Genomic DNA, 253914 nt, shown 5'->3' on the forward strand with positions numbered 1-253914 from the left:
TCGATGTAATATTTATACATAATCTCATACAACGTTTTATTATATCTGCTCCAGTGACTGACCAGTGACTGACCAATCGCTATAATATTTATACATAACATCATACAATGTTTTATTATATCTGCTCCAGTGACTGACCAGTGACTGACCAATCGCTATAATATTTATACATAACATCATACAATGTTTTATTATATCTGCTCCAGTCACTGACCAATCGCTATAATATTTATACATAACATCATACAATGTTTTATTATATCTGCTCAAGTTTCTGATCAATCGCTCCCACAGAGAATATCCATTCTAATGACAAGTTGCTGAATTTTATACTTTTGTCTGAAATCGTCCATCGTATAGTCACAGAGTAATGGGGATAGATTCATTATTGATGCATGTACGTGTCCGCTAACAGTTATTGTGGTTTGACTCCAGTGTCAATATCTCGAGTCATCTAATGTTAACGAGTCAATTAAATTGAAACAAATAAATAATTTACGTGCAAATATTAGGATGGATGGTCGTGTCATGTTTACAAGTAATAGAAATGACGTTTAATATTAAACACTACTAACCAATTAGCCGTTCCCAATCCTCATCGGAAATGAAATATTAATCAAAATATGTTGTTTGTCGACATATTTCCTAATTGGATTTCCGGAAATGTAAGTTATGTAAATTGAGTGTGTGTTGGGTGTATTAATAGGGAGGCCCGCTATAAATAGTGGCTACTACTACTCACTTCTCCATTCCAACTTCCCAGTCAGTGTATTGGTAGCTCGGCGATACACACACACTACCTAACACACGGTCGGCGCTGATATGGTTACATGTGAGTACACAGCTTTATTTTATACGTTTTCCTTAAGTAGAAAAAAAATCTCTACCGCTGTAAAATAACTATTTTAGAAATGTTAATTTGTTATTTGGGTCAAAACATAAACTCAATGTCTGGACTTAGCAGTTATTCTGGTTTTGTCGCTGTTGATATTGAAATTGCGTTTGATCTTTCACTTCACAGATACTGAGATTCGTAGACAACTCGGAGAGACTCGTCGTGTGTTATGAAAAGAACAATAAATTTATCAAATTTGGCGAGTTAAAATATCGCGACAAATGTCGCCGAGTCATATAAAATTAACAGTATAACAAAAAATTGCCCATCTAACTTTTGGAAACATTGTCTTACATATCATCACACATCACAATTTTTTTCTATCTTTGTAATTTAATTTTTCAAATAAATTATTTTTGATGTCTTTTGATTATTCTATTATCATATTTTGATGTTACTTGATGAGGAAGTTTTCAGTAGAAAATCGTTTACATTTGTTTCTGTTTATTGCTTCTTAAAGAAATTGTTAATAAATTCACAATGACAAAATCAGGGTCTCTCTAAACATACAAGTTGTTGATGTGGTGTTTTACTCAAGTTTGGAGGATCTTGTAATCTTAGTGATTTCATGTAATTTATGAAAGTAATATACTAAGTTTAAAGTGAACCACTGGTGAGCTCAGATGAAATGTTCGATGGAAGTAATAGATTTTAGTTGTGTAATGACTGACATTAGAAACATTAATTCTGTTTAAAAAATCTAACGTAAGAACTGATAGTTACAAAATCAGTTAAGTGCACATTTAAACTCCAACTGAGTGGATAAACAACACATACAACGCTACACTATCAAATGTGTCATTATCACCGCAGAGCTCTTCACTTTTAACATCCTGTCTCGAATCTGTTAAGTTTGTTGCAATTCAATTTTGAATTATATTCTATTGAAATCTATGAGTTTGGATACATCTCAAAAACGCCTCGTGTAAAAAAATCACACAAACACACTCAGCCGAGAAAAAGACAAGAAAAGGTAATCTCAATTTTACCTTCAAACTGGACAGGTAAATAATGAGTATATTTAAGTCATTTACAGACTTATGTTGGATCTAAATATTAAAACAAACAAACAAACAAACAAAACAAAACAAACAAACAAGAACATGCTGCCAGAACCTAACACGATGTCAATCTCTTTCTTGAATCAAATGCCTTTTTCATTGAGGAGAAAATGTTGATATTTCGGATTTTTGTAGATAGCGAGTTTGGAGGTTTCAGCCAGAGAGATAGTAGTGTCTTTGTAGATGGTCTGTGTATTGGGATTCCATTTCTAAATCAGTATTATTTCCGAGCCTTTTCTATAATCTGGGTGTTAAAGACACAAAAGTTTCTAGTAGAAATTTCCTTTCAGTGATTTACCGTTGTAAGTCTTCAATCTGTTGCGATCAGATTAAGCATGGACACAGACACCTAAATCTTATTTGAAAAATATCTGATTTTTGTGGTTTACATTCCATAACTGTTTGTAATTTTTATAACTATGGCTGGTATATATCAGTATGATTTTTTTCCAAAGATAAATACTTGATAATCATGACTATGATTTGACTGCAATGTGTTTCGGCTCTGTATTATTTTGATGTGCTTTAAGTTGGTAACGACCGGACACTGCTCTCGGTAGTCATTCATTAAATCACGTGTAGAATGCTCGTTTTAATTTTTTCCACTTTCTTTTTAGATATGGATACGAAACTGTTATGGTTGACAGCTCTGGTTGTGGCAATGTGCGCAATCTCTCTTACTTCCGGTATGTCACTTTACGGAATGTGCCTGACGACATGTTCCAAGTGCTCGGACGAGTTCGGCCCTAGATTTAACGCAGGGATGTGTCGAGAAATGTGTGGGGAAACGAATGGAAAAAGTATAGAATCATCATGTGAAACAGGTTTCGACGTTGATAAGCGCTCGAAAGAGAGCGTCCACATTTGCCGGAAATACTGTGTCTCGTGCGTACTGCGATATGGCCATAGTTATAATGTCGCCAAATGTGCTAACCTGTGTATGGATACGGAGGGCACCAGTATCGACCCCGATTGTATGAACATGGACATCTGGAATACAAATTTCAGACGCAGGAATAATTAACACCATAGGGGAAATATCCTAAATTTATTTTTGCATGAATGAGAAAAAGTAATTTATTTTGTTATGGAAACAAATGTGTGAGCTGTAAGACGTGAAACTTTCCGTGTTATTTTATTCTTGTGGACGTACTTTCCTGTGACAAACAGGGTGCCGTAACGGACTCATATCTTCTTGTGCTATAGGTGGGTTAGGATAGAGATGTTCCGAGTGACCAGGTATTTGCTGGATAAATGTACCGTTCACACTGATTGCATTTCACTACGACAGGAGACGGTAACTAAATACAAGGATATTATTTCTTTTTTATCATCCGTTTATCTACGGAGCGGAGATATTGTTCGTTTATCTCCATAACACTTTGGAAACTATCCAGTTCCTACTGGTACATTCGTATCGTATTTGAGAAAGGAACTATTGGATCATTTAAATCCTACGAAGTCTGTACTCCTTGTCTTAAGACGGAGAAAAAACTGCCAAAGCTGTTTTATGTACTCCGTGTCTAAAGATGGGGGAAAAAACTGCCACAGCTGTTTTATGTACTCTGTGTCTTAAGACGGAGAAAAAACTGCCAAAGCTGTTTTATGTACTCCGTGTCTAAAGATGGAGAAAAAAATTGCCAAAGCTGTTTGCTGTAATCCTGTCTAAAGACGGAGAAAAAACTGCCAAAGCTGTTTGATGTAATCCTGTCTAAAGACGGAGAAAAAACTGCCAAAGCTGTTATGTAATCCTATCTAAAGACGGAGAAAAAACTGCCAAAGCTGTTTTATGTACTCCGTGTCTAAAGATGGAGAGAAAACAGCCAAAGCTGTTTTATGTACTCCGTGTCTAAAGATGGGGGGAAAAAACTGCCAAAGCTGTTTTATGCACTCCTGTCTAAAGACGGAGAAAAAACTGCCAAAGCTGTTTTATGCACTCCTGTCTAAAGACGGAGAAAAAACTGCCAAAGCTGTTTGATGTAATCCTGTCTAAAGACGGAGAAAAAACTGCCAAAGCTGTTTTATGTAATCCTATCTAAAGACGGAGAAAAAACTGCCAAAGCTGTTTTATGTACTCTGTGTCTAAAGACGGAGAAAAAACTGCCAAAGCTGTTTTATGTACTCTGTGTCTTAAGACGGAGAAAAAACTGCCAAAGCTGTTTGATGTAATCCTGTCTTAAGACGGAGAAAAAACTGCCAAAGCTGTTTTATGTACTCTGTGTCTTAAGACGGAGAAAAAACTGCCAAAGCTGTTTTATGTACTCTGTGTCTAAAGACGGAGAAAAAACTGCTAGAATTCTTATAGGACCTCCGCGTGTAAGACGGATGGGGAAACTTCTGGAGGTCCTCTCTGCGCACAGTGTTATTAAATAGCTATGTTGCTTTTTATTTTAAGTCGCTCTGTATCACGTGACCTGTCTATTTTTGTTGATAATGTGCCACATTCCGCTCAATGTGTTTTACTGTTTTACTGTCGTTGTATGTTTACAGATCTCAACCTGGTGATATATTTAATTTCAATCTGTGATGATGTTCATGTCGCATATTAAAAACGCCTTTGATTAATGCATATTTTGTATTTATTTTTCTACAATTTTCTAGCGTATTCTATTGTGAACTTTAGATTGAGATGTAATATATCAGCTATGCTATTTACCACGCGTTTATACTTTATTAATTTGAAATAGAAGTCTGAACTATACTAGTCGTTTGTAACATTATCAATACTTGTGTGTTTAAGGATGTGTAATACAGTTCAGTATACCATCGCTGTCAATCTAGTAATATAGAAAACATAGTATCACAGAAGGCCTTTAATCGATCTGGTAACATAGTTTAACGATGTTTCAACATTTCACTGATTCAATATGTTAACGACATTTTAATGCTGAGTGTGTCGCTGATCCAGTGTAACAAACTGATGGTGTTTTAGTGTAAAAGAGAGTTTTACTCTGACCCAGTGTAACATATTGACGATGTTTTAGTGTAAATGAGAGTGTGTAGCTGACCCAGTGTAACATATTGACGATGTTTTAGTTTAAAAGAGATTGTGTAGCTGACCAAGTGTAACAAAGGGACGATTTTTTTAGTGTAAATGAGAGTGTGTAGCTGACCCAGTGTAACATATTAACGATGTTTTAGTGTTAATGAGTGTGTGTAGCTGACTCAATTAAATGGATTTACAAGAAAGTGTTTTACCATGACCAAGTTGTAATAATTTAGTTAGGGTAATGTATGGACGAGGTTTGATTTACTGTTCAGGTAACGCTATGGACGAGGTTTGATTTACTGTTCAGGTAAAGCTATGGACGAGGTTTGATTTACTGTTCAGGTAAAGTAAAATAAAGCTATGGACGAGGTTTGTGTAAAGCTATCGAGGTTTGATGTACTGTTCAGGTCATGACCAAAGTTTGATTTACTGTTCAGGTGAAGCTATGGACGAGGTTAGACTTACTGTTCAGGTGAAGCTATGGACGAGGTTTGATTTACTGTTTAGGTAAAGCTATGGATGAGGTTTGATTCACTGTTCAGGTAAAGCTTTGGACGAGGTTTGATTCACTGTTCAGGTAAAGCTATGGACGAGGTTTGATTTACTGTTCAGGTAAAGCTATGGACGAGGTTTGATTAGCTGTTCAGGTAAAGCTATGGACGAGGTTTGATTTACTGTTCAGGTAAAGCTGTAAAGCTGTGCACGAGGTTTGATTTACTGTTCAAGTAAAGCTGTAAAGCTGTGCACGAGGTTTGATTAACTGTTCAGGTAAAGCTATGGACGAGGATTGATTCACTGTTCAGGTAAAGCTATGGACGAGGTTTGATTTAATGTTCAGGTAAAGCTATGGACGAGGTTTGATTTACTGTTCAGGTAAAGCTATGGACGAGGTTTGATTTACTGTTCAGGTAAAGCTGTGCACGAGGTTTGATTTACTGTTCAGGTAAATCTATGGACGACGTTTGATTAACTGTTAAGGTAAAGCTGTAAAGCTGTGCACGAGGTTTGATTAACTGTTCAGGTAAAGCTGTAAAGCTATGCACGAGGTTTGATTTACTGTTCAGGTAAAGCTGTAAAGCTGTGCAAGAGGTTTGATTTACTGTTCAGGTAAAGCTGTAAAGCTATGCACGAGGTTTGATTAACTGTTCAGGTAAAGCTGTAAAGCTATGCACGAGGTTTGATTAACTGTTCAGGTAAAGCTATGCACGAGGTTTGATTTACTGTTCAGGTAAAGCTATGGCCGAGGTTTGATTAACTGTTCAGGTAAAGCTATGCACGAGGTTTGATTAACTGTTGAGGTAAAGCTATGCACGAGGTTTGATTAACTGTTCAGGTAAAGCTATGGACGAGGTTTGATTTACTGTTCAGGTAAAGCTATGGCCGAGGTTTGATTAACTGTTCAGGTAAAGCTATGGACGAGGTTTGATTAACTGTTGAGGTAAAGCTGTAAAGCTATGCACGAGGTTTGATTAACTGTTCGGGTAAAGCTATGCACGAGGTTTGATTAACTGTTCAGGTAAAGCTATGGACGAGGTTTGATTCACTGTTCAGGTAAAGCTATGGACGAGGTTTGATTAACTGTTGAGGTAAAGATGTAAAGCTATGGACGAGGTTTGATTAACTGTTCAGGTAAAGCTGTAAAGCTGTGCACGAGGTTTGATTTACTGTTCAGGTAAAGTTGTAAAGCTGTGCACGAGGTTTGATTTACTGTTCAGGTAAAGCTATGGACGAGGTTTGATTAACTGTTCAGGTAAAGGTATGCACGAGGTTTGATTAATTGTTCAGGTAAAGCTGTAAAGCTGTGCACGAGGTTTGATTTACTGTTCAGGTAAAGCTATGGATGAGGTTTGATTCACTGTTCAGGTAAAGCTATGGACGAGGTTTGATTCACTGTTCAGGTAAAGCTATGGACGAGGTTTGATTTACTGTTCAGGTAAAGCTATGGACGAGGTTTGATTTACTGTTCAGGTAAAGCTGTAAAGCTGTGCACGAGGTTTGATTTACTGTTCAGGTAAAGCTGTAAAGCTGTGCACGAGGTTTGATTAACTGTTCAGGTAAAGCTATGGACGAGGTTTGATTTAATGTTCAGGTAAAGCTGTGCACGAGGTTTGATTTACTGTTCAGGTAAATCTATGGACGACGTTTGATTAACTGTTAAGTTAAAGCTGTAAAGCTGTGCACGAGGTTTGATTAACTGTTCAGGTAAAGCTGTAAAGCTATGCACGAGGTTTGATTTACTGTTCAGGTAAAGCTGTGCACAAGGTTTGATTAACTGTTCAGGTAAAGCTGTAAAGCTGTGCACGAAGTTTGATTAACTGTTCAGGTAAAGCTGTAAAGCTGTGCAAGAGGTTTGATTTACTGTTCAGGTAAAGCTGTAAAGCTATGCACGAGGTTTGATGAACTGTTCAGGTAAAGCTGTAAAGCTATGCACGAGGTTTGATTAACTGTTCAGGTAAAGCTATGCACGAGGTTTGATTAACTGTTCAGGTAAAGCTATGGCCGAGGTTTGATTAACTGTTCAGGTAAAGCTATGCACGAGGTTTGATTAACTGTTGAGGTAAAGCTATGCACGAGGTTTGATTAACTGTTCAGGTAAAGCTATGGACGAGGTTTGATTTACTGTTCAGGTAAAGCTATGGCCGAGGTTTGATTAACTGTTCAGGTAAAGCTATGGACGAGGTTTGATTAACTGTTGAGGTAAAGCTGTAAAGCTATGCACGAGGTTTGGTTAACTGTTCAGGTAAAGCTATGCACGAGGTTTGATTAACTGTTCAGGTAAAGCTATGGACGAGGTTTGATTAACTGTTCAGGTAAAGCTGTAAAGCTATGGACGAGGTTTGATTAACTGTTCAGGTAAAGCTGTAAAGCTGTGCACGAGGTTTGATTTACTGTTCAGGTAAAGCTGTAAAGCTGTGCACGAGGTTTGATTAACTGTTCAGGTAAAGCTATGGACGAGGTTTGATTAACTGTTCAGGTAAAGCTATGCACGAGGTTTGATTAATTGTTCAGGTAAAGCTGTAAAGCTGTGCACGAGGTTTGATTAACTGTTCAGGTAAAGCTATGGCCGAGACTTGAGTTTTCAATGAAGAACGCACGGCCACAGCTTTCCAGAGGTGCTATCGAAGTGATCCCAATCGACGGATGAAAACCATTAAACATTTATCTTATGTTTCTTCATTACTATAATGGGTAATAGAAAACATCCTACGTTTATTTCTAGTCTGATATTACTATAGCGTTACTCTAACAGTCCCCGGACGTTTGACTCGGCATACGTTATAGTGTTTTATTGGCCCTGTTAATATCGTCATTAACATCAGTATGACAATAAATGTTACCTCACCACCACGTAACATTATATTATAGTACGACATCAATAGTCACTACACTACTACACCACGTCACATTATAGTATAGTACGACATCAATAGTCACTACACTACGTCACATTATAGTATAGTACGGCATCAATAGTCACTACACCACGTCACATTATAGTATAGTCCGACATCAATAGTCACTACACCACTGCACCACGTCACATTATAGTATAGCACGACATCAAAAGTCACTACACCACTACACCACGTCACATTATAGTATAGTACGACATCAATAGTCACTACACCACGTCACATTATAGTATAGTACGACATCAATAGTCACTACACCACGTCAAATTATAGTATAGTACGACATCAATTGTCACTACACTACGTCACAATATAGTATAGTACGACATCAATAGTCACTACAACATTACACTACGTCACATTATAGTATAGTACGACATCAATAGTCACTACACCACGTCACATTATAGTATAGTACGACATCAATAGTCACTACACTACGTCACATTATAGTATAGTACGACATCAATAGTCACTACACCACTACACTACGTCACAATATAGTATAGTACGACATCAATAGTCACTACACCACTACACCACGTCACATTATAGTATAGTACGGCATCAATGGTCACTACACCACTACACTACGTCACATTATAGTATAGTACGACATCAATAGTCACTACACTACGTCACATTATAGTATAGTACGACATCAATAGTCACTACATTACGTCACATTATGGTATAGCATTACTACATACAGGGACAGTTCACTACATTACTACATTCAGGTGCAGGTCACAACATTACTACAGGGACAGTTCACACCATTACTACATTCAGGGACATTTCACAACATTACTACATACAGGGACAGTTCACTACATTACTACATACAGGGACAGTTCACAACATTACTACATGGACAGTTCACTACATTACTACATACAGGGACAGTTCACACCATTACTACATTCAGGGACATTTCACAACATTACTACATACAGGGACAGTTCACTACATTACTACATACAGGGACAGTTCACAACATTACTACATGGACAGTTCACTACATTACTACATACAGGGACAGTTCACACCATTACTACATTCAGGGACATTTCACAACATTACTACATACAGGGACAGTTAACTACATTACTACATACAGGGACAGTTCACTGCATTACTACATTCAGGGACAGTTCACAACATTACTACAGGGACAGTTCACAACATTATTACATACAGGGACATTTCACAACATTACTACATACAGGGACAGTTCACTACATTACTACATACAGGGACATTTCACAACATTACTACATACAGGGACAGTTCACTACATTACTACATACAGGGACAGTTCACAACATTATCACAGGGACAGTTCATTACATTACTACATACAGGGACAGTTCACTACATTACTACATACAAGGACAGTTTACTACATTACTACATACAGGGACAGTTCACAACATTACTACATACAGGGACAGTTCACTACATTACTACATACAGGGACAGTTCACTACATTACTACATACAGGGACAGATCACAACATTACTACATACAGGGACTGTTCAAAATATTACTACATTCAGGGATAGTTCATAACATTACTACATTCAGGGACAGTTCACTACATTACTATATACAGGGACAGTTCACAACATTACTACATACAGGGACAGTTCACAACATTACTTAATTCAGGGACAGGTCACAACATTACTACATACAGGGACAGTTCACTACATTACTACATACAGGGACAGTTCACAACATTACTGCAGACAGGGACAGTTCACTACATTACTACATTCAGGGACATTTCACAACATTACTACATACAGGGACAGTTCACTACATTGCTACATACAGGGACAGTTCACAACATTTCTACATTCAAGGACAGATCACAGCATTTCTACATTCAGGAACAGTTCACAACATTACTACATACAGGGACAGTTCACAACATTTCTACATTCAGGGACAGATCACAGCATTACTACATTCAGGGACAGTTCACAACATTACTACATACAGGGACAGTTCACAACATTACTACATTCAAGGACAGTTCACAACATTACTACATACAGGGACTGTTCATAACATTACTACATTCAGGGACAGATCACAACATTTCTACATTCAGGGACAGATCACAACATTTCTACATTCAGGAACAGTTCACAACATTACTACATACAGGGACAGTTCACAACATTTCTACATTCAGGGACAGTTCACAACATTTCTACATTCAGGGACAGTTCACAACATTTCTACATTCAGTGACAGATCACAACATTTCAACATACAGGGACAGTTCACAACATTTCTACATACAGGGACATTTCACAACATTACTTCATACATGGACTGTTCACAACATTACTACATACAGGGACAGATCACAACATTACTACATACAAGGACAGTTCACAACATTACTACATACAAGGACAGTTCACAACATTTCTACATGCAGAGACATTTCACAACATTACTAAATACAGGGACAGATCACAACATTACTACATACAAGGACAGTTCACAACATTTCTACATACAGGGACAGTTCACAGCTAAAGGTGATGATGTATATGTTGATTCTAGGTAAACATTTAGTCTCTATTGAATGTTTACTTTAAGCCCTATACCAGACGTAGTTCTAACATACGCTGAATCCGAGATTATAAACAAAATAAAAAAGGCATCGATACGAAATGTATGACCTTGGTGAACAAAGTTATAAAGATTGAACCATTAGAGATCCCGTGAGAGCAGGTTTGACGGTGTTGATGTGTTAATGACATTGATGAGAGTTGTGTTCAACATTTAACTATATTGTAACAACGTTAATCACTTCACTCCCATACAATAACGACAACAATCTCAAGATCGTTATATCTCGTTTTATTTTGTAAATTCTGGTATGATGTTTCACGCCGGATAGCGACGACGCCTAACCCTCCCTCATGGCTGATACAAAATGTTGGGTTGGACAGAGAACAGCTTCCACGTGTGTTACAAGAAACGTGACCTTTCAGAACATGTCTCTTTCTGTTCGCTGTGGGGTTTATCACCTATCGTTATCACTTGTTAGTACGGGTTACTCTTTCTGTCTGGGTTTTTTTTTCTCGTTTCAATAGTCGATCGGGAACCTAGAGAGTGTGACCTAAATGTCGCCATTCATAGACAGGAATCGAGGAAAAAAAGGGCATATAGACTTATCGTCTATAACTTTGGGGAAAATGGTTTTGGTAGGATTTTCGTGAAAAAAGAAGAATATTAATGACTTTTTATTCAAGTATAATAATAATGGAGATCATTGGTCACTTGAGAAAATCTGTTGAAACCGTCCCATTTTCCAAGAACGCTGTAAAAACTCTCCAACATGAAGTTACAAATACGACCATGAAATAGCATCAACGCAGTGACATCAGTCTGCAGAGATCTCTGTAAACAGAGACACTATCGGTGTCAACGTAGTGACATCAGTCTGTAGAGATCTCTGTAAACAGAGAGACTATCAGTGTTAACGTAGCGACACCTGTCTGTAGAAATCTCTACTAATAGAGATACTATCGGTGTTAACGTAATGACATCAGTCTGTAGAGATCTCTACAATCAGAGACACTATCGGTGTCAACGTAGTGACATCAGTCTGTAGAGATCTCTAAAAACAGACACTATCGGTGTTAACGTAGTGACATCAGTCTGTAGAGATCTCTACAATCAGAGACACTATCGGTGTTAACGTAGTGACATCAGTCTGCAGAGATCTCTGTAAACAGAGATACTATCGGTGTTAACGTAGTGACATCAGTCTGTAGAGATCTCTACAATCAGAGACACTATCGGTGTTAACGTAGTGACATCAGTCTGTAGAGATCTCTACAATCAGAGACACTATCGGTGTTAACGTAGTGACATCAGTCTGTAGAGATCTCTACAATCAGAGACACTATCGGTGTTAACGTAGTGACATCAGTCTGCAGAGATCTCTGTAAACAGAGAGACTATCGGTGTTAACGTAGTGACACCTGTCTGTAGAGATCTCTACAATCAGAGACACTATCGGTGTTAACGTAGTGACATCAGTCTGCAGAGATCTCTGTAAACAGAGAGACTATCGGTGTTAACGTAGTGACATCAGTCTGCAGAGATCTCTGTAAACAGAGAGACTATCGGTGTTAACGTAGTGACATCAGTCTGTAGAGATCTCTACAATCAGAGACACTATCGGTGTTAACGTAGTGACATCAGTCTGCAGAGATCTCTGTAAACAGAGAGACTATCGGTGTTAACGTAGTGACATCAGTCTGTAGAGATCTCTACAATCAGAGACACTATCGGTGTTAACGTAGTGACATCAGTCTGCAGAGATCTCTGTAAACAGAGAGACTATCAGTGTTACTGAGTTTTCTTCCTGGTTTCCTGTACATTGTTTTTAAACATTTGTTCTCTCTATATGCATTTGCTAACACTAATGAAGTGTTTTGCTCATACTTGGTGGCATGTATTCGAAAGCTTGAATTTGTTTTTATTTCTATATAAACATTGACGTAATACTTCGTATTTTACAGGTATACGAATCCGAAACAGGAGCCAACATCAATGAAACTATCGGAAAGTCCCGTCAAAAACAATCTCTACAACATGTATTAACCTTTAATGGTGTTAGTGTCAATATTTCTTTGGTTCAGATCTCCTATCGAATTCGAGCTTGAATATTACGTAGAGTGTCACTCGAATCTAGGAACTGTTGCATGGACGTCCAAAGTATTGCTGTACAGTAGTCATTTCTCATACGCTTCAGTTCATATACTTAACATCCTTATGGAATTAATAGAGTCATGGTGTTCAACAGTCTCTCCCACCTAACGCTTATTTCACCTGAATTATAGGGTTCCTCCTTTTCTCCCACCTAACGCTTATTTCGCCTGAATTATAGGGTTCCTCCTTCTGTCCCACCTAACGCTTATTTCGCCTGAATTATAGGGTTCCTCCTTCTGTCCCACCTAACGCTTATTTCTCCTGAATTATAGGGGTTCCTCCTTCTGTCCCACCTAACGCTTATTTCTCCTGAATTATAGGGTTCCTCCTTCTGTTCCACCTAACGCTTATTTCGCCTGAATTATAGGGTTCCTCCTTCTGTCCTACCTAACGCTTATTTCGCCTGAATTATAGGGTTCCTCCTTCTGTCCCACCTAACGCTTATTTCGCCTGGATTATAGGGTTCCTCCTTCTGTCCCACCTAACGCTTATTTCGCCTGAATTATAGGGGTTCCTCCTTCTGTCCCACCTAACGCTTATTTCTCCTGAATTATAGGGTTCCTCCTTCTGTCCCACCTAACGCTTATTTCGCCTGAATTATAGGGTTCCTCCTTCTGTCCCACCTAACGCTTATTTCGCCTGAATTATAGGGTTCCTCCTTTCTGTCCCACCTAACGCTTATTTCGCCTGAATTATAGGGTTCCTCCTTCTGTCCCACCTAACGCTTATTTCTCCTGAATTATAGGGCCCCTTCTCTCCGATCATGCGCTTACGCTGGATTATTGATTTCTTCCATCTTTCCGATCGAATGATTATCTAAACTTATTCTTCTATCATGCTCAGATTTTACGTCCATGACACTTCTGACGGACCTGGGGAGATATAACTTTATCGTGCAGTGAAAACTTTAATAGGCATACGGCTCTTCTGTTTCGTTTCAAAAAGTGTCAAATATAATTTATTATAGTCTCTGTGATACATCGCTGGGTTTGATTTCAACTTTTTTTCCCTATCATTTCAGAAAAAGAAGTTTCAATTCAGTCTCTTAAATTCCTCACATATTTCAAGTGTTCTTGACATTTAAAAAAAATCGATACAAAATTGATAATATCTCCGTTGTAAAAACTGTACCAAGCTAACAATAAAACCATTACCTTTCTGGACAAAATACATCACTTTAAACGTCTAAACAATAACATTATTTTGGTTGGGATAAATGTGACTCATCATACTACTGTTGTAGTTCTGGGCTAAATACTTCTTAATCATACATAGAGTTCTGTTTGATGAAAGAAGCATTTACTTTAATCATTACAGTTAGTTGGTCTATATATACGGAATTGAGGGGAAGATTTCTCAAGCGAGGTTTATGATGTACCTAGGGAAACATTTTTGTTTACGACCAGATGAACACATTACTTTTGAGTATGAGATATGAGCCGCTAGCACCAGGTTATCATAGTACGTCATCTGTCACGTAGGTGAAAATAAAAAGGTTATTCAAGCTATAAATAATGGTCAACGTGAAAGAGAAATTCAATTTTCTGATTTTAAATGTCAGACATGTTCAGTCTCCCATTGGAAGCTTGAACGTGAAAGATGTCGGCTCAGAAATCCACTTAGATATTTGGGACCTGTAAACATAAATACGTTTATCACGATATCAGGTGGTTATTACAATACAGGCTACTTTTTTAACAAGATGTATTAATGGTTCATATTCTGTTGGGTGAGGAGGATGGACCATCAGCGAAATACTACTGATGGAGGGAGGTTTATCCGCGTGAATTTCCTTACGACACACCCAAGGTGCCGTTAAGACGACGTTCGCCCATTATTGAAAATGATGAAATTTATTGAATCTTGAAGTTAGGGCTATATCTCCCTACGACATTTATTTAAACCAATTTCGTATTTTCTTTAACGCCGTCTAGATTTTCATATTTTAAGCTCATGACAACACTGACGAGTCGTAGGAAGACGACACGTCTGCATGACGACAAAATAAAACACTGACAGTAGCAGACTAAAGTTTGACGTTTCGATGACTACACGGTCACCTTCCTAAAAAATGACTAGAGTGAAGCGTAACAGAATTGAAGTGCGTAGTGTACGAGATGGTCAGGAATCGACCAATTTTTTTCGGCTTTGCTGTAATCCTTTGTATGCTACGGTAGGAAAATGTGTGACGAGATGGTAAAAGGTTACAGAAATCAAATTACAAAAAAGTCAACACTGTACTGTAGTCGATTCGGTCACGCTTTTTAACGCTTGGTCATAGACATATGCGCCCCTCTTCATCCCTGTTTAGAATCGACCCATTGCGGCGTATCCAGATGGCTTCCTAAACCAGCCACCTGTTTTTCTGTCTACTATTTTGGGTTTCCCAATCAGTAGTATGATTTTGCTGAGTGGAATGATCTGTAAGTGCAGATTTATTGACTTGAGGCTGGCAATCCTTTCTGCCCGTTTCACCAATATACGGTACGCCGTAGTTCTGGCATCCGATTTCGTATGCGCTAAAATACACAGGACATAGGATTACTTTACAGCAGATAAAAGCTGGTCGATTCTTGACCATCTCATATACTACATACGTCAGTGCTAGTACGCTTCACTCTAGTCATTTGTCTGATATAGGTAACCGTGTAGTTATCGAAACGTCACACTCTCATCTTCTACTTGGTGTGTTATAAGATGAAGGTGACCGTGTAGTCATCGAAACGTCACACTCTCATCTTCTACTTGGTGTGTTATAAGATGAAGGTGACCGTGTAGTCATCGAAACACCACACTCTAATCTTCTACTTGGTGTGTTATAAGATGAAGTTAACCGTGTTGTCATCGAAACGTCACACTCTCATCTTCTACTTGGTGTGTTATAAGATGAAGGTGACCATATAGTCATCGAAACGTCACACTCTAATCTTCTACTGGTTGTGTTTTAAGATGAAGGTGACCGTGTAGTCTTCGAAACGTCACACTCTCATCTTCTACTTGGTGTGTTATAAGATGAAGGTGACCATGTAGTCATCGAAACGTCACACTCTAATCTTCTACTTGGAGTGTTATAAGATGAAGGTGACCATGTAGTCATCGAAACGTCACACTCTAACACTCTACTGGTTATAAAAAAACTTCCATTCTATTGACATTGCCAACCTGAAGAAAATATTCCAAAATAACGATATAATGATATTTCGTCAATATTACAATTAGTTTCATAGCTTTATGTAACTTGTGGTTACAATCACATCAGTAGTTGAGGAAAGGTAGTTGATATAAATATCCTTCTGCTTGATGTAAGGTTTGAGGTTTAAGCACCCGATTAAGATATTCATACTTTTAGGTACAGTAAGGCTAGGTCTGTCATTATCCATTAAATGAAAGAACGTTTGTCAGTTTCCACTTGGGGAACTAGTTTGTATATAAGCACCAACGGCCGAGTCTCGCCGTAGGCATCTCAATATATTTATATCGGTTTCTCTTTAGATCAAGGGACATTCTGCAGCACTAGTCAATATATATTAGAATAGAAAAATAACACGTGGCTTTCATAATTATAAATCTATATCATATCTACTGACTTTGTCATGACAGATAAAACGTCCAAGACAGGAAACAAATTTGGACGGGACGGTGAACCAGTACAGTGTAAACAGAGACAGAACACAGATTTGGACGGGACAGTGTAACAGTACAGTGTAAACAGAGACAGAACACAGATTTGGACGGGACACAGCACCAGTACAGTGTAAACAGAGACAGAATACAGATTTGGACGGGACAGCGTAACAGTACTGTGTAAACAGAGACAGAACACAGATTTGGACGGGACATTGCACCAGTACAGTGTAAACAGAGACAGAACACAGATTTGGACGGGACAGTGCACCAGTACAGTGTAAACAGAGACAGAACACAGATTTGGACGGGACAGTGCACCAGTACAGTGTAAACAGAGACAGAACACAGATTTGGACGGGACACAGCACCAGTACAGTGTAAACAGAGACAGAACACAAATTTGGAAGGGAAAATAAATCAGTTTATTTTTAAACCAGTGACATTTCACTACTTCCTAGTTTTATCCAGATCGAAATGACATCAGGCATGTCACAACAAGGCCAGTTGATTTGTAAGGATAAGCATCGTCCCATGTTTAACTTGGTTAATATTTCAAAATTAGTAGGAGGCGCAGTGAAACCATCAGACATATAAAAACGAGTTTCATTGAGCTGTGATATCGTACAGACTAACACTCCCTTCATGATGAACATCAGCCAAATATACGACTGCATCCCCAGAAATAAACAATACCTTTGTGACACCATGGGATATGCAATAATATGTCTACTATCAACAGTACAGAATAACTTACTGTAGATAAAAAGTTTAAGAATTGAAATTCAATATACCCGAGCGCTTTAACTGCTTAACAATTTTTCAATGAAGTATTCACAATTATTAATTTATTTAATGGAAATCACATATGTTATGATATTTTCTCAATTTCATCGAAATATTTATAAAGATATTGAAAATATCTCCTGATTAAAAATCCATTTTTAAATTCGAATTGGCCATAGGTTGAATAAGTATGCGTTGAAATACTCAGGACGGTTAATAATTAATATCGTTTATAGCTTATCACGGATATTATCACTTTGTCTCTATTTTAGTGCCCGGCCTCTATGGACCGACCAGTGGGTCATATAACAACCAAAAATCCATTCTTTATAATTCACTACATCATTAACCTATAATAGCATAATATTATAAGCTTGTAAATTGCCTACTCGGATGAACCATCCAATATAAGCCACTTGTGAACATTGTAAGGTTGGAACTACACTTTACCAGGACCAAATTGGATCTGTACTACAGTGTATGGATGAAGAGTAAAAACAGAGCCACAACATCGATACTCCAAGACATCGCTACAACTTATTCAGGGTGTAGGTCACTATTGTCGCAATATCAATGATATTTCTGATGTAATACCAGAACAGGTCTTACGATATTCTTCTTGTAGGGATCTTCGGTGAGGCTAAGAACTAAAGCAGAAACTGGATGAGAGTCGGTGTCACTAGCCCATTATTTACAGAAAGTCGCCCGGGGTCATTAACATAGTCATCGATCCGTAAATTGCAGGTGAATTAGGAAGTTGACTTGTAGAAAACACATGAGCTAAGCAGCGGACCCTAATGGACATGTAGGTAGGAAATGCTAGTTTGTTGGTGCTTTGGGTAGTGGACTCGTGAGTAGTTAGTTTGTTGGTGGCACGTGCTTTGGGTAGTGGACTCGCGAGTAGCTAGTTTGTTGGTGGCACGTGCTGTGGGTAGCTGACTCGTAGGTAGTAGATTTGTAGGTAAAACATGATTTAGGTAGCCGACACATAAAGGTAGTAGATTTATAGGTAAAACATGATTTAGGTAGCCGACACATAAAGGTAGTAGATTTGTAGGTAAAACATGATTTAGGTAGCCGACACATAAAGGTAGTAGATTTGTAGTTAGCACGTGGTAGCCGACACATAAAGGTAGTAGATTTATAGGTAAAACATGATTTAGGTAGCCGACACATAAAGGTAGTAGATTTGTAGGTAAAACATGATTTAGGTAGCCGACACATAAAGGTAGTAGATTTATAGGTAAAACATGATTTAGGTAGCCGACACATAAAGGTAGTAGATTTGTAGGTAAAACATGATTTAGGTAGCCGACACATATATGTAGTAGATTTGTAGGTAAAACATGATTTAGGTAGCCGACACATATATGTAGTATGTAGTTTGGGCAGCAGAATGATAGAACTTAAGCTTGTTAGCTTTGGGTTATCTTATTCTGATCTTACAATCATGGCATTTTAGCGACAAATAGTATTACGATTTCTCCAAATCTGGCAAGGATATCGGTGATGATAGTGATAATAACAATGACGACGATGGAACATCATAAGCCTGATGAACAGCTGGTTGTCATAGATGACAGGTTTATACCTCAGCTAATATAGATTTACATGGCGTAACATGGCTATCTCCACAGTATCTAAATACATACTGAAACATTAGTGCAAATAGTAACAAATTCCACCTACCAATCATTTATCAGCTGGTTTGAAAATGTTTTACAAATAAACGACGGAAATTAGTCTGAGCTGTTGAAGCTCCGGAGATTTAATCTCTTTGTCCGTGAGAGTGTCGCCTGCAGAAAACAGCCTTTCTACGCAGTTTGATGTTAGTTTATAGAAATAGCTCTCAAATAAAATGCCCTTATAGTTATTTTGGTTTCACCGAGAATATTTGAATGACGTTTGAACTTTTAATCCACAAAGCAAGACAATTCTTCATGTTGTAGCGGAGTTCCCTGTATTTGTCGGACGTGGACTGGGCCAACTGCGTAGTTTGTGACGTCATTTGGTTACCTGCCCGTCCCAAATGTCCGCGAGTCATGATAAACATGGTCAGGCGTGTCGGGGGATACATGTTTTGATGATTTGAAATAAACCATCAAGTGTGGAAACATCTTACTGGACGATCTTGAGAAAACAACTGTTTATATCTCCTGGGTACACGATATATTTGTCTCAATGTAAATGTTTAAACCTGTTCAAATTTCGGGATTCGAAATACAGTATTGATTTGGACAAGCCCTTTGTTCACTACTTTCTCTGTACAACCATACAATAGTATCAATCACATAAATCTGTATGATTCATGCAACAATCAAAACAGAGATGTCAAAATATGTGCATGTAATGTCACAACCAAATCAAAGGAACAAACATGTCTGAATGTGTCATACTACAACCAAAACGGAGACAAACATTTCAGTATGTGTCGTGCTACAACCAAAACGGGGACAAACATGTCTGAATATGTCATACTACAACCAAAACGGGGACAAACATTTCAGTATGTGTCATACTACAACCAAAACGGACACAAACATTTCAGTATGTGTCATACTACAACCAAAACGGACACAAACTTGTCTGTATGTGTCATACTACAACCAAAACGGGGACAAACATGTCTGAATATGTCATACTACAACCAAAACGGGGACAAACATGTCTGAATATGTCATACTACAACCAAAACGGGGACAAACATTTCAGTATGTGTCATACTACAACCAAAACGGAGACAAACATTTCAGTATGTGTCATACTACAACCAAAACGGACACAAACTTGTCTGTATGTGTCATACTACAACCAAAACGGGGACAAACATTTCAGTATGTGTCATACTACAACCAAAACGGACACAAACATTTCAGTATGTGTCATACTACAACCAAAACGGACACAAACATGTCTGAATATGTCATACTACAACCAAAACGGGGACAAACATGTCTGAATATGTCATACTACAACCAAAACGGGGACAAACATGTCTGAATGTGTCATACTACAACCAAAACGGGGACAAACATGTCTGAATGTGTCATACTACAACCAAAACGGGGACAAACATGTCTGAATATGTCATACTACAACCAAAACGGGGACAAACATGTCTGAATGTGTCATACTACAACCAAAACGGACACAAACATGTCTGAATATGTCATACTACAACCAAAACGGACACAAACATTTCAGTATGTGTCATACTACAACCAAAACGGACACAAACATTTCAGTATGTGTCATACTACAACCAAAACGGGGACAAATTTCATTTCAGTATGTGTCATACTACAACCAAAACGGGGACAAACATGTCTGAATGTGTCATACTACAACCAAAACGGACACAAACATTTCAGTATGTGTCATACTACAACCAAAACGGACACAAACATTTCAGTATGTGTCATACTACAACCAAAACGGGGACAAACATTTCAGTATGTGTCATACTACAACCAAAACGGACACAAACATTTCAGTATGTGTCATACTACAACCAAAACGGGGACAAACATTTCAGTATGTGTCATACTACAACCAAAACGGAGACAAACATTTCAGTATGTGTCATACTACAACCAAAACGGGGACAAACATGTCTGAATGTGTCATACTACAACCAAAACGGGGACAGACACTACAACCAAAACGGGGACAGACATGCCTGAACGTGTCATACTACAACCAAAACGGGGACAAACATGCCTGAACGTGTCATACTACAACCAAAACGGGGACAAACATGTCTGAATGTGTCATACTGAATGTGTCATACTACAACCAAAACGGACACAAACATGTCTGTATGTGTCAGATTACAAAGAGAAGGTGACATAGTAAGGCGAATAAAGTAAAGAAAGGCAGTATTGTAAAGGATTATAGATGGTCTAAATACAATATATTTAGCATCGCTTATCAATGCACTAAAGTTATCATGGGTGAGATGTCTATATATAGAAAATGGAAAACTAGGATATAGACCAATATTCAAATAAAACTGTTAATTAATTGTTGAACTGACTGTGTCAGCAGGTGTATAAAAACAATTAAAACAAGAAAACACTGATTCTAGAAAGATATTCTGAAAGAATGGCTCATTGTCTAAGTGGTTTAGATAATTATAATTCACACCTGAAAATACATACCATGTACACGGTTCAACAGCGAAAACCCCAACTATCAGTTAACCATTCAACTAATTCAGGAATGGTAGATGTATTGGGGGAAACGGAAATGTTCTAACCTATGAAGGATTCATAAAAAAAGTATTATAGAAAGTGTAGCTACATTTGTTTTCTCGCTCTGCCATACTCTTACATACCATCAAATAAAGAAAGATTTGTTGTTTGTCTGGAAGCTTAAAAATATATACAAAATGCTCAGTAAAAATACCAACCTGACAGAAGAAGATATCTGCCACTAGTAAAACATGGAATATATTGCGTTCCTTTCTCTATAACAAAGATTCCTGAACTTCAATGGTTTCAGCTTGGAATTAACCTCCACCTTCTTACAATTAAAGATTTAATTCTGTACAGAATGAGTAAACGAGTCTTAAATCACTTCCATTGACGTCATTGTGTATGTTAACAGGGACTGTCCCATCACTACCATTGAAGTCATTGTGTATGTTACCTGGCACTGTCCCATCACTTCCATTGACGTCATTGTGTATGTTACCTGGGACTGTCCCATCACTTCCATTGACGTCATTGTGTATGTTAACTAGGACTGTCCCATCACTACCATTGACGTCATTGTGTATGTTACCTGGGACTGTCCCATCACTTCCATTGACGTCATTGTGTATGTTAACTGGGACTGTCCCATCACTTCCATTGACGTCATTGTGTATGTTAACTGGGATTGTCCCATCACTACCATTGAAGTCATTGTGCTCCCTAAGAATGTCCCATCACTACCATTGAAGTCATTGTGCATGCTCGCTGGGATTGTCCCATCACTACCATTGAAGTCATTTTGCATGCTCGCTGGAATTGTCCCATTACTACCATTGAAGTCATTGTGCTCTCTGAGAATGTCCCATCACTACTATTGAAGTCATTTTACACGCTCACTGGGATTGTCCCATCACTACCATTGACGTCATTGTACACGCTCTCTGGGATTGTCCCATAACTACTATTGAAGTCATTTTACACGCTCACTGGGATTGTCCCATCACTACCATTGAAGTCATTGTACATGTTGTCTGGGATTGTCCCATCACTACCATTGAAGTCATTTTACACGCTCACTGGGATTGTCCCATCACTACCATTGAAGTCATTGTACATGTTGTCTGGGATTGTCCCATCACTACCATTGACGTCATTGTACACGCTCGCTGGGATTGTCCCATCACTACCATTGAAGTCATTGTACATGCTCTCTAAGAATGTCCCATCACTACCATTGAAGTCATTGTGCATGCTCTCTAATAATGTCCCATCATTACCATTGAAGTCATTGTACACGCTCGCTGGGATTGTCCCATCACTACCATTGAAGTCATTGTGCTCCCTAAGAATGTCCCATCACTACCATTGAAGTCATTGTGCATGTTCGCTGGGATTGTCCCATCACTACCATTGAAGTCATTTTGCATGCTCGCTGGGATTGTCCCATCACTACCATTGAAGTCATTGTGCACGCTCTCTAAGATTGTCCCATCACTACCATTAAAGTCAGTGTGCATGATCGCTGGGATTGTCCCATCACTACCATTGAAGTCATTGTGCACGATCGCTGGGATTGTCCCATTACTACCATTGACGTCATTGTGCTCTCTAAGATTGTCCCATCACTACCATTGAAGTCATTGTACACGTTCTGTAAGATTGTCCTATCACTACCATTGAAGTCATTGTGCATGTTCGCTGGGATTGTTCCATCACTACCATTGAAGGCATTGTACATGCTCTCTAAGATTGTCCCATCACTACCATTGAAATCATTGTACACGCTCGCTGGGATTGTCCCATCACGACCAATAAAGTTATTGTGCACGATCGCTGGGATTGTCCCATTACTACCATTGACGTCATTGTGCTCTCTAAGATTGTCCCATCACTACCATTGAAGTCATTGTGCATGCTCTCTAAGAATGTCCCATACCTACTATTGACGCCATTGTACACGCTCTCTAAGATTGTCCCATCACTACTATTGACGTCATTGTACACGCTCGCTGGGATTGTCCCATCACTACCATTGAAGTCATTGTACATGCTCTCTAAGAATGCCCCATCACTACCATTGAAGTCATTGTGCATGCTCTCTAAGAATGTCCCATCACTACCATTGAAGTCGTTGTGCTCTCTAAGAATGTCCCATCACTACCATTGAAGTCATTGTGCATGCTCGCTGGGATTGTCCCATCACTACCATTGAAGTCATTTTGCATGCTCGCTGGAATTGTCCAATCACTACCATTGAAGTTATCTTACACGCTCGCTAAGATTGTCCCATCACTACCATTGAAGGCATTGTGCATGCTCTCTAAGAATGTCCCATCACTACCATTGAAGTCATTCTACATGCTCGCTGGGATTGTCCCATCAGTACCATTGAAGTCATTGTACACGCTATCTAAGATTGTTCCATCACTACCATTGAAGGCATTGTACATGCTCTCTAAGATTGTCCCATCACTACCATTGAAGTCATTGTGAACGCTCGCTGGGATTGTCCCATCACTACTATTGAAGGCATTGTACATGCTCTCTAAGAATGTCCCATAACTACCATTGAAGTCATTGTACACGCTCGCTGGGATTGTCCCATCACTACCATTAAAGTCATTGTACACGCTCGCTGGGATTGTCCCATCACTACCATTGAAGTCATTGTGCACGCTCACTGGGATTGTCCCATCACTACCATTGAAGTCATTGCACACGCTCTCTAAGATTGCCCCATCACTTCCATTGACGTCATTGTACACGCTCTCTGGGATTGTCCCATAACTACCATTGAAGTCATTGTGCATATTCGCTGTAATTGTCCCATAGCTACCATTGAAGTCATTGTGCATGCTTTCTAAGATTGTCCCATCACTACCATTGAAGTCATTGTACATGTTGTCTGGGATTGTCCCATCACTACCATTGACGTCATTGTACACGCTCGCTTGGATTGTCCCATCAGTACTATTGAACTCATTGAACGCGCTCGCTGGGATTGTCCCATCACTACCATTGAAGTCATTGTACATGCTCTCTAAGAATGTCCCATCACTACCATTGAAGTCATTGTGCATGCTCGCTTGGATTGTCCCATCACTACCATTGAAATCATTTTGCATGCTCGCTGGAATTGTCCAAGCACTACCATTGAAGTCATTGTGCATGTTCTCTAAGAATGTCCCATCACTACCATTGAAGTCATTCTACATGCTCGCTGGGATTGTCCCATCACTACCATTGAAGTCATTGTACACGCTCGCTAAGATTGTTCCATCACTACCATTGAAGGCATTGTACATGCTCTCTAAGATTGTCCCATCACTACAATTGAAGTCATTGTGCATGCTCTCTAAGAATGTCCCATCACTACCATTGAAGTCATTGTGCATGCTCGCTGGAATTGTCCAATCACTACCATTGAAGTCATTGTACACGCTCTCTAAGATTGTTCCATCACTACCATTGAAGGCATTGTACATGCTCTCTAAGATTGTCCCATCACTACCATTGAAGTCATTGTGCTCTCTAAGAATGTCCCATCACTACCATTGAAGTCATTGTGAACGCTCGCTGGGATTGTCCCATCACTACTATTGAAGGCATTGTACATGCTCGCTAAGATTGTTCCATCACTACCATTGAAGGCATTGTACATGCTCTCTAAGATTGTCCCATCACTACCATTGAAGTCATTGTGCTCTCTAAGAATGTCCCATCACTACCATTGAAGTCATTGTGAACGCTCGCTGGGATTGTCCCATCACTACCATTGAAGTGATTGTACATGCTCGCTAAGATTGTTCCATCACTACCATTGAAGGCATTGTACATGCTCTCTAAGAATGTCCCATAACTACCATTGAAGTCATTGTACACGCTCGCTGGGATTGTCCCATCACTACCATTAAAGTCATTGTACACGCTCGCTGGGATTGTCCCATCACTACCATTGTAGTCATTGTGCACGCTCACTGGGATTGTCCCATCACTACCATTGAAGTCATTGTACACGCTCTCTAAGATTGCCCCATCACTTCCATTGACGTCATTGTACACGCTCTCTGGGATTGTCCCATAACTACCATTGAAGTCATTGTGCATATTCGCTGTAATTGTCCCATAGCTACCATTGAAGTCATTGTGCATGCTTTCTAAGATTGTCCCATCACTACCATTAAAGTCATTGTACATGTTGTCTGGGATTGTCCCATCACTACCATTGACGTCATTGTACACGCTCGCTTGGATTGTCCCATCAGTACTATTGAAGTCATTGTACACGCTCGCTGGGATTGTCCCATCACTACCATTGAAGTCATTGTACATGCTCTCTAAGAATGTCCCATCACTACCATTGAAGTCATTGTGCATGCTCGCTGGAATTGTCCCATTACTACCATTGAAGTCATTGTGCTCTCTAAGAATGTCCCATCACTACCATTGAAGTCATTCTACATGCTCGCTGGGATTATCCCATCACTACCATTGAAGTCATTGTACACGCTCGCTAAGATTGTTCCATCACTACCATTGAAGGCATTGTACATGCTCTCTAAGAATTTCCCATCACTACCATTGAAGTCATTGTGCATGCTCGCTGGGATTGTCCCATCACTACCATTGAAGTCATTGTGCTCTCTAAGAATCTCCCATCACTACCATTGAAGTCATTGTGAACGCTCGCTGGGATTGTCCCATCACTACCATTGAAGTCATTGTGCATGCTCGCTAAGATTGTTCCATCACTACCATTGAAGGCATTGTACATGCTCTCTAAGATTGTCCCATCACTACCATTGAAGGCATTGTACATGCTCTCTAAGAATGTCCCATAACTACCATTGAAGTCATTGTACACGCTCGCTGGGATTGTCCCATCACTACCATTGAAGTCATTGTGCACGCTCACTGGGATTGTCCCATCACTACCATTGAAGTCATTGTACACGTTCTCTAAGATTGTCCCATCACTTCCATTGACGTCATTGTACACGCTCTCTGGGATTGTCCCATCACTACCATTGAAGTCATTGTACATGCTCTCTAAGAATGTCCCATCACTACCATTGAAGTCATTGTGCATGCTCGCTGGGATTGTCCCATCACTGCCATTGAAGTCATTTTGCATGCTCGCTGGAATTGTCCCATTACTACCATTGAAGTCATTGTGCTCTCTAAGAATGTCCCATCACTACCATTGAAGTCATTCTACATGCTCGCTGGGATTATCCCATCACTACCATTGAAGTCATTGTACACGCTCGCTAAGATTGTTCCATCACTACCATTGAAGGCATTGTACATGCTCTCTAAGAATTTCCCATCACTACCATTGAAGTCATTGTGCATGCTCGCTGGAATTGTCCAATCACTACCATTGAAGTTATCTTACACGCTCGCTAAGATTGTCCCATCACTACCATTGAAGTCATTGTGCTCTCTAAGAATCTCCCATCACTACCATTGAAGTCATTGTGAACGCTCGCTGGGATTGTCCCATCACTACCATTGAAGGCATTGTACATGCTCTCTAAGATTGTCCCATCACTACCATTGAAGGCATTGTACATGCTCTCTAAGATTGTCCCATCACTACCATTGAAGGCATTGTACATGCTCTCTAAGAATGTCCCATAACTACCATTGAAGTCATTGTACACGCTCGCTGGGATTGTCCCATCACTACCATTGAAGTCATTGTGAACGCTCACTGGGATTGTCCCATCACTACCATTGAAGTCATTGTACACGCTCTCTAAGATTGTCCCATCACTTCCATTGACGTCATTGTACATGCTCTCTGGGATTGTCCCATAACTACCATTGAAGTCATTGTGCATATTCGCTGTAATTGTCCCATAGCTACCTTTGAAGTCATTGTGCATGCTCTCTAAGATTGTCCCATCACTACCATTGACGCCATTGTACACGCTCTCTGGGATTGTCCCGTAAATACTATTGAAGTCATTTTACACGCTCACTGGGATTGTCCCATCACTACCATTGAAGTCATTGTGCACGCTCACTGGGATTGTCCCATCACTACCATTGAAGTCATTGTACACGCTCTCTAAGATTGTCCCATCACTTCCATTGACGTCATTGTACACGCTCTCTGGGATTGTCCCATAACTACCATTGAAGTCATTGTGCATATTCGCTGGAATTGTCCCATAGCTACCATTGAAGTCATTGTGCATGTTGTCTGGGATTGTCCCATCACTACCATTGACGTCATTGTACACGCTCGCTTGGATTGTCCCATCAGTACTATTGAAGTCATTGTACACGCTCTCTGGGATTGTCCCATAACTACCATTGAAGTCATTGTGCATATTCGCTGAAATTGTCCCATCACTACCATTGAAGGAATTGTACACTAAGTAAAAACCCTAACCATAATTATTATACAAAGTAATGACCCTAACCGTAATTATTACACAAAGAAATAACCCTAACCGTAATTATTACACAAAGTAATAACCTTAACCGTAATTATTACACAAAGTAATAACCCTAACCGTAATTATTACAGTATGTAGTTTATTACAACAGAGGCATTATCTCGGACATCTGAAATGCTAACCAGCTGAGGAGTATACTGATCAAGAGTAACAGCGGTTATTATTGAATTCCTCTGTTTGTAATTAATCAGTTTCTGTTGACAGTATGATGTGGAGAAACTGACCGTGCTTCATAAAATTTGTGATGTAAGTTTTCTCTGATCGCGGATAAAGGAAAAGTATATGACAAGGGGAATAACTCAAATGTTATCCACGTATCAGTACAGCCTAGCGTCAACAAAATAGGCTCTCCTTTGATTTCGTCTTCTTTGAGAAGATGGTTTATTCATTCATTGGTTATGTATGTGAGGTTATGAAGAAAGCGTCTACACACGATAGTGCCATTATCTCGGGCGTTCAATAATATACTTTCAAATCATATCAGATTCGTACACGCCGTAGTCTTAGGGAGCAGTTCGTCTGTTAACATCGTTATCGTGACAGGTGTATATACTTTCAGTAAAAAGGAATAATTATGACTAAACATGGTGGGACGCTCATACAAATTGGGGATACAATTTTACCTCAGTGTAACGCAAACTCAAAGGGACAGTCTGATCACAATATAGCAAACTCAAAGGGACAGTCGGATCACAATATAGCAAACTCAAACGGACAGTCAGATCACAATATAGCAAACTCAAACGGACAGTCGGATCACAATATAGCAAACTCAAACGGACAGTCGGATCACAATATAGCAAACTCAAAGGGACAGTCGGATCACAATATAGCAAACTCAAACGGACAGTCGGATCACAATATAGCAAACTCAAACGGACAGTCGGATCACAATATAGCAAACTCAAACGGACAGTCGGATCACAATATAGCAAACAATATCAAACGGACAGTCGGATCACAATATAGCAAACTCAAACGGACAGTCGGATCACAATATAGCAAACTCAAACGGACAGTCGGATCACAATATAGCAAATACGGACAGTCGGATCACAATATAGCAAACTCAAACGGACAGTCGGATCACAATATAGCAAACTCAAACGGACAGTCGGATCACAATATAGCAAACTCAAACGGACAGTCGGATCACAATATAGCAAACTCAAACGGACAGTCGGATCACAATATAGCAAACTCAAACGGACAGTCGGATCACAATATAGCAAACTCAAACGGACAGTCGGATCACAATATCCGTATATTCTTTCTATGTATTCTATTCCTGGTCCCTATCAACAGCTGTCCTCACAATAATCACGATACTGACTGTTATTTAAACAACGCTATTTTCCCAAAGGGTAGTAGATGCACCCGTTATAAAAAGTTTTACAGTGCTGAAAATCATTTGTTCCGAGGGGTAAATTTTCCGATGAATGACTGCTGGGGGACCAGGTGATGTCCTAGAGAGATTGGGAACCAGGAGGTGTCTTAGTGAGCTTGGGGACCAGGCGGTGCCCTAGAGACCTTGGGGACCAGGTTGTGTCCTAGAGAGGGGGGGGGGGGGGGGGGGTGTGGAACCAGGTGGTGTCCTTGAGAGCTAAGGGACCAGGAGGTGTCCTAGAGAGCTTGGGGACCAGGTGGTGCCTTAGAGACCTTGGGGACCAGGTGGTGTCCTAGAGAGGGGAGGAACCAGGTGGTGTCCTTGACAACCAAGGGACCAGGAGGTGTCCTAGAGAGCTTGGGGACTATGTGCTGTCCTAGAGAGCATGGGGACCAGGTGGTGTCCTTGAGAGGTTGGAGACCAGGAGGTGTCCTTGAGAGCTAAGGGACCAGGAGGTGTCCTAGAGAGCTTAGTTACCAGGTGGTGTCCTAGAGAGCTTGGGGACTATGTGCTGTCCTAGAGAGCATGGGGACCAGGTGATGTCCTAGAGGGCTTGGGGACCAGGAGGTGTCCTAGAGAGCTAAGGGACCAGTAGGTGTCGTGTCCTAGAGACCTTAGTTACCAGGTGGTGTCCTAAAGAGCTTGGGGACTATGTGCTGTCCTAGAGAGCTAAGGGACCAGTAGGTGTCGTGTCCTAGAGACCTTAGTTACCAGGTGGTGTCCTAGAGAGTTTGGGACCAGGTGGTGTCGTAGAGTGGTGGGGAACCAGGTGGTGTCCTTGGGAGCTAAGGGACCGGGAGGTGTCCTAGAGAGCTTAGGGACCAGGTTGTGTCCTGGAGAGCTGGTGACCAATTTCCTAAGGGAAAGTTGCCTCTGTTTTGTAGGTGATGCCCCAAAGCTCTAGTGACCAACTTTCCAAGGCGATATCCAAGAGGCTCCTGTTATGTAGTGCTGCTGACCTACTCCTGTGGGATGCCAATTATGTTCAATACAAAAAAGAAAACAACTTTATAAATTAATAAAAGCATATTTTTAATTTTGATGAAGTTTTCACCAAAGTTACAGTTTTAACAACTTCAGACAATTCCATCAAGGATTTTAATACATGTACAAAATTTATATACACCCCCTGATGGTTGTCCTTATTGTTTATACATTAAGCCATTATCTATGGTTCTTGTACACTATATATTTGTTCATAATGATACAAAAATTATATATACATCAATGTACTTAATATGTCATACAGTCTTCATTCTCTTTAAAATAGGCAACAAAAATCCTGGCCTACTATATAGACATATGGCCTTGGTAACATATCACAGAGATGAACTTGTGTTCATTCTTCCATACACTATCTATGTAATGTCTTTAAATAATCACACATAAAACGAGACGTATACATTGCACATTAACTGGTTGTTTGGTGATGTAATACACATATCTTCTTATGGTCCATTCCACTTGTTTCTTCCCCATTTATTTTTATTTGTTAATCAAAGATTAAGCAGATACTCAACAAGTCACGATTCACCATTAGAAACAGGTAAATGTTCTAAAATTTAATAGTGTGTAGTTTTTTTCCTAATGAGAACAAAATGTGTTTGAGTTTTCCTCCTGTTGACTTGCCCTTGCCAACTATATCTAGAGTGTTCCCCAAATCACATTTAACATGCTAAAGAGAAATCACCTGAAGACAAGTCAATAAGACTGGTAAAATCACCTATAATATCCATAAAGTTTGGAATCCACAGAGAACCTTAAATCATGGTCTTGAATTCACAACATTTCAATGTTTTTCTAAAATATATAAATTACTTCCTGTATCCCATTCCAAAGTATTCCTAAGACACTAATAACACTTGGGTTAAACACAGAAATGAGCAATGCTATCAAAAGAACTGCTGTGGTTCAACTCTTCTAACCCAAACTTCCCCCCCACCCCAGAACTACAAAGTTCCTAAATAAGCTGAAAAACAAACCAGACAATATTAATAAACATTAAATACAGTTATATAGATATGGAGAAATAATTGGTACAGTTAGACAATATACGTAAAAATATGTAACTCTGTTAGCACTGATAGATCGAACGTTTAATAGACTAATCAGTTCAACTTTTATGTCAAAGTAAAGTGATGAAAATTGTTTGTTTACATAGACAATGAAACAACAAGACTTCATGTTATAGACAGAAATTGTAGGAGGAATGCTTGGTAAGGTTCTATACTAAATATAAAACTGGTATTATCCTCATCTTAAACAGCAGTGCAAGGGTAATGTAGATTGGTGAGAATTCCCCTTACATGAAGGCACTAGGCAATGTTACCATTTACCTTGACACAAATACACTATGGAACCTATAAATCTTCCGCTGATTTTGCTGCAAGCATACAGCTGATGTTTCAAATATCAAAACTAAGCAACAGGAAGCACCAAATAGTTGCACCAAACAAAACAGAAAAAAAAATTTAAAAAAGCAAAGAAAAAACTTGAATTACACCAATCAATAATTACTACATGTTTCTGCTGTCTTTTAGTATGTTTACCCAAAATGCTCTGTAAACAAGATTGTCACATGAAAACAAAACAAAAGATTTTCTCACTGATGTAGTAATTAGAGTGAAGTGTAATGACGCTGAGAGGAAATTATAGCATGTAAGCTTCCCATATGGAGCCTGGTTGTATAAAAACCTGGAAATAATCCCTATATTGTGGTTTTATTGGCAATGGCTTGGTTATGGTGTTAAAATCTCTATATAATCCTATGGACAGGGGTTTTACTGAATGCCCTTATCAAATTGCCAAAGTATTGCGTTATTGCTTTGGATCATATGACTGACCTATCATCTTTTTTTGGTTTTAATTTTGACATCATGCAACAGAACTTTATATTTAGATCGATTCTACAAAGGAAAACTTTACTGTATGGTCATCTCTGATTCTCCTCTAGAAGCAGAAACATGAACTGATAGCAGGAGTCATTTTAAGTTGTGTGCCATATAAAATCTTATCTTTTAGAAGTTTGTTTACAATACTTCTAATACAAAAATGTCTGATGTTTGAAAGGTTAGAAAATATTGAATATTCTGTCTTTTGCAACCAGGTTTTTTACAATGCAGGCAGATCCAAATAAACCAGTTGCTCACATGCCCTAAATTTGCTGTTCAAGAAACATGTAATGGAAAAAAAACAAAAAGAAGCTGTGGTCTCCATAATCACATGCACATGTAAACACATTCATTCTGACAGAAATTAATATCATGGTGTAAAATGAACAATGAGAGGCTGGGACAAAGTGAATACATGCAATGCTTTAAAACCTAGTCCAGCATGTCAGCAACTATAGGCGACACTGACTTATTGTATTAAATATGTGTTGAAGATTGACGTTAAAATTTGCTTGATTATAACTTTGAGGAGAAGGAAAGTGACTTGAAATATCTAGTTCATCATACACATTGAAGATACAGCAGGATTACACCCCTACAAGTCATTGATACTTTGTAGAACTATTGAAAATTAATTTTCCATTATCAAACATAAATTTCCAATCATTCATGGCTATCATTTAAAATAAAGATAATTACACGATTCTTCTGAAAAAAGTCCCTGACAATGAAGAGTACTTTCAGTTTCTGGACTGCAGCACTCATCATAGATATGGTAAAAATTTGGGTTAAAGAAGATGACATCTGAAACATGCATGCCAAGTTGAATACATGCATTCACGCTAGATCAGCTGGAGATTGGAATGGTGATCTATTCTGGCACTAGATGAGAATCTTCCATCTACGTGACAGGAGACAGGAGTTTATTTAAACATCGCACACCCTTCTCTTGGTATTCTTCTCGGGTCATCCAGAAACTGTCCTTATCCTTCATTATATCAGCTAATACAGCACCACCTAAGAACACCATGTGCTTCCTTCTTGGGGGGTCTTCTATCCGAATTTTAAATTTCTGTAAATCAAATCAATAAAGGATGTAAAATTTTATTCTAAGGTAATTAAATTTCAACATCGAAAGTGCAAGTAGTGGTACAAAAACACACAGCACAACGTAACACACTTCACATGCACAAAATATCTGTAAATAATGAAAAAAAATTCAAATTAATCACAGAAAATACATGCCTAATAATGAAAAAAGTAAAGTTACCTTTGACTGGCAAGTAGACAGCAAAGAAAAAACATGAGAGAAATCAATACGATCAGCATTTATACAAGCAGAGAGGAAGAACAAAAGCAGATGTTGTCTGTTTAGCTAGTCTCTTGTAACAACTGTAAATACAGGTCAGAAAGTGAAACTAGGACAAAAGTCAATTATCTAAAACATTATTCATATCAAAAAAGTTTTTATTATTATTGTTAAAAGGGAGAAATATCCTCAATAATAAAAGTAATTATCAAATATCTTAGATAAGTGAACAAATATATGACTATCCAAAAAAACCCTGCTTACACGTTTATTTTCTCTCTCCACAAAACATTAACTACTATATCAATCATTAAAATACATGTTTTATGCCACACTGCAGCCTGTGATAGCCAGAATAAACTGTCAAACACTGACACACTGTACACTGCAGCCTGTGATAGCCAGAATAAACTGTCAAACACTGACACACTGTACACTGCAGCCTGTGATAGCCAGAATAAACTGTCAAACACTGACACACTGTACACTGCAGCCTGTGATAGTCAGAACAAACTGTCAAACACTGACACACTGTACACTGCAGTCTGTCATAATCAGAACAAACTGTCAAACACTGACACACTGTACACTGCAGCCTGTGATAGCCAGAACAAACTGTCAAACACTGACACACTGTACACTGCAGCCTGTGATAGTCAGAACAAACTGTCAAACACTGACACACTGTACACTGCAGCCTGTGATAGCCAGAATAAACTGTCAAACACTGACACACTGTACACTGCAGCCTGTGATAGTCAGAATAAACTGTCAAACACTGACACACTGTACACTGCAGCCTGTGATAGTCAGAACAAACTGTCAAACACTGACACACTGTACACTGCAGCCTGTGATAGTCAGAACAAACTGTCAAACACTGACACACTGTACACTGCAGCCTGTGATAGTCAGAACAAACTGTCAAACACTGACACACTGTACACTGTAGCCTGTGATAGTCAGAATAAACTGTCAAACACTGACACACTGTACACTGCAGCCTGTGATAGTCAGAACAAACTGTCAAACACTGACACACTGTACACTGTAGCCTGTGATAGTCAGAACAAACTGTCAAACACTGACACACTGTACACTGTAGCCTGTGATAGTCAGAATAAACTGTCAAACACTGACACACTGTACACTGCAGCCTCTGATAGTGGTGCCAGAATAAACTGTCAAACACTGACACACACACTGTACACTGACAGCCTGTGATAGACAGAATAAACTGTCAAACACTGACACACTGTACACTGCAGCCTGTGATAGTCAGAACAAACTGTCAAACACTGACACACTGTACACTGTAGCCTGTGATAGTCAGAATAAACTGTCAAACACTGACACACTGTACACTGCAGCCTGTGATAGCCAGAATAAACTGTCAAACACTGACACACTGTACACTGCAGCCTGTGATAGTCAGAACAAACTGTCAAACACTGACACACTGTACACTGCAGCCTGTGATAGTCAGAACAAACTGTCAAACACTGACACACTGTACACTGTAGCCTGTGATAGTCAGAATAAACTGTCAAACACTGACACACTGTACACTGCAGCCTCTGATAGTGGTGCCAGAATAAACTGTCAAACACTGACACACTGTACACTGCAGCCTGTGATAGTGGTGCCAGAATAAACTGTCAAACACTGACACACTGTACACTGCAGCCTGTGATAGTCAGAATAAACTGTCAAACACTGACACACTGTACACTGTAGCCTGTGATAGTCAGAATAAACTGTCAAACACTGACACACTGTACACTGCAGCCTCTGATAGTCAGAATAAACTGTCAAACACTGACACACTGTACACTGCAGCCTGTGATAGTCAGAATAAACTGTCAAACACTGACACACTGTACACTGCAGCCTCTGATAGTGGTGCCAGAATAAACTGTCAAACACTGACACACTGTACACTGCAGCCTCTGATAGTGGTGCCAGAATAAACTGTCAAACACTGACACACTGTACACTGCAGCCTGTGATAGTCAGAATAAACTGTCAAACACTGACACACTGTACACTGCAGCCTCTGATAGTGGTGCCAGAACAAACTGTCAAACACTGACACACTGTACACTGCAGCCTGTGATAGTGGTGCCAGAACAAACTGTCAAACACTGACACACTGTACACTGCAGCCTCTGATAGTGGTGCCAGAATAAACTGTCAAACACTGACACACTGTACACTGCAGCCTGTGATAGTCAGAACAAACTGTCAAACACTGACACACTGTACACTGCAGCCTGTGATAGCCAGAATAAACTGTCAAACACTGACACACTGTACACTGCAGCCTGTGATAGCCAGAATAAACTGTCAAACACTGACACACTGTACACTGCAGCCTGTGATAGCCAGAATAAACTGTCAAACACTGACACACTGTACACTGCAGCCTCTGATAGTGGTGCCAGAACAAACTGTCAAACACTGACACACTGTACACTGCAGCCTGTGATAGTGGTGCCAGAACAAACTGTCAAACACTGACACACTGTACACTGCAGCCTGTGATAGCCAGAATAAACTGTCAAACACTGACACACTGTACACTGCAGCCTGTGATAGCCAGAATAAACTGTCAAACACTGACACACTGTACACTGCAGCCTGTGATAGCCAGAATAAACTGTCAAACACTGACACACTGTACACTGCAGCCTGTGATAGCCAGAATAAACTGTCAAACACTGACACACTGTACACTGTAGCCTGTGATAGTCAGAACAAACTGTCAAACACTGACACACTGTACACTGTAGCCTGTGATAGTCAGAACAAACTGTCAAACACTGACACACTGTACACTGTAGCCTGTGATAGCCAGAACAAACTGTCAAACACTGACACTGTACACTGCAGCCTGTGATAGTCAGAATAAACTGTCAAACACTGACACTGTACACTGTAGCCTGTGATAGTCAGAACAAACTGTCAAACACTGACACACTGTACACTGTAGCCTGTGATAGTCAGAACAAACTGTCAAACACTGACACTGTACACTGTAGCCTGTGATAGTCAGAACAAACTGTCAAACACTGACACACTGTACACTGTAGCCTGTGATAGTCAGAACAAACTGTCAAACACTGACACACTGTACACTGCAGCCTGTGATAGTCAGAATAAACTGTCAAACACTGACACACTGTACACTGCAGCCTGTGATAGTCAGAACAAACTGTCAAACACTGACACACTGTACACTGCAGCCTGTGATAGCCAGAATAAACTGTCAAACACTGACACACTGTACACTGCAGCCTGTGATAGCCAGAACAAACTGTCAAACACTGACACACTGTACACTGCAGCCTGTGATAGTCAGAACAAACTGTCAAACACTGACACACTGTACACTGCAGCCTGTGATAGCCAGAATAAACTGTCAAACACTGACACACTGTACACTGCAGCCTGTGATAGCCAGAATAAACTGTCAAATAAACTGTCAAACACTGACACACTGTACACTGCAGCCTGTGATAGCCAGAATAAACTGTCAAACACTGACACACTGTACACTGCAGCCTGTGATAGTCAGAACAAACTGTCAAACACTGACACACTGTACACTGTAGCCTGTGATAGTCAGAACAAACTGTCAAACACTGACACACTGTACACTCTGTCGTCAAAACATGAAATTACAACAATTTGATCTGGTGTCAAATATCCATCTTGTTTTCATTTCATTCACAATTTATTCTATAAGCTTCATATAACACTGAAGACTGTCTATAGCAGTCATGCTATTATCTAACACTACAACAATGATGTAATCTACTTATTAGTAACATGATGGAGAATGCTTCTCTATAGATCTAACATGTAATATTTAACAGATCAATGATGTACATCACAAAGCTATTATAAACAGGAGCTCTGTAAAGGAAATATTAAAAAGACCTGTTGTAAATATATAAGTTTGTTTAATTTGTTGTTACTTTACAACCTATTAATAGCCAGGGTTATTAAAGGATGGGCCAGGTTTCGGTGGTGGTGGAAAGCTGGAGTTCCCAGTGAAAAACCACCGACCTATAGCCAGGTCAGTGGTCATTACCTGGCAACTGCCCAATTGTGGCCTCACATCTGCAATCCAGAGGTAAATGGCATGTGATATAAAGACAGTCAGAAACCTCGACCATTCAGCCACAGCTGCCTCTCCAATACCAGGGTAGGTAGCCCTGATGATACTACTTGTGATGTCATCACCACATTACAAGGATTTTTGTATCTGCAGTTGCTTAATGAATTTTGAGTGTTTAAACACTATGTCATTACCACTAGACCAAGTACACTACCACAATAGTTTCCAAGCTTACTTTATAGTTTCTCAAACAAGCAGTCTATAAGTATTTAACACAAATTCTCATTGTCTCCTATCAGTACTCTATCTAGGAAGTCACTATATTCTGACACACAGCTATACATACTGACAGTCTACTGTGTCTCTCTACAGTACTCTATCTAGGTAGTCACTATATTCTTACACACGGCTATACATACTGACAGTCTACTGGTGTCTCCTATCAGTACTCTATCTAGGTAGTCACTATATTCTGACACACGGCTATACATACTGACAGTCTACTGGTGTCTCACTACAGTACTCTATCTAGGTAGTCACTATATTCTGACACACGGCTATACATACTGACAGCCATCTGGTGTCTCTCTACAGTACTCTATCTAGGTAGTCACTATATTCTGACAGCTATACATACTGACAGTCTACTGGTGTCTCTCTATAGTACTCTATCTAGGTAGTCACTATATTCTGACACACGGCTATACATACTGACAGCCATCTGGTGTCTCTCTACAGTACTCTATCAAGGTAGTCACTATATTCTGATAGCTATACATACCGATAGTCTACTGGTGTCTCTCTACAGTACTCTATCTAGGTAGTCACTATATTCTGACAGCTATACATACTGACAGTCTACTGGTGTCTCTCTACAGTACTCTATCTAGGTAGTCACTATATTCTGACAGCTATTCATACTGACAGTCTACTGGTGTCTCTCTACAGTACTCTATCTACGTAGTCACTATATTCTGACACACGGCTATACATACTGACAGTCTACTGGTGTCTCTCTACAGTACTCTATCAAGGTAGTCACTATATTCTGATAGCTATACATACCGACAGTCTACTGGTGTCTCTCTACAGTACTCTATCTAAGTAGTCACTATATTCTGATAGCTATACATACCGATAGTCTACTGGTGTCTCACTACAGTACTCTATCTAGGTAGTCACTATATTCTGACAGCTATACATACTGACAGTCTACTGGTGTCTCTCTACAGTACTCTATCAAGGTAGTCACTATATTCTGATAGCTATACATACCGACAGTCTACTGGTGTCTCCCTTCAGTACTCTTTCTAAGTACAGCTGTTTTAGCTCTCTCTCAAGTCGACTAGGCAGGCCTGGGTACATTGTGGAGCCACCTGACAGAACAATGTGACGGTAGAAGTCTGGCCGTGTATCCATATCAGCTGACTGAATTGTGTTAAAAAGAAGTTCAGCCACACCCACTCCATCCACATTGATGAGATGAGGCTGGAACAGGGCCTCTGGTGCTTCAAACCTTTCCCCGCCCACTTTTATAACTCTACCATCGGGCAGCTGTAACATACAAATATATAATCACATAAACTTTCTCTGGTTTAAATAACATGATCAAATATAAAAATGAGTTAAATCTAAAATACATGTGTAACCCCTACTTACAGAACCCTTATATAATGATATTTGATATTTCAAAGTATTATAAGAACAATTGTAAATATTGATGTCAATACAAAATTGGACAGAAATGTAGGTTTAGAGAATACAGTGAAGCTATATCCCATCATAAACAGGTTAATAAACACATAGAAAATTTCTGATGATGTTAAGAGTCTTGCTTGTCAGTTCAGTACTTCTTAGAGGTTATAGATACAAACATCAGCAGACATCAGTCTGAAGACATCATCACCACTGACAACACAAGTCAAGATGTAACTAGTCTTTACCTTACAGCACTAATTCAATACAGGACCTGAGAAAGATCTAGTCACAATCTCTTACATCCTTCAGAGGGATAACATACACACAATACACCACAACTTTAGTTCACTTCCGGTTCTGCCATCCTTCATTCATTCTTTTGTTTTTTTTAATCTTCCTCATTTTCTCACAAACAAATTTTTAGATGAAAGAATTTTTATGTGATATATACACAACTTACAATACATGATATTTTAAATACCCACAAATCATTGTTCATTCAACCGAATAGTGTCAGTTCAGTACTTCTTAGAGGTTGTAAATATAAACATCAGCACACATCAGTCTGAAGACATCATCACCACTGACAACACAATTCTGGAGATATTATGCGTACCTATAGTCTTTACAACGCAGCAATAATACAGAGCAGGCCCCAGAAAGATCAACTTGCCTTATATCTATCTCAGGAATAATGTACAGAAATACCACACATTTGTTTCCCATCAGCCCCTGTTGTTAATTCTCAGTTACATACATCATTCATTCATTTTATTTCCCTAATTTATCTCACTCTCTGCAATATTTTGAGATGAAAATTTTCTATGCGATGTATAACTTAAATACAAATCATATGATTTTTTTTTCAATGCCAATTTAATTTAATTCAACAGAATAGTGTCAGTTCAGTACTTCTTAGAGGTTGTAAATAGAAACATCAGCAGACATCAGTCTGAAGACATCATCACTACTGACAACACAGGAGGTATTCTGTATATCTTGTTTTTACCATACACAAACGCAAGCCAGGACCTGTTACCATACATAAATACAAGCCAGGACCTGTTACCATACATAAATACAAGCCAGGACCTGTTACCATACACAAATACAAGCCAGGACCTGTTACCATACATAAATACAAAACAGGACCTGTTACCATACATAAATACAAGCCAGGACCTGTTACCATACATAAATACAAGCCAGGACCTGTTACCATCCACAAATACAAGCCAGGACCTGTTACCATACATAAATACAAGCCTGGACCTGTTACCATACACAAATACAAGCCAGGACCTGTTACCATACACAAATACAAAACAGGACCTGTTACCATACACAAATACAAAACAGGACCTGTTACCATACACAAATACAAGCCAGGACTCAAGATATATCTAGCCAACATCTCTTATAGCCATCTTAGGAATAACATACGGACACACTACACACAACATACATACTTCTCTTGTTCAATCCTATTGAAGTATTTCCTTATAAACATGTTTAAATCTCTCTTCCTTTCAGCTATATTTTCAGTTGTAAACAAACTTCAACATAAACAATACTTTTTTTTGTTTCAATTGGGTATTTTTGTTTTTCATAGATCAGCATTGCTGCTTTTCAAAAGCCTTTTCGAGGAACCTCTTAAGAGTTTGGAATGTTGATTATAAGGTGTCAGTTCATTGTGGATAATTACCAGAAATACAAATATTTCTTATGTTGTTGATCTACTTCACTTCGACATGAATTATACTTTTTCATAGAACTTTAAGTCTGTTAAACATATGTATCACCATTTGTCTACAACATATAAAAGGTCCTATCAGAGTGCGAGTTCAACATTGTCTTCCTTCATCATTTTTGTTTTTATGTAAAAATAACCAATGATAAAAGATGATGCAACAAATACACTGAAGCATGCTGATCAGAAAACTTGGAATGAAAAGTACATAACACAGTGTATAACATACCATTACACAACAACAAGCAACCCTTCGCTTGAAACCAATTACTTGACAAATAGGAATCAAGTCACATTTCAAAAATGAAATCTGATGAAGTGTTGCATAGATAACATCAAACGTCCAGGTAATTTCTATGGTTATATCAGTTCAGCACTTCTTAGAGGACAAATGATTAGAACATCAGAAGTCAGTCTAGCACAAATCATCACTACTGACATAGCCAGCTAATATATATCATGGTACATACAGGCCCTGGACACATTAGAACATCAGAAGTCAGTCTAGAACACACCATCACCACTGACATAGCCAGCTAATATATATCATGGTACATACAGGCCCGAGACACATTAGAACATCAGAAGTCAGTCTAAAACACACCATCACCACTGACATAGCCAGCTAATATATATCATGGTACATACAGAAACAAACCTAATAGATAACCCTGAATCTGGCCCGGGACACATTAGAACAAGACACTATCTCTTCAGTGGGACCAGTACTAGTACCATAAAAATCAGCATTTATCTACTTTATACCACTTGATTTGGATTCTCAACTTAACAGAAACACATCAATAAGATTTAAGAGTCTTGCTTGTCAGTTCAGTACTTCTTAGAGGTTGTAAATACAAACATCAGCAGACATCAGTCTGAAGACATCATCACCACTGACAACACAATTCTGGAGGTATTCTGCATACCTATAGTCTTTACAATGTAGCAATAATACAGAGCAGGACCCAGAAAGATCAACTTGCCTTATATCTACCTCAGGAATAATGTACAGAAATACCACACATTTGTTTCCCATCAGCCCCTGTTGTTAATTCTCAGTTACATACATCATTCATTCATTTTATTTTCCTAATTTATCTCACTCTCTGCAATATTTTGAGATGAAAATTTTCTATGCGATGTATAACTTAAATACAAATCATATGATTTTTTTTTTCAATGCCAATAAACTTTAATTTAATTCAACAGAATAGTGTCAGTTCAGTACTTCTTAGAGGTTGTAAATATAAACATCAGCAGACATCAGTCTGAAGACATCATCATCACTGACATCAATTCAGAAGGTCTTCTGTATATCTTGTTTTTACCATACATAAATACAAGCCAGGACCTGTTACCATACAAAAATACAAGCCAGGACCTGTTACCATACATAAATACAAAACAGGACCTGTTACCATACACAAATACAAGCCAGGACCTGTTACCATACATAAATACAAGCCAGGACTGGAACCATACACAAATACAAAACAGGACCTGTCACCATACACAAATGCAAGCCAGGACCTGTTACCATACACAAATACAAGCCAGGACCTGTTATTATACACAAATACAAGCCAGGACCTGTTACCATGCACAAATACAAAACAGGACCCAAGATATATCTAGTCAATATCTCTCATAGCCATCTGAAGAATAACATACGGACACACTACACACAACATTTGTTTCTCAACTTTAGCTCAGCTCCTGTGGTTAATTCCTATTGTTGTAAATCTTTCATTCATTCATCTTTTTTTTTATATCTTTACACTTACTTCTCATAGCAATATTTTCAGATGAAAAAGATACAGGATTTTAAATTTGATGTTTTTGATACCCACAAATTATCATTTAATTCAACAGAATAGTGTCAGTTCAGTACTTCTTAGAGGTTATAGATACAAACATCAGCACACATCAGTCTGAAGACATCATCACCACTGACAACAATTCTGGAGGTACTTAAGTCTTTACAATGTTAATCTACCTGGTTATATGATATGGTACATGGTGATCAGAAATTTAAGAAAAACATACATATTTACAAACACCTAACACAATGGAACTCCTTCCTTATTTAGGTATATTATTTATCCTTTTTGACTTTTTTTTTTTATCAAATTCCTCACTTTGCAATATCTTCACACAAAAAAGTTTATGACATATAACAAAAACAAATATTAATTTGCATCTGATACTGTCAAACCAAAATTCAGCTTTAACATTAGGGCGGTTCCAGAATTAAATATGTGGGGACATCGGGTGGCAGCTGAATTTGTTTTCTTGTTGGCGATTGGGACAACATTAAATTTTTTTTACGTGCGATTGGTGCCGTTTCAAATTGAATTATATTGGTGACTAAATGTGACCTCCACAAAATAGAAATATGGGGGTAAATTTGATACAGAAAATCAGATTTTGTGGGTCACACAATTCTGTTGTTTTTGTTAAAGCGATCAAAATTAAATCATCAGTTTATTCTTCCAAATGCAAGTTTTTTTCATTCCAAAAGTTCAAGGGAGATAACTTGTGTTGGTTTTGAAACTCTCAGTGGATGTGAGAACTAATGCAATTTTGAAAGTTTTAATCAATTATTTGGGAAAACTGACTATATTCTTGCTCAGGGAAGCAACACGTATTTGTATTTGGCTGTTGTGGCTGTTTGGCACTAAGTTTACATGGAAAATAAAATTATTTGGGGGTTGCTTGAAGTAACAAATTTTATTGTATCGTTGGTTGGGGTGAAAAATATTGAAAACAATTATGTCCGCTAAGTACTCCTTAGAGGGAAAAGGTTGGACCATCAGTAGATTGAAGTAAGCCTCAGTATATCACCTACATCAAAACCTGGTCTACTATATGTTGTGCACTTACTGTGTAAGTTTCTACTAATACTGTAGTCTCCAGCGCCAGCTTCTGTTCCTGTTCAATATCATATCCAACGTAACACAACTTCTCCTTCAACATTCGCACTGTCTCAAAGTCAGCTGTGTGGTTAAATGCATACCCTCGCAATAGTAAAAGCTGCAATATAAATCATTCAATATATTGATAACTTCAACAGAAAATTATCAATTTTGAGATTCTGCTTTTGTGAAAATGAAATTTAAATTAAGTCTCTCATATATTGGATATCCTATTTTTAATTGTAATTGGTGAAAAATGAAACACGATGTACTACAATGGCTAAAAGGAAAAATACCCTGACCCTTCTGAAATTGAAGTCCTAACAGACGGCAATTTTTGTGGGTTTATACCTTAATAAGGTATCTTGTTATATCACGACCAGCAATATCAAGTCGTTTTGTTAGATGAGGTAGAGCAAAGCCTTCAAATACTGGACATATGTGGGTAACTCCATCTCCAGAATCTACAACTACTCCTGTTAACAGACCTGAAACAAGCGGAGAGAATGGTTTAGAACGGAAATAATAATTGTTACACATGAATAGCAGTGTTTGTATTTATGTCTATATGTCAAAAATTCTGTGCAAATTGTCAAGTTTTTTTTCAAAATACAAAGATATGTTTGTATATGGTTTTGGTTTACATACAGAATTTGTAGGTATAACTTAATTTTTAATGTATAGATCCTGGCAAGGCAGTGACCACAAAAATTGATCAGGAGACAAAGTGGGAAAAAGGCTAAAAATAGTTACTGTGTTGATTTTAGAGGGATAAAGCATTGTTACCTTGTGCATACAAAGTTAATACGGCCTGGATAGCTATATACACTCCTGCAAATTCATACTTCTCAAACATATACTGAAAATAGAAGAAATCAATGAAGTTAGCTTCCTGGAATTGAACAAATTTTCATTTAGTGTTAACAATAATGCTGATAGTATCAAATGAACTAAGTCCTTATCAATGACAATCAACAATTCACACACAATGATGATCATAAACTTACATCAGTCCTAGTAAAAGCTGCAATATAACTAATTAAAAAAACTATGATTTCAACAAAAAATTATCAATTTTGAGATTTTGCTTTTGTGAAAATGAAGTTAAAATTAAGTCATTTATACAGTGAATATCCTATTTCTAAATCCTTATCAATATCGATACCAATCACAATTCACATACAATGATGATCATGCACTTACTTCAGTCCTGACATTTTAGATTTTGCTTACCTCTACCATCTTCTCTCTATTCTTAGTAGGATTCATTGGTGGTTCTGTGAGCAGAATCTTACAATTTCTAGCATCCAGATCCAGTTTCTCTGGACCAAATGTGTAGTTGTACAGATGTTCCATATCCTCCCAGTTCCGTACCATACCATTCTCCATAGGGTAGTTTACTTCCAACATAGCACGTAGCTGGCTGGCTTCATCTCCTATCATCAGATCCTGTACAACAAAATAACCATTAAATGGGTCAGGGTTCATATATTGCTGATTATATTAATCAATAATACTATTAAAAGTACATGTAATGAATAAATACTTGTCAAATTCTTCATCTACAGCAATACTCAAATCACCTCAATTATTGTGATTTGAATATGGCTCTCCTATATTACAAGAACACAAAGTCACATGATCTGTGTAAAGTCACTCTTGGAGAAACATTTACCCTAAAATGAAATTGATCCCTGGTTATTTAGGCCTCTTTGAAGAACATTAAGCCCTGAAATGAAATTGACTCCTTTTCATTTAGATGATCAGAGTATCATATCATTATTTGGGTAATGGACCACCTCTCAATCCATCCAAAGTATCTACATCTAACTTTCATCCTTTGATAAAAAACTACCAGGAAGCTCTAGAACTGTGTGATAATGCTATCTCTATTTATAACTATGTTGGGAATCCTGTGCTACTTCCTTAATAGTTCTAGTTATCTTTGTCTAATATTACCTTGATTTCTATGTTGTCATGTTTCTCTGCAGATCTGATGATAGGCCTTCCTACTAAAGATGGGAAGATATGAGCAGGAAAGTTTGCTCCTGCATACCCACACTTGACAAACTGAAACACAGAAAAAGAAACTAGCTCAAACTGGTAATAATTTTACTTCATGCTGTATAAACTGGTCAGTTATCAAGCTGCTTTATTGATGGAACACAGAATATTTTGCATTGAAAAACTACTGGAATATATGTGTAAATTGTAAAGTTTATTGTACAGCACTGGCCACAAGCGAAATGAATATGCAATGTCTCGTTGATCTCTGGTGTTCAAATATTTTTGGGTGTACGGTTAGTCATTAATACCTGGAGTTTGTCACCAAAACATTCACTACAAATGAGGATATGTGAAGCTTACAGATTTGGACCAACCGCAGGTTTCCAGTTGTGACTAGCATAGGTGATACGTATATACACACTTGTATTCGAATTGCAATGAATTTAAACCAAAAATAAAACGTATCCGATCAGAATGAAACCATTAAATTATGATGACAAAAATACTTCCTGTGTGGTGTTTGTATATTGGATCTGTTTCTCTTCCGGGTATCTATCTGTCAAGTGAATAAAGCAAAATATTTGCAACAGGAGGACAATTAACGATTAAATTTGGGATTAACACAGACGAAACTTACACCAGTGCCATTATCGCAAACAACAACTTTTCTTCCCTGAGCATCCATGATCGATGATGCAGGATTTTTCTGTCTCAGTCGGCCTTTCTCAGACCATCGGAATCAACCGGACCGGAAGCTTACACCCCTAACATCAAACGAAATATCCTATTGGATGAATAGTAATTTTCAACCAATCAAAGGGTTGGTTGCAGCTATTTGCGGTAAGCACTTATCAAATATGGCCGACGCCGGCAGGATGACGACGAATGTAGGACTACTATTTCTTGTGTTTTCCATTTTATTGTCCTTTGGTCATAGCAAGAAGGCTTCAGAATCAGGTAAGAAGACATATCAATGCAATAACAGTATATTTGCATACTATTACGAAATCATCATTATATGCAGTAGTTTTTTTCATTCGAAAACAGCAAAAAATAACAGCTAACAGCTGTTCAATTACGTTGTTCGAATTCTTTGAGTGATTCATTAATACGTGACGGAGTTGGTTAAAGTGAAGAAGAAGTAGAAGAAGATTGTCGACATGATACGCATATGCCTGTGTACATGTTTTCAAAATATTATTTTAGGATGTTACCGGTTGGCAGGTTGGGTACAACCATGTATGGTTAACTAAATAGACTGGAGGGAAAGTTACTGCTCTGAACAATACATTAATTACCATAATGCGAGATCAGTTGAAATAAAATCACATTCTTTTAGACATCTTCTTTTACATAAAACTGAATAATTTAGTAATTTCGTAAAAAACAACAACCCTAAAACAAACTCTGTAACCTCCATAGTTTATGATGTGGCTAAGGAAAGAACACATGTAAATTCCTGCTCATCTATGACATTTGAATAAGATTCCTGCAAAGGCAGTGGTATACACTTGCAGTCAGTGATGTAAATTGTTGTTTTAGCAGAAGTTGGATAAGAGAAATATATATTTATATGAATATACACAGTGTCACATTTGCTATTAGGTCATGTTTAAAAGATAACAGCCTTTTTTTGGTAGCAAATTTTTATTAGCACTTTACTGCGGGTATGTAGATCTCTATTTCAAATGGTCCTGCATTTCAGTAAGTAATTGATTACCAAAAGCAATAACTATCCCTCAAATGCAGTACTATTGTACCCATATACAGGGTTGTGCTTAACCTGTGGGATGGATAGTCAGTTATATGTAATGTTTACACAGCTTACTTGTTTAAATGGCACATTTTTGAACAACTGACAGGGTTTGTGCTGCCAGTCGCATCAGCACAAAAGCTGAAAATGTGAATGATCAGGGAAAATTCTTGTTGAGCACCCCCTTAGGAATTGAATCATTGCTCTACCAAATGAGCTAAAGAACCAAGTTCAGTCAGATGACTTACATAAGACCATTTTTAACACTGTACCTGTGTACTTACAACACTGACCAACTCCTTTTAAATTTTACACTGCTGCAACATTCTCTGTTGTTTTTGAGATTTCCTAATTTTAAATCTGATACTCTAAATGTTAAACCTTTGGTGCCGATGTGAAAGAGCTGGGAAAACACATTATTATTCTAAAGTTCTACCAACTAATCCAAAGAAACAGGCTCCATCATTTTAGTTCCAGATGCCTTATTTACCACTGTGCAAATCCACACCAACCTGCTCCTTTTAGACAACATTTGGCTTAAATGAATCATTTTATTTGTTTTGAATTTATGAAAACTACTAACACATAGAGTGTCTGTCTTTTTCGTCATCTTTTGAGGCATACTAAATCTTACATGTAATGTATGGCTTTATATTTTGTCTGTTTTCAAACTTAGAACTAAAGGCTTAAACATTCATCATAGTATGTTTTCAATATTGTCCTATATAACATATTTAAATGGTACTCTTAATAGGTGCTTACAAGCAGATCAAAATAGAAATAGACCTTGGTCCTGATGGAGCAGAGGCAAAGCGATTTACTGCAGCAGAACTTCGTGGATATGACGGGAGAGATGTAAGTTAAAACCTGCCGTATATACAAAATGTAACCACTCTTCAAGATGTTATTGAAACAACATGCCATTCATTAAAACATAAGTTCATGTCATGTTTGTAAAGCCTACCAAGTTTCAAAGAGATTGCTGGTAAAATGATGGAGGAAATCTCTACCAGACAAATAAAAGTTTGATGAACAGAAAGATTATGATGCATATTTGATAAGCATTTAAAAATCTGTTGCATGATGATCAAAATTACAAGACAACATGAAGGTTCTCTTCATAGGAAACATTTTGAATTTTAAAAATACAGGACAAACAAATGTGTAAAGGAAAAAAATAATCAGAAAATTACTGAAGTATAACGTCTAGGTCAAAAATATATGATGACTGCCTGAAGGCATTAGTGTACCAAATATGTATAGCTTGTCATGGTGACCAAAGGCAATGATTAAACACCTTGTGCTAGTGACAGTGACTGACAGGATTACGATGACTGTGCTAACATATTTTACTAACCCTGATTGGTTGACATGTATCATGAGATATTGTTGGGTTAAGGTCATTTAATGGTCTATACTGAACCAGACATTTTGGTCTGTAGCTGTCTTCACATTTAATGGCCTATACTGAACCAGACATTTTGGTCAGTAGCTGTCTTCACATTTAATGGCCTATACTGAACCAGACATTTTGGTCTGTAGTTGCCTTCACATTTAATGGCTTATACTGAACCAGACATTTTGGTCTGTAGCTGTCTTCACATTTAATGGCCTATACTGAACCAGACATTTTGGTCTGTAGTTGCCTTCACATTTAATGGCTTATACTGAACCAGACATTTTGGTCTGTAGTTGTCTTCACATTTAATGGCTTATACTGAACCAGACATTTTGGTCACATTTAATGTAGTTGCCTTCACATTTAATGGCCTATACTGAACCAGACATTTTGGTCTTCACATTTAATGGTGAACCAGACATTTTGGTCTGTAGCTGTCTTCACATTTAATGGCTGTCTTCACATTTAATGGCCTATACTATACCAGACTGCCTTCACATTTAATGACCAGACATTTTGGTCTGTAGTTGTCTTCACATTTAATGGCCAATACTGAACCAGACATTTTGGTCTGTAGTTGCCTTCACATTTAATGGCTTATACTGAACCAGACATTTTGGTCTGTAGTTGTCTTCACATTTAATGGCCAATACTGAACCAGACATTTTGGTCTGTAGTTGCCTTCACATTTAATGGCTTATACTGAACCAGACATTTTGGTCTGTAGCTGTCTTCACATTTAATGGCCAATACTGAACCAGACATTTTGGTCTGTAGCTGTCTTCACATTTAATGGCTTATACTGAACCAGACATTTTGGTCTGTAGCTGTCTTCACATTTAATGGCATCTTAAAAGTTTCAATAAAGATACAGTTTTATCTATTGGAAAACAATTATTGTGTATCTCAATTTTGAAGGAATCTATTTTCTTTACTTCTCATGTGTGTGTTATAGATCAGTGGTTCAGTACATATACATACATATGTAACAGATGTTATCTACTATACTTAGATAAAGTTACAATACTTACAATAAACAGGCTGGTTTCACATCTAAATTTGATATTGACTGTACAACAGAATATAAATATACCTTTTATACAAGATCTTGTTAGTGATAAAGATGGATTGTGAATTATGTTCAATTTTCAGTTTTAAGCTTATTTGCTTTAATCCTAATTTATTTCTCTTTTCAGTCAAAAAAGCCCCTTTTGATGGCAGTGCGAGGTGTTGTGTTTGATGTGTCAGAGGGAAAAGGTAAAAATATGAGAATGAAATAAGAGTTACTTCGCTTAGGTTTTCCTGAACTAGGTATTATGCTTGTAACTGTCATGTTTTCTTTTGAAAAGCAAAATTCAGGAAACCAAACATCGGCTTTGAATATTTGTATCTATTCTTAAGTATGGTTTAATGTATAGAAACAAACAAAATACAAAGAACCTGAAAGGTATACCTTAGTCTGTAGTTGATGTCACTTCAATATTATTTCTGATAGATGTTAGAAGTTTGTTCAGGTACACAGTTTAGCAAAGTTGAATACCCATTTGGAATTTTATAGATGAATTCAGTTTGACAAGTCTTGGCATTAGAGCGACATGTTATAAAATGTCAAATTATCTGACAGATGTTTAAGTTCACATCGTGGTTTTAGAGTAAATTGAAGATAAGTCATACTTTGATAGAGACATTGTAGTTGCAGAGATATAGAGGGGTGTAATTTGATAGATATGTATTAAATCGTGACACTCCAAGAATGAAGTTCCCGTTTCTAATAGTGCTGGAGATAGGGCCCAGACTTTTTTTTCATGTAGGTCAAAGATCAAAATGTAGGTTACATACCCCATGTGTGAAGTTCCAGTGACTTGTAGAGAAGGCGATAGAGTCCAGACAAACTTTTTTTTAATGAAGGTCAAATGTCAAGATGTAGATCAAAGCAACATACTTTTGGTACATGAAATATAACCTCACATAGGGGAGCACATACCCCAAAAATGAAGTTTCAGAGACTGGTAGTGTAGGAGATAGAGCATGGACAATTATTTTCGGTGGTGTAGTTAAAAGGTCAAAATGTAGGTCAGATTGATCTACTTCCCAAGTATGAAGTTCCAGTGTCTAGAAGCAGAGTAGATTAGAGTTCAGACAAACATTTCTTTGCATGTAGGTAAAAGGTCAAAATGTGGGTGAGAGTGACTTACCTATGGTACAAAACAGCCACCTCACATATACTTGAAATACGAAGAACTAGTAACTTGTCCCTTCTTTTGCCAGATTTTTATGGACCAGATGCAGGTTACCATGCCCTTGTAGGTCGTGATGCCAGCCGTGCAATAGCCCTGTGGTCACTGGAGGAAAAAGACATGGTCCATGATCTGGTGTGTGAAATATTTTAAAAACTTTTTTTTTAACTTTTACATGAAAGTGTATGTAAGACAACTTTTATGTCTATGGAGTTCTATTATATATTAAGAGAATTGTTTTGTTTGTGTAGATGTATTATTACACTCTGAACACATTTTGAAAAGATTCTTTTGTGACAAGTAGTAATTATAATGAAAATAAAATATCAGAAAGAAATATATTAGAAAATATATTAGAATTGTGAATAATTTAATGACCACATTTATGCTTTATATCTCATTATTTTTGTATGTTGTGTATTTTTAGACTGGATTGAGTGATGATTCCCTGAAAGGTTTAGACGATGTATTTCTTGGTACCTACAAGAAAAAATACCCTGTGGTTGGCTACATGGACTATCTTATTGACTCCTACACAGAAAAAACATTTGAGGACAGGTTTAAAGAAGATTTATAGACTGTTAAATGCTATGCAATATCTATTATTTTTTCACAACTGAATTTTATTTTTTTGTATACAAATTCTATTTATACCACACAATTGTGATGTTATTAAAACTGATGTATGTAATTATACGATTGTGGAATTATCATGACTGAATTCTAGGTGACAAATGATTTTTGATAAAGAAATATAAAGTAAGGGCTTTTGAGTATGTAAGGAAGTTCAGAGTGCAATATATTTATACTATAGAATGATATTTGGTGAGGAGGTTGTTAGGCTGACTACAACAAACTGATGATAGTTGGCCAGACTGACTACAATAAAATGATGCTAGTTGGCGAGATGGTTGCCAGAATGTCAATCTTGGCCAAACAGATGGGAAGAATTGAGAATTGGTTTTTAATTTTTAATGAATTATATCCTTTTGGTTAAGATTTTTATGTCAGAATCTCCAAGCTTGATGCACATAATGTATTTGTTGTATTCAGCTGAAATCTCTCTGATCTTTTTTTTCCCAATCTGAATTCATTCTCCGCCATGATAACGTTAATTATGCTGTTCCTCAAGGGTTCTTCTTTAACAAGTTGATCTGTGATCCAAATGGAAGTATTCAGGAAAACATACTGAATAGGTAAAAAAAAAATCATTATATATTTATAATATGTGATTGATAGCTAATCTATATATGTGTCATCAGTGCATTTATACTTAATGATATCCATTTAATCACAGATACTTTATTATTTGTACCCTAAGAAGTTCATATTATGAAGATATTTGTTTGTATGTAAGTCAATGGTGCTGGATTGATGTCAAATATTTGTTAATATATTTTGATACATTTTGATAAGGTTTTAATATTACATGAGTTAATGAGCATTATCAAACCCAACGAAACTTAACTGTCATTCACCAGGGGGTGGAGGCACAACATCCCACAATCACTGTCGGTGTCATTCACCAGGGGGTGGAGGCACAACATCCCACAATCACCGTCGGTGTCATTCACCAGGTTGTGGAGGCACAACATCCCACAATCACCGTCGGTGTCATTCAACATCCCACAATCACCGTCGGTGTCATTCACCAGGTTGTGGAGGCACAACATCCCACAATCACCGTCAGTGTCCTTTACCAGGTGGTGGAGGCACAACATCCCACAATCACCGTCGGTGTCATTCACCAGGGGGTGGAGGCACAACCTCCCACAATCACCGTCGGTGTCCTTCACCAGGTTGTGGAGGCACAACATCCCACAATCACCGTCGGTGTCATTCACCAGGGGGTGGAGGCACAACATCCCACAATCACTGTCGGTGTCATTCACCAGGTTGTGGAGGCACAACATCCCACAATCACCGTCGGTGTCATTCACCAGGTGGTGGAGGCACAACATCCCACAATCACCGTCGGTGTCATTCACCAGGGGGTGGGGCACAACCTCCCACAATCACCGTCAGTGTCCTTCACCAGGGGGTGGAGGCACAACATCCCACAATCACCGTCGGTGTCATTCACCAGGGGGTGGAGGCACAACATCCCACAATCACCGTCGGTGTCATTCACCAGGGGGTGGAGGCACAACATCCCACAATCACCGTCGGTGTCATTCACCAGGGGGTGGAGGCACAACATCCCACAATCACCGTCGGTGTCATTCACCAGGGGGTGGAGGCACAACATCCCACAATCACTGTCTTACCTTAACCTTAGATCTCGTATTTATCAGTCCTAACCAACCATTGTCTTAGGAGGACCTTTATTTTGCATCTCAGATTTTCCTTAACACCAGTATTTAGTTGTTTACATGAGGTATTATATATTAAAAACCTGAGACATTGTTAACAACTACACTTTAACATTTTAGTAAGAGCAGCATTACCTGTCCATTGTTCTACTAATATTTTATACACTTGTAGATCAGTTTGTCACTAAAGGTAAGGATTTGTTTACTTCTAACATTCCATTTATCCAACATTTGTTGTTTTTATTCTACATAAGTATAATTGGATTTCCTGGTTTTTGAGTATTATTGTGTGCTCCTGATCTAGACTTGGTCAGTTAACATTGACCAAACTGATCAGGTCGGGGATCAACAAGTTATAATTATAGGCAAACATTTATAACGGACAATAACATATCATTATCTAATTCGTCAGAGGTAATAAAACGTTACATTTTTGTACCATTGTTTGACAGACTTTTATAGGGTATTCAAACAGGACTCAACTAATTCATGGTTTTGTTGGTTTTCTTAAACATAGAAAAGTATTATGGAGAAATCCTATTGAAATTCTGGATTACATTTATTAGTAAACAAAATCTGTAAATCATGCAAATTTTTTTTCCATGTAATTATGCATATGTAGCTCTGTATTTTTTTTGATCTATTGAGCTGTTGATATTTAGTGACAAATGCACAGATATTTACAGAGTATGGTAGTCAAAGTTTGAATATTTCTGAGAATCCTGTTAAAAAAGTCAGTTACATTTCTAAGTCATACACTTACACTTGTTAGATATATAATGGTGATTTATATGTTGACCATGGTACCTAAATACACTTTTGATAATACTATCTCTTGTTTGTTGTTTTTGCTTTTACTGTCATCACTAATTATAAGCAGAATGAGATATTCACAGCTGTGACTTGTTAAATTCATTTTCTGGGTTTATCGTCCTGTGAACAGCTCATTTTGAGGCAGGGTCTCCTTGTTGGTGGTGGCTACAATGTACCTCACTGAAAATAATGTGTAAGAGCCCACCCATCAAAGGCTATCTTGAGCAATTTCCGTACAGTGTCATACCAGAGGACGATCTGTGACCTCAGCTTCATCAGACACAAAAACTACCTCCGGTAGAGGTGAAACCACACACTTCGGACCTTAACCACAGGTTGATGTGTGTAAAATCTGCCAACTGGGAAATCTCAAAGACTCATCTTGTTTAAGGTTCATTAGACAAAACCAAGGTACAATAAAGACATCTACTTTGATAAGTTTATTAATCAAAAACATATATCCCTTTACAATGTGTTTGTAAAAGTAACAATATGACTAAGTTGAATTGAAATTTCAAATGGCACAACTAATCCAGAGACTGACATCAAACATTCCCCATTCCCTAAGACCCCAATACAAAAATAAAGCCTTTATGCAATTCTTTGGGGAAACCTTATTGCCAAGATATGTTCAAATACACACAATGTCAATTATAAGTTGGTATATTCCTGGCATGTTTTTTAAGAAACTGAATAAAAACATCTAAAGGACAGCTTTTTGTAAAAGTACATTCAGATAATGAAGGATAAAGATTGTGTGATAGCTCTACCATCTATATCTACGTACAGGGTAGGTACTGTCCCAGACTATCAATGATTTCTGTGATAGCTCTACCATCTATATCTATTTACAGGGTAGGTACTGTCCCAGACTATCAATGATTTCTGTGATAGCTCTACCATCTATATCTATTTAAAGGGTAGGTACTGTCCCAGACTATCAATGATTTCTGTGATAGCTCTACCATCTATATCTATTTACAGGGTAGGTACTGTCCCAGACTATCAATGATTTCTGTGATAGCTCTACCATCTATATCTACTTACAGGGTAGGTACTGTCCCAGACTATCAATGATTTCTGTGATAGCTCTACCATCTATATCTACGTACAGGGTAGGTACTGTCCCAGACTATCAATGATTTCTGTGATAGCTCTACCATCTATATCTACGTACAGGGTAGGTACTGTCCCAGACTATCAATGATTTCTGTGAAAGCTCTACCATCTATATCTACGTACAGGGTAGGTACTGTCCCAGACTATCAATGATTTCTGTGATAGCTCTACCATCTATATCTATGTACAGGGTAGGTACTGTCCTAGATTGTATAAATAATTTCTGTGATATCTACCCCCAACCTTGTTTCAGCAGTACTGTTACATTATTATAGGAGTGCTATTTTTGAAAGGGTTAGGAATGTAATACTATGGTTTTGATACCTTATGGAATGTTCAAGAAATAATCTGGACTAAGAGTTGTACACAGATATCATAAGTGGATTTGGATCGACTAGATTAACATATAAGGAATGGTTAAGGATATAACAAGGGATTGTAAAATTCAATCAAAAACATTACAAATATACAAAATATTTTACACGCATTGCAGAATGCAACATTCAAAATACATCTGTTAGGAATATGGATGTCTGACATATTTCTTTGACTATTAAATGAATAAAAACTTGTCCTGAGTAACTATAAATCAATTAAGTTAGAACTATTAAACATCTTACACTCACATATTTAATTAATTATCAAATTTAACAAATGAATAAAAGTCTCTCCACCAAGAAAAATTCAACAGAAAACACAAGTAAAAAAAAAAATTTCAAAGTGTGAAAATAATAAAAATGGTAAATTCATGTGTCATCTTAAATCAAATAATAATTGACTTATGAAAATGTTATTACATAATCCATTGTTGTAAACACAATTCTCATCACCAAACAAAATTCTAAGAGAAAAGACTAAAATAATTATGAATATACTCAGTATTACATTCGTCTTGGGTATTACTTTACATAGTTTAAAAACAATACTGGCTTGGCTTTATGCACTGTCTAGAACAGTTTAGAATGGTGGGACTATTCAGGCCTTCCTGTTCAGACTTGGTTACAGTGGTTCAATGGTGGGACTATTCAGACCTTCCAGTTCAGACGTGGTTACAGTGGTTCAATGGTGGGACTATTCAGACCTTCCAGTTCAGACTTGTTTACAGCTTTTCAATGGTGGGACTTTTCAGACCTCCAATTCATACTTGGTTACAGTGGTTCAATGGTGGGACTATTCAGGCCTTCCTGTTCAGACTTGGTTACAGTGGTTCAATGGTGGGACTATTCAGACCTTCCTGTTTAGACTTGGTTACAGTGGTTCAATGGTGGGACTATTCAGACCTTCCTGTTCAGACTTGGTTACAGCTTTTCAATGGTGGGACTATTCAGACCTTCCTGTTCAGACTTGGTTACAGTGGTTCAATGGTGGGACTATTCAGACCTTCCTGTTCAGACTTGGTTACAGCGGTTCAATGGTGGGACTATTCAGACCTTCCAGTTCAGACTTGGTTACAGCGGTTCAGTGGTGGGACTATTCAGGCCTTCCTGTTCAGACTTGGTTACAGCTTTTCAATGGTGGGACTATTCAGACCTTCCTGTTCAGACTTGGTTTCGGCGATGGAAGCGTTCAGGCCCTCCTATTCAGACTTGGATACAGTGGTTCAATAGATGTATTATTCAGGCCTTCCTATTCAGACAAGGATACAGCAGTGTAATGGTAGGAATATTCATGCCTTTTTATTTAGACAGGGATACAGTGGTGTAGGAACTCTTCAGATCTTCCTATTTAGACAGGGATACAGTGGTGTAGGAACTCTTCAGATCCTTCTGTTTAGACAAGGTTACAGCAATGGTGGAACTCTTCAGATCTTCCTGTTTAGACAGGGATACAGTGGTGGAACTCTTCAGATCTTCCTATATAGACAGGGATACAGTGGTGGTGGAACTCTTCAGATCTTCCTATATAGACAGGGATACATTGGTGTAGGAACTCTTCAGATCTTCCTATTTAGACAGGGATACAGTGGTGGTGGAACTCTTCAGATCTTCCTATTCAGACAGGGATACAGTGGTGGTGGAACTCTTCAGATCTTCCTATTTAGACAGGGATGCAGTGGTGGTGGAACTCTTCAGATCTTCCTATTTAGACAGGGATACAGTGGTGGTGGAACTCTTCAGATCTTCTTGTTTAGACAAGGATACAGTGGTGGTGGAACTCTTCAGATCTTCCTATTTAGACAGGGATACATTGGTGTAGGAACTCTTCAGATCTTCCTATTTAGACAGGGATACAGTGGTGGTGGTGGAACTCTTCAGATCTTCTTGTTTAGACAAGGATACAGTGGTGGTGGAACTCTTCAGATCTTCCTATTTAGACAGGGATACATTGGTGTAGGAACTCTTCAGATCTTCCTATTTAGACAGGGATACAGTGGTGGTGGTGGAACTCTTCAGATCTTCCTATTTAGACAGGGATACATTGGTGTAGGAACTCTTAGATCTTCCTATTTAGACAGGGATACAGTGGTGGTGGTGGAACTCTTCAGATCTTCCTATTTAGACAGGGATACAGCGGTGGTGGAACTCTTCAGATCTTCCTATTCAGACAGAGATACAGTGGTGGTGGAACTCTTCAGATCTTCCTGTTTAGACAGGGATACAGTGGTGGTGGAACTCTTCAGATCTTACTATTTAGACAGGGATGCAGTGGTGGTGGAACTCTTCAGATCTTCCTGTTTAGACAGGGATACAGTGGTGGTGGTGGAACTCTTCAGATCTTCCTATTTAGACAGGGATACAGTGGTGGTGGAACTCTTCAGATCTTCCTGTTCAGACAGGGATACAGTGGTGGTGGTGGAACTCTTCAGATCTTCCTGTTCAGACAGGGATGCAGTGGTTCCATTGTAATCGTTTTGTGGACACCCACTGATGTGAGGCACAGTGTAAAACTTATTGGATGTAGGATTCTCTGTGGTCTTGACAACAACTTTGGGAAGCCAACATTTTCATAAGTCTGGAATAAGAGATATAGTCTCAAATAAACACTATTAACAGAGTAACAGACAATGACAATTACATAATAAAAATATTGACTGGTTCCAACCTTCCTTAAGCTTGTGGCCAAGTTTATCAGGTAATTCTTTAACATAAATTTGCACTGTATGGATGGTTTGACAGAAGAAATTAGATATCCCAGAAGGATCTTGGCAACCACTGTTGTTTGATCTTTATTTGTTCTATAAAGTTGGATCTTTTCTCTACTTTTCTCTTCTTTGCTGTTTTTGTTCATCATTTTGTGAAATTTGAAAATTCCTCTTGAGAAATAGCCATAATTAGGTAATCAAAGATGGCCGTCTGTCAGCCACTTTGTTATTCTGATCAGTCTCAAAATCAAAAGGACACAGCTAGGGACTAAAGGAAGCCTTCATATGAAACAAGAGGCCAAGCAGTCACCTGAGATAAGCAATATTTATCACAAAAGGTTAAAGGTTGAGACCAATTTTGGTAATTAAAGCACCCTAAGATGCTTCCATCCATTTGATTCTACCATACCTGGTTGTTGAAAAGAAGACTTTTGAAAGCAATTTGACCCCTTTTGGCCCCGCCCATCAGCCCCTTTGGGTAAACCAGGATTAATATAAGCATATCATCAAGCCGTAATCCTTCACTCATAACTCTAACCAAGTTTAAAATATTTCCAATGGAAATTAAACAAAGTATGAACTACATTGTTATGAAATTCACATTGTTGGTTAAGCACCTTAAGATGCTTCCAATGATGAAGAGTATTTATTCTACCACATCTGACTGTTGAGAAGATTTTTGAAATCTGAGTCAGTTTGACCCCTTTTTGGCCCTGTCCATCAGCCCCTGGGGGTCAGATAGTATCAATATATGAATACCATGAAGCCATCATCCTTCACTTATAATTCTAACCACCCTGTGGGGTGGGGACTGTCTAATTCACTATTTTGTTCATCATAGGCCAGGGAAGGTTTCTACAAAATTTCATTGAAATTGGTTCAGGGGTTTTTGAGAAGAAGTTGAAAATGTTAAGTTGTTTAGGGATGCACAATGCAGGAGGTGATTGCTATAGATCACCATGAGACTTTACCTCAGGTGACCTAATCAGAGAAATATCCATCTTATGTTTTTTTCAAAAAACATTCTTTCATTATCAAAATACAACATTGGTACCTGCCAACCACCTTGTTTTTCCAATCAATCCCAAAATGGACTACATATTTATAACTAGGAACCAAGAAAATTCAACGTATGAAATTTGAGAGTGGTCCTTCCAGTGCTTCTATGACTGTCAAACTCAAAGGTAATCACCCGACGGCCATCTTGTCATTCGATAAGTCCCAAAATTAAATATGCATCATTACATACTAAGGTAAACCTACATATGAAAAAGATTTATCCAACACTTTCCCAGAAATATACAAATTAATTATCATTATCCAGTGCTTCTCCAGAAATAATGATAACAGAATTGTTTAAGGATGGATAAACACTGATGAAGGATAATTTGATAAGCCCACCATCTTTTGCTTGGCTTTGTCAAAGGAAACTACAATCTAAACATTATGACTCTTTGCCTTCTAATACTGAAGAAGAAGAACTAGGAGGTGTGAAACTTATTCATAATGATACCATGGGGTAGATATGAACCAAATCTGATGAGAGGTTCTCAGATTCTTAAGAAATAACTTTTATTTGGAAAGGATGGAAAGACATTGGTAATGCCATAAATCCACTCCAGAACATGACAATGGCAACAAAATTTAACTGAGCATTACAGACAAGAGATCCCAGAGGGATCTTGGCATCCACCATTGTTTGAGCTTTATTTGCCCTTCGAAAGTTGAATCTTTTCCCTTCTTTTCTCTTCCCTTTTTTAGCTCTTAATGATAAGACATTTGAACATTCCCTTGCAGAAATGGCAATGATAATCTTTACTTGCCAAATCCAAGATTGTCACCAGGAAGCCATTTTGTTTTTTTTTCTGATCAGTTCCAAAATCAAACAGGCACAAGTTGAGACCAAAGGGAACATATGTATGAAATTTGATAGCGATCCATTTGATATTTCTTAAGAAGTCAGCCATTTGTTTTTCTGTTCAGTCCCAAACTCAAACAGGCACAACAAAGGACAAAGAGGAGGAACCTACCAATGAAATTTGAGAAACATCTATGCAGTATTTCTCAAGAATAACAAATAACAAACTTTACATAGCAAAAGCCAAGATGGCTGCCTGTCAGCCATTTTTTTCCCTGATCAGTTCCAAAATTAGATGGGCACATTAGAGACCAAGGAAAACACACATATGAAATTATAGAGAGATCCATTGAGTACTTTCCAACAAATAGCTATAACAATCTTCATTGAAAAATCCAAGAGGGTTGCCTTCGGCCATTTTGTTTTTTTGATCAGTCCCAAAATCAAACAGGCACAACTAGGGACCAAGGGGAATATGAAATTGGAAAGAACCATCCAGTACTTCTCAAGAAGTAGCGACAACAGAAATTGTTTACAGAGAGACGGACAATGAACCACACACGTAGGGCAGATGGTGGGCTAAAAATGTCCATCAAATTCTAAAACTTAGTGGCATTGAATGTTATGTATACTAAAGCTTAATGAAACAAAACCATTACCTGTAAGGTGTAATCACCGAGCTGGAAGACAAATTTTCTTTTTTCTTTTGCAAGGGTACCACATAGACTGTACTTATTCCCAGAATTCTGCAAAAATATAGCCACACCTACAGGTATAAACAGACTCTTCATGTGTTATTATCAAAGTTAAAAAAAAAACTTTCATATTTCTTGAGAAGTCCAAGTTTGAGCACTTATTTCAGTCATCTCTCACAGAGAAATTAACAATGATTTGGTAGCACAGACAGAACCTGTTATTACCTTAATGTAGATGGATGGCCCACTTTCTATATTACAGTATACAGGGTCTGTTTGTAGTAAAGTGTTTAGTGTCTGCTTGTGAAGGAAAAGATCAGATCCAGCTTGCCGTCCTGAAACATATAAAAAGCTGTAAATAGTGCTTTCTTTGTTTTTCCACAAACTTATACAGATCTGGGGATTATAATAGGGCTTTGGCTTCACTAAGGCAAATCGTATATCAATCTTTGAGTAGCTAATAATTTCAATGGCAAGAGTTTTATCTACTACAAAAGATTATGTATACTAAACATACATAATTATGTTGTTGTGAAGAAAACCTATACATAAGTGACCAAAGTAAAGGACTACCTGAGCTATCTTTGATCCTTGTCATCCTTCTACTAGGAGATTCATCACTTTCTGAAAATAAAACCAATTCTCAAGAAAACAACTTTTTATTTCTGTATCCAAATTATTTTAATATGCCAACAAATCCACTTTATGAACACAGATAATATATAATGACTACAGTAGTGAACATACCTGGGTCTGGAGATGTGATGTCATATCGATATGATCCGGTCTCATTTCTAGACAATGATTGGCTAACTTCTTTATGATGCTAAAATAAAAATATTACTAGTCATCAATATAAAACATGTGTTGGTATAAATAACAACAGGAAGTTGAGACATCTACATTGAACACGAAAGTGCTAAATCAAACAATAACATACCAATAGTTTCTGTTTTTGTTTCTTGTATAGTTCCAGTACCAACTCCTTTTCTGATTTTGACATGAGAGAAGTGGTGGTGTTGAAAGTGATCTGGGGTGAATCATTCTGAGGTATGATCACTGATTGTCTCTCAGCTCTCTCTGATGAATCTACTTCAGCTTCTTTACTATTCTGTATTTATAATCCAAATAATTATCAATAAATCTACTAACACTAAAAACAACTCTATGTAAATAAATGACACAATTTTGTGTTTTCTAATCCTTGTTCAAGGTGCCAACATACATCAAAAATGATATACTGTGGTAACATATGTAACATACACTTATTTCTATTGATAAACTGGACCTCAAGAAAAATTTTTTTTTTTAGCAAATCTGACCCCTAAAAACTCTCCATCCCAAGTACCTGATTGCAAATTTTCAAGGTCCCGAGTCTTCTAAAATTTGAGATGATTCTAAAATGACTTTAACATATTTGAATCATGTGATTTAGAACAAAAGTAAAGTTTATTTTCATGAGGGAAATAGTACTACACCTCAGGTACTTATTGCCTACATAGATTGTCTTTGATCTTATGGAACTCAAGTAGAAAACTCTCAAAGTTAATAGACATATTTGATCCCTGTAACCTTGTCCAATGTCATTGATATGAGGAAAATGAAAAAAATCTCTGGACAAGATTAAAATGCTGAAAAGAACAAAGAGCAATCACTTTTTACATGTACTTGAATTGAAATGTTATTCAGGAGAACACAATCTCATGTTGTTGTTTTCAAGCCTACCAAGTTTCAAAGAAATTTGATGAAAACTGATGGAGGCAATACCTGGACAAGACAAGAATGTTCAAAAAACAAATCAAAGGAAATTTCCTAAATTGTAAAATCACAATGCTAGGAAGGTAAACACCATTTCATGTAATGATTATTACACCTACCAATTTTCAAGATTCAGAGAAATTGGTCAAAAAACTGAGGAAGGAGACCTCAATACAAAATAAAAAAGCTGAAAATAACAAAAGGGCAATAACTCTATCAAAAATTGTTGAATCAATTTCTTTGTAGGAAAACACAACTTATTGTCATGGTAATTAAGCCTGCAAAAGTTTAAAAGGAATTGTTTGAACTGAGAATAGATCTGCAGCAAAGATTAATATCATGAAAATAACAAATGGCAGTGACTTTTCCAAATAAAGACAAAGAAAACTGATTTTCAGAAAAATGACTTCATGTCATTGTGATAATGATAGAAAGTTCAATAGAAATTGGTTAAAACTGAGATCTTCAGATGAGATTAATATTAAGAAACAAAGAAGGGCAGTAACTCCTCCAATTACAGTTGATTGAATATGTTGTTAAAGGAAACACAACTTCATGTCATGGTGATTAATCCTACGTGAACCATAATTAAAAATGATCAGTTGAAATATGCGAGTGGAGATCTCTCAAAAAATAAAAATTAACCACGGATAGATGCCATACTACCATAGGTCCCATCAAAATTTTTTACATGCCTATAAAAATAACACTTACCCAAAGTGAATGTTATCTTTTCTGGTGATGTAGGTTGTCCCCATTGAACATATATGCCATTCTCATTACAAATTCTCTCTGAACTTTGCATTCAATCATATGACCCATATTACCTTAAGCCTTTGACCATCGACTGAAAAAACTTGATACTCTTATGAAGATTAGCAAGTACTGCCATGTATGATTTTTTCACCATGTCAACCAATTTTAACAACTGTTTGACCTGGACCTCTGAATCATGAAAGGAGACATCTCTCCTAAATTTGATCATATTCAATAACATGCTGTTACTCTGAATCTCGCTTACCTTTTCACTCTTAGGATGGTGTTTGTGTTGTCGGCATTGGCTCAAAAGATAATGTGGAAGGATAAAGATCATGTAGAAACCGAAAAACAAATTGAGGAACATCAGCTCACCTCTGGACAGTAACTGTACAGGATTATGACTGTGGATATAAAAAGGTTGTATTGAGGAACATCAGCTCACCTCTGGACAGTAACTGTACAGGATTAGGACTGTGGATATAAAAAGGTTGTATTGAGGAACATCAGCTCACCTCTGGACAGTAACTGTACAGGATTATGACTTTGGATATAAAAAGGTTGTATTGAGGAACATCAGCTCACATCTGGACAGTAACTGTACAGGATTAGGACTGTGGATATAAAAAGGTTGTATTGAGGAACATCAGCTCACCTCTGGACAGTAACTGTACAGGATTATGACTGTGGATATAAAAAGGTTGTATTGAGGAACATCAGCTCACATCTGGACAGTAACTGTACAGGATTATGACTGTGGATATAAAAAGGTTGTATTGAGGAACATCAGCTCACCTCTGGACAGTAACTGTACAGGATTATGACTGTGGATATAAAAAGGTTGTATTGAGGAACATCAGCTCACATCTGGAAAGTAACTGTACAGGATTATGACTGTGGATATAAAAAGGTTGTACTGAGAAACATCAATATTGGACTGGATTTATACCGGGTTTTTAAAAAAAAAATAGTGACTAAATGGTTTAATCATGTGATATTCAAACATATTGAGTATAACCCATGATTTGTTTTCATTGTTTGTATATCATTAATCATACCCAAATCTCACCCATAAGAAAGAATAACTGTTGTAATGCGGAAGAATAGAAGCTCAGCATAGTCATCCTCGAGACTCCTGGGGATTTGATCACTTTCACTCTCTGTCATGGCAAAATCTAAGGCAGAAAAGAAGTAATTTCATTGGTTCCAGGAGAAAAAAACTGACCTTTCACAGCCCAATACACTCCTTTTGAAGATTACAAAGGAGTGACACCCAGCTTCACAGCTATTACAATATACTGTTATGTAACCTCGAGATTTGTCTGATGTTTACCAAAGGATTGTCCTAGTTTTTTCATCTTGTCCACAGGGTACCGCACATGGAACCTTCAATTTTGTCACGACATGTTCCAGGGGTGCAGAGAGAAAGTGATCTTAACTCCTGGAGTATCAAGGATGAGAATACATAGCTCAGCACAGAGCATTGAGTTACATATTATTTCTCAAGCATGTATAACCTGAAGAACAATCAATAAGATTAACACAGATTGCCTTTGTACAACAGAGCATTAATGATGCTTTCCTTAATGCTGTTTAACTGTGAGACAAACTTACTTGACAGGATGAACTGGTACTCCATCTTCATTGTATGTTACATCAAATGGTTCTAACTCCCGTTCATAGTATGTATACAAAGGTTTGTCTCTGAGCAAGAGACAAAGACCCCACTGACCAACATGTATTGGAAAGGCCAAACTCAGTAAACCTTTCACAAAGCCTAAAAAACAAAACAAATAATAATGGAAAAATTACAAAAAAAAACCAACAAAACCCCAAAAAACAAAAATAGCTGAGAGTAAACAAGAGGTCCAAGGGCCTTAATGGTCACCTGAGTCACAATGCTTCTTCATGCAACATGTCATGGTATTGATTTTGTTAAAAAAATTTACTTCAGTTATATTGTACATATATAATGCAAATGTTAACTGTGTATACAATAACTGCTGTCCCATACTAAGGCTTCTAACCAAGGTAGAATTAAAACAAATTACGTGTACACTCAAGATTTGAATTTTCCTACATTAAGTCTTCTATTCAGGTCCCCTTTATTATTTAGAATGTATTTCTGGATTGAGTTATTGTATTCATTATTGTGTTTATAAGTGCATTTATATTCAGTGAGTTTTGAAAGCACCTCATTTTACCAATATACTGTTTGATAATTATAACTATTTCATTGCCAACACGGTTACTTGGAAGGAGATTTTGAAAGAGAAAGCCAAACAAGAACAATTTTTTTATTAATTAAGAAAGGGATTAGCAGAGCTTTTAATAAAGATTCAAATGACTGAAGTAAGTTTTGAACCTCTTGACACTCCCATAAGAGATGAGTAATTGTCTCAATTTCAGTATTACATAGAACACAGCAAGGGGAGATAACTAACCTTAACTTAAACAGTAAAGAATTGGTAACCAAGATATGATGAAGTACTCTGTCCTGAAATCACTGAAGCTTTGTACTATTTGTCACCTGAAATGGCATTTTATAATATCAAGTCCAGGATGATTGGTCATTGTCCTGTATTAGTGTGTTCCATTTTTTAGTGCCAGAAGGAATGAGGTCAGAATTATTATATAAGATATCATAGAATATTTTTGAACCTTTTTTATCTCTATCGAAAATTTGTAAATTAATTGGGATGTATGGGTTATTTATATCAACAAAACTGTGACCATTGTTTGGGACAATTTTTTTTATTGCTGAGATAAGACCCTGATACCTAAGGAAGTTTGCATTTACTCTGTATTTTTGAATAAATTCTTCAAAAGACCAAAAAGTTCCAGTGTTCAGATTTTTCATCAAATCATTTACAATAATTATGTAACATTCATGCCGCTTTCTTAAGAAAAGTGTTTTCCCTCCAACCAGAATTTGTCTGTTATACCAAATTGGGACTTTGTATATGTTTTCCTGGAAGACTTTGTTATCATATTTTAACTGAACTTTATACCAAGCATTTAGCACATCAGAATTTATTTTTAATTTTACATAATCAATACCACATGTTACCAACAGATCTGTATTGATATAGGATTTTAAAATAGCTTGCCATTTCTCTGTTGTTTGAAACATTCTTCTTATCCAGGTAAGTTTCAATGTTTCTATGAAAGTAGTAAGGTTAACCATTTTTAATCCCCCTCTTGTATAATTTTGAGTAATTACCTCCCTTTTTACCTTATCTGGCTTACCATTCCAAAGATGGTCATAAAGAACCGAGTTCAACTTTTTGAGAAACTTGTCATCAGGGTTAGGTAAAGAGATAAACAGGTGATTAAATTGGAATATGAGAAGAGATTTAATAATACTAATTCTTCCAATTGGGGTCATGAAATTTACCATTTTGGTAAAGCATCTGAAGGCCTTTCCATCCATGAAGAGTACATGATTCTACCATACCTGGGATTTGAGAAGATTTTTGAAGTTTCAATCAGTTTGACCTAAGGTTTTTGTAAAATTTCATTGAAATCAGTTCACAAATTTTCGTGAAGACATAAAAAATGACAAAAGTTTACAACGCACGATGCTGGATAAAAGAGGATCACAACAGGTCTCCCAGGGACTTTGTCTCAAGTGACCTGAAAATTTTCAGGGACAAGAGTTCCTCGGAACTGTATGTGTCGCCTGCATAAAGTGTCACAGTCACCCAGAAATTGAAATGGATGTGCAACAATCAACCATAAAGTTGTAATACCAAATTTCATTTCTATAACTTGAAGCATAAAGGGAAAAGTGCGCAAAGCAATATTCCTGAGAAATTTTGCAAGTTCAAATGGGCATAACTCAGCCAAGAAGGGTCACAGACAGCATATAGCAAATGTCATTTCTATAACTCAAAGCATAACCAATGAAAGTCAAGAAAACAATATTCCTAGAGAATTTTCTGAGTTCAAAGGGGCATAACTCCGCCAAGAAGGGTAACAGACAGCCAGGAATAAAACTTAATCTGTACCCCTGCAACAAAAAATCATATACCATATTTCATTTCGATAACTCAATGCATCAGCCAAAAAAATCCGGAAAACAATATTCCCAGGAAATTTTCTAAGTTGAAAGGGGCATAACTCTGCCAAAAAGGGTCACAGACAGCCGGTAATCGAACGCAATCTGTACCCTTGCAACCAAAAGCCATATGCTAAACTTCATTTTGATAACTCAAAGCATTACCGAAAAACGCTTGACGAAGGACGAAGTGATCCCTAAGTGTCCGCCAGCTCTGCAGGCGACACAACAATAACAAGTACACAGACAAACTCTACTTTTCATGAAAAGCTATGCAGTACTGATTACAGACAGGTCAGCAAATGCCAAACAGTGTACTTGACCATTTATACATCTCCTGTACTTACACATCTCCTTATTTGATATTGAATACTGAGTAGTTTTAGAAAGTGATTGACCTTGACCTTTGAAATTCAATGAAGTCATGATTCTATGACTATCTTGAAAAAAAAAACATCAGATGTGGATGGATAGACCAGTCAGAAGACAACACCATAATTTCTTCTGCTAGCTTTGGTTACTTAAGATGATGATATTTTCACCTGTGATGTATAGTAGAAATTGCTGTCTTATTATTTCATTGGAGTGACAATATTGATGTTACAAATGTTATTTTATATCTTTTTACACTACATGTATTTTCTATTGATATTTCATGATATTACTTACGGTATGTACAAAATTTCACTGAAATCATGCTGATTGTTTGTGAAAAGTAGACTTAGATAGTATAATGTGGGTATCATTTAAAAAATGCAGAACAGCTTGATAAGCACACTTTCCCAATCACTGTTAATTACCTATAATGATGAGCACCACAAGAACAATGAGAAGGACAAATCTGTGATCACCCGGTCCAGAGAAGTAGCCCTGGACTATCACTGAGTGAAGGTGAGATAAACGGAGGGCATCAGTCTGTAGAGTAAAGTTTGACTGGAACTTCTCACTCTGGCACTGCAAAAACAATACAATAATTACACTGTTTGGCATACATGGTATAAACAACATTATCTGGCTTGCAATATCAATGATGTTGCACTTTAATAAAAAACACAGTCTTTTAGAATGTTTCTTTAGCTTTCACCAGAACTTAAGTGTTGATCACCATCCTTAAATGACTACAGAATAAGCCAACCTACAAAATAAGCCTGAAAACCTATAGTTTCTTACATATATTTACATATATTTACATATATTTGGTTATAATTAAAATAAGTCACATTGTCAAACACTATAGATTAACATGCTGGGTTAATCAAGCAATGTTGTTGACTAGTCTTGTCCTTTCTCAGGCTTCCTAAGGAAATTGATGAACTTAACCTCTTCACCTGTTGTGATTTATTTTCTAAATGATTACTCCTCCATCAATCATACTGTGTACCTTCATGTATCCAGATGAGAGGTCTAGGAACCCAGAATCAACCAATGAAATTAAACAGGTGTTGGATCTTACTACCCCAACCCCTTTCCCCACCTTATTAAATAATTATTAGATAAAAACTTCCATACTCAAAGGGATATTATACTTACTGTACAGCTGATATTTTCCAGACATATACAGATCTCTTCCTCTCTGAACCAAAATCCGCGCTCACTGACAATGTGTAGACGGTAGTTAGAGACCGAAACTGGCAAAATGAGATAACAAACCAAGTGTAAATCACTGAAATGTGATGAAATTAGAATGTGCTGAGTATATCAAAATAAGTAGAAAGGCAATGCTAACTGTTGTAAAGCTGTGATAGGAAGCATAATTCAGGATTAAAATGGTGGCAGTTGATAATGTGGCTAGAGTATTAATGTTGTTGGTTAGTATAAAACAAAGTCTAAAGAACTTCCCTGCAACCTTTCATTTGCTGAAAGCTTGGTTATCATCTTTCAACCCAGTTGCTGGAAATTCTATCTATTTCTAACAATGTTAAATCTAGGAGATTCTTCATTTTAGAAAACATTCTGATCTTGCCTTATTTGCTGAGTCCAAGACAAATTTCAGAAAAGGTAAATTTAAGTCAGATTTTACACAAGACTCGGCCAAATGTATAGACATGCATGATCAACTGGACATCACACTACAATGTATGCTGGTGACATACCTGTACATGTTATTACTTGGTGAGAAGCCAAGCTGTGAATTTTGAAGACCGCATCAGCAGAATGGTGGGCTGGGACATCTACCTGTACCTTTGTGTTTTTGGAGGTAATTTGACTGGTGTTACAGGAGTGGAGAGACACAGTGTAGGTCTCCCTCACAAGACCAGGGTTGTACACAGACACTGTCACTGTGTGTATTTTCTGTGCTTTGGTGTGAGTTATCTTGGTAATTAATGCTGATTTCCTGATTAAAACAAATATTCATCAAGTGATAAAGTTAGAATTAAGGAAAAGATTCAATTATCTAGTGTGAATGAATGTGGCTGGATTATCTAGTGTGAATGAATGTGGCTGGATTATCTAGTGTGAATGAATGTGCCTGGATTATCTAGTGTGAATGAATGTGCCTGGATTATCTAGTGTGAATGAATGTGGCTGGATTATCTAGTGAATGAATGTGGCTGGATTATCTAGTGTGAATGAATGTGGCTGGATTATCTAGTGTGAATGAATGTGGCTGGATTATCTAGTGTGAATGAATGTGCCTGGATTATCTAGTGTGAATGGATGTGGCTGGATTATCTAGTGTGAATGAATGTGGCTGGATTATCTAGTGTGAATGAATGTGGCTGGATTATCTAGTGTGAATGAATGTGGCTGGATTATCTAGTGTGAATGAATGTGGCTGGATTATCTAGTGTGAATGAATGTGGCTGGATTATCTAGTGAATGAATGTGGCTGGATTATCTAGTGAATGAATGTGGCTGGATTATCTAGTGTGAATGAATGTGGCTGGATTATCTAGTGTGAATGAATGTGCCTGGATTATCTAGTGTGAATGAATGTGCCTGGATTATCTAGTGTGAATGAATGTGGCTGGATTATCTAGTGAATGAATGTGGCTGGATTATCTAGTGTGAATGAATGTGGCTGGATTATCTAGTGTGAATGAATGTGGCTGGATTATCTAGTGTGAATGAATGTGCCTGGATTATCTAGTGTGAATGGATGTGGCTGGATTATCTAGTGTGAATGAATGTGGCTGGATTATCTAGTGTGAATGAATGTGGCTGGATTATCTAGTGTGAATGAATGTGGCTGGATTATCTAGTGTGAATGAATGTGGCTGGATTATCTAGTGTGAATGAATGTGGCTGGATTATCTAGTGAATGAATGTGGCTGGATTATCTAGTGAATGAATGTGGCTGGATTATCTAGTGTGGATGAATGTGGCTGGATTATCTAGTGAATGAATGTGGCTGGATTATCTAGTGTGAATGAATGTGGCTGGATTATCTACTAGGAATGGATGTGGCTGGATTATCTAGTGTGAATGAATGTGGCTGGATTATCTACTAAGAATGGATGTGGCTGGATTATCTAGTGTGAATGAATGTGGCTGGATTATCTAGTGTGAATGAATGTGGCTGGATTATCTACTAAGAATGGATGTAGCTGAATTATCTAGCGTGGATGAATGTGGCTGGATTATCTAGTGTGGATGAATGTGGCTGGATTATCTAGTGTGGATGAATTATCTAGTGTGGATGAATGTGGCTTGATTATCTAGTGTGGATGAATGTGGCTGGATTATCTAGTGTGAATGATTGTGGCTGGATTATCTAGTGTGGATGAATGTGGCTGGATTATCTACTGTGGATGAATGTGGCTGGATTATCTAATGTGGATGAATGTGGCTGGATTATCTAGTGTGGATGAATGTGGCTGGATTATCTAGTGTGAATGATTGTGGCTGGATTATCTAGTGTGGATGAATGTGGCTGGATTATCTAATGTGGATGAATGTGGCTGGATCATCTAGTGTGAATGAATGTGGCTGGATTATCTAGTGTGAATGAATGTGGCTGGATTATCTAGTGTGGATGAATGTGGCTGGATTATCTAATGTGGATGAATGTGGCTGGATTATCTAGTGTGAATGAATGTGGCTGGATCATCTAATGTGGATGAATGTGGCTGGATTATCTACTGGGAAAGGAGGTTTGATTATCTGTGGTGCATGCAGGTGGCTGGATTATCTACTGGGAAAGGAGGTTTGATTATCTGTGGTGCATGCAGGTGGCTGGATTATCTACTGGGAAACAAGGTTTGATTATCTATGGTGCATGCAGGTGGCTGGATTATCTGCTGGGAAACAAGGTTTGATTATCTATGGTGCATGCAGGTGGCTGGATTATCTGCTGGGAAACAAGGTTTGATTATCTATGGTGCATGCAGGTGGCTGGATTATCTACTGGGAAACAAGGTTTGATTATCTATGGTGCATGCAGGTGGCTGGATTATCTACTGGGAAAGGAGGTTTGATTATCTGTGGTGCATGCAGGTGGCTGGATTATCTACTGGGAAACAAGGTTTGATTATCTATGGTGCATGCAGGTGGCTGGATTATCTACTGGGAAACAAGGTTTGATTATCTATGGTGCATGCAGGTGGCTGGATTATCTACTGGGAAACAAGGTTTGATTATCTATGGTGCATGCAGGTGGCTGGATTATCTACTGGGAAAGGAGGTTTGATTATCTGTGGTGCATGCAGGTGGCTGGATTATCTACTGGGAAACAAGGTTTGATTATCTATGGTGCATGCAGGTGGCTGGATTATCTACTGGGAAACAAGGTTTGATTATCTATGGTGCATGCAGGTGGCTGGATTATCTACTGGGAAAGGAGGTTTGATTATCTGTGGTGCATGCAGGTGGCTGGATTATCTACTGGGAAACAAGGTTTGATTATCTATGGTGCATGCAGGTGGCTGGATTATCTACTGGGAAAGGAGGTTTGATTATCTGTGGTGCATGCAGGTGGCTGGATTATCTACTGGGAAACAAGGTTTGATTATCTATGGTGCATGCAGGTGGCTGGATTATCTGCTGGGAAACAAGGTTTGATTATCTATGGTGCATGCAGGTGGCTGGATTATCTACTGGGAAACAAGGTTTGATTATCTATGGTGCATGCAGGTGGCTGGATTATCTGCTGGAAATGATGATGGCTCAGTTACCTCCTGCGAATTGAGGAGGTTGAATTATCTGTTCAGCATGGAGGCTGCATTATCTAATGGGATTAAACATGTTAACATCTTATGGATCCACTGTAATCTTACTTGTCTGTCCTATATGTTACATTCAGACCACTTTAAATACTAAACTAGCTGGTTAGAAGTAACTATAATATAGATACTTACCCGTGTCTGGTTGGATAAATGTTGTCAACTTTAGCTTGAAGGATGAGGTTAGCTGACAACCTTCCTTTTGAGAGGAGAGATAATGACAAATTTGCAGATTTTTTAACCAGGGGATTGCTGCTAATCTCAGTGAACCCTGAGAGAAAGTATTTGGTGGGTTTTCTTTGTAGCTGTTTTTGCTTAAATACACAAAAATATAACAATACAGGAATCAGTCAACAGATAAAAACCACATTAATGGTACTTAACCTTAAATTGTGCTTACCGGTAAATACCAAACAAGTCAACGGTGGTTTTTCTCCAGTAGTGGTCAAATATTTAACAAATTAATGTTACTAAACCTTAAATTGTGCTTAAATACCAAACAAGTCAACGGTGGTTTTTCTCCAGTAGTGGTCAAATATTTAACAAATTAATGTTACTTAACCTTAAATTGTGCTTAAATACCAAACAAGTCAACGGTGGTTTTTCTCCAGTAGTGGTCAAATATTTAACAAATTAATGTTACTTAACCTTTAATTGTGCTTAAATACCAAACAAGTCAACGGTGGTTTTTCTCCAGTAGTGGTCAAATATTTAACAAATTAATGTTACTTAACCTTTAATTGTGCTTAAATACCAAACAAGTCAACGGTGGTTTTTCTCCAGTAGTGGTCAAATATTTAACAAATTAATGTTACTTAACCTTTAATTGTGCTTAAATACCAAACAAGTCAACGGTGGTTTTTCTCCAGTAGTGGTCAAATATTTAACAAATTAATGTTACTTAACCTTTAATTGTGCTTAAATACCAAACAAGTCAATGGTGGTTTTTCTCCAGAAGTGGTCAAATATTTAACAAATTAATGTTACTTAACCTTTAATTGTGCTTAAATACCAAACAAGTCAACGGTGGTTTTTCTCCAGTAGTGGTCAAATATTTAACAAATTAATGTTATTAACCTTAAACTGTGCTTAAATACCAAACAAGTCAACGGTGGTTTTTCACCAGTAGTGGTCAAATATTTAACAAATTAATGTTACTTAACCTTTAATTGTGCTTAAATACCAAACAAGTCAACGGTGGTTTTTCTCCAGTAGTGGTCAAATATTTAACAAATTAATGTTACTTAACCTTTAATTGTGCTTAAATACCAAACAAGTAAGTGGTCAAATATTTAACAAATTAATGTTACTTAACCTTTAATTGTGCTTAAATACCAAACAAGTCAACGGTGGTTTTTCTCCAGTAGTGGTCAAATATTTAACAAATTAATGTTACTTAACCTTAAATAAATAGTAGTGGTCAAATATTTAACAAATTAATGTTACTTAACCTTTAATTGTGCTTAAATACCAAACAAGTCAACGGTGGTTTTTCTCCAGTAGTGGTCAAATATTTAACAAATTAATGTTACTTAACCTTTAATTGTGCTTAAATACCAAACAAGTCAACGGTGGTTTTTCTCCAGTAGTGGTCAAATATTTAACAAATTAATGTTACTAAACCTTTAATTGTGCTTAAATACCAAACAAGTCAACGGTGGTTTTTTTCCAGTAGTGGTCAAATATTTAACAAATTAATGTTACTTAACCTTAAATTGTGCTTAAATACCAAACAAGTCAACGGTGGTTTTTCTCCAGTAGTGGTCAAATATTTAACAAATTAATGTTACTTAACCTTTAGTTGTGCTTAAATACCAAACAAGTCAACGGTGGTTTTTCTCCAGTAGTGGTCAAATATTTAACAAATTAATGTTACTTAACCTTTAATTGTGCTTAAATACCAAACAAGTCAACGGTGGTTTTTCTCCAGTAGTGGTCAAATATTAAACAAATTAATGATCATTTACTGCCAGTTGTGATTTAATACCAAAAAAAATTAATGATCATTTATCTCCAGTGGTGATTTAATATAAAAAATAAATGATCATTTATCTCCAGTACTGATTAAACATCAAACAAATTAACAATTGTTTATCTCAAGTAGTGATAAAATATATCTTTGTCACTTTTTTGGACATTTAATCAGGTATATAATGGTTAAATGTCTGAATTGTGGAAAAACTGATATACTTACAATATCATGGAGCCAAAAATGCATTGGTTGATTTTTAAAGCAACTGTGAAAAAGATGATACTACATTAGATCAACATCATTTGGGCAATGAAAGGTGTGTTAATTTTGTATTGTGTTTTGAATATAGGACAGTTTTTCAACCTATTGTAATGCCAGACAACTGACACTGTACTGACAATAAAATAGAAGTGGAAATGGCCATGCTAGTGATGATGTTCGAGAAAAAATATTCCTTTTGTGAAAATTTTCAAAATTTCTTCATTAGTATTAAAAAAAGATATTTTGAATCAATGTTAATCTTAACATGTGAGATCATCATTAAAACTGTCAATATTAACAACGTAAAAGTGACATCTGTAAACACCTGTAACTCAATACTTACCTCTGAGCAGACTTCAAACATCGATGTCTCTGGTCAACAAATGCCCTATAAGACACACCCACTTTATCACAGACACCACCACTAAGAGCCAGATGGTCTCTGTTCAGCACCAGAAACTCGGAAGCATTTCCCTGCAGTGACAGGTAAACATTGTTCTTACCACATCTAGTACCATATAAAAGTTGTGAAAATTTATCCAACAACAGTTTAATTGCATTAATTGGAATAAAAGAAAAATATTAATGGATATACTGTATTCATGTTTTAATTTTTATAAGCATGCATCATTGATAAATCCACACAGATTAATAATACTAACCTGCAACTGAAGAGGAAGTTCTTCACTTTTCACTTCCTTCCCAAGCTGTTCAGGAATCAAAAGAACATTTCTTTTGTAGCCAAGTGGATTCTCATGTTTTGGTTGGTTCTGTATATTCAAGATGCTGACAAAGACCTTTCAGTAGGAAAAACTCAAATCAGTAAATTCATCATGGATTTAGAATATTGTAAAATAATTATCTAAATAAACGTCTTATCTGATTAATTTTCATTGAATTCAAATTTTTTTAAACACTGAAAAGAATTTTTACTTACTAATGATATATGGGAATACTATGTGTCCTGTTGTTAATGGAGGGAAAAGACTGGTGGGAGATGTTCCCACCACCACGTTGTCTCCTGTTATAGACACATTTACCTTGTTGTTATTGGAGAGAGAAGACTGGAGGGAGATGTTCTCACCACCATGTTGTCTCCTGTTATAGACACATTTACCTCGTTGTTACTGGACAGAGAAGACTGGAGGGAGATGTTCTCACCACCACGTTGTCTCCTGTTATAGACACATTTACCTTGTTGTTAATAAGAGAGAGAACACTGGTGGGAGATGTTCTCACCACCACGTTGTCTCCTGTTATAGACACATTTACCTTGTTGTTAATAAGAGAGAGAACACTGGTGGGAGATGTTTTCATCACCATGTTGTCTCCTGTTATAGACACATTTACCTTGTTGTTACTGGAGACAAAATTAGGGGAGGATGTTCCCATCACTATGCTGTCATCTACCACTGGTATGAGACCCCCTGCTCCATCCACTCTATATATTTCCACAGCTAAGTTATATTCTAGGGAAGGCTTTTTCAGCTGATAAACATGGTACCTATATGGAAAGTACATACCATTAATGAACATTTGTTAGACATCAAAACTTTTCAATTCCTCAAACTGTAAAGCTATTTTAAAAAAAAACTTTCTGCAAGAAAACTGAAAAAATCTTTAAGCAAACTTGCTTCATAATGTCTTTTATTTTTTGTATATATGTATCACATGTTAAGACAATGATTTAAGTTGTATATTTTTGAAAGCAGAATTTCTTATCATGAATTAAAAGTAAAGATATTACTTTCTTCTAGCCTTACAAAGAGGCTTCAGCATATACACTAGTATCGTAGAAGTTATTAACATCCTATTTCACAGTTTCAATATAACTACATACACAAGATCCTTTACACAGAAAGTGATAAGACATTGATAAAAGTGAGTACCACAGAGAGTCAAATTTGAGACAATGAGTACTGGAATGGTAGATAGTGGAGTCCTCCAGTAGAGGTGTATGTGTGTCACTACAATCCTGTCCACTGCGGACATGGTAGGAAATGTCACTAGTGTAGCCGTCACAAGAGCAGCAAAATCCATGTAAAGACTAGAACAGATAATGTATCAATTAGTCAACATTTTATAGGCAGGACTCACAATAACCACTTACATATAGGGGACAGATTGGTGCTTTCTTTAGCAACTGTTGCAGCAGCTAAAACAATTATCTCACCATCAAACAATTGTCAACATTTTTTTTCTTATTTCTTTACTACTCACCTCCATGCTACCATGCTATATCCAGAGGTTATTTCCATGTCAGGGAACTATAATTTATCATGTATACTGAAAAGCATATTATGACTTCATAGCACATTCACTTGACACTGAGCAAAAATTATGGCTTTTGAAGAATCAAGGTTTTGAAGAGGAAATATTAAAAGCACTGGCTTAAAGTGTTTTTCTCCAAATTAACTCCAAATATGACCAAAATGATTTCTTGTTATAGGTTATTTATCATATGACATTAAATAAATTCAAGGCTGTTATTTTCCTTCAGAACAACAAGGTTATAATTAATATTCTTGGATGGAACATACATAATATGCATTCACTGAAATAAAATCCTGAAATAAAACTTAAAACTGATTAAAACCAACTTACTCTGTCAGCATCAGACCCTTGTCCAGATGCTCTTCCACACAGTTTCCAAATTGAACTTTTCTTACAACCTTCATAGTTTTTTGTGTTGTCCTTGTGAAAGAAAACTTCATAAGCTTTGTTGTTAACTGTCTGTGTTTGAAGAATTAGAAAAAAAGTGGTAGACAAATTTCATGGTAAATCTTAATCAGTATGTTGTTTAGGAATTTCAAAAACATTCTAACTCGAGCTTCTGAATAAAGATCTTCGTATAAATTAACACATGATGTTAACACAAGTAGACTGAGAAATTAATGTCATTTTACTCAGCTCATTGACTGACCTTTACGTACTCCAGTGGGTACAGAAGACTTGCATCCTTTACATAAACATGTATTACTAATGGATTAAGCAGTTTTACATCTTCCCTATCCTCTGGACAGTATGCTTTATTTACAGTGACAAATTGAGATTCCCCCTTCATCTAAAAATATCAAAAAACAGAATATTTAATTATACATGCACGTGGGAAGTAGTAACATAAAGGTAATCAGTGGATGTTAAATGGTGGTGGGTATGACTGAGAAGGGGGATTTAGCTTCATCATTTCTTCATATCAAGAAGTTATCTTCATTAAAATATGTATTACTCCAAGTTTGATATTATATGCATCCTGGTATCAGAATTATGCTTATTTTTGAAAATTGCAAAACATCTGTGAGAGGTGAAGTAACTTTTTTTCAGTTTAAATATCATGAAATCTAAAAACCAGATCTGAACCAATCTCACCAATTTCAGTGATGTCTTCAATACAATGTCAACCTTTTCTTGACACAAATCTTTAAAAGCACCTTCTTGTCCATGTGTTTTCACATCACAAGTGTGAATCACTGTCTCCATAACTGAAAGTGTTGCTAGAGCATTGTCTGTGTTTAACAGAATACATCCCAGTAAACAGTGAGAAAAGGACATTAACAACTGACAAAACATCTGAAACAAAAAAGAAAAGAAATGAAAAAACAAATATGTCAAATTGGATGCAATTTTCTTAACTTACAAGATATCATTTGATATTTGGCCAAATTTTTAAAAACATAAAACTGCCAATGTAAACGCCTTTGTAGATGTAAATCGCGGGATGTGCAGTTATCAATGACAGCTTATTAGTATACAATAAATATTTAACCGATAACACATTCAGGTACAATCTTCAGCCAACTTCATTCGCCAAATGTTGCATGGCTAGGGTAACATGTATTATATCAAACAGTGACACGTCAACATGGGACAATGTTAGTCTAAATTATTTGTTCAGTGTCAGATGAGTTGTGTTCAATGTAAATATTTGGTAGTGTGTTTACATCCTTATGTTAGTGATACCAGTGATGTCCACGTTTCCCACGATTGGTAATTTACACATTAAATGATTCGTTCCATGAAAGATGCAGAAGAGTATAATTATCCGCATACAGATCAAAACAATATGGCGAAAGAACAATTTTCTGATCACTAGTATAACTTAGATAAAATGCGGATGTGATGAATGTTGCGGAAACTGACACCGGGAAATGCAGACGAACTTTTTCTTCATAGATGGCGTTATTTTTGGGTGCGTTCGATTGATACAGATTTGGTTTCCTTGGATTACTTGCCTTGGTACACCTTTCCTTCGCTAGATCGCGCTCATTGTATTTCCGAATCGAACTCTTGTGGTGAGTAGAAAAAACTATGACAGACAATCCAGATAAGAGGCTGGCGATACTTTAGATACTTTAAAACAGTTTATTTTAGTTTTCATTCTACTATAAATCATTCGAAATACCAATTAATTTCGAACTCAAATCCTGTAATATGAAAGGCAGAATGATATGACCCACAGTTGTATTTTTGTAATGATAGAATACACGAACGCACGACAAACTTCTACAGATAAGATGGGACTGTCGATTGCTAACCGACGTCAATGCTATTCGATGATAGGCATAAATCAACACACGACATTTTGGTAAGAAAACATCACGATTATGGCACCAAATAATTCAGAATCCACATCATTCAAGTAGTCATATTTACATAAAAAATATCACGACCAAATATTTCTATATATATAATTCCAACGCTTGCACATGTAGTCACTTTGTCCGATCGCTCTGGTTGAAATGCGACGGGTCTCCCTTATGCTGTTCAGGGAAGCATTTACTACAAGCAGACCCCTGTCTGAAAATGGCCCTGGCTGTTGACAGAACGATAAACGGTACTGCATAATGAGAATGTGTGTAATGGTTTTATGAGTATCTGCCGTTGTGTTTTAGGATATTTTTACAATACTGAAGCAATATTTATAATGGGTCTATTGGTAGGATGATATATATGTAACAATATAATGACAGCGGTACGTGTCTCGTTGATACTCAATTCATCGACGATTTACTGTCATCTACAGTGTGTAGCGACTCCAAACTTCTTACAAGTAACATATATGTAATATCGTAACGATGTTAGAAGATTTGTGACACTGTATTATCCAAAAGAGGAATTTAAATATGAAATATGAACTAAAAGATGAGCATAAACACTATGAGAAAAACGCCTCTTCGACCAAACCATTTGGCTTTTTCGTTCTGAATGTAAAGGTGTCAATATAGGCAAGCGCTATAGGGGAGACCGGGGCACAGTGAATCGAAAAGTTGTTTTTGAATATTACTTCTTATCAAAGGCATAATTGATTGTCTTTTAAGTGCAAACGATATTGACCCATGGTCAGTGTTTAAACATGTCAAATATTACATGCCAACTTTGACAATTTTAAATATACAAGTGTTTGAATTTTTTTAAAAAGCTGATTCACTGTGCCCTGGCACCGGGGAATAGTGGATCATCACCTGGGGCACTGTGAATCAGACAGAGAAATCAGTGGACCATCACCTGGGGCACTGTGAATCAGACGGAGAAATCAGTGGACCATCACCTGGGGCACTGTGAATCAGACAGAGAAATCAGTGGACCATCACCTGGGGCACTGTGAATCAGACAGAGAAATCAGTGGACCATCACCTGGGGCACTGTGAATCAGACAGTGAAATCAGTGGACCATCACCTGGGGCACTGTGAATCAGACAGAGAAATGAGTGGACCATCACCTGGGGCACTGTGAATCAGACAGTGAAATCAGTGGACCATCACCTGGGGCACTGTGAATCAGACAGTGAAATCAGTGGACCATCACCTGGGGCACTGTGAATCAGACAGAGAAATCAGTGGATTTTTTTTCTCTAAAAAGGATAAAAAATTACAAACATAAATGTTTTGCAAACAGAATTATTTATTCAATAACTAAGAAAAACCAAATTCAGTCTAAATTCAGTAATTTAGACCACAAAATTATCTATCCATTGACAACAACATGTGTGACTAGGTGTCTTCTAAAGTCACACGAGTAAAATTGCCACTAAAACATCGTAAGTAAAGGAACTGTCTATTCATGAACAGCAACATGTGTGACTAAGTGTCTTTCAAAGTCGCATAAACAAATTGAAATGGGTAAACAAAAAGTAAGTCATCAAAACTGTCTATCCTTTTGTCCGGTGACAAGATGTTTGACTGGTTGTCTGATTTTTAAATTCATTTACCGAAGAAATTTTGAACAGGCATGAAAATCCACTGGGAATATTAAATGACGGGCAACACGAGCAGTGCCACCATGCTGAAGAGGCTGTGGCAGCTTTCCAATGATATCAGTAAATGCAATATCAGATATGTCATCAACTGTTGGAAAGACAAATTTGTATGATGAGGAATTACGTCTCATAAACTTAATGTTAAAGGTTTTTTCACCAATATCATCAATGTCTCCATTGCAGCCTATTATTTGTCCTATATAAATAACTTTCGTCTTTTTGGTAAGAAATTGTACTATGACAAAATCCTCAGGGACGAGAGAATCAGAATCAGGCGGTACTATTTCCTCTTCCTCAGCAGATTCATCATATTCAAAGGAATCATCGTCATCTTCACAAATGTTTTTTTCGTTAACTTCCTCTTCTGAACTTGAATCACCTTGACTATCTTTCTGTTGAAATTCAAACCGTAATCCCTTTTTACCTTTTTTTGCTTTGTTTTGTCTCTCTTTGGTTTGCTTTCTTTTCTTTTCCTCGGCATCCTTTTTGATCTGATCTTTTACTGGTGTGTCCGTAAGAATTAGAGTTTTTCCTTTCTTTTGACCTCCTCTACCTTTCCTTGGTGGCGCCTTTGGAAAGGGACTTATTTCTTCTGGTAAAACAACTGCCTGTATTTTTTCTCTAGATATCCTATTTTCAGACGACATTGAACCAGAATCAGAACTTATTAAATTTGCTGCTGGAGTGTTGGCATGGGGAGAAGTCACAGGATCAACGTTGGCGGAAGCTGACGGAGCAAAATCAACGCTTGTCGAAATTGATGCAACAAGATCAGTGTTGGTAGATGTTGATGCAACAGGTTCAACATTTGTGGAAGTTGACACATTAGGGTTAACTGATGAGGAAGCTGAAACAACATGATCAATGATGGTTCCTTCAATGTCTTTCACGTTTTCAGTTATTGGCCTATCTGTTACGTATGAGCCATGAAATCTTCATCACTGAAGATGTTGGCGTCAAAAGGATGGATACCAGATACTTTGAATCCGGAATTGATATTCCTTGGAGTAAATGCCAGTGGGTAAGCTTTGCCGATAATCTGACTTACAATATGAATTGTGATTGGCTGGCCAGGGTGACTTATCATAAAATCATTTGCTGCCTTGGTGTAGAGGCTCTTGAAAGGACCATACACAGAAGGGTCTAGGGGCTGCATTTTGTGACTACAGTGAGGCGGAAGTGTTAACATAGTAACACCATTATCCTTGGCAAGGACAATTGTTTCAATTGATATATGAGATTCATGATTATCTAATATCAACAGAACAGGACGCTCTTTCGAAAATTTGGTTGCCTAAATAAAGTGTTGCATATATACAGTAAAGTTCTCTGAGGTCATCCATCCTGATGGATTTGCTACACCAACAGTTCCAGGCGGAGCTCCATATAGCATGGATTGTTTGAAATGCACACGAGGAAATACCAAGAATGGCGGTACTGAATTCCCAGCAGCACTTATTGTGCCAAGCATTATTACTAATGTTCCTCTTTCTCCCGAAGTGATTTTGCCAACTTGTTTTTCACTTGTACAAGCAACTACTTTAGTGTTTCCAACTTTCTGAACGGTTGTGCACCCAGTTTCATCTGAATTGTATATGTCAGTTGGACTGAAATTATGTTCCTTCATTACTTTCTCCAGGTTATCAAAGAAGTCTTTTACATTTTTCTTGTTGAAACTTGTGGCACGCGATAAGCAGGTTGCTTCTGGACGACGTAAGGACAGGTTAGGATACCTTTTCATATACCCAGCAAACCAATCTTCACCAGCACGTCTGTTCTGCCTCCAAGACTCCGGAAATACTTTATCATTGCGATTTGCATATTCAAATGCTAATTCACGCACTTGCTGTCGTGTCAACCCATAGTGCATTTTAGAGGCTTTGATAAGATATTCCTGTAGAAGTATTTCTTCTTCAGTAAAAACCTGACGGCAGCTGTAATTTGGTGAATATGACATAGATTCTCTGTTTCCATGTTACCGTGCTCTCTGTACATAACGACGCAAGGTTGAAAAAAATAATATCATATGACTTGCAGACATTTCTTATACTCCTTTGTTCTCCGATAACTTTCTGAACGGCCTGTTTCATTTTAGTACTGGTAGTCTTTCCAACTTTCCTATCCTCTTTATTTCTATTACGCACTATGTTGCTGAAAAAGAATATAATATGCAATTATACTAATTAACTTTTATCTGCATAGTAAGTGAAAAGTCAAAGAAATCAATGCCAAGAGCTGAGATAAAAAAAAACATTACTCGGGGCACAGTGAATCACTATTCAAAGTGACTATCAACTGACTATCAAGTGAGTATCTCAAAGGGATTGAGAGCACAAAAATTTACTTTTGGGGGTGTTAAACATACTTTACCTTGCAATTTTTTTTCTGGCTCCAGATAACTGATACTGCAAGACAATTTGGCAGGAACTCTTCAATACACATATACTGATGATGTCATCAGTCTATTAACACAAACCAAATTCTATAAATGATCAATGATTCACTGTGCCCCATGATTCACTGTGCCCCGGTCTCCCCTACCTAAGGTTAATGAATATTTAATTTGGAATCAGACCAATCAAATTTACAGGAGGAGAGTGTCGCCCGGGGGTAAATTAGTAAATACCTGATAACTAGGAGGCTGTCCCAGGGTTCCAGTACACATACAATCATTTACCCCGAGGGACTACCCATAGCTAAGAGTAAACCACAAGCAGTTTAAACCGTACCGTTTATCAGTACAATGCATATATACAGTCCGTATACAATAGACAGAAACCAATACAAGCAGCTCACTAGCCCACATATACCACACAGCCATATTGTTAGTATATCTGGACGACTTCGTAAAGAGGAAAGGAGTAGCCGTCACTCCAGCTCTGATTGTTGACGGGTGGGGGGCATCATCAGCATCACATATATTCAGGGAAACACGAACGACTGATGGAGGAGAATGCTTGGTTAGACCGGAAAACGGTCACTCGGGTTTTTGACTGCCCAACTGGCGATGCGTTAGAGTATGCCGATAAACTCCCCAGCACACTTTCTTTTCATAGACAAAAACTAGAAATGAAGAAGAAATTTAGTGACAAAGATGTCCCTGTGGCGGTCCACTATAAAGTCCAATATATCTTACAGCGAATTCAGACGCTCACATCTGTTAGGTCGGCAACACCACACATGATCTGCCAGCAACAGTAGCGTTTCTCTTAGTTAAAATAGTCACTGCCGCTACCGGCTTGCTTTATGGGAGATTAAAATGGTTACCCCCATGTCAACTTTGTAACCAGTCTAGTAATGGCCTATTCTCCCAATAGGTCTTACAATTTGCTACCAGAAAAATTCAGTTGTCCATTGGTTCATAACATCTAGATTTCGGATCTTATGTATGTAACTATAATTCAATTATGAATTACAATAGTTGGCCACGCACACAAATTGCCAATGCTGAGTCCTTTTAAACACTGCTGAAGGTCAAGTGCAGTTCCATACCATCACGATCTTATTACAAAAGAAAGCAAGGTATATTTCTGGTATTGAAAACAAATTCAAACCAATTTCGTGTTCCTCTGTTGATGTACGATATAAATAAAGCCACAGTAGTAGTATTTCTTTCAAATTTTCTTTATCTAACATTTTTTACTATTTTTTTTATGTAGCGGTACGGAATGTCACCAACAAATAAGAATTTTATTCATCTACCAAAGTGATATTTACGTAAAAATCAGAGCTTAAACTATTCCATTGCTTTTGCTAAATATCAATATTTTGATGCATTGTCCAACATATGTTTTTAAGACAATGCAAATCCAAATGTCTCATTCAGCACAATTTTAAGATTTGTGACGGTGAAGACACCATCGTGACGGTATGGAAAGCGTGTGTTGGTACTGATATTTGTGGTCATCGTAGACAATTGGACGACAGAATACAATGAATTATACATTTTGATTAAATTTAGAAATCTTATTTATCAACTTGTAGAACTAAAGCAATGTATGAAAAATAAAAGGAAACAATAAACGTATTTACATCGAATCAATAATAACAACAAAAATTGTTTACATACAATGTACGTAAAAACTTATTCATTGCCAAAAATCAATCTAATTCTAAATGTTTACAAATGTTAGTCCAAAGACCAGGATCTACTTGGAAATGACGTTTGGTTACTTGGGTGGGTTCTGGTGTCATTGTAATGACGCTAGAAAACATATACCAAATAACATCATCAATCAACGACTAAAAAACCCTGTTCTTTCCTATGCAGTGCATCGTTTTGACCTCAACAGAATCATGATCTATATCCTGTATAATGCCTTGATATGGTCTCCCATCCTACTCAACAACACACCACCTACCAATTTGATCCGGTTCTGGCAGTAACTGAGCCCAGCTGAAGATATTGAGACTTCCACATGACTTGCCTGATTTTCAGCAGACCTGCCTTTGTCACTTCTAAAGGCCACCTCTTCTATATTGGTAGGACCTTCATTTACACGCTCTACCTCATTTTCTTCAGTAATGTGAACCTTTATCGGCTCGAAACATTCGCATTCACGTGGCCTTTTGCAAAAGCATGAAAGGCATCTTACCTTAATGGAGGCTGTTCCCCGATCGCTTAAAACCTGATGCAGGGACATTGTACCGGGGACTGCTTCAACTATACTTGGAATGGTAACATTGATTGCGTGAATAGCATCATCGGTAATCATGTACAGTTTAACTGACAAATCAAGTTTGGATAATTCATGAAAAAGAACATCTGCATCGGTGATATATCTGCCATAACCAACTACTTTATCAGCAAAACGTTTAATGGTTGCTCCGATGCCATCAGGAGCGCCTTTTCCAAGACCAGATTCAGAAAAATTCCAACTAGCGTATTTAAAGCCATACACTGAATGAATGCGAGATTTGAACAAATCTGGACCGATATTGAGACGTCGGCCCATCACTTACAACATGAATCGTGTCTACGTATTAAATACATAATGTGTACGAGTATCGGATATATCGGACTCGTGTGATATATCCGATACATTACCAGTGTCAATTATGTATCTCTTTTATCCAATGACCACCGAGGTTTACTCATCCACGTGTCAAGGGGCGGAGCTAGAACCTATTAGGAGCCAATTAGTGTCGAGTGTCAAGTCGATGATTTTCCCGCTGTTTCTTACCCATCCCATTTTCTGTCACAGTAAGAATTAATTTCATTAGTAGATGTCAGAGATGTCGGAGCTGGACAACGTATGGAAAGACTTTAGAAACATCGACGCCGGTGTTTCCGGCGATCTCGGTGATATAAGAAGTTCAAAACAGAAGAGAACAAGGAAAATGATAGGAATGCTATGGAATGCATAGGCCGTGCTCAGTATCAGTTACACAACTGCAATGTGAACTTTTATTCAATGTAGGGCTATACAGTGTTCATGTGCTGATCTCTGCTCTCGCGTAAGTAACGTGTTGTACTTTTTTACAGAACTGTTTGAATGTGTTAACTAACGTCAAAACGACGAATATCAATTTAACAAATCTCTCTTGTTTTTTTTATATATTTTTTTATGTATTAAAGATTTGTTCGAAATCTGTCCTATGTCTTTGTTTATCTGTCTCGCCCACTTGGAAATGGGCACCACCTCCCTAATGAGGTGTGGACCAATCAGAGAGAACCATGCGATATTTTTAGATATCACATATGTGATATCTGAAATATCGCATGGTATGGGATTTATCACCAGGAAAAGATCAGACATAAACCAAGGCGTCATTGGATAAAACATACATGTATATCATACGTCCCCGATTTTCTCAAGAAAACAGTTGTTCTCAAGATCTATTATCGTGACAGAATACAAGAAAGAAAATAACAACGATGTTGTAATTTGGCTTATAGATGAATGAAAAGAGAAAGTACTTAAAAAAAATGTACTATGGACTTACAAAAAACACCAAGAAATTATTATAATTATCACGTTCTTAATGGCACGTAAACATAAAAAGGTCATTAGGGCCATCAACCGGTAAAACACACAGCGATCCAAAAGGAAATAATATCAAACGAACTAAAATGTAAAAGACAAATGCTAAAAATAATCAATGGGCATATCATCACAAAAGATTAAAATGGTAAGTCATATTCTATAATATAGACCAACATAGACATTTAGGAATCTCGACAGTTTCAAAAAGAGTCTTTAGACTAGTAAAGTTACGATAAAAAAAAAAAATCTCGAGTAGGCAGATGGTCAATTTAGTCCAATAATAAAGTTAAACGTTGAATAGCTCATCACATCCTATGCACCAAGGATTATCTTCACCGTTCAACATGTACTCAAGAGATAAATAAACACAGGGTGACATTATTTCCAATATCTTGTGATAGCGTTGTTAAAAAACAATGAAAAACGGTGAAGCAGCTCTTCAGGGTACAGGCCATCGCGATGATTATGCAAGGTCAAAGGTAAATACAGGTAGCTGGGCATTTTAGTGTTACTTATTTGCACTATAGAACGTATTGTTACGCGTCTTAGGGAAACTGGGCGGGTTTGCTGACAGACCTAGGTGTCCACATGTAAAGTCACAACGCCGGACAGGTTTATTCGTCTCGCGCATTTGCGTAATCGGAACCTTACTGCAACTGAATCTGCCCTTCATACCATAGGTAATCATAACCGTTCTGTTCATGCAAAAACTGTAAGGAAACGATTACGGGAAGTTGGCCTGCGGGCACGTCACCCGTCTGTAGGTCTGCCCCCTTACCACTGCTCGTCAGAACTGCACTGCATGCATGGAAATATGGGATTATCAGGTTCTATATACGGCAAGCACAAAGTGCGCGTTGGTTTATGTAAATATCCTAATATAATTCTAATGATCTGACGACTTTATTTCGGTTTTATCTGTTTTGTAGGCAGCAACGCGTTGGATTACAAGAGAAGTGACACGTATAGGATGTAGAATAATGGTGGCGGAAAACACAATCAGTTAGATTCAACTTCCCATTCACTAAACAACACATTCAAATATGAACTAGATACCTGACCAAATATTTAAACATTTTCACAATAGTACTGGACAATCAATCAGTCAGATGTATACATGTGACAATGGACAGTACTAAATGTAGATCCTGTATTCCGAGTTAAAGGGGGAACTGTCTTTGTTTTGTTCATATATGTCTTTGATAACTATTGAGTATTGATACTTTAAGTGATTAATATCTTCAGGAATGAGAGACGGATTAGGGGACTAATCTGCAAGACGTTTGATGCTGAAATAGTCGGGAGACCTAAAATGCTTTCTTAACTTACTTATTGTTTCGGTTCTCTTTTTGAGCACCTTTCATTATCTGGATTGACCTTTGCTTTTGTATTGCATCCTCCAGAACACCTAGTTCTGCTATTATCGTTTTATGTTCTGTTTTCAGATATCCTTTTACACACTCATCACTGTACCATATTAAGACCAACATGTTTTCATCCTACACGCTTTACTACTATATTTTGGTTTTGGCCTAGATTGTCGGCCGATATTCATTATTTTCTTTGTTTATTTGTTTTCTTTAATTTTTTGTTCATTATTGACAACAGCGCCATTGTCAGAATGATGAAAGACCATTATATAGATTAGTGTGTCCATTAAATCCTATTGCTAAATTGCTTATAGGTCGGCGTTTGTTTGCTAACAGTACACTGTCCCTTTGATCGTATCCCAGAGCAACAGTACGTTCTTCAATTACCCTAGCCATAAATAGGACGTAAATCAATGATAAACTAAACTGAATGCTAGACTTTCTGATGAAAACGGGGAGAGGGGGCGGGGGGGGGGGATGTCTTGCGTTTGCAAAAAGTTTTTACGTTATTACCACCACGCGTTTACCGACTTTAACGTTAAGATGCACTTCTTTTTTTTTTTTTTTTTGAAAAGTTTCATAATTTTTACAGATACTGACATCTACATATGCAACACACTTTCCCATGCATCATCATCATCATCATCATCATCATCATCATTAAACCACAACATCCTCATTATCAGCCACCATCATCATCATTATCATCATCGTCGTCATCAACCATCATCATCATCATCATCATCAGCAGCAGCAGCAGCACCACCACCACCACCATCTGTATCTCATTAAACCACAATATCCTCAACATCAACCATCACCATCCTCATCATCAACCATCATCATCATCATCATCATCATCATCATCAACCATCAACCATCAACCATCAACATCATCACCAGTAGAAGTCATTATCTTCACGGTATAGTTATCAACACACTCGTCATTTATCATCCTACCGTCACACATCTTCCACACCCTCACACACGATTATCATTACCATAATAAACGCAAAAACAATTGTATAATGATAATGATATCATCATCAGCTATTTCTATCAACATATGGACATGCATACCTTTGTACATGCATCACTCACATCCTCACACACGCATTTCATGCTCTCTGCAAAAACAAAAAGAAATCCAATAGATTAAGTCAGTCAATATTAAGTAAGTAGATAGAGAGAGAGAGAGAGAGAGAGAGAGAGAGAGAGAGAGAGAGAGAGAGAGAGAGAGAGAGAGAGAGAGAGAGAGAGAGAGAGAGAGAGAGAGAGAGAGAGAGAAATGGCTGGGCTACAGATGAAACTAAAATATATGTAAGTAGATAGAAATATTTTCTTTTTCATAGATGTTATAATAAAAAAATACAAAAGTGAATTCACCAATCATAAAAAAAGGAAATTTGTCTCCGAAGAGAAATAATGATATATATATGTATATATTTAAGAAAGAGAACTAGTATTTATTTCATGAGTGTAAGACAAACTTGATGGCTAATCATATCAGTACCGATTAAAGCTTAAATATCAATTAAGTCTAATAATCTTCTCCATTTTTTCCATTTATTTTCTAAATTCTGCTGTGCAAGATCACCTTTGCTGTTAGCAATATATTATTGAAATGTGTAATACTCTTTGATTGAGTTTATCAGAATATTTGGATTTAAGATTTTATGTATACATCTTGATTTGTATATATATATCTATAACTTAATCATGATCAAAATTTCATTATCTACTGAGTTTCCTATAGCATTGTCATAATCTGAAGTTACCCCAAAAATAAAGCTTTTCTTATTAAAAGAAAATGGAATCAATAGTGCATCAAGAAGAGTTTTAACATTAACCAAAAATTTCTGAGTTTCTCAACATTCCCACAAAGTATGGATGATTGTCTCTCTCTCCAAGTTACAGAGAGGACAGATAGGACTATTTGCTAATCCAGCTTTAAACAAATATGTATTTGTTGTTAAAATATGTTGCACTATTCTGTATTGAAACCACTGTAGCTTTGTGTTATTTGTAACCTTAAATGGAGTTTTATAATATCGGACCAGGTCAACTCAATATCTTCAAATATGTCTTCCCACTTCTTCCTACCTATAGATACAGTACATTTTTAACCATAAAATTACATAGATCCTTAGTCCCTTTTGTATTTTTCACGAAAAAAAAAATGTCACTTGGGATGATAGGGTGAAAGATTAACTGCCATCTATAGCCTATCTTTGTTAAATATGATTTAATAGCAGAGATCACACCATTATATTGAAGAAAGTTTGTATTAACTTGAGAAATCTCATTAAATTCTTGAAGAGTGTAGAACGAGCATGTTTCAATATCTTTTATCAAATCATGAATTATTTTTATTCCTCTCTTATACCACGATTTATAAAAAATAGACTTTTTCCCAATAAGTAGATCTCTGTTATACCATAATGGCAATGTCAATATGGAGTTTTTTTCTTTTTTCCGTTACTGTATCTGAATCATTAAATCTTTCCCAGGCTTTAAAAGATGCACTTCTGCTCTTTATGGAAAATCTGAAATTTTCCACCTTAGTTCAGTAAACTTCCATACCCTAGCATTATTTTTAAATGTAGAAACGTATTCATTCCCAAAATTTTAGAGCTTTATTTTCTGTCTGCAACACAACAACGACGGCTCAAATCAAATGTTTACTTCACCATATTACAGTATCCTTCTTCACTTTGTAGGTAAAATTCTCTAACATATATCTTCATACATATGAGAAGAAAAGAAGTGTGCTCCTGTCTTGTCGGATTTAAATTCATACGAGAAGTTTTTTTCGGAACATTTTCTTCAGGTTGGTAATGTCAACAGCATGGAAGTTTTCAATACACACCAAGTAGAGTATTAGAGAGTGACGTTTCGATGACTACACGGTCACCTTCATCTTATAACACAACCAGTAAAGTATTAGAGTGTGACGTTTCGATGACTACACGGTCACCTTCATCTTATAACACAGCCAGTAGAAGATCAGAGTGTGATGTTTCGATGACTACACGGTCACCTTCATCTTATAACACACCAAGTAGAGTATTAGAGTGTGACGTTTCCATGACTACACGGTCACCTTCATCTTATAACACAACCAGTAGAGGATTAGAGTGTGACGTTTCGATGACTACACGGTCACCTTCATCTTATAACACAACCAGTAGAAGATTAGAGTGTGACGTTTCGATGACTACACGGTCACCTTCATCATATAACACAACCAGTAGAAGATTAGAGTGTGACGTTTCCATGACTACACGGTCACCTTCATCTTATAACACAACCAGTAGAGGATTAGAGTGTGACGTTTCGATGACTACACGGTCACCTTCATCTTATAACACAACCAGTAGAAGATTAGAGTGTGGTGTTTCGATGACTACACGGTCACCTTCATCTTATAACACAACCAGTAGATGATTAGAGTGTGACGTTTCGATGACTACACGGTCACCTTCATCTTATAACACAACCAGTAGAAGATTAGAGTGTGACGTTTCGATGACTACACGGTCACCTTCATCTTATAACACAACCAGTAGAAGATTAGAGTGTGACGTTTCTGTGACTACACGTTCAGCTTCATCTTATAACACAACCAGTAGAAGATTTGAATGTGACGTTTCGATGTCAACACGGTCACCTCCATCTTATAACACAACCAGTAGAAGATTTGAGTGTGACGTTTCGATGACAACACGGTCACCTTCCTCTTATAACACAACCAGTAGAAGATTAGAATGTGACGTTTCGATGACTACACGGTCACCTTCATCTTATAACACAACCAGTAGAAGATTAGAATGTGACGTTTCGATGACTACACGGTCACCTTCATCTTATAACACAACCAGTAGAAGATTAGAGAGTGACGTTTCTGTGAGTACACGGTCACCTTCATCTTATAACACAACCAGTAGAAGATTAGAGTGTGACGTTTCTGTGACTACACGTTCAGCTTCATCTTATAACACAACCAGTAGAAGATTTGAATGTGACGTTTCGATGTCAACACGGTCACCTCCATCTTATAACACAACCAGTAGAAGATTTGAGTGTGACGTTTCGATGACAACACGGTCACCTTCCTCTTATAACACAACCAGTAGAAGATTAGAATGTGACGTTTCGATGACTACACGGTCACCTTCATCTTATAACACAACCAAGTAGAGTATTAGTGTGACGGTCACCTTCATCTTATAACACAACCAGTAGAAGATCAGAGTGTGACGTTTGTGACTACACGGTCACCTTCATCTTATAACACAACCAGTAGAAGATTAGAATGTGACGTTTCGATGACTACACGGTCACCTTCATCTTATAACACAACCAAGTAGAGTATTAGAGTGTGACGTTTCGATGACAACACGGTCACCTTCATCTTATAACACAACCAGTAGAGGACTAGATTGTGACATTTCGATGACTACACGGTTACCTTCATCTTATAACACACCAAGTAATAGATTAAAGTGTGATGTTTCGATAACTACACGGTCACCTTCATCGGATAAATGACCAGTGTGGAGCGTACTAGCACTGACGTACGTAGTGTACGAGATCTACACGGTCACCTTCATCAGATAAATGACCAGTGTGGAGCGTACTAGCACTGACGTACGTAGTGTACGAGATCTACACGGTCACCTTCATCAGATAAATGACCAGTGTAAACTGACGTACGTAGTGTGGGAAATCTACAGTCATCGTCATCAGATAAATGACCAGTGTGGAGCGTACTAGCACTGACGTACGTAGTGTACGAGATGGAAAGGAAGCTTTTACTGGGTATCTCATTCATATTGAATCCCAAATATGCGCTCCTGACAAAACTCTGTAAGTATGTTAATTTGTTCCTCCGTGTATGTTTATTCTCCTGTTGGTATTTGAAGAAGGTGACTATGACTTTAACTGGGGCGTATTGGATGAAAAGTACGAGCTATGGTATATATATTGTGGGATTTTCGATATCTTTTCAGTTGTATGGTAAAATCTTTCAGTCTATTTGAATACTGAAGGGAGTTAGCGAAGCTGATTTTTTTTCTTTTTTTTTTCTGATGAATCATTCCTAAAACAGCTAAAAATCGATAAAAGTCATACTGATTAAAAAGATTTGGTATTGCAACTTGTCCTAACTTGAACCATTGTTTACAACGTAAACAAGACTGGCCTTAAACCACTGATACAAGATCTCTCAAATTCCGTGTAAGGTATTACGTCACTTTTAACAGTAATATATGCTTTCGGTGGTCGGATGGCATAGTCGAAGTGCTGTGCACCCAGGCGAATAAGGTTCGATTCTGCGACCGGACTAAATTGGCATTGAGTCACAACCCTGAAAAGGTGGGCTTTCCTCACGAAAACTTCCATAGTACGACCCCCTTGTTTATTATTTGCTTGTTTCGTAATTAATTGCTGTTAATAGAAATATCTCGGTCCGCGCATTATTATTATTACTTAATGTACCTTAGTTTGAACTATAGAAATATTTATGTATGTCATGTTTGCTTTAAGTAATTACGTTAATGTGTTTTTGATTTCCGATAGATTTAACCACCGGCATCATGAGACTTCTAAACCTTCCTAGTACGCTGAGCGCAGTATTGCTTTTTTTATCAGTGTCACATTGATCGAGCCATCAACCACAATCATCGTCCTGAGTATGGTTTAAACAAAGTTTTGTTGTTTTTCAGTCCACGTGATCGCTTTGTCTTGGCTTTACTGACAGTAGAATATACCGACAAAACTATGCGGAGTATTCTGTTGGAAGGACCATAATTTCAAAGGGTGTTTAGGTGAAAGGACAACATTTATACAAGAGTGATAAACAGTTATTGGGAGTATTCTGCTGGTGAGAAGATAATTTCCGGGAGTATCCTGGTGGTTAGAATACAGTTTCCAGGGGTATTCTGGTGGTCAGCCGTTTCTAAATTGTTTCAGCGCCACACTGAGATTACATAACTCTACCAATATGATTACATACGTGACAGAGTTTAAAACCCCTCCAGATGTTGAGAACGTTTCTTGTCAGAAATACTCCTTACTTTCACACGTGATGAAACCCATACTGTATATGATGCAGTTGTTTGGAATATTTTTCCGTGAATCAGCGGTAAACAACACATCGGACACAGAAGAGCGTGATTCTCAACGTAAGCCAAAGATCGCTTTCGTCAAGTGGTACTGTGTGTGTCTCACAGTATTGTCAGGCTTAAACGTTGTAAGATATCTTCCTTCGTTTTGGGTTGGTTTAGACTATGTTCCAGACTTGACAGTATCAAGAATCGTTACACTTTTCTGGATTCTACAATGTTTCTTTAATCGGATTTTCCTTCTTCGCGCGTGCTGGTTACGAAGTCACCTGAGTGAATATTTCAACTATTTCGACAACCTGATGACCGACATCTGTTGCGTGCACATCAAACCCTCCTGCCGTAGATCTAGACAGTACTCGATCGCTGGTGTTACAATAGCGTGGCTCGTCATCCTTCTCGTTACTGGCTCTAACATATTTTATATGATCACCAATACTGATCCAGGTTTCATGGTCGCCATCTGCAATCCGTTCCCGGCGAAAATTTTAGGCGTGAAAATTTTAGTCCTTGTTATCCATACCATTGAAACAGGAGCTTGGATTTTCCCCGTTCTTTTTCAGGTTGTATTGTTCAGAATTTTACGAGATCAGTTTTCCAGTTATACAAATGTTCTTCGTAAAATAACGAAAGAGGAAGGCATCAACCTTTGGCAGAAGATGAAGGATATCAGACTGAAACATCTACAGTTATGTAAAGCTTTGTCCATTCTGGAGCAGGACACTAAATACCTAATATCAGTCAACTTCATCACCAATATCTTCCTCATCTGTTTCATTCTGTATCAGATAGTGGGCTCGAATTCCTCAATATCTGCCCTAGGTTACGTCACATTTTCCTTCTGGCTCATTACTAATTTCAGCTTCATAACCTCGTTATCAATCACGGCGGCACAGGTCAACGAACAGGTAAACTACCACAAGTTCGATTGATACAGGCTATTTTCTGACCAGTAGAAATCAAATTGTGACGTTTCGATGACCACACACCTTCATCAGACAAATGACTTGTGAGGCGCGTACTAGCACTAGTAGTGTACGGGATGGTAAGGAGTCGACCAGCTGTACAGTAAGGTCTGGTCATGTGTATGATGATGGTGACCGTGTAGTCACCGAAAATCACAGTCTAATCCTCTACTGGTTGTGTTATAAGACCTATAAGGTGACCGTTTAGTCATCGAAACGTCAAAATAAAATCTACTGGTTGTATCATGAAAAACTATTCTATTGACATTACCAACCTGAAGAAATTGTTCTAGAAAAATCTAATGGTTTCTCGTTTAATATCGTATACATTTCACGGATGTGACAGAATAACATATACATTTCACGGATGTGACAGAATATTATATACATTTCACGGATGTGACAGAATATCGTATACATTTCACGGATGTGACAGAATATCGTATACATTACACGAATGAGACAGAATATTATATACATTTCACGACTGAGACAGAATATTATATACATTTCACGGATGTGACAGAATATCATATACATTTCACGAATGTGACAGAATATCGTATACATTTCACGGATGTGACAGAATATCATATACATTTCACGGATGTGACAGAATATCGTATACATTTCACGACTGAGACAGAATATCATATACATTTCACGACTGAGACAGAATATCGTATACATTTCACGAATGTGACAGAATATCATATACATTTCACGGATGTGACAGAATATCATATACATTTCACGAATGTGACAGAATATCATATACATTTCACGGATGAGACAGAATATTATATACATTTCACGGATGTGACAGAATATTATATACATTTCACGAATGAGACACAATATTATATACATTTCACGACTGAGACAGAATATCATATACATTTCACGAATGTGACAGAATATCATATACATTTCACGGATGTGACAGAATATTATATACATTTCACGGATGTGACAGAATATTATATACATTTCACGAATGAGACAGAATATCATATACATTTCACGTGTAACCGGCTAGAGAGAACTCTTTAGCTCGATTAAAATACTGAAAAATGACCTCTGTTACAAACGAATGAGACAGCATATCAATACACACAAAATCGGCTAGAGAGAACTCTTTAGCTCGATTAATTGAGCGTCAGACTAGTAAGCCAGGGGTTCGATTCCTAGCGGAGGCATTGAGATGAAAAAGACCTCTGTTACAAACGAATGAGACAGAATATCATATACATTTCACGAATATGACAGAATATCTGTATTTGTATCTGCCTGACGACTACGAAGCCTAAGTGAAAAAAAACAAGTTATATTCTTTCATACCGGTGTATATAGATTTATCTGGAAACCGTTATTTTTTCCTGTCATGACATTTCAAAGAAAAAAGTAGAAAAAAAGACCCAAATATAAAAGATATCGGTTTTCAAAAACGTAAGCATGTTCTTTGACTTCTACAACATTACGCTGAACAATTTAGAATTTGTCCCTTTTTAAAATTTGTTTTTGAATACCAAATAAGAGTAAACTCGTTATTAAAACGAAACCATATCGATGAAAAACCAGCTGATTTGATATTCGCTTCTTTGCGAAATGGAAAAATTACCAAACCATTTATCAAGATATCAACCGTATGATTTTTAAGATTTCCAGATGTAAACCTTTATTGTAGAAATACCTATACGTTTGTTAATTTCAGGCACACTCCCCACTAGAGTATATATTTGATGTGGAGATGGACCAGGTATCTCGTAGTGAGGCATTACAGGTAAGGCATAGCTTAGTATCGCTTCATCACCAGGTAAGACATAGCTAAGTATCACTTCATCACCAGGTAAGACAGCTTAGTATCGCTTCATCACCAGGTAAGACATAGCTAAGTATCACTTCATCGCCAGGTAAGACAGCTTAGTATCGCTTCATCACCAGGTAAGGCATAGTTTAGTATCGCTTCATCACCAGGTAAGGCATAACTTAGTATCGCTTCATCACCAGGTAAGACATAACTTAGTATCGCTTCATCACCAGGTAAGACATAGCTTAGTATCGCTTCATCACCAGGTAAGACATAGCTTAGTATCGCTTCATCACCAGGTAAGACATAACTTAGTATCGCTTCATCACCAGATAAGACAGCTTAGTATCGCTTCATCACCAGGTAAGACATAGCTTAGTATCGCTTCATCACCAGGTAAGACATAGCTTAGTATCGCTTCATCACCAGGTAAGGCATAACTTAGTATCGCATTATAGAACACGGACGTACTTGTTACCCGTTGTTACACACAAATTACACAGACCAATATGTTACCCGTTGTTACACGCACATCACACAGACCTATTTGTTACCCGTTGTTACACACACATCACACAGACCTATATGTTACCCGTTGTTACACATACATCACACAGACCTATATGTTATGCGTTGTTACACACACATCACACAGACGTACATGTTACCCGTTGTTACACACACATCACACAGACCTATATGTTACCCGTTGTTACACACACATCACACAGACCTATATGTTAACCGTTGTTACACACACATCACACAGGCCTATATGTTACCCGTTGTTACACACACATCACACAGACCTATATGTTACCCGTTGTTACACACACATCACACAGACCTATATGTTATGCGTTGTTACACGTACATCACACAGACGTACATGTTACCCGTTGTTACACACACATCACACAGACCTATATGTTACAATGATTTCAAATGTACAAAAAATCATTATCATAAGGATTGGATTTTAAGACTTTTTTTATTTTGATGAAGAGATTTATTAGTTGGTATCGTCCAACGCTACATGTATTACATACAATATGTATTCTCATTTGTTGTCACGCAACCTTAAAGCTTATCTGTATATTTCAATAGATATAAGCTTATTGATACCTATCATGTTAATTTTATCTAATATTGTGTTTAAAATTATTTGTTCTATTTCAATTTCTAAAAATATAATTTCTGTTCTAGTTGCAGCTGTTCCTAGCGAAACTGAACGGACCTGCTATAGGGTTTACAGTGATGGGGATGGTTACCATAACAAAAGAGCTCATTCTGACAGTGAGTTTTATGTTATATTTTCAGTACCATTTCTCACTTCATTTATGATTTGATAATCTATAAAATGGGTTATAAAAAAACTCTTCTGACGTCAGGCTGATGACATTCTGAAGTCAGTGCTATAAAGTACCCCGCCAATGTAGGGGTGCTTATACACATACCACGTGCTTGCTATGGGAACATGTTTCTTGTGTTGTAATGGTTCCTGTAAGTGTCCAAATCCCGTGTTACCTTTTGTCTGAGTTGTACCTGTCCTAATCCCGTGTTACCTTTTGTCTGAGTTGTACCTTTCCTAATCCCGTGTTACCCTTTGTTGCAGTTGTACCTGTCCTAATCCCGTGTTACATTTTGTCTGAGTTGTACCTGTCCTAATCCCGTGTTACCTTTTGTCTGAGTTGTACTTGTCCTAATCCCGTGTTACCTTTTGTTGTAGTTGTACCTGTCCTAATCCCGTGTTACCCTTTGTCTGAGTTGTACTTGTCCTAATCCCGTGTTACCCTTTGTCTGAGTTGTACTTGTCCTAATCCCGTGTTACCCTTTGTCTGAGTTGTACTTGTCCTAATCCCGTGTTACCCTTTGTCTGAGTTGTACTTGTCCTAATCCCGTGTTACCTTTTGTCTGAGTTGTACTTGTCCTAATCCCGTGTTACCTTTTGTCTGAGTTGTACTTGTCCTAATCCTAACTTTCCTTTTTTTACAGCTGGCGGGACTTGTTCTGACTTATTTCTTTTTGTTGCTCCAGTTTAACATCTAAGCATGTTATAGAGACGTACAGCACCAACATCGTGGTGCACAACAATGTTTCCTTTGTCGCAATGGTACTCCTTCACGTGACTATAGTCTTTATCGTGTAAAGGAAGAAGACACAGGTGAATATTACATTAAACATCAGTTCATATTTTGAAATATTCAAATCTGTATGGAGACTTGTTTGTGATGATATTGGCCTAAGCGTTCAAACGTATAAGATGAATTGGGAAATTAAAATCGATCGAAATAGATTTTTTAGAAACCAAACGGAGATGCAGTGACCCGTTAATTTGATATTTTGGTGGTTTTCATTCGTAGACGATTTCAAAGCAACATCAAGTACATGTGTATGTGTAAAAAGTGTAGAAAGCTGAACAACACATTCCATGGTGTTATCTCCTATGTATACGTGTATGTGTAGAAAGCTAACAACACATCCCATGGTGTTATCTCCTAGGTATATGTGTATGTGTAAAAAGTGAAGAAAGCTGAACAACACATCCTATGGTGTTATCGCCTAGGTATATGTGTATGTGTAAAAAGTGATACTTGTTTGTGACAAGGTTTAACATTGACAGCCTAACAACATATCCCATGGTGTAAGTCTGTTATCTCCTAGTTATATGTGTAAAAAGTGATACTTGTTTGTGATAAGGTTTAACATTGACAGCCTAACAACACATCCCATGGTGTTATCTCCTAGGTATATGTGTATGTGTAAAAAGTAATACTTGTTTGTGACAAGGTTTAACATTGACAGCCTAACAACACACCCCATGGTGTAAGTCTGTTATCTCCTAGGTATATGGATATACAATAATAAACGTTATTTCATTATGTGGTTGTGGTCTTTTATTTGAAGACTTTTAAACAGCAGAGACAGCAGATGGACGTTACAACAAGGACAATAACTATACACAATACATCAGGAGAACGGCAACAACAACGTCTCCGACGACAACAACAACAACAACGTCTCCGACGACAACAACAGCAACAACAACAACAACGTCGACGCCGACAACAACAGCAACAACAATAACTTCGACGCCGACAACAACAGCGAAAGAGCACGTAAGGATACAGATCGGGCGAGATAGAAAAAATCTAGGACGGGGTATGACGTGGGATATCACTGTCTGAGGTGCGAGAAATGTTGTTCTGTTGGAGAAACGTCCGCAACGTCGAATCAAATTGTGGAGGTCCTATTGGTGACGTCATGTTCATCTGTTAATATATGTTATCCATTACATTACGCCGTCTTTGATCTGAAGTTACAACCATCCCGTTAAATTTTGTTTAATATCGGTTCAATATTGTTAATAACTATATTTCTGTGTATTTGATACTTTATCACTGTTTACCATCACGCTTAAATGGTTACATCACATTTCAATCACCTAGCGGAGGCGTTGGTAACGTGATTTAACATTTACTTAATGTAGGCTACATACACCTGGGAAATTAATGCTGTCTGGGTCTGTATTAACAAGAATATGGATATTAGTCATCGATACCCGTTTGTTTTCTGTCTTATCTACGAGTAAACATTACAATTATAAAACAAATTACTTAACAGAGTCGTATGTCAACTGTAGAATGGTAATACATCAGTGGTTTAAGCCTCATAAAAGCTCATCATCATTCCCAATATGATAACCTATATTAACGATGGGATATAAATGAGAAATATCTCTGCTCTAGAGAATTACATGTAAACACATTAGATGGTTCCGACTATCGTGACTTATCAGTAACTTTGGCACGGTGAAGTCAGATAGCTCTAATGGATCCGTAACTACGAGACAAAGAAACGACATTAAGTAAAGTGGCATTCAACAATAGTTACGTCTATTTATAAAAAATGCTGATCGACTAAAAACATTATCAATGGGAAACAATTGTGATTGACGGACTATCGACAGGATATGTATTTACACAGGCACTGTTATTGATGTGAAATGCGTCATATTCAATATTTAAAAAACGACGTCACAACAATGGACTATTAATTTATGATATGTTAGGAGCCTTGAGGATCCAATCGTCAGCGGCCTTATCAAAAAAAATGAATGAATGTGGAGAAAGCGTTAATGGCTACGGGTCAGGAAGGCCATATTAGTTGTACTGCCGGATTAGTGGTGATTAGATAAACCGTACTGTAGGACAGCCGGATTAGTGGTGACTAGATAAACCGTACTGTGGGACAGCCGGATTAGTGGTGACTAGATAAACCGTACTGTGGGACAGCCGGATTAGTGGTGACTAGATAAACCGTACTGTAGGACAGCCGGATCAGTGGTGACTAGATAAACCGTATTGTGGGACAGCCGGATTAGTGGTGACCAGATAAACCGTACCGTAGGACAATCCTACTGGTGGTGGATAAAGTAGCGGTGGCTAGATAAACCGTACCGTAGGACAATCCTACTGGTGGTGGATAGAGTAGCGGTGGCTAGATAAACCGTACCGTAGGACAATCCTACTGGTGGTGGATAGAGTAGCGGTGGCTAGATAAACCGTACCGTAGGACAATCCTACTGGTGGTGGATAAAGTAGCGGTGGCTAGATAAACCGTACCGTAGGACAATCCTACTGGTGGTGGATAGAGTAGCGGTGGCTAGATAGACCGTACCGTAGGACAATCCTACTGTTGGTGGATAAAGTAGCGGTGGCTAGATAGACCGTACCGTAGGACAATCCTACTGGTGGTGGATACTATAGCAGTGGTTCTGGAAAGCTAGATAAGTTGTGGTAGGAATAATTGGTATGCACTCAACAAAGAGTATCCGCTTAGGAAACAAAGTGGTTTCGATCAGAGACACGAGACCTAACTTGGAGTATTCTCTAATAAGTCGTATTATCAAACCAATACATGTCTCAATGCAGATATTTGGAGTTTTCTTCTTTGATACAAGCACGAATAGAGAAGAAAGAGCATCCATTTCTAAGAAATGGCGGTCAAATTTTAGCAAATATTATTGTGTATGTTTCACGGCGATTTCCTGTCTGAACATCTTGCGGTACATCCCGGCATTTTGGGTAGGGATCGACTATGTTCCGGATATCACAGTGTGGAGGATCATCAATCTAAGTTGGTTATTACAATGTTTTCTTAACCGGATTTTCATGCTTAGAGCGTGTTTATCACGTGACCATCTTCAAAGCTTTTACCAGAATTTTGATAGAATTATTACCGAAACTTCTATCTATAGTGATTCCTTGGAGTCCAGATCAAGTGAAATGAAGAGAATGATCTTCTTCCGCACTTCTGTGACATGGTTTGGTGCTGTCATCAGTTTTGCCGGTATCATATTTCAGTCAGTTACTGATTTTAACAAAGACTTCGCGGCTGGTATCACCAACCCGTTCCCACAGAGAAATATAGCTGCTCTGCTTTTTTTCTCCGGTCTTCATCTTTGGGAAACCGGTGCTTGGTTATTCCCAATATTGTTACAGTCCACTCTCTTCACGTTCCTTGGCAATAGCTTTTCGACATTAAACACTAACCTAATCAGAATAATGGAGGACAACGACAAGAGAATTTCACAAAATATAAAGGATCTCCGACGGAAACACCTCCAGTTGTGTAAAACCGTCGCCATCCTGGAACAAGACACCAGCTATTTATTAACAGGAACCTATGTCACTAATGTATTCCTCATTTGTTTCATCGTGTACCAGATGGTGACGGCGGGTTCTTGGCCGATATATTCATACGTGAGCTTCTCGTCCTGGGTGCTGATGAATGTAACCGTTATACTGACCATATCACACACAGCAGCTAAGGTCAATGAAAAGGTAAGTAAGATATTCTTCACACTTTATCGGTAATGACAACACGGATGATTTTCAGTCACAATCGCCAGGTTAATGAATTAAGACTTGGTGATCCGAAGGGTAAGCGTTTACTGCTTGAGGGGTTGTAAGGGGTTCTTTTGTTTTTATGTAGGTTAAACTCCACTGGCGTCTTTTCACGGAGGAATTTTAGTGGAAGTAAATTGATAAATTAGCTAGTGACACCTAGTATACTTATACATTTTAGAAATACTGTTTCTATTGGACAACAATGAATATTTTTGGAATCGTACACAACAATTTTGTTAGAGTTTTTGTATTTATTATGGATGAACTGGATTTTGTTTTGATCTTTTACCATGGTATAATCATGCTGTTTTGAAGGCCCATTCTCATTTGGAGTATCTCTATGATGTGGACATGAGTCAAGCCAGTCCTTTTGAATCGCTTGAGGTAGGTCACGTGATGTTGTAGTTGATATAATTATTTAAGTGATTTACACTATAATATTAGAGTTAATGACATTGATAAGCAACCCAAACCAAGCCTGATTGATAAAGCGACTCCAGGTTAATGATATTAATAAGCAACCCAAACCATGCCTGATTGATAAAGCGACTCCAGGTTAATGATATTAATAAGCAACCCAAACCATGCCTGATTGATAAAGCGACTCCAGTTAAAAGAAATTTTATCAGCAACCCAAACCATGCCTGATTGATAAAGCGACTCCGGGATAAAGATATTTATCAGCGACCCAAACCATGCCTGATTGATAAAGCGACTCCAGGTTAAAGATATTAATCAGCCACCCAAACCATGCCTGATTGATAAAGCGACTCCATGTTAAAGATATTAATCAGCGACCCAAACCATGCCCGATTGATAAAGCGACTCCAGGTTAAAGATATTAATCAGCGACCCAAACCATGCCTGATTGATAAAGCGACTCCAGTTAAAAGAAATTTTATCAGCGACCCAAACCATGCCTGATTGATAAAGCGACTCCGGGTTAAAGATATTAATCAGCGACCCAAACCATGCCTGATTGATAAAGCGATTCCGGGTTAAAGATATTCATCAGCGACCCAAACCATGCCTGATTGATAAAGCGACTCCGGGTTAAAGATATTTATCAGCGACCCAAACCGTGCCTGATTGATAAAGCGACTCCATGTTAAAGATATTAATCAGCGACCCAAACCATGCCTGATTGATAAAGCGACTCCAGGTTAAAGATATTAATCAGCGACCCAAACCATGCCTGATTGATAAAGCGACTACAGGTTAAAGATATTAATCAGCGACCCAAACCATGCCTGATTGATAAAGCGACTCCAGGTTAAAGATATTAATCAGCGACCCAAACCATGCCTGATTGATAAAGCGACTCCAGTTAAAAGAAATTTTATCAGCAACCCAAACCATGCCTGATTGATAAAGCGACTCCAGTTAAAAGAAATTTTATCAGCGACCCAAACCATGCCTGATTGATAAAGCGACTCCATGTTAAAGATATTAATCAGTGACCCAAACCATGCCTGATTGATAAAGCGACTCCAGGTTAAAGATATTAATCAGCCACTGATTGATAAAACCATGCTGACCCAGGTTAAAGATATTAATCCATGCCTGATTGATAAAGCGACTCCAGTTAAAAGAAATTTTATCAGCAACCCAAACCATGCCTGATTGATAAAGCGACTCCAGTTAAAAGAAATTTTATCAGCGACCCAAACCATGCCTGATTGATAAAGCGACTCCATGTTAAAGATATTAATCAGCGACCCAAACCATGCCTGATTGATAAAGCGACTCCAGGTTAAAGATATTAATCAGTGACCCAAACCATGCCTGATTGATAAAGCGACTCCATGTTAAAGATATTAATCAGTGACCCAAACCATGCCTGATTGATAAAGCGACTCCAGTTAAAAGATATTTATCAGCGACCCAAACCATGCCCGATTGATAAAGCGACTCGAGGTTAAAGATATTTATCAGCGACCCAAACCATGCCTGATTGATAAAGCGACTCCAGGTTAAAGATATTTATCAGCGACCCAAACCATGCCTGATTGATAAAGCGATTCCGGGTTAAAGATATTTATCAGCGACCCAAACCATGCCTGATTGATAAAGCGATTCCGGGTTAAAGATATTTATCAGCGACCCAAACCATGCCTGATTGATAAAGCGACTCCAGGTTTTACACATTTTTGTAGATCAGATTTCTACAGATATCTGATTATAAACTAATCCCGTTTAAATTTTAATATTGATTTCGTCCAATTGCTATTTTCCCAACTCCTCACAAACTGTTCATTTAAAAAGTCCCTGTTATCACTAACGAGATGCATGCAACATGCCTATTCAGAGCTGGGACAGGACTAAAATTAGACCAAGTAGTTGTCTTCAAAATTATTGTGTTGGTCTCTACTTCGTCTCTGTATCCCATACTCTCTCTTTTTGCTTCATACTATATACGTTTCCCATCTATTCTGGTTCGTTTTGTGACCGATAATCCGTAATAAAACCCGTTAAATTAGATAAATAAGAAATAAATAGTTAATAAATAAAGAGGTTAGGCAAATACTGTTTTTTTTAACAATTCATAGAGTATCTTGGATCATCATCACTATTTTATTGAAACCACAGACTAACGATGTATTCTATAAACTGAATCACATCTCAAGATTCAGACGTCGAATATGAGAGCATTGTTACACTGTGTGTGAAGATATCAAGCGTGTGAGTTTCAATGAAAGGATATGAACATGTTTTGTCCTCTTTTTGTATTTGATGATATAAACAAAGCTTTGTATAAAGGTCGTATTTCTGTCATCAGTTCTGATTTTATTTGCGTTAATTTTAATATATTTTGCTTGCAGTTGCAGATGTTCCTGTCCAAACTCAATGGGCCTCCACTTGGTTTTACAGTGTTAGGGTTTGTCACCATCACTAAGGAGTTCATCTTAACGGTGAGACCACCATTTGTGCTGGGTTTAACACTCATTTTATATTACTGTCAATGAATTTGATTACAAATAGAACCTTCCCCTGCCCTGATGGTGTGACAGAGAAATCTCGAATCCGTGGGGTGCTTTTTTTTGTCTAACCCGAGGCTCAAGTGTCTGAATGGCGCATGGATATCACTATTCACGTTTCATGACGTCACCGTTTCGTGTAAATCATTACGCAACATAATATAAATCGTAAAAATCTCAATCATATTCATTAAATAATATTTTACAATATAGTATTTTATATATTACATATCAATGAAATGGATCAACATATGCGATATATACCCTATTCATATATAAACAGTCGTTACTAGTAACTGTCGTCGAACGAAAATTGATTCTTACCAATTCCGTTATGCTAAGTTCGGATTTACTTCAGGATACCAATAGCTAGCAGTCGATGTTTGTTTACAACCAGAAGTAGTTCCGGTCGAACTTCCGGTTTAGCACGTGCTAGTCGGCACGAGGCTATCTCCCCCTAGGGGGTGACAAGCTGATCTTTCCCGGCTAAAACGGGAGGCACGGCTGTGATTGGTGGGAGAAAAGCAATCCCAGAGAAACCCGTTCGAAAAATGTGTAGGTTTACGTAACATATATGCGTTACTAACATATTTCCTGTGGATTTTTAGATTGATTTTGAAATATGTTTGTTTTGTTTGATGCTACGACTTTTTCTCTCCTCAACTATACAGCATTTTACTGTGATGATGTTGATTATGATGATGATGTTGTACTTCATCTCAACATTATGGCGGTTACAACATGTGTGCCTTTATTACCCAGAATACAACAGCATGTGCACTGACGAACGTCAGGGAGCGACAAGCACCAATTTTGCACTATAAAATTACAAACAAAGCAACAACATTGATGATGATAAGGATTATGATGATTATTCACCGTAAAATCTGTCCTGTTTATTATGAAAATATTTTCTGTTTCAGCTGGGAGGTATAATTATGACCTACTTTTTTCTGTTGCTTCAATTCAAACTATGAGAGAAGGCAGGCTTGTGTTTAAGAAACACGGAGACATTGGAATAACAACAAGTAGAGGAACGAAAACGACCTATAGATACTGGAAATTTTGGTTGTTTTTGAAGAGGAATAGTTTCAATAACCATCAACACTTCCTTATTCAACCTATCTTTTATTTTTCAAGACAAATACAAAATCCTTTGTGTTGAATTAAATATATATTTTATCTGATGAAGCATCTATTGATTTATTTGTACACTTAAAGTAACATATTGTTATCTTGTATAGTGGGTGAATTTCGTGACGGTGAGCAAAATTCATTAGCTTCGGCTAGTGAAAAAATCTCTGAAGTCGAGCGGTAGAGTGTCCGGCTAGAGACAGAGGGTCACAAGTTCAAACCCTACGGGTTGCAGGGTGATTTTCATTACTCATTCTTAATACACAACTATGGTCATGCCTGGAACGTTAATAACAAACTTTTTTGTCATTATTACAGATGCGAAGTCACATCTGCTTAACATAAATGTTCCAAAATCAAGAACTACTACTTCCACAATAAGTACGGATTCCATGAAGGACTACACAACAGAATATGTAAAACATTAAAAAACTCTTTTTAATGCGATATACAGTTCAAGCATTATTTTTTCAGTCAAAAATACGTTTCGACATCAAGCCCAGGACTTAAGTCCTGTGGTCGATTCTGTAGATAGCACATGAAGTACCTTTATCCTTGTACGAAGACTAAATCCCCATTATATTACTTGCTTGCGAGACTAGGCGTGCTTACTGCAGTTATTGCTACTGTCAACTCAACATTCGAGCCGTATTGTAAAACCGTTTGCTCGCGTTTCATTCATACATCGATGTACCAAATTTGTAATGAAAGGTGTCTTTTGTACAACCTTCGAAGGCAGAGTTGATGAAATGTCGACTTCGAAGAAAAAAATTGATCAATCTTGAAATATTCCCCTGCTTCAATTCGACACAACCGCACTACATTTCCTACTCAATTAAGGCATCTATTCTTTTGTTAAGTGAACTTTCTTATAAAAGAGGGACGAATGGGGTAGAAAACAAATCATGATTGCAAGCTATATTAGAACAATTTCGTGAAAACTCGACCAAGGCAAGAGTGAAATCGACTACATTTGATTGGAGACACTTCGAAGTTATATAACTGCAATGTAATTAGGAAGATCAATAAACCCCGTCATTAAAACAGGACTATCAAACGTCATGACGAATAAAAGCTACCACAAACACGTGATGTAAAACGATCCTCGATGACGGAAAACCGATATGTATATTTGCACTGGCTAATATGTGAACATCATCGTAATTCAAACTCTCAGTCGATAAAACGAGGCAAATCTATAAATAAATAAAAGATAAAGTCCTGATGTTCTAAAAGGTACTGCTGCAGCTTCATTAACGACAACCTTTGTGTTAATTAATGTAAATCCAATGTAATTGCATATGAAAGGGAAACCAGCAGGTATACTAACGAGCATCAACCGTATCTAACTACATGTTACACAGTAAGAACCAGCAGGTATACTAACGAGCATCAACCGTATCTAACTACATGTTACACAGTAAGAACCAGCAGGTATACTAACGAGCATCAACCGTATCTAACTACATGTTACACAGTAAGAACCAGCAGGTATACTAACGAGCATCAACCATATCTAACTTCATGTTACACAGTAAGAACCACCAGGTATACTAACGAGCATCGACCATATCTAACTTCATGTCACACAATAAGAACCACCAGGTATACTAACGAGCATCAACCGTATCATAAAAAATAACGTCTGAAGCATCACAATCCAAAAACTAACTCAAAGACGCCAGGACAAAATATGAACAAAAGAAAATTTTACACGGAGACTTCTGAAACAGTACAAGAGAAAGACCAGGTGTTCCGGAAGAGGCAATGAAAAGATTTTGCTGCTTCGAATGATTTTAAGTGCCAGTTTATTGATCTGGGACTGAGAATGTCTCCATGTTGATCTAGTGATTTTTTTCCTTCTTGGGATTCCGCGTCCTTCTGATGTTCATTTAGTCGGACCCCGATTCTCCTGCCTGTTTCTCCGATATACGGTACGTCGCAATTCAAGCATGCGGTTTTATTTTCGTATCTGCGACGTTCTCTTTCGGTGTTTTATCCATAGGAAGGAATATGATATTTCGGAGGATCTTATGAGGTTTCATGGCTGCTGCAATGCCATTGACCACGGTAAATCCTCTGAATGGTTTCTGACAGGACATTGATGTAAGGTGACAGGCCTTTGATGTAAGGTGACAGGCCTCTGATGTAAGGTGACAGGCCTTTGATGTAAGGTGACAGGCCTCTGATGTAAGGTGACAGGCCTTTGATGTAAGGTGACAGGCCTTTGTTGTAAGGTGACAGGCCTTTGATGTAAGGTGACAGGCCTCTGATGTAAGGTGACAGGCCTTTGATGTAAGGTGACAGGCCTTTGATGTAAGGTGACAGGCCTTTGTTGTAAGGTGACATACCTATGATGTAAGGTGACGGGCCTATGATGTAAGGTGACGGGCCTTTGTTGTAAGGTGACGGGCCTTTGTTGTAAGGTGACGGGCCTTTGATGTAAGGTGACGGGCCTTTGTTGTAAGGTGACGGGCCTTTGTTGTAAGGGATGACTACCTGCTGTTCTTTAATTTTGTTCTTTTCTTTGGTGTTTTTGAACGGTTTAAGTGAACTTGTATGAAAAAACTTACCTTTGTTATTTGGCCTGTTTCCATGGTAAAAGAAATGTATTTAAATGGAGAGCTTTCCCATAGCAAAAGATACTGCTAGCTTATTAAGTGTAAAAAGTTTTGAGCAATTATCTTGAACGGTTTCAGAGCACTGGTCCAGAAAATCTTAAATTCGTGATAAGGGTTACCTGTTTCCATGGTAACAGAAAAATATCCAACATAGAAAGTTTTGTGGAGTTTAGATGAATGGTTTCGAAGTTGCAGCCTGGAAAGGAAAGTTAACACTAATTTTGCAGTTTTTTTTGGCTATGTTTCCATGGTAACACAAAAAAATGTAATGTTGTCAATTGCAAAAGGCATACTAGAGCACTAACTTAATATAAACAACAAGTTTTGTGAAGTTGAGATGAACGGACGGACACACAAACGGACGCATGGACGGACAGAGCATAAATTAATATACCCCAGGAATGTGTTTCGCGGGAGATAAAAGTACATATACATGTAATGAGAAAATGATTGTTTAGGAGTGGCCAATCATTTGACATTTAATTAAAGCCTGGTTGAATAACGGCTTTGCGTATGTATTATAGACTTGCCTGTTGACATTAAAATCGATAACTCTGATGTGTAGTTTTGTTATGTTTATTATTTTGATACTGACAAAAATTTCATACAACATACAGGAACATGATATCACATAACTTGTAATCTGGAACACTTACTGCACTGATAAAAACATCTATATATATATGTACACACAAATAGAAACTTTCAAAATCAAAATTTATATTGACTTAAAACTGTTTTGAATAAAAACGTAAAACATAAGACCATTTTCATGGGAAAAAACTTGGTCGTGGACATGGAATGTGTACATGCATTTTAAAATTAGTGTTAACATCAGCAGACATAAAGCAAACTTTCTAACAACAATTTTTACGGAGAATCACATTGTACACAATCTACACATCATTAGTTCATTTCTACATACAATGTAGTTAACAAGTCCTGTGACATAGCTTCACTATTTCTTCAATTCCTAGTCATCAAACTTGACATACATTTCATAATTACTACATAATCAGAAGAAATAGGTCACTGTCACCTATGCTTACTGTAGGCCTCCTCTAACTAAAATCAGAAATCTCGTAGGGAGACTTAAACCATTATATGCAAAATAAAGGTGACTTACAGTGTATTACAAATCTTTTGAACATGTATAAGGATATGACAAGTTTGTACATATTACAGGAACTACAAAGTGCTTCCAAGTAACAAGAATCTTGTATTTGTATATATTAATAACAACCTTAAATGTAAAACTATGAAAACAACTTTACAGAGTCATTAAACAAAAAAAACAAAAAAATTTGTGGGAAACATATGGACAGATTCATCAGGAACAAAGAAAATATCAAATTGTAACCGGTAAATCATTCTTGAAATTCAACTTAATAAAAATACATTGAAAAAAAGAAAAGTTACCAGAAAAGAACATTGATACTTCTCTACTATTTTGTATCACAACAATGACTTAAAGGAATGATAATATATACAATGACCAGGATTTAAAAAGCTACGTAGTTTACAGCCTCCAAACAACAATGTTCTCAAAACACCTTTCATACAACAACACTCTTGGCAGTGTTTTCACAGTCCTCTAAAAACTGCATATCCATAGTGCAGACACACAAAACAACACATCTGTAAGGTCTTTATTGTGTACGTCTTAAATCGTCAAGAATGAAATACCATTCAAATTGTATAGTGAAATCATTTTAATTTTCTTAAAAATTTTTAGTGATAACATTTTAAGTAAAATTATCTTTCTGGTGTACAAGTCTCCATAACCTACACTAAAATCTGCATGTTTTCAAAGATTCCTTATAACCTACACTAAAATCTGCATGTTTTTAGATTCCTTATAACCTACACTAAAATCTGCATGTTTTCAAAGATTCCTTATAACCTACACTAAAATCTGCATGTTTTTAAAGATTCCTTATAACCTACACTAAAATCTGCATGTTTTTAGATTCCTTATAACCTACACTAAAATCTGCATGTTTTTAAAGATTCCTTATAACCTACACTAAAATCTGCATGTTTTTAGATTCCTTATAACCTACACTAAAATCTGCATGTTTTTAGATTCCTTATAACCTACACTAAAATCTGCATGTTTTTAAAGATTCCTTATAACCTACACTAAAATCTGCATGTTTTTAAAGATTCCTTATAACCTACACTAAAATCTGCATGTTTTTAAAGATTCCTTATAACCTACACTAAAATCTGCATGTTTTTAAAGATTCCTTATAACCTACACTAAAATCTGCATGTTTTTAAAGATTCCTTATAACCTACACTAAAATCTGCATGTTTTTAGATTCCTTATAACCTACACTAAAATCTGCATGTTTTTAAAGATTCCTTATAACCTACACTAAAATCTGCATGTTTTTAAAGATTCCTTATAACCTACACTAAAATCTGCATGTTTTTAAAGATTCCTTATAACCTACACTAAAATCTGCATGTTTTTAAAGATTCCTTATAACCTACACTAAAATCTGCATGTTTTTAAAGATTCATTATAACCTACACTAAAATCTGCATGTTTTTAAAGATTCCTTATAACCTACACTAAAATCTGCATGTTTTTAGATTCCTTATAACCTACACTAAAATCTGCATGTTTTTAAAGATTCCTTATAACCTACACTAAAATCTGCATGTTTTTAAAGATTCCTTATAACCTACACTAAAATCTGCATGTTTTTAGATTCCTTATAACCTACACTAAAATCTGCATGTTTTTAGATTCCTTATAACCTACACTAAAATCTGCATGTTTTTAAAGATTTCTTATAACCTACACTAAAATCTGCATGTTTTTAAAGATTCCTTATAACCTACACTAAAATCTGCATGTTTTTAAAGATTCCTTATAACCTACACTAAAATCTGTATGTTTTTAAAGATTTCTTTCTACAAATGACAAGTAAAGTGTAAGTAGCAATGCCTCATGCATGAACAGCAGGTAAACTAAAAACATTCACCAAAAAGATACAGATATACAGAACTGCAATACACAAGCTAGGGGGAAGTGGATAACTCTCCTAGATGATGTATAGAGACCAAGATGATTAAGAGATGTAAAGCTGTAACGTTGTGGAAGACTAACAAGGACAATACTGAAATATGGATCTGTTCAATATCTAGAATAGAAAAACAATTGCACACCTAATAGAGAAATAACTTGTTAATATGAAAACTTTTGAATGTAAACATCTAAAGTATGTCAGTTAAACTGTCTTAAGGTCTTAATGTAAACATCTAAAGCATGTCAGTTAAACTGGCTTAAGGTCTTAATGTAAACATCTAAAGTATGTCAGTTGAACTGTCTTAAGGTCTTAATGTAAACATCTAAAGCATGTCAGTCAAACTGTCTTAAGGTCTTAATGTAAACATCTAAAGCATGTCAGTCAAACTGTCTTAAGGTCTTAATGTAAACATCTAAAGCATGTCAGTCAAACTGTCTTAAGGTCTTAATGTAAACATCTAAAGTATGTCAGTCAAACTGTCTTAAGGTCTTAATGTAAACATCTAAAGTATGTCAGTTAAACAGCCTTCTCATCTGAATTTACATGGACAGGAATCAATACAGATAACTCTAGTCACTACAACACTGTACCTGTTGATATACCATCTATTGCACTTCTATACTACCAATAACAGACACCAATGAATTGTTTTCACTCAATTCCTCTCTAAGTTCCTCTCTGTCTATACCAAGTATCATCAAAGACACAAAGCTTTATATTCACAGACATCTACTGCCAAATTACAGATAATAAAAAAGAAATACACATTCTATAGAAGACGATGATGGTTCAGATATACATTGTAGGTTCATTGCTTGTATGCCATTTAGATATATATCAAACACTATATTAAAAAGAAGCCCAAATTCAATAGAATCTTAAATTGAAGAAAGGTGGTGTAAGAGTAAATATATATTTGTTTTAACGATGAAATCGGAGTATGAACCAGCAGAACATTAGCATTGACAACACATAAATCACCCATACACCCTTAAGGTGACTACCTATATCTAGGGAACATGTATGAAAGTGCAATATAGATATCACTGAAATGTCACTTTAATTTAATTTTTCAATCATTGTGTTATTAGATGAAGGTCAATTTTCAGCTTTTAAGATTTTTCAAAACTGTGGTTAAATTTACATAGTGATTGTATGACAATGAAGCCTCCAAGACTTAATTCTGGAGCAAATATAATTCTTTCCCCTCTTTTCTGTCCACACTTTCCCTTGAAACTTCATTTCCAGGTTTTCGATCTTGTTCTTAACTGAAATATACTACATGCTGGAACAAAATTTTGTTCAGAATAATGAAGTCAGTTTGGACAGGTAAAATTATTCCATTTTTCCTTTATAATTCTGAGTGAAAAGGTTTAGAAATATTAGAACTGTGTATTTTATAGCCTAGGAGTAACAGGATTTAAAAATGTAAGTGTTGTGAATATTACAGCCTACGTTTCAAAGTGACATGGTTCAGAAATGTTTATCCTGTGTATTTCATAGCCTTGCTTTCTGAGAGACACTGTTCAGAAATGTTCGTGTCGGTATTTTACAGTCTTGGTTTCTGAGAGACACGGTTCAGAAATGTTCGTGTCAGTATTTTACAGCCTTGGTTTCTGAGAGACACTGTTCAGAAATGTTCGTGCTGTGTATTTTACAGCCTTGGTTTCTGTGCGACAGGGTTTAGAAATGTTTGTGCTGTGTATTTCCTAGTCTATCATATATCAACCTTTAATATGATAAAAACAAACCAAATTCATTTCTTTTTAATACAACTACCAACAAATGTTATGTCAAAGTTCTGCAGTAATCATCTCTAGCTATTCCCCATCCAGATGACATTAGGTGTGACTACAAGCCTTGGTGAGACAACACCTAGAGTCAAAGAGACGGACAACCAGTAATCAACAAATTAACTACGAACCCATAGAGAATATACTTAAAAAAGACATACCACAAACATGTCAACATTTTACAACAGACAACATTTCTACAACTGGATTCTTAAACAAGTTCTTTCCTAGTAAAGAACTGACTTTCTCGTCTGTCTTTCATGTTCTCCTGTGATACAGCCATCAATGAACATCATTCATAGAAATCAATGACAGTATATATAATTACAAATTTGTCTTTCAAAAAACAAGAAAAACTTCATTATATGGTCATCATATGAGGAATGTTTTTAGAAAAACATATAATTCTTATTCTTAGTATTAAACAGAAAAATAACACTTTTTACAATTCAACTTGGTAAATAATCATAAAAAAAAGGTATTTGCGAGAACGATTTTGTAGAATAACAAGCCCTTAGCAATTTACTTCTATTGTACATAGACACCAATACCATATAGTTCTGGATTTGTTGTCAATTTATGACTAAATACCTGGAATCAAATAGATATATATGTAAAACAATTCTACCATTCTCAGAGTTACTGCCAGATCTGTGTTAACACTTGTGACACATTAAATAGGATTCAATTTTTTAAAGATACATTATCTAAGGAAATACACCTTCATGGTTTCAAAAAATCAGAAACTTTAAAACTCAACATGAACTGTAAACTATAGCAAATTTGACACATTATTTTGTTCACTTTTAAATATATTCTCATCCCGTGATTGTAATCCTTTGTACTATCTAATGAATAGATTGTACAGGTACTTTATATTAACTTACTGATGCCAGTTTTGAGTTACAGATTTCAAATTTTGCAAAAGTACACAAGCAAATCAACTTCATGTCAACCAGAAAAACATGTCAGCTACAATTGGTTATTTTTTCATTTCAGAGAAATGCCATCCCCCCTAACGCTAAACAGTGTGTAAGGAATCCTGCCTTATACATGTTACAATGACACATCTGGCGTCACTATACTACCGATATTAAATAATAATAAAACATATTTAATGAAAAAACTTCCAACAAATAGTCAAAATATCACAGGTTCACATATGTCTACATTCAATACATCAAATTCCATTAAAACCATGGTTTGGTAATGTCACTTTTCCTATATAGTTCATTTGCTAACATAATGCAGATTTTTCCACATAAGCATTGTACAGGGTGAATCGATCCAAGTCCCCAATTCACAATTTTCAAATGAAGCATCAGATTATCAAAGAAAGATCTTAAAGTTCTTTGCTATAGGAATAAACCATGCCACAAAAGCTACATTTACACATCATATAAGGAAATACACTTGATTAGGTGTCAAAGTATCATTTACCATTCAAATCCTTTAGAAAATCAGGTGTAGTTTTTATAGAATGTTATAAATTAAACTGCTGTGTCTTTGTAGATAAAAACCAACATATTCACACAAAATATAAAAACAATAAATTAAACTCCCTCTGTGGAAATGTAGGGTTCAAATGGAATGTTTTCACTCTTAAAATATGAGTGAAATATTTATAATTCTTGTTTTTAAATTATTACTTCCTTCACTTAACATCCTATAATTAAATGAATAAAGTTTTTATCCAACCAGAGTTGTAAATGAACTAAAACTAATGTGCAGTTTTTTTTTTAGTATGTAAAGTTGGGTTAATTTAATGTAGGTAGACTAATCACACTGAAAAGGTATCTATTTATAACTAAGGTAGACTGTAACACATATTTATGTATTATTAGACTAGCACAACACTGTTAAGAACTGGTGTCACATGGCTAGCACAGTTCACCACCATTTCTAGAAAAAGGAAACAAAGCTTGACACAAATGGAAATGATATGGCAGATTGGCAATTACAAATTATCGAGAGATAAAAACACAATGAAATACTATCTGGTTTTTTTTTGTTTTGTTTGTTAATCAATCTGTAATGAATGAATTTATCAATAAATACAGCTAGGTTAAAAAGGAAAACTTTTCCACAGATAATGTCTTTCCATCAATATACATCCCAAGAACCTGACTAGTCCACAGGACACATACTCTCAGGTAAAATTCACAGACACAACTTACAAACGTAAAATACTATCTTACACCAGAGGTTAGTTTTGAGTTAGAGACATACAAGAAGTCTTGTACCTGACCAGGTGTCTGTGAAAGGTAACTGACCAATCCAGATGTCTGAATAGGAGCAAATGACCAATCCAGGTATTTGAAGAAATTTAACTGACCAGTTCCAATGTCTAGATATATTGATGCCCAGTCCTCAAGAGCAAGGACAACGTTAGTCCAGACATCTAGGGACAACTCTCATCACTCCGCTGGGTTCTGATAGCCAGGGTTCTGAACACCTTGGTTGGCTACAACTGATGGAGACCCATATCCTGCCACTCTCCCTGTAAAACTACCAGCATTTGTGGCACCATAGTTAGAATTGTTTCCCCTTGGGGTTCCCCATGGCGTCCCTCTTGGTGTTCCCCTTGGTGTAGTCTTGGAGCCCTCGGTGTTGTTGATGGAGGCATGTCCATAACTGATGTCATAATTACTTCAAAAACAAAAACAAATATAATCTACATGCACAGAAAAATTTCATACAAATATTCAGGTGTCATATGAACTGTAGATTGCAGTGTGATTGTATATCATGTTATAGAGATACATTTTGCTTCCAAAAAATTTCACCATTTGGTGCAAAAATTTAAATACCAGGTACCTGATTTTAGTCTCAAAGAGCAGGAACTAAAAGTATATAATGCTATAAGTTCTTAATTAAAATCTATTTGTTAAATATTTTCCATGCAATCTTATAGTGAAAATTAGACACTGGAGAAAAAAGCTTGTTATACAGTATCATGTAAAAGTCAGTGATACAAAATAAAGGCTTACCTGGCCCTGGAGTGTGCACTCCGTGTGAGGTCATCATCACTGTCATAACGTCTAGGATTGTCGAAGAAGTAAGATCTGCTATTCTGGTGCTGTGCTGCCAGGTCACTTAATGCCTGAAACAAATTGTGCCAATCAACAACATAAATAAAAACAGTAGACAGGGGCTCACAGAGATAAACACCTTACTCTTTTATTTAAACTTAATCTGTTGAGGGATTCATGATCTATCATTTCCTATATATTTATTTCCATTTCCTTTTTTTTTTTTTTTTGCATCATTGGTGAGCTGTAAACTTTAACAGAGACCAATGGCCACCAATACCCAAGACCTAGAATTTAATGGAATGATGTTATGTTGTGAACAATAATAAGTCATGGGGTTTATGAGGTCTCCTGTTCACAAGCTTTTTATGAGGTCTCCTGTACACAAGCTTTTTATGAGGTCTCCTGTACACAAGCTTTTTATGAGGTCTCCTGTACACATGCTTTGCACAGGTGGATGAACAGACAGATTACTATAAAACCTCCTTACCACCTGTCTGTAGTTCTGGTATTTGTTGCCGTATTACTTCAAGCCATGTCCAGTAACCATAACAAAGTATTTACCATATTGTACACATAAATCTCTAGTAAAGTGAAAATCACATCAAAATTATCATGTCAAAAGGGCCCCCACATTAAAGTTGTATGTCCTAGGACATCCATAGACTCAATGGTATAGACACTACACCAAACAAATAAAATTCAGTTCTGATCCATCCAAACACTAGACTGAGAATTGTGTTTTAGCTGCTGCTTACTGAGATATGCCTTGCATTGTTACTAATTAAACTAATTAATTTGTCCCACATAATTTGACATAAATTTTTTAAAATTTGCAAATACTTACTGAATCTGTAGGAGGCTTTTTGACACGGAAAAACACAACAATGATGAGAGTAGGCAGGAACTCCCAAACAAAAAGCACAATTCCGAAAGATATGTAAGCATAGCCTCCATCAAGGTCAATGATATCCGCCTGGAGGACAAATTATAACACAATCATTACAGAATATTCTCTGTCATTTTCTTTCTCCTGAGGAGAAAGGCATGTTCTGATAGGTTGAATTTCAACTATCCAATCAGTGTTAATCATACAAATGTCAAAGCCAATTAAAAGTATACATGAACCAACCACTGATACTTCTGCCATTTCTTAATTTTTCTAAGTTGAAAGGAAGTTTGATTACACAATTCTACTTACAAAGGTAAAAAGTTTATGTTCTACCTCACTGAAGTGTATAAGTGTGACTTCAGAAGTAGACATACCTGGTCGGAAACATTGACCCAATTGTAACCGAATGAGGGCATCTTTTCCTTGGTATAGGGCAGCACAGCAATAACATTGTACACCGCACGCGATGTAAACAACAGGATGATCACTATGGATGTAGTCATAGCCTGGCAAAGTGTTGTTCCCTGTAACAAATTGTATAGAGTAAAAAGCCAAAAAGATCTTAAACTGCATGAAGTACACAGACTAACTTCACACAGTCTGTTCCGACAATGGAGGGGAGTATACGCAATAAACAATATCAGAATGGGAACTATACACGGGACATACCTCTGATGGAAGACGGTCAGGTTACATATAACAATAACTTAAAAATATTATTTAATCAAAACATTTATAAAGTAAGTTAGCCTGGAGTAGTCAGATATCTTTATAGACATTAAACTATTGAAAAGAAACAATCTCCAAAATATCCCCGGAAGAAAACAAAAAGATATTTTCAAAACTCAGAAAACAGTCAACTTCAGTCTAATGATACACATTATGTTAAAGTATATCAAGTTATCAATGTAAAAGTCCTTGTTTCAAACACACTTTTGACAAGAACAGTAACTCTCAGATCTCTCAGGCTCTAGATTAGCCTAAAAGTATATAGAAGCAGTTCAAGCTGTTTACAAACCTTTGCTTCCAGGACGACGTGTGCAGAGGCCATGCGACTCATCTTGTATATACACACAGAAAGGGCAGTGGCAGACATCACAAACAAACTGTCATTGATGGACACCCGCACAATGATCACAGATATAGGAACAGAGTGATATTTTATAGACTGGTGGTTCACAACAATGGCTGAAGTCAAGTTGGTGACGAGAAAAACAAAGATAGCCAAGGCTATGGCAATGCGTAAAGGTCTTCTGAAATGTTGACAAGGTTTAGGAAATAAATAACACATTATCATGTGTCAATGTATAATAAAGGTTTCTGATATGTTTAAAATATTTATGAAAAATAAGCTAATATTTCTGTTATCTGAAGGTTTTCTGAAAAGTTTGAAGTATTTATAATATCGACCATGGTTTATATACACTTTGAAATACATACATATCAATGCCTGATATCCTGACATGTTAAAATCTTTTATGACTAACAAAACCAAATCTTTCATATACATATATACTTAACATTTATAATTTATGGTTTAAAATTATAAATCATTTTGCACACAAACATGATATAAAAATACTGAAGTGTGTGCTAGGGGTCTTGATATGAGAAGAAACTGAAAATCACAAAGAATACATTTGTCACTCAACCATCCTAATTATGCCTGCCACACGATCACCCATATTACATGTTCTAGAAATTTAATTATCTATGCCACTTGACAACACTAAATGCATATGCCAACCATTGTTCATGTGTCTGTGGCACCAGCTGGCCATCCAACATTCAGTAATGAGGTTTCACATATAAAGACATGTTCTTTTTTATCTTTAATTTACACTACATCTCTACTGATGCAATAACAATTCTGTACTTACTTATACTGACTAGGTTCATACTTTGCTTTGGCTTTAAACACAACCTGGAAAGAATATTGTAACAACAATTAGGAAAAGTAGATTAAGATGATAAACAAATATGCTACTGTACTTTTTGAGACAATATATAACTATAATACACCATATCAAAAGTAAACTTTTTTATGTTTAAAAGAGGTAAAGTATATTAACACATATGTACGTCCCAGACCAAGGCTTTTATAAGTGATCAGGAATCTTTTACTATTTTATATTTGTAACCATATATATATCATTCAGCTTCCCCACTTAACGCTCAGCATTGTGCTCATTTGTCCTTTGTCATTATAAAGTGACCAGTAGACATGATACAGAGGTTTAGAGAATATAAGGTGTATAAAATAAATCCCATCTTTTATTAGGGCATTTGATGAATGTCAAATTAAAGTTGTGTAATATTCAATCTAACCAGATAGGCTAGAATTGAACTGGTACGATGAGAAGAACATCATCTATGATGATTCAGGAGCCACCTTCTAAAGCTACACATTATTTCAAACATCCTGACACACATATTCACCCCGTGATGGAGATGCAGACGGTTCTCTCATATCACCAGAATACAGATGTTTGTTGGTGAGACAACACCTAAAAACATGACAAGTCAAGGAGAGAAACCCTGTAACCAAATGACCTGTCCTACATCTGTGTGGTAGCACTGTCACAATGATATGGAGGCTGACAGACAAGAAGCAGTATCCAACGCATACATTCAATACATGCACTCACATTGCACTGTAATAAAAGGGATGCTGTCCTTACATGACCATAGGTGCTCAAGGTTACATAATATAAAACCTCCACTTACATATATATATATTTACATTGTAATGTTATAATTACCTGTGCAAAAAATAAAACCAGTAGACACAATGTTGTGAACTGTAAGCAAACCGGAAAACAATACAACAACCATGTAAAGGGCAGCGGTAGGTTGTTGACTAAGATACAATCACTGAAGTAAAATGAGAAAAGGGTTGTCCTCAGTCCCGTCCATATCAGACAGAGGAACAGAAACACGGTTTGGTAGCTAAGTCTCTTATGTCGATAGTACCAAATCATCCATAACTGAAAGTACACCATGAAAAACAGCAGGCCATATAATGAGACATAGAGAATGGTCAACCATAGCTCTGTGACAGGTGTTAGGGCTGGTTCCAATGTAGGAAATGCATCAAGATCAACGGCCAATGAATCTGCAGCTCGGGCAGTCCTTCCTGATTTAACAGAATCATGATTTGTGATTCTTTTTGCGATTCCATTTTCGATAGTTTGAAACAGGGCATCTGGAAATATTAAAGGGAATTTTTCCTGTCTTGTCATAGCGATCACTGATCGCATTCAGTTCATTTGTATCTGCATGATGGAAGTATCTGTGTACCGACAGTTTGTCTGACATCCGTCTGACAGCTTTCTGCCTTTCAGCCAAAACATAATCACATGATCGACAACGTTGACCTTGACCCTACATTAATTATTTCCCGTTACTAAATATCACAACGAAATATCTATTTATCAAAATGGTAAAAAAATGCTTTAATGCTAAAAGTAGGATTTCATGCTATGTGATTTATTTGTATATATGCATACTTTTTCACGAAACAGTTTTAATATTATATGCGGGATATTAAATCAAAATGGCTGCGCCCATCTCGATACCGTGTTTTAGCTCTATGGAGAGATGATCATGTGTCGATAGCTTGATATCCAATGCATTCGCTACAGAAAGTGTATCATGATGTTTAGTTCGTTGAGACTACGTGGGATAAGATTTCCAAATACTAGTTTCGTTCGATTTAAGAGTAAATCAAGTAGTAAAAGATATTCGGAGACGCTCAATCTCCCAAAAAGTGATCTTGTCGCAACCTCTAAAAGTGGGAAGGCAATACAGCGAGAGCAACAAATCCAAGAGGTTACTTATCAGTTTAGTTTTAAGTCACAATAGCTCAACGATATGTTATTTAAGGATAAGAATGAAATGTGATGTTTCAATTATTATCGTTGTCACTAAATGTCTACTTTCACTTTCTGTTCTTATAAATTGTAGCTATTATTGTCAGGACTTGAACGCATGTGCATATTAAGTTTTACAAAATAAAGTGTGCAAAATTTAATGGCAGGAACCTTTTGATTAATAATGAAAATCTAAAGAACATGATTTGATAATTTTGATCAAAGTAGTTATTGGTCATTGCAGACAATATTTGTGTAAAAGAGGCATGTCAGGTCCTTGTCCCATGGGCAATTGCAGGACAACACGTTTGGATGGTTGTCACTATGACATTGTTTTGGATGACTGTTGGCCATACATGATGTTCTTGATTTTTATGTTGAAGGTTTGTGGATTTAGTAAACTCTATGAATGGCAACGATCCCAGGAAAGGGAGAAGGAATTTGTTTTACATGATGGTCCTCCTTATGCAAATGGAAAACCACATGTTGGACATGCTTTGAATAAAGTTAGTATAACCGGAACTACTGTCTGATTGTTAAGAGGAAAGAATGCAACAATCTGTATATGAAGGGAAGAATGCTGCTGTCTGTATGTTAAGGGGAAGTAATACTGCTGTCTGTTTGTTAAGGGGAGGTAATACTGCTGTCTGTATGTTAAGGGGAGGTAATACTGCTGTCTGTATGTTAAGGGGAGGAAATACTGCTGTCTAAATGTGAAGGGAAGCTAATACTGCTGTTTGTAAGTTAAGGTGAGATAATACTGCTGTTTGTAAGTTAAGGGGAGATAATACTGCTGTTGGTAAGTTAAGGGGAGATAATACTGCTCTTGGTAAGTTAAGGGGAGATAATACTGCTCTTGGTAAGTTAAGGGGAGATAATACTGCTCTTGGTTAGTTAAGTGGAGATAATACTGCTGTTGATATTTTCAGTGAGATAATACTGCTGTCTGTTTGAGGAGGTAAACTGCTTTGGAACTTTTGTATTTTAATCTTGACCCTCTGGGTCAGATGACCTATTGTCATTGTGCTTCGTCCATCATCGTGTGCCATGCTTTAAGCATTGTTTATTTAAAACCCTTATCTTCTCTCAAACCAAGATGGATTTCAACAAATTTGGTCTGATGCATCATTGAGTGAAGATAATCATTTCTGAAATTCAGAAGGCTAATTTGATCTGTAGGGACTTGGGGGCGTGTAGGTCCCCAAATGGAAAACATCATTGTGGGTGGAGAATTATTTCTTAGATTAAGAATGTTGATTCAACCCCTAGGGACTTAGGTGGGGTTCCAAAAGGTGAATATTTTGCTTTAAACCATTACTCCTTCTTAATTCCTTGGTAGATTTAAACCAGATTTGGCGTGAAGCATCATCAGGGAGTGGTAATGATATCAAAAATGCATGAAGCGATCCAAAGATCATGCTGACCAAATTTTTTTATGTTCCGGTCCAAAATTCCAACATAACTCATCTAGAACAAATAGTCTGGACGACTTCTCATGATTCATTCACACCAAGGAGAAAAATACTTGGAGTTTGATTTTTTTAAAGAAATGAAAGAAATGTTTTGTTGCTACTTTTCAGGGTGATCAAAACTTCAACATGCTAACCACAGTAGTTATTTTGTAACATGATGGTGCAGCTGTTTTTCATGCACAGAGCCTACATTTATGATTTTCTGATACTTTCAAGGAATGTTCAAAAATTGAATTCACCAGATTTTTCAGACCACCATCAGTGAATTCTGTGATTTGTCTATCCATTTGTCGATTGTCAGATGACCATTAAGGGTCATTGCCCTCTTGATGTGCTGTAGATTCTGAAGGACATCACTAACAGATACAAGCTGCTGAAAGGGTATAAAATACATTATATACCTGGCTGGGATTGTCATGGACTACCTATAGAACTTAAGGCAATAAAAACCAAAGATGGCACTCCGCAGAAAATGACTCCATTGGAAATTCGAAGAAAAGGTAGGGAACTTTTGTAGTGTCTTATTGAAATAGCAATCTTGTCAAATATGGTAGGAAGTCTACATCATGTCAGATAATCCAATGTTTATCAGTAAAGCATAGATATCAGAAATATTGGGTCAAACACTCCCCCTTGGCTGGATATTTCAGAGACATCAGAAATATTGGGTCAAATACTACACCCTGGCTGGATATTTCAGAGACATCAGAAATATTGGGTCAAACACTCTCCCCTGGCTGGATATTTCAGAGGCATCAGGAATATTGGGTCAAACACTCTCCCCTGGCTGGATATTTCAGAGGCATCAGGAATAATAGACCAATCTGTATACCTTAACTGGATATACTTAATTTGCAATGGCTTGATATTTCAGGAATATGGTGCCAATTCATATAGAAAAGCTGAATAATTTTCATACATATGATGGATTATTTTTTTTGAAATTGCAGCCAAAAAATTTGCTGAAGAATCTATACAAGTGCAGAGTAAAGCGTTCCAGAGTTGGGGTGTCATGGCTGACTGGAAAAACTCCTGCTACCACACTGTTGACCGTGAATTTCAGGCCAGAGAATTGGACCTGTTTTACACATTGTATCAGAAGGTAAGGTATCATGTTACCAAGCAACTGACTAACATAACTTATCAACACACCAGACCTGCACAACTGACTCAAATAATTGATTCGCACAGCTGCCTCACAAAAGTTGCCTTTTCTTAATTTAGCCAATACAACTGTCATCAAAATTGACCCACACATCTGACTCACACAATTGCACCACACAATTATCCCAGACAAGTGACTCACACATCTGACCCAAACAACTGACCCAAACAACTAACCTATACAACTGACCTGCAGAGTTGACCCACATTCCCGACCCACACAATGGACCAACTTAACTGATTCATACAACTCACCTACACAACTTACCCACATTATTGTTGTCAACAACACTGTAGAACAATGTTATAACTGGTGTGAATGAGTACTTGTTGTTCATCTAGCTGTTGTCTAATGTTACAAATGATGTGAGTGAGTGTTTGTTTTCCACCTAAACCTTAAGGTGCTTCATACAAATTTTGAACTTAGTAAAGCCAGAGTTCCCGATTTTCTCTTGAGAAGGGGATAAAATTTAATTTGGAAAATCATTTTTTTAACATCATTTGTTAAATAACCATCAGAAATAATTTAAACTTGGTCATAGTTATTTGTGTGGAAATGCAGATTGAAAGTAATCACATATTAAGAGGAGCTGATGGATGGGGCAAAAATTGGTGTAATTGACTGAAATATTTCATAATTCAGGTGATCGTTAAGACCCATGGGCCTCTTGTCTTGCAAAATACCTTTGGAATCTTCCTCAAACTTCATGTGTAGGTTTCCTTAGATGGCCACTTTCTTTAGAAATAATTGACAGACTCTCAATTTCATATGAAGGTTACATATCATCTCTTGTTTGGCCTGTTTACAGCTGATCTTAGAAAGAGATAGCATACAGGTGCTATATACGATTTTTATATCAGAAGATAATTTTCATCATTTACCAGAAGATTCTTCAGCAAAGAAGTGATAAGCATACAACAGCAAGATTTCTTCTGTATCTTTTGTAAGCTCATTAGGTCTGAAGACTGTTGACTTCATGGCATGGCACTGTGTCCATTATCTGGTCCATCAAAATCATTAACATGATTTTGCATTTGAATAGTAAAAAATGTGTTATTTTCTTTTAAAGAAATGAAACATTTTCTGAATACCTTAATGATTTACTGAAATTACATTTACAGGGCTTAGTCTATGAGGATTTCATGCCAGTTTATTGGTCACCATCTTCTAGGTATGTAACACAACATTCGATTGGTCGCCATCTTCTAGGTATGTAACAAAACATTCTATTGGTCGCCATCTTCTAGGAATGTAACACAACAATCTATTGGTCGCCATCTTCTAGGAACGTAACACAACATTCTATTGGTCGCCATCTTCTAGGTATGTAACACAACAATCTATTGGTCACCATCTTCTAGGTATGTAACACAACATTCTATTGGACTCCATCTTCTAGGTATGTAACACAACAATCTATTGGTCGCCATCTTCTAGGTATGTAACACAACATTCTATTGGTCTCCATCTTCTAGGTATGTAACACAACAATCTATTGGTCGCCATCTTCTAGGTATGTAACACAACATTCTATTGGTCGCCATCTTCTAGGTATGTAACACAACATTCTATTGGTCTCCATCTTCTAGGTATGTAACACAACAATCTATTGGTCGCCATCTTCTAGGTATGTAACACAACATTCTATTGGACTCCATCTTCTAGGTATGTAACACAACATTCTATTGGTCTCCATCTTCTAGGTATGTAACACAACAATCTATTGGTCGCCATCTTCTAGGTATGTAACACAACATTCTATTGGACTCCATCTTCTAGGTATGTAACAAAACATTCTATTCGCCATCTTTAGGTATGACTCCATCTTCTAGGTATGTAACACAACAATCTATTGGTCTCCATCTTCTAGGTATGTATTCTATTGGTCGCCATCTTCTAGGTATGTAACACAACAATCTATTGGTCGCCATCTTCTAGGTATGTAACACAACATTCTATTGGACTCCATCTTCTAGGTATGTAACAAAACATTCTATTGGTCGCCATCTTCTAGGTATGTAACACAACATTCTATTGGTCGCCATCTTCTAGGTATGAAACACAACAATCTATTGGTCACCATCTTCTAGGTATGTAACACAACAATCTATTGGACTCCATCCTCTAGGAATGTAACACAACAATCTACACTAGGAATGTAACACAAATCTATTGGTCGCCATCTTCTAGGTATGAAACACAACAATCTATTGGTCACCATCTTCTAGGAATGTAACACAACAATCTATTGGTCGCCATCCTCTAGGAATGTAACACAACATTCTATTGGTCGCCATCTTCTAGGTATATAATACAACAATCTATTGGACTCCATCTTCTAGGTATATAATACAACATTCTATTGGTTTCCCTCTATACAAAGAATCTGTTGTGAGTCATATGACTTTTGTCAGAAGCATCGCAGGGTAAGCGGAACCTCGTGTAAATGTTGGGTCTTGGCCCTCTAAGAACTGAGGGAGGGAGCCTAACACTCCTGCAGAAAGGATTGGATTAAGACCAAGTTTGGTCTAAAGCAGCCTTGGCTAAAAGGGTCGAGGTGAAACAGGGGAAATATAGCATTTTTCAAAAATCGTTTTTCTTCTGTAGGAATGATAGGATTCTCTTCTAATTCAGCCTGAAGTATTTTTGGTGAAGGTTTTGTTTTGTAAATGTTACACTGACATCTGTGTGTAGAGAGGTTGGTGTCAATGAGAAAATAGATCAAAACCTTTGCAATTTCCTTTCGTGTGACTTAAGCAATTTCAACCAAAGTCAGGTGAGCAATACAGTCCCTATTGGCCTTTTGTTTGTGTTCCTCAAAAATTTTCAGGGGGAACATTTAGTTGCCGTTTGATAATATATCATGCAGTTTAACTAGGATAATGAAACTTGGTATATACATTGTTTATACCAAAATGCTATATACTGTATGAAAGTCAAGGCCTCCAATCCATTGATTACAGAATTTTTGCCCTTTGTTAAACTTATTAAAGCATTATAGTAAACAAATTTTTGAAAACATTAATAAAGCCAGTAACCTTTAAACTATTGATCATTCTTCTAATTGACAATACCAAAATATACTAATGACAGTCAGTGTTTATAGCTGACATGTACATCAAGTATCACAGAGTGAGGTGTGCCCATACTTTTATGATTCAAGCATTAGTATATATTAGACATAATTAACATATAGAATATGATCCAACATTAATCTTTCCTCCTCTAAGTCTTCCATTTTAACATTATTTTTGCAGATACATGTCATTAATATGATCAAATACAAAGTTTACAGACAGGAAAAACTTCCAATAGAGTTGTTTTTTGGAAACATTCAACAGAAGTACTGATAATCTTGTTTTAAAATTCTTTGTTTTGTATTACAGAACAGCTTTAGCTGAGGCAGAACTTGAGTATAATCCACACCATGTCAGCCAGGCAGTATACCTGGGGTTCCCAGTCGTCCCGTCATCTCTGACATCTCTCAACATAAACCAATGTAAGATTGATTTACCATTGTTTACTCAGAAATGATATTCTACATTCTTTGTATTATTGGTTAATTGTTACTCACTTGTCAGGTATCTGGATATTAAGGAAGAACAATGCTTTTGATGGTTAAGTTTCAACACAGGCATGATTGAAATAAGATTTTAAAAAGCAAAATGAAAATTACGTGAATTGTAACAACTTTCCAAAAATGAATATATTGAAAGACAGGAAGCCAATGTGTGTAACTTCTATCAAGAACCTACCATACCAAACCTCTACATCTTACCTAGGACCTACCATACCAAATCTCTACATCTTACCTAGGACCTACCATACAAAACCACTACATCTTACCTAGGACCTGTTGTACCAGCCTCTACTCCTATTAGACCCGTTCTCTAGTTTGATTATAATTTAACAAATAAATATTACGGTTTGATGATTTATTTCCAGTGACGTATAAGAAAGTTTATGCTGTGATATGGACAACAACACCGTGGACGCTTCCTGTCAATCAGGCAATATGTTACAATGACAATCTAATGTAAGTGTTGTTGGGTCTGTGGATGTTTTTAACGCCTTATCAAGAACTGGTAGGGCTGTAGGTTTTTGTTTATCTTTCTGTCCACTTCATTACATGAACTACATACTTTGGACATGGATGAGCTTGGTGATTTAGTGTGCCATTTCCTACACTACCACTTGTCACTGGAACTTAATACTTGAGGCATGGCTTAACTTATGTGAGGTAGTGTGTCATGTACTAGATGTATGTCAGTTTGACCTAACTCTTGATCTTCGACCTACGTCAAAGTTTATCTGGACTCGGTCTCCAACACTAAAAGTTGTATATTATGTGGCATGGATTCATCTTACTTGGGGCACAGCATCACCTTCAACAATTAGTGATTTTACTAAGGTGTATTAAATTCATGTCACAAAATGCAATTAAATGATGAAATGTTTGTGGAATACAGGATGCAATATGATAGCTACATGACACCTCTAGGAGATTTGTTTGCAATAATAACACAGACACTATTCCTTATTGAAGAAAAGTAATAAATGACAAATGAAGATATAGCGACAGTGAAAACAAAATGTCCTCATCCCAGGTGTATTTTATCTTGGAGTGATGATTTTTTATTTTCTATTCCTACACCAGGTATTGTCTACTGCAGGACCATAGCACTGGAGATGTGTATGTCTGTGAGAAAATCTTTGTGGAGAAATTGGTGAATCTGTTGTGTAAACCTCTAACTGTGATTAATGAGGTTAAAGGTAAGTTATTTGATGACATTGACAAGGTAAAGTTTAAACTGTGTGATGACAATGACAAGGTTAAAGATGTGATGACAGTGACAAGGTTAAAGGTAAATTGTGTTATTACAGTGACAAGGTAAAAGGTAAATTGTGTGATGACAGTGTCAAGGTAAAAGGTAAATTGTGTGATGATAGTGACAAGATAAAAGGTAAATTGTGTGATGATAGTGACAAAGTTAAAGGTAAATTGTGTGATGACAGTGACAAGGTAAAAGGCAAATTGTATGATGACAGTGACAAGGTAAAAGGTAAATTGTGTGATGATAGTGACAAGGTTGAAGGTAAATTGTGTGATGATAGTGACAAGATAAAAGGTAAATTGTGTGATGATAGTGACAAAGTTAAAAGTAAATTGTGTGATGACAGTGACAAAGTAAAAGGCAAATTGTATGATGACAGTGACAAGGTTAAAGGTAAATTGTGTGATGACAGTGACAAGGTTAAAGGTAAATTGTGTGATGATAGTGACAAAGTAAAAGGTAAATTGTGTGATGATAGTGACAAGGTTAAAGGTAAATTGTGTGATGACAGTGACAAGGTAAAAGGTAAATTGTGTGATGATAGTGACAAGATAAAAGGTAAATTGTGTGATGATAGTGACAAAGTTAAAGGTAAATTGTGTGATGACAGTGACAAAGTAAAAGGCAAATTGTATGATGACAGTGACAAGGTTAAAGGTAAATTGTGTGATGACAGTGACAAGGTTAAAGGTAAATTGTGTGATGATAGTGACAAAGTAAAAGGTAAATTGTGTGATGACAGTGACAAGGTTAAAGGTAAATTGTGGGATGATAGTGGCAAGGTTAAAGGTAAATTGTGGGATGATAGTGGCAAGGTTAAAGGTAAATTGTGTGATTATAGTGACAAGGTAAAAGGTAAATTGTGTGATGATAGTGACAAGGTTAAAGGTAAATTGTGGGATGATAGTGGCAAGGTTAAAGGTAAATTGTGTGATTATAGTGACAAGGTAAAAGGTAAATTGTGTGATGATAGTGACAAAGTAAAAGGTAAGTTGTGTGATGACAGTGACAAGGTTAAAGGTTAGTGTTGTGATAACAGTGAGCAGGTTAAATAAAGTTATGTGATGACAGTAATGAGGTTAAAGATAAGTTATGTGATGACAGTAATGAGGTTAAAGATAAGTTATGTGATGACAGTAATGAGGTTAAATAAAGTTATGTGATGACAGTAATGAGGTTAAAGATAAGTTATGTGATGACAGTAATGAGGTTAAAGATAAGTTATGTGATGACAGTAATGAGGTTAAAGATAAGTTATGTGTTGACAGTAATGAGGTTAAAGATAAGTTATGTGATGACAGTAATGAGGTTAAAGATAAGTTATGTGATGACAGTAATGAGGTTAAAGATAAGTTATGTGATGACAGTAATGAGGTTAAAGATAAGTTGTGTGTTGACATGTAGTTTGGGATTGGTTTTCTCTCTGTTTCAAAGGTTAAAGGTCAGTTTAATTATAAATGATAATTATCTTGAGAAGCACTGGATGGGTCATTCTCAGATTTGATATTTAGGTTCACCTTGGTTCCTAGTTGTGCAGGCTTCATTGATTATTAAAACAAGATGGCTGAGAGTTGGCTATATCTTCATCTTTGTCGGTCATAACTTGTTATTATTATTTCTGGAGAAGTAATGAACAGATCTTTCAAAATAATTACAAAAACGTGTTGAGTGATGGAGTATGTACCGTTATTATAATATTGTGTGGAATCAGTACCATAGTTTTTCATAATTGCAATTAAAACCAGGTAACTACATAATGATAACGGGGAATCTCTAACTCAGTAGTGCAATCTCTCTTTGCATATGAACTGTAAAAAATATGTCAAACAATCTCAAGTATGTTGTGTGTTTTGAAGACTGGTGAACGGTCTATCAAAATCATGAATCAGAAATTCAAGGTCAGACATATGTTTTATAAAGCTGTAAATAAATTGGAGAGTTTCATGGAAGCTATGCTCAAGCTGTGTGTTTATCATATTTTGGAAAAACTTTTCAGAGATTTTTTTGAAACAATGTAGTATTAGCAAATAACTTACCACTTACCCAAAAGCAGTTAGCAATGATATCCTATTTACTATACTGGGATGTAAAATCATTGCATGCAGTTTAGATATTTTTATGCATGAAAGTTGACCAATTCTGTTTTTGAAAATTTCTGACATTTTTTACAAATGGATTGTTAACATAGCTGTGTAGATTTGATGGAAACTGAAGGAAGAAAATAGGGGATGACTGTTTAATTAGAGACAGTTTTAGTTGTATAAAGGTAGAGAGGCTTTAAGAGGAATTTTCCAAGTTTTATATGATTAAGAGAAGTAACAAAGAAAAGAAAAGAAAAGAGGGTGAAAAATCAAGCTTTTAAAGAACAAAGAAAGACTAAACAATGGTGGGCACCAACATCACTCAGATCTTTTGTTTAATTGCTTCGTGTCGTATTGACTATTGTTTGTCAAATTTCGCTCAGATTAATGATGTGCTATCCTTTTTATGATTATATATGGATAAGATGTTAAAGTTTTTTTTATGTTGACAGGGAAGTTTTTTAATGGAGCTCAGTATACCCATCCCTTGACCAACGAGGTGCTTCCTTTCCTGCCAGCCAATCATGTGGTATCAGGAAAAGGGACTGGATTTGTTCACACCGCACCTTGTCATGGCCATGATGACTTCAAAGTTGCCTTTAACAACAATATCACCATAGTGAGGACAAAAGTTTTATTTATAAATTCTTTTTTGTATCAGACACACGTGATAAAAACTTGTTAATATTTGTAAATTTGTATGAACTATTGATTATGCAGTTTGACACCTAAATCTCACCACTATGATCACAGTGTCTTTGTACTGTAATATAGTTTTGTTGCTGGAGTATCTGTATTATGTTCATTATAAAGTACTTTCATTAATTTTGATTTGATCAGAAAAGTATTGTGGACGATGAGGGCGTGTACACTGAAGAGGCTGGCCAAATTCTAAAAGGGAAAACAGTGGGCAAAGACGCTGACAGTACAGGTAAGGGTTCCACTCTCTGGGGAAAACAGTAGGCAAAGACGCTGACAGTACAGGTAAGGGTTCCTCTCTACAGGGGAAAACAGTAGGCAAAGATGCTGACAGTACAGGTAAGGGTTCCACTCTACGGGGGAAAACAGTAGGTAAAGATGCTGACAGTACAGGTAAGGGTTCCACTCTATGGGGGAAAACAGTATGCAAAGACACTGACAGTACAGGTAAGGGTTCCACTCTACGGGGGAAAACGGTAGGCGAAGACACTGACAGTACAGGTTAGGGTTCCACTCTACGGGGGAAAACAGTAGGCAAAGACAATGACAGTACAGGTAAGGGTTCCACTCTACAATGGAAAACAGTAGTCAATAACACTGACAGTACAGGTAAGGGTTCCACTCTACAATGGAAAACAGTAGTCAATAACACTGACAGTACAGGTAAGGGTCCCACTCTACGGGGGAAAACAGTAGTCAATAACACTGACAGTACAGGTAAGGGTTCCACTCTATGGGGGAAAACAGTATGCAAAGACACTGACAGTACAGGTAAGGGTTCCACTCTACGGGGGAAAACGGTAGGCGAAGACACTGACAGTACAGGTTAGGGTTCCACTCTACGGGGGAAAACAGTAGGCAAAGACAATGACAGTACAGGTAAGGGTTCCACTCTACAATGGAAAACAGTAGTCAATAACACTGACAGTACAGGTAAGGGTTCCACTCTACAATGGAAAACAGTAGTCAATAACACTGACAGTACAGGTAAGGGTCCCACTCTACGGGGGAAAACAGTAGTCAATAACACTGACAGTACAGGTAAGGGTTCCACTCTACAATGGAAAACAGTAGTCAATAACACTGACAGTACAGGTAAGGGTTCCACTCTACAATGGAAAACAGTAGTCAATAACACTGACAGTACAGGTAAGGGTTCCACTCTACAGAGTTAGCAAGGACACCTACAGTACAGGTAAGGGTTCCACTCTAGCAAGGACACCTAGAGTACAGGTAAGGGTTCCACTCTACAGAGTTAGCAGGGACACCTACAGTACAGGTAAGGGTTCCACTCTACAGAGTTAGCAAGGACACCAACAGTACAGGTAAAGGTTCCACTCTACAGAGCTAGCAAGGACACCTATAGTACAGGTAAGGGTCCCACTCTACAGAGTTAGCAAGGACACCTACAGTACAGGTAAGGGTTCCACTCTACAGAGTTAGCAAGGACACCTACAGTACAGGTAAGGGTTCCACTCTACAGAGCTAGCAAGGACACCTACAGTACAGGTAAGGGTTCCACTCTACAGAGTTAGCAAGGACACCTACAGTACAGGTAAGGGTTCCACTCTACAGAGTTAGCAAGGACACCTACAGTACAGGTAAGGGTTCCACTCTACAGAGTTAGCAAGGACACCTACAGTACAGGTAAGGGTTCCACTCTACAGAGTTAGCAAGGACACCTACAGTACAGGTAAGGTCCCCATTGTTAAACATTATCCTGAATGTTATTGAAGTTTACATTTAATGTCTTTATTAGTCAGGAAGTAGTTATGAAATCCTTTGGTGTTGTTTTTTGTGGAAACAAATCTCAATCCAGTTCTTTCAGAATTTCAGGACAAGAGCTGAGATACTGATCAATGTGATCTTATTTTCCAGTGATTGAGATGCTAAAGGAGAGTGTTATCCATAAATCCTCCTACCAGCACAGCTACCCATATGATTGGCGGACCAAACAACCTGTCATCATTAGGGCCAGCAAACAGTGGTTCATCAACACCAACAAAATCAAGGACAAAGCTGTGGTAAGTCCCTCTCTGATTAAGTAATCCCTGCTTATCTCTGGATAATAATACCTGCTAATTCTATGGATGTTAATCCCTGCTAATTCTATGGATGTTAATCCCTGCTAATTCTGTGGATGTTAATCCCTGCTAATTCTCTGGATGTTAATCCCTGCTAATTCTGTGGATGTTAATCCCTGCTAATTCTGTGGATGTTAATCCCTGCTAATTCTGTGGATGTTAATCCCTGCTAATTCTGTGGATGTTAATCCCTGCTAATTCTGTGGATGTTAATCCCTGCTAATTCTCTGGATGCTAATCCCTGCTAATTCTGTGGATGTCAATCCCTGCTAATTCTGTGGATGTTAATCCCTGCTAATTCTCTGGATGTTAATCCCTGCTAATTCTGTGGATGTTAATCCCTGCTAATTCTGTGGATGTTAATCCCTGCTAATTCTGTGGATGTTAATCCCTGCTAATTCTCTGGATGTTAATCCCTGCTAATTCTCTGAATTTTAAATCACTGCTAATTCTCTGGATGTTAATCCCTGCTAATTCTCTGAATTTTAAATCACTGCTAAATCTCTGAATTTTAAATCACTGCTAATTCTGTGGATGTTAATCCCTGCTAATTCTGTGGATGTTAATCCCTGCTAATTCTCTGGATGTTAATCCCTGCTAATTCTCTGAATTTTAAATCACTGCTAAATCTCTGGATGTTAATCATTTGAAATTTTCTTAATGATAATTCCATGTTAATTCTCTACATGGTAAATCGTTTCGGTTTCCCTGAAGGATATTTCTCTGAAAATTCTCTTGATGTTAATCCCTACCAATATACTTTGGATAGTATATTTCTGCTGCTTCTCTGGATAGTAGATTCTAGGTTGTTAGTACATCACCAAGATCCACCACATGGATGGAAAGAAGACAGCTGTATCAATAGCCCTGCTGTCAGAAATATATTGCTTTTATCAGAATCAATGTCTCCAATATTAATGTTGAAATTAGCAGAGTAAATGAGCTAGATCATTAGAACCATTATAGAGGCATCCTTTAATATATTTGTTTTGTTACATCACAGGAAAGTTTGAGTTCAGTAGATATTACACCCAATGCTTCTGAACATGGCATGTTGGCACAGCTGAAGGAACGTACCTATTGGTGTATCTCTCGTCAGAGGGCATGGGGACTACCTATACCTGTGTTCTATCACAAAGTCACTGGCAAAGCCCTCATCAACAGGTAAGTTTATACTTCATCAACAGGTAAGTCTATACCTCATCAACATGTAAGTCTATACTTCATTAACAGGTAAGTCTATACTTCATCAACAGGTAAGTCTACACTTCAACATGTAAGTCTACATCTCATCAACAGGTAAGTCTATACTTCATCAACAGGTAAGTCTATACTTCATCAGGTAAGTCTATACTTCATCAACAGGTAAGTCTATACTTCATCAACAGGTAAGTCTACCTCTCATCAACAGATAAGTCTACACTTCATCAACAGGTAAGTCTACACTTCATCAACAGGTAAGTCTATACTTCATCAACAGGTAAGTCTACACTTCATCAACAGGTAAGTCTATACTTCATCAACAGGTAAGTCTACACTTCATCAACAGGTAAGCCTACATCTCATCAAGGTATAAGTCTACACTTCATCAACAGGTAAGTCTTTACTTCATCATTAGGTAAGTCTACACTTCATCAACATGTAAGTCAACACCAACAGGTATGTCTATACTTTGGCTGTTTAATTACAAGTTCATGAGGTGTTAACAATGAATGTCATAAATTACAAATATTTAGAATTGTCATTTACACTTTTTTTAACAAAAGATTTGAACCAATTCTTATTCAATTTATCATTGAAAAATATTTCCAAGTTTTTACAGCTTTCCTGCCAAAAGAGAGAGTTTATGCTGTGGTGGTACTTGTTCAACATCAGCCTTCTTTTTGAAACAATTTCTTCTGAATAACAAACAGACCTAGACTTAAGATATTTAACATATATTCTGTGGAGACAATGAATGATGTCAGCAAACCACCATCAAGGTCATTGCGTTGTCTCTGCTTTTTGTCCTTTAACTAATCTAGATTTTGTTTTTCTACAGCCAAACTATTGATCACCTAAAGAAACTCTTTACCGAACATGGCAGCGACTGTTGGTGGTCCATGTCTGAGGAAGAACTTCTACCCAAGGACATGCTTGTCCAGGTAAGTGGACGTAGGTAATTTAACACAGCAGGAACTGTTGATGATCAATGTCACAGGTAGAATTACTACCCAAGGACATGTTTGTCCAGGTAAGTGGACATAAGTAACTTAACACAGCAGGGACTGTTGGTTGTCAATGTCTGAGGAAGAACTTCTACCCAAGGACATGCTTGTCCAGGTAAGTGGACATAAGTAACTTAACACAGCAGGAACTGTTGATGATCAATGTCACAGGTAGAATTACTTCCCAAGGACATGCTTGTCCAGGTAAGTGGACATAAGTAACTTAACACAGCAGGAACTGTTGATGATCAATGTCACAGGTAGAATTACTTCCCAAGGACATGCTTGTCCAGGTAAGTGGACATAGGTAACTTAACACAGCAGGAACTGTTGGTGGTCCATGTCTGAGGAAGAACTTCTACCCAAGGACATGCTTGTCCAGGTAAGTGGACATAGGTAACTTAACACAGCAGGAACTGTTGGTGGTCCATGTCTGAGGAAGAACTTCTACCCAAGGACATGTTTGACCAGGTAAGTGGACATAGGTAACTTAACACAGCAGGAACTGTTGATGATCAATGTCACAGGTAGAATTACTACCCAAGGACATGTTTGACCAGGTAAGTGGACATAGGTAACTTAACACAGCAGGAACTGTTGATGATCAATGTCAGGTAAGTGGACATAGGTAACTTAACACAGCAGGAACTGTTGGTTGTCCAAGGTACATGCTTGACCAGGTAAGTGGACATAGGTAACTTAACACAGCAGGAACTGTTGGTTGTCAATGTCTGAGGAAGAACTTCTACCCTAGTACATGCTTGACCAGGTAAGTGGTCAAATTTACCTGAATGTTTAATTACTTGGTCTGATTTGTTGTTACAGATGGGGGCTAGCTCGTCAGATTTTACCAAGGGAGGAGATATTCTGGACATCTGGTTTGACAGTGGATCATCATGGTCTGTACTACACAAAGGTGAGAATGTTCTGGGCTTACCTACCTGTTTATGCCTGGTTACCTACCTGTTTATGACCGGTTACGAACCTGTTTATGCCTGGCTGCCTGCCTGTTTATGCCTGGTTACCTACCTGTTTATGCCTGGTTACCTACCTGTTGATACCTGGTTACCTACCTGTTTATGCCTGGTTACCTACCTGTTTATGCCTGGTTAACTATCTGTTTATGCCTGGTTACCAACCTGTTTATGCCTGGTTACCTACCTGTAGATGCCTGGTTACCTACCTGTTTATGCCTGGCTACCTACCTGTTTATGCCTGGCTACCTACCTGTTACCTACCTGTTTATGCCTGGTTACCTACCTGTTACCTACCTGTTTATGCCTGGTTACCTACCTGTTACCTACCTGTTTATGCCTGGTTACCTACCTGTTTATGCCTGGTTACCTACCTGTTTGTGACCGGTTACTTACCTGTTTATGCCTGGCTGCCTGCCTGTTTATGCCTGGTTACCTACCTGTTTATGCTTGGTTACCTACCTGTTGATACCTGGTTACCTACCTGTTTATGCCTGGTTACCTACCTGTTTATGCCTGGTTAACTATCTGTTTATGCCTGGTTACCAACCTGTTTATGCCTGGTTACCTACCTGTAGATGCCTGGTTACCTACCTGTTTATGCCTGGCTACCTACCTGTTACCTACCTGTTTATGCCTGGTTACCTACCTGTTACCTACCTGTTTATGCCTTGTTACCTACCTGTTTATGCCTGGTTACCTACCTGTTACCTACCTGTTTATGCCTGGTTACCTACCTGTTTATGCCTGGTTACCTACCTGTTGATACCTGGTTACCTACCTGTTTATGCCTGGTTACCTACCTGTTGATACCTGGTTACCTACCTGTTTATGCCTGGTTACCTACCTGTTGATACCTGGTTACCTACCTGTTTATGCCTGGTTACCTACCTGTTGATGCCTGGCTACCTACCTGTTGATACCTGGCTACCTACCTGTTGATACTTGGGTACTTAACTGTTCTTACTTTGGCAGAGCTTCATTATACTCCCCTGTAACAAAAGGTGGTAAACCTGAATCAGCCGTCCGTCCATCTGTGCGTAAACAGTTTGTGTTATCACTATTTCTTGAGCCCCTTCATTTTTGGGACTGATCAGAGAAACAAAATTGACTGACAGATGACCATCTTTGATTTTTTCAATTAAGTTTGTTATCGACATTTTTTGAAAAGTACTGGATGAATCATTCTCACTTTTCATATGTAGATTGAAATTAAGATATTGTTCAATTCAGATGAAAAATTGAAATATCAGCATTTAGAAGGAAGACAATTACATCCTTACCATTTTCAAAAACATCTCATGTCATTTGGTTGCTATGGTAACCACATGAGACCCATAATTAGATGAATGTTTTCCAGACTGCTCCTAATGTTGTGGACTTAGTTCAATGAAACCGAACAGGGATGTTAGGGGCTATGTGTAGATGTGCAAATGTGCATGCAGGTTTTTTAAGCAGAAATTTTGGCTGCCATGGTAACCAGGTCACTATGCGCAAGTTTTCACATAAGGTGTCATAGCTCTTAGCCCTTTAATTGATTACTTTGAACTTGATCAGGTGCTAAAGATAATTATAGCCTATAATTTTACATATTAGGTGTTCCAAAACCTTTACCATTTTGGATGCTTTTGATTGGTTGAAATTAAGACATTATCTGATTAAGTTAAAAATTGGTATAAAAAGATTTATGGGAATGACAGATAAAATGATACTATTTTTAAAAAAAAAAAATAGAAAAATTGATTTCCATTTGGTTGTCATGGTAACTGAATGAAGACCTCTTGGAGAATTCTTGTCAGGACAACCTCTCTAAATTTTATATTTATTTGAGAGCGGGGGTATTAGCCTGCTATCCTGGCAACAGTTCTAGTTTCATTTCCGTTTTCATACTGGTAATTAGTGGGAGGGGATAATATAGTAATACTGATGTCTGTTCATCACATCAAAAAATTTACTAATTAATCCATGATTATTACCAGAATAAGACCTTAAGTAAAGGTAAAAAATACCAGGCTATTGTGAAACTTGTTTAATAATTTGTAAGGGTCCTCTCTCTCTAGGAAGTTAAACAAAGTCTTAGGATTTATTACTAGCCAAGACTGTATTGTGTTATGTTTATCATAGATGGGATAGAGAGAGCTGACCTTTACCTGGAGGGGTTGGATCAATTTGGAGGTTGGTTCCAGTCCTCTCTCCTAACCAGTATTGCCACAAATGACATCCCTCCATACAGGTAAGTTGTCACCTGACCAATCTAGCACAAATGACATCCCTCCATATAGGTAAGTTGTCACCTGACCAATCTAGCACAAATGACATCCCTCCATACAGGTAAGTTGTCACCTGACCAATCTAGCACAAACGACATCCCTCCATACAGGTAAGTTGTCACCTGACCAGTCTAGCACAAATGACATCCCTCCATATAGGTAAGTTGTCACCTGACCAATCTAGCACAAACAACATCCCTCCATATAGGTAAGTTGTCACCTGACCAATCTAGCACAAACAACATCCCTCCATACAGGTAAGTTGTCACCTGACCAATCTAGCACAAATGACATCCCTCCATATAGGTAAGTTGTCACCTGACCAATCTAGCACAAACAACATCCCTCCATACAGGTAAGTTGTCACCTGAATCATGATCAACCTGAATCATGATCAACCAAGCTTAACTTATCACCTGACTTGCACAGTCACAGAGGTCATCCAAGTGTATCATTTTTGTCTGAAATATCCAGACTATTTTGACAGATGTTTTATAGTATTGTCTATGTGTTGATGATTTTATCTATAGAAAAATGCATGTGTATGATGCCTTATAACCTTGTACAGTCGTATCATTTTTATAGAAGTCAGTATATGCTGAAGTGGTCTGAAAATTCATCTTAGATCAGAGTGTTATGGAAAAAATTAAGATACCATTTTTCTGAGGTCAGTGAAAATTATTCATGCACCAGTTGCAGAATACAATGAAATGTTTGCTATATTAATTTTCACAATTCTGATGGAGTCTGAACTGGTGATTTTCAGGCAGCTTGTTGTACATGGGTTTGCTGTAGATGAAGATGGAAAGAAAATGTCAAAGTCTGTTGGGAATGTGGTAGATCCTGAGGCAGTGATATATGGTGGTAAAGTAAGTCATTCAGTTGTCATGGTGATTTTAAATACATATCTGTTGGGAACATGGTAGATCCTGAAACAGTGAATTTTTAAGTCTTGTAATTATCAATATAACTTAATTTATCTCATAATTACCACAAAGCCATGGTGACAAATTTTAGTAACTGTTTAATTCAAAGCTTTCAGGCTTGGTGTTCACTAGGGTTTATGTGATCTTAAATTTCGCTGGCTGTGTTGTGCTTGTGTAAAGAAGGAGCTGTCCTATATTGTGAATATTGTTGGTATGTATTGTTGTGTATTGTGAATATTGTTGGTATGTATCGCTGTATATTGTGAATATTGTTGGTATGTATCGCTGTATATTGTGAATATTGTTCGTATGTATCGCTGTATATTGTGAATATTGTTCGTATGTATCGCTGTATATTGTGAATATTGTTGGTATGTATCGCTGTATATTGTGAATATTGTTGGTATGTATCGCTGTATATTGTGAATATTGTTGGTATGTATCGCTGTATATTGTGAATATTGTTGGTATGTATCGCTGTGTATTGTGAATATTGTTGGTATGTATCGCTGTATATTGTGAATATTGTTGGTATGTATCGCTGTATATTGTGAATATTGTTGGTATGTATCGCTGTATATTGTGAATATTGTTGGTATGTATCGCTGTGTATTGTGAATATTGTTGGTATGTATCGCTGTATATTGTGAATATTGTTGGTATGTATCGCTGTGTATTGTGAATATTGTTGGTATGTATCGCTGTATATTGTGAATATTGTTTGTATGTATCGCTGTATATTGTGAATATTGTTGGTATGTATCGCTGTATATTGTGAATATTGTTGGTATGTATCGCTGTATATTGTGAATATTGTTGGTATGTATCGCTGTATATTGTGAATATTGTTGGTATGTATCGCTGTGTATTGTGAATATTGTTGGTATGTATCGCTGTATATTGTGAATATTGTTGGTATGTATCGCTGTATATTGTGAATATTGTTGGTATATATTGTTGTGTATTGTGAATATTGTTGGTATGTATCGCTGTATATTGTGAATATTGTTTGTATGTATCGCTGTATATTGTGAATATTGTTGGTATATATTGTTGTGTATTGTGAATTTTGTTGGTATGTATCGCTGTATATTGTGAATATTGTTGGTATGTATCGCTGTATATTGTGAATATTGTTGGTATGTATCGCTGTATATTGTGAATATTGTTTGTATGTATCGCTGTATATTGTGAATATTGTTTGTATGTATCGCCGTATATTGTGAATATTGTTTGTATGTATCGCTGTATATTGTGAATATTGTTTGTATGTATCGCTGTATATTGTGAATATTGTTGGTATATATTGTTGTGTATTGTGAATATTGTTGGTATGTATCGCTGTATATTGTGAATATTGTTGGTATGTATCGCTGTATATTGTGAATATTGTTGGTATGTATCGCTGTGTATTGTGAATATTGTTGGTATGTATCGCTGTATATTGTGAATATTGTTGGTATGTATCGCTGTATATTGTGAATATTGTTGGTATGTATCGCTGTATATTGTGAATATTGTTGGTATGTATCGCTGTATATTGTGAATATTGTTGGTATGTATCGCTGTATATTGTGAATATTGTTGGTATGTATCGCTGTATATTGTGAATATTGTTTGTATGTATCGCTGTATATTGTGAATATTGTTGGTATATATTGTTGTGTATTGTGAATATTGTTGGTATGTATCGCTGTATATTGTGAATATTGTTGGTATGTATCGCTGTATATTGTGAATATTGTTGGTATGTATCGCTGTATATTGTGAATATTGTTGGTATGTATCGCTGTATATTGTGAATATTGTTGGTATGTATCGCTGTATATTGTGAATATTGTTCGTATGTATCGCTGTATATTGTGAATATTGTTCGTATGTATCGCCGTATATTGTGAATATTGTTTGTATGTATTGTTGTATATTGTGTATTGTTGTATATTGTGAATATTGTTTGTATGTATCGCCGTATATTGTGAATATTGTTTGTATGTATCGCTGTATATTGTGAATATTGTTTGTATGTATCGCTGTATATTGTGAATATTGTTTGTATGTATCGCTGTATATTGTGAATATTGTTTGTATGTATCGCTGTATATTGTGAATATTGTTTGTATGTATCGCTGTATATTGTGAATATTGTTTGTATATATTGTTGTATATTGTGAATATTGTTTGTATGTATCGCTGTATATTGTGAATATTGTTTGTATGTATCGCTGTATATTGTGAATATTGTTTGTATGTATCGCTGTATATTGTGAATATTGTTCGTATGTATCGCTGTACATTGTGAATATTGTTTGTATGTATCGCTGTATATTGTGAATATTGTTCGTATGTATCGCTGTGTATTGTGAATATTGTTCGTATGTATCGCTGTATATTGTGAATATTGTTCGTATGTATTGTTGTATATTGTGAATATTGTTCGTATGTATCGCTGTATATTGTGAATATTGTTTGCATATATTGTTGTATAGAACCAGGAAAAGGAGCCATCCTATGGTGTGGATGTATTGAGATGGTGGACTGCTCAGGCTCAACTACAACCTATGGTCCTGATTGGTCCGTCCATACTACAAAGATGTAATGAAGATATCTTCAAGGTAAGGTACAAAAGGTGTAGTTGAAAATAAATGAAGTTAAGTTCTGAGAGATTTAGGTAAGATAAAATTAAGGAAAGGTCTGAGAGATTTAGGTAAGATAAAATTAAGGAAAGGTCTGAGAGATTTAGGTAAGATAAAATTAAGGAAAGGTCTGAGAGATTTAGGTAAGATAAAATTAAGGAAAGGTCTGAGAGATTTAGGTAAGATGAAATTAATGAAAGGCCTGAGAGATTTAGGTAAGACAAAATTAAGGAAAGACCTGAGAGATTTAGGTAAGACAAAATTGAGGAAAGATCTGAGAGATTTAGTGAGAAAAAAATTAAGGAAAGGACTGAGAGATTTAGGTAAGACAAAATTACAGAAAGGTCTGAGACACTGAGGTAAGACAAAATTAAGGAAAAGTCTATGAGAAATTTTAGGTGATATCTTGAATGGTCTAGCTCAGACAAGTTTATGTTCAGATCTGCAACATGCAGGTGATGAGGTGAGACAAAATAATTTAAGATCAAAATATTGTAAGGATGACCTAGTAGTTTCATATAGAACATCCTCGTTGTATAGTTAATTAGGTTATAAAACTAGATATTGTGGGCACAACATCAGTTATATACACCTGAATAAAGTAGACATGCATTGCCACCTTATTCAACTAAACTTTTGTTTCTGTAGATTAGGAAGGTGATGAAGTTTGTGCTGGGGAATATACACGATTTCCAATCTGATGAATTGATGCCTTATGATCAGCTCTGGCCACAGGACAAATACATGTTGTACCAGCTGTACAATTTAGCTGAACAGGTATATGATGTCTTTAAGGCACCTGGTTTGAATGCAAGGTGAAATATGTACATGATAAATTTAGAAATTGGACAAGTAATATATTCTGTACAATATACCAAAATATAAGTATATCAACTGTTACATACATCTAGTGGGGTATAGTGGTCACTTTAGGCCTTAATGCACTTTTGTAGTAGACATTTACAAAGTTTATAGAAGATAACTATTTTATGGTATTTATCTTAAGATTTCAGGACTTGAGACTAAAATGTATTTTTTCTCAGGTGACACAATCCTATGACAGTTATCGTTATGGAAGAGTACTAGGACTGTTGGAAAAATTCACTAATATAGATCTGTCTGCGTTTTACTGCAGTATCATCAAAGACAGGTATACCAACTTGTATATACCTACAGTAAGCTAACATCTCACACCAAGAAATGGGGTGCTAATATCAATATACATCAAGTTAAAAAATAATGTAATTAAGTTTTTATGATTTAGCTGTAAACTTTTGGATCAGGTTGACGTGAGTTAAGACAAAATTGTCTTTGTCGAGTCAGATTGATTTGTCAAAGTGAAAGTGAAATTGACATGGTTTCTTCAGATTAAATTGAAGTGAGAGTAATCATTTTACCATAGCAGTTAATTTTTTTTGTTTACATTGATAAAAAAACCCATGTGATGTTGCCACTGTTACAGACATGCTGTGTGATTACATACAAGACTTCATGCATGCCTTGGTTGTGTGAAAATATCTTTTAAACTGACGTGTTACAGACTGTATTGTACAGCTGCTGATGACAAAGCCAGAAGGTCTGCCCAGACGGTGTTGTATCATGTGACAGACATATTTGTGAAGTCTTTAGCACCAATTGTTCCTCACCTGGCAGAAGAGTTACATCAACATTTCTCAAAATCAGGTATCTAGGGCCCCTCATTTAAGATTTTGTAATTTTTCAACAGATGATCATTTTTTTTGGCATGGTGAATTTAGACAGAATTTAAGAAGTCAACTCACTTGAAGTCAGGATCTCAAGGTCAGAGACCAAGGTCACTTGGTTCTAAGAGGTCTAGGTCACTGGTCAATGGTCAAGATCAAATTACTTTTCACCGATGAATATTTTGTTATGAAATTACATTCAGCAAATTTGGTCAGGATTAAACAAGAAGTAAGCTAACTAGAGATCAAATCACTGGGTTTACCTTTGGCCCAAAAATCAAGGAAAAAGTAGATCATAATTGAACAAGGCATCAACAAAAAAGCATCAACCATAGAAATATTGAAGAAACGGCTTCTTGATCTGACAAAATCAAGTAATTATTTCAGATCTCCAATTTCTATCAATTGTCAAAATCATATAATTATCTCAGATTTCCAAATTCTATCATCTGACAAAATCAGGTAATTATCTCAGATCTCCAAATCCTGTCATCTGTCAAAATCATCAATAAATTGTATTCATATTTTCCAATCAATCATAATTTTACACCTGAATTATTATGACTCTCGTTTACCACCAGAGGAGAGCAGTGTGTTCAAGTCTAACTGGTTTGCCTTAGACACTGCCTGGGCAGACTGTGCCATTCTGAACTTCATGCAGCCTGTTCTGAGTATGAAGGAAGACATTGATTTTGCTGCTGACGTCAAACGACCTGTGGAGTTTGACCTCACTTTGTACTGTAGTCACAATCTTCACAATATTCTACAGGTGAGTTCTTACTGAAGATACTACTGTTCTACAGGTGAGTTCTTACTGAAGATACTACTGTTCTACAGGTGAGTTCTTACTGAAGATACTACTGTTCTACAGGTGAGTTCTTACTGAAGATACTACTGTTCTACAGGTGAGTTCTTACTGAAGATACTACTGTTCTACAGGTGAGTTCTTACTGAAGATACTACTGTTCTACAGGTGAGTTCTTACTGAAGATACTACTGTTCTACAGGTGAGTTCTTACTGAAGATACTACTGTTCTACAGGTGAGTTCTTACTGAAGATACTACTGTTCTACAGGTGAGTTCTTACTGAAGATACTACTGTTCTACAGGTGAGTTCTTACTGAAGATACTACTGTTCTACAGGTAAGTTCTTACTGAAGATACTACTGTTCTACAGGTAAGTTCTTACTGAAGATACTACTGTTCTACAGGTGAGTTCTTACTGAAGATACTACTGTTCTACAGGTAAGTTCTCACTGAAGATACTAACGTCACACCCTTCACAATTGTTGGCTTTTGTCAACAATTTAATAGTTTGGTTTCTGTGTCACAATGTTTGTTACTGACTGTAAATATTAACCTTTAATTATATCTCATATATTGTTGTAGCAATTCCAGTCTGAAGTGTCGTCTGCTACTTCACCGTTAACAGAAATTTTACAGACATCTTACACACATCTAACAACAGTAGCTCCCGATGTCATCCCCGATGAGTGTGTTGTCCTGAATGGTGCCTCTAAAATCTCTGTTATTGGTAAGTTTTATCTGATATTATACAAACTTAGCATTGCTACTTAGTGGGCCGTATGTGTCATATAGACATTTTCTAGTTTAAGAATCAAATTAAAATAATTATTCAAGGTAATGGTGTCCCTCAGACTGAGATATAGAGTGAGCCAGTTGTCAGTTTGTATATGTCTGATATATGGTGAGCCAGTTGTCAGTTTGTTTATGTCTGATATATGGTGAGCCAGTTGTCAGTTTGTTTATGTCTGATATATAGTGAGCCAGTTGTCAGTTTGTTTATGTCTTGATATATAGTGAGCCAGTTGTCAGTTTGTTTATGTCTGATATATAGTGAGCCAGTTGTCAGTTTGTTTATGTCTTGATATATAGTGAGCCAGTTGTCAGTTTGTTTATGTCTGATATATAGTGAGCCAGTTGTCAGTTTGTTTATGTCTGATATACAGTAAGTAGTTGTTAAATAGTTTGATATTGAGTGAGACAGTCATCAGATTGTATAAGTCAAGTATAGAGTGAGACAACTGGTGTTTGTTAGTACTCTTGTTGTCCATACCAAAGCTATCACAAGGTCACTCGGATTTTACCTGTGATTTTAATATTTCTGTTGTAATAAATATTTTTTTGGATTAAACAATAAAGCCTTGTTATTGACTGTTTATTATTCTGTGACAGAGGGAGTTAAGGAGCCAGAAGAGTATGTACTGCTGTTATCACCTGCCATGAAAGATATCTGTGAACGTTGTCGCCGTTACACTACTGACAACAGAAAATCTCCGTGTGATCGATGCTTGTCAGTTTTAGCTGATGGGTGGGCTTGATTTCGGACTTGTCTTGGGACCAGGGTGCTGATGACATGATATTACAAATCATGTAACGTACACCTGGCTGCAATATGCCATCAAAGATGAGAGGGTGTCTAATGCCTTCTGAACAGCTGACGCTACTAACTACTGTTGTTGAAATTGATTCTACATTGTAACAGCATTTTTTGTATGGCTAAACCATAGAATATTTATTGTACAACAGCTCATGAGATAGGTGATGTTTACTTAATTACCTATTATTAATTGTCAACTTTCAATGAAAATCATGTTAAAGCAGAAAGGGATTTATCATAATGAGATGACTGGTTTACTGGGTCTGTGTGGATTATTGATGTAGAATTGAAAATTAATGGTTAAACTGTGTCTAAGCTGGTATTGATCTGTGAAGGAAATAGAGATAAACAAACTTATCAAACTTATTTTACTTATCACAAAGGCATTAGCTTTATTTTGGTGCTTATCACTAAGACAAGTATAGGGACGGACCAATCATACTTATCACTAAGACAAGTATAGGGACGGACCAATCATACTTGTAGGGACAGACCTATCATACTTATCACTAAGACAAGTACAGGGACGGACCTATCATACTTGTAGGGACAGACCTATCATACTTATCACTAAGACAAGTAAAGGGACAGACCTATCATACTTATCACTAAGACAAGTACAGGGACGGACCTATCATACTTGTAGGGACAGACCTATCATACTTATCACTAAGACAAGTAAAGGGACAGACCTATCATACTTATCACTAAGACAAGTATAGGGACGGACCTATCATACTTATCACTAAGACAAGTATAGGGACGGACCTATCATACTTATCACTAAGACAAGTATAGGGACGGACCTATCATACTTATCACTAAGACAAGTATAGGGACGGACCAATCATACTTATCACTAAGACAAGTATAGGGACGGACCAATCATACTTATCACTAAGACAAGTATAGGGACGGACCTATCATACTTATCACTAAGACAAGTATAGGGACGGACCTATCATACTTATCACTAAGACAAGTATAGGGATGGACCTATCATACTTGTAGGGACAGACCTATCATACTTATCACTAAGACAAGTATAGTGACGGACCTATCATACTTATCACTAAGACAAGTATAGGGACGGACCTATCATACTTATCACTAAGACAAGTATAGGGACGGACCTATCATACTTATCACTAAGACAAGTATAGGGATGGACCTATCATACTTGTAGGGACAGACCTATCATACTTATCACTAAGACAAGTATAGTGACGGACCTATCATACTTATCACTTAGACAAGTATAGGGACGGACCTATCATACTTATCACTAAGACAAGTATAGGGACGGACCTATCATACTTATCACTAAGACAAGTATAGGGATGGACCTATCATATCTCTAAGACAAGTTTAGGGACGGACCTATCATACTTGTAGGGACAGACCTATCATACTTATCACTAAGACAAGTATAGTGACGGACCTATCATACTTATCACTTAGACAAGTATAGGGACGGACCTATCATACTTATCACTAAGACAAGTATAGGGACGGACCTATCATACTTATCACTAAGACAAGTATAGGGACGGACCTATCATACTTATCACTAAGACAAGTATAGGGACGGACCTATCATACTTGTAGGGACGGACCTATCATACTTATCACTAAGACAAGTATAGGGACGGACCTATCATACTTATCACTAAGACAAGTATAGGGACGGACCTATCATACTTATCACTAAGACAAGTATAGTGACGGACCTATCATACTTATCACTAAGACAAGTATAGGGACGGACCTATCATACTTATCACTAAGACAAGTATAGGGACGGACCTATCATACTTATCACTAAGACAAGTATAGGGACGGACCTATCATACTTGTAGGGACAGACCTATCATACTTATCACTAAGACAAGTATAGGGACGTACCAATCATACTTATCACTAAGACGAGTATAGGGACGGACCTATCATACTTATCACTAAGACGAGTATAGGGACGGACCTATCATACTTATCACTAAGACAAGTATAGGGACGGTCCTATCATACTTATCACTAAGACGAGTATAGGGACGGACCTATCATACTTATCACAAAGACAAGTATAGGGACGGACCTATAATACTTGTAGGGACAGACCTATCATACTTATCACTAAGACAAGTATAGGGACGGACCAATCATACTTATCACTAAGACAAGTATAGGGACGGACCAATCATACTTATCACTAAGACAAGTATAGGGATGGACCAATCATACCGTTCTTGTATACATAGTGTTGTTTTGTTTGATCTGAATAAAGAATTTGGAATATTAATTTGTGTTAAGTTTTGAAGTCACTTTGACCAAGTAATCAAGGAACCTTGTACACTTTATCAGCCATGTTTAGGGATCTGTCATTTAGTGTTGTTACTTCTGTACACAGTGGATTTTTAGCCCACAGTCATCAGAGCTGTTCAACTTAATTACGCTTTATCAGTGGTCCACGTCCATCCGTAAACAATCCTATTGTCACATTTTCTCAAGCACTACTTGATGGATCTTTACCAAGTTTCATATGTAGGATCCCTTGGTCCCTAGTTCTGTCCTTTCAATTTTGGAACTGATCAGAAAAACAAAATGGTGGAAATACGAAGAAAAAGAGATCCAACGTCCAAGAGGTAAGGCTGGTAAGTCCGGTATCACTCCATAGCGGATTCCCTGAGGGAATACCGAGTCCGGTACCAAAGGATAGGTTAAAAAATCAGTAAGCAGGACCAGACAACGCCAATGAAGATCTTCTGTAACTTTATTAGTTGACTAGTTTTGGCACACTAGGTATGCCGTCCTCAGAACAGTGCAAATTCAAAAAGCAGGACTTAATATACTCCTGTGCCTTGATATTTGTACATTACATAGCATTAGCCTAGGGCAAAGCGGAACTCCGCTACTATCTGTTTACTTGCATTATGACGTCACCAATTAATTACGTCATTGTAACTAGTGTACTCTCTTTGACATCGGTGGAAATAACGTGTAGTTGCTAGGCACAGGAGTATATAAAGTCCTACTTTTTGAATTTGCACTGTTCTGAGGACGACATACCTAGTGTGCCGAAACTAGTCAACTAATAAAGTTACAGAAGATCTTCATTGGCGTTGTCTGGTCCTGCTTACCGAAAATGGTGGAAAGGCGACCATATTGGATTTAGTCAGCAAAGAATACAATCATTATTTCTTAGAAGGCATTTTCAAATTTGATCAAATGAAAAGCTAGAATAGAAGAAAGAATAGAGAAGAAAATGGATATTACTTGTCAAGAACATGTCCATCTCAGATTTATGGTCTTCATTTACCTGTACAATGTATATGTTGTGCTTGTTTTGCAATAAAAAAAAAATGTTCTACATGGACATTCCCTGAGCTTACTATGATTGACACCAGAAATCTTTGGGATGTCTATCATCTTTGGTAATAAATTGTCAAGAGTAAGGAGATAGAGAAAGTGGAGGATTGTAAACTTGACTCAACCCGAAATTCAAATGGGTATGATGAAGAGAATGATCTCTACTTACTTTCAACATCACAGATATCTGATGACGTGAATTAACTTGACTCCCTCTTAACGCCACAGTTAACTGATAAAGTGAATTAACTTGACTCACTCTTAACACCAGTTATCTGATAAAGTGAATTAAACTGACTCACTCTTAACATCACAGATATCTGATAAAGTGAATTAACTTAACTCACTCTTAACACAACATTTATCTGATAAAGTGAATTAAGCTGACTCACTCTTAACACCACAGTTATCTGATAAAGTGAATTAAGCTGACTCACTCTTAACACCACAGTTATCTGATCAAGTGAATTAACTTGACTCACTCTTAACACCAGTAATCTGATAAAGTGAATTAACTTGACTCACTCTTAACACCACAGATATCTGATAAAGTGAATTAACTTGACTCACTCTTAACACCACATTTATCTGATAAAGTGAATTAAGCTGACTCACTCTTAACACCACATTTATCTGATAAAGTGAATTAAGCTGACTCACTCTTAACACCACAGTTATCTGATAAAGTGAATTAGGCTGACTCACTCTTAACACCACAGTTATCTGATCAAGTGAATTAACTTGACTCACTCTTAACACCAGTTATCTGATAAAGTGAATTAACTTGACTCACTCTTAACACCACAGGTATCTGATAAAGTGAGTTAACTTGACTCACTCTTAACACCACAGTTATCTGATAAAGTGAATTAACTTGACTCACTCTTAACACCACATTTATCTGATCAAGTGAATTAACTTGACTCACTCTTAACACCAGTTATCTGATAAAGTGAATTAACTTGACTCACTCTTAACACCACAGTTATCTGATAAAGTGAATTAACTTGACTCACTCTTAACACCACAGTTATCTGATAAAGTGAATTAATTTGACTCACTCTTAACACCACAGTTATCTGATCAAGTGAATTAACTTGACTCACTCTTAACACCAGTAATCTGATAAAGTGAATTAACTTGACTCACTCTTAAAACCACAGTTATCTGATAAAGTTAATTAACTTGACTCACTCTTAACACCAGTTATCTGATAAAGTGAATTAACTTAACTCACTCTTAACACAACATTTATCTGATAAAGTGAATTAAGCTGACTCACTCTTAACACCACAGTTATCTGATAAAGTGAATTAACTTGACTCACTCTTAACACCACAGTTATCTGATAAAGTGAATTAAGCTGACTCACTCTTAACACCACATTTATCTGATAAAGTGAATTAAGCTGACTCACTCTTAACACCACATTTATCTGATAAAGTGAATTAAGCTGATTCACTCTTAACACCACAGTTATCTGATAAAGTGAATTAATTTGACTCACTCTTAACACCACAGTTATCTGATAAAGTGAATTAACTTGACTCACTCTTAACACCACATTTATCTGATAAAGTGAATTAAGCTGATTCACTCTTAACACCACAGTTATCTGATAAAGTGAATTAGGCTGACTCACTCTTTACACCACAGTTATCTGATCAAGTGAATTAACTTGACTCACTCTTAACACCAGTTATCTGATAAAGTGAATTAACTTGACTCACTCTTAACACCACATTTATCTGATAAAGTGAATTAAGCTGATTCACTCTTAACACCACAGTTATCTGATAAAGTTAATTAACTTGACACTTTTTCAACATCACAGATATCTGATAAAGTGAATTAACTTGACTCACTTTCAACATCACAGATATTTGATAAAGTGAATCACAAATATATATTGACTCAATTTCAACATGGCAGGTGTATGATTGACTCATTTACAACACCACAGGTATCTGATAAAATAACTTTGACTCATTTTCAAAATCAAGTATCTGGTGAAGTGAATTATGTTGTGATAAGGTAAACATATAGTGTGGAGGACAGATTGGAACCCAACAAAACTTGAATGGCAATAGACCATGGCAATGATAGTGTGAGATTTTCTAGCACTGATATGATGTTTGTAATTTTAGGGTAAGCTCTGTACACATTACTTCAAGATGGTTTCCAAGGAAGGGGATTGGATCCCTCTGGATAGAGCTCCTGATATAAATTCTACTGTTTTTAGAATATAATGTCGGGATGCACACAAACTTCTAGTTCATATAGGACATTCAAATAATCTTTTCTAATAATGGTTCATGCAAAAAAAAATTTATCAAAATTTAAGTTAAATCCTATGGCTTTCAAGGAGAATTTTCAGGTACTCCTCTGTCTAAGTAACATCAATCTTTATTTTGGGAAATTACTGATGCAAAGCAATGTACACAACTGATTTGGAAAATAATAATGATGAAAAGATTTTTCATATAGACTTATTTATATGTCTTGTAAATAAAAAATAATATTGTAATGTTTTGCATGGACAGAATTTTTTTTTCTTTCTTCTGTTATTTTTTTATGTTACAGCTGTACTTTTTCCTGCTATAAATTTTACAAAATTATTTAAAATTCTTATTGCACATTGTCTGTTTTCCTTATTTTTCACATAAACTAATTCATATGTTGTTTATGAATCAATTGGTATTGCATTTTTAGTTAAAAATAAATCAAACAAAAAAATATTTGTTTCCGCGGGGTTCCGAACCCCTAAGTGTGATTCGGGTATGGGTAGAGTGGGAAGTTACCTCCCCTTTGCTTGATGTTGCTATGGCATGAAATTTAGTAGAAATGGCGTCGTTGCCTTCGTTCGCTGCATCACTGCTAGTATGTTGCTGGATATCATAATAGGTTTAGATTATAGTAGATTTCGTCTGGCAAACACGTTATCATTTCATTATTGATATTTTGGACAAGTGATCGGTACAAGAAGTTAACTTCTTTTCTGTATTCGTACGATTCAACCGGAAGTGGAAATATTTTCTTTAGGACCATCTTGTTGTTTACCTCGATCACTCAATAATGGCGAAAGTAACAATGGCAATGGATTCCGTAAGTAGACATACTTAGTTTATATATGTGGTTCATTAATGTGGTAAATTCATATCCTGATCTGGATTTCATACCCGCCAGATCAGTCATGTCGTTGTTTATTTCACACTTTGAAGCATTTTGTTTACGTGTGCACTTTCAGTTGAATACATCTCTTTTATTGTATTTTGTAGATGAAAAGTGTTCCATCAACAGGGACATGGACATGGAAAGATGAAACGAATTCTCTTGAATTCATGAGGTAATGCATAAACTTGATATGCTGAAAATAGAAGCGTATGCATAGCATCTAAGGTTCTGTGGTGTAGTGGTTATCACGTCTGCTTTACACGCAGAAGGTCGCGAGTTCGAACCTCGCCAGAACCTTGGTAATTTTTTTTCACTTTTTTTTTGTTCAGTAAATAATATACACGAATAAGTGAATGACATATTAGTAAAGAAGAGAGCACATATTTTGTTACCTTATCTGTTATATTAAAAAAAAAAGAAAAGGGTGAAATTTCTAATTACTTAAATGCAGCAAGCATTTTACTTATATTGCAGTAATAATCCTAATGCTGACAGACAAGACAAGCGGCGAAGAGCGAAAGAGGGAAACAAAAAAATGGACAGGTGAATAGTTGTACAATAAATAAAACACATAAACATAGAATGGTGTACTTCTTTGGAAATAAATAAATTGTGATATACTCCACTTAAACACTTAGAAATCTGATAATGGCCAGTGAGATATTATATAGCCTAGTGATCATTATCAATACATAATTTCAATAAAAAAAATTCCAAACAAATTATAGGGATTTTAACAATAACTCGGTGATGATACTTGCATAAAGACAATGATTCAGTGTTCATTTGTATTTGCTTCAGAGTGGCGTCTAGTGTTGGTAAGCCAGGAATGAGGGGTCGCAGTCAAAAAGGGAACCAGGCCAAGTCTCCACATCCAGCTTTAAAGCAGAAAACCAGTCAAACAACAGTGACACTTGACTATGTCAAAAGTAAACATATGCTACTATATGACTCAAAACAAGGGTGTACAAATACTACTAAATTATGCTCCCAAACAAGGGTGTACAACTGCAGTGTACTACCAAATTTCCACCCCCAAACAATGGTGTACAACTGCAGTGTACTACTAATTTTCCCCCCAAACAAGGGTGTACAACTGCAGTGTACTACTAAATTCCCCCCCCCCCAAACAAGGGTGTACAACTGCAGTGTACTACTAAATTTCCCCCCAAACAAGGGTGTACAACTGCAGTGTACTACTAAATTCCCCCCCCCCCCCCAACAATGGTGTACAACTGCAGTGTACTACTAAATCCCCCCCCCCAAACAATGGTGTACAACTGCAGTGTACTACTGAATTTCCCCCCAAGCAAGGGCATACAAAACTTTGAAATTATACCTACTAAACAAGAATGTACAAATACAACTAAATTATGCCACCAATAGGAGTATAGAAATACTACTAAACTAGACCACCTGAATAAGAGTGCACTAATACAAGTTAATTCTATCACAAAATAAGTGGTACTTAACAGAGACATACAAATTTCAACAGATGAAATCTCTAAACTTTGCTCATGGCTTTTTATATCGAGTAGTTTTGTAGTCACATCCCATGTATGATTATATTGTGTTTGTTGTAGATGTGGCGCTCAGCATGTTATCTGTACAATCAAATGAAGGGATTCCTGAAACTTTTGAAGGCATCCTTAAGTAAGTATTTGTATATGTTCATGAAATATTAGGGTTGTATTGAGAATTCATTGAAAGCCAAGTTTTCCACCATTTTTCAATCAGAATTGGGCCAGGGCAAGTAAAGTTCCGATGAACATTCTTTTTTTTCCCTATCTTTTTCAGTACTGATGAATTTGACTTGTGTCTGAACATTCTTTTTTTTTCTGTTTTTCAGTACTGATGAATTTGACCCGTTTCTGAACATTCTTTTTCTATGTTTTTCAGTACTGATGAATTTGACCTGTTTCTATGTTTTTCAGTAGTGATGAATTTGACCTGTTTCTATGTTTTTCAGTACTGATGAATTTGACCTGTTTCTATGTTTTTCAGTACTGATGTATTTGACCTATTTCTATGTTTTTCAGTAGTGATGAATTTGACCTGTTTCTATGTTTTTCAGTACTGATGAATTTGACCTGTTTCTATGTTTTTCAGTACTGATGAATTTGACCTGTTTCTATGTTTTTCAGTAGTGATGAATTTGACCTGTTTCTATGTTTTTCAGTAGTGATGAATTTGACCTGTTTCTATGTTTTTCAGTACTGATGAATTTGACCTGTTTCTGTGTTTTTCAGTACAAATGTATTTGACCTATTTCTATGTTTTTCAGTACTGATGAATTTGACCTGTGTCTGAACAACCTTTTTTTTATGCTTTTCAGTACTGATGAATTTGACCTGTTTCTGTGTTTTTCAGTACTGATGAATTTGACCTGTTTCTGTGTTTTTCAGTACTGATGAATTTGACCTGTTTCTGTGTTTTTCAGTACTGATGAATTTGACCTGTTTCTATGTTTTTCAGTAGTGATGAATTTGACCTGTTTCTATGTTTTTCAGTACTGATGAATTTGACCTGTTTCTATGTTTTTCAGTACTGATGAATTGGACCTGTTTGAACACCTTTTTTTTTATGTTTTTCAGTACTGATGAATTTGACCTGTTTCTGTTTCTGTGTTTTTCAGTACTGATGAATTTGACCTGTTTCTGTGTTTTTCAGTACTGATGAATTTGACCTGTTTCTATGTTTTTCAGTAGTGATGAATTTGACCTGTTTCTGTGTTTTTCAGTACAGATGTATTTGACCTGTTTCTATGTTTTTCAGTACTGATGACTTTGACCTGTTTCTGTGTTTTTCAGTACAGATGTATTTGACCTGTTACTATGTTTTTCAGTACAGATGTATTTGACCTGTTACTATGTTTTTCAGTAGTGATGAATTTGACCTGTTTCTATGTTTTTCAGTACTGATGAATTTGACCTGTTTCTGTGTTTTTCAGTACTGATGAATTTGACCTGTTTCTGTGTTTTTCAGTACTGATGAATTTGACCTGTTTCTGTGTTTTTCAGTACTGATGAATTTGACCTGTTTCCTGTTTCTGTGTTTTTCAGTACTGATGAATTTGACCTGTTTCTGTGTTTTTCAGTACTGATGAATTTGACCTGTTTCTGTGTTTTTCAGTACTGATGAATTTGACCTGTTTCTGTGTTTTTCAGTACTGATGAATTTGACCTGTTTCTGTGTTTTTCAGTACTGATGAATTTGACCTGTTTCTGTGTTTTTCAGTACTGATGAATTTGACCTGTTTCTGTGTTTTTCAGTACTGATGAATTTGACCTGTTTCTGTGTTTTTCAGTACTGATGAATTTGACCTGTTTCTGTGTTTTTCAGTACTGATGAATTTGACCTGTTTCTGTGTTTTTCAGTACTGATGAATTTGACCTGTTTCTGTGTTTTTCAGTACTGATGAATTTGACCTGTTTCTGTGTTTTTCAGTACTGATGAATTTGACCTGTTTCTGTGTTTTTTTCAGTACTGATGAATTTGACCTGTTTCTGTGTTTTTCAGTACTGATGAATTTGACCTGTTTCTGTGTTTTTCAGTACTGATGAATTTGACCTGTTTCTGTGTTTTTCAGTACTGATGAATTTGACCTGTTTTTGTGTTTTTCAGTACTGATGAATTTGACCTGTTTCTGTGTTTTTCAGTACTGATGAATTTGACCTGTTTCTGTGTTTTTCAGTACTGATGAATTTGACCTGTTTCTGATGCATCTCTTCAACTACTTCCATTGCTTTTTTGACAAGTTGCTTCAGGAACATAAAATCAACACTACTACCTACATGTAAGATTCAGCAAACAGTGAGGCGGATATCTGTGAATTTAAGTGAATTTAGGTCATAGTAAGCCATTAACTATCGAACATTCTGAACAAGTATATAACTGATATTATATTGGCTTCAGTCTAACAAATATAATACTAACGATGTAGATAAAATTGAGGCACAACCATAGTGACTGCAACCGGTACAGTACCATTTATCTTTTAGTGTGTAAGTCAGTGAATCATAAAAAAACACTTACTTTGTACTTCAGTGAACCAAGCCTGTCTGAGAAGAAAGCATTTGAGGAATCTCTGGTAAAGATTGGACAGACAGAGAAATTACTAGGCCAGGCTTATTGTGTGTTGGAGCTTGGATTAGGACTAGAGGATCACCACCACATGGCTTGTGGCAAGTAAGTCTCACCACCACATGGCTTGTGGAAAGTAAGTCTCACCACCACATGGCCTGTGGCAAATAAATCTAACCACTGCTGTAGTGTAGTGGATCAGCACTATGTGGTCTGTGGAGATTAAGTCTATCCACTGCTGTAATGTAGTGGATCAGCACCATGCCACCTGTGGAGATTAAGTCTATCCACTGCTGTAGTGGAGTGGATCAGCACCATGCCACCTGTGGAGAGTAAGTCTATCCACTGCTGTAGTGTAGTGGATCAGCACCATGTGGTCTGGAGAGTAAGTCTATCCACTGTTGTAGTGGAGTGGATCAGCACCATGTGGTCTGGAGAGTAAGTCTATCCACTGCTGTAGTGGAGTGGATCAGCACCATGTGGTCTGGAGAGTAAGTCTATCCACTGCTGTAGTGTAGTGGATCAGCACCGTGCCACCTGTGGAGAGTAAGTCTATCCACTGCTGTAGTGTAGTGGATCAGCACCATGTGGTCTGGAGAGTAAGTCTAACCACTGCTGTAGTGGAGTGGATCAGCACCATGCCACCTGTGGAGAGTAAGTCTATCCACTGCTGTAGTGGAGTGGATCAGCACCATGTGGTCTGGAGAGTAAGTCTAACCACTGCTGTAGTGGAGTGGATCAGCACCATGTGATCTGTGAAGGGTAAGTCTATCCACTGCTGTAGTGGAGTGGATCAGCACCATGCGATCTGTGAAGGGTAAGTCTATCCACTGCTTTAGTGGAGTGGATCAGCACCATGCGATCTGTGAAGGGTAAGTCTATCCACTGCTGTAGTGGAGTGGATCAGCACCATGCGATCTGTGAAGGGTAAGTCTATCCACTGCTGTAGTGGAGTGGATCAGCACCATGCGATCTGTGAAGGGTAAGTCTATCCACTGCTGTAGTGGAGTGGATCAGCACCATGCGATCTGTGAAGGGTAAGTCTATCCACTGCTGTAGTGGAGTGGATCAGCACCATGCGATCTGTGAAGGGTAAGTCTATCCACTGCTGTAGTGGAGTGGATCAGCACCATGCGATCTGTGAAGGGTAAGTCTATCCACTGCTGTAGTGGAGTGGATCAGCACCATGCGATCTGTGAAGGGTAAGTCTATCCACTGCTGTAGTGGAGTGGATCAGCACCATGCGATCTGTGAAGGGTAAGTCTATCCACTGCTGTAGTGGAGTGGATCAGCACCATGCGATCTGTGAAGGGTAAGTCTATCCACTGCTGTAGTGGAGTGGATCAGCACCATGCGATCTGTGAAGGGTAAGTCTATCCACTGCTGTAGTGTAGTGGATCAGCACCATGCGATCTGTGAAGGGTAAGCCTGAGGTTGATATTATTAATTCATTCTAAATATTGTTTTATTTGAGTTACTTATGCTTCATTTTAATGAGGAAAATATGTCGGTGGAAAATAATCATAAAGATATCTTTTTGTTCTCTTACAGATCAAGGGTATCTTCAACACTCAAAGACAGAGGAATGTTTGAGGTGAGTCACACACACAAAGGTGAAGCTCAGTGTTGCCCTCAGAGACAGGGTACTGATTTAGATGATTCACTCATACAAAGCTGTAGCACAATGATAGTGATACCCTCAGAGACAGGATAATGTCTTCTATTAAAACATTATAAACATTACATCACTAACTGTGAATTTATGTTTCAAAACAATTTCATTAAGACAAAGGTTGACATGGTAATAAATATATACTATTGGTTATTATAATGTAGACACTATATACTATTGGTCTTTATATTGTAGACACTATATACTATTGGTTATTATATTGTAGACACTATATACTATTGGTTATTATATTGTAGACACTATATACTATTGGTTATTATATTGTAGACACTATATACTATTGGTTATTATATTGTAGACACTATATACTATTGGTTATTATATTGTAGACACTATATACTATTGGTTATTATATTGTAGACACTATATACTATTGGTTATTATATTGTAGACACTATATACTATTGGTTATTATATTGTAGACACTATATACTATTGGTTATTATAATGTAGACACTATATACTATTGGTTATTATATTGTAGACACTATATACTATTGGTTATTATATTGTAGACACTATATACTATTGGTTATTATATTGTAGACACTGTATACTATTGGTTATTATATTGTAGACACTATATACTATTGGTCATTATATTGTAGACACTATATACTATTGGTTGTTATATTGTAGACACTATATACTATTGGTCATTATATTGTAGACACTATATACTATTGGTTATTATATTGTATACACTATATACTATTGGTTATTATATTGTAGACACTATATACTATTGGTTATTATATTGTAGACACTGTATACTATTGGTCATTATATTGTAGACACTATATACTATTGGTTGTTATATTGTAGACACTATATACTATTGGTCATTATATTGTAGACACTATATACTATTGGTTATTATATTGTAGACACTATATACTATTGGTTGTTATATTGTAGACACTATATACTATTGGTTAATATATTGTAGACACTATATACTATTGGTTATTGTAGACACTATATACTATTGGTTATTGTAGACACTATATACTATTGGTTATTGTAGACACTATATACTATTGGTTATTATATTGTAGACACTATATACTACTGGTTATTATAGACACTATATACTATTGGTTATTATATTGTAGACACTATATACTATTGGTTATTATATTGTAGACACTATATACTATTGGTTAATATATTGTAGACACTATATACTATTGGTTAATATATTGTAGACACTATATACTATTGGTTATTATATTGTAGACACTATATACTATTGGTTATTATATTGTAGACACTATATACATACTTTTGGTTATTATATTGTAGACACTATATACACTACATACTATTGGTTATTATATTGTAGACACTATATACTATTGGTTAATATATTGTAGACACTATATACTATTGGTTATTATATTGTAGACACTGTATACTATTGGTTATTATATTGTAGACACTACATACTTTTGGTTATTATATTGTAGACACTATATACTATTGGTTATTATATTGTAGACACTATATACTATTGGTCATTATATTGGTTATTATATTGTAGACACTATATACTTTTGGTTATTATATTGTAGACTATATACTATATACTTTTGGTTATTATATTGTAGACACTATATACTATTGGTTAATATATTGTAGACACTATATACTATTGGTTATTATATTGTAGACTATATACTATATGGTTACTGGTATAATGTAGACACTATATACTATTGGTTATTATATTGTAGACACTGTATACTATTGGTCATTATATTGTAGACACTATATACTATTGGTTATTATATTGTAGACACTATATACTATTGGTTATTATAATGTAGACACTATATACTATTGGTTATTGTAGACACTATATACTATTGGTTATTATATTGTAGACACTATATACTATTGGTTGTTATATTGTAGACACTCTACTCTTTCTGTGCCTATGCTGTCCACATATCCTTCCGTAGAAAGGATTTTACAGTCATCAAAAAAGAAATTGGCAGGTAATCATCTTAACCAGGCGTGTATAGATGTGTAATTAATGCTGCACTAGGACTCCACATTAATCCAATCGCTGATACTCCAGAAAACTCACAATCCAATAATGTTTGTACTTTTAATTACTTTTTGAGAATGGGAGTACTTTTCAATGTAATATTTCCACTTAAAAAAAGAATAGGTCCAGACAACAACAAAATCTATTATTCATTTGGAAATTTTGCCAAGACACAATTTAGTTTTTATATATTGATTTGTTGAGTTTTTTCAATCTTCACTACAGAATTTTAAGGTCAGACACATTCAACCCCGCCAAGCAAGTTAAGAAGTTACCAGAGGGACGACAAGGTAGGTGTCTAGCCAGTCTAAGGATAGGTGTTAAGTGTCTTGTCCTACATAACAAACCAAAACCTGACTGACAGAGAAAGATTAGACCACAAGTCTCCTGTCCTCCATAATAAAACCAGCACCTGGCTGTTATAGTACAATAAATGTCAGAAGGTGTCAGATATTGTGTAGGAAGTTGTTACTGGGGTTTGAGCATCTTTCTCACATTGCCATCTTTACTCTAGCAGATCTGTGGAAGCCATTTATATTTGTTCTAAAAAAATGTAGATAAATAGTGACATAAAAGAAGTGATCTTTATATATTGATGATAACACTGACAGCTTCACCTTCATTTAATTATCTGCCTGTTTCAGCTGTGAGTTACCATAAAATTGCCGCTGGTGAGTTTGTTTTTCTGGCTTATAAAAGTGAACCATTGTGTCAGTTTTGCCTTTCTTTGTGTGATGATTAAGTGAGTACAGAAAAACTGAAAAATGATATACGGATAACATTTTACCTATCTTCAAGACATCTTTTATAATTTTTCATAAATTTCCAACTGTCATCAAGAGTGATCAAAAAATATATGAGGTAAATTTACTATAAAGGTATGTAATCTGTATCTACTGTAAATCTTTATTTATCTGTAACTGTAATCAAGGTATGTACACTGTATCTTCCATCAATCTTTCTAGCTTTTTACCTGTAATCAAGGTATGTACACTATAAACCTTTTTATTCTGAAGCGTTGAGAGATGCCAAGAATAAAAAGTTCCGAAGGTTCAGAAAGCAATTCATCAATAGAGATGAGAAAGATGACAACAGCGAAACAAAAGAAGAGCAGCCAACAGGTGCCATTAGTAAAATGACACCAGCTGAATACCGCAGACTACAGCCGTAAGTACAGTCTGTCTCCAGGCTTTAGTCATTATATGTCCACTATGTAGACAGCTGAATACCACAGACTACAGCCGTAAGTACAGTCTGTCTCCAGGCTTTAGCCATTATATGTCCACTATGTAGACAGCTGAATACCGCAGACTACAGCCGTAAGTACAGTCTCCAGGCTTTAGTCATCATATGTCCACTGTGTAGACAGCTGAATACCGCAGACTACAGCCGTAAGTACAGTCTGTCTCCAGGCTTTAGCCATCATATGTCCACTGTGTAGACAGCTGAATACCACAGACTACAGCCGTAAGTACAGTCTGTCTCCAGGCTTTAGCCATCATATGTCCACTATGTAGACAGCTGAATACCACAGACTACAGCCGTAAGTACAGTCTGTCTCCAGGCTTTAGCCATCATATGTCCACTATGTAGACAGCTGAATACCACAGACTACAGCCGTAAGTACCGTCTCCAGGCTTTAGTCATCATATGTCCACTATGTAGACAGCTGAATACCACAGACTACAGCCGTAAGTACAGTCTGTCTCAAGGCTTTAGTCATCATATGTCCACTGTGTGTGCAGTTAATTATTTCAACATTTCAATACACTTAAACAAAGATGTCCATGTGACAATTGATGTGGTGCAATTCTCACCTCTGTGTAGACCAATATTGATTTTCCTTTTCACATTCATCTCAACATTTGCGTGATTGCATTACTGCATCACAGTTCATCAGTTCATTGACACGTTATTGTGTTTTGTGGTTATAACACATGTTACTGTGTTTTGTGGTTATAACACATGTTATTGTGTTTTTTAGTTATAACACATGTTATTGTGTTTGTGGTTATAACACGTTATTGTGTTTTGTGGTTATTGTGTTTTGTGGTTGTAACACATGTTATTGTGTTTTGTAGTTATAACATGTTGTGTTTTGTAGTTATAACACATGTTATTTTGTTTTCTAGTTATAACACATGTTATTGTGTTTGTGGTGATAACACATGTTTTCTAGTTATAACACATGTTATTGTGTTTTGTGGTTGTAACATCATGTGATTTCTGTTTTACAGGAAAAGACCTGCCATTAAAGCTATCATCAAGTAAGTAGTATAACTTCTCTTATCTAATAATTTAAGTAACTCACTATCTATATTTTATACAGTAATAGAAAGTGTACAGAGAACATGGTACAATAATTAAAGGGTCTTCTTTTTTTACTAAATACATGAAACTAGAAGCAATCTGAAATATATGTTTGAAATGAGCCTTATATAAATATACTTTTTTTAACAGTCAGAGATCTCCAGCTATTGTTGCCATTTTACCGTCCCCTAAAGAGGAAGCTAACTGGTTGTTCAGACGGAGGGGAGCATTGTCACCAAAGTAAGTAGTGAAGTCACCATGTTCTGAATTGTTCTCCATAGGTACTCACTCAGCTTTCCATAGGTACTCACTCAGCTCACCATAGGTACTAATTGAGCTTTTCAAAGGTACTAACTAAGCTCTCCATAAGTACTCATTCAGCTCCATAGGTACTCACTCAGCTCACCACAGATACTAACTGAGCTTTTCAAAGGTACTAACTCAGCTCACCATAGGTACTCATTTAGCTCACCATAGGTGCTAACTCAGCTTTCCTTTGGTACTCACTCAGCTCTCCATAGGTACTAACTCAGCTCTCCATAGGTACTCACTCAGCTCTCCATAGGTACTCACTCAGCTCTCCATAGGTACTCACTCAGCTCACCATAGGTCTCACTCAGCTCTCCATAGGTACTAACTCAGCTCACCATAGGTCTCACTCAGCTCTCCATAGGTATTAACTCAGCTCTCCATAGGTACTCACTCAGCTCACCATAGGTATTAACTCAGCTCACCATAGGTACTCACTCAGCTCTCCATAGGTACTCACTCAGCTCTCCATAGGTACTCATTCAGCTCACCATAGGTACTCATTTAGCTCTCCATAGGTCTCACTCAGCTCTCCATAGGTACTCACTCAGCTCTCCATAGGTGCTAACTTAGCTCACCATGTTTACTCAGCTCTCCATAGGTACTCACTCAGCTTTCTATTGGTACTCACTCATCTAACTCAGTTTTACCAAGTGAAAATGTTATTTACAGTCACACTCTAGAAAACATGTTGTTTACAGTCACACCCTAGAAAACATGTTGTTTTCAGTCACACCCTAGAAAACATGGTGTTTACAGTCACACTCTAGAAAACATGTTGTTAACAGTCACACCCTAGTAAACATGTTGTTTACAGTCACACTCCAGAAAACATGTTGTTTACAGTCAAACCCTAGAAAACATGTTGTTTACAGTCACACCCTAGAAAACATGTTGTTTACAGTCACACCCTAGAAAACATGTTGTTTGTATTTACACTCATTAATTGTAACTTTCCTTTTTGTCATTTGACAGTTCACTCTCTAAAATGGGACGAGAGCCAGAGACAGAGGAAGCTGATGATGGGGACATGTTTGGTGATGATTTTTTTATAGACAAGAAAACATTTAAGTAAGAAATCAGATATGTTGTCCTTGTGTCATGGTGTCTTGGTGAAATATTTGTTAGCCATTAAACATCACGATGATAATGTACTGAGGCTGTTTACAGGGTGATAATTTAAGGAAAGATGGTCTCAAAATTTCTCTGGGGTTCCAAGTGATTTTAATGTTTTTGTCCAACTGTAAGATATACAATCATGATAGTAAAAACATGTGATATTATTAGTATAAAGTATCTCCATAGAAGTATGATAGTGATCCAAACATCAGGATATAAACTACTGAACACATACTAAAATTGTAAGGTATCCATTATAGAATTGGAATCATTGGTGAACCGTTGAACCTGTTCAACGAGAAGACATTGACTCCTTTAGGAGCTAATGAGGAAGAAGAAGGTGAAGAAGGGGAGGAAGGAAAGAAACAGTAGGTTTTATTTCTAGAATATATTTCACTGTAATTGAAGTGTGATTTTCAATTGAATAGTGATGATATCAACCTGATTTTTCATGTCAGTGTAACTGACTGTGTTCTCCACTGTAGGACTGCCCCAGAGGAAGTGTCACAGGACAAAACACCTTCTCCAGGTAAGATCATTTAGTGCGCCATAAGCTTCCTCTTACAGATATTCCAGTTCAGATCTATTTAGTCAGATTGTGTAAGCAAGACAAACACAATACCATTCTTTTCTAAAAATAGATATGATGTAATACAGGCAGCCATATCTATTGTCGTGGTATACCAGTGATTGCTTTCCATTTTAAGCTCATTTGCTCAAAGGCAAGTGATGTTGTGCCTTGGCTCAGCATCTTTTGTCTGTCCATTGCCCATCTTTTGTCTATCCAGCATCAACTTTTGCCTTTAAAAGACTTCCTCAATAAGTCTACATTCAGTAACACGTATGATGAAAGGCTTTAAAGTTTCTACAAATAAATTACTTGGACAGTTTTTATTTCAAAAAGGTCAAACGATTAAAATTTCAAATAATTTTTGAATATTTCACTTTGAACCTACTGGAAACTAGAGTATTAATTATGAAGTAAACATGAAAGCTTCTTGAATGTGTTCTTTCAACAAATTCTGCTTTTCATGAGCTACAGAGAAGATGAATGATACAGCTCCATTGGGCCTTTTGTTTACTCACATTAAACTGGAGATTTTTCAGTTGTTATCACTGATTAATATAATTTGTGTATATGTTACAGAAAAATAGTAAGTAGCAGTACTTTTACTGTGTGTAACACTTAGCTAACAGTTATCTTGAAAGTGTGTTTGGTCATTATCAGTCCGAGGTTTATGATAAGGATAAGAAGTTCATCTGAAAACATTTATTCACCTAACTTATAATGAGTATTGTGTGGTGGTATGAATTCATGTTATGTCTGTTGTATCAGCTTATTCTATGTTGGTGTCATATCGGAAGGTTTCTTAAAGGTTTTTTTTATGTATATATCATAAAGTAAATGACGTAAGAATAAAATGTAAACCATTAAGAAGACCCTTCCATATTTGGGACATCAAAATCTTACACGCTTTCAAAGATTTCTGTACTAGTCAGCTCTAGTTAAGGACTAGAAACAATGGTGTGACTGGCTTTTTTACTGAAAATAGTGACAAGATTTCTGTTCTAGTCAGCTCTAGTTAAGGACTAGAAACAACAATGTGACTGGCTTATTTGCTGACAGTAGTGACAAGATTTCTGTTCTAGTCAGCTCTAGTTAAGGACTAGAAACAATGGTGTGACTGGCTTATTTACTGACAATAGTGACAAGATTTCTGTTCTAGTCAGCTCTAGTTAAGGACTAGATGGTGTGAACAATGGTGTGACAACAATAGTGACAAGTGACTATGGGCTTATTTACTAGTTTAGAAACAATGGTGTGACTGGCTTATTTACTGACAGTAGTGACAAGATTTCTGTTCTAGTCAGCTCTAGTTAAGGACTAGAAACAACTGGTGTGACTGGCTTAGAAACAATTTACTGCTTATTTACTGACAGTAGTGACAAGATTTCTGTTCTAGTCAGCTCTAGTTAAGGACTAGAAACAATGGTGTGACTGGCTTATTTACTGACAGTAGTGACAAGATTTCTGTTCTAGTCAGCTCTAGTTATGGACTAGAAACAACAATGTGTGACTGGCTTATTTACTGACAGTAGTGACAAGATTTCTGTTCTAGTCAGCTCTAGTTAAGGACTAGAAACAATGGTGTGACTGGCTTATTTACTGACAGTAGTGACAAGATTTCTGTTCTAGTCAGCTCTAGTTAAGGACTAGAAACAATGGTGTGACTGGCTTATTTACTGACAGTAGTGACAAGATTTCTGTTCTAGTCAGCTCTAGTTAAGGACTAGAAACAATGGTGTGACTGGCTTATTTACTGACAGTGACAAGATTTCTGTTCTAGTCACATCTGATATGACAGACCTTTACAGAGATAGCATGCTGTCTAATTGAATGATTTTCAGCTTTCACTCAGTGATGCATTACATTGAACTGAAATACATCGTTTTGCTTGTATTGACAAATTATAGCATCTTGTTTGAGAAAATGCACTTCTATGTATGTTTGATATTAATCCTGATAAAATAGGAAAGATTGATAATAAGCATGTATAGACTTTTGGATGTTTGTGTTTGGAATGAACAAGCTCTTAATCCTAATATTGATTTTGTTGATCAATAACAACTGAACCGAGTCAGTGTACCTGTGATGTTGTTTATTATTTTGATACCTTATGAGTTCAAAAGGTATTCAGAATTGTCTAAGACAGTATATTTAAGCTTGTACACATATCTAAGACACCAGAATAGTACTATTTTAGAATCACTGGCTTCAGGGTTGCATCACCTGCTATCCTACACAACCTGATGTACTTCTGATCCACTTTTCTATAGTTACAAGCTAATAAGTACATTCACAACAGGGTTTTTTGAAATTTATATTTACTATAAAGAAAATGTTGTGTTATTGAAGTATAGAAGCTCTTTATTGTTGTGACTTTATATGTATGTCCCTATCAACTAGGCCTGTTTAATACATCTCAGTATTTACAGCGACTATCCTATACCTAAAGACATACTTAACATATGTCATAAATTCTACCATTTCAAAGTGCATTTCTCTACTTACCAGGAATACTAGGGGCACTTGCAAACATAACAGGGTTTTTCTGATGTCTCTGAATTTTTTGACATTAAATGATGTAATGGTACAGACAGTATATATCTGACTGTATACATTGTAGAATACACTGGGATCTAGTAAGGTAATTTTATGTGTTATCATTATAGAACAAAGGTTAAGCCGACAACAGACAGCCATATCTACAGGCACCACAGATGCTGCGTTTGTTGATGAAGAGGACTGAGGCTTCTTTGAAACATTTATGGAGGGCTGAAAAGTCAATTGCATCATTACAACAGAAAATTGTTTTTTAAGAAGAAATTGAATTGTATGAGAGAGATATGAAATGAAAAAGATTTAAATTTAAATACCATTGTTTGTTATTTTACAAACTTTACAAGGCTGTGATATTGTAATATTTATAAAAAGAAGTGAATAAGAACTACGATAATGTCCCTGGTTATCACAAGGACACGGTTCTTATCCTCATATATAATACATATATATGACTTCTGTAGACTGTTTGTAAACACCCTCATATAAAAGTTATGATTTTGTGATAAATAGATTCGCTATTTAGCAGTAAATCAGGATTATCATAGCCATGATACTTGGATATAGATTGTAAAAGGGAGTAATTTTGTTTCAATATCCTTGGTTACTGTATTCAGTACTTGAACACTTTTCCTGTAACTTAACTTTCTCCTTTCTCACTCTTTGTTAATTAGGGTGAAAATAAGAGGAAACCTAAAGTTGGTAACGTCGATGTGAATACAACTCTAGGTTTCAAATGTACAGTATGCATCTGTCCAGATAGTCGGGGGTGTCTGGGATATGTGTCCACCTAGAGATAGTCAGGGTACCCAGGTTATATTTGCATCCACAGATAGTTTGGGGTGCCCAGGTTGTGTGTCTATCCAGAGATAGTTGGGGATGCCAAGGTTGTGTCCGTCCAGAGATAGCTTGGGGTGCCCAGGTTGTGTCTGTCCAGAGATAGTTGGGGATGCCAGGTTGTGTCCATCCAGAGATAGTTGGGGATGCCAAGGTTGTGTCCATCCAGAGATAGTTGGGGATGCCAAGGTTGTGTCCCTCCAGAGATATTTGGGGATGCCAAAGTTGTGTCCGTCCAGAGATATTTGGGGATGCCCAGGTTGTGTCCGTCCAGAGATATTTGGGGATGCCCAGGTTGTGTCTGTCCAGAGATAGTTGGAGATGCCAAGGTTGTGTCCGTCCAGAGATATTAGGAGATGCCAAGGTTGTGTCCGTCCAGGGATATTTGGGGATGCCCAGGTTGTGTCCGTCCAGAGATAGTTGGAGATGCCAAGGCTGTGTCCGTCCAGAGATATTTGGGGATGCCCAGGTTGTGTCCGTCCAGAGATATTTGGGGATGCCCAGGTTGTGTCTGTCCAGAGATAGTTGGAGATGCCAAGGTTGTGTCCGTCCAGAGATATTTGGGGATGCCAAGGTTGTGTCCGTCCAGAGATATTTGGGGATGCCAAGGTTGTGTCCGTCCAGATATAATTTGGGTTCCCAGGTTCAGAGATATGTGGGGGTCCCCAGGCTGATGAGAGAGGATGTGAGGAAAGGTGTATAAACGTTGTCTACTTATAATTTATATCACATTGTTGAGTATTTCTATGTCTACCACCTGTGATAAAATAAAATATCAAAAAAGATTTGTTTTTAATTGTCTTGCTTTATTGCATGAAAACAGGTAAAATAGCAAGCTGTGACTTCATCTTCTGAATAACTGGTTCAGTACTTAAATCCTCACACAAATCAGATAGACAAGCAATTGTTATTTCTGTCAAATTGACATCCCTTAATATCTTGACCTTCAGAATTTCATTCTTCATGTGGTGAAGAAACACTATGATAATCTGCTGCTAGTAGTCCCTTTGTCAGAGAACAAAGTTCTGTAGTGTTTATGTGTCTCTTGCCTAACAGAGAACCTGCTTCAGTAATGCTTAATATGTCTTGAACCTGCTCCTGTAGCAGTTCATGTGTCTTCTGTCTTCCATGAACTTGTTTTTGTAGCAGTTCATGTGTCTTCTGTCATCTAGTGAACCTCCTTCTGCAGTATACGTGTCTTTTGTCAGAGAACCTGCTCCTGTAGTGGGTCATGTGTCTTCTGTCATCTAGTGAACCTCCTGCAGTATACGTGTCTTTTGTCAGAGAACCTGCTTCTGTAGTGGGTCATGTGTTTTCTCTGTGTCTGATAATCTGCTTCTGTAGTGGGTCATGTGTCTTCTCTGTGTCTGATAATCTGCTTCTGTAGTGGGTCATGTGTCTTCTCTGTGTCTGATAATCTGCTTCTGTAGTGGGTCATGTGTCTTCCCTGTGTCTGATAATCTGCTTCTGTAGGGGGTTATTTATCTTTTACCTGTCACAGTACTTGTATCTATGACTTTTTTCAGTTATTTTTTGCTTTTTCCACTGTCGTCTCCTTGATTTCAAACTTAAGGCCCTTTGACCACTGGGGAGCCCTATAAGGACAAAACAGTTGTATGATGCTGTTGACCACTGGGGAGCCCTATAAGGACAAAACAGTTGTATGATGCTGTTAAAGTCATTCTTTCACTCTTCTGCATATAAATATAATTAGTATTGAAAGGTACATATACAATAATAATTAGTATTGAAAGGTACTATTACAGACTTGATATTACCTTACAGACAGGATAATTGTACATATAATGCTATATATGTAGGTGATTATGTAAACACTCTCCATTCAGACATGTGTTTGATATTTTTGGAAGATTATCAGATGTATAGAAATGATGACATGTGTTGCCTTATATGATGTTGCACAGACAGGAAGTGATATTACCCCTATACAGGACAGGTTTTGATATTACCCCTATATAATGTATGTGATATTACCCCTATATAATGTATCTATACAGACAGGAAGTGATATTACCCCTATATAATGTATCTATACAGACAGGAAGTGATATTACCCCTATATAATGTATCTATACAGACAGGAAGTGATATTACCCCTATATAATGTATCTATACAGACAGGAAGTGATATTACCCCTATATAATGTATCCTATACAGACAGTGGACCCCTATATGAGGAAGTATTACCCCTATATAATGTATCTATACAGACAGGAAGTGATATTACAATCTATATAATGTATCTATAGGAGGAGTTACCCCTATATAATGTATCCATACAGACAGGAATGATATTACCCCTATATAATGCTATGGGAAGTGATATTAGATATATCAGGAAGTGATATTACCCCTATATAATATACAGACAGGAAATGATATTACCCCTATATAATGTATCTATACAGACAGGAAGTGATATTACCCCTATATAATGTATCCATACAGACAGGAAGTGATATTACCCCTATATAATGTATCTATACAGTTGGCCTATATAATGTATCTATACAGTTTGGAAGTGATATTACCCCTATATAATGTATCTATACAGACAGGAAGTCCCTATATAATGTATCTATACAGACAGGAAGTGATATTACCCCTATATAATGTATCTATACAGACAGGAAGTGATATTACCCCTATATAATGTATCTATACAGACAGGAAGTGATATTACCCCTATATAATGTATCTATACAGACAGGAAGTGATATTACCACTATATAATGTATCTATACAGACAGGAAGTGATATTACCCCTATATAATGTATCTATACAGACAGGAAGTGATATTACCCCTATATAATGTATCTATACAGACAGGAAGTGATATTACCCCTATATAATGTATCTATACAGACAGGAAGTGATATTATCCCTATATAATGTATCTATACAGACAGGAAGTGATATTACCCCTATATAATGTATCTATACAGACAGGAAGTGATATTACCCCTATATAATGTATCTATACAGACAGGAAGTGATATTACTATATAATGTATCTATACAGACAGGAAGTGATATTACCCCTATATAATGTATCTATACAGACAGGAAGTGATATTACCCCTATATAATGTATCTATACAGACAGGAAGTGATATTACCCCTATATAATGTATCTATACAGACAGGAAGTGATATTACCCCTATATAATGTATCTATACAGACAGGAAGTGATATTACCCCTATATAATGTATCTATACAGACAGGAAGTGATATTACCCCTATATAATGTATCTATACAGTTTGGAAGTGATATTACCCCTATATAATGTATCTATACAGACAGGAAGTGATATTACCCCTATATAATGTATCTATACAGACAGGAAGTGATATTACCCCTATATAATGTATCTATACAGACAGGAAGTGATATTACCCCTATATAATGTATCTATACAGACAGGAAGTGATATTACCCCTATATAATGTATCTATACAGACAGGAAGTGATATTACCCCTATATAATGTATCTATACAGACAGGAAGTGATATTACCCCTATATAATGTATCTATACAGACAGGAAGTGATATTACCCCTATATAATGTATCTATACAGACAGGAAGTGATATTACCCCTATATAATGTATCCATACAGACAGGAAGTGATATTACCCCTATATAATGTATCTATACAGACAGGAAGTGACATTACCCCTATATAATGTATCTATACAGACAGGAAGTGATATTACCCCTATATAATGTATCAATACAGACAGGAAGTGATATTACCCCTATATAATGTATCTATACAGACAGGAAGTGATATTACCCCTATATAATGTATCCATACAGACAGGAAGTGATATTACCCCTATATAATGTATCTATACAGACAGGAAGTGATATTACCCCTATATAATGTATCTATACAGACAGGAAGTGATATTACCCCTATATAATGTATCTATACAGACAGGAAGTGATATTACCCCTATATAATGTATCTATACAGACAGGAAGTGATATTACCCCTATATAATGTATCTATACAGACAGGAAGTGATATTACCCCTATATAATGTATCTATACAGACAGGAAGTGATATTACCCCTATATAATGTATCTATACAGACAGGAAGTGATATTACCCCTATATAATGTATCTATACAGACAGGAAGTGATATTACCCCTATATAATGTATCTATACAGACAGGAAGTGATAGACAGGAAGTGATATTACCCCTATATAATGTATCTATATATAATGATATTACCCCTATATAATGTATCTATACAGACAGGAAGTGATATTACCCCTATATAATGTATCTATACAGACAGGAAGTGATATTACCCCTATATAATGTATCTATACAGACAGGAAGTGATATTACCCCTATATAATGTATCTATACAGACAGGAAGTGATATTACCCCTATATAATGTATCTATACAGACAGGAAGTGATATTACCCCTATATAATGTATCAATACAGTCTGGAAGTGATATTAACCCTATATAATGTATCTATACAGACAGGAAGTGATATTCTATATAATGTATCTATACAGACAGGAAGTGATATTACCCCTATATAATGTATCTATACAGACAGGAAGTGATATTACCCCTATATAATATACAGACCCCTATATAATGTATCTATACAGACAGGAAGTGATATTACCCCTATATAATGTATCTATACAGACAGGAAGTGATATTACCCCTATATAATGTATCTATACAGACAGGAAGTGATATTACCCCTATATAATGTATCTATACAGACAGGAAGTGATATTACCCCTATATAATGTATCTATACAGACAGGAAGTGATATTACCCCTATATAATGTATCTATACAGACAGGAAGTGATATTACCCCTATATAATGTATCTATACAGACAGGAAGTGATATTACCCCTATATAATGTATCTATACAGACAGGAAGTGATATTACCCCTATATAATGTATCTAGAGAGTCAGGAAGTGATATTACCCCTATATAATGTATCTATACAGACAGGAAGTGTTATTACCCCTATATAATGTATCTATACAGACAGGAAGTGATATTACCCCTATATAATGTATCTATACAGACAGGAAGTGATATTACCCCTATATAATGTAATGTATCTATACAGACAGGAAATGATATTACCCCTATATAATGTATCTATACAGACAGGAAATGATATGTACAATCTCTGCTATTAAGGAGATATATGTAGATTAAGTGTTATTATGATACAGACAGGAAATGTGTATTACTCCCTATATAAGATATACAGACAGGAGGTGATATATCCCAGGGTTATACTAATACAGACAGGAAATGATGTACAATCTCTGCTGGTTAAGGAGATATATGTATATACAGACAGGAAATGATGTACAATCTCTGCTGGTTAAGGAGATATATGTAGGTGATTATCCAGGGTTACTACTCTCCCTACTAGGAAATGATGTACAACTCTGCTGGTTAAGGAGATATATGTCTATTATGTACTATACTCTCCCTTGGACAGGAAATGATGTACAATCTCTATATAATGTATATGTAGGTGATTATCTATACAGACAGGAAAGTGATATTATCTCTATATAATGTCTCTATACATATATGATATTACCCTCTATATAATGTACAATCTCTGCTGGAAGATATATGATATTACCAGGGTTACTATATAATGCTATCTATATATGTAGGTGATTATATAGTGATATTACTACTCTATATAATGACAGGAAATGATGTACAATCTCTGCTATTAAGGAGATATGTAGGTGATTAGGAAGTGATACAGACAGGAAATGATGTACAATCTCTGCTGGTTAAGGAGATATATGTAGGCGTACAGGTGATTATCCCTAGGGTATACTACTCTCCCTACAGACAGGAAATGATGTACAATCTCTGCTGGTTAAGGAGATATATGTAGGTGATTATCCCAGGGTTACTACTCTCCCTACAGACAGGAAATGATGTACAATCTCTGCTGGTTAAGGAGATATATGTAGGTGATTATGCTAGGGTTACTACTCTCCCTACAGACAGGAAATGATGTACAATCTCTGCTGGTTAAGGAGATATATGTAGGTGATTATCCCAGGGTTACTACTCTCCCTACAGACAGGAAATGATGTACAATCTCTGCTGGTTAAGGAGATATATGTAGGTGATTATCATAGTGTTACTACTCTCCCTACAGACAGGAAATGATGTACAATCTCTGCTGGTTAAGGAGATATATGTAGGTGATTATCATAGTGTTACTACTCTCCCTACAGACAGGAAATGATGTACAATCTCTGCTGGTTAAGGAGATATATGTAGGTGATTATCCCAGGGTTACTACTCTCCCTACAGACAGGAAATGATGTACAATCTCTGCTGGTTAAGGAGATATATGTAGGTGATTATCCCAGGGTTACTACTCTCCCTACAGACAGGAAATGATGTACAATCTCTGCTGGTTAAGGAGATATATGTAGTGATTATGATTATCCCAGGTGATTATCATAGGGTTACTACTCTCCCTACAGACAGGAAATGATGTACAATCTCTGCTGGTTAAGGAGATATATGTAGGTGATTATCCCAGGGTAACTACTCTCCATACAGACAGGAAATGATGTACAATCTCTGCTGGTTAAGGAGATATATGTAGGTGATTATCCCAGGGTTACTACTCTCCCTACAGACAGGAAATGATGTACAATCTCTGCTGGTTAAGGAGATATATGTAGGTGAAGAGATGATGTAAAACCTTGTATTGGCAGACTAGAGATGATGTAAAACCTTGTATTGGCAGACCAGATATAATGTAAACTCTCCATTGGTAGACGAGAGACGATGTAATACCTTCTATTGGCAGACGAGATATAATGTAAACTCTCCATTGGTAGACGAGAGATGATGTAAAACCTTCTATTGGCAGACTAGATATAATGTAAAACCTTGTATTGGCAGACCAGATATAATGTAAACTCTCCATTGGTAGACGAGAGATGATGTAAAACTAACACTGACAGACAAGAGATGGTGTAAAACTACCACTGACAGACGAGAGATGGTGTAAAACCTTCTATTGGGCGAGACATAATGTAAACTCTCCATTGGCAGACCAGAGATGATGTAAAACCTTGTATTGGCAGACGAGATATAATGTAAACTCTCCATTGTAAAACCTTGTATTGGCAGACCAGAGATGATGTAAAACCTTGTATTGGCAGACGAGATATAATGTAAACTCTCCATTGGCAGACCAGAGATGATGTAAAACCTTCTATTGGCAGACGAGGTATGATGTAAAACCTTCTATTGGCAGACGAGACATAATGTAAACTTTTCCATTGGCAGACGAGATATAATGTAAACTTTTCCATTGGCAGACGAGAGAAGACGTAAACAATACTCTCTTAATCTCTCCATTTGCAAACGAAACCTGATGTAAAACTTTCCCTTCGCAGACAAGAGATGATTTTAAAACACCATTGACAGAAGAGAGATGGTGTACAACACTAAATAGGCAGACGGGAGAAAATGTAAAACCTGCTACTGGCAGACGAAAGATGATGTCATATCCTCAATTGGCAGACGGGAAATGATGTAAAACTCTCCATTGGCAGACAATAGACGAAACATAATGTAAAAATCTCCATTGGCATACGAGAGAGAATGTAAGTCAAACCTGCTACTGGCAGGCGAAAGATGATGTCATATCCTCACTTGGCAGAAATGATGTAAAACTCCCCATTGGAAGACCAGCGATGGTGTAAAACTCTCCATTGACAGACGCGAGATGATGTAATACTCTCCATTGGAAGACCAGAGACGGTGTAAAATTCCTTTGGCAAACGATTTATAAGATAAGACCTCTATATTGAAAGACAAGAGACGAAGTAGAATTATCATTATCAGACGATAAATGATATATACGTCTTTGGCATTCAAAACAGGGTGTAAAATTATCATTGACATGCGAGAGGTAATTTAAAATTCACAAACTACCACATGAGAACCTCTCCTTTGACAGATGGAAGAGGAAGACAGACGAGAGATGTAAAAAATATCTTTTGACTAGAGACAGAATGTAAAACTCCATTGGCAGACTAGAGCAGATGGGAATCTTTAAGAGAACAAATGAGAGAATATAGAATCATTAAAGACATGGAAAAATTATAAATCACTCCGAGGACAAATGACAGAATGTCAAGCTATTTTTAACAGAGGTGGAATGGTGTAAAATTCTCATTTAACAGACAAGAAATTGTGTCAAAGAAACTCTCCTTTCAAATACGAGAGATGACGTAAAGCCTCAATGATGACAAATGAGAGAGAATGTAAAACTCCATAACAGATGGTGATGACGTACTTCGTTGGGAAATAATGCATATGTCCATGTATTGCAATTTACGGTATATGAGCCCTTTCGTACCCCCATCTTAGACTTGTCAACTGTTTTTCAAAACAAAATTTACAAGAAAGTTTTTGTATAGGTACATTTATTGAAAGGAGTGCCAGTTTGGGCCTTCTGTTGGCCATGACGAATACTTTTTATTTTTATCTATTAAAAACTTGACATAAGGCGGTAATGACATGACATTAATCTAAGGTCAGCTCAAGGCTGTTCAGTTGTTATAGGGGGACGAGTGAGGGATCAAATTCATAATTATTGCAATAATTATCAAACTAAAATATTTTTTTTTAGTTTTTTTTCTTAAATGTCATTTGATGATATATTTCAAAACCTTCATTAGAAAAAATGACCCAAAAATATGCCATTGTTGAAAAGTAGGTCACGGTAATTAAGTGCCCTAATTACTAATTAAGTCAAACTTGAGCACCGTTTTTTGTCTTAATGCATCTATAAACAATACGTTTATCACGTGCAGTGTGTTTATTTGAAATATTTTTGCATGAATTAGAGCAATGAAGAAGTTACAGTCAGGGTAAGAGAGGCATGCCATTTAAATAGACTAGTTACAAGTTAAAGTGCAAGAGCACCAGTCACTGTCTTATTCCGGTTAATGAAAATGAATACTAAATTATACTGTATGAAAAATATTATTTCAAATATATTTCACAGTGTAATAATTCTTCCGTGCATTAGTTGTATTCTTGAGCTTTAACGTAAGATGGTTTGACACTAGAGCTTTAACATAAAATAGTATGACATTATGACATCTCCCTGATGTATACCTTGTTAATGGTCTTGTTTCAAACACTAGCAGACTTCAGTAATCTACAATGCAGTGTATGTAACACATGGTATATCCAGCTATATAAGTATACTTTGTTCTGTGCAGTTCGCACATGCATTGACTTATGCACATATCTTGTGTATCACTAAACCGTTAAATATAATTTCATTCATACAAATGTGACATATATATAATAGTACATGTATTATAGTATTTTGTTAAGTTTTTATTAACTTTTTGTTATTTTTGTAAAATGCAAGTACACAAGCAGTGTGCTTGCTGTAAAGCAGTTTATAAAGTCAGAATATATTGTCTGAATCAGGCAGATGTTCCGTCTTTCTTGAATGATAACATCAATAAAGATTAATGTTTAGGTGACCCTGTAATGTAAGAAATGCAGAGGAAGATTCTACAAACACCATGAACCAGTAAAGCATTCTAACAGTGGTTTAGACCATCAGAATGAGACACCTGACTCTAAAAATATCAAACTTGATATTCCACGAGCTACGCCTACTGAATCGCGATGTTTCGTTTGTGGAAAGTCCAGAGATGAAAAAAAGTAAAATGGCGAAACCATGCACGGAAATAAGATTTTTATTAAGACAGATGTCTTGATTCCAAACACATCTAGGTGCTGTGCTTCTCATATAGTGGATGGTGATATTCATTCCGATGTTCTTCAGTCACTCACTCGTACCAGTGAAGACTCGGAACTGGATTCATCTGAAATATCAGAAATCCTGCTTTCACTGAAATCATTGGCTTCTAGAAAAAGTTGTTTGGACTTTGATTCACCTGATGGATTAACTGATCAAGATTATTATCGACTCACAGGACTTTATAAATCTCAGTTTTCCGAGCTTTCACAGTCAGTTAACACATCTCTGTACTCTTCACTAAACAGAAGTGCAAGGACTGTATTAGCTGTTCTTCTTGTAAAGTTGAAAACGGACATGTCCTTAGCAATTTTAGCTACTTTGTTCAATAGGACAAAGCGAACGTGTGGAAAATGTATACACTCTGCTCGAAAAGCATTAATGAATCACTTTGTTCCTTCCTGCATTGGCCTGCATCACATCACAAGAGAACAAGTTATCCAAAACCATACTACAATGTTTGCAAAGACAATGTTTGCCTCAGGTGAGGATGTCGCTGTGGTTGTTGCTGATGGCACTTATATTTATGTTGAAAAAATCATTAATTACACATTCCAACGTCGGTCTTTCTCAATGCACAAGGGACGTCCTCTCTTGAAGCCAATGCTTCTTGTAGCTTCTGATGGTTATATCTTGTCTGTTCTTGGTCCGTATTTAGCAGATGGTCGAAACAATGATGCCAATATCACAAAGCACATGCTCAAAACTAACACTGAGAACATCAATGATTGGTTTTAAGATGATGATGTCCTTGTTGTTGACGGAGGCTTTAGAGATGTGACAGATTTTTGAGGGATTCTTGTATCAAAACAGAAATGCCATTTTTTTCTACCAAAGGGTCAGAAGCAGCATACCGTCAAAGAAGCAAATGAACCCCGTCTTGTTACAAAGGTAAGGTGGGTTGTTGTCAGCCAATGGACGGATTAAGCAGTGGAAGACGTTGGGACATGTACTGCCAAACACATTAATTCCCGTTGTAGGAGATTTTGTACGAATGGTTTGTGCAATTTGCAATGCCTTTCGCCCTCCACTTGCTTCGAATTCTCCCAATGACATTGTAATTGTCGAGAGAATTATGGCATTGTCCAAAACACCTAACAAACTTCAAACTCTTATTGAGGCAGAAGGGTTAACAAAGAAGCGGTCTATTTGGGTAAAGCTTGATGAGGCCAGTTTGCCTGATTTCCCGAAACAGGCAAAATCCTACACCAAAGAGCACTTAGCTGAAGATGGTCAGTATGAACTTATGCTATGCAGGGAGAAACCTGACTTGATCAAAGTTCAGATTCGTTCACGACATGTTGCTTCGAAGGTGTACAATCTTTGGATTGAATATTCTAATGGACTGACCCCAATATCAGGCTGGTATTGTCAATGTAAGGTTGGTGCCAGAGTAGTCGGCTGCTGTGCCCACATTGCATCTGTCCTATGGTATCTTTCTTATGACCGACACCAGTCTGATACTGCACAAACAACTGCCTCCTCAAGTTTCCTTAGTTGTGTTGATGACGCAATGACGGTGGAGAACTGGTCAGATTGTGACAGCGACAGTGACTCCTAAATGAATATCCAAACACCACCATTCCCCTTACTAAAGCAGTAAACAAAAATACAATCCCGTAAGTAATAGACAAAGGTCATTTATGATCCTGTGAAACCCGTTGCTAAATTGATTTTTTCCCATTTTAATATCATCCATATTTGCAAAAATATTTCAAATAAATACTCTGCACGTGATAAACGTATTGTTTATAGATGCAATAAGACAAAAAACGGTGCTCAAGTGTGACTTAATTAGTAATTAGGGCACTTAATTACCGTGATCTACTTTTCAACAATGGCATATATTTTTGTCATTTTTTCTAATGAAGGTTTTGAAATATATCATCAAATGACATTTAAGAAAAAAAAACTAAAAAAATATTTTAGTTTGATAATTATTGCAATAATTATGAATTTGATCCCCCACTCGTCCCCCTATAACAACTGAGCAGCCTTGAGCTGACCTTAGATTAATGCCATGTCATTACCGCCTTACCTCAAGTTTTTAATAGACAAAAAATAAAAAGTATTCGTCATAGCCACCAGAAGGCCCAAACTGGCACTCCTCCTTTGCTGTATATGTAAATCTTTATGTATTCGTCGTTTAATAAAAACGGTCATTTTCAATTTATATGAAGAGTTTGATGTTTTCTGTTGAATTAGCAAGTCTAACAAGCTTGTCATGGTGATGGTGTGTATTATTTATAACAGAATCTGATGTGTGTAAGAGAGAGTCGGTTATCACTGCACACTACTACAGCCCTTCTAAGCACATGGAAATTCTCTTATGTGTTTTCTGTGACACATGTTGTGGTTGTCAATCGTTTACCAGTATAACTGTACACTATTTAACTCTTGATTGCCTATGCTGTTTTAGTGAAAGGAAATCGGGTTCTGTTGGTTGCGTTGTGAGTTGAAAACGAGGTTGATGTAAAAAGTTCAGTAGTGTCATTGGTTGTAAGTTGTTGGAGGAGAATTAAGTTTCAAAATAACACATTATTGTTATATCTTCATGTAAAACTGAATGATATGCCCGAGCCTTTGTTATTAGGGTGATAATCTCCACATTATTGATAAAATTTCTCTTTCATCATTTTATGGTGTTTAAACACCACAGTAGATATCTATGATAGATTTGGACCGCCGCAAAGACCTACAAATTACTTACAATGCAGGGATTCCAAGAAATGAAGATCTTCTTGGATACCGTTGAGAAATGCACCAGAAAAAGGACACATAACTCTTTATCATCACCAGACAAATAGACACGTAACTCTTTATCATCATCAAAGAGACACATAACACTTTATAATCATAAAAGAGACACATATCACTTTATCATCCTCAAACAAAAAGACATCTAACACTTTATCATCTCCAGACAATGAGACACATAACACTTTATCGTCACCAGACAATGAGACACATATCACTTTATCATCCTCAAACAAAAAGACATATAACAATTTATCATCTCCAGACAATGAGACATATCACACTTTTTCAAATCCAGACAATGAGACATATGACACTTTATCATCTCCAGACAATGAGACACATGACACTTTATCATCTTCAGACAATGAGACACATAATACTTTATCATCCTCAGACAATGAGGCACATAACACTTTATAATCCTCAGACACATAACACTTTATCATCTCCAGACAATGAGACAAATGACACTTTATCATCTCTAGACAATGAGACACATAATACTTTATCATCCTCATACAATGAGACATATAACACTTTATAATCCTCAGACACATAACACTTTATCATCTCCAGACAATGAGACACAAAACACTTTATCATCCTCAAACAAAAAGACATATAACAATTTATCATCTCCAGACAATGAGACACATAACACTTTATCATTATCAGACACATTACACTTTATCATCATCAGACAATGAGACATATCACACTTTTTCAAATCCAGACAATGAGACATATCACACTTTATCATCTCCAGAAAATGAGACACATACGCTTTATCATCTCCAGACAATGAGACACATAACACTTTATCATCCTCAGACACATAACACTTTATCATCTTCAGACAATGAGACACATAACACGTTATCATCATCAGACACATATCACTTTATCATCCTCAAAGAGACACATAACATTTTATCATCATCAGACAATGAGACGTGTCACACATTATCATCATCAAAGAGAGACATAACACTTTTTCATCATCAGACAATGAGACGTGTCACATATTATCATCATCAAAGAGAGACAAAACACTTTTTCATCATCAGACAATGAGGCACATCACACTTTTCGTCATGAAAGAGACACGTAACTCTTTATCATCCTCAAACAATGAGACGCATAACACTTAATTATCATCGGACAATGAGACATATCACACTTTATCATCATCAAAGAGACACATGACACTTTATCACACATTGAATATCATCTATGGCGATAAAAATACACATTAAGCGTGTAATGCGTCTCCCCTCCCGTCCCCCTTCTTATTTCCTCCGGAAAGTCATAAGATGTTTGCAGTAGGCCTAGCAAACCAACGAGTACGAGTTGTCGCGCTTCTTTCATAGTTTAAATGGAAAACAACATCAACGCACATTTAATCTGTTTTTTTAATCTAATGACTGACTTTTTATTCATTTATTTGTTTATTTTCTGATACTTGAAGTTAAAGGATTTTTTATAATCAAGTTTTTGCTACACTCTTCCACCTTGCTACAGCGTCGATGTGTTGCTATACCCGAAACTCTTGTTTACCGTACAAAGGTTTAACTCCAGGCATACGAAAAATAAATTGTGGGGACACTCTGTCATATTGGAGAAACATACGGACAAGAACCTATACTGTACACAGTAGGACATTTTCATGTCACTTACACTAGGTTAGTTCAATTTCTCTATCGACGGCCTACAAGCGGCGACAAACTGTACACATAAAGATGGAGTACTGTAGCCCGGAGAAGACAGCTTTTTGGACGTCGTTTTTTTTTTTTTTTTTTAATCCAGAACATTTTTATACTAAAATAGACAATATAATTTATATAACTGGCAAATTTGCACAAGACTAAGACTAGATAAAATTGTACATAATTTAGGTGTTGATGAATAAATTCAGACAATGAGTTTAAAAGATTGTTGTTGTAATTATTCATGAACCATATATATATATCTGGTAGATTCAGAGGCAAGCTTCTTGTGACAGATGTGAAATAGCCCATTCGTCCTTAGTTCTGTCGCGGACTTTTCCATAATACGTACCGTGTGCGCATCAGTTAACACTCCTCGCAGTTCGTCGTAGTTAAGTCCGACAACTCTGTCACGAATTTCGTAGGTTCCAATTACGGAAGGCGGGCTTATAAAATATAATAGGTAGAGTAACATCCCTGACTTAACGCAAAATTATAGAAGTCTACATGTTAAAAACTTCATAACATTAATCTCATATTTGTGTCTCATTACAGCCACCGATTAGATATGCATTTATATCTATTTCAGTTAATCAGCGATGGGTCAAGAAGTGTTTGTACAGACTAAAAGAAAAAACAATGGACTTTTAATGATGTTTTGCATGTAAACTTTGTATTTTTATATATTTCATGTATTATTTTTTATCTTAGCTTGCAGTTGGACACTGCCGCTTGTTGATGGGAAATACATATATTCCTAACGAACTGAATGTATATTCCAATAATGACAAATGCTATTCTGTGTTTATTTTCTAAACATATTTTACTGAACTAACTAAGAAAATTTTGTTATTTAGTATTTTGTATACAGTTTCCTAATTTCAGAGCTCTCAGCTGTTTAGGGTTCGATGATGTCATAGCAAATGCTTTCCTCCAATGAAAACCCTCAATAACTGGCTAAGGTGCGCACGACTCTCGGAATTTGGCGTGGAAGGAGAAGTCGGCCATTTTGGTTACTTGACAGAGGGGATTTATTTTGTATATATGTGTCATCATCAGGACGTTTGGAAGGACATTGAGGTTGCCATTTCTTCAGAAATGAGAATGGCCCATCCGTACAGTCCTGTGTAAATGGATAACTGGCTCAGATTGATAATTATAAGGCCATTTTCCAGGGACCCAAGGGCACTGATAGATAGGTTCGGTGCCTTGAATGACCCCGATATTTGCCAGAAAACACCGGTGTACGGGTCGGTTTGTGCTGATTAACGTCGTTTTCCATTGAATGAGGGTGTTGTTCTTAGTTGGATCTTCTATAACAAGATCTATGATATCGCTTAGCCCCAGGAAACGTCAATTTCCGTCGCATCTACCTGTTCATCTCGAGTAATTATATTCAACATGTCGACCCGAGCACCTCTTCAAACCGTGCACGAATCGGTGACAGTCGATCATCATGTGAGTATTCGCTCAATTTCGTTTGCACATATTAAAACGTTGTCTTAAACATATATCAAGCATAACAAATGTCAATTTATTTGTGTTGCAGTCAAAAGATGACAATGCAAACCCTCGTATTACGTCGTCCAGGAGTCGAACCGCAGACGAGCCTCACATCGGCAAATACCGGCTGATAAAGACCATCGGCAAAGGAAATTTTGCAAAAGTGAAACTAGCCAAGCATGTGCCAACAGGACGAGAAGTAAGTCGAATGCGATTCCGTTTGTTATTAATATGATAAGTTCCTTGTGCAGCAAAGGCGTTGTCCCGGTGCTAGCTTAGAACAGCTGATAATCCGTCAGTTTGTTGACACAGATATGAAGCTGTCAAAATGGAGGTTTATGATACGTACATGTACATGGACGCATCACAAATGTCTTTGGATCATTAGTTGGATTTGTCTGTGCCCTGTGTTAGATTATTAATCTTGGTTCAAAAATAAATAATGTAGAGAAGAGATGGATTGTAAACTGTCTCACAACCAAGGAAGGGTGGCAACCATGGCCTGTAGTCACATTAGGAATTTAACATTAATTTTTCGATTTTTTCACATAAATTTACAAACACATTAACTCAGTATTTGTAACAACATTAATGAAGTCACTATATAGTCTTTCAATGCTTCATTTTTCACATAAATTCGCAAAAACATTAACTCTGTCAGTGTATCGATCAGTAGAACACACAAAAACAATCCAGTGTACAATGTTGCGGAGAGCTATGGATCTGGACAGCCTCCCTTTCTTGAAGTCCTTTTTAGCGATCATGATAGCTTGTTTCGTTTACATGGTTTCGTCATTGCTTGATAAATTTCATCTGAGTTTTGTGACAGTGAAAATATGTCGTAAAAAAATTTGGAACATATATGTGTTTTTTTAATGGTCAAACGATATTGAGAGCTTAATATCGCTACAAAAACAGTTAACTCCCGACAACATGTGCACATGCGAGCAAAGGAATATCGCCCGAAAAGATTACATACTTCATTTTTGGGAATGCACATCGTTATTAAAAGGTGGTTTCACACAAGTTAATCCGATAATGATGTTTACTTTGTGTAAAGCCACCTTGTGACAGGATCGGTGACGAAAACAATAGTCGAGAATGACACATATGATCGCCTTTCACTGCCCACCAGGTAAACTTTAATTACTGGTCAGAACTTGGTCATAATTGTGAGGTCAATTATCATTAATTAGTGGTCGTTCGGACTGCAAGAAGTGGATGTAATATGGAATAGTGGGATGGTCGTAATACTGATAATACAAAGATATACAGTGAAAAAACCGGGACTGACATAAAATGCCCATAATAGCGGGGTGGTCGTAATTTTGAGGTGGTCATTAGGTGAGGTTTCACAGTAATTCTTTATAAACTGGGTTTCTCCACTTTGTATTTGGATGGATATGAATGGACACTCTGGATGTATTAGCACAATCATATACTAGTGCTGTCATCCATACCCAGATAGCCTGTTTAGGCAGAGTTCCCTTAGTTTGGAATGTGGACAGGTATTGATGGACATGTACGGTTGTATATATTAGCTCAATCATATTACAGTATTACAAATGAAATTATAGAAGATTGTAGCCATTACAGATATGTCCTTTCATATTTACAAATCCTACTGTGTCTTATTCTCTATTTTGTGTACTCGTTTATGTTTTGTAAATTGCTGCATTGTTGCAGCTACACAAAATGTTGGACTGTTTCTGAAGCTGATGCATTAGTCTTGACCGCACATTGTGGTCACTTAAAAATGGACATAATACTCAACAGTCTTGAGGCACCTCGCATGTGTTCAGGAAATTACAGTAAATAACAACACAAACACCCTGTTTATATTACACTTTTATAGACAATTAAAGTTGTATTATTACACACACATTTAATTTATGGCAAAAATTACAATTTATGTGTGTTTAAAGTAATGTGCAAAGCATATGGTATAAACTGATATACAAACCAGTATTTTAGATGGCATGTGTGAGTGTGAAGCCAGGATCTCCTTGCAATAGATATGGTTAAATCTTGCCCTATCACAACCAGTTATGTTAGGATGATTTTAAGGTTGCTTCATTCATTCATTTTCTAAATCAATGATTATCATTTTTGCATGCCAAACTTTCACGTATGGTAACCATATAAGGTACAATTTATTTTCAAAAGTTGATTACCTGGACATAAATTTAGCATGTGACAGGCCTATCATACACATGTGAACAGAAACTTTGCTCTGACAAAGCAGTGTGGTAGTTAATTGTACACAATATAGCCAGTGAACTTGCTGAATGATGAATCTAAAGCATTCAACAACAACATTTGAGCTGGAGCTTGGAATTTGACCCTGACTGACCCTAGAACATAGTGAAAATGATGTGAAAAATTACGTGACCCTGAAAGTTCAATGAAAAATCATGATTCAGTGAGTTATTACTTGCATCATGAACCTTGACTGATATTGCCAGATTTTTGAGCCAAAATTGTCACTCAAGATGGGCTGATCAAATAATTTTTTGTCATGGTTAGTCATCCGGAAACTATTCTCATTATCATTACACCTCAGAATAAGTGTATATAATCTTCTTCAGTTGTTACTGTGTAATAATAATAATAATCAGAGGATAAATGCATGTTAAGCCAAAGACTTATCTAACACATGGTCCTCTTGTTAGCAAAAGTACATATCAATGGGTTAGTGAAAACATGTATGAGTAAACAATAAACTTCATCTGTTGAATAAAAATTACACGATTACATACATTATTGAAAAGTATACAGTGTACAAATGAAAGACTTGGTTGCTCTAAAAAGTAAAAAGCTGCAGTATCTTGTAAAATTGTCTACAAATCAAGTAAAAGTTTGACTAGCAGTCTTTTAAAAGTAGTAAAACAATTGATCCCCTTAAGTTCGTGAGGTAAAAGATTCCAATCTTTGATACTCGATATTAAAAAATGGTTTGAGTAAAAAAACAGTTCTGTGTTTTGGAACTAAAAAGTTATCACAGGCATATCTTCTAGTTCTATTGTGACTATTTATAACTAATGAGACATTGCTAGATAAGTAGTCTGGGACATCTTCATGTAAACATTTAAAAATCATACATTATCTTCTGAACTTAAAGTATCTATCAATAGGCATCCAGTGTAAAACTTCAAACATGTCTTTGGAAGGGGTACATCAAGAATCATTCTGGCTGCTTGTTTCTGACTTCAAAAGCTTGCCCATTAAATTTCCTTAACAACCTGACCACACAGTGCTGCAATACACAAAATATGGGAAAACACATGCCTGAAAAAAATTCAGTTTTCCTTCCATGGGTAAATATGGACTAATAACTATTATTTTGGCGGACATCATCGACAACTAGCTCTGCTAACTTAGAATAGCATGTGACAACAATACTGTAGTTCAGACTTACACTTGAGTAATTTTGAAGGATGTTGCCCTGTAAAATAACCAGCCTGGTTTGTTTGTTACATCAAAGCACACGTCTTCAATGTTTTTTCCTCAAGATTTTCCCAGAATGCATTTTTTATTTGTCATGGTTGGATGAATGGTTTAACAATCAAGCTGCTTTCACCTTCGTTTTTTGGTAGGGTGGTCCAGATACAGTAATATGCCATCTAACATAGACTATTCATTGGAACATCCTGTTTGGGGGAACTTGTGTATATAAACAAAGTTGCTGTCCTATATTTTGATCTTTAAACCTGTTCAAAGAAAAACATGTCTTAAAGCATGTTTCCTGTCCTGTTACATATTGGATAACGAAACTACCTCCATAGGGACATTTTGGGCAAATGGAGTGCTGTGCGACATAAAATGGCCACTGTGACCACATACTATAAACTTTGACTCTGTTCAAAGTTTAAAAAAATTCTCTGCAATTTTTTGACCCTGTTTTATACAAGATTATCAGATTTGATGTAGAGTGACAATGCTCTCTTTACAATGAGGTTGTCAGATGATTCATACAATAATAAAGCTCCTCGCTAGATTTTCAGGTTGAACTTTCTTCATGGTTAAATATTGCTCAGAAACATTCAAGTTTAGATTAATTTACCCATCTTAGTTATTCCTTAACAATAGCAACTCATATTTTCATGCCCCTTCTGTTTCATTAGGGTGGGAGAGGAGAAGATGCAACCCATATTCACCCCTTGAGATCCTAGATCAAGTTATTGTCAGATTCTGGGTGAAATCACAACTATAATATATGATTCTTGATCAGAGATTATTTCAGTTCATAAAACTTTACAGGTGTAATCCTTGCAAATGACATCAATGACTTGTAATCACCAAGTGAAGGGAATAATTGTGATAGAAGTGGGAAAACTGACATTATGTGATATAACTGTTATTAATATACTGAAAAAAGGTTGGATTTCTGCTGCAACACATTTATCAATCAACAAATGAAAACATTTTCGTCATACACTCATACACCTGACACTATGAATTAAGATTTTACAAACACCGTTCCACATAGAAAAAGTTAAAACATAGCAGATACAAACATGACTATTCACTCACAGAAGTATCCATCAAAATCAACTTTCTTCAAAAACTGTGTCTTGGGTACGTTTTCAAGAATCCTTATAGGACTTGGTCCATTTACAGAGCTATTATGTGGAGTATGACATTTTACTCGGGGAGAGATGGGGTGAGCTGGTCAGTAAACTGGCATGACTTGCATTATGATTATGTGTCATTTGAAAGTATTAATGTTCATGACCTGTCTTGGGATGACCAAAACAAACTGATGACAGATGGGCTTGTAAAACAGAATTTTAACAGTGTTATTTGTGAAATGATTTGTCAGTGGGACAGAGGACTGAATCTGAATTCACCACAAGTACACCAGTATTCATATCAATGCTGGCCATCATGATAGTAAGTAGATGCAGAACTGATGCATGACACTTCATTAGCATTTCATTTGTTTTGTAGGTGATTTTTAAGGTTGTTGAGTTTAATGCTCATACTAGTAATGATGTACAACAAGGTACAGGATGATATGGTACATAATTATGTTATTTCTATAGCATATAATAATAGTCTGGTTGTTAGAAATGTGAATTCTTAATTGATATGGAAATAGTGTTTTAACAGCGTAGATATTATTCGCTTTGCATGATAAGACTGGCTCATGTTTGTGTTAGTTATATTTGTGTATTGATCTCAGCTTTTACACATAATATTGAAGCAGACTATTATCGATAATGTAATGTAGAGGGAGCTTAACATATTGTCAAGCTACATACATATAACACTTTACCAGGAAACTCACTGTCTGATGATCAGCTACATACATACGGATGTGATTAGGGCTAATACTCTCCAGTACACATGGCCCAAGTGAACACAGATATAATGGCCACATAGAATTATGATTATCCAAAAATGTAACAATATGGTTCATTTTTCAAGGAGTGTATAAACCCATTCAACTGCATTAAAATGGAATTATGAATTAAGATCTGTCCAGGCAATGGTGGAAGTTTCATTGTTTTCTGTGAGACAATACACCACTGATCTGTGGGTTGAAGTCTGAACTATCACCAGAAAAGCAAAGTACAAAGCAGGCAGTCGGTGTGTTATCTGTAGTTGCTGTTACTGCTGATGGCCTTTGTACTTCATACTAGCTATTCTAAACAGAGGAGTAGTCATTTGTTGACCTATGTAATAGATAGTCATTAATTAGTGGACAAAAGAGTACTCTGACACTGAGATCTAAGGCAGGAAGGAAATCACTAATTTCTCATAACCTCTGATATCAGAGGATATCTTCATCAGAGTTCTATAAATATACTTTAGTAACTGGTGAGCTAGTCTTCGCTCAGTTGATACTTAAGGTTATGGAAATGAAACCCTTTTATAATTATATAGTTACATGTTAACAGTTTCAGAACTTCAACATATTGAAGATTTTAAGCATTTGTCTTTAAACTTTTTAGTTAGTTTTTTTAAAATGTTTTTTGATGGCCCTAATGACCTTTTATGTGTTGATGGGCCATTAAGAATGTAATAATAATATTCAAGATGAATTCTGGCTTGCTTATGATGTTTTCATGGAAAGGACAATGTAATGATATAAATATTGAGAAAGAAAACACAAACACTTAGGGGAGTCAATAAATTATATTCTGGTGAGCTACACACTACTACATTTAAATACCAGTAAGGTAGACCTAAGTCATTTGATGTAAGCATGTCAGTAGGTTTTAAAATAAATTATCAAAATTTCAACACATACTTTAATACACCTTTCCTAAAATTAACATGTGTATGATTTCAAACTTACTGAATGCACTATAGTATAATTATGAAATGGTAAAACTTTTATAATTAGTGTGTGAAAATCATCTTCAGGCATTTTTGGTTAATAGGAAATCTGTATGGATCAAGACAATTTAATGTAGACATGTTTTCTACTTGAAATTGGGTTAAGGGAAAACCTTATTCACAGTAGGAAATGAAAGGTGATAGGTGAAGGGTATATGTGAGCCCATCTTTTCAGGTAACTTGTGCCTGAAGTGACACTGGATGGGAGACCCCAGATATATTCCGATGAACATATTTTGATATTCTAGGCATGCTGTGTTATGAAAATATGCTTGTGTATATATATTTTACAGTAGTTTAAAGCCACAGATCTCTTAGTGTGTTTGGTACACTGGTGATTCATCAAGGCAGGGTTTATTTAGGGCCCATATACTACATGTATATGATAACACTAACACAGCAAACAGCTTCAAAAGATCTTCTTTATAAAGTAATTACATGTTAATAATCCTGGCTAGGAGATTCTTACTATAGTGGTTTGACTGGTGCCTATCCACTCCCTGCTGTTTCCTCTATCCTTCTGAGGTCTTGTTAATTAATGCAATATTGCCTAGTGAATTAATTAAATGACTAAGCCTGCTGATTGTTCATGAAATAGTTGTCTGTATTTTATGTTACTACTATCTGGTACTGAGTCTGTATGTATAAAACCTAAACAAGATTTTGTAGAAATGAATAATGATAGAATTAATCTGATAGACTGGAGATTTTAATTACATTCATATTTATTTAACTATTATACACATAGACACCTGTGTATGCCTCATGTCCTTGTGTTATTGTTCAGATGACAGTTGTTTGTAAAGCCTTATTATAAATAACAACCCATTAAGTTGTGATTTGACTGACATACAGTCCTGATCTTTACATTTCAGGTGGCTATCAAGATCATTGACAAGACACAGTTAAATCCATCAAGTCTACAAAAGGTATGTAATTAATTCATCCTGTAAAGTTTCTCTAAGTGTATACCTCTTAGTAACATATAGAATATAAACTACTTCACTGGGACACTAGGTTATTGCCAGTGTATAATTAATAGTACATGATGCTTGGTTGTCATTGTGGTCTCATCAAGCCCCAGCTGTACACACTGATGATCTGTTTGTTAGTACATAGTACTTGGTTGTAATTGTGGCCCCCACCTGTCCCAAGCTGTACACAGTGATGATCTGTCTGTTAGTACATAGTGCTTGGTTGTCATTGTGGTCCCATCAAGCCCCAGCTGTACACAGTGATGATCTGTTTGTTAATACATAGTGCTTGGTTGTCATTGTGGTCCCATCAAGCCCCAGCTGTACACAGTGATGATCTGTTTAATGCATAGTGCTTGGTTGTCATTGTGGTCCCATCAAGCCCCAGCTGTACACAGTGATGATCTGTCTGTTAATACATAGTACTTGGTTGTCATTGTGGTCCCAGGTTGTCATTGTGGTCCCATCAAGCCCCAGCTGTACACAGTGATGATCTGTTTGTTAATATATAGTGCTTGGTTGTCATTGTGGTCCCATCAAGCCCCAGCTGTACACAGTGATGATCAGTTTGTTAATACAAAATGCTTGGTTGTCATTGTGGTCCCATCAAGCCCCAGCTGTACACAGTGATGATCTGTTTAATGCATAGTGCTTGGTTGTCATTGTGGTCCCATCAAGCCCCAGCTGTACACAGTGATGATCTGTCTGTTAATACATAGTACTTGGTTGTCATTGTGGTCCCAGGTTGTCATTGTGGTCCCATCAAGCCCCAGCTGTACACAGTGATGATCTGTTTGTTAATACAAAATGCTTGGTTGTCATTGTGGTCCCATCAAGCCCCAGCTGTACACAGTGATGATCTGTTTGTTAATACAAAATGCTTGGTTGTCATTGTGGTCCCATCAAGCCCCAGCTGTACACAGTGATGATCTGTTTAATGCATAGTGCTTGGTTGTCATTGTGGTCCCATCAAGCCCCAGCTGTACACAGTGATGATCTGTCTGTTAATACATAGTACTTGGTTGTCATTGTGGTCCCAGGTTGTCATTGTGGTCCCATCAAGCCCCAGCTGTACACAGTGATGATCTGTTTGTTAATACAAAATGCTTGGTTGTCATTGTGGTCCCATCAAGCCCCAGCTGTACACAGTGATGATCTGTTTGTTAATACAAAATGCTTGGTTGTCATTGTGGTCCCATCAAGCCCCAGCTGTACACAGTGATGATCTGTCTGTTAATACATAGTGCTTGGTTGTCATTGTGGTCCCATCAAGCCCCAGCTGTACACAGTGATGATCTGTCTGTTAATACATAGTGCTTGGTTGTCATTGTGGTCCCATCAAGCCCCAGCTGTACACAGTGATGATCTGTCTGTTAATACATAGTACTTGGTTGTCATTGTGGTCCCATCAAGCCCCAGCTGTACACAGTGATGATCTGTCTGTTAATACATAGTGCTTGGTTGTCATTGTGGTCCCATCAAGCCCCAGCTGTACACAGTGATGATCTGTTTGTTAATACATAGTGCTTGGTTGTCATTGTGGTCCCATCAAGCCCCAGCTGTACACAGTGATGATCTGTTTCAAGCCCCAGCTGTACACAGTGATGATCTGTTTAATACATAGTGCTTGGTTGTCATTGTGGTCCCATCAAGTCCCAGCTGTACACACTGATGATCTGTTTAATACATAGTGCTTGGTTGTCATTGTGGTCCCATCAAGCCCCAGCTGTACACAGTGATGATCTGTCTGTTAATACATAGTGCTTGGTTGTCATTGTGGTCCCATCAAGCCCCAGCTGTACACAGTGATGATCTGTCTGTTAATACATAGTGCTTGGTTGTCATTGTGGTCCCATCAAGCCCCAGCTGTACACAGTGATGATCTGTTTGTTAATACATAGTGCTTGGTTGTCATTGTGGTCCCATCAAGCCCCAGCTGTACACAGTGATGATCTGTCTGTTAATACATAGTGCTTGGTTGTCATTGTGGTCCCATCAAGCCCTAGCTGTACACAGTGATGATCTGTTTGTTAATACAAAATGCTTGGTTGTCATTGTGGTCCCATCAAGCCCCAGCTGTACACAGTGATGATCTGTTTGTTAATACATAGTGCTTGGTCGTAATTCTGGCCCCACCTGTCCCAAGCTGTATACAGTGATGATCTGTTTGTTAATACATAGTACTTGGTTGTAATTGTGACCCCCACCTGTCCCAAGCTGTACACTGTGATGGTCTGTCTATTAGTACATAGTGCTTGGTTGTAATTGTGGCCCCACCTGTCCCAAGCTGTACACAGTGATGATCTACCTGTTAGTACATAGTGCTTGGTTGAAATTGTGGCCCCCATCTGTCCCAAGCTGTACACTGTGATGGTCTGTCTGTTAGTAAATAGTGCTTGGTTGTAATTGTTGCCCCACCTGTCCCAAGCTGTACAGTGATGATCTACTTGTTAGTACATAGTGCTTGGTTGTAATTGTGGCCCACCTGTCCCAAGCTGTACACAGTGATGATCTGTCTGTTAGTACATAGTGCTTGGTTGTAATTGTTGCCCCACCTGTCCCAAGTTGTACACAGTAATGGTCTGTCTATTAGTACATAGTGCTTGGTTGTAATTGTGGCCCCCACCTGTCCCAAGCTGTACACAGTGATGATCTGTCTGTTAGTACATAGTACTTGGTTGTAATTGTTGCCCCACCTGTCCCAAGCTGTACACAGTGATGATCTGTCTGTTAGTACATAGTACTTGTTTGTAATTGTGGTCCCACCTGTCCCAAGCTGTACACAGTGATGATCTGTCTGTTAGTACATAGTACTTGTTTGTAATTGTGGTCCCACCTTATCTCCAGCTGTACACAGTGATGATCTGTCTGTTAGTACATAGTACTTGTTTGTAATTGTGGTCCCACCTGTCCCAAGCTGTACACAGTGATGATCTGTCTGTTAGTACATAGTACTTGTTTGTAATTGTGGTCCCACCTGTCCCAAGCTGTACACAGTGATGATCTGTACATGTCTTGTTTGTAATTGTGGTCCCACCTGTCCCAAGCTGTACATAGTACTTGTTTGTAATTGTGGTCCCACCTGTCCCAAGCTGTACACAGTGATGATCTGTCTGTTAGTACATAGTACTTGTTTGTAATTGTGGCCCCCACCTGTCCCAAGCTGTACACACTGATGATCTGTCTGTTAGTACATAGTACTTGTTTGTAATTGTGGTCCCACCTTATCTCCAGCTGTACACAGTGATGATCTGTCTGTTAGTACATAGTACTTGTTTGTAATTGTGGTCCCACCTGTCCCAAGCTGTACACAGTGATGATCTGTCTGTTAGTACTGTCTGTTAGTACATAGTACTTGTTTTTAATTGTGGTCCCACCTGTCCCAAGCTGTACACAGTGATGATCTGTCTGTTAGTACATAGTACTTGTTTGTAATTGTGGTCCCACCTGTCCCAAGCTGTACACAGTGATGATCTGTCTGTTAGTACATAGTACTTGGTTGTAATTGTGGTCCCACCTGTCCCCAGCTGTACACAGTGATGATCTGTCTGTTAGTACATAGTGCTTGGTTGTATTTGTGGTCCCACCTGTCCCAAGCTGTACACAGTGATGATCTGTCTGTTAGTACATAGTACTTGTTTGTAATTGTGGTCCCACCTTATCTCCAGCTGTACATGATAATTGTCTCCAACAGAGTACATGTGCTTTGTTGTCATGTGGCCCCTACCCCCATCTCCAGCTGTGCTATACACACTGATGATCTGTCTGTTAGTACATGATAGCTGGTCATTATTTTTGCCCCACCAATCTCCAGATGTACATGTTAATTGTATGTAACTGAGTACATGGTGCCTGGTTGTCATTGTGGCTCCAACCCCCATCTCCAGCTGTACTATACACTGTGATGGTCTGTCTGTTAGTACATGGTGCCTGGTTGTCATTGTGGCCCCACCTGTTTCCAGCTGTACACTGTCTATCTATTAGCACATATTGCTTTGCAATGATTTGTCGTTTTTACATGGTGCCTGGTTGTCATTGTGCCCCAACAAACCCCAGCTATTCACTCTCCAATGCCCGCTTATGTGTTTTAAGTGTTGGTGCAGCATGCATGCATTTGGCTGTTTACATTCGATGAGTCATTTAACACCCTGCTTTGTCAATGTCTTTTGGTCTTTCCACTTTGTCTTCAACTTTTGGCTGCATTTTACTTGCAAATGATAATCTCGATCTTCTATTCAGTGATAGCAGACCTGTAACTCTGTTAACCGTTGAAGTATTGTGTATTATTGATTTCCATTGAAAAGGTGATAAATACAACACAATATGTGAACTTGTTTTATGTTCTACACTATATAGCTTACAATACATGTATACATTTCACCTTTTAACATTAATCCTGCTGTTGTCTCCGCTAAATTGAATAGGTCCAATATGTGTACTGAGATGTATTTGTCTATTATGTATACATGTATTGGAAAAAAATTAGCAAAAGTTTTGACAAGTCCATTTCAGTCCAATTAAAAAAGCACATGATTGTTATATTACTCATATCAATAAATTTGAAATGAGTGCTCAAGATATGCTGTTGTTCCTACAGAACTCCTTAAACGTTTTTCCTTACATTTGCAGCTGTTTCGAGAAGTAAGGATCATGAAGTTACTGGATCATCCCAATATAGGTAACTTCTTTTATTTTCTTTCATGTTAGGTAAATGGTGGAAGGTAATGATAGTCTGGTCAAAATTCTGTCTAATTTTTAGTTAATACATGATAAAGTTTGAAACGTTATATATGTAATACAGAACTGGATTGAATTTAAGGAAGCGTCTAGTTTTGAAACCACCTGTAAAGTTAATTAAATTTTAAAGGGATACTTGTCTGCCAATTTCTCGAACTTTTATTCATGTAGACAACCAGACCTTTCCAACATGCAGTTTTGTCTGCAAGCTTGTTTAGCAAGGAAACTGATACAATGCCATCTGTTTTCTAAATCTCACTATTTTTACCAGTAATTTAGCAAACTTGAACCACCACAGAAAGGGCCTAGTGTTAAACAGCTAGCAGCAAGTGGGAAGATAGTATACCAAATTACAGCACCAAACTTTTCTATGTCTAGCTGCAAATGAGTGTCTGGTTTTGTGAAGAGTACAACTGGGTGTTCAGTGTTAACAGCTGATATTGCATATCAACAGGGAAACAAATACCCATTTTACTGCACTTCTTAAAGGATTTCAAGGATAGACAACTTACTGCAAATTTCCTAACAAAAATAAATTACATAGATGGCTTAATAATAAAAAAAAGTTTCCTTATTCTGAAAATAGAGCATTCTTGACAGGTTGAAATTGAAGCATGTTTTGGTTATTATTGATGTTTTGGGATGAGAGTTTAAATAGACAAACTGGTCTTGTTTCGAACGGCATTGGTGCAATAAAAACTTTTCAGTCTTTTATTGTTGAATTTTATGTTTTTCAGTGAAATTATTCGAGGTAATAGAGACGGAAAAGACATTGTATTTAGTGATGGAGTATGCTAGTGGAGGTAAGCTGGAGACATAATGAGAACTAAGCATAGATTTCCTGGTGTAATATGGCCAGGTTAGATAATTATGCTGACATATTGTAAGATTGCTGGCACAGTCATACATCCTCACAAACACACACAGAAGATGTAGGACCAGTACTATGTTTGCATTACTCAGCTTTTGTATTATTGAATTGTCTGGTGAGGATTTGGTATTGCTGTAGAGCTCTATGAAAAGGTCAAATTACTGTATATGCTGCCAGAAATCCTGTTCATTCTCTATTTTACCAACACTTGACCTTGGTACCATTCCCTATTTGTTTATAATAACACATGTATATATATAACACTTGTGTTTTCTGCATTTCAGGTGAGGTCTTTGACTATTTGGTTGCACATGGTAGAATGAAGGAAAAAGAAGCACGTGCCAAGTTTAGACAGGTGAGATTTTACCTCCAATAATTTAGACAGATCCTGAGCAGCCTTTTAGTTTATGTTACAGATTCTTAACACTCCAGTTAAAAGTATGTCTGTGGAGGACTTGCTGTGGTTACATTTGTTTTCTGTTTAATTATCCACTAACTGAACCTGAATCCACAAAATGGAAGTTAATATTGCATAACATCTTGTTTGATATTGAATTGTACAGTTTACAATTCCAGTTAGCTTGCATGTTAAGGTAGAGGAATTAGAGGTTGGTTTTCCTATAATACCATGCTGACAAGTCATCAAGGCATACTATTACACAATATGTCCTCAACAGAACTGTTTTCAAATTCTAGGGTCAAGGTCACTTTGATCTAAATAGATAAAAATACTAAATTTGTCATTCTGCAATATTAACTTCTTATTCAACTCACAGGAAACATAAAAAACATGTCCACAAACATTTCCTTCTACGAAATTAAATATTGATCTCTTTTAAAATTAATATTTGACATCAAGAGTTATTCTGTATTTCTGATTTGTTCCTCCAGTCTGAATGGCTTTCATGTATTATGGTACCTGGATCTATTAATATATTATTCTATCTCCGCCTCATACTGTAGTTAGTCAGCATTAAGTCTGTGACTGGTTATATTATTATCAGCCTGCCCAAATTGATTACTGAGTAAAACAAAAACATCAAATGCTATTTCATTTCCATTGTCCTGTAATAAGCCAGTTCTCTACTTCAAGCTTGAGGCAAAAATATGATACACCCTCCAACACCCAACCCCACCCCCAAACCCCACCACAACCATTAGATTATTGGAGGGTAGTACTTGACAGTACTTGAAGCATATTTTCCCTTTGGTTTTCAACTGCAAACACAATCATAAACATGTTTAAGAAATACATTGTGGTACATATCAGTGTAAAATTTAATTATTGCACAAAAATTGACAGAAATTTAACCAGTCGGTGATGTATAAATTTTAATGGGTGTTAAGTGATCATTTGATTCAGAGGTGAACCAGCTGTTAGTAGTTGGGTACACTGGTTGTGTAGCCATTGAAAGGAAGAGATGAACCTACTTAAAGTTAATTTGATTTACTCATCAAACATTTATATTCAGATATCACCCCTATATGAATCCCTCTTGAGATGTGTTAAACCCTCCCTCTGTAAACTCTACACAAATTAGTGTTGATTACCTGCTTCCCATCACATATATAGGTGTAGAGGAATAGAAGCGTTGGAACAGAAACTGTTTGGTGATGTGTGACTAATCAGTGCCAGAACTTGCTTTATATAATATACACAATATCTTATAACTTGTCGTGCTACACCTGTCTTATTGTATGTCATATATTTGTATCCCACATTCACAAATACATGGGAGATTGATTGTCTTTACAGTTACCTGACTCTTTGTACAATCAATATATAACAGAACAGCAAATATTGGAAAACTTATAATATTATTGTTTTATTGGAGAGGGAAAAAAAGGAAATGCATACTTTATATTTATGGGAATTCCCTGTGGTATTCAGTTTCCAAAGCTCATAATGTTTACACCAAAGCAAGGTAATGTGTATTAAGGATTAGTAGTCTACACTACAGATTTATCATATCTATGTTACATACTAGTATGGAAGCTGCAGTTTTATTCATGAGCTTGTATTATTATCAATTTAATATATCCGATTTTTTGAGTGCTGTTGACGTTGTTTGAGTAACTCTGCTACTGAAGGAAATAGATTACTGGGCTAAATAGAACTTGTAGCTTCATTTGTTGAGCATAAGACCAGTAAATCAGAGGTTCCGAGTTAGATACCAGACAGAGACATTGAAGTAAAGAATGACCTCTGTTATATTTTAAAAGATATGACTTTGCAAATTTATTTATTTTGGTATAACATAGAAAAGATGAATTTCTTTGTGATATATAGACTCTGTGGAATATTATATGGGGTAGAAGTATGACAACCACCAATGTAAGAAATGTATGGGACACCATTCTGGATTAACTTTGTGTTGTTTTGGAACCTGTTTCCTCCTTGTCACATCTAGAACAGTTCAGTTCTCTTCCCCTATTACCTCACCAAAAAGTTTGTAAGTTTCTAGGTTAAGTTTTTAAAAGGCTTTTAAGTCTGTAAACATACCTCCCAAACCCTTCATCTTTGTCATATACATTGATTGAACATTTTGCTACGGCTGCTCTCTGAGAACTTTTTGATCATTGATTGCACTTGCTTAATTCAACAACCGGTTTCATTGTGTATTACATAGGCACACAGTATGATACTGAGGTGTCAGAGTAATGTGATCTGTGTTTGTCTGACTGCTATCTGTGAGCAGGTTCTGTCTAGATGACTGGGCCCAGTCATGGGCGAGTGATATAACCTTTTACACCTGACTGCATTTGTGTATTGATAATAATGGATCCTGATTTAGTGGCTGTAGTGATGATTGTACAGGGCTACAGGAGGTCAGGATACTACACAGGGTCAGATACCATACATTAGCTGTACACCTACACTGCTAGCCTCACACTCCCAGCAGGTTATCAGCTTTATCTGGTAGGAAGTGGGCCAGATAGAAACCATCATGTGAGGCTCCTGTTTCATCATCATTTTAGCTTAACTATAAATATTTCTCAGGGTTTTATCTTTCAATGGATCTTATTAGATTGTTTATAAAGTTCTTGTAAAGTGTACTTACTACTGCCGTGGAGGAAAGGGGTTCATTGGTTCAACAGCATTACATATGTACTTAAACCTGTAACAGAAAATTGGCGACTATGAAATACATTAATGAGAGAAGCACTGCTAGCCATTTGCATGACATCCTACCAACCTGGATCTAGCTGTCTCTAATTTATTTGATATGGGACATGATCTAAATTTATTTCATCGGAGACATGTCTCTGAACTTATACGATAGGAGACATGTTTCTTAACTTGTTTGATGGGGAACCTGTCACTAATTTTATTTAATTGAGGAGTTGTTAGGTCACACCCGAAGAGTCATGATAACCTATAGCCATTGTGCTTGGTCCATCGTGGTCAGTGGTGCGTAAACATTTGACAATTTAAACTTCTTCAAAAATTCCATCAGTGGGATTGAGGTCAGAATTACATGAAATTATCCTGACATAGTGTTGTTATTTTTTGGGTATATCTGAAGTCCAAAATGGCCACCATTTTGAAAAACCATTTTAAACTTCTTCAGTTCCACTGGTGCTATTGAGCTAAAAATTGGTGGGAAGGTTAAGGAAAGGTAGCCAACAAAGTTTGACATGTCAGTAAGGAAGGCCATTTTGTAACATGATTGCACAATCATGGTTTTCCTATGCAACATCTATTTCAAACATCTCAAGTTTCACCGGTTGCATCAGGTGATCTTCTTCTCTTTACTTATTTGATGGAGAACCTGTCCTTAAACTTATTTAAGGGACCTTTCCAGATGCTTACACTGTTACATACTTGTGTTAACTGGACTCCTCCAGAGAGCATAACCTAGCACCTGTTTGATTGGGAAGCCTTTATTTTGTTCCATCCTGACTATGAATTAATTAACAGATGTGTTTAGTTGTTTGGTTGGGAAGCCTTTTATATTGTTCCATCCTGACTATGAATTAATTAACAGAAGTGTTTAGTTGTTTGGTTGGGAAGCCTTTATTTTGTTCCATCCTGACTATGAATTAATTACCAGTAGAGGTGTTTAGTTGTTTGGTTGGGAAGCCTTTATTTTGTTCCATCCTGACTATGAATTAATTACCAGTAGAGGTGTTTAGTTGTTTGGTTGGGAAGCCTTTATTTTGTTCCATCCTGACTATGAATTAATTACCAGTAGAGGTGTTTAGTTGTTTGGGTGGGAAGCCTTTATTTTGTTCCATCCTGACTATGAATTAATTACTAGTAGAGGTGTTTAGTTGTTTGGGTGGGAAGCCTTTATTTTGTTCCATCCTGACTATGAATTAATTACTAGTAGAGGTGTTACATTGTCTTCAGTGAATGTGATGTAATGTATTTGACTGTGTACAACTCAATATCGAAATGTTTTTCCTGAAACAACAGTTGTATAGTAACCATGAAGATGTATATGACAAATTCCTGTTATCAGCTGAGTCATCAATTTCAACTGGATTATTGATGCTGTGTGTTTGTCCCTTGATTGTGAAAATGTTTGTGTCTGTTACTGACTTGTATTTAAGTAGATCCATTAGAAATATTGATGCCATGGTTACTACAGTATTACCACTAATAAATTGATGACATTCTGGCTGGATTGATTCGGCTCAGTATTGACTGCAAGATAAGTGGTTGACTTACCCAGGAAGACCTCCACACGGCTGGATGATGAGGAGGGAGTAATGATTGACAAGTCAATCCCTTTGTATCCCTGGTTTTGTCATACATTTCTAATGCATGCAATAATAACCATTGACACACTGCTAATGCTGGCCCTGGTAGTTTGAAACTGATTTATGTGTAGATAGTGCTGACTGGAGGAGAAATTGCTTGTGACAAACTCTTCTGGAAACTATTCCTAGGAATACTCAGAGACATGGAATTCATGATATGTTTCTAGGAAAATAAATGTTAAAAACTATTTGAACAACCAGATCAGTGTTATGTAGTTTTTAGCTAAATGCAAAATTGTAGCAAAAGTACTCAGCAAATCATAAATGGTCAGTCATGGCCTCTATGCTGCAAGGTTTGAGGAAATAGAAGAGGGTCCTCTCCTTGCTTGTATTGACTTCTGATCCGACTTACAAAAAGCAATTGTATGACATGGCCTGCCAGAAAATCAGTGTGCAGAGAACATAAAACAACCTGTTTATTTCTGCTTTAAATACAATTACTTAGTGTGATAGTGTATGTATGTGTGTACTAGGGCTAATGATGTAGCCGTGTGGTCACAGCTGAATGGAGAGGATATATAGGTAGACGCCGCCCTGTTGTTTCCTCTGTTGTGTACTAGGTACACTTGCGTTTAAATGAGTATATTTTATAGTATATTTAGGCCATGGGGCTATGTACATATATACTTTCTTAAACTGATGTGTTAACATGTGCAAACTGAAGTAACAAGTAAATATACAGTTCTCATTATAGAGTTCAAGTAGCCCATTTCTTACTCCGTATAAATGATTGTGGTGTGAACCAGTTGTCAGTAATGATAAATTTAGTTTTAGGTATTTTCCTGAAGTTCCACAGTATTAATGATATTGGAAAAATACTTAATAAGCATTGTGTCATTGCTATAGTTATGAACTTTGAATCCAGGAAACATTTTTAGTGCAACAAAGGGTTAAGTTATCACATAGGGCCTATTCTGTATCTGTATTTTGATTTCTGCATTAACTTCTGTTAAAAGTTTTCAAGGTTAATTTGAAAACAAATTTTATAGAAGATTTTTTGTGTTTAATGAGGTTTTCAAAGGAATATTTTTAAGTTAAATAAGGATCTAGTGTTAACTTTGATACCTTTACTAGTCTGAGAGTCAAAAACCAAAGTTTGAACTTCTCCATCTGGTCAAAGCAATATTTTGTAAATTAAAATTTGTGTTGCCTTTGATTACAACTTCTTATATAATCAACTAAGACCACACATGTGACATTTGTACTACAGTTTCATTGTAGTATGCATTGTAGGTAATGTACATTGATATAATCAAAAGTAATCCAGCCTTCCCTGGTGAGGAACTGTACAATAATTAGTGCTCACTGTACTTAGAGATACACAGGCACAAGAAGATAGATGTCTATTTTGTAAACGTTACATCATATGGCCAGGTAACGTTTACTACAGTGTTTGTTTATCAGTATTCATCAGGCATCTGATATATTAGCCCTCAGGCAAGTTTTCTGATCACATAGGCTGAAAATTATTTGACAAGTGTGTAATATAAGCCCCTTAGGTGTTTCAAGGACTATACAAACTTTGTGACCTTCATTGAAATTATCAGTAGTTGATGACGAAGGCCACACATGTACTCTTTATATTGTAGTTACTGTATTTAACCTAGTAAATGCACGGAAGGCTTGCAAAGTGGTGCGTTTTATAAAAGCAATCACAAGGGAAAAATTGCCATTTGAAATCTCTATGGAAAAGTGGAAACATTACCTTTTCATTAACATACCTTTACTTTGCCATTAAAGACTATTTGTAATAGATGGTGGGAGGGGGGAATAAGGAACTTGAGGAACTACAAACATACAAATTCATGCTGTATATTATTCTTTTCTGCAAAGTCCTCTTTTATGTAATGCTCACATGAAGAACACAAGAAGATGTAAAACTTTGTATAGATAATATTGTTTGGAGACACGGCCTGTTGTTGATGAGAATAGGATCTTCAGTATAGTTTCCTTATATACAATGAAGAGTTGTGTCTCTGTCCCTATCCATAGTTTAGAACTTCCATTGTGAGGGTTCACATATTGCTTCTTGTCACACTAACGTACCAGAATGATGTTTATGTATTGTGTAAATTGTTACCTGATCTTGTTTTGTTTACAGATTGTGTCCGCTGTACAGTACTGCCATCAGAAACACATTGTACACAGAGATTTAAAGGTATCATCCCCTATCTACTATCTACAGTATACTATATATATACAAAAGCTGTTAATTTTTGGTTTCCTTAACTTTTTGTATCTACCAGTGATGAATTTGTCATGTATTGCTTTAAAATTGTTTACAAAGAGGTTTCTTTTGATGCTTACTCTTATTTACTGAATGAATGTAAATAACAAGATTGAATGTATTTACTGAATGAATGTAAATAACAAGATTGAATGTTTTGTGTAAAGAGAATTACCGGTAAATAACTGTGTAAATCAGAGACCAATCTATAATACAAAGATGTGGCTAGAAACGTCTTGTTTATAATGCCAGTGGTGATTAATCTATAGTCACAGACCAGTTTCTCTCCAGGCTTTGTAAGCAATAAGACTGTTGTACCAATAAATTGCTGGTCATTTCATACTGATGTATATTAGTTTTAACACTGACTGTTCAAATGTAGTTATTTATGTAAATAATGTTTCAGTATTAGATACAATCTAGACACCAGCTGTTCTGTATGTACTGATATGTGTGGTATAACCTTTATACCAGTTTACCTACATGTGATGAATATTTGACAGGTAAACACCTCAGGTGCATACAGGTTATTATAGTTTATATGTCTCCTGTGTGTTTACAGTGTGTTAGGTAAGATAGTGATGTTGACTTACACCATCAATTGTCTATTTTTCTGTTTCTTGACAGGCACTATCCATTTTTTATTTTTCAGGCAGAAAATTTGCTTTTAGATGGTGACATGAACATCAAAATTGCAGATTTTGGTTTCAGCAACGAGTTTGTACCGGGTAACAAATTGGACACATTCTGTGGAAGTCCACCATATGCAGCCCCTGAACTTTTTCAAGGTAAGTATTTATTGATCAAAAAGGCATTCATAATCTCTTTAAAAAATCAGACCCTATCTAAAATAGAGAAAGCCGCCTTTTAATTAATGGTTGAAAAATGGCTGGCAAGAGACCATGTACTTACTTATCACTGTGTCACAGTAGTGACCTCCATCATAGACTTGTCACTGTGTCCCAGAAGTGACCTACATCATAGACTTGTCACTGTGTCCCAGAAGTGACCTACATCATAGACTTGTCAATGTGTCCCAGAAGTGACCTACATCAGAGACTTGTCACTCTGTCACAGTAGTTGCCTCCATCAGAAACTTGTCACTGTGTCACAATAGTATTACCTACATCAGTGACTTGTCACTGTGTCACAATAGTATTACCTACATCAGTGACTTGTCACTGTGTCACAATAGTATTACCTACATCAGAGATTTGTCACTGTGTCACAATAGTATTACCTACATCAGTGACTTACCTGTTTAGACATAGTTTTGATCTTGCTGTTAAAGCTGAACTTTGATGTAGTAGGAGAAGTACTTTCACCATTGAGTAATCAATATGTTGGTTCTGCTGAAAGGCCTCTCCTGAAAAAGCCATTAAGAATGCCTGGAGTAAACAAATTAATGAAGAGACTGAAGTATTTGCTTGCATCAGTGCCGTTGTAACGATGGAGATAGGGGTTTGAAGTACACAAACATTCTTTGCTCTTCACTGAAATGACAGACATAATAGGTTTTCTGCATAATTACATTTGCTAGAAGTGTTTCACTTCCAAAACCTTTATAGAAGTATAAGAAGTTCAATGATTTTATCTGTTGAAATTTCTTTTCTAGTGGTATTAATTTTAAGACTTATTTTTTTCATTCATTAGTTGTACATATTTTTGTTTTTGTTTTTTGATTCCTGTGCATGGCTTGAAATCTTGAAATTGATGTAAATGAAGGCCAGATTTTGGGTATATATGGTCCTGCAGGATGTATATAGAATGAGGATTGTGACCGGAGAAAGGACTTTCTGATGATACAGTGTATAAGGGCAGATGAAGGGTCCATTAGGTGAACTATGGTGTGTAAGGGCAGGTGAATGGTCCATTTAGTGAACCAGGGTGTATAAGAGCAGGGGAAGGGTCCATTTGGTGAACCAGGGTGTATAAAGGCAGGGGAAGGTCCATTTGGTGAACCAGGGTGTATAAGGGTAGTGGAAGGGTCCATTTGGTGAACCAGGGTGTATAAAGGCAGGGGAAGATCCATTTGGTGAACCAGGGTGTATAAAGGCAGGGGAAGGGTCCATTTGGTGAACCAGGCTGTATAAAGGCAGGGGAAGGGTCCATTTGGTGAACCAGGGTGTATAAAGGCAGGGGAAGGGTCCATTTGGTGAACCAGGCTGTATAAGGTCAGGGGAGGGGTCCTTTAAGTGAACCAGGGTATATAAGGTCAGGGGAAGGGTCCATTAATTGAAACAGGGTGTATAAGGTCAGGGGAGGGGTCCTTTAAGTAAACCAGGGTGTATAAGGGCAGGGAAAGGGTCCATTAGGTGAACCTGGGTGTATAAGGGCAGGGAAAGGGTCCATTAGGTGAACCAGGGTGTATAAGGGCAGATAAAGAGTCCATTAGGTGAACCAGGGTGTATAAGGGTAGGGAAAGGGTCCATTAGGTGAACCAGGGTGTATAAGGGTAGGGAAAGGGTCCATTAGGTGAACCAGGCTGTATAAGGGCAGATAAAGAGTCCATTAGGTGAACCAGGGTGTATAAGGGTAGGGAAAGGGTCCATTAGGTGAACCAGGGTGTATAAGGGTAGGGAAAGGATCCATTTGGTGAACCAGGCTGTATAAGGTCAGGGGAGGGGTCCTTTAAGTGAACCAGGGTATATAAGGTCAGGGGAAGGGTCCATTAATTGAAACAGGGTGTATAAGGTCAGGGGAGGGGTCCTTAAAGTGAACCAGGGTGTATAAGGGCAGGGAAAGGGTCCATTAGGTGAACCTGGGTGTATAAGGGCAGGGAAAGGGTCCATTAGGTGAACCAGGGTGTATAAGGGCAGATAAAGAGTCCATTAGGTGAACCAGGGTGTATAAGGGCAGGGAAAGGGTCCATTAGGTGAACCAGGGTGTATAAGGGCAGGGAAAGGGTCCATTAGGTGAACCAGGGTGTATAAGGGCAGGGGAAGCACTGTTGCAGAACGAAAAGACTTTTTTCTGTTTATATGTACATCTATGGATAAAGTAATCTGCTCAGTATTTATTTGAGAATAAGCCCATGCGTGGTATGACCTTGTAATAAGCCAGTCCGCTGATGTTGCATCAAATGTGATATGTTGGTCTCACTCTTATTGCAGGCAAAATACTCTCATGTTTGCAATCCTGTGATGATGATTTAGACTGCATTTCAGCTAAGTTCCAACACCCGTTGAATTGTGTTGTTTTGATTTCAGGGAAAAAGTATGATGGGCCTGAGGTGGATGTATGGAGTTTAGGAGTAATTTTATACACACTAGTCAGTGGTTCCTTACCGTTTGATGGTCAAAATTTAAAGGTAAATATGCCTACAAATGGTAACCATTGCCTTTTATAAATGACAGTGAATAAATGTCAAGCTAAATTATGGATAGCAAGATATGCAGCTAATTTATATCTGAAATGATACCTGTGGTTTTACTTATAATCAAGAGTTAAATACTGATTAATATTCTAAAACTTTGCATTGACTTGTTCTATCAATGGGCATTCTTGAAATATGAACTGACTTTATGTAAGGATGCTTTATAACATGAAGAGGACATTTTGATATGTGGTATCACCGAATGAGTGGATATTAAAAATTGTAAAGATGAAAGTTGATTGCTATTATTTTTGTTTCAGGAACTGCGAGAAAGAGTGTTGCGGGGGAAATACCGTATACCTTTTTATATGTCCACAGACTGTGAAAATTTGTTGAAAAAGTTTTTAGTTTTAAATCCTACCAAAAGAGCTAGTTTAGAGGTATGTATTGTTAATTAAGCTGACAACATTTTACATGGTAAATGATTGAACAATCAATAAACCATATGAAGAAAAATTGTTCTACAGAAAATAATGTTTTTATACAATATGTTAAAATGCTTTCAATCATTTATAAAATGTGATGGATTTATAACTTTTTGATGAATTAATTTTGTTGCATTTAACTGTTTTGTTTTCATGCAGAGAAATATGTTTGTTTCAATATCCATTTTGATTTTCCTGTGAATTGTTATTACAACTGTTATTACTGGTTTAGTGTATGTGATGTTTCCCTGTACTAGACACAGAATACAGAGCAATACCCTTGTCTGGCCATAATATACTCCCAATAGTTGTGTATGGAGGACCTTGGCCCCTGCAACGCCTGTAACGCCTGTAACCTTTGGAAATGAATACATTATGAAATCATCTCGTCCCTAGAAAACCAATACATTTAAAGTCTATTCTTTCATGTTTTGATCAGTTTATAATCTGCTGGCAAGTGTGGATATATTTACTAATTCTGTCCTTATTAAATTAAATATTTCTTATGATCTTGTGTAGAAAGATATGCTTTATAATCGTGTCTATGGAATGATAAAAGAATAATCTTTTATTCGAAGAGTTGTTGCATTCAATAACCTTGTCTACAGGAAGTGGATATATTTGTGCATTTAATTAATAGTGTAATCTTTCAAGATTTAATAGGTTTAGTAATTCTTTCATTTGAACTTTATTACTTGTGAAATTTTTGTTATTAATTTTGAAAGTAATGTATTAGATAGTTTAATCTTTCAGAAGTGTGTATATTGACAATCTGGTCGCTAAGACTTAATAGACTGTTGGAAACGTTAGGAGTTGTGAAAATGGTACATTGATAGGTGAAATCTAACAGGAATTGATGTGCTCACGATGACTTTTCACTGTGTGCTCTAACCCCTGTTCCTCACGATGTGGTAGTGTTGTGATATTAACATTCTGTCCTCTTTTTGCCTCTTTTGTCTCTGCCTTCCATCACAGAATATAATGAGGGACAAGTGGATGAATATAGGTTATGAAGATGATGAACTAAAACCCTTTAAAGAGCCTCCAGCAGATGTGCTCGACCCAATCCGGATAGGTAATGATCCGTCGGTCATGGGCCGAACCTGGCACATAACCACGACACGTCTATATACGCAGATATTCTCACAACGCCTTGTGTCTGTGTCCCTGTACTGCAGTGCCTAGAGGCTGTCAGGGATGCATCCTGCTCCCTGTTTGTATCATGCATTAAAGCTCTTCTTGAAGGGAACACATTCATTCCTTATTTTGAAATTTTGAAAATGGGTGGAGAAATTTACACTATTGAAAAATTTAACCAAAAAAAAGCCTATTGAAGAGAAATGTGAACCTTTTTGAAGTATTTAATGCATGAAACAAAAGCCTGCTTACGAGTGTTGTCCATTGTACTTTTTTGGTCAGTATAGATCAAATCTCACCCGATAAAAAAAAGCAAACTACAAAACTTTAGAATATATTTTGAGAGAATGATTTATACAGACAAAAAAGAATGGGCATGACTCTAAATTGATATTGTTTTTGGTCATATAAAAATTGAAATGGTATCATTTATTTTGTATTGATCAGAATATTATGAAAGACCGCTGGATCAATATGGGGTATGAAGATAAAGAGTTAAAGCCCTACAGGGAGCCGCCAAAGGATCTAGTAGATCCAAAGCGGATAGGTAAATGTAACACCACCGCCCTGAATTTGCTACTAATCTCTACTCTTATCATCAGCACTCATTGTAGATGTTTGATATCAGAGCAGATTTCATCACTAAGAAAATGACAATGTGACACGTCTGTGCTAAAAATTACAACCATATCCAAGAAAGAAAACTCCAGAAATAACACAAGTTGATGAAATAAGTTCTGTGAATTTTGAGCATGCAGATATTTACTTCATTTCTTGATCAGAACAACATATCTACAAGATATGAAATGTAACACAAGAAGTATGTTTGCATTCTCAAAATTTCCCTTGCCTTACCTCCATTGTGTGTTTCTATCATGTTCTGCTAGCTTTGGATTTCAGGTGGGGGATAGGGCAGCAACGGTTGACAATGTGAGACAGGGAAGGGTCAGCTAGATGGTTAACACTAGGCTGTGTTGTGTTGCTGTGTTTTACTACATATTATAAAATCTTGTTGGAAAAGCCACTGTTTTATGTATATTGTCAAATTTTACTACACAAGAGTTCAGAAACTGTTTATATTCGAGGCTGATAATTGGTTATACCCTGGACCATGTATATATTAATTGATCAGTTCATTTCTTAATGGAAGAGTTAAAAGTGAATGAAACATTTGATGTTTTTCATTAATGAAGTAAAACAGTGGTTTTTAATGTCATTATTGACAATCATCACATTCATGCGTTATTCTTTAAATTTGGTAACAAACAAGTACTCTGTAATTGACATAGTAATTACAGATTATGAAATCTAGGTGTGTCTAGTAATTACAGAATACAAAATCTGTGGCTATCTAGCAATTACAGATTGGGGATGTCTAGTTGTCTACAGGCTAGTAATTACAGATTAGCAAATCTGGGGATGTCTAGTAATTACAGATTACTTCATCTGACCATGTCTAGTAATTACAGATTAGCAAATCTGGGGATGTCTAGTAATTACAGATTACTTCATCTGACCATGTCTAGTAATTACAGATTAGCAAATCTGGGGATGTCTAGTAATTACAGATTACTTCATCTGACCATGTCTAGTAATTACAGATTAGCAAATCTGGGGATGTCTAGTAATTACAGATTACAGAATCCTGGGATATCTAGTAATTACAGATTAGCAAATCTGGGGGTGTCTTGTAATTACAGATTACAGAATCTGGGGGTGTCTAGTTGTCTACAGGCTAGTAATTACAGATGAGCAAATCTGGGGATGTCTAGTTATTACAGATAACTATCTGGGGGTTCTAGTAATTACAGAATCTGGATGTCTAGTAATTACAGATAACTATCTGGGAGTTCTAGTAATTACAGAATCTGGATGTCTAGTAATTACAGAATCTGGATGTCTAGTAATTACAAAATCTGGATATTCCTATAATTGCAGAATATGATGTTGTTAGGTAATTAGAGATTACAGAATCTGGGGAAAATTTCAGAGCACTTGTCTGTTTTTGTCTTGCTGTTTGTGGTTACATTTTATATGATGGAGGTGTAACCTATTGCCAATGTTGGATTTAGGTGGCTTAGGAATGAAACCAAATATTGGTGAGAAAGTTATTTGTGTTCCTGTGGAAACTGTTGATTTTTTCAGTATCTTCAATATTTTCGCAATTAAGTACTATTAAATTAAGTGGTAATCTTTTACTTTTGAGAATGGCACATTGTGCAATTTTTTTCCTCTTAAATTTTGTAAAGAAAAAACTCTTTTTAAGTTGATTTGATGTGATTTCATTGGTGTTTTTCTGAAATTAGTTTTATTTTTAAAACATTACTTGTAAAATTGAGAAGTTCTTTTTTTCTCTCTCTTTTTTTTTTTGTCTGTACAAACCTGAAATTAAATATGCTCTTTTCTGTTGTTTTTTTTTTCACGTGTTGCAGAAGGTATACTTTCTATGTTTTTCTTTGTATCTGATTGTTGCATGATAAACTTGTACTTTGGTGTCTTAGGTTAAGGTCACAGTGAATCTAGTGATGCTTACTCACACCTGGTCATTGTTGATGTTGTCAAGAAAGCTTGTGCTTTATAGGACTTATGTTGTTCATGCTTATCTCCCTTTGTGCTATCTGTGTGTGACATTGGAGGTTGTCGTAAACTGTGAAAAGTCATGTTACATGTCACTGAGATTGTCATTACGCTGTGACGATGTCTTGTTACATGTCGATGAGATTGTTGTTAGGCTGTGACAAAGTCTTGTTACATGTCAGTGAGATTGTCATTAGGCTGTGACGATGTCTTGTTATATGTCAGTGAGGCTGTGACAAAGTCTTGTTACATGTCAGTGAGATTGTCATTAGGCTGTGACGATGTCTTTTTACATGTCACAGAGATTGTCATTACGCTGTGACGATGTCTTGTTACATGTCGATGAGATTGTTGTTAGGCTGTGACAAAGTCTTGTTACATGTCAGTGAGATTGTCGTTAGCTGTGACGATGTCTTGTTACATGTCACAGAGATTGTCGTTAGGCTGTGACGATGTCTTGTTACATGTCACAGAGATTGTCGTTAGGCTGTGACGATGTCTTGTTACATGTCACAGAGATTGTCGTTAGGCTGTGACGAAGTCTTGTCACATGTCACAGAGATTGTCGTTAGGCTGTGACGAAGTCTTGTTACATGTCAGTGAGATTGTTGTTGGGCTGTGACGAAGTCTTGTTACATGTCAGTGAGATTGTCATTAGCTGTGACGAAGTCTTGTTACATGTCACAGAGATTGTCGTTAGGCTGTGACGATGTCTTGTTATATGTCAGTGAGGCTGTGACGATGTCTTGTTTCATGTCAGTGAGATTGTCATTAGCTGTGACAAAGTCTTGTTACATGTCACAGAGATTGTCGTTAGGCCTTGACAATGTCTTGTTACATATCACAGAGATTGTCGTTAGGCTGTGACGATGTCTTGTTACATGTCACAGAGATTCTAAAGCTGTGACAGTCTTGTACTGTGTCATTTACATTGTCAAATAAGTATAACAAAGCCTTGTTTCATGTTGTTTTGATCATGTCCACCAATAGATGTGACATATGTATTAATGCTAACCTCCTGTCTGTTGTCTTCACAAATATTAGCTCCAGGATGCATCTTGTCCAGCACTTGTATACATGTCCCATCTTGGTGTATATATATAGATACTGTCTCTGGAATGTCTTTATGCATTTAGCTACCGCTAATGGAGTCATTATCTCTTGTCTTTATAGAAATTCATTTATTTGGGTACAGTAGAAAAAGCATCATTTCTTGGTTTCTTGGTTTGCTAAAAGCTGGCTGTTATTTCTACTGTGGTACAGTGTAAAATATTGGTCTGTTGTTGTTTTAGTGTGACTAATGAAGTTCAAGAAATGCTAAATATAAAAGTGATTTCATATTTCACTCCTTGTACATTTACCAGTAGTTCTTACCTATCCATATAATTCTATTACCTAAAGTTTAGTAAGATGTGGAAAATAAATTTCTGTGGCCTTTGTCTTAGCCATTGAATCAATCTGTATTTCTGATAACTGCTTAGTTGTAGCAGATATAATTGGCCATTGAGTATCAATAAGGAAGGTTGTCTCTAACAAAACAATTACATTGGTGTCATGGAAGGATAATGTTTTTTCTAGATATTGTAGGAGTTTCCTGCTTTAATACATGGTGGTATTTGAACATATCGCTGGTAAAACAAGTGAATTTGTCGACAGTATTATTACCTTTGTATATGTATGCTTTGTCAGTCAGTAGTTCCCTCGCACGGATTTGATAATTTTCCAAGTTGGGTTGATGATGTAGAATGTCAGAACTTTTAGACTTTAGCCTGTTACTTTCCTGTACAGATCTTATTTTCAATTTTTGAATTCTTACAAAAGTAATCTTAGGTTCCCATAAAGCATGCTCATTAAGATAGTGTTGTATAATATAAAAATTGCATGTATCTTTTAAACATTTCTGTGGAATATTTCATGAGAAAACTTGCATTTGAAACAGTGATAAAATAGTGTGTAAATGTGGAATAAAGTAAAGTGATGTAGATATTTCATGTTACTAACCATGCTGTCCATCAGAGGCAGTGTCAATGGAATATTATTTACTAAACATTACATACCATACAAGATGTGTTTAACAAGTTTCATGACTTAAGTATGATCTTTTCATTATCAAAATAGCAACAGAATCATATATAAATGAACTTATTATTGATAAAAGCCATAGTTTCTAAATTCAATCTGTTGGATCATCTTTACGTAACAGTCTTCTGATGATGCGTGTTTTTGTCTAGCATCTCCCGAGAGAATTCATGATGTTATGACTGCAGTGTTGTGTCACATTTTACTGCTTTGGAGCTTCTTGATATTTATATTGTTGCATACCAATGTCCCAAAATATGTTTTAAAGAAACAAAAAGAAAAAAAAAAAAAAAAAAGAACTTCACCATTTTTGATGGAATTGTAAGAAAGTATGGACACATGTGCTGATTCTCACCATGATCTGATTTATATTTGATGATCATTAGTGTTATGATTGTTATGTATTGTACTCAAGCCATGCCTAAAATGTAGTTTTTATCCTTTTTCAGAAATCATGGTAAATATGGGATATAGCAGAAAAGATATAGAAGACTCCATAACAAATCAGAAGTATGATGACATCCAAGCTACTTATTTACTTCTGGGACGCCGCTCCTCTGATGTAAGTCTAAAGTTCTATTCCCTCACTACATATTTACTTCTGGGACGCCGCCCCTCTGATGTAAGTCTAAAGTTCTATTCCCTAACTACATATTTATATCTGGGACGCCGCCCCTCTGATGTAAGTCTAAAGTTCTGTCCCCTCACTACATATTTATATCTGGGACGCCGCTCCTCTGATGTAAGTCCAAAGTTCTGTCCCCTCACTACATATTTACTTCTGGGATGCCGCCCCTCTGATGTAAGTCTAAAGTTCTGTCCCCTCACTACATATTTATATCTGGGACGCCCTCCCCCTCTGATGTAAGTCTAAAGTTCTATTCCCTCACTACATATTTATATCTGGGACGCCCTCCCCCTCTGATGTAAGTCTAAAGTTCTGTCCCCTCACTACATATTTATATCTGGGACGCCGCTCCTCTGATGTAAGTCCAAAGTTCTGTCCCCTCACTACATATTTACTTCTGGGACGCCGCCCCTCTGATGTAAGTCTAAAGTTCTGTTCCCTCAATACATATTTACTTCTTGGGTGCTGCTCTGTTTGTCTAAAGTGTGGTTACTACACATGTTAGTACTGTTGTTTTCTGTAATTACTTACAATTACTTTTAATTATTTTTCTAATGGTGGTTAATAGTTTCAAAAACTGTGAAGTTAAAAAAAATAAGCGAAGATGATATGATTGTTAAATCATTAACTATGAGCTGTTTTACCCAAAAACGAAGATTATCAGTTATCCACTATGTTTATCATTACTTGATGTCTATTTACAGTTGGAGGGAAGTGATCGGTCTGGGAGTAGCCAATCCTTGCGCCATTTACCATTATCATCATCCAATCGACCTCATAGTGAAAATACTGCAAACAATAACACTTCTCCCAACAAAGTGACACGCAGTCAGTCTGCCACGACGAGTTCCGGCCAGGGTCGCAGACGATACAGTCAAGGTGCAGAAAATAATGGTAGTATCCGACGTACGTGTTGTACACACTGGTAGAGTATTATGTGCTGTGTATCTTGTGTCATACAATTCAATGCAACTTGGTTTTGCACAGTCAGTGTTCTTGCATTGATGTGCAACTTTCATAACCATTCAGGGGATGCTGAATGTGTTAAGTCAATAAAAGGCATTGTGATCAAGTTATGTGCTGTGATTAAATGTAGAAAGATGTTGGCATGTCTATTTTTGTTTGTTATTTATATACTTGTTTTTTATTATTTAAGTCAATCATAAAAGAAACCAGAACCCTATATTGAGTTTTTCCCAGGCATGCTCCATTAAATCATCCAGATTGCTGAATCATCTCATTGCATGTCATTTTCTTTATTCAAAATTGAACGAATTTTCATAAAAATGTGTCAGATTTTTGTCTTAATTCCTGTGACGATACATTGACTCTATGACATAACAGACACAGAATTATGAAGTAATCTTTCATATTTATAGGCACAGCAGGACCTACAAGTTCACAGTCCTCGTCTCATTCACGACGACAGAATGCGATAGACACATCAACGACGAAGGAGAACATCATATCAGGGAGAAAAACACCATCAGGAAGTTCCTCCATGGAGTCTCCCAAGGTTGGCGTAAGTAGCAAACAAGGAGTTCAGGACATATTTTACTTCATAGCTTTGTAAGATAGGGACAAGGAATAAGGCGTTTCAATGCCATTTCTACTGGGCTATTCCCTTTGAAGTGCTTTGTTTACAATTTACTTCATTCTTGGATGTTTGGGAAAATGAAGTATTTCATGTTATTCCAGTCAATAAATCAGGCAAATAGAACGATATCTTTTCTGTCTCTGATAATTTGGGAAGTATGATGCACGATACTGTCATGGGGTGCATTTTGTAATCAGACTCCATAAAAAGCTTGGAAAGCATGAAGCATGATACTGTCATGGAATGCTTTTTGTAATCAGACTCCATGATAAGCTTGGAAAGCATGATGCATGATACTGTCTTGGGGTGCTTTTTGTAATCGGGCTCTGCTGTCCTTTTGTCACACTGCAACATTTGTTTGTCATTATAAGATGATATGGGAAATGTAATGTCCAGTATATGGTAAATGTTTACACTAATTGGATGGACTCATTCTTGTATAATTTATGCAATGTTTCTTAAACTCCGGCCTTTAATAATCTGTATAGTGTATGTATACTAATCGGATGAGAGGAAATCCTACCCACTTAAATCTGAGAACTGTAAAGAGGGGAATGATATACAGCATTTCTGTCGAACAACTATTGCCTCTCTGTATCAACACAATATGTCAAACCTGCCTGTTATATTGTAAATTTTTGAAGATATTAGAAAGAAAACCAAAATGAGTAGATTTCACACTTTCTGCTTTGACTGGACTGTATTGAAATATCTGACAGTGTGGTGTAAAACACTCAGGTCTGTACCCTCAAGGTCAAAGGTCAGATAAGGCTTGTTTGGCTTGTTGTATAAATGGCTGAGTCTAAACCGTTGAAAAAGATGAATTTTTCTAGACCAGAGATTGTCAGAAAACATTCTCAGATTGGTACTGCATATGTCATTTGATCAAAGGTCAACATATGGGTCAAAGGTCTACATATTAAAACTGATGTTGGAATGGTAACAGTGGGAGTCTAGCCATAAGTCATTTCAATGGTTTTATGTACATACCTGCTGACTAGGTGAACTTAATTAGTCATTGGATGTTTTTATCAGGGGAAGCTTGTATTTTTAAGGCCTGTTTCATCCAAAAACCCATCAAATATTGTACATGGAATTATGTTGATTGTTCTGGTTAAAGTGTACGTATGTGAATGACATTTACAGTGATGTGATGGGTTATAACTACAATGGTACTATGCATGCAGCATGTGTCATTATTAAATATTGTTTGAACACACCTGTTTAATTACTGATTTGCATGGCTTGTCAGCTGTCACCTCTGTAATAAATATCACTAATCTATTAGTCTGAACCAAGATGCGACATATTAACAGTTTACTGCTAAAGTGAAAACATTATGTTGATTTGATTGTGAAAGCTTTAAGATATATAGAGAAAGATGGAAGATAGCAAATATTTTGATAGTAAAACATTGAAGATTATAAATATTTAATGTTCAAGGCATCATTTTTAAATGTTTTTTTGATCGACTATACCATGGTTTGTAATATGTGTTATTAATACTATCAAACTAGATTTTGATTTCTGAAAAAGAAAATGAATTGTGCACAAAGAGAATTTTACATGATGTAGGAATGAACAAATATGTTTGCTTGCTGAACTGAATTCAAAGTTTTAAAAAAACTTAATTAAGCAGCTACTAACCCTCACTTAACACTTTAGACACTATGCTTGATTGGAATTTTATCATTTTCAGAGGAGTGCAATTACCCGAGACAGTTACAAGGGTCCAAAGGTGAAGAAAATTATGTATCTCGCGATTCTCATCATGTCACTTCTCTGCTCTCTAGATCTCTTACAAATATTTTACCTGTATACAGAACTTTGTCAGAATGGGGTCTTGACCTAGATTTCTTGATTGTGATGCACCAGTATATAGTCGATCTATTCACTAACAACATATCCATTAGAGAAAAAATGATGATAAACGGACCTCAGATATAAATAGATTTGTTTTGTTCTCTGTCCTTAACAAATTATGTTAAAATAGTTCTGTTTTCTTTAAGAACGAGATATATTATAGATTATTCAATGTACTTGCTAATCTTGCACTGAAAAACATGATCATACCTTCATATTTGTCCTGAGAATTTCATTTTTAAAAAATGGGGTTTTTTATTGCAAATTTAAAAGACAAGTTAAGGAAATAGCTGCCTGGAGAATTAATCAAATTCTTGTTTTAGCGACGAGTGTGCTGTTTATTGAATATAACTACAGGAAAATAGATGTTTATATAAAACACCCATCACTCTGTATAGGTCTGAAACTTCAACAGCTAAGCATACAGTAACTATGTTTAAAATAAAGTACCAAACTGTAATGTTGATCAGCAGGTATAAAGTTTGAACAGTTATTAGTCCCCTAGAAGAGAGAATGGGGTGTAATTATTTTATAAAGCAGTATCTAGCTAGACTTGACCAGTTGTGGGTTGTGTTTGATTGGCATGGATTGTTAAGATGACCTTGGCATGGGTATGTAATCCTCTCCCTAGTTTATATTGCATGTCTGTCACCAAAGTTTGAACATTTTACCCTGATTCTAACTGTTTTCATTTTCTGATTCTTATCTGGTAATTAACAGTGTGAAAAGTACACTGATAAATTAGAAATCCAAATTTTGTCTGTGATTTTAAGATTTATTGATGGTATATTTACTGCCATTCTGTTGTCAGCTTCAAGCCAAATGTATAGAAAGTATATAGCAAACTGCTTAATTCAGGTGTTTTCTATCAGCTTCTGGCCAATATCTTAGAAAAAATTGCTATAAACTGCTTAATTTGGATGTTTTTTGTCATTATATAAATTTATGAAAAGTAGAAAGTCTATAACCAAATGTTCAAGTGCCGCAACAATGATAAAATCTATTTCCTTATAAGTTGGATTCAAGATTTGTTATCAGTGTGATAATTAGTAGAAAACGCTACAGAGGGAATCGGTTAACAGATAACACTGACATTCGTTTTTGTCACACTTTGTAATCCTTTTTTGTGATTGTTTCTGATTTTATTTGGCATGAACAGTTTTTTTCATCATTTCAAATTGTCCATTCAGAAGCAATCTGATTTTTGCATTAGATTTTTTTCTCTTAAAATCTGATTCTAAAAATCTGGTTATACAACATGAATATTGTTCCTCCACAGATCAGTTCTTCTACTCCAACTCGGGCTACTATGCCAAAGAAACTCAGTGGATCATCTTCTTCATCAACCCCCAAGAACAGTGTCATCAGCAGCATTCCGCGTCGGACAGGTCGCAGCGAAACCTTTAGTCCAGGCGACGCCCGTGTTCAGACCCCTGCTGAGAAAACCCGCGCTACTAATGGTCAGGATGTTAGGAGGTATGCATAAAAGGTGTCTGGACTAAACAAGGATATCCATACAAGTATCTGTAGGGTTGGGCTATAAAGCCAGAACAGTGATACCCACACTGGGGTCTTGGTTTGGCCATATACCAAAATCTAAACAAGGATATCCATACGGGTGTCCAGAGGTTAGCCCATAACCTATGTAAATATTCATTCAAATGTCCAGTAGGTTGGCCCATACATGGAAACCTGAACAGGGATACATTTACAGAAAACATAGATCCATTGACAAGGGGAAGTGGATAGTCAGCCAGGCGGGAAGTGGAATGTCATAGCAAGTACAATTCAAGAAATGTAGAGGCAAACATCTTAAGGATATCGCTTGAGTGAACCATTAAGGTTATATATAAAATGGGTGATTCAGGTATAAATTTAGAAGCTAATCATTAAGGATATATCTAGAATGGGTGATTCAGGTATAAATTTAGAGGCTAATCATTAAGGATATATCTAGAATGGGTGATTCAGGTATAAATTTAGAGGCTAATCATTAAGGATATATCTAGAATGGGTGATTCAGGTATAAATTTAGAGGCTAATCATTAAGGATATGTCTAGAATGGGTGATTCAGGTATAAATTTAAAAGCTAATCATTAAGGATATATCTAGAATGGGTGATTCAGGTATAAATTTAGAGGCTAATCATTAAGGTTATATCTAGAATGGATGATTCAGGTATAAATTTAGAAGCTAATCATTAAGGTTATATCTAGAATGGGTGATTCAGGTATAAATTTAGAAGCTAATCATTAAGGTTATATCTAGAATGGGTGATTCAGGTATAAATTTAGAAGCTAATCATTAAGGATATATCTAGAATGGGTGATTCAGGTATAAATTTAGAGGCTAATCATTAAGGATATGTCTAGAATGGATGATTCAGGTATAAATTTAGAAGCTAATCATTAAGGTTATATCTAGAATGGGTGATTCAGGTATAAATTTAGAGGCTAATCATTAAGGTTATATCTAGAATGGGTGATTCAGGTATAAATTTAGAGGCTAATCATTAAGGATAAATTGAGAGGGCGACCAGATATAAATCTCGTCAATGAACAATTCACGGACATTGAGGAAGTGATAAATCAAAAGGGGGTCAGTTAAAGGATAATTTTGAGATCACATTGTCTATTATCTTGTCAGCAGATGCTAATATATCATAAGTGTACTTTTCTTACACATAATAAACTGCTAAATGTATGTGTTTGGTATCATAAAAAGACCACCCTTTTTTTCTCTATTGTGTGTTGGGGTAGAGGAACATTTGTATTCATATTTCAGCTGAAATCAATATATTCAACAATTTTCAGCCCACCATCATCAGATGGACAGCTATGGCCCTACGTCTGTCGTTCGTCAATCTGTAAACAATATTTGTTATTACTTTTTCTGGAGAAGTGCTGGATGGATCTTTTTTTAATTTTGTATGTAGACTTTCTTTGGTCGCTAGTTGTGCCCATTTGATTTTGGGACAGATCATAAAAATAAAATGGCCAACAGGTGGCCATCTTTGATTTGCCTAGTAAAGATTATTATCCCTATTAATTAAGAAGTACAGAATGGATCTCTCTCCAATTTCATATGTACATTCCTTTTGGTCTCTGAGAAAAAATGGCTTCCATGTGACTGGTTTGGATTTGGCAGGTAAAGATTATCATCGCTATTTCTGCAAAGGAATGTTTAAATTTCTTATCATTAAAAGCAAAAACAGAGAAGAGAAAAGAAGGAAAAAGATCCAACTTTCAAAGAGCAAATATAGATCAAACCATGATGGGCGCCAAGATCCCCCTGGGATCTCTTGTAAAGTGGTGTGAAAACCTAGAAAGTTGTCTATATAAATACTAATGGGATGGTTTATCTGTGTAGCATGCTAATTAATCCCCAACATGTATTCATCACATAGTGGGTAATAACTCTCTGTTTTCTCCATGTAGTCAACCAACAGAACCTAGGTAAATACTTTTCAGTGTTAGATGTCTTGTGCCTGACTTCTGTAGACCAAACGAATGTTTTTATGTTACAAATTATATTTAAGATTTTTAGTTGAATGATTCAATTTGCTATGTTCTGAAGTATATATACACTTCTTGCCTTCTTTGAATGGATGACTTTTTTGGCTTGTTCAGAAGTTTTCTTTGTGTGTCTTTTTTGGTTTTTTTTTTTTTTCCTCCTTTTTTTTCTCAAACCTTTTTGACATTCTTCTACACAGTATGATTTTATGCACTTTTTCTGGTAGATTACAGCAAGTTAACAGTAGAATACCAAGGAATGTTTCTGTAGACTAGGCAACAGGGGCGGAGACCAGACTACCAAATGGTGGACAGCTATTGCAAAACCTGGCAGATTTTGTTCGCATGTATATTTCCTAAAGCTTTTACACAACATTAGATAATCGAGGCAATGTCCCAAAACATGAAAGTTGTATAGGTCATCTGACCCGAAAGGTCATGATGACCTATAGTCATCGTGCTTGTCCGTTTTTGTCAGCCGTGCATAAACTTTTGACATTTCAAACTTCTCAAGTTCAACCAGTAGGATTGAGCCCAAACTTGCATGAAATGATCCTGAGATGGTCCTTACCAAGTGTTGTTATTTTTCGGGTATGTCTGAAATCCAAGATGGCTGCCATTTTGAAAAAACATTTAAAACTTCTTCTCCAGTTCCATTGGTGTCATTAAGCTAAATGTTGGTGGGAATGTTAAGGAAAGGTAGCCAACATAGTGGTTTTTTTTTTTCAACCATGTCAAAACTTTGATATGGCAGCCAGGGATGCCTTTTTGTAACATGGTTGTGCAATCATGGTTTTCCTGTGTGACACCTTTTTCAATCTACTTCTCAGGTTTCACCAATTGGAGTGATCTCCAACTTTACTGTCAAATAATAGGTAACACTTGTTACAGTTACCTATTCCTCACCAAAACTACCATCTGCATTATGGAAAACAGCTTCATACAAATTAGAAAAAATAACCCTTCTCCCTCCTGGAAGTTTTTGTGGTCAGATGACTGTTAAGACCTGTGGGCCTCTTGTTAGGAATACTTCTGGTGTTCTGGCTGATATTTCAAACCTGCTGCATTCCGCCCCTGTGTATTATCAGAACGATTTTTGTTAGGTTCTTATTGTAGTCTAAGCTTTTGTGAAACAATTGCAGGAAAAGTGTGCTAGTTTATTACTAGTGGTTTGGATGAGCTAAGTGTGGATGTGGAATGCTGGAACAGTTGTTGTATGTACTTCTTCATGACGTTGAATGTTGAGATTGACTTGTTGTGTGTGCATGTTGTTTCAGCCCTATGACCAATTCTACAACCCCTTCATCATCAGAAGTACCTTCAGTCAGACCCAAAGGGCATGGCCATGTCAAATCTGCAAGTTTAAGTCAGTCTCAAACTTCGCGGGTTACAGACTTGCCTCCCTTAGATGGTGAATTTCGGCCAACGTGAGTACAGAAAAGGTTTCATCGCGATAGCTTCACTGCTTTTTTTCTGTAAAGAAAAATCACCTCATGGTATATCCTGTCATTGAAAACTTTAAACATATTGAAGAAAGACACTTTGAAAAATCCTAGAGAATTCAAACGAATGCTAAAACTTGCTCAGTATTCTCCCTATGTTACTAATGTAGATCCTTTGAACAGGAATTAAAATATTGTATGCACCTGCTCATGAATGAGGGCCCATCTAATACCTCTGTAGATTTAACCAGTATCTCAATCATATAACTTTTGAATGGAGCCAACTATATTTTCCTTATTGTGTATAACTATTGTTTTCTGCATTGTTATATATCTCTACTGAACTAATTCTCTTCTATATATTCTGCTCTATTTCAAATTTTCAATTTATTTATGCATTTTATGTATTTTGTTGGGTTTGGTGTACATAATTTTGCTTTGATCAAGAAACTAAGATTTTATTGTATCTGGCTTTGAACTAACATATAAACTTGAAATACAAGTAATAGCTGTTAGAAACATTTGTTACATGTGTTAATGTTAGTAGTTGGCTGCATAAATATTAAAACTACATCATCTGTTAGTATAATACCCTAGTTACATTATCAACAGGCTACATCATCTGTTAGTATAATACCCTAGTTACATTATCAACAGGCTACATCATCTGTTAGTATAATACCCTAGTTACATTACCAGCAGGCTACATCATCTGTTAGTATAATACACTAGTTACATTACCAACAGTCTACATCATCTGTTAGTATAATACACTAGTTACATTATCAACAGTCTACATTATCAACAGTCTACATCATCTGTTAGTATAATACACTAGTTACATTATCAACAGACTACATCATCTGTTAGTATAATACCCTAGTTACATTATCAACAGACTACATCATCTGTTAGTATAATACACTAGTTACATTATCAACAGTCTACATCATCTGTTAGTATAATACCCTAGTTACATTATCAACAGTCTACATCATCTGTTAGTATACAATACCACTAGTACATTACATTATCATACAGGCTACTAGTATAATACCCTAGTTACATTATCAACAGTCTACATCATCTGTTAGTATGATACACTAGTTACATTATCAACAGGCTACATCATCTGTTAGTATAATACCCTAGTTACATTATCAACAGTCTACATTATCAACAGTCTACATCATCTGTTAGTATGATACACTAGTTACATTATCAACAGGCTACATCATCTGTTAGTATAATACCCTAGTTACATTATCAACAGTCTACATCATCTACATCATCTGTTAGTATAATACACTAGTTACATTATCAACAGCTACATCATCTGTTAGTATAATACACTAGTTACATTATCAACAGTCTACATTATCAACAGGCTACATCATCTATTAGTATGATACACTAGTTACATTATCAACAGGCTACATCATCTGTTAGTACATCTAGTTACATTATCAACAGACTACATCATCTTCTTTCAAAGCAAAAAGAAATGTAAACGGATGATCAGACAATTTATTTGAATTTCAATTATTGAATTTTGAATCTATTTAAGATATGAAACTTTTTGTATATGGAAAATCTATTCCTAACATTTCACGCAATTGATATTATTGAACTTTGTGACATTATAGAAATCATTTGTTTGTTTTCTATTTAATGACTGGTAAATTAGTAGGTTTTAAAAATTGCCTTGCTTTGTTGATGAATTGTTGGTAATTATTACATCTCTTCATTTTTTTTAGAAAAACTTTCATGCAGAAATCATTTAAATGAAAATGAAAACTTCAATAAAAAAAAGATTATAGATGCCAACAAGGGATAACTTTAAATATACATTTTCCTGTCTGCAGAACTGCTCCAGGTAAAACCTCCACTGTGCCTGTCTCCCCCGCTGCTCCTAAAAGCTCCCTATATCGTAACACAGCCAGCAGGAATACATTCCATGGTGGGCCTATTCGGGACAGACGGCAGCGTCAATATAATGGGCCTGACGGTCTTCCGTCTCATTCTCAGGATACCTCTGCCATGGGCCAGGCAGGCCGTATGTCTTTCTTAAATAAGCTTACATCAAAATTTAGCAGAAGGTAAGTTCCTCTCTACACTTGTTGTATAATGTGGTATTATATTTTAATGGTAAACGTTTCTCCCAATTACAAAATCATTGCTTATTTCTTAAAATATATGATGAAAGAAATAGAAATTTGACTCATTTGGAATTAATATGACCAAGATTGTCCATGTAAAGGCAGAGTTATCTCCCTTACTCTTTGTGGTGCTGTACATCTTTGTGATGGGCGATGTGTCATGTTTTGCTTGAGTGTATTAGTAGCAGGAAGTTGCATGATCACATGGCTATGCAAGTCACGTATGTAACTATTTCCAATGAGTTTGTGTTCATTGATGATACCACTACACACATGTGATATCTCCTACTATTGCTGGAGTCTCTCGGGATTCTCTCAGTATCTTGACTGATCCAGATATTCTTATTTCTCAAATTATTTTGATTTTCTTTTGTTTTTTAGAGAATTCATACCAGAAAACAATAGTCAGGGTCGGGACATGAAAAAAAGGTATTTCAGATAAGCTCTCACATGTATGTTTTATTTGGGAAATACCACACATTATTCATAACATTGAAAGTAACTTCCACAAAGTTGAGACCTTTTTTCAGAATTACACACAGGTAAGATGAGTGTTCAAAGAGAATTGAAGATCACTTAATGTTTGTTTACTATTGGTCTCGAATAGCCACTCAATAACAGCAGGCGCAAATTGGGAGTTACAGAAAATGATCGTGACGGAGTAGGAAAGTGCCTTGAGTTGTTAAAAACCTGACAAGCTGTAAATGTGATTGAGTTAAAAGGAGATATCACATGTATGTACATGGTAATGATATGGAATTTTGTTAAATACATACATGTTTGTCTCAAAATCAATTGAAATTTGTCCAGCCATCAGCAAAAGATAATCATAAAGGAACATATTGACATTTCAGTACATATTCAATATTTCATGATTGAAAAAGTATTTGTGCAAGATATTTTGAAACGGTTTTAACAAGAGGGTGATTCCTGCTTCTGTGTGACTCCTTTGCCCTTCTGGGGCTGCCTCTGCTGGTTCCTGTAACATCTGCTGTCTCTGTTTCCTACTCTACATTCTGTTTCAGGTGTAGTGCCTTGTTGTGTCTATGAAATATATTGGATCCTGTAGTGAAGCTTTAGGTGTGGTGTTAATTCCTGGTAACAGTGGAATATCTAATGACAAGGAAGGTCTTGCTGTAAACTAAATTATAATGACAAGAATTAGAGATAGAAAATATAGATGAAAACCCAAGTATTTCAAATCAAATGTTATCAATATTCTTTCCACTATCAAAGACAAATCTCTGTAGTTTATGTAGTCTAGAACCACTAGAGGGCAGCAGTATAGCTCATGTAGTCTAGAACCACTAGAGGGCAGCAGTATAGTTTATGTAGTCTAGAACCACTAGAGGGCAGCAGTATAGTTTATGTAGTCTATAACCACTAGAGGGCAGCAGTATAGTTTATGTAGTCTATAACCACTAGAGGGCAGCAGTATAGTTTTATGTAGTCTATAACCACTAGAGGGCAGCAGTATAGTTTATGTAGTCTAGAACCACTAGAGGGCAGCAGTATAGTTTATGTAGTCTAGAACCACTAGAGGGCAGCAGTATAGTTTATGTAGTCTAGAACCACTAGAGGGCAGTAGTATAGTTTATGTAGTCTAGAACCACTAGAGGGCAGCAGTATAGTTTATGTAGTCTATAACCAATAGAGGGCACTAGTATAGTTTATGTAGTCTAGAACCACTAGAGGGCAGCAGTATAGTTTATGTAGTCTAGAACCACTAGAGGGCAGTAGTATAGTTTATGTAGTCTATAACCACTAGAGGGCAGCAGTATAGCTTATGTAGTCTAGAACCACTAGAGGGCAGCAGTATAGTTTATGTAGTCTATAACCACTAGAGGGCAGCAGTATAGCTTATGTAGTCTGGAACCACTAGAGGGCAGTAGTATAGTTTATGTAGTCTAGAACCACTAGAGGGCAGCAGTATAGCTCATGTAGTCTAGAACCACTAGAGGGCAGCAGTATAGCTTATGTAGTCTAGAACCACTAGAGGGCAGCAGTATAGCTTATGAAATCTGGAACCACTAGAGGACAGAATTATAATTGACATTATCTGTGATAACAAGAGGGCAGTAGTATAGCAAATGTATGATATGACCACAGGAGGGTAGTAGTATAGCTAATATGGTCTTTGACCACTAGTGGGCAGTAAATAGCTAATGTACTTATGAGCGCTGAAGGAGAACAGTATTACTGATATTATTTGTAACCATTTTCCACTGACACTGTGAATTAACACGTGTATTTAGTTGCCGTGTATTTAGTTATTGACTATCTTACTTTATATTGAAATGTATATACATATATAAGTGAAATATTGTGTATCTTCTACAAGCTACAGTAAAGTGTAAATTACAGGTAAAGGGCTGATAACCCATCTCACTTGAAATCTAGCATCTGCCTTGTGTAGAATGAATCTATTGATTTGTAGTTGTTTTTGAGTGAATTCCTCTAGATTTAGTAATGTTAAACCCCTAAAGTTGATCCTAAGGGTCACTTAATTGACTCTAAAAATTTCATCCTAGGTATAACACTTCATTGTCTCCATCTGAATCATCTCAACTGTCCCGATTGCAAGGGTAAGTTTACATCAGGTTTTAATCTCAGGATTTGGCTAGTATTAGAAATTAAAAAAAAAAAAAAAAAAAACAGCAATTTTGGTAATATGAATATAAAGGCTTGAGTGGTGGGGAAATCATCATATTGATAAACATACATATATGTAACAGTAATTTTCATTTTACTGTAGTGAAATATAAGCCTTTATTAATTAACATGGACTGTTTTATCACTATTAATATACTGGTAACTTTGTAGTATTTTACTATGTTGCGGGGAATATTTAACTAACTTTTCCCTTTTCATGCTGGCTGCCCTTCTTTACATGCGAGTTACTGTAATGACCAGGGCTGTGTTAATGGTATTAACATGATACTTTTGAATGATGGCTCCTGACATTTGTGAGTAAAGGCAATTCAGGTCTTCAGACAGACCAGACATTTACGGTGGAATGGGTAGCAGTCAGTACGGCACGAATGTAAAGGAGTATAATGTAACAATCAATAAGCTTTCAAAAAAACAAATTCATTATTAAAGTTTAATTCTTGTTTTTTGTGTTTTCAGTTATAATTGATTATCTGTTCTGATATTTGAATTGTTCAGTACTCTTTTACACTCTGTTGAGTCCTCTGTGATATAAGTGTGGAGCAGTGACATTCAAACTTCAGCAGTCAGCACTGAAATTCTAATGATATGCATGATTGTTACCGAGTTGGTTTTCTGGTGTTTGGGTATGTGGGGTATTTTGGTATACACTTGCTTAGTTGACATCACCCAGCTCTTTGTCATCATATATCACTATTAACCATGAGATTTTATGTAACCTGCTCTCTAAATGCATGTTCCGTTTTCCTGTGTTAAACATGCATGATTGCTTTGTTAAAGACATGAAATGGTTTACATGTAGGTGGATGGTTGTAGGTAAACATGAAAAGGACAGCAATTGCATGCGTCATGTGTCCAGGACAGCAGTAGTCCTTGTGTGTCCCTTCATTGGTTGACTTCACTTCCACCTGAAAAGTTGCCATATCGCCCTAATAATATGTTTCTATTCACAACAAAACTTTGTTAAAACACGAATGAAGGGTGATAATGCAACATACTTTGTAATTTATAGAGATATATTGAGGTTATATGCAACTTTTCAATTATTTTCTGTGAAGGGGAATGAGATATTTAATATTGCCACTTCTAGCACAACTTCAGTAAACCCTACATTATTGAGATATATTTCAAATTGTACATTATCAAATTGGAAGTACCATATATGAATTAAATTCATGCCAAACTTGATGGATTTATTATCTGAAAAATTGTTATGATGATAGGGTTTACGTAGAGCATGACTGACTGCTATCACAGGGACCACCGTAAACTTACTAATAATTCTAAACCACAGCTCTGTGTCAGGAGGGACAGCCAATAATATGCTTTCCAACTTGATTTTAATTTTCAGCAAATTGTTCCGCAGGTCAGTCAATGAGGGGCGTGAAGGTGACCCAATCAAGCCAAGGTCGCTGCGTTTCACATGGAGCATGAAAACGACCAGTTCAATGGATCCCAACGAGATGATGAAGGAGATCCGCAAAGTATTAGATGCTAACAACTGTGACTATGAACAAAGGGAGAAGTTCCTCCTGTTATGTGTCCATGGCGACCCCAACACAGATAGCCTAGTGCAATGGGAGATGGAAGTTTGTAAATTGCCAAGACTCTCCTTGAATGGAGTTCGTTTCAAACGGATTTCAGGAACTTCCATAGGATTTAAAAACATTGCATCTAAAATAGCAAATGAGTTGAAACTTTGATGTAAGGCCAAGGGCTGCAAGAACGGACAAGTAGGTTACCCTGGAGTGGAGGCAGGTTGTGTGGTGTCCTTATTAACCTAAACAGCTAATTAACCCAAGGTTCACCTATAGGAACCACAGAAGCTGTAAAGGAAATAATGTCCGATGCTGGGCCAGTACTTGAAGGAAGGACAGATACAGTAGCCTCCTCCTAATCAATCACATGTAACATTATCCCCTCTCCCCACATGTATAATTTTTGTACAATGTTAATATTGTAAAAAGGTCACTGTAATATAGCTAAATTAGACACCCAAAGGCAAGACCAGGGTTTGAAATTGTACACATGTATGAAATGAGAAAGAGGATATCATGAATGTGCTTTAATGTACTAAATGCAGATGAAGTGATGAGTGTTGTTACAAGTGCATTTCTCCTGCTAGTCCACATGCTGTCCACATCTTTCTCCTCCTCTCCCCACTTTCTGTCTCTGTTATCTTTTTAAAGGTGCAATCCTAGCTCTGATGGCGGGGAGACTGCTATTACATTTTGCCTGCACTTGTTAAACATCTACGTAGTGTTATAGAAGTTTAGAATTATTTTACAAAGAAGAAATGGCCACCTGAGTTGTATCATTCATTTGTAGGAACCATTTGGAGGTTTGGACTCAGTGAGCTGTGAACCGTTGTTATTGCGTCAGTGTACCAGGTATGATCAAACTTGCTACTGAATGTTCCCTTCGTGTTCCTCTTTGACTGTGATACTATGAACACAACCCTGTGTGTTTATGAACATCTTAATACTTTGCTTTGTGAATGAAGCAACTCAGTGTGTTGAACAAGATGCAAAAATCTTACGATAATGAACAATGTACATAATAAACCTAAGGGCATTTGATAGGTGCCAATGAAATTAATGAAAAAGTGTGTCAAAGATGTTACTGATGTAGAAAATTATTTGTAATAAATAACTTGTGTTATTCAATAACTGCTCGCTATAACCGAACATTTATTTCTTGTTCACAAACAACAAATTACAATAAACCATCGTAATGTAACCTAAAGTTGTCATGATGATGTTGTTTTGGTAGTTAAACAGTATATTAAACAGATCAATAATTGAAGGTGAAATGTGAACCCTTCAGTGTAAGAGTATTTTAATAGAGATTTTGTTTAGAATTCCTTTCCAACTGATTTACTGAGGTTGGTATATAATAAGAACAGTAAAGGACACTCTGCTCTGGCTATCTGACAGCAGACCTATGGTGCTTCAGATTTATAAATCACAATAGAAAATGAAATTTTATCCTGCTTTGGTTTTGTCAGCAGCTTATCGGTGCTTTATTTTTATAAATGACAAATTACGGTAGAACATGAAATATTGCCCTGCTTTGGTTTTGTCTGCAGACTAATAGTTCTTTTGAATTATGAATCACACACTAGAAAGTGAAATTTTACTTTGCTTTAGTTTTCTCTGCAGACATGCAATGTTTGACTGGCACCTCACTTACAACACCTTAGTGGTATGACTGGGTCAAATGTCCTACTGACACACGATTGTTATGTAGGTGTTAAGACGTTAGATATAAGATTTAACATTGAAATTTTTTATTGGTTACTTGTCTAAACTTCCGAAAAAATGAATAAGACACCAGTAAATCATTCTTTTAAGGTTAATCTGCATTGATAAGAAGTATGGTTAGTGTTCTAAAATGTTTTAGGTGGCAGATCAAAATTAGACACTCTAAAGGATTTTTTTTAAAAATAAGTAAATGTGCTTTGAATGAAGAAATACTGGGGTATTACTGGTGTGTGTTACACGGTCGTGATATTGTCCACTGGACAGCAGTTATGCACTTGTTTCTGTATGATCTCAGATATCATCTTGCCTTGGTCTCTATCTTCTTCATCACCATTGATTCCTGACACTCCAGATATGTCTGCTGATGAGAACTAATCTGCCATTAAGTCATCCTCATAATTTCACTGGGTATGCAAGTTTGGATTTAATGTGTGTTAAACATGGAATTTGCTTGTTGATCAACTTGCTCGTTGTCCATACATGTACAGCGTTTTGTTCAGTTTTATCTAATTTCCCTCAACAGTCCTAGACAGTAGTAAATCTATACTGAAAGCTCGGCAGGAATTTTCTTGTACTTATTGTAGCACAACACCAGTTGCTTAATTGTGCTACAAATGGATGCATTCAGATTGTTTGATCTCTAAATTTAGTGAGGGAATGATAAAACTTGTCATTCTACACACATAGAAAACTTTGAAATTTAGATATTTGTTGGAGCCCTGGTTGATTATGCAGCAGATCGGTCATTACTAACATTCCTACCATTCTGATCAATCATCTGTAACAACTTCTTCTTCCTGTCAGCTTTTCTAAAATAGAGAAATAGTGCAAGAATATTTCAAAGTTGAAACCATAGTTTAGCCATGTCCTGTTTTTGCCTTTAAAGAGTAGATACTAAAAATATATGATGTAACTCTTCAGGAATCAAAATTTGTCAGTTCAGTATTCACATCTTACGGCAAAAATTAGACAAAATCCTGTGATATGGTTGGTTGGCTATAAATATGCACATGTATGACTTCCGTGTGAACTACATTATCATGGTTATTCACTAGGTTTAAGTGGGATGTTTCATTGTGACAAAATACCTAGTTGGAATTTGTATGAGAGCAGATACCTGCCTCGCAGAGAGCAGATGTGGAAAAGCGAGTAACTAAACCACTGAATCATGTTGATGAAAAGTCCGGCTTGTCTGAGAGGAAGGGTGAATGACCAGCTATAAAACAATAATGATAAAGCAGTCTTGGTGTTACAAATGATGCGATGATTTCAGTGGTAAATACAGACCATAAAAACCTGACTTGTTGGCCAACTGATTAAAAGTGAGTCAGTTATGATTTCAGGGGTAAGGACTGACCTATCATTCATAGAGATGGTGAAGGGACTTGTAAACCATATGGTGTCCCTGATATAAGTGCAATCCTATTTTTGATATATAAAGGTCAACAGGTCAGGTTATTCTTGGTCTGGCTGTGCACAGTGCCACAATGCATAATAGTGCAACTGTTTGATTTTATTTATTAATATGATTTAAGGGTATTTTGTATGTTATATTTTTAACAATAGCTAATAATAAAGTATAGAAGTGATTCTATATACCTATATATATATAGGTCAACAGTCTATAAATTACTGGCCTTTAACTGGAGCTGTAAAAAAACAAGTGATTTTACAAACCTATTTATTAGTAATGTAGTCAAGAGTATACTGTTGGCGTCTATAACCAAACGAATGACAGGATATTATACTTACAGGGATCAGTCAGGACAAAACCTATTTTGATGTTTTATTTTACTTGTCTCGTGTTGTTTCTGTTGAGCCTGTGAGGTGTTTTTTTTTGTCATTCTGTTTTAATGCAAGTAATATACCTGACCTAATTAATGCGATTTAGATACATCTGAGATCTCAAGAAACTGTTACATTTTAACTGATGTCGGTAAACACTCCATTAGGTTCAGTTGGTGATATATTGATACTAGTAGTTGTTATAAGACTATCAGTCATAAATCACTATACTTGTTTTATTTTTGGAAGATTGTGTAAAAACAAAGAACGTTTTTGAAAAGTTTATGAGAATTACAGACTAACCTCTACACCAGCTAGTGGAATGCTGTGTGCTGTTGTACACTAATATTACTTTGTCAAATTGACTGAAGTTCATATCAAAGATTTCAAGTTTCAAATTATCACATATTCATGTAAATCCATGAGAATGTAAAATATACAGGCAATCAGCTCTCAAAATTGGTGTAGAAATAGTGATCCACTACCAATTTACAGGACTGTGAAATAGACCTGGTCTGTTACAGGACTGTGAAATAGACCTGGTCTGTTACAGGACTCAGAAATAGACCTGGTCTGTTACAGGACTGTGAAATAGGCTTGGTCTGTTACAGGACTGTGAAATAGACCTGGTCTGTTACAGGACTGAAATAGACCTGGTCTGTTACAGGACTGTGAAATAGACCTGGTCTGTTACAGGACTCAGAAATAGACCTGGTCTGTTACAGGACTGTGAAATTGACCTGGTCTGTTAGAGGACTGTGAAATTGACCTGGTCTGTTAGAGGACTGTGAAATTGACCTTGTTGGTTTTATTTCTAATTAGAAATTGGTTCCCTGAGAGGTCGCAGTTTAAAGCTTGCAATAAAGATCTGTGAAATCTGTTCCTTTTCTTTGATTTAAATGTTCTTGCCAAATTGCAAGGTTTAATGTGAATGTGATCTGTGTAACTGCTCACCAAGTCGGGCTGATTAAGGTGTGCAACAGCTGTGACAGTACAGCAGTGTTTGACATTACTTACACTAGTTAGTTTTCTGGTGAGTCAATGCTTTCCTAGATATTTCGTTTCAACTTAGATTAATTAACTTTATTAAACAAATTAATTAAGTTGGACAGTTGCCATGAAAACATTGTTTCAAACTAGAAAACAACTTTACTGTGAAACCAGATGCTGTAGAGCTTTCTTACTTTAGTGTAGAATCACTGGGTACACCGGACAGATGGTTCCAGTCTGTTGGACCAGTGTACACTAACTGTTGTGGTGTAGTATGGTCAAATAGCTGTTGTATAAGAGTAGGAAGATGTGTTTGTGCCAAGTGCTGAGTGATATGGGAGATTTGATTATGTATATCCCACCAGGGGCCTGTACACAGGTATGTTATGTGTGAGAGTGAGACATGTTTGTGATATATTTCATGGGTAGGAATTCTCCTTTTTAACACAAATCAAATTGGCCCACAACATATGGAAAACAAAGCAATTTTCCAAGCGTGGGAGGATAAAAGATGCTGTTTTAATCGTGTAAGGAACATTTCACATCGTTGATCACATATTCCTTTTATGACTCCTCATCAGTACCTTTTAGTTTATACATGAATAATAGTGAAGAGACAATTAAAATTTTCATGAAATGGATGATAACTATATATGTAGTTTTCTTGTTTTTTGTGCGTCCTTTCACCTCCGGGACACCTAGGTGTCTGTATACAATGAAACCCCTTTGTTGAGGACTCCATGGCTTCTTAATAATAAAACCTCCTTAATTCAAGACATTTTGGTTTCTATGTACAACTGAACCTTACTGGTCAAGATATTTTGGTTTCTATGTACAACAGAACCTCATTGGTCAAGATATTTTGGTTTCTATGTACAACATAACCTCATTGGTCAAGACATTTTGGTTTCGATGTACAACAGAACCTCATTGTCAACACAATTTAATTTTATTGCACAAAAGAATCTCTGAAAAAAATATGTTATGGCTTCTTAGAATAACAAAACTTCATTGGTGAAGACAATTAATATTCTCTGTACAACAGAACCTCATTGGTCAAGATATTTTGGTCTCTGTGTACAACAGAACCTCATTGGTCAAGATATTTTGGTTTCTGTGTCAGAACCTTTGGTCAAGATATTTTGGTTTCTGTGTCAAGATATTTTGGTTTCTGTGTACAACAGAACTTTATCGGTCAAGATATTTTGGTTTCTGTGTACAACAGAACCTTATCGGTCAAGATATTTTGGTTTCTGTGTACAACAGAACCTTATCGGTCAAGATATTTTGGTTTCTGTGTACAACAGAACCTTATCGGTCAAGATATTTTGGTTTCTGTGTACAACAGAACCTCACTGGTCAAGATATTTTGACAATGAATTGAAAACCCCAATATAGCACAATATGACAAATTCATGAGGTGCAGAAAGATTCTTCAGAAAAGTTCAACTTGATAATTGTGCAAAGATAAGTTGAAAATATCTACGGAGAAACATATAATTGGGTTATCGAAGCAAAAATTAATGGAAGTGGATTTCATTGGAAAGACAAACTGTTACAGAAGTTCAGAAGACTGCCACATGGGGAAAAATAAGCTATCAGCGGTAACGTAAACATTTGTACGTAAAAGTATGACTGGAGTAGGACAACAGTTCTGTCAGGATCTCTGGTTTTGTGTAGGGTAGCGCATTTCCTTCATTATCAATTAAATATTCATGTTTAATTGAAAATCGGCGAAACCGATATGAGGTCTGATAAGGCCACACAATACGGCGTCTGGCTGGTCTCGTCACTTTGCAGTGAAAGTTCCCCTGCTTCATCACAATGTTTCTTTTCTTCGTTACAACATGGCTTATAATTAAAGTAATCAAATTTCACAATTACAAACTTACAGGTGAATGGGGATTAGAGATACCATTCGAGACGTATCGTGTTCGTATAAAATTTGAAGCCGCTAACTAGTGGTCAGCTGGTTAGAAACTGGCGCCGCTAACTAGTAGTGAGGTGGTTAGTAACTAACGCCAAAAAACTAGTGGTCAGCTGGGTAGTAACTAACACCGAAAAACTAGTGGTAAGCTGGGTAGTAACTGGTGCCGCTAACTAGTGGTCAGCTGGATAGTAACTAACGCCAAAAAACTAGTGGTCAGTTGGGTAGTAACTGGTGCCGCTAACTAGTGGTCAGCTTGGTAGTAACTAACGCCAAAAAACTAGTGGTCAGCTGGGTAGTAACTAACGCCAAAAAACTAGTGGTCAGTTGGGTAGTAACTAGTGCCGCTAACTAGTGGTCAGCTGGGTAGTAACTGGCTCCGCTAACTAGTGGTCAGCTTGGTAGTAACTGACGCACGAAAAACCTAGTGGTCAGCTGGGTAGTAACTGGCTCCGCTAACTAGTGGTCAGTTGGGTAGTAACTGGTGCCGCTAACTAGTGGTCAGCTGGGTAGTAACTGGCTCCGCTAACTAGTGGTCAGTTGGGTAATAACTGGCTCCGCTAACTAGTGGTCAGCTGGGTAGTAACTGGCTCCGCTAACTAGTGGTCAGCTGGGTAGTAACTGACGCCGATAATTAGTGGTCAGTTGGGTAGTAAATGACGCCGATAATTGGTGGTCAGTTGGGTAGTAACTGACGCCGGTAACTAATGGCTAGCTGAGTAGTTAACACCATTGGCCCTTTATGAAGTATGTCGACAGTACCATAATACCTTGTAAAGATGTCGGCAATATTACATACATATATTCTTGCCCCAGGACATCTAAGCGACCTCAGTCGTGTTACAGCCCTTGCTCTGAAATCACTCGCACATAACAGTTGTAAGGTGTATTCATAAACACAGTAATTAGGATAACGAATTTCATTATCGTGTTGGTGATTGAAGAGTACAACATCAGTCACGTGATCCATTTGTTTGCCTGGGGTCCTTGTTCCCGCGCAGTGATTTATACAGCAGCTGGCATGTAACGAACATGTGTCCGGAGTGCACAGTCCTTATAAGACATGTAAATGCTATGCAGTACCACATATATTGTGCTCCGCGTAATACTGCGCTGGTCAGTACCACATATATTGCGCTCCGTGTAATACTGCACTGGACAGAACCACAGATATTGTGTTCCGTGTAATACTGCGCTGGACAGTACCACAGATATTGTGCTCCGTGTAATACTGCGCTGGACAGTACCACAGATATTGTGCTCCGTGTAATACTGCGCTGGACAGTAACACAGATTTTGTGCTCCGTGTAATACTGCGCTGGACAGTAACACAGATTTTGTGCTCCGTGTAATACTGCGCTGGACAGTACCACAGATATTGTGTTCCGTGTAATACTGCGCTGGACAATACCACAGATATTGTGCTCCGTGTAATACTGCGCTGGACAGTGCCACAGATATTGTGCTCCGTGTAATACTGCACTGGACAGTACCACAGATATTGTGTTCCGTGTAATACTGCGCTGGACAGTGCCACAGATATTGTGTTCCGTGTAATACTGCGCTGAACAGTACCACATATATTGTGTTCCGTGTAATACTTTTTTTAATCGAGACATTTTACGTTGTAACTGTTTCGTTCTATGTCTGTATAACCATCACACTGATGACTACGATAAAAAAAACCTCATGTGGACAGTTGGAGGGGATTTTGACTTTGTGATTTGAGTATCTAAAACATTATTCGGTATTGATAAATCATTGAAGAATGTGGGAGTACTGTTTTAGCTTTTTCGTGTTGAGAATGATGGTTGGACGGTTTTGAAGCCAGTTGACCTGACAGACGAGTGAGTTACGACAGGATGTTTTGAACGTCAACGTTACGGTCGCCTGATTCAGACGTAAACTTTACGGTCGCCGGTTTTAGTAGTGACTGGGTAGGTTTTTTCTGCTGGAGAGTTTGGGACGATTTAGAGGTCTTTCAACATGACTCTCAGGAACATGTAATTTTCATATCAAAATGCACACTCTGTCAGGATTGATGTTAGATCCTTATCATTTACAAACGCACTGGTGTGGAAAGCCGACGATGTCCTAGAATGTGGAGCTTTTGTCGTAGATAAATCACTGTAAAAAGTATGACGGCGACCATAATTCCAAACATGCTGATAGCAAGTTCGACGGATTTATACGTGACAAGATATGATAACTCTACCTATACTAACGGTAGTTCCATCACGTCTGCTCCAGCTAACTGTCTGACGTCATTCTGTATCCCGATGACGGTTGCCATTAGTGTCATCGCTGTTTGTGGTATTGTCACCAACTTCATTGTCATTTTGGTTATAACCAAGGACTCGCGTCTTCGTCGGCCGACATTTACGGCCATAGTCGCCCTGTCTATATCCGACTTCACGTTCCTCCTGTTCCGGTATATCCGGTATGTGATAACGGGTTACTTTCGGGACGTTATATCCCTCCATGTGATGAAGAATATTAAGTTTGTATGCGATCTGGTTGGTTTGACGGCGGGAGGATCCTCTATCATTCATGTTATACTCTTATCGATTCTTCGTTACTATATTGTGGTTCACCCCTTAAAGAGTCACATCGCCATTACAAACAGGAGGATTATGTTGGTGTCGCTGGGTGTGTGGGTGTTCAGTGGGCTAAACGGCTGGTTTTATCTGTACGCCGTCATTATAAACCGACAGAACGACCTACAGATGTCAAAGGTCACCAATATCGTTGTAACCTTGGTGATGTCCATTTTACCGCTCGTTATCATCTTATTTTTCCACGTCCTCAAGGCCAGAAAACTCAAAGATTCTATCGCCGCATGCAAACTAAATGCCACAAAACAAATGTCGCAGATTGTCACGTTTGTTATCGTCACATACATCGTTACGACAACTCCTGTCAATACCAGAGACATATTGTTGATATCATGGGGGGATTCCAAGGAAACGTGGATGATGGTGTTTGGCCAGATTGGGCGTTTGTTGTTATTCCTAAACTACGCAATCAACCCGTTCATCTACTTTGTCCATTCTCCACAGTTCAGGAAGAAAATTTGGTGTTGTAGCCGGAGACGTACCACGCATTACGTGTCAACAGATCGGACACTTCGGTCAATGTCATCAAACTCGCGCGTCACTGAGGCGGTCAGTCTCTCACCAGAAAGTACTCACTTGTAATGATGATTTATTTTGTTAAATGGCTTTCACTTCGGAGCTGTACAATGTGTGACCTTGTACTGGTGGACAACGTTCGTCTGTATTTATAAAATGACATTCCATCAGGACAGGACAATATTCTGCTGAAACGCCAGTGTTGTGAAATCTATAATTAACTTGTTCATTTACAGCAAACGAAATCACATACGAAAGCAAGAGAAAAGACTATATAATACCACAGAAAAGGTTGCTTTTCTTGCTGTCGAGTCTATGGAGGTTTTCTGGTCCTTTGCGGCTGCTGTAACTTCGGCTTATTGTCAACAGAGTTAATTTGTCTGAAGTGTTCATGTTCTACCACAAGCTGTTCTTCGTCGTGTATCGTAATGGATTCCTGGACGCATGATAAGTCACTGCAGCAATTCAAACCGATTTAGCTTTAAATGATTAAATTCATATGAAAAGTGCAGATGTGTTACTTGTATTATCGACCTGTTTTCCAGTTTGTATACGGAACAGTTTATTGTGTGTGGACAAGTTGTGTCGTGTAGATGTATGATGTATACTGTGTGTGGACAAGTTGTGTCGTGTAGATGTATGATGTATACTGTGTGTGGAGAGGTCGTGTCTACTATATGTACAGGTGTAAATATCCTGTAAGTTTGTATAGTGTTAATTGTGTGTAGAGATGCCATATACTGTCAGTTTGTATAATGTTAACTGTGTGTGGAGATGGCGTATAATGTCAGTATGTAAGGTGTTAACTGTGTGTGGGGATGTCGTATCCTGTCAGTATGTAAGGTGTTTACTGTGTGTGGAGAAATCGTATCCTGTCAGTATGTAAGGTGTTTACTGTGTGTGGAGAGGTCGTGTCCTGTCATATAGGTGCCTACTGTGTGAAGAGATGCCATATACTGTTAGTTTCAATAGTGTTTACTGTGTGTGGAGATGGCGTATCCTGTCAGTATATAAAGTATTTACTGTGTGTGGAGAAATCGTAACCTTTCAGTATATAAGGTCTTTACTGTGTGTGGAGATGTCGTATCCTGTCAGTATGTAAGGTGTTAACTGTGTGTGGAGAAATCGTATCCTGTCAGCATGTAAGGTGTTTACTGTGTGTGGAGAAATCGTATCCTGTCAGTATGTAAGGTGTTTACTGTGTGTGGAGAAATCGTATCCTGTCAGTAGGTAAGGTGTTAACTGTATGTGGGGATGTCGTATCCTGTCAGCATGTAAGGTGTTTACTGTGTGTGGAGAAACCGTATCCTGTCAGTAGGTAAGATGTTAACTGTGTGTGGAGAAATCGTATCCTGTCAGTAGGTAAGGTGTTAACTGTGTGTGGAGAAATCGTATCCTGTCAGTAGGTAAGGTGTTTACTGTGTGTGGAGAAATCGTATCCTGTCAGTATATAAGGTGTTAACTGTTTGTGGAGATGACGTATCCTGTCAATATGTAAGGTGTTTACTGTGTGTGGAGAAATCGTATCCTGTCAGCATGTAAGGTGTTTACTGTGTGTGGAGAAACCGTATCCTGTCAGTAGGTAAGATGTTAACTGTGTGTGGAGAAATCGTATCCTGTCAGTAGGTAAGGTGTTTACTGTGTGTGGAGAAATCGTATCCTATCAGTAGGTAAGGTGTTTACTGTGTGTGGAGAAATCGTATCTGTCAGTATATAAGGTGTTAACAGTGTGTTGAGAAATCGTATCCTGTCAGTATGTAAGGTGTTTACTGTGTGTGGAGAAATCGTATCCTGTCAGTAGGTAAGGTGTTTACTGTGTGTGGAGAAATCGTATCCTGTCAGTATATAAGGTGTTAACTGTTTGTGGAGATGTCGTATCCTGTCAGCATGTAAGGTGTTGATTGTGTGTGGAGAAATCGTATCCTGTCAGTTGTAAGGTGTTTACTGTGTGTGGAGAAATCGTATCCTGTCAGTATATAAGGTGTTAACTGTTTGTGGAGATGACGTATCCTGTCAATATGTAAGGTGTTTACTGTGTGTGGAGAAATCGTATCCTGTCAGCATGTAAGGTGTTTACTGTGTGTGGAGAAACCGTATCCTGTCAGTAGGTAAGATGTTAACTGTGTGTGGAGAAATCGTATCCTGTCAGTAGGTAAGGTGTTTACTGTGTGTGGAGAAATCGTATCCTATCAGTAGGTAAGGTGTTTACTGTGTGTGGAGAAATCGTATCTGTCAGTATATAAGGTGTTAACAGTGTGTTGAGAAATCGTATCCTGTCAGTATGTAAGGTGTTTACTGTGTGTGGAGAAATCGTATCCTGTCAGTAGGTAAGGTGTTTACTGTGTGTGGAGAAATCGTATCCTGTCAGTATATAAGGTGTTAACTGTTTGTGGAGATATCGCATCCTGTCAGCATGTAAGGTGTTGATTGTGTGTGGAGAAATCGTATCCTGTCAGTTGTAAGGTGTTTACTGTGTGTGGAGAAATTGTATCCTGTCAGTATGTAAGGTATTTACTGTGTGTGGAGATGTCGTATCCTGTCAGTATATAAGGTGTTAACTGTGTGTGGAGAAATCGTATAAATGTTTACCTATGTGGAAAGGGTGTATACCGACTGTACTTGTGTAATAGAGGAAATGTCAGCGTCAATATATGGATTTTTACCATGTGAAGAAGGGATGTGCACTGTTTTGGTGTGAAGTTTTGCTGTATGTTAGTGTGTAGAAGATTTGTATACGGATGTTAGTATGTGAATAAAAGACGTATTGCGTCAGGAATGACCCAGGAAAACATCACAAACTAAAGACAAACGATTAAATAAAACAAATCCCGAGGTTAAAAACATGATAATTAAGAAAAAAATCGCCAGAAACCAGAAAATAGACACGATAATCAAGAAAATCACCACAGACTATAGTGAAAACATACAGTACTTCTCAAGTGTAGAAACAAAGTAAATGTATAAAATAGTAGGAAACATAAGTATCTGAATAGAGACATAAGAAACATGAGTACTTCTCAATAGTGAAAACATAAGTACTTCTCAATAGTGAAAACAACAGTAATAATAGTGAAATGTACAGTACTTCTCAATAGTGAAAACATACAGTACAGTACTTCTCAATAGTGAAAACATACAGTACTTCTCAATAGTGAAAACATACAGTACTTCTCAACAGTGAAAACATACGGTACTTCCCAATAGTGAAAACATACAGTACTTCTCAATAGTGAAAACATACAGTACTTCCCAATAGTGAAAACATACAGTACTTCTCAATAGTGAAAACATACAGTACTTCTCAATAGTGAAAACATACAGTACTTCTCAATAGTGAAAACAGACAGTACTTCTTAATAGTGAAAACATACAGTACTTCTCAATAGTGAAAACATACAGTACTTCTTAATAGTGAAAACATACAGTACTTCTTAATAGTGAAAACATAAAGTACTTCTCAACAGTGGAAAAATACTTCTCAATAGTGAAAACATACAGTACTTCTTAATAGTGAAAACATAAAGTACTTCTCAACAGTGGAAAAATACGGTATTTCTCAATAGTGAAAACATACAGTACTTCTTAATAGTGAAATCATAAAGTACTTCTCAACAGTGGAAAAATACGGTACTTCTCAATAGTGAAAACATAAGGTACATCTCAATAGTGAAAACATACACTACTTCTCAATAGTGGAAACATACAGTACTTCTCAATATTGGAAACATACAGTACTTCTTAATAGTGAAAACATACAGTACTTCTCAATAGTGAAAACATACAGTACTTCTCAATAGTGAAAACATACAGTACTTCTCAATAGTGAAAACATACAGTACTTCTCAATAGTGAAAACATATAGTGTACTTCTCAATAGTGAAAACATACAGTACTTCTCAATAGTGAAAACATACAGTACTTCTCAATAGTGAAAACATACAGTACTTCAATAGTGAAAACATCAATAGTGAAAACATACAGTACTTCTCAATAGTGAAAACATACAGTACTTCTCTAATAGTGAAAACATTCTTCAATAGTGAAAACATACAGTACTTCTCAATAGTGAAAACATACAGTACTTCTCAATAGTGAAAACATACAGTACTTCTCAATAGTGAAAACATACAGTACTTCTCAATAGTGAAAACATACACTACTTCTCAATAGTGAAAACATACAGTACTTCCTAATAGTGAAAACATAAAGTACATCTCAATAGTGAAAACATACAGTACTTCTCAATAGTGAAAACATATAGTACTTCTCAATAGTGAAAACATACAGTACTTCTCAATAGTGAAAACATACAGTACTTCTCAATAGTGAAAACATACAGTACTTCTCAATAGTGAAAACAGACAGTACTTCTTAATAGTGAAAACATACAGTACTTCTCAATAGTGAAAACATACAGTACTTCTTAATAGTGAAAACATACAGTACTTCTCAATAGTGAAAACATACAGTAAACATACAGTACTTCTCAATAGTGAAAACATACAGTACTTCTCAATAGTGAAAACATACAGTACTTCTCAATAGTGAAAACATACAGTACATCTCAATAGTGAAAACATACAGTACTTCTCAATAGTGAAAACATACAGTACTTCTCAATAGTACTTCTTAATAGTGAAAACATACAGTACTTCTCAATAGTGAAAACATACAGTACTTCTTAATAGTGAAAACATACAGTACTTCTTAATAGTGAAAACATACAGTACTTCTCAATAGTGAAAACATACAGTACTTCTCAATAGTGAAAACATACAGTACTTCTCAATAGTGAAAACATACAGTACTTCTCAATAGTGAAAACATACAGTACTTCTCAATAGTGAAAACATACAGTACTTCTCAATAGTGAAAACATACAGTACTTCTCAATAGTGAAAAAGTACTCAATAGTGAAAACATACAGTACTTCTCAATAGTGAAAACATACAGTACTTCTCAATAGTGAAAACATACAGTACTTCTCAATAGTGAAAACATACAGTACTTCTCAATAGTGAAAACATACAGTACTTCTCAATAGTGAAAACATACAGTACTTCTCAATAGTGAAAACATACAGTACTTCTCAATAGTGAAAACATACAGTACTTCTCAATAGTGAAAACATACAGTACTTCTCAATAGTGAAAACATACAGTACTTCTCAATAGTGAAAACATACAGTACTTCTCAATAGTGAAAACATACAGTACTTCTCAATAGTGGAAAAATACGGTACTTCTCAATAGTGGAAACATACAGTACTTCTCAATAGTGAAAACATACAGTACTTCTCAATAGTGAAAACATACAGTACTTCTCAATAGTGAAAACATACAGTACTTCTCAATAGTGAAAACATACAGTACTTCTCAATAGTGAAAACATACAGTACTTCTCAATAGTGAAAACACATACAGTACTTCTCAATAGTGAAAACATACAGTACTTTAATAGTGAAAACATACACTACTTCTCAATAGTGAAAACATACAGTACTTCTCAATAGTGAAAACATACAGTATTTCTCAATAGTGAAAACATACAGTACTTCTCAATAGTGAAAACATACAGTATTTCTCAATAGTGAAAACATACAGTACTTCTCAATAGTGGAAACATACAGTACTTCTCAATAGTGAAAACATACAGTACTTCTCAATAGTGAAAACATACAGTACTTCTAAATGGTGAAAACATACAGTACTTTTTAATAGTGAAAACATACAGTACTTCTAAATGGTGAAAACATACAGTACTTCTCAATAGTGAAAACATACACTACTTCTCAATAGTGAAAACATACAGTACTTCTCAATAGTGAAAACATACAGTACTTCTCAATAGTGAAAACATACAGTACTTCTCAATAGTGAAAACATACAGTACTTCTCAATAGTGAAAACATACAGTACTTCTCAATAGTGAAAACATACAGTACTTCTCAATAGTGAAAACATACAGTACTTCTCAATAGTGAAAACATACAGTACTTCTCAATAGTGAAAACATACAGTACTTCTTAATAGTGAAAACATACAGTACTTCTCAATAGTGAAAACATACAGTACTTCTCAATAGTGAAAACATACACTACTTCCTAATAGTGAAAACATACACTACTTCTCAATAGTGAAAACATACAGTACTTCTCAATAGTGAAAACATACAGTACTTCTCAATAGTGAAAACATACAGTACTTCTCAATAGTGAAAACATACAGTACTTCTAAATAGTGAAACACATACTCAAGTACTTCTCAATAGTGAAAACATACAGTACTTCCTAATAGTGCAAACATAAAGTACATCTCAATAGTGAAAACATACAGTACTTCTCAATAGTGAAAACATACAGTACTTCTCAATAGTGAAAACAGACAGTACTTCTTAATAGTGAAAACATACAGTATATTTGAAAATCCAAAAGACGCTTTCTTTCGACAATAGTATTTTCCCGCGATCAGTCAAAAATGATAATGCCAAACAGGTGACTAGCGGAAGTCTACATATGAAATTTAATAGATGGCTACCAGGAGGCCATTTTGTATCTTGGATCAATCCCATAATTAATCGTGCACAATAAAGAATCGAGTCTACATGTCATATTTGATAAAGATCCATTTAGCATTTCTCAATCCGGACCAACACATGAATGACTTTTGTGCGTCACTCGAAAATCCGGACGGTATTGGAGCAGTCCGGCACTGTTGACCAGACTAGCATTCGAGCGAAAAGCAGTCCAAACTCTGTTATCCGAGAAGCGTCTTTAGAAGGACGATTCAATTTGACTCATTATCAGTGTAGTTTAGTCTAAATTTGTACATGATGAAAAGAGGCTATAAATCACTTGTGGTTCAGTTTCCAGTATTTTCCGGAACATGCAAGTCACGATAGAACTGGTTCGAATTGTCGAACGGTTCAGTATTGAATCGAGAAGTATGCAATATTTTGATTTTATGAAAGTTTTGATTGGTGCCTTCACCATTTCGGGGTTTTTTCTTTTTACCAATTCTTAATTTTTTTTCCCGTTCACCTCTAAGATTTCACAATTATAGTCCTATGCAGTCCCTTATAAGAACAACTGCATGATGCACAAGTTTCGTTCATTATTTGGCAAATCTATTTGTACCTTTTTTGTATTGAAAGATGCTGGTGATTTCTACAATTTAGTTTTTCTTTCACTGCGAGACTGCTACCATATGATAACTTAGGTTATCATATATCACGCAATAATCAGCGGCTAATCTGGCACGCGTTGACTGAGGACTCCGGGCAGAACCCAGATGGCAACTCGGGTTTGAAAGTTTACAAATGCAGTTGGAACTTTGTAAACTTTAACAATAATCCTGTGTTTCTACTTAAGTTAACACCAGTACAAAGAAAGTATAGATACCAACATTGGTGTATATGATAGATAACTGCCGAGTCTAACACCATTTATTTATAGTATGACATTGTAGCGTGAATATGAATCGCGACAAAACACATCTTAGATAAAACAATTATTCATCAGTGTTCATTTTCATACATGCGACACGCACTATATACTTAAGTCCGCGCTTCATGTCGATAATTTGATAATAATTAACACTTTATCCCTACTGTGTTCGTCTTGTTTATTAAATGATTGAAATTTTGTAACAGTGTGGTTTGTTTTTGTTCAGCACTGTGTTATATTCAGTTGCTTTAATCGTAATAATATGCTTGATCAGAATCTTTTAGAGCTTGGAACAGAAATAGCGGTTCCTGTTTTATCTGTATATCAATAGTTACTTCCTAACTGATTCAGTCATACTTGTCATATCTCTGTAATAACTGTCCCACGACCTTATGATACTTCCTAACTGATTTAGTCATACTTGTCATATCTCTGTAATAACTGTCCCACGACCTTATGATACTTCCTAACTGATTCAGTCATACTTGTCATATCTCTGTAATAACTGTCCCACGACCTTATGATACTTCCTAACTGATTCAGTCATACTTGTCATATCTCTGTAATAACTGTCCCACGACCTTATGATACTTCCTAACTGTTTCAGTCATACTTGTATGTCATATCTCTGTAATAACTGTCCCACGACCTTATGATACTTCCTAACTGATTCAGTCATACTTGTATGTCATATCTCTGTAATAACTGTCCCACGACCTTATGATACTTCCTAACTGATTCAGTCATACTTGTCATATCTCTGTAATAACTGTCCCACGACCTTATGATACTTCCTAACTGATTCAGTCATACTTGTATGTCATATCTCTGTAATAACTGTCCCACGACCTTATCATACTTCCTAACTGATTCAGTCATACTTGTATGTCATATCTCTGTAATAACTGTCCCACGACCTTATGATACTTCCTAACTGATTCAGTCATACTTGTATGTCATATCTCTGTAATAACTGTCCTACGACCTTAAATACTTCCTAACTGATTCAGTCATACTTGTATGTCATATCTCTGTAATAACTGTCCCACGACCTTATGATACTTCCTAACTGATTCAGTCATACTTGTATGTCATATCTCTGTAACAACTGTCCCACGACCTTATGATACTTCCTAACTGATTCAGTCATACTTGTATGTCATATCTCTGTAATAACTGTCCCGCGACCTTATGATACTTCCTAACTGATTTAGTCATACTTGTATGTCATATCTCTGTAATAACTGTCCCGCGACCTTATGATACTTCCTAACTGATTCAGTCATACTTGTCATATCTCTGTAACAACTGTCCCACGACCTTATGATACTTCCTAACTGATTCAGTCATACTTGTATGTCATATCTCTGTAATAACTGTCCCGCGACCTTATGATACTTCCTAACTGATTTAGTCATACTTGTATGTCATATCTCTGTAATAACTGTCCCGCGACCTTATGATACTTCCTAACTGATTCAGTCATACTTGTCATATCTCTGTAATAACTGTCCCACGACCTTATGATACTTCCTAACTGATTCAGTCATACTTGTATGTCATATCTCTGTAATAACTGTCCTACGACCTTAAATACTTCCTAACTGATTCAGTCATACTTGTATGTCATATCTCTGTAATAACTGTCCCACGACCTTATGATACTTCCTAACTGATTTAGTCATACTTGTATGTCATATCTCTGTAATAACTGTCCCACGACCTTATGATACTTCCTAACTGATTCAGTCATACTTGTATGTCATATCTCTGTAATAACTGTCCCACGACCTTATGATACTTCCTAACTGATTCAGTCATACTTGTCATATCTCTGTAATAACTGTCCCACGACCTTATGATACTTCCTAACTGATTCAGTCATACTTGTCATATCTCTGTAATAACTGTCCCACGACCTTATGATACTTCCTAACTGATTCAGTCATACTTGTATGTCATATCTCTGTAATAACTGTCCCACGACCTTATGATACTTCCTAACTGATTTAGTCATACTTGTATGTCATATCTCTGTAATAACTGTCCCACGACCTTATGATACTTCCTAACTGATTCAGTCATACTTGTATGTCATATCTCTGTAATAACTGTCCCACGACCTTATGATACTTCCTAACTGATTCAGTCATACTTGTATGTCATATCTCTGTAATAACTGTCCCACGACCTTATGATACTTCCTAACTGATTCAGTCATACTTGTATGTCATATCTCTGTAATAACTGTCCCACGACCTTATGATACTTCCTAACTGATTTAGTCAAACTTGTATGTCATATCTCTGTAATAACTGTCCCACGACCTTATGATACTTCCTAACTGATTCAGTCATACTTGTCATATCTCTGTAATAACTGTCCCACGACCTTATGATACTTCTATTTTTTTCAGATTTCTGTTTGCAGTAAATTACAATAAAATATTTGAAACTTAGAATTGTATCATAATGCTAAAACGATATTACAATTTGATTAGTGATTTTGTTTCTGGTATATTGTGCATTACATTCAGTATCTTAATCACAAACTTTCTAAATGGTTGCACCAATATCCTAAGTAATAAGCTTGATTGTTTATTAATACAATTGGCTAGATTAGTCCTCTTACTATGATATTTTTAGCTGAAGAAAGGTTGAGCTGAAACACATAGACAAACCAAATCTTTAATGCATCATTCAAAATTTAAAAACGGGAAACTATTTTACATCTTCTGTATTACTAGTATATCAACAAAGTGTTCCATATGACTATATTTACATTCTATGACATTTGTCACTACAACGACATTGAGTCATTAATTTGAACTGGAGTTTGGTTGCTGTATCAATTTGGAATTGGACGAAGAATGTAATGTAGTATAAGATTATTGTACATTTTATAGAGTCTAACAATTCACCATTTCAAATATATAATGTAACTCTCTACAATGTATTGAAAATAATTTTTGAAAATAATTGTAAACAATACATGAAAAGTGAAAATATGTAATTTCCAGATCTTGTTTGATCTGTAAGGGTGATATTTCTTTTCAGCTTATAATTGGATTGATATATCACTTCTTTTATTTATTTTTATGATGTAAATGCAACAAAAAATACAAAACTTCAATGGTTTCAGTACAGAGTTGGTTCAACACATCTTAACAACAAATTTATACATGTTTAAAATTCAGAGGTACTGAATAACCCACACTGTACATTCTGTAACTTAGAAAAGGAGACAATTAGCCATATTTTGATAGATAAATTATACAGAGGTGAGGTCAAAAATTTTTAGAAAGTGTAGAAGTTTATACAGAGGTGAGGTGAGGCTTGTCTTTTTGAGATTCCATTTTCCTTCAATAAAATAAGTTTTCTGTTTGAGTTTCATTAGAAAGTGTAGAAGTTTTGCTGGAGGCTGTTTTTATTCCATTTTCCTTCAATAAAATAAGTTTTCTGTTTGAGTTTCATTGCTAATAAAAATCAGTTAATCAGTAGCAAACTTGACAATGAAATCTTAATTATCATTAAATATTACATATATAAGATAAATTATACAACACAAAGCCTTAAGTGTATATAGTCTTATTTATTCAGAGGGAATTTTATACCTTTCAGAAATATATCCAATAGTAAACTTGGTGAACAGGCACAGTTAAGTTTATAAGGTGAGGAATGGAGAAAATTGGAGAAAACTTGTGTTTGAGAATTAGCCATATTAAATTAACTTTAAATACATTTACAGATAAATTGTCATGTAGTATGTTTTAGTATTTTAGCCATATTCCCTGATAGATAAATTATACAGAGGTGAGGTGAAGGAGGCCCCTTGTGTTGATAGTATTTATTTATTTATTTATTTACCATATTTTTCAGATAAATTATACAGAGGTGAGGTGAAGCAACTTGTTTTTACTAACCCATATTCCCTCTCTCTCTACCCCCCTCTCTCTCTCTCTCTCTTTCTTTAGCCATATTCCCTGATGATAAATTATATGTGTAGGTGAGGTGAAGGAGACTTGTGTTTGAGAAGTTAGCCATATTCCCTGATAGATAAATTATACAGAGGTGAGGTGAAGGAGACTTGTGTTTGAGAGTTTAGCCATATTCCCTGATAGATAAATTATACAGAGGTGAGGTGAAGGAGACTTGAATGTGACAATGATGAAGAGTGAGATTAGCCATATTCCCTGACAGATAAATTATACAGAGGTGAGGTGAAGGAGTAATGTGTATAATGAGGTGAGGTACTTGTTAGCCATATTCCCTGATAGATAAATTATACAGAGGTGAGGTGAAGGAGACTTGTGTTTGAGAAGTTAGCCATATTCCCTGATAGATAAATTATACAGAGGTGAGGTGAAGGAGACTTGTGTTTGAGAGTTTAGCCATATTGCCTGATAAATAAATTATACAGAGGTGAGGTGAAGGAGACTTGTGTTTGAGAGTTTAGCCATATTCCCTGACAGATAAATTATACAGAGGTGAGGTGAAGGAGACTTGTGTTTGAGAGTTTAGCCATATTCCCTGACAGATAAATTATACAGAGGTGAGGTGAAGGAGACTTGTGTTTGAGAGTTTAGCCATATTCCCTGACAGATAAATTATACAGAGGTGAGGTGAAGGAGACTTGTGTTTGAGAGTTTAGCCATATTCCCTGACAGATAAATTATACAGAGGTGAGGTGAAGGAGACTTGTGTTTGAGAGTTTAGCCATATTCCCTGACAGATAAATTATACAGAGGTGAGGTGAAGGAGACTTGTGTTTGAGAGTTTAGCCATATTCCCTGACAGATAAATTATACTTAGGTGAGGTGAAGGAGACTTGTGTTTGAGAAGTTAGCCATATTCCCTGATAGATAAATTATGATGAGGTGATAAATTATACTTAGGTGAGGTGAAGGAGACTTGTGTTTGAGAAGTTAGCCATATTGCACGATAAATAAATTATACTTAGGTGAGGTGAAGGAGACTTGTGTTTGAGAAGTTAGCCGTATTGCACGATAAATAAATTATACACAGCTGTGTCGAGTATACTTAAACTTATTTCATACATGGATAATGACGATTTACTACATTAAAATATAATAACAAATTTAATAGAAATTACAGCATTTACTCAAAACATACATACTGATTATATGCCGTTTAATAAGAGTTTTTTTTCTTATAGAATTGAACTTGATTTTTCTTTTCTCATAACTGATATCTTCCATCAACCACAAATACTGCTATGGTACTCTTTCAAGTTAAGCTTAATACCAGTACAGAATCACCAAAGACCCTCTACACCGGTCTTAAATATTATACAGACGAGAACAAAAAATAGGAAA

General features: G+C 36.6%; 13 protein-coding genes and 2 non-coding genes across 29 annotated transcripts; 11 read left to right on the top strand and 4 right to left on the bottom strand.

Moving 5' to 3' along the window:
* The first annotated feature begins 808 nt into the window (after nt 1-808).
* Nucleotides 809-3444, top strand: LOC132550542 (uncharacterized). Its single transcript, XM_060214634.1, has 2 exons — nt 809-832; nt 2574-3444. The coding sequence occupies exons 1-2, from the start codon at nt 823-825 to the stop codon at nt 2978-2980; spliced, it is 417 nt and encodes a 138-aa protein (XP_060070617.1). The 5' UTR covers nt 809-822; the 3' UTR covers nt 2981-3444.
* Nucleotides 3445-28755: 25311 nt separating this feature from the next.
* On the top strand, nt 28756-29643 carry LOC132550487 (uncharacterized protein DDB_G0288805-like). Its single transcript, XM_060214557.1, has one exon. It carries the CDS (start codon nt 28756-28758, stop codon nt 29641-29643), a length of 888 nt encoding a protein of 295 aa, XP_060070540.1.
* Nucleotides 29644-30575: 932 nt separating this feature from the next.
* Nucleotides 30576-47002, bottom strand: LOC132550466 (actin-related protein 2). The gene is made up of 8 exons (XM_060214534.1): nt 46902-47002; nt 46217-46327; nt 45491-45706; nt 45044-45116; nt 44609-44745; nt 44226-44375; nt 39167-39445; nt 30576-33531 (listed from the first exon to the last, which is right to left on the bottom strand). Exons 1-8 carry the CDS (start codon nt 46947-46949, stop codon nt 33361-33363), a joined length of 1185 nt encoding a protein of 394 aa, XP_060070517.1. The 5' UTR covers nt 46950-47002; the 3' UTR covers nt 30576-33360.
* LOC132550548 (small nucleolar RNA SNORD61) lies at nt 41706-41774 on the bottom strand. The gene has a single exon (XR_009554221.1). It is a non-coding gene; the product is annotated as a small nucleolar RNA SNORD61 (small nucleolar RNA).
* Nucleotides 46948-53247, top strand: LOC132550489 (uncharacterized). The gene is made up of 5 exons (XM_060214558.1): nt 46948-47221; nt 48772-48872; nt 50613-50673; nt 51685-51788; nt 52081-53247. Exons 1-5 carry the CDS (start codon nt 46948-46950, stop codon nt 52228-52230), a joined length of 690 nt encoding a protein of 229 aa, XP_060070541.1. The 3' UTR covers nt 52231-53247.
* Nucleotides 53248-56653: 3406 nt separating this feature from the next.
* LOC132550490 (hapless 2-like) lies at nt 56654-82914 on the bottom strand. The gene is made up of 23 exons (XM_060214559.1): nt 82731-82914; nt 82262-82605; nt 81995-82150; nt 78871-79071; nt 78425-78559; nt 78106-78234; nt 77391-77548; nt 76852-77005; nt 76164-76298; nt 75845-75975; nt 75463-75505; nt 73404-73582; nt 70200-70441; nt 69637-69734; nt 68907-69060; nt 65661-65823; nt 64312-64450; nt 62473-62643; nt 62280-62358; nt 62106-62156; nt 61758-61867; nt 61497-61583; nt 56654-58849 (listed from the first exon to the last, which is right to left on the bottom strand). Exons 1-23 carry the CDS (start codon nt 82912-82914, stop codon nt 58700-58702), a joined length of 3393 nt encoding a protein of 1130 aa, XP_060070542.1. The 3' UTR covers nt 56654-58699.
* A 12985-nt stretch (nt 82915-95899) lies between these two features.
* Nucleotides 95900-100855, top strand: LOC132550538 (gustatory receptor for sugar taste 61a-like). The gene is made up of 5 exons (XM_060214631.1): nt 95900-96148; nt 97920-97988; nt 99222-99311; nt 100011-100517; nt 100582-100855. Exons 1-4 carry the CDS (start codon nt 95900-95902, stop codon nt 100062-100064), a joined length of 462 nt encoding a protein of 153 aa, XP_060070614.1. The 3' UTR covers nt 100065-100517; nt 100582-100855.
* Nucleotides 100856-103189: 2334 nt separating this feature from the next.
* On the top strand, nt 103190-108096 carry LOC132550537 (uncharacterized). Its single transcript, XM_060214630.1, has 4 exons — nt 103190-103861; nt 104243-104311; nt 106750-106839; nt 107829-108096. The coding sequence occupies exons 1-4, from the start codon at nt 103190-103192 to the stop codon at nt 107880-107882; spliced, it is 885 nt and encodes a 294-aa protein (XP_060070613.1). The 3' UTR covers nt 107883-108096.
* A 9734-nt stretch (nt 108097-117830) lies between these two features.
* On the bottom strand, nt 117831-122660 carry LOC132550535 (G protein-coupled receptor 137Ba-like). Its single transcript, XM_060214628.1, has 7 exons — nt 122181-122660; nt 121299-121342; nt 120437-120671; nt 119793-119942; nt 119374-119502; nt 118485-118597; nt 117831-118143 (listed from the first exon to the last, which is right to left on the bottom strand). The coding sequence occupies exons 1-7, from the start codon at nt 122658-122660 to the stop codon at nt 117912-117914; spliced, it is 1383 nt and encodes a 460-aa protein (XP_060070611.1). The 3' UTR covers nt 117831-117911.
* A 415-nt stretch (nt 122661-123075) lies between these two features.
* Nucleotides 123076-150080, top strand: LOC132550516 (isoleucine--tRNA ligase, mitochondrial-like). The gene is made up of 23 exons (XM_060214586.1): nt 123076-123249; nt 123674-123796; nt 125103-125262; nt 125713-125864; nt 127049-127098; nt 129314-129426; nt 129873-129963; nt 130585-130700; nt 133296-133462; nt 133684-133774; nt 135421-135566; nt 136630-136790; nt 137668-137770; nt 138659-138749; nt 140932-141040; nt 141844-141946; nt 144490-144615; nt 145285-145413; nt 145680-145786; nt 146177-146319; nt 146921-147108; nt 147729-147873; nt 148536-150080. The coding sequence occupies exons 1-23, from the start codon at nt 123076-123078 to the stop codon at nt 148679-148681; spliced, it is 2934 nt and encodes a 977-aa protein (XP_060070569.1). The 3' UTR covers nt 148682-150080.
* A 4910-nt stretch (nt 150081-154990) lies between these two features.
* Nucleotides 154991-170588, top strand: LOC132550534 (protein phosphatase 1 regulatory subunit 36-like). The gene is made up of 18 exons (XM_060214627.1): nt 154991-155211; nt 155385-155452; nt 155755-155823; nt 156082-156209; nt 156864-156933; nt 158975-159076; nt 159328-159468; nt 160915-160957; nt 162974-163056; nt 163335-163399; nt 163754-163780; nt 164126-164276; nt 165347-165376; nt 165570-165659; nt 166704-166799; nt 167108-167215; nt 167333-167376; nt 170082-170588. Exons 1-18 carry the CDS (start codon nt 155182-155184, stop codon nt 170156-170158), a joined length of 1422 nt encoding a protein of 473 aa, XP_060070610.1. The 5' UTR covers nt 154991-155181; the 3' UTR covers nt 170159-170588.
* On the top strand, nt 155505-155577 carry Trnav-uac (transfer RNA valine (anticodon UAC)). Its single transcript has one exon. It is a non-coding gene; the product is annotated as a tRNA-Val (tRNA).
* Nucleotides 170589-181677: 11089 nt separating the features above from the next.
* On the top strand, nt 181678-182244 carry LOC132550491 (uncharacterized). The gene has a single exon (XM_060214560.1). It carries the CDS (start codon nt 181678-181680, stop codon nt 182242-182244), a length of 567 nt encoding a protein of 188 aa, XP_060070543.1.
* A 3904-nt stretch (nt 182245-186148) lies between these two features.
* Nucleotides 186149-236727, top strand: LOC132550517 (MAP/microtubule affinity-regulating kinase 3-like). 15 transcript variants are annotated; one of them, XM_060214588.1, is made up of 21 exons: nt 186149-186607; nt 186699-186851; nt 193873-193926; nt 198601-198649; nt 199446-199511; nt 199864-199934; nt 206448-206504; nt 207226-207361; nt 209783-209883; nt 210210-210329; nt 211350-211449; nt 216617-216729; nt 217500-217701; nt 218175-218317; nt 221535-221731; nt 223694-223711; nt 225046-225195; nt 227076-227309; nt 227751-227798; nt 229901-229954; nt 231391-236727. In XM_060214588.1, the coding sequence occupies exons 1-21, from the start codon at nt 186551-186553 to the stop codon at nt 231740-231742; spliced, it is 2475 nt and encodes an 824-aa protein (XP_060070571.1). In that variant the 5' UTR covers nt 186149-186550; the 3' UTR covers nt 231743-236727. The 15 variants fall into 15 exon arrangements, with proteins under 15 accessions (XP_060070571.1, XP_060070570.1, XP_060070573.1 ...); XM_060214587.1 differs by lacking the exon at nt 211350-211449 and adding an exon at nt 211959-212058; XM_060214590.1 differs by lacking the exon at nt 211350-211449 and adding an exon at nt 211959-212058 and having other exon boundaries at nt 231406-236727.
* A 3415-nt stretch (nt 236728-240142) lies between these two features.
* Nucleotides 240143-241201, top strand: LOC132550544 (thyrotropin-releasing hormone receptor-like). Its single transcript, XM_060214637.1, has one exon. The coding sequence runs from the start codon at nt 240143-240145 to the stop codon at nt 241199-241201; it is 1059 nt and encodes a 352-aa protein (XP_060070620.1).
* Nucleotides 241202-253914: the final 12713 nt, after the last annotated feature.

Source organism: Ylistrum balloti, unplaced genomic scaffold (genome assembly GCF_031769215.1).
Source record: "Ylistrum balloti isolate Yb309-2 unplaced genomic scaffold, AGI_CSIRO_Ybal_v1 Utg370126, whole genome shotgun sequence".
In the NCBI taxonomy this organism is placed as follows: Eukaryota; Metazoa; Mollusca; class Bivalvia; order Pectinida; family Pectinidae; genus Ylistrum; species Ylistrum balloti.

Bases quoted from the DNA above. Each gene is read 5' to 3' on its own strand.
- LOC132550487 (XM_060214557.1), top strand. From the start codon at position 28,756: ATGACTAAACATGGTGGGACGCTCATACAAATTGGGGATACAATTTTA.
- LOC132550489 (XM_060214558.1), top strand. From the start codon at position 46,948: ATGATCGATGATGCAGGATTTTTCTGTCTCAGTCGGCCTTTCTCAGAC. The intron at 48,873-50,612 runs GTAAGTTAAAAC...TTCTCTTTTCAG, and splicing joins GTGGATATGACGGGAGAGAT to TCAAAAAAGCCCCTTTTGAT. The intron at 50,674-51,684 runs GTAAAAATATGA...TTCTTTTGCCAG, and splicing joins TGATGTGTCAGAGGGAAAAG to ATTTTTATGGACCAGATGCA.
- LOC132550466 (XM_060214534.1), bottom strand. From the start codon at position 46,949: ATGGATGCTCAGGGAAGAAAAGTTGTTGTTTGCGATAATGGCACTGGT. The intron at 46,328-46,901 runs GTAAGTTTCGTC...TCTGTGTTTCAG, and splicing joins TTTGCGATAATGGCACTGGT to TTTGTCAAGTGTGGGTATGC. The intron at 45,117-45,490 runs GTAAGCAAAATC...TTCTATTTTCAG, and splicing joins ATAGAGAGAAGATGGTAGAG to TATATGTTTGAGAAGTATGA.
- LOC132550490 (XM_060214559.1), bottom strand. From the start codon at position 82,914: ATGCAGCCCCTAGACCCTTCTGTGTATGGTCCTTTCAAGAGCCTCTAC. The intron at 82,151-82,261 runs GTAAAAGATCAG...GAATTTCAACAG, and splicing joins TAATTCTTACGGACACACCA to AAAGATAGTCAAGGTGATTC. The intron at 77,006-77,390 runs GTACTCACTTTT...CTTTCCATATAG, and splicing joins CTCAAATTTGACTCTCTGTG to GTACCATGTTTATCAGCTGA.
- LOC132550538 (XM_060214631.1), top strand. From the start codon at position 95,900: ATGAAGGATATCAGACTGAAACATCTACAGTTATGTAAAGCTTTGTCC. The intron at 97,989-99,221 runs GTAAGGCATAGC...TTTCTGTTCTAG, and splicing joins CTCGTAGTGAGGCATTACAG to TTGCAGCTGTTCCTAGCGAA. The intron at 99,312-100,010 runs GTGAGTTTTATG...CTTTTTTTACAG, and splicing joins CAAAAGAGCTCATTCTGACA to CTGGCGGGACTTGTTCTGAC.
- LOC132550537 (XM_060214630.1), top strand. From the start codon at position 103,190: ATGCTTAGAGCGTGTTTATCACGTGACCATCTTCAAAGCTTTTACCAG. The intron at 103,862-104,242 runs GTAAGTAAGATA...GCTGTTTTGAAG, and splicing joins CAGCTAAGGTCAATGAAAAG to GCCCATTCTCATTTGGAGTA. The intron at 106,840-107,828 runs GTGAGACCACCA...TTTCTGTTTCAG, and splicing joins CTAAGGAGTTCATCTTAACG to CTGGGAGGTATAATTATGAC.
- LOC132550535 (XM_060214628.1), bottom strand. From the start codon at position 122,660: ATGACAAGACAGGAAAAATTCCCTTTAATATTTCCAGATGCCCTGTTT. The intron at 119,943-120,436 runs GTTTGTAAACAG...AATTTGTTACAG, and splicing joins ACGTCGTCCTGGAAGCAAAG to GGAACAACACTTTGCCAGGC. The intron at 119,503-119,792 runs GTATGTCTACTT...TTTGTCCTCCAG, and splicing joins GGGTCAATGTTTCCGACCAG to GCGGATATCATTGACCTTGA.
- LOC132550516 (XM_060214586.1), top strand. From the start codon at position 123,076: ATGTTTAGTTCGTTGAGACTACGTGGGATAAGATTTCCAAATACTAGT. The intron at 123,797-125,102 runs GTTAGTATAACC...GATGTGCTGTAG, and splicing joins TTGGACATGCTTTGAATAAA to ATTCTGAAGGACATCACTAA. The intron at 146,320-146,920 runs GTATCTAGGGCC...GTTTACCACCAG, and splicing joins TCAACATTTCTCAAAATCAG to AGGAGAGCAGTGTGTTCAAG.
- LOC132550534 (XM_060214627.1), top strand. From the start codon at position 155,182: ATGGCGAAAGTAACAATGGCAATGGATTCC. The intron at 155,824-156,081 runs GTGAATAGTTGT...TATTTGCTTCAG, and splicing joins GGAAACAAAAAAATGGACAG to AGTGGCGTCTAGTGTTGGTA. The intron at 156,210-156,863 runs GTAAACATATGC...TGTTTGTTGTAG, and splicing joins GACACTTGACTATGTCAAAA to ATGTGGCGCTCAGCATGTTA.
- LOC132550491 (XM_060214560.1), top strand. From the start codon at position 181,678: ATGGTTTGTGCAATTTGCAATGCCTTTCGCCCTCCACTTGCTTCGAAT.
- LOC132550517 (XM_060214588.1), top strand. From the start codon at position 186,551: ATGTCGACCCGAGCACCTCTTCAAACCGTGCACGAATCGGTGACAGTC. The intron at 211,450-216,616 runs GTAATGATCCGT...ATCCTTTTTCAG, and splicing joins GCTCGACCCAATCCGGATAG to AAATCATGGTAAATATGGGA. The intron at 227,799-229,900 runs GTATTTCAGATA...ATTTCATCCTAG, and splicing joins GGTCGGGACATGAAAAAAAG to GTATAACACTTCATTGTCTC.
- LOC132550544 (XM_060214637.1), top strand. From the start codon at position 240,143: ATGACGGCGACCATAATTCCAAACATGCTGATAGCAAGTTCGACGGAT.